Raw genomic sequence first — 256,675 nt, forward strand, 5'->3', positions numbered from 1 at the left:
ACAACACACCACTCATTAAGATCACATGCACGCCAGCCCTCACTCTCAACTCATCCATCCTACCACCCACAGGTCTCAAGGGGCTATCACCCCGTGCCTGCGGCACTGGGGGACTCAAAAACCACCCTACCTGCAAAAACCTGGCCCGAGCCCAAGCTCCTTCCAAACTCCCCACAAACTACCCTTCCATTACACCAATGTTTCAACACACCACCATCCGTGCATTTTCAACCCCATACTTAGCTTTCACAGTGCCACGTGTCACAGTCCAACCTCCATAGCAGCCATGTCACCTAAACGCAAGGTTCCTTCAAGTACCTCGTGCCCTGTCATCACCTGCAAAAACAACACACAAAGCTTTTTAATAGACACTTCATCCTTGAGAGAAAAGTCCTCCTCCGCTCCCCTACCCTGCTTCCCACCTATTCCAAAAATAACACATCCTCACACTCAGTGTCCTCCATGGCACTTGAAAAACCAGAGCATCACAAACACAGAGATGTCCCAAAGTTACTGATCGCTCCGAGGCCCGTCACGCTGCTACTCAGACGTCAAGGCCTTAACCGTTTCTAGAGGCTTGCCACAAAGCATCCACATAAACAATATGAACCACTGCCCAGTTACTGCCTTACTCTATGCTAGCTCACAGTCCAATTGCGATCCACTCAACTCCTTGCATGCAAAGAACCCAAAGTCATTAAACCTTCTATGCTGTCTCTACAATACCATACAATACACACACAAACATACAGTCATGCAATTCACATGCAAATATAATGCCATACGAGGCAGTACTCTTATCTCAGTCAAGACAAAACAACTCAGAGCGCTGCCATACCAGACAAAACAGAACAGGGCCAACGCAAGAGACTCTCAGATGGCAGTCAATACAAGTACAGACCAAAACAATACAAAACCAATACAGAACCAGACAATACAAGGCAGTCTCAGATGGCACTCAATACAAGTACAGAGCACTGCAATACAAAACACAACGCAGGGCCATGCAATGCAAGAAAGTCTTACGACAGTCAATACAAATACAGAGCAAAACAACACAAGACAAAGGCAAATACAGACAATACAATGCAAGAAAACTGCAAAGCAAAGCAAAGCAAAGCAGTCTCATAGAGCCACCGGCCACATCTTCCCTCCGACTCCACTCACAGACCCACCTCCTTACGGCACTCCGCTGCCTTCCCCTGTTGCTCTGTGGCACGCATCTTGCCCTGCCGCATCTGGGGAAAAAAAAAAAAAAAAAAAAAAAACATATCGAACAAGTCGCCTGGATGCAGAGCAAGAGCTTAACAACTCCAGAGGTCTGGATTCCATCTACGAAGACCATCTGGAGTCCAACTACAGCCTGCCATTTAAAAAAAAAAAAAAAAAAAAACCAACAACAAAAAGCCACCAACCAAAAAAAAACCAGGGCCAAACTTTAAGCCCATCACGTGCAAGACTTAACACCTTACAGAGTCAAATCCGCTTCATTGCCCCTCAACGGCCCCCGCCACACAGCTCCAATCATCTCCGTAAAACACTATCGGCACAGCTGTCCACACAGCCCTTTTCCCATGGCCCTTTTCACCCGGCCTGGTGACCTTTTGACCCCTGACCCCATGACCTTTGACCCCCAACCCGGCAACCTTTTATGCCTGTGACCTTTGACTTTTTACCATGGTTGCCTTTGACTTTTTTACCCCGGTGACCTTTTAACCTGAGCCCAATGACCTTTGACCCTGAGCTCGGACCTTTTACCCCTGCGACCTTTGACCCCTGACCCTGTGTGGCCTTTGACCCCGATCCAATGAACTTTTTACCCCTGTGACCTTTCACTCCTGATCCAGTGACCTTTTACCCCTGACCCTGTTGACCTTCTAACTTTGACCCCAACTCCATGACTTTTGACCCCTGACTCCGGTGACCTTTGAGCTTTGCCCCTGACCCTGGTGAGTTTTGACCTCTGGGCCTGGTTTACCTGTGGCCTCTGAGCCCCACGACCTTTGACCTCCAAGCCCTTGCCTTTGACCTCGTTAAGCACAGCAGTACAGCAAGGTTGCAGTAGAAAATAGCTTCTGCCCTGGGAGTAAATTTTTTAACTCTTTACTCCCAGAGACTAACCCATCTGCTACTGCTCTTTTGTTTTAAATTTAAGTTTTACAATAGCAACTTCAAAAGTTGCATTACAAAATGACTTCTGCTGTGTTATTAAATTTTTTATTTTTTTTTACTTAATTACACTCAGCGACAGTGCCGTATTCTACTACTTTTTATTTCATATTTTATTTAATTTCAAAGTTTACAGAGCATTTTCCAAGTTTTACAGAGCATTTTCCAACATATCAGTCTTTTCCACATTCCTCACTGCCATTACGTCCCTCGCTGCACATGTAGAAGTTTTAGTCCCCCAGGTGACATTACCTCCACGATCCCTGTGCCCAAGCAGAAAATGAGTGAGCTCCGCTCATCTTCACACACTGTCCACTTCCATACCTAGGCACAAAAATAAAAATTGAAAAATATCATTACATCACAAACTACAAAGAGCACCCAATATTTTACACACATACCATGGAAAAATACAGTTACACCCACATACTTCACAACCCTGGCCTACTCCATGCTGGCCATCTTGTCCAACTCCCCCCACCCTTCGCCCGCAAAATCTTCAACTGTCTTCCAAAGACCATCCACTGACTAACATAATTCCCTGCGCTAAGTGGCAATTACCACATTCCAGGGGAGCGCTCCATGGGAACGCCACTCCCAGAAGCCTTGAAAAAAATCGCCCTGCCTGCCAAAACCCCAGCCCGAGCCTGACCCCTGTCCAAACACTGGCGATGAACATCACCTCACGGAGCGACCAGGACCAGGGGAAAATAATAAAAAAAAAAAAAAGCCGGGGTTTTTTTATTCTACTTGTATTTTTTTTTTCCTAATTCCCTGAAAAACATCTCAACTGTACAACCTGAAAGGATAAAACATTAAAAAGCCAAAACACATAACTCTACAAGCTTACACACATTCACAACACACTACACATTGACATTGCATGCACATCAGCCCTCGCTCTCAACTCATCCCACCCAACTGCCTGCCACCCTCAAGGGGCCATTGCCCCGTGCCTGTGGCACCAGGGACCTCAAAAATCGCCCTGCCTGCCAAAACCCTGGAACATCGCCTCGTGGAGCGGCCGGAACTAGGGGGAAAAAAAAAAAAAAAAAAAAAAACAACACACACACCCTGCTACATTTTTTTATTCTAATTGTATTTTATTTTTTCTAATTGCCTAACAAACATCTCTACATCCAACCTGCAAGAGACCACTAAAAAGCTAAACCACGTAACCCTACAAGGTTACACACATTCACAACACACCACTCATTCAGATCACATGCACGCTAGCCCTCACTCTCAACTAACCCATCCCGCTGCCAAAGGGCATCAAGAGGTCATCGCCCCTTACCCGCAGCACCCAGGGCCTCAAAAATCACCCTGCCTGCAAAAGCCCCAGCCCCAGCCCAACCTCCTTCCAAGCTCCCCACAAACTGCCCTTCTGTTACAGCAACTCTTCAACACACACCATCTGCACCACACATAGATTTTCAACCAGATACTTAGCTTTCATAGTGGCGCATGTCACAGTCCAACCTCCGTAGCAGCCACATCGCCTAAACGCGAGGTTCCTTCAATCGCCTCGTGCCCCACGACCACCTGCAAAACCAACACACAAAACCATTGAATAGACACTTCACCCTCGGCATAAAAAAAATCCTCCACAGCTCCAAACTCCTGCTTCCCACCTATTCCAAAAACAAAAACCTCCATGCCTTAACCATTTCTAGAAACTTACCACAAAGTATCCACATAAACGATATTATAACCCATGCCCACTTACTGCCTTACTATATTCTACCTCACAATCCACTTGCAATCCACTCCACTACTCACATGCAATGACTCAAAAATCATTTAACCCTCAATGCTGACAATCTAGACATATCAAGATTTCACCCATAGACACTTATTGCTGTTCCGCCTACCCCTGACTCTACATCCCCAGGCAGAGCAGCTCCAAGCCAAACACACCCGTGCACAAACAGAACAACACAGAACACTACCAACAAGGTAATTCAAAAAGAGAAAACTCTCAGCAAGAAGAATGACTCCCGGACGGGAGTTGCCATCCGGCAAGATGACCTACAGCATCCAAAACCACAAAGCGAGGAGGCTCTGCGACAGCCCCAAAGAAGAAGAGGCAAAAGTAACGGCCCGTTACAAGATGGTACTGTCAAAACCAAGATGATGGATGCCTAAGAAGCCTGTCATCAAGACCTAGGAACATCAAGATGCAGGGAAGAACACCCAGTCCAAGGCAACACACGGCTAGAGAGCGGAGCTGCCAAAGCAGCCTGGAAGAGCGCCGCAAAAGAGAACCAGCGGGAACCTTCCAGCACCCATCCACGCTTTAGAGCTCCGAGCGCAAGAAAAGAGGCACCCGATTGGCACGGTGCCGATGAGTGAGGGCATTCAAGACCCTAGGGATGGTGCCCAAAGCGCATGCCACGCTCCCTGAGCTCAAAGACTGATGATGGCATTGAGAGCCAAGGAAGGTCGAAGGCACAGAAGACAGACTACACAAACTACACACCACCACAGACACAGGCTGGAACTGCCCTGCCCAGCACACGCTGGTCTCATGCTGAAAAGCAACCTGCTCCCTTCGTCTGCCCAAACAGGACTGCTCCTGGACAGCCCTGCCCTCCTACTCTAACTTTAAAACCCCTCCCTGCAATTCCCAGCTTCATCCCTCCCTCCCAGCCTCTCCCCAGCCCGGGTCCCTCAACTTAACTTTCAGAGGGCCAAGGCTACGAATCCATCCTCCACAAAAATCACATAGGCTAACTGGGATGATCCAGCAGTCGCCAGGTTCCTCTTCATCATCTGCAGTGAAGACAAAAAAACAAAAACAAAAAAAAAACCAAACAAAAACCACCACACCACACACCAACAACAAAATCAGAAGAGGCAGGAAGTAACCTATCAGCCAACACCAACTACTTTCCCAACCCCCCACTTAATCACACACACCACAGTGTTATGCTTACCTGCTCATTCCAGAGTCACACCCTGCAGCCATCATCTCTCATGGTACCTAAGGTAGCAAGACACACAAAATTAGCATAGCAGTCATGAGAAGTCACCGATCCCACGCTCCTCCTCCCTAAGCCACAGCTCACCTCAAATGCTCATCCCATTCCAAAGGTGGCCCGCACAGCGCCTGCAAAACAAAAGGTAAATGCTTAACCAAGCAACCACCTAATACTTCGATATTCAACACCAACCCAGCCCACAACCACCTCACCTTCTCAGACTGCTCATCGGCCTGCAGCTTCAGCCCTCCAAGGCTGCGTGCGCCACCTGCAAAAACCAAAGCAGAAGACATATGCTGAGACACCGCCTGAAACCTCAGCCTGCCCAGACCGATTCCCAACTTGCTTTCCTTTACCTTGGCCGCTCGACCACCCCGCTCTGTCATCAAGAGCTTGCCACGTCAAGGCATGTGTACCGCCTGCAAAAAACAAACAACAAGGGATGCTTCCAGCTTTGCCAACAATACAACACCTCCAAAGGAACAGTTCCTTTAACCCAGTAATCATGGCTCACCTTGCCGAGACACCTTCAGTACAGATAGCCCTCTTCACTCCTTGCTTCATACCTTCAAAATAAAAGAAAAAAAGAACCCTATCAGCTAGTCATAGAGCCACCGGCCACATCTTCCCTCTGATTCCACTCACAGACCCACCTTCTTATGCTGCTCCGCTCCCCTCCTCCGTTGGTCTGTGGCATGCAACTTGTCCCTCTGCATCTGAAAAAAACCATATTGAATGAGTCACCAAGATGCAGAGCAAGAGCTTAACAATTCCAGAGGTCTTGATTCCATCTAGGAAGACCATCTGGAGTCCAACTACAGCCTGCCATCTTAGGAAAAAAAAAAAGAAAAAAAAAAAAAGGCCAAACTTTAAGCCCATCACATACAAGACTTAACACCTTACAGAGTCAAATCCACTTCACTGCCCCTCAACGGCCCCTGCCACACGGCTCCAATCGTCTCCGTAAAACACTATCAGCATGGCTGTCCACACAGCCCGCCGACGGCTACTCGAGCCAAGATGACTGTACAACCCTCGCCTAAATGGTCTAGGCACATCAACGTTTCACCCGTAGACTCTTATCGCTGTTCCACCTACCCCTGACTCTACATCCCCGGGCAGAGCAGCTCCAAGCCAAACACACCTGTGTGCAGAACGTCGCCACGTGGAACGCTACCAAGAAGGTGATTCAAAGAGAGAGAAAACTCTCGGCAAGAAGAATGACCCCCGGACGGGAGGCGCCATCAGGCAAGACGACCTACGGGGCCACAACCGTGAGGCCAGGAGGCTCTACGGCAGACCCCGAGGAGTCGAACATAACAGCCCGTTACAAGATGGCATTGTCAAAACCCAGACGATGGATGCACCAGAAGCCTGGCGTCGAGACCTAAGGACATCAGGATGCAGGGAAGAAGCCCCAGTCCGAGAAAACAGACAGCTTGAGAGCAGAGCTGCCAACACTGCCTGGAAGAATACCGCAAAAGAGGAACGACCGGAACCTTCCGAGACCAATCCACGCTTTAGAGCTCCTAACGCAAGAAAAGAAACACCCGATTGGCACCAGGACGATGAGTACAGGCATTCGAGACCCTAGGGACGGCACCCGAAGCGCATGCCGTGCTCCTCCAGCGCAAAGCGCAACGAGGACATCGAGACCCGAGGAAGGCCTAAGGCACAAGAGACAGACTACACAAACTACACACCACCACGGACACAGGCCGGAACTGCCCTGCCCAGCACACGCTGGTCTCGTGCTGAAAAGCAACCCGCTCCCTTCATCTGCCCAAACAGGACGGCTTTGGGACAGCGCTCTCTCCTGCAATAATTTTAAAACCCCTCCCTGCAATTCCCAGCTTCGTCCCTTCCTCCCAGCCTCTCCCCAGCCCCGGTCCCTCAACTTAGCTTTCAGAGGGCCGAGGGGCTGAATCCATTATCCAGAAAAACCAGAAGGGCTAACTGGGATGTTCCTGCAGTCACCAGGTTCCTGTTCATCATCTGCAATTAAAAAAAAAAAAAAAAAAAACAACACACCACACACACACACCACCAAAAGGAGAAAAGGGAGGAAGCATCCCATCGGCCAATGCCAACTACTTCCACAACTCACCCCTTCCTCACAAGCGCCACTGCGTTACACTTACCTGCTCATTCCAGAGTCGGACCCTGCGGCTGCCATCACTCACAGTACCTAAGATACTAAGAGACACCATATTAGCACAGCACCTGTGAAAAGTCACCGGCCCCATGCTCCTCCTCGCTAATCCACAGCTCACCTCAAATGCTCATCCAATTCCAAAGGTGTCCCACACAGCACCTGCAAAACAAAAGGTAAATGCTTAATGGAGCAGCCACGTAATACTCTGCTGTTCAACACCAATCCAGCCGACAACCGCCTCACGTTTTCAGACCACTCATCAGCATGCAGCTTCACAGGAGACCTTAGAGCAGCCTTACAGTACCTAAAGGGGGCCTATAAGAAACCCACAGAGGGACTTTTTACAAGGGTGTATAAAAATAGGACAAGGTGGTAATGGCTTTAGTCCTAAAGAGGATAGATTTAGTTTAGGTGCAAGGAAGAAGTTCCTCACTACGAGGGTGGTGAGACACTGGAACAGGTTACCCAGAGAATTTGCAGATGCCCCCTGCCAGGAAGCATTCAAGGCCAGGTTGGATGGGGCTTTGAGGAACCTGGTCTAGCGGAAGGTGTCCCTACACATTGCGGGGGGGTTGGAACTAGATGATCTTTATGGTGCCTTCCAACTCAAACCATTCTATGGCATCCAAATCCAACTGCAAAACTGATCTGAGAACGGCTGATGAACCCTCCCTCCCTTTCCCCAGCAGTCCCATATCTTTAGAAACCCCTTTTCTTCTTCTGAACTGCCAGGAAAGGAACCCCACTGCTTCCTGACACCTCCTGCCCTGTATTTGCACCCCTGAACCCCCTTCATTGGCTACTCCTCAGGAGACGCTCTTCTGAGCCACATCCCAAATTCTGGAGGCACCTCCTAACCTACAACTCCCCAGAGACTCTGAGTTCTGCTATGTGCCCACAAAATAAAGTCACATCACAAGGTTTATTATCTACGAGGGGCCTGCCACAAGCTGCAAAGTTTCTAGGGACAACGTGGCATTCTGTGAGCAATGAGGAAAGGCGACGACGCGTCCCAGACCCTGAAAGGCACTGTGCCTCATGGCCCTACTGCTTTCTTGAGAGATACTAAAGCTCCATCTACAGATGCATACAAGACACTCACCCTAACCCCTGCTAAATAATGTCACCATTGGTCCTAATAAGAGAGTTAATATCAGCAACTTACACAGTGTACAGCAGAACTGGTGAAATAAACAAGGTTCTGTTTTCAATAAAGTCAGGAATTCCAGGAAAACACAATGCATCAAGAATTAAAAAAAAAAAAAAAAAAACCAACGCATACTACTAAACCATCTCTCCACCCCTGAACACTCAAAACAAAATTACTGACCTGAAAAAAAAAAAAAAAAAAAGCTGCATACAGGTGTTACTTTCTACTACTACACGTGCTGCTGAACCTTGACTGGTCCTGAAGGTCTTACCTCAGACAGACCCCTCTGCTTCCCTAAATATCAAAACACCTCTTCCCAAAGGGCTGAGCCAGCTCAACAGCTGCAAAGGACTCAAGGAAGAGCTGAGCACCAACACCAGAGACACCCAGGAGCACAATGAGCTCCCTGAGCAGAGGCTGTGGCTCATATACCCCAGGCCCTGCCTACCACCCTTAGCACAATCACCTGGAAAAGGGGAAGGGCAAACCACCAGAAGGCATGAAGGCAGACACAGCAGTAGCTGTGAGTTTTCTCACCTGCCTCCAATTTACAGCATGCAAAGCCCTGAACAGAGAAGGCAACCCTTCCTGGAAACAACAATACCTGCTCTTGTACTACAGCTACACCTATTGCATCAGCAATGTGACCAGGTAGGGAATTAAACTTAATTATTCCGGGGCACAGGTAGAAAAAGATAGATGTCCTTCTAAACTGTGTAAGAAACTAGCTCATTAAATGCAATAACAATGTTATCAAAATTGATGTGCTTTAGTTTCCTGTAAAAAAGCCAAAATGCTCTGGGGTTACGCTGCATTTCTAGCAAGACCACACATACCAATCAGAAAGCAGAATTATATCCCTTAAGAATTCCATCTAAAAAATATCCCTGGTTGCAAAATAAGTTATTTACGGTGAATCACTGATGATTCAGAGTCCCCCTGCCTGTGTCTCCAACTGACTCCCTTAACAGAGGTACAAGATTCCCAAAGCGCAAGAAACACCGAAAGAACATGGAACACGGGCACGTAGCAGACCAGGCAGCAGCCATGCTCCACACAGATATGGGGGGGGGGGCAGAAGCCACGCCCCCAGAAACACGGGGCGGGGGGGGGGGGGGGGATAGCCACCACAACCCCAGAGACATGGGAGGGGCAGGAGCAATGCCCACCACAGACACACAGGAGGGGGGGGCAGCCACCACACCCCCCACGGTCACAGGGAGGGGCAGCTGCCCGCGTCGAAAATAACCTTGAGTCAGCAGAATTGGCAGTCGATAGACAGGGTGGGGTGCAGAGGTATGTCTGTAAAAACATGCGGGGGCAGGGGGAAATGCATGAGCTTACCTACACCAGGGGATCCACCCCAGTAATCCACAGCAGTAAACTCACCTGGGATAACCTGCAACAGCCAATCCACTCTGGGTAATTGACCCAACACCAGATAATCCATGCCACCTGCCCCATGGAAGGGGTGCATCCCACAGGATGGGGCATCTCCTGTGCATGACCAGACACTTATGACAACACATCTGAAATACAAAAATCACAAATTGTATTTCAGCATATTAAAAAAATAACACCAAACAAAGTAGAGGAATTCCAGCAGAGTAAAGGAGAGGCTAGCACGTGACCTAAAGGAGGACTTGAGCTAAACAGGTCAGCTCACAATACAACACATCTTTCAGAAGCTAGACTGATTTGAACACTTCGAAGCAGTGTTAAGACTAAACTGATATGATTTTGAATGCATTCTTGGCAGAAAAGTAAACACTCTTGCCAGTGTTGCAAAGTGTCTCCTCCCTTCCTTACGCCACTGCTGCAGGGAGATAAAACTGGGAGGCTGCAGGACTAGGTTGTACTGGCATCAGAATCTAGACTTTAACTTAGCTTCCAGAGGGCCGGGGGTCTGAATCCATCCTCAACAAAAACCAGAAGGGCTAACTGGGATGTTCCTGCAATCGCCAGGTTCCTCTTCATCATCTGCACAAAAACAGTGCCAGCAATAAGCATCATGTCAGTCAACTTCTTCCACAACACCATTCTCCTCAAAAGCAACATGGCCTTCTGCTTCCCCGCTCTGCGGATTCTGGTGTCGGATGCTGCAGCCATCATCATTTGTGGCACCTAAAATACCAAGAGACAGAAAACTATCATTGCACTTGCAAGAAATCACCATCCACGTGCTCCTCCTTGCTACTATGCTAGCTCACCCGAAACGCTCATCCAAGTCCAACAGCAGCCTGCAAGGCACCTGCAAAACCAAAGAGAAGTGAAGTCTGACATTTATAATGTACAAGGGACCTGCCACAAGCTGCAAAGGTTCTAGGGACAACATGGCACTCTCGTGAGCAATTGGGAAAGGCAATAAGCCATCCCAGACCCCAAAAGACACTGTGCCTCATGGCCCTACTGCTTTCTTGAGAGATACTAAAGCTCCATCTACAGATGCATACAAGACACTCACCCTAACCCCTGCTAAATAATGTCACCATTGGTCCTAATAAGAGAGATAATATCAGCAACTTACACAGTGTACAGCAGAACTGGTGAACAAAACAAGGTTCCATTTTCAAAAAGATCAGGAATTCCGGCAAAAAGCAATGCATCTAGAATTAAAAAAAAAGTGCATAATATTAAACCATCTTGCCAACCATGAACAGTCAATACAAAATTACTGAACGGGGGAGGGGAGAAAAAAAAACCTGCATAAAAGCATTACTTTCTACTACACATGCTGCTGAACCTTGACTGGTCCTGAAGCTCTTATCTCAGACACACACCTCTGCTTCCCAAAGGGCTGAGCCAGCTCAAAAGCTGCAAAGAAGCAAAGGAACAGCAGAGCACTGATACCAACAAAGCCCAGGAGCACAATGAGCTCCCTGAGGAGAGGCTGTGGCTCATATACCCCAGGCCCCTGCACACCACGCTTCCCTGAACCACCTGGGAAAGGGGAGGGACAAACCACCACAAGGCATGACGGCAGACACAAGAGCAGCTGTGTGCTTTCTCATCTGCCTTCATTTTGCACTGTGCAAAGCACTGAACAGAGAAAGTGACCCTTACTGGAAATGACGATACCTGCTCTTGTACTACAGCTACATCTATTGCATCCACAATGTAACTGGGTAGGTAACTCCATTTAGTTTTTCTGGGGCATAGATAGAGAAATATAGATGTCCTACTAAGCTATGTAAGTAGTTCATTAAATGCAGTAACAATATTGTTATCAAAAATTATGTAAGTGAGAGGGATGTGAGGTGTCCTACAGAGCTAAAAGTGCGCTAAGGGCAACCTCAAAAGCATCAATAGGCATTGTGACACCATTAGAAGGGCCCCAATTGGGCCAAACACACCAAAGAAGGCTCAGAGACACAAGGAGGAAGTCTAGAGGGGATTTAAACAGAATACAGATGTCCTTAGGAGGCTGGGGACCAAATAGAGGCACCCTAGATGGCAGAGAGGATAAGAGCACTCTGAAGTGCAAAGAAAGCCGAGGATGGGTCTCTGAGGGAAGAAGACAGGATCAAAGTCTTCTGCAGAGCTAAAATAGGGCTGTAGTACACAAAGAAGGTCTCAGGAGGCACAATGACTAGGAGCAGGGGGGTCATGAAAGGCACAGTTGGGTAAAAAGAGAGATTGAAAGGGAAGTGCTACCAAAATGCTGTGTGGCACAAGGAAGGTCTGGCAGGCATCCTAGGTGGCATAGAGAAGAAAAAGAATGCTCTTTTTTTGGGAACGGAGATCTTGGGAGAGGTGCAATTGCAACAAAATTAGTCCAAAGGGGGCTTACAGATCTAAAAGTGTGCTGCAGAGGACATCTAGGACCTTAGGAGACATTGTGACAGTAGCAGAGGGCTTCTGAGAGGGACGGACAAAAGAAGGCTTGAGGACACAATGAAGCGGTCCAGAGAGGATTTGAACAGACTACAGATGTCCTCAGGGGACCAGGGAACAAACAGAAGTATCCTAGCTAGCATAGAGAACATGAGCATTCTGGAGATGAAAGATGGCATCAGGAAAGGTTCTCAGGGAGGGAGAAGGGTGCAAAGTGCACAACAGAGCCAGAAGAGGACTGCAGGGCATGAAGATGGCCTCAGGAGGCATGATGATGGGAGAAGAAGGGTGCTGAGAGTGAAAGACAAAAGGTGGCTCTGGGACACAATGCAAAACTCAAGAAGGTGTCCCAGCAACATACAGATGTCCTCAGGGGACAAGCAACTGAATGGAGACATCCAAGATGGCAGTGAATAAGGTAGAAAGTGCTCTGGGGCACAATGAAAGCCTGAGGACGAGTTTTCTCTGAATAAGAAAGAAACAAAGCCTGCTGCAGAACTCAAGGGTAGTGACGGAACACAAGGACACTCGCAGGAAGCATCATGACAGAAATAGAGGGGTGCTGAGGTGGCCAGAGACACAGAAGGCGGCTGGAGGGCACAAAGGTACTCGGGAGGAGATTTGAACAGAGTACAGATGTCATGAGGGAGACACTGACCCCCTGAAGTCAAGTGAGATGGAGGAGAGGACAAAAAGACTGCTCTGAGGAAGAGGCGATGTTCTGACAAAATGAGAGGGGTGCAAAAGACACTCCAGAGGTAAAAGCATGCTGATGAGACCCTCTAAAGATTTAGGATGAAGCGAGAGAAAAGAAAATTTAAAAAAAGACACTAAGAAAACTTAAAAAGCAACAGGGTATGTGACAAACAAGAAAGAATTAAAAAATAGGGATAGAGAGCTTGATAAAAGTAGACATAAAAAGAAAATTTTAAAAGTGACAGCACTAAGACAAGAAACACAAAAATAAAGACAGTGAATGGGATAAAAGTAGACATAGAAAGGGGATTTTAAAAAAAGGATTAAGAAAATAAAGGAAAAATTTGAAAAATAAGGACAGCCAACTAAAACAGAAACATAGAAAGTAAATTTTTTAAGTGGTGACAAGAGAGGAAAAAAGTGAAAAATAGGGACAGAAAAGTAAATAAAAGTAGACCTTAAGAAGCTTTAAAACCCATGGGACTAAGAGAGGAAAAATTAAAAAAATAGGTACAAGCAAACTAAATAAATGGAGATATAGCAAGTACATTTTAAAAGCGGCAGGGTACATGACAGACAGGAAAGAAATAAAATATGGAGATAGGGAGCTTGACAGAAGTAGACAAAGAAACAAAAGGGAGTAAGAGAAAAAGCATGAAAAATAGGGAGAGCAAACTAAAACAACAACATAGAAAATTTAAAAAGCGAGGGCACTAAGGAAATGCAAGAAATAATAAAGACAGTAAACTGGATAAGAGCAGACACAGAAAGATAATTTAAAAGTGACACATTAAATGACAGAGAGAAAAATTAAAAACTAAGCATAAGCCTGTTCATAAAAGTGGTCACGGAAAGAGCACTTTAAAAAGCTATGAGGTACAGGACAGACAGGATAAAATTTAAAATAGGAACACCAAAATAGGTTAAAGTAGACATAGAGACAAAATTTTAAAAGCCAATGGATTAAGAAATGAAAAGATTAAAAAATAGGGACAGCAGTTAGAAGGTAGACATAGAAATAAAATTTTTAAAAGAGACAGCACTAAGGAAGGACAAGAAATAATTCAAAACTAAAGACATGAAACAGGATGAAAGCAGACATAGAACATTTTAAAAGTGAGAAGGACTAGGAGAAGTAAAGAAAAAAAGGCTAAAATAGAGACAACAAACTAAACAGAGACATATAAAGTAAGTATTTTAAGTGACGGGGTATGTGAAAGGCAGGAAACAATTAAAAAACAGGGATAGGGAGCATAGTAGGCATAGAAGAATAATTTTTAAAGCAATGAGGTACAGAACAGACAGGAAAGAATTAAATCTAGGGACAGCAAACTAGATAAAAGTATACATAGAAGCAGCATTTTAAAAGCCAAGGGATTAAGAGAGGAAAGAATTAAACAATATTGATAGCAAATGAAAATGCAGACATAGAAAGAAAATTTTAAAAGGGAGGGCACTCAGGAAAGACAAAAAATAGTAAAGAAATTAAAACAGCTAACAGGATAAAGGTAGAAAGAAATAAAGTTTAAGGAAATAAGGAAAAATAGCAAAGGCAAATTAAAACAGAGATGTAGAAATGAAATCTAAAAAGCAACAGTGCTAAGAAAAGACAAGAAATAATTTTTAAAAGACAGTGAAGGGAATAAAAGTAGACATAGAAACAACATTTAAAAAGCAATAGGATTAGGGAAATAAAGGAAAAACTTATGAAATTGGGACAGCAATCTAAAACAGAGATGTAGAAAGAAAATTTAAAAAGCAACAGCACTAAGGAAAGACAAGAAATAATTTAAAAAACAAAGACAGTGAAATAAAGACAGCAAATGGGATAAAAGTAGACAGAAAATTTTAAAAGAAACAGGGACTAAAGAAATAAGAAAAAAAATTAAAAATTAGCAATGGTTGTCGTGGTTTAACCCCAGGCAGCAACTAAGCGCCTCACAGCTGCTCACTCACTGCAGTTGTCGGAGCCAGAGACCTTCTCTTCCCTTTGAGGGTACTGAAGAGTGTTGAACAGGGCTCAGTAGGCACGGGCCTGGCCCCAGCACATTGCAGCGATTTGTGTCTCCCTGGAATTGTTGGGGTGACAGCATACTTTTTCCAAATGTTCTACTAGTTTTTCAGGACTCTGCACTTGTTCAAGGATGAAGTTCCAAAACACTAGAGGTGCCCACCATCCTAGGCATTTGCCCATAGTATCCCACACACCCTGCCACTCATAATTATCCAGCTTTGGGGCAGATCTCTGGCTGATATTCTTAAATAGCTGTTTAACCCTAAACAAGACTGGAACCACATTCAGGAACATGCTAGTTCCTAGCAAGAGGACCATATCCTAAGGATATTGAAATTTTAAAAAATTCTCAAACACTGTTGTAATTAGCCTGGAGGAGAAGGGGTGGGGAAAGAAAGGCGTCTCACCCATAGATTGGTTCTCCGAGGAGAAAAGGTAAATGGTGTAATTATTAACAGTTTCCCACGGATGGCTCCTGAAGCATAGAGGTGACGACCATGCCAAGTACAAATATTGGATTAGTCCCACGACCGATAATTTTATCATACCATAAGCCAGTGTTACATAGTACATCAAAGCAAAAACCTTAATCCACAGATGATATGCAGCAGCACAGAGACTATATACAGCAAGTGAGGTGGTACATAACAAAACTCTAAAAATGAGCACCACAACTCTAAGAGCCAATAAATCAACATTGTGACCAGTGAATATTAAACAAATGTAATGAATGCTTGTAACAAATTTGTTTTAACACACCCTGGTCAGTAATCTCAACCCTTTGTGCCCCATGTTGGGCACCAAAAAGGACTGTCGTGGTTTGACTCCAGCCAGCAAGTAAGCACCGTGCAGCCGCTCACGTATTTTCCCCCTACTCAGGAGGATAGGGGAGAGAATTGGGGGGGGGAGGGGAGTAAAACTCGTGGGTTGATATAAGAACAGTTTAAATAGGACAGAAAGGAAGAAAATAATAACGATAATAGTAACAACAATAAAATAATAATAATAATAAAAGAATTGGAATATACAAACCAAGCGATGCACAATGCAATTGCTTACCACTCGCCGACCGATGCCCAGTTAGTTCCTGAGCAGAGATGCCCCCCCAGGCCAACTCCCCCCAGTTTATATACGAGGCATGACATCACATGGTATGGAATACCCCTTTGGCCAGTTTGGGTCAGCTGCCCTGGCCGTGTCGCCTCCCAACTTCTTGTGCCCCTCCAGCCTTCTTGCTGGCTGGGCATGAGAAGCTGAAAAATCCTTGACTTAGTATAAACACTATTTGGCAACAACTGAAAACATCAGGGTGTTAACATTCTTCTCATACTGAACCCAAAACATAGCACTATACCAGCTACTAGAGAGAAAGTTAAATCTATCCCAGCTGAAACCAGGAGAATGGTGAACTAAAACAGAGATGTAGAAAGAAAATGTAAAAAGCATTAGCAAGAAGAAATAAGAAATAGTTAAAAATAAAGACACCAAAAGGAAAAAAGTAGGCATAGAAAGAACATTGAAAAAGCAACAGTCATTAGGAAAATAAAGGAAAAAAAAAAACAGGGACAGCATACTAAAAGAAAGGTAGAAAGAACATTTAAAAAGCAACAGCACTAAGGAAAGACAAGAAATAACTAAAAGAAAGGACCACAAAATAAAGTCAGAAAATGGGATGAAAGTAGAAAATTTTAAAAGTGACAGAAATAAAGGGAAAAAATTAAAATATAGGGACAGCCAAGTAAAATGGAGACATAGTAAGAAAGAAGCAGCAAGAGCAGTCAGGAAAGATATGAAATAATTAAAAATAAAGACCTGGAAGAAAAAAAGTAAGTGTAGGAAGAACATTTAAAAAGTGATGGGCATTAGGGAAATAAAGGGAAAAACTAAAATATGGACAGCATACTATAACAGAAACATAAAAACAACATTTTAGAAGCAACAGCACAACGGAAAGACAAGAAATAATTAAAAGAAAAGACAGCAATGTAAAGACAGTGAATGGGATAAAAGTAGCAAAATTTTAAAGCAAAAGGGATTAGGGAAATTAACAGAAAAAAATTAAAAATGAGTGACAGCAAACTAAAACGGAGACATAGAAAGAAAATTTTAAAAGCGAGGGCACTAAGGAAGGACAAGAAATAATTACAAAAAAACAGCAAAGGGAATAAAAGTAGGCAGAGAAAGAACTTTTAAAAGACAATAGGCATTATGGAAATAAAGGAAAAAATTATGAAATAGGGACAGTGAACTAAAACAGATGTAGAAAGAAAATTTTAAAAGCGACAGCACTGAGGAAAGACAAGAAATTATTAAAAGAACAGAGAGCGAAATAAAGACAGTGAACAGGACAAAAGTAGACAAAATTTTGAAAGCAACAGTTATTAAAAAATAAGGAAAAAATTAAAGTTAGTGACAACTAAAATGGAGACATAGAAAGAAAATCTGAAAAGTGATGGGAAAGAAGCAAGAGAAGAAAGAATTAAAGACAGCAAAGAGGAAAAAAGCAGGCATAGAAAAAACTTTTTAAAAGCAAGGGGTATTAGGGAAATAAAGAGAAAAACTAAAAAACAGGGACAGCAAACTAAAACAGACATGTAGAAAGAATATCTAAAAAGTGAGAGCACTAAGGAAAGACAAGAAATAATTGAAAAATAAGGGCAGGCAAATAAAGACAGTGAGCAGTATAAAAGAAGACAGAACATTTTAAAAGCAACGGTGATTAACAAAATAAGGAAAAAATAGTGACAATGAACTGAAACGGAGGCGTACAAAAAAATTTTTAAAGTGATGGCACTAAAAAACCAAAAAATATTTTAAAATACAGCGAAGGAGATAAAAGTAGAAAATATGGAATGCAGAGGGATTAAGAGAGGAAAGAACTAAAAAATAGAGATAGCAAAATAGAAGGCAAACATAGATAGAAAATTTTAAAAGCGATGGCACTAAGGAAAGAGAAGACAAGATTTTAAACAGACAGCCAAGGGAATAAAAGTAGGCATAGAAAGAACATTCAAAAAGCGAGGGGGATTAGGAAAATAAAGGGAAAAACTAAAAAATAGGGACAGCAAACTAAAGCAGATATAGAAAGAAAATCTAAAAAGCAAGGGCACTAAAGGATGACAAATAATCAAAAAAAATAAAGACATCAACAGGAAAAAGTAAGCATAGAAAGAACAATTTAAAAGCAATAGGAATTGGGGAAATAAAGGAAAAATTATGAAATAAGGACAGCAAACTAAAACAGATCCAGAAAGAAAATTTTAAAAGTGAGGGCACTAAGGAAAGACAAGAAATAATTAAAAATAAAGACATCGAAGGGAAAAAAGTAGGCATAGAAAGAACATTGCTAAAGTGATGAGCATTAGGGAAATAAAGGAAAAAATAAAAAATAGGGACAGCAGACTAAAATAGATGCAGAAAGAAAATTTAAAAAGTGAGGGCACCAAGGAAAGACAAGAAATAATTATAAAAAGCTGTCGTAGTTAAACCCCAGCCAGCAGCTAAGCACCACGCAGCCCCTCACTCACTCCCCCCACCCAGTGGAATGGGGGAGAAAAGTCAGGAAAAAGAAGCAAAACCCGCGGGTTGAGATAAGAACGGTTTAATAGAACAGAAAAGAAGAAACTAATAGTGATAACACTAATTTTTTTCATTATTGACAATAGCAATAATGAAAGGATTGGAATGTACAAATGATGCACAGTGCAATTGCTCACCACCTGCCGACCGACACCCCGCTAGTCCCCCAGTGGCGATTCCCCGCCCCCACTTCCCAGTTCCTATACTGGATGGGACGTCCCACGTGGAATACCCTGTTGGCCAGTTTGGGTCAGGTGCCCTGGCTGTGTCCTGTGCCAGCTTCTTGTGCCCCTCCAGCTTTCTCGCTGGCTGGGCATGAGAAGCTGAAAAATCCTTGACATTAGTCTGAACACTACTTAGCAACAACTGAGAACGTCAGTGTTATCAACATTCTTCACATACTGAACTCAAAACATAGCACCGTACCAGCTACTAGGAAGACAGTTAACTCTATCCCAGCTGAAACTAGGACAAAAGCCAGCAAAGGGAATAAAAGCAGGCATAGAAAGAATGTTTAAGAAGTGAGGGGGATTAGGGAAATAAAAGAAATATTTAAAAAAAAATAAGAACAGTGAACTAAAACAGACACATAGAAAGAATATTAAAAAAAGCAAGGGCACTAAGCAAAGATGAGAAATAATTTAAAAATAAAAGGTAGACAAATGAAGACCACATTTTTAAAAGCAACTGTGATTAAGGAAATAAAGAAATAATAAAGGCAGTGATTAGGTTGAAGTAGACATAGAAAGAAAATGTAAAAAGCAACACAGCAGACAATAGCAAGGAAAGAATTAAAAAACCACAATACGCAGCTTGATAGAAGTAGACAGAAAGAAAATTTTAAAAGCAATTGGGCATAGGACAGACAGGAAAAATTTAAGAACTAGTGACAGTGAACTAAAACTGAGATATAGAAAAGAAATTTAGAACCAATGGGGTGCAGAATAGAGAGGGAAAAAATGAAAAAATAAAGACAGTGAACTGGATAAAAGTAGACATAGAAAATTTTAAAAGCAATGGGTTACATGACAGACAGACAATAATTAAAAAATAGCAATAGCCAGCTTCATAAAACCAACCTCCACTCCCAGTTTTATTGCTGAGCACGACATCATATGGTCTGGAATATCCCTTTGGTCAGTTGGGGTCAGCTGTCCCAACTGTGTCCCCCTCCCAACACCTTGTGCATCCCCACCTGCTCGCTGGCAGAGCAGGGTGATGAGCAGACCAGCCCTCAGCACTGTTAGCACTGCTCAGCTATAACTAACACATCCCTGTATCATCAACACTGTTTTCCGACAAATCCAAAACAAAGCCCCCGTACCAGCTACTGTGAAGAAAATTAACTCTATCCCAGCCAAAACCAGCACATTCTCTACCCCTTATTCCATACCATTTACGCCATGCTTAGGTTCACACTATCCAACACATCCTCACTAACCACCACCACACGCTTCCCATCCTTTGATACAATATACAGATATCATTCTCTTAGTCTATGGACCGCCCCTCTAAAATGTCCATAAAATGTCCACAGAATGTCCATTAAGTTCATTTAGCCCATGACTTTGGGCTCCATCTGTTACAGCGGTCACTCAGGACAGCAGAGGTGGCGTGTTGCGTGGAGTTACTGGGCACCAAAGCCATCTCAGGTCAGGTCGCTGCTGCGCTTGCACTGCTTCTTGTAAGGCTTGGCCTCCATTAGTTCGGGTGGTTCCTGCTATAGTAATTCCTGTAACGCACAACTCAAATCATGGGTTACAACAATTTAAAGTTATTTCCATTACGATCTCCACCCCTGGTCCCTTTGGACCAGGCCACAGGGTTTAACATTGCAATGAAGTCCTCGCCTTGCCCATGCTCCAGTGTCCTAGTTTCAGCTGGGATAGAGCTAACTGTCTTCCTAGTAGCTGGTATGGTGCTATGTTTTGAGTTCAGTATGTGAAGAATGTTGATAACACTGACGTTCTCAGTTGTTGCTAAATAGTGTTTAGACTAAGTCAAGGATTTTTCAGCTTCTCATGCCCAGCCAGCGAGAAAGCTGGAGGGGCACAAGAAGCTGGCACAGGACACAGCCAGGGCACCTGACCCAAACTGGCCAACGGGGTATTCCATACCGTGGGACGTCCCATCTAGTATAGGAACTGGGGAGGGGGGGGGGGCAGGGAATCGCTGCTTGGGGACTAGCTGGGTGTCAGTCGGCAGGTGGTGAGCAATTGCACTGTGCATCACTTGTACATTCCAATCCTTTCATTATTGCTGTTGTCATTTTATTAGTGTTATCATTATTAGCTTCTTCTTTTCTGTTCTATTAAAACGTTCTTATCTCAGCCCACAAGTTTCGCTTTTTTTCCCGATTTTCTCCCCCATCCCACTGGGTGGGGGGGAGTGAGTGAGGGGCTGCGTGGTGCTTAGTTGTTGGCTGGGGTTAAACCACAACATCCGGCTTGGACTTATCCACAGACTGCAGTCCCTTAGGGGTGTACCTGCTCTGCGTGGAGCCTTATCTATGAGCCACAGTCTCTTCAGGGGTATACCTGCTGTGGCAGAGACTTATCCACAGCCACAGTCGCCTTGAGGTGCGCCTGTTCCAGCATGGCCTTATCCATGGGCCACAATGCCTTTGGAGATATACCTCCTCCAGCACGGCCTTGCCCACAGCCATAGTCCCTTCAGAAGTAAACCTGCTCCAACATGGCCTTACCCATGGCTGCAGTCCCTCCAGGGGTGTACCTGCTCTGTCATGGGCTTATCCACGGCCACATGCTTTCAGGTGCTCCAGCATGACCTCATGCACAGCCACTGATGCTTCAAGGTGTACCTGCTGCAGCATGGACTTATCCTTGGGCTACAGTCCCTTCAGAGGTATACCTGCTGCGGCACAGACATAACTACAGCCACAGAGGCTTCGAGATGTACCTGCTCTGGCATGGGCTTATCCACGGCCACAGACACTTCAGGGTGTCCTGCTCCCACATGAAGTCATACGCAGGTCACAGTCCCTTTGACTCAAGTTCACACTGGAGTTCCAGCCTGTCCAGTACAGCACCACAGAAACAGCAGCAGATGACCATAGAGCCCTGGAGGTTCCATCTTTGCTCCGTACAAGTGCGCAGCTCTGCACTCCTTGCCACTCCCTGCCAGCAAGCATCACAGTTGCAATTTACCGCCTGCAACACGCAATACTTAGTAGGCTGGATAGGCTGTTCTGCCAATGCATCAAGTGAGCATCTCAGTTCCTTTGGCTGCCTAATTTGCCTCCTTAAAACAAACACCTCAACACTCAGTTTCTCTAACTCAGACCCCTCTAAAGATCTCCTGGCCTGCAAGCCATTTTCAGCTAGCAACACAGCTGAAATACAGCACTGGTAGAAATCTAGCCATCATCGTGCTTTGATATCAAAAGGCTTTTGTAGAACCCCTAATTGTTTTGGCATCAAGACTGCAAGGCAAGAAATACACCTCTCCTTGAACAAGCAAGACACCTGCCAAAAAGCTGTGCACAGTGATATGTGGCTGCCTGTGACCGACGCCTTTTTCTGCTAAAACCAGACCATGGTTCCCTTGTGAAGAGCCATGGGCAGTGCAGAAAGTACCTCAGCTTTCCCTGCACCGGGTCCCCAGAGAACAGCGTCTTAGTCTGACTGGAGCGTGCAGCAGCCTGTTTTCATCCCAGCCCCTTGCCCTTGAGAAAGCGGCTGCCTGTGGCAGCAGCAGAACCGCTGCAGCCCAAGGGGAAAGAAATGACTCGGTGTAAAGCTCTCCAGGATGCCTGTGTCCTGTGCAGAGTTGATGACCGCAGCAGCCTGTACACAGGGCCAAGCTGACAACCTGAGAAGGAGGCACAAGGTGTAGAAGTTTCTGCAACAACCGTACATTCCAGACTAGCTGGACAGAGTAATAGGTGAGAGACACGGGCTGGGAGGAGAGGGGAAGAGACACATCCATGGATGGGGGTGCTGGGAAGGGGAGAGAAATGGCAAGGCGGGGGGGCGGGGGGGAGCGACACACCCACAGACATGGTAGAGCAGGAAAGGAAGAAACATGCCCATGGGGGGGGGAGGGGGGGAAGGAAGAGACACACCCACAGACACAGGGGGCAGGGAAGGAAGAGACGGCCCACAGATGCAGGGCAGGCTGGGGTGGTAGAGACACACCCATGGACACAAGGCAGGTGGGGGAAGGTACACACCCAGGGATGTGGGGGGCTCAGGGAAAGACACACACCCATGGAAATCGGATTAAACACACACGTGCAGACGGGGGGGGGGGGGGGGGGGGGGGGGGGCACAGGGAAAGACACCCAACCCGCAGACACGGCCGGGCAGTGGGAGGGACACCCAACTGGCGGACACATGAGAAGAAACATGCCAACAGACATGGGAGGGAGGGGGGAAGACACACCCATGGACACTGGGGAAAGACCCACAAACACAGCGGGGTCAGGGGAAGACCCACGCCTGCAGACAAGGGGAGGGACAGAGAAGACCCATGCCCACGGACACAGGGGAAGACACACAGACACAGGGAGGGGCAGGGGGTGAAAGGCCCGCACCCACAGACATCATAGGGACTGGCAGAGGGGAAAGGCCCACACCAACCGACATGGGGGGAGAAGGGAAAGGCTCGTGCCCACCAACAAATGGGGGGGGGGAGCCCTGAGCTCACAGATACAGAGGGGAAAGGCCCACGCCCACAGACATGGGGTGGGGTGGCAGAGAGAAAAGGCCAACACAGACTGACATGGGGGGAAAGGCCTACACCGACCAACATGGGAGGGGGCGGGGGGGAAAGGCTCATGCCTACCGACATGGGGGGGGGCAGGGGAGGGGAGACAGCCACACATGGAAACACAGAGGGGCAGAGAGGGAGGACCACACCCACCCACATGGCGCAGGGACAGCGGAGAAGACACGCACCCACTGAGACCGTGGGGAGGGGAGGAAGACACACCCACGTGGAGAGAGGGGGGACAGCAGGGGAGACGCCCACCCACAGAGCGCGGTGTGGGGACAGCGGGGGAGACAGCTACATGTGGACATGACAGAAGCCGGGGGGAAGCACCAATCGACAGGCACGCTGGGGGGGGGGGACAGGACACAACAGACAATGACCACCTGTGGTCATGGCAGGGGGAGATGCATGCACCCATGGGCACAGGGAAAGGGGGGGCACGCCCACAGATGCGCCACAGGGGGCCAGGGTGCAAAATAATCCCAAAAAGAGACCCCAAAAGCACAAAACCCAAGCAAATCGACCTCATTCCCCATCATGGCCTGTACCACTGTCTGCTCACCTTTGCTCTTGGGCCTCACTTAACTGTCCTGCTTAGCCTAGATCTATTACTTGAACTGCAAGAATAAGTCAAACCACTCACTGACACACAAAAATTACAGTTACTGCCACATGATTCAAATACAGGTAGAGGCCGATAGAGCTCAAGAACTCAGCCCCACAAATGCCAAAAGTAGTACAGGTAGCAAACGACCGTGGCTGGTGTAGCAGACTTCCTTTACGGATCAATACTTCTTAAACAACTCTATGAACTGCAGCACGGAGAACCCCTCGGTAGACAGCAAGCTCGAAAAAGAACACCAACATAAATGGGACATGAGACTGGGCTGCCAGAAGCTGCTTGCATATGGAATGCTACTAGTAGATAACACTGAGTTATAAAGCCTTAAGCCAAAACTGCACAGTAGTTACAGGACACCTGAGTGCAGACAGATGCTGAATATGACTTGATGGTCCCAAAATCTGATGGAGACCCCTCAGACACAATTGCTTGATGAGAGCCACTTCTTGCCAACATATGAGCTCTGTAAGAAAAAGCCAAAGGCGATGCAGACTGACCTATTAAAAATCTCGGTACAGAAGCATGTGTTACTTCAGATGGCAGGATGGTTCTGCCAGGTTGGTCCGACCCAAGCATTGGGTTCTAATGCCTGTCCAGTGGTATCCGTGAGATCCCTTGCAGCCTCAAATGCTAGAGACGCTCCCCTGTCCAGGACCACGTTCTGCATGTCTGAGCCACCACCCCGCCATGACCATGTGTCCCCCCCATGACCAAAGTCAAACAGAACAAATAAACACTCTGCTTCATCACCTTGGCCTCTGAAAGAGGCTTCCTTCCTTTGCTGACAGTCAATGCAGATATCCTCATGCTATTCCTTGAGTTTGGGCTAGCCCTTGGGTGCCTGTACTGCCAAAGGAAGAGAAAATGATTACACACCAATAACCTGCTCCATCCTCCTCTTGTTCTTCAAGAAATCTAAAGAAAGCTACCATCCCCATCATTATCTAAGAGAAGAAGTTTGTGCAGGAGATGACAGAGCCCATCCCCATCAACAGAAAACTCTGCTATGGCCCTGCTTTGCCTTTTGCCAACAGCACCTGCCATCAAGGTGCGCCAAACCCCTTTGTGAGTTGCTAGGAAAGTCAGATACACTTAGTTCAAAACATCTGGCAAAGAAGATATCAGCTAACAACTTACATGTACCCTACCTTATCCCAGAATGAGGCAAATAGCTGGCTTCCTCCCACACAAAACTCACATATTCAGCAAACACACAAACCAGAACAACATTACACTAAACAAAACAAAATCCTTACCCTCTGACATGCTTTGAAAGGGATTAGCGCACCCACATTATATCTACTCACACAATTGACCCATGTACAGGACTTCCTCAGGGTCAGCCCTGCAAAGACGAGAGGAAGCCTTACATTACCTCCCTGGATGCCCCGGTGCTCCACTCCCCTCTCTGCTGCTCCAATCATGGGAAAACACTGGTGAGGATATCTGGCAAAACAAGAGGAGAGAGCGCTACAGGGACCTGGATGCCAAAACACCACCTGACTTCACCTGCAGGAATAAACAAAAGAAACCCTGCCAAAAAGAATTCTAACCAAAATCCAGAAAGCATGAAAAAAACAGAAAGCTCAAATAGACAGGACACTGTACCATGCAGGAACCAAGACCACCTGACAAACAAAGCTCTAAGGAAGAAAGGTCCCAAAGACCTTAGCCAGCTCAACAGCTGTAAAGAACTCAAGGAAGAGCTGAGCACCAACACCAGAGACACCCAGGAGCACAATGAGCTCCCTGAGCAGAGGCTGTGGCTCAAATACCCCGAGCCTCCGCCCACCACCCTTAGCACAATCACCTGGAAAAGGAGAAGGGCAAACCACCAGAAGGCATGAAGGCAGACACAGGAGCAGCTGTGAGTTCTCTCACCTGCCTCCAATTTACAGCATGCAAAGCTCTGAACAGAGAAGGCAACCCTTCCTGGAAACAACAATACCTGCTCTTGTACTACAGCTACACCTATTGCATCAGCAATGTGACCAGGTAGGGAATTAAACTTAATTATTCCGGGGCACAGGTAGAAAAAGATAGATGTCCTTCTAAACTGTGTAAGAAACTAGCTCATTAAATGCAATAACAATGTTATCAAAATTGATGTGCTTTAGTTTCCTGTAAAAAAGCCAAAATGCTCTGGGGTTACGCTGCATTTCTAGCAAGACCATGCATACCACCTAACTTCTACCGTAACTACCTTCTGGATAGGACTGAATCAGAAAGCAGAATTAGATCCCTTAAGAATCCCTTCTGACTCCCTTAACAGAGGCACAACAGTCCCAGAGGACAAAAGAAACTGAAAAAACATGGAACTACAGGGGCAGGGGGCAGCAGCTATGCCCGGCACACTGGAGGTGGGGGGGGGGGGGGGAAACCTTGCATGGGGGAAAGCCAAGTTAAATGACAGGAAAGAAGTAAAAACTAAGAATAGGCCTGTTGATAAACATGGTCATGGAAAGAAAACTTTAAAAGCAACGAGGTACAGAACAGACAGGAAAACATCGGACACCAAAACCGATAAAAGTAGACATAGAAGCAAAATTTTAAAAGCCAAGGGATTAAGAGATGAAAAGATTAAAACATAGGGACAGCAAACTAGAACAAACATAGATATAAAATTTTCAAAAGAAGTGGCACTGAGGAAGGACAAGAAATAATTTTTAAAAGACAGCAAAGGGGAAAAAAAGTAGGCATAGAAAGAACATTTTAAAAGCAATGGAGATTAGGGCAATAAAGGGGAAAATTAATAAATAGGGACAGCAAACTAAAACAGATCTAGAAAGAAAATTTAAGAAGTGATGGCACTAACAAGAGACAAGAAATCATTAAAAGAAAACACAGCAAAATAAAGACAGCAAATGGGGTAAAAGAAAATTTTAACAGTGACGGGGTTAAGGAAATAAGGAGAAATTAAGAAATAGCAACAGCGAACTAATACAGACATAGAAAAACCTTTAAAAGCAGCAGGGTACAAGACAGGAAAAAATAAAAAGCAGAGACAGCAAACTAGATAAAAGTTGACAAAGAAAATTTCATAAGCAATGGCATTAGGGAAAGATAAGAAAAAATGTAAGAAAAGGATTCAGGGAGGAAGAGAGGAGAATGGAAAGAAAATTCTAAAAGCTGTGGGGTAAGGGACCAACAGGAAGGAATTTTAAAGGGATAGGGAGCTTGATAAAAGGAGAAATGAAAATTTCAGAAGTGGAAGGAGTAAGAAGAGAGACAAAATAAAAAATAGGGGCAAACTAAGTCAGAGACATCAAAAGAAAATGTAAAAGCAACAGCATAGAAGAACAGAGAGGAAAAATTAAAAAGTAGGGAGCGCAAACTGGATAAAAGTTGACAGTACGAAAACTTTAAAAGCGATGGGATTGAGAACAGGGATGGAAAAAATATAAGAAATAGGCTCAGCTAACTAAATAAATGAAGACATGGAAACAACATTTAAGAAGTGATGAAGTAGAGGACAGGCAGGAAGAGATAAAAAAATAGAGAGAGAAAATTCAGAAAGCAAGGGGGTACTAGCCATACGGATAAGAAGTATCAGGAGAGGGAGCTGGACAGACAGCCCCAGGGAAAGCACATTGGAAGAGCAATGGGGTGCAGAGCAGAGGGAGTCACTGAAAACAGACATAGATCACTGGGCAGAGGGAGACCTAGAAATGCCATTTTCACAAGCAATGGGGAAGAAGGCAGTGTGGGAAGAATGAAATAACAGCGGGTGGGGACCCAGAAAGGGAAAGGCATAAAAAGGAAACAGAAGGTAACAGGGTACAGGGCAGCATTGACAAGAGAGCAAAAAGCTTCAGAGAGCAGGGCAGCCCAAAAGGGAGATGGAGGCAGGGACCGGCAGAGATCTAGAGAAGCATGGCAGCAATGGGCCAAACGTGCAACTCACCACAGCTCCTGGTGTCAGCAGGAAACCCTCACCGCCCCGAGGCTCCTCTCTCTGCCTCTGCCCCTTCCTCCTCCACAGTGCCAGCTGTCTGACCCTCACCCACCCAGGAGCAGGCAGTGGGTGCCTTCATACTCCTCTCCCAGGAGGCTTCCCACAGGAGCTCCCTCTGGAACACGAACCTCACCAGCTGCACCTGGAGCTGCCCCAGCCCATCCCCACCCGCAGCCTTTTAAACCACCAGCCCAGCCCCATCGTCACCTCATGGGTCCCACCTGGGCTGCCCCAGCCCACCCCACAGCCTCCAGCTGTGGGGAGCAGGGCCCATGGCCCTGGCCCCCCAGCTCCTCAGCCCCCAAGACCCCGCCCAGGGACTGCAGACCTATACAGGGGTACAGAGGGACAGAGAAATGTTTATTCATCCCAGCAGTGAAGTGAGCGGCTCAAGGCGCAGTGCCCCCAAGCAGCAGGACAAAGGAAGGGAGGAGGGATGCCAGAAGAGGTGGGGGAGGGAGCCAGAACAGGGTAAAATTAAACACAGGAAAAAATTTTAAGATACAGGGATGGTGCCAGATAGAGGCAATGTAGGAAAAATGTCAATGGTGACAGAGTACAGGGCAGCGTTGGCAGAAGAGGAAAAGGTTTGGGGAACTGGACAGATAGGTGGGCAGCTGGAGAGGGAGACGGAGGCAGGGAGCGATCTGGAGACCTTCTGCAGACCTGCTGCGGTCACTGACCCCACACACGCACTGCACAGGGCAGCTATGAGGACCAGCCCGCCTCCAGCCCAGCCAAAGCCAGGACCACTGCAGCCCGCACCCCACCACAGCAGGGTCCTGCTCGGTCCCACCCTGTGCCACACCACCAGCCACCACCTCCTGCCCATCCTGCGACAGCTACACAGCTATCGGTCCCTTCATCTGCAAAAATTGTCTTTCCAATGTCCATAAATCATCCATCAAACATCGACCGTTGTCAGCCAGCCCCTGGCTCGGGCTCCACCCATTGTGGTGGTTGCCCAGAGCAGGAGAGGCGGTGTGGGGCCACCCAGGCCGGCTCCAGCGGGGGCACAGCAGCAAGTCCACGGCCTCCTGCAGCTCCTCCTCCAGCAGCGTGGGTGGCTCCCGCAACGGTGCGTCCTACCACGGGTGGAAACGTGGGTTGCGGCACCATCGAGGCATCTCCACCGCCATGTCCACGCAGCGTCCATGGCACCAGGCGGTGGGGTTTGACATTGCAGGAAACTCCTCCCCTGGCCTCTTCTCTGGGGGCGGTGTTGTCCACGGGCCACTGGCCTATCGGGGTGTGCCTACTCTGGTGACCCCCCCCACGACACACACACACACACACACACACCCCCGTGGGAGCAGCGGTGGTGGTTTGGGGGTGGCGCTGCAAGTGCTTCCTGGAGCTGGGGGACAGTGAGGTCTGGGGGGGGAGGAAGCTTAGAGGGGATTTGGGGCATCCCCCATCCCCCCATGGCTGCCCCGCATACCTGCAGTGCTCCCCTGCCAGGGGTGCTGCTCTGTGGCCATCAGCCCACGCACATCCCCCGACAGTCAGCCCCGCATCAGTCGTCCCCGAAGTCCCCTGACAGTCATCCCTATGACATCCCTATGACAGTTGAGACACACCGACGGGCACAGCGGGGGGGAAGAGACATGCACGCACCCACAGGCACGGCAGGGGGAAATGCACGCACCCCGCAGGCAAAACCCCATATGCTGCACCGACAGGGCAGTTCTGCACTGTTGCCCCCTGGTACCACCTGTCAAAGCAGACTCCGAAACATAAGTTCACTTTTGAGCTTTTGCTGTTTATTGAGAACATAAAATCATGAAGAAGCACTGAGGATAAATCCCACCTTATCTTAAGGTTTACATGCTTTTATGCATTCAGACAAACCATAAATTCTCTAGATAAGGGAAAACTCGCTATGGGACTAGAATCTTAGTAGGTTGGTAACTTAAGGATACAGTTTAGGGATAGAGGGGTAGAAAGAGAAGAGATGAATAAGGAGCAGGACAGAGGGATACAGAGAAAGAAACAAAGAAGGAAGGAGAGAGAAACACAGGGACAGGGAGCAGAACATAGAGAAAAAGAAGACAGGGAATGTCATGGTTTAACCCCAGCCAGCAAGTAAGGACCACACAGCCACTCGCTCGCTCCCCCCCAGTGGGATGGGGGAGAGAATCGGAAGGATGAAAGTGAGAAACTCATGGGTTGAGACAAAGATAGTTTAACGGATAAAGCAAAAGCCGCGCACACAAGCAAAGCAAAACAAGGAATTCATTCGCCACTTCCCATCGGCAGGCAGGTGTTCAGCCATCTCCAGGAAAGCAGGGCTCCATCATGCGTAACGGTTACTTGGGAAGACAAACACCATTACTCCAAACATCCCCCCTTTCTTCTTCTTCCCCCCGATTTTTATTGCTGAGCATGATGTCATGTGGTATGGAATATCCCTTGGGTCAGTTAGGGTCAGCTGTCCCATCTGTGTCCCCCTCCCAACTTCTTACCCACACCCAGGCTACTCGCTGGCAGGGCAGCATGAGAAACAGAGAAGGCCTTCACGCTGTGTAAGCGCTGTTCAGCAATAACTAACACAGCCCTGTGTTATCAACACTGTTTTCATCACAAATCCAAGATGTAGCCCCATACAAGCTACTATGAAAAAATTAACTCCATCCCAGACAAAACCAGTACAGGGACAGACAAAGAGAGTGGTAGGACCAGGACACAAAGAAAGAGAAAGAAAAATCAGCAATGGGCAGCAGGACAGAGGGAGAGAGAGGGGGGAAAAGGACACGAGGACAGTCAGAGGGATACAGAAAACCAGTGAGGGACAGGGAGCCAGAAAATGGGATTCAGCAAACAAGAGAAGGACAGGCACCAGGACACTGGGACAGAGAGAACAAGAGTGACGGAGGAACAATGGAGAGATGGAGCAAGAGAAAGACAGTGACAGAGCGCAAGATGAAGACAGACCAGTAAGTAATAGGTAGACAGGGATAGAGAGAAGAAAAAATAGGGACAGAAAGAAGAGCAGAATAAGCAAGAGATGAAAAAAGGGAAGGAACAGGACAGAGATGCACAGCTGGACAAGAGATGGAAAAAGTAAAAGTAGGGATGGGGAGCAGGAAAGAGGAACAGGGAGTCAACAAGATGCAAGGATAAAAACAGGAAGGAGCAGAGAGGGATGGAGAAGGAAAGAGGGATGGGGAGCAGGACAGGAAGACAGAAAAATAAGAAGGAGAAGGCATGAGGAACAGAGAGAGAAACAGCAGCACCACTGCACAGGCGCTTCTGGACCCTGCAGAAAACCCCATGAAATAAGCTCCTGGCATGCCCAGGAGCCAACATGGCTGACCAGAAGCCCCGTACCACAGTACAGCTCCTGCCATGCCAGCGGACACAGCCTTCCCTGCTTTTTGACCCTGCAAGGATGCAGTTCCCCCCACTGCCTCCTCTGGAGCTCTACCCAGCCCCCAGCAGCCCCCACCCTGCCCTGGCACGAACCCCCCAACACCTCAGCCACCACCCCCAGCCTCTGCCATGATCTGCCCCCCCACCCCCACCCACGCCCAGGGCCTTCCCCTGGACCCACCCACCGATTGCTCAAGCGACCCCACCATCAGACCCAGAGCCCTGGGCATGCAAAGCAGACAGCGAGTGTTTATTCATTCACGCATATAAGTCGTCCCAGGAGTGAGTCTTCTCAGGGGCTCGATGCCCGTGCACTCCCCTGCCCTGGGACATCTCAGCAACTGTTACTGGAGCAGAGCTCTTCGATCCCACAGGGAATGGGTCAGGTTCCGGAGCGATGCGCTGCAGGACAGAGGTGAAGGTAGCCACAAGGGAAAGGGCCCAGAACACAAGAGAGGACAAAAGGGACAGCCAGCTGGACAGGGGATATAACAAGAGTCAATGGGACAGGGGGTACAACAGAGGGATCATCAGAGAAAGGGACAGGGAGCAGGACAGCACTGGGGGAAAAAACCAGCTGTGATGAACAGCAGGACAGAGAGACAGAGAAAGAAAAAATACTGAGGAAGAGAGAGAGAGGAAAGAAGGAGAGCCAGCTGGGCAGGGGGATATAACAAGAATCAATGGGTCAGGGAACAGGGCAAAGAGAGAAAGAAAAAATAAGAAAAAAGACAGAGGGGACAGCAAGAGGCAAAAAAAGGGACAGGGATTTGGCCAGAGATAAGAGGAAGAACCAGTAGGAACAGAAGAAAAGAGATAAAAAAGGGAGACAGGGAGCAGGACAGAGCTGGAGAAAGCAGCAGTAGGGACAGAGGGGTAGAGAGAGATAAAGACAGAAGAAAGGACAGAGAAACAAAAATAAGGACAGGAAATAGGACAGAGGTGGAGGGAAAAAACTGGGATGAGCAGTATGACAGAGGGAGTAAAAAAAAAAATAGGGGCAGGGAGCAGGACAGAGAGATATAGTGAGAAACCATGGGACAGAAAGGACAGTGACAAGATAAAAAGCAAGAGGGAGCAGGACAGAGAAAAGGGTGGGGAGGGGGGAGGACAGAGAAACAGGGAAAGAGGGTCAGAGAGCAGGACACTGGAATAGAACAAGAAAAAGAAGGACAGGGAGCAGGACATAGAGAAAGAAAGGGAACAGGACAAGGGGACTGAATAAGAGAGGAGGGTGCAGATCAGGACAAAGAGATGGAGAAGGAGAAAAAACAGCGATGGAGAAAGAAGAAATAGGGACACAGAGCCCTACAGAGGCATTGAGAAAACAAGTGGGAGACAGGGAGACAGAAAATAGGACAGAGAGAAAAAGACCAGAAAAGGGAGCTGGACTGAGGGGCGAGGGGGCAGGGGGGGATTAGGACAGATTAACAGAGAGGGAAACAGAGGGATGGGGACCAGGACAGTGGGACTGAAAGACAGAAAGAAGGGGAGCAGGACAGCGAGGTGGAGTGAGGAAAAAACACAGATGGGAACAGACAGAGGAAAAAGCAAGAAAGAGCTGAATAGGAAGGATAGTGGGATATAGATATAGAAAGAAAAAATAGCGACGGAGAGCAGGGAAGAGGGATAGAGAGAAAAACAAGGACAGGAAGAAGGACAGAGGCATAGAGAGAGAAAGAGAGCCATTGGGGGACCAGGACACTGGGACAGAGACAGAAAGGAACAGGGTGCAGGACACACGAATACAGAGAAAAACAGATACACAGGGAAGTGGGGGGGGGAAAAACAGAAAGAAAGGGACAGTGAGCAGGACAAAGGGATGGAGAGAAAAAGAGAAGCATGGGGAGCAGGGCAGCAAGCTGGAAAGAAAAGATACTGCTGGGGAGCACAACAGAAGGACAGAGCACAAAAGAGAAGAATGAAAAGCAGGGCAGTAGGATGCAGAAAGAAAAAATAGTCATAGGGAACAGGACAGATGGATAGAGAGGAAAAAAAGGAAGGACAGATGGATTGTCAGAGAAAGAGAGGGACAGGGAGCAGGTCAGAGTGGCAGAAAAAAAGGACACAGCAGGACAGATGAATAGAGGAAATAATACTGATGGGGAGCAGGACAAAGGGATGGAGACAAAAAGGAGGGGAAGGGTGAACAGGGGATAGAGAAAGAGGGGCTAGAGAATGGGACAAAAAGAAGGACAGGGAACAGGACAGGGGGACTGAGAAAAGAAAAGAAGTATGCAGATGAGGACAAAGAGATGGAGAAGGAAGAAACAGCGATGGGCTGCAGGACAGAGACAGAGGAAGAGAAAAATGGGTTGGGAAGCAGGACAGAGGAAGACAGAGAGGAAAAAAGGGACAGCCAGCTGGACAGGGGGATATAGTGAGAAACTATGGAACAGGCGGGAGGACAAAGGCAGAAAAAATAGGGAGAGAAAGCAAGACAGAGGGACGAGGAAAAAAAAAGGAGGAGGGAGCAGGACAGAGATGGAGAAAGAAGCAATAGGGACAAAAGGATAGAGAAGGAAAAAGACAAACTGGATGCAGGACAGAGGGACAGAAAAAGAGAATGACAGGACCAGGACAGGGAGGTGGAGAAATCAAAAAATAGCAATGGAGAAATCAAAAAATAGCAATGAGCAACAGGACAGAGAGACAGACCAACAGACGAGGAGCACGACATGAGGGATAAAGACCAGGACAGGTAATGGGGTGGGGAGACAAGGAGCACAACAGACGGATAGAAAGAAAACAAGAGGGGAGGAGAGCAATACAGCACTGTCGTGGAAGAGGGATGGAGCAGGCAGAGCAAGAACAGAGAAAAACAGAGGTACAGGAAGTAGAAGAAACATGGCAGAGAGAGAGAGAGAAAGGGAGGCTTTGGGAGCAGGGGGGAGAGAGGGAGAGGGAACAAAATAGCAATGGACAGAAGAGAGAGATGGATAATTAAACAATACCTTTAGGGAGAGAACAGAGGGACAGAGTGAGAGAAAAGAGGGATGGGGAACGGCATAAACCAAAACAGAAGGAAAGAGCAGGGGGAAAGGACAAGAAGACAGTGGGTGGAGAGAGAAAGAAACTGGGATAGACAAAGAGGAACCCAGAGAAGGACAGAGATGGCAAAATAAAAACCAGTGAAGAGTAGCAGGACAGACAGATGGAGCAAGAAAAAAAAATAGGGCCAGGGAGCAATACAGAGAAAAGGGAGGAAAGAAAGAGACACGGAGCAGGACAGAGGAAAAAAAATACTGATGGGGAGCACGACAGAGGAAGAGAAAGAGGAAAAAGGGACAGCCAGCTGGACAGATGGATATAGCAAGAAATGATGGGATGGACAGCGGGACAAAGGCAGGACAGAGATGGACAAAGAAACATTAGCGACAGAAGGATAGAGAAAGAAAAACACAGACGAGAAGGACAGAGGAATAGACAAAAAGAGTGACAGGACCAGAACAGAGAGAGGGAGAAAGAAAATCCAGTGATGAGCAGCAGGACAGAGGGAGAGAGAGGGGAAGAGAAGGGCAGGAAGACAGCCAGACACAGAAAACCGGTGAGGGACAGGGAGCGAGACAATGGGATTCAGAGAACAAGAGAGGGACAGGGAGCAGAACACTGGGACAGAGAGAGAATGAGAGTGACGGGGAGAACAGCAGCGAGTTGGAGCAAGAGAAAAACAGGGACAGAGAGCAGGATGAAGATGGAGCAATACATAATAGGGACATGGAAAAGGACAGAGCAATAGAGACAAAAAGAGAGGAACAGGTAGGACAACAGAGGACTGGAAAAAGAAAAGACAAGGGACAGGGAACCGCACAGAGGGACAGAGAGAAAAAGAGTGATGGGGATATAAAGAATAGGGACACAGAGCAGCACAGAGGCATAATAGGATGCACAAGGATAACAACAAAGCAACAAAGACAGGGACAGGGAGCAGAAGAGAGGGATGGGGAGCAGGGCAGAGGGACAGAAAGAGAAAAATAAGAAGAGGAAGGAGAACTAAGGAACAGAGAGAGAAACAAAGGTACAGGGAAAAGGATGGAGAGATGGAAAAAACAGTAAAAATAGGAATGAAGTGTCCTGCAGAGAGATGGAGAAATTTAAAATAAACTGACAGGGACCGCGATGGAGGGAGAAAGAGAGGGACAGGCAGAAGGACAGAGGATAGAGGAATATGGGGATGGGGAGCACAACATAAAGACAGATGGAGAATAAAGAGGACAGGGAACAAGCCAGAGAGATTGAGAAAAAAAGGAATGCAGATCAGGACAAAGAGATGGAGAAGGGAAAAGTGGTAATGGGCTGCAGGACAGAAATGGAGATAGACAAAAAGAGGGACAGGGAGCAGGACACAAGAACAGAGAGAAGAGAAGAGCAGAGATAGAGGGAAAGAAAAAAAGACAGAGGAAAAGAGAGGCTCAAGAAGCCACACAGAGGGACAGGGAGCCAGGCAGTCAGATGGACAAGCAAAGAGAGATAGAGGGATGAAGGACAGAGAGAGACGGTGGCAGAGACAAACAGAGAGATGGGCGGGGATCTGGAGGGGTGGCGGATGCAGAGGGGGGCAGGGAGAGACCAGGATGCAGATGAGTGAGACATGGCCCTAAGGGCCTGGAACTCACGACAGCTCCTGCTTTCAGCACTGCCCACAGAATTTTCCAGTTCTGATGCTTCTTTCTCTGTCTGTTCTTCTGTCTCTCCCCCTTCCTCTTCTGCAGCTCTAGTCACTTGACTGTCCTCCACCTAAGAGAACACAGTAGTACCTTATAGCTCTTGCAATACGAGGCTTCCTAGATGCACAGCCTTGCACGCACACACGCCCTCCCCATGGCCGTACCGTGCTTTTGGATACACATACAGACCCTGCGGTGCATGTCGGCGATCTGGTCTGCTGAGGACTACTCAGAGGGACCCTTCCTCACTCAGAAAGGCTGGCTGTCTCTTGTCTGTGGCTGGAGGCACCTTCTAGCTCAATCCCCTTGATTTCATTCTCCAGCTGCTTTACCATTTTCTAGCCTCTTAAGCTTCATCCACAGCAGCTCCTGTGGATGGTCCAAAGCCAGTAAGTGTCCACCGGTCCCTGGTCCAAACAGGGGCAGCCCACAAAAACCTGAGGCAAATGCAGTCAACAACAACCACGGGGAGGAACAGACAACTGAGTCCTCAGCACGGCCTCTGGGAGAGGAAGAAGACGGGAAGCCATTACCTGTACGGTCCATGACAGCTCACACCGACAAAAGCTCCCAGAGATGGCGCTTTCCCCACACGGACGCTCCCAGCACCTGCATTAACGGGCGATAAAGCGCATTCAAGGCAGCCGGCTGCTATCAGGAAGGGGCCGGGCGGGGGGGGGGGGGGGTCGTCGCCTGGCGGTGGCCTTGGCGGGGGGACAGAGGGTTGGGGCCCCTCTCCTTGCAGCGGGACGAGGATCGGGAAATCCCCCTCCCCGCCCGCTCCTGCCCGCGTCTGCCGCCCCAGGGAGCGGCCAGGAGCCGCCCCTCACCCGCAGCCGCCGAAAGGTCCCGCCGGCTGCCGAGGACGGGAAACGCGCCCGGCTGGCGCCCGCAGCCTCCCGGCGTGCCTCGCGCCCCACGTGACCGCCCGGAAGCCCCTCCCCCTCCGTTCCGGAAGACTACTGCTCCCGGCGTACCCCGCGCCCCACGTGACTGCCCGGGAGCGCCCCCCCCCCCCCCCGCCGCCCCGCCGCCCCGGGCCGTCCCCCGGTGGACTGGCGTGGTCCCGGCCCCGGGCTCCTGGGCCCCGCTTGGGGGGCCGGGAGGGCAGTGGAGGACGGGTGCTCCCCCACCAGGCCTCGCCCCTGGGGTGCCCCGTGCTGCGGGGGAGGGTCACATCCCATGGGGCCACGCACACCTCCTGCCCGCCACACACACACAGACGACAATTTCTGAATTTTTTTTATATTTTATTATTTCTGCCATGAAAAGTACAAAGAGTCGAGTCCGGGGGTGGGGGCCTGCAGCCCGTCCCCTCCGGAGGCCCCGCTCCGCCACAGGGGGGGCCCTGTTCACACTCAGGAGGTTTCTCCCCATGGTGGGTCCCCCCCAGACAAATGGTGGGGGGCCGAGGCCGGGGCCCCTGGGGTGCAGCTCTTATTGCTACTGAACCGGGGGTCCCCTCGGCCCACTGATCCTGCTGGGGCTGGGGCTGCCTGGAGGCCTGGGGTGGGAGTCCCGAGGGTGGAGCTGCCCCGGGTGGGGTCAGAGCTTGGAGGGTGGAGGCAGCCCCGGAGGCCTGGGTCCCTTGCCCACCCCCAGGGACGTGCGCACACATAGGCGGGGGAGTAATAAATATTTACATTAACAATAAGTTAAAACTACAAGAAGCTGCAAACAGGCACAACACGACGCAACGCAAAAAGCGGGACCTGGGAGGGGTGGGGTCCCAGGGTACCCAGGAGGGACAGGGGGTCCTGGGGGCCCCAAGGCTGGGGAAAGGCAGCGAAGAATCGGAAATAAATAGGAACCGAAACCACTGAAAAGCAAGAAATTATCCCGACGGAGAAGAGAAAATAAATAATAATAGCAATAGTAATAATAACAACAACAACAACAAGAACAACAACAACAATAATAATAATAATAATAATAATAATTAATAATAATAATGAGGATGGGGCTGCTATGGGGAAGACAGCCTGTTGGGAGGATTGGGGGTTTCGGGGGGGGGGGCGGGTTCTGCCCTTTTCTTTGGCCACGACACTCAAACTGGCCAAGCAAAAGCACCCACCCCAGCAAGCTGAGGAGGTTGGGGCAAAAAAGCAGCCCATTTTGGGGTATTTGGAGAAGGATGGGGACAGGGCAGTGTGGACAAGACACACACACCCCCCCACCCACACCCAGTTTGGGGGTGCCAGAGGCTTGGGGCAGCAGGACCCCCTGGCAGCCTCAACCTGACGACATTTTAGTGCCATCAACCACCCCCGCCCCCCAAAACGTGCTGTGACCGTGCTTGGGGATTATAACGTCTGGCCCTGCCTCCAAGCAACTGGGGTGGCACATAAAAGATTCTCACACACACACCCAGCCCCCACAACTTCCCTCCAGAGGGGTGGTTTTGGGGGACGTCAGGGGATATTTTTTTTTAATTTTTTTTTTCTTCTCTTACAAAAATAGATGGTTTTGTGTCTGTCGCTCTGGAGGAGTCACCGCGTGCTGTGTCGGTCTCTCTCCTCGCTACCGTTAGCGCTACCGTTATTGTTATTATTCGTTATTGTTTGTTCTTTCTCCCAAAAAAATTTCCCCCTCCAAAAAAAGAAACAAATTGGAAAAAAAAAGGAGAGAGAGCAGACACCTCCCCCGGACTCCTGGACCGGAGGGGAGGGGGGCACGGCCCCCACTTGGCACCAGCCTGGGGACAAAATGAGCCGAATCGGGTGCTCTGATGGGGGTCCCTCCCCGGGGCAGCGGCCGGAGCCGGGGCTCGAACCCACGCACCCCAGGCGCCGCTCCGGGTGGTCCGGCCACCGCCAGAGCGCGCCGCCCCAGGCGGGCGCCGCGCCGGAGGCGTGGTCTCCCAGCTGGGGGCGGGGTCAAGCCCCGGGACATCGGGGGGGGGGGGCTTAGCTGTAGGGGCGGGGCCTCGCGGAACCCGGGGCGGAACTCCCCGCTTTCCCTCCCCCACGATATCCCCGGCAGCAGCTCGGTCCCGGGGGACCCTGTGGTCTCCACAACCCACCCCAGCCTCGCCCCGGTGGGGGCAGGACACCCTAAGGGGGGGGGAGATCCCACTTCTCTCCATTTGGGGGTGCACGACCCCCCAGAGGAGGAAACAAAGGAGGGGGGGGGTGTTGGTCTGGCACCTGCCCCAGGGAGTGCTGGGGGTCCCAGGGATCCCCAAGGTACCTGGGCTCGCTGGGGGTCGCCGCGGCTTCCCGGTGCTGGGGGGAGGGGCAGGGGGCCCCTACCTCCAGGTTCTCCGCAGTGCCTGGGGGGGGGGGGGGGTCCCCCAACATCTCTGGGTGCTGGGGGGTCCCCAGGGTCTTTGGGGTGCCCATGGCATTCCTGGAGACTTGGAGGTGACGCCCCTCCATATCCAGACTCCTTCACAATTCCCAGGGTTTTCAGGGTGCCTGGGGGGTCCCCAGCGTGTCCTGGGGGTTCTCCAGTCTTTCCAGGTTGGTGGGTCAGGAGGATCTTCAGGGGTCCTCCCGGCATCTCCATGCCCCCACAGTGTCCAAGAGCTCTGGGGCACCTGGGGGAGTCCTCAGGGTGTCCACGGTGCCTAGGGGAGAGATGGGGTGTCCATGGTATCCAGGCTGTCCTTCGGGCATCCCCATGGTGTCCTTGGTGCCCATGGAGGAGGTCCCCAAGGTCTCCAAGCGTCTGGGGGAGTTCTCCATGGTCTCCAGGGCGGGGAGGTCCCCACAGTGTCCTTGGTGCCTGGAGGGGGTCCCCAAGGTCTCCAGGTGTCCAGGGGGGTTCTTCATGGTCTCCAGGGTGTCCTTGGTGCTCATGGGGGTCCCCATGGCCTGGTGGTGCCAGGGGACCCAGTCCCAGGGGCTGGGGGGCCAGCAGGGTGTTGCTCAGGCCTTGTGCTGTTTGCTGGTCTTGAAGGAGACCTGGAGCACGCGGTCGCCCAGGCGGTAGCCATTGAGGCTGGCGATGGCCATGGCCGCCTCCTCGTAGTTGGTCATGGTGACGAAGCCGAAGCCCTTGCACTTGTTGGTGGCGAAGTCGCGGATAACCTTGACGTTGGTGACAGCACCAAAGGGCCCGAAGAGCTGCCAGAGGACACTCTCATCCGCCTCGGGTGCCAGGTTGTAGACGAAGATGCACCAGCCAGCGCCGGGGGCCCCCAGGCCCACCCCGGCCAGCCCTGGCACCGCCTCGATGGCCAGCGGGGAGAACCTGGGCAGCAGTGACAGCGGGCTGGCCTGGGGTCAGGGCGCCTGGACACCAGGTTCACCCCCAGGACACATGGGTCCCCTCCTGCCAGGGTCCCCAGCGTGTGCATGGGGCTGGGGGCGCAGAGCTGGACTGAGGGGGCTGGGGGGTGGTGGGGAGGGGCTGTTACCTCTTCACGCCGTAGGCCACATTCAGCAAATTGTCGAGCCTGGAGGGGACAAGAGGCTGTTAAGGGGGGGGCACAGGGTTGTGCCCATGTAGGTGTCTCTCTGCCATGGGGGTGTCCCTTGCCCTGTGGTGACCCCATCCCCTGGGGAGCATTCCCATGGTGATGGGGACGTCCCCACACCCTGTGGTGGCCCCATCTCCTGGGGGGTGCCCCCATTCCCAGGGATGCCCCGCTCCCCCAGGGTCCCCAGCATGTTGGGCTCACCGGAAGCGCTGGGGAGGGTGGTGCAGGGCACCGTAGCGGCGGGCACTGGGGCAGAGGCTGAGCAGGGCCCCCCCTGACTTCTGGCCCGGGCTGTTGGCGAACTTGACGGTGATGGGCTCAGCAGCGCCCAGTGGTTTCTGCCCATGCAGGCCCCGCACAGCCTCCTCTGCCTCCACGCGCTTGTCGAAGCGGATGAAGCCCACCCCCCGTGAGACACCTGCACACAGAATGTCGGGGTACAGAGCCCTGAGACTCTGCTGCACAGCCGCGGGACCCAGGCATCCAGGGAATCTCCCCCACAGACCCACCCACAGGACCCAGATATCCGGGGAATCCCCCCCACGGGACCCAGGTGTCCGGGGAATCCCCCCCACGGGACCCACCCACAGGACCTAGGTGTCCAAGGAATCCCCCCAAGCACCCTACTGCCCACCCCACAGGACCCAGGCATCCAGGAAAAGTTCACCCACTCCATAGACCCTACTGGGAACCCAGGTGTCTGGGTGGCCCCCCCCTTCCCCGGGGGACCCAGGCATCCAAGCACACCTGTGACCTGGTCGACGAGGATGCGGGAGGTGATGATGCGGCCATACTGGGAGAAGAGCTGCTCCATCTCCTTCTGCCCCATGGCCTTGGGGAGGCCGCTCACGTAGAGGTTGGCATCACGGATGGAGGCCGAGCTGGGCCGAGCATAGGACACCTGGGGGGGGGGGGGGTCAGCCCTGGGGACCGAGGTGTCCGGGTGCCAGAGCTGCCTCCCACCCATGGCCCCCCCCCCCGCCAGGACCAAGTCATCTTCCCCCCCTCACACCCTCACCCCCTGCCGAGGACATCTCTAGTGTCCACCCTCCCCAGGGGACCCCCTGGTGCCCACCCCCCCCAGAGGGATCCCAGCATCTATCCCCTGTCCCTGAGGGAACTCCTGGTGCACAACCCCCCCCTCCAGGGACCCCAGTGTCCGCCTGCTCCGAAGGACCCCAGCATCCGCCCCACCCCACCCCCCCGAGGCACCCCTGGTGCCCACCCCCCCCCCCCCCCGAGGAACCCCAGCATCTGGCTGCTCTGAGGGACCCCAGCATCTATCCCCTGTCCCTGAGGGAACTCCTGGTGCACAACCCCCCCTCCAGGGACCCCAGTGTCCACCTGCTCCGAAGGACCCCAGCATCCACCCCACCCCACCACCTGAGGCACCCCTGCTGCCCACCCACCCCCCCCGAGGAACCCCAGCATCTGGCACCTTGATGGTCTTGGTCTGCAGCTTGAGGCCGTTGAGGGTGCTGATGGCCTTGTCGGCGTCACCCGCCTCAACGTAGTTGACAAAGCCATAGCCCAGGCTCTGCCCTGGGGCACAGGGTCAGCACTGACAGTGGCCCCAGCACCAGGGCCAGTCATGCCATCCCCAGTCCCCATCCCCTCCCCACCCCTGTCCCCAAGACCCATTTCCATCCCATCTTCATGTCTGTCCCTGTGGGTCCCCATCCTCACGTGTCCCCATGTCCCTGTACCAGGGATCCTGTGGTCGAGCTTGCGGGACCTGATGTCCCTAGAGAGCTTCCTGAAGCTGTTCCTGTCCCCAGGATTCCATCCACATGCCCATCCCTGTCCTGGTCCCCATGTCCTATCTGCCCGTGTCCCATCTCCCCATGTCCTGTTTCCTCATGTCCCATGCCCCCATATCCCATCTGCCCCCATCCTGTCTCCCCATGTCCTGCCTCCCTATGTCCAGTCTCCCCATGTCCCACATCCCCATGTCCCATCTGCCTGTGTCCCCGTGTCCCAACTCCCAACCCCGTCTCCCCATGTCCATATGCTCCTGTCCCTGTGCCCCATCTCCCCGTGTCCTGTCTGCCTCCACGTCCCATCTGCCCATGTCCCACGTCCTGTCTCCCCATGTCCTGTCTACCCTGTCCCGTACCGGTGACCTTGTCGCGGACGAGCTTGCAGGACTCAATGTCTCCGAGGCTGCCAAAGAGGCTCCGCAGCTCCTCCTGGCTCATGCTCTGGGGCAGGTAGTTGACGATCAGGTTAGTTTTGCTGTCATCGGCCATGGGGGGCCCTGGGGGGGCCCCATTGGGCAGCGCCGCCGCCACTCCTGGCCCTGGCACCGCCACCACCGGCACGGCCACGGGGACAGGGCCGCAGCCCGACGGCCCTGGGGTGCTGGGAGCCTGGGCCTCCACCGTGCTCAGGATCTGCTGAGGGGACGGATGGGCGTCACCATCATGGGGACAGTGGAGGGACAGGGACACTGGGGTCACAGGGACAGCGCAGGGACAGGGAGACAGGCACAGGGAACCCCAGGCAGTGGGGACATGGAGTCATCACCGAGGTGAAGCAGGGATGGAGCCATGGGGGGACACAGCGATGGGGACGGCGGGACATGGCAGTGGGGATGAGAACAGCGGGAGGGGGGAACAGGGACAACTCAGGTGGGGACGTGGGGACAGAGGGCTCTTCGGGGCCCAGATGCCTGGGTCCCACAGGCTGCCCCTCCTCCCCAGCAGGGCAGGAGGGGACCCAGGCATCCACGGTCCCACAGCACCCCACCACCCCAAGGCGGGGAGGGGGGGCGGGGGGGCTCAGGCATCCAGTGCGCGCCTCCCCCCGGGGGATAATCCCCCATTGTGCAGCGAAGCCCCCGCCCCTCCCCCCCACGCACAATAGCAGGGGACAATGGGCCTTTGTCACCGGGAGACGGGACACCCGGGGCCGCCAGCCACGGCCGTAGGACCTGGGCATCCGGGCGCTGCCCGCCCCCCCCCCGGCGGGATGGGGACCCGGCGTCCGGGCCCGCCGGGAGCTGACCAGGCGCTGAAACGGGGCGGAGGTGCCGGACGCCTGGATCCTTCGCGGGGGGCACTGTACCTTTAAGGGCTGGGGGGCCGAGGGGGGCTGGGGCGCCCGGCACGAGCGAGAGGGTGTCTGTCCGTCTGTCCGCCCGCGGGGCAGCGACAGCCCCGAAATTGGCCGGTGGGAAAAGTGAAAGCGCAAAAGCCGAAAATCACCAAATCGGATTGAGAAAATGGGATTTACGGGCGACGCAGGCAGACACACACACACACGCACGGACACATAGCCAAGGCAGCAACACACGCCTCTGCCGCGCACACCCGCTCTGCACGGGGACCGGACTGCGCGTGTCCGCGTGTTGTGTGTGCGCACACATCTCCTCCCCGCACACGCATCCCTGCGCCCACACACCAAGGTGGAGACGTGTGCGCACACCACAGCACATGCGTGTGCACCTGTGTGCGGGCCCCTCCACACGGCACACACACATGTGCGTGCGGCAGGGGCTCTACACGGCCCTGGTGCCAAACAGAGGATTGAGAGGGGAGCAGGGCACAGCTGGGTCTCCACCCCGCCCTTGCACACACGTGTCCCACACGAGCACACAGGACACACCCATGTCCCAGCGTAGCAGATGCACGGGGCATGGAGGGTGTGGCGGCCCATGTGGCGACACACGCATGCCCCCGTTGCACGTACATGCGTGTGCCCCCAACATGTGATGCACACGCATGTGCATGCAGCTCTCACGGCACTCCTGTCCCCGCCCAAGCGTGTCACACACTCAGAGAGCCGTCACATGGGGGGGACACGCAGAGATGATGGGGTCACGGGGGGAGGGGGGGCGGGAATGCTGGGGGGCTGGAGGAGGGGGGGGGCAGGGGAGTAGGGGGACATCGGGGGTGAGGGGACACAGAGAGCAGGGGGTGTTGGATGCCGGGGAGCGGGGGGGGGGGCCACGGGATGGGGCTTTCAGGAGATGGAGGACGCTGGGGGTGCCGGCCGCGCCTCCCCGACGACACCCCCAAACCCCGCGGCCCCTCCCCCCACTCCTACCGTCACCATCGTCGCGGTGCCGTGGCCGCGGGGGCTGCTCGGGGGGGCCCCCGCACGGCCCAGCGGGCTCGGGGGGCTGCGGGGGGCCCCGAGGTGGGGGGACTCCGGGGGTCTCGGTCGCGGCGTCGGGCGCTGCGAGCGGCGGCCCCGTCGGTCCTTTAAACGTCCTTGGGCAGCCGCGGGGCGGGGCCCCCCCAAACCGCCGCGGTGGGCGCGGCCCGGCCCCCCCGCTCTGCGATGGCTCCGTCCGCCCCCCCGCCCGCAGGTGGGTCGGTCCGGCCCCCCTGACACCCCAAAATGGACCGGCCCCCCACGGCCCGCTCCGGCCCCCCCGGCGAAGCCCATTGGCTGCCGAGCGGGCGGGGCCCCCCCAACGCCCCCCGAGACCCCCTACAGTCACCGCCTATAGGCCCCCCCCCGACCCCGCCCACGTGACCCGGGGAGGAGGAGGAAGGGGGGCCGGGGAGAAGGAGAAGGAGGCGGCGAGGGTGATGGGGGCGGGGGGGGGGGGGGGGGGGGGGACGGACGAAGGAGGAAGTGGCGGGCGGGGGGGAGGAAGGAGGGTGGGTGGAAGAGGAGGAGGAAGGACAGGGGGAGGCGCAACGAAGACACCGCAGCGGCACCGCCGGACCCGGGGGGAACCCGGGCGCCCGGGCAGGGCGGAGCCGCCGCCGGTTCAGCACCGGGGACAGCTCCGGGGCGGGGCCGCGTGTCGCGACCCCTCCCAGTTCGCCCCAGAGACCAACTGGGGTGGTACCGTTCTGCGAGGGCCGCGACCCCCAGAGCTGGGGGGCCAGGTGTGTGCCCCCCCTCCATACGGGGCCCTGGATCCCCCTGCTCCTCCCCGAGCCACCATTGCCCCCCCCCAGCTCCCCACATCCCCCCCTGTCTCACCCTGGGGCTCCCAGGCAGAGAGCAGGAAGCAACAAGTAAAAGTCAGCACTTTAATGGAACTGGGGGGGGTTTGGGGGCCCTGGGGCGATCGGCCCCCCCCCCCCCCAAGACAAAACCAGGCTCCCCACTACTCCCCCCCCCCAAGACCCAGTTGCCCCGGGGGACGGGGGGATGACAACCGACAGTCAGGAAATAAATAAAGGGTGACTGGGGAGCCCAGGGCAATGGGGGGGATCCTGGGGGTGTCAGGGTGCCCCAGTGCTGAGGGGGGTGTCTCCAGGGCAGCTCGGGCAGCCCAGGGGGATGAGGGACTCCACCAAGCGCATGGAGCTTCGGATGCCCCATGGAGGGCGCAGGACCCCCAGCGGGTACTTCCTCATCTCCACGTGCCCCGGGGAAGTCAGGGTGACCCAGCGGGCAGGGAGGGGCAGGGCCCCTAGGTGCCGCGGGGCTCAGGGTGGCTCTTGAGCGCGTGGAACTTGAGGCCCTCGGGGCGCTCGAAGCACCTCCCGCAGCGCTCGCAGGGGAAGGGGCGCAGCCCTGGCCCCCCATGACGCCTCATGTGCCACGTCAGGGAGGCACGTTGGCGGCAGCGGTACCCGCAGACCTCGCACCTGGGGGGGGGCAAGGGAGGGGTGAGGGGTACCCGCAGACCTCACACCTTGGGGGATGGGCAAGGGAGAGGTGAGGGGTACCCACAGACCTCGCACCTTGGGGCGGTGGGTGGACATGACAGAATGGGAGGGGGGGGTCAGAGGGAGGGGGCGGTTCCCTCCCCATGTCTCTCACTCAATGCAGCAGTGACCCTACCTTATCACTAACCACAAGCACGGATTTCCCCCATGCACCCCCTCAACGCTGCCCACAGGGGATCTCGCCAGTGCCCCCCCCCGGCTCGACACTCACTGCAGGGGGGTCTCCCCGGTGTGCGTCCGCCTGTGCACCTCCAGGTGGTTCTTGCGCTTGAAGGATTTCCCGCAGGTCTCACAAGTGAACTCCCGCACGCCTGGGTAGGGGGATGTGGGGGGACGTTGGGGGGACACAGGAGGGACACAGGGGGAAACACTGGGAGGACACTGGAGGCTCACCAGAGTGGATGACCATGTGCCGGCGCAGGTGGTTGGCCAGATAAAACCTCTTCCCGCACCCGGGCTGGGGGCACTGCTGGGTCCGGCCCTTGCGGTGCACCAAGTTGACGTGATTCTGGAGGTCGGAGAGGTGAGGGGGGCCCCAGGGCCCCAGGAGGGCACAGAGGGGCCCCAGGGGACCCGTACCTGGAAGCTGCTGAGCGCAACGTAGACCTGCCCACAGCCCGCATAAGGGCAGGCGATCGGCTCTGGGAGCTCCTCGGGGTCAGGGTGGGGGGCGCGGCCCCGCCTGCTCCGCCGCCGGCTGTGCAGGGAGAAGCGACGTCACAGCCACGGGTGAGCCCCCCGCCAGAGGCCACAGCACAGAGGGGCCCAGGCATTCGGGGCCCTTGTCCAACACACCTTGGCATGCTTGAGGACTTCTAAATCCCAAACAGCTGCTTGGCCCTGGGAGTACCCCAAAAAAAGACCCCCACCCACACCTGGACACTGTCCCAAGCCACTGCCCCCCAGAAAAACCCCCGACCCCTCAAAAGGCCCCCAGAGCCTCACCCCTTGTCCCCAAGGACCCCTCCATAACCCTAAGATCTCCCCCAACCCTAAAAAAACCCAACCCCTGCAGCACACCCCGTCGCTAAACCTTTTGTAACCCGTACAGACCCTCCCCAGCCCTGACTCCCTGTTCATATCCCCAGACACTTAAGGAACCTCACAGTGATCCCCAAAGACACCACCTGCCCCCCCTCAATACCTCGCACTTCCCCCGAACCCCCAGGGACACCCCAAACTCCATCACCCCTCCCAAGCCCTGAGCCTCCCCAGCCTGACCACCCTTGGGCCCCTGGGTACCCAAGTGACCCCCAAACCCCACGCCCTTGACCTCTCAGGTTCTTTGGGGATCTCGTAGATGATGGCCGATACGTCACCACCGTCAGGGTCCTCAGCCGGGGGGGGGGGGGGGGGCTCCTGAGGGGGCTCCGGAGGGGGCTGTGGGGGGGGCTCGGCGGCAGGGAGGGGCACCTCCTCCTGCTTCAGCCCCAGCACCTCGTCCTCCTCTGCCGTCAGCGTGGCAAGTGAGGCACTGCTGCCCCCCCCCCGGCCCCCCAGCACCTGATCCCCCCCAGCACCCTGATGTCCTTGATTCCTGACCCCAATCCCCCCTGGTCCCCCCAGCACCCCAATTGCCCCGACCCCTAACCTTTATCCCCCTGACCCCCCCAGCACCCCAATCCCCCCAACACCTGAGGTCCCAGCACCCCAATCCCTCTCATCCCCATGACCCCTGCCCCCCCATACCTGTCTTAGGGAGACGGGAGTCCAGGGGGGGTGGGAGGAAGGCCCCCCCGCTCTCCAGCAGCGCACAGGGCACCTCATCCCCCCCCCACATCCAGCTGCAGCCCCCCCAGCGCATCATAGCCGGGGCTGGCCAGGATGAGGAGGGGGGGCCCCTGCAGCAGGGTGGGGGGCCCCCCATCGGCCAGCGCCCCCCGCCCTGCGCCCAGCCGCAGAGGCAGCGGCAGTGGCACGCAGACCACAGCCTCCAGTGCTGTCCCCCGCCCCTCTGCAGTGCCCTCAGGGGGGCCCAGACCTGCAGGGGGGGCCACTGCCACCCCCCCTGGTGCTGATGGGGCACCCCCTGGCGTCGCCTCCGAGCCTGAGCTGCAGCCCCCTGAGGAGCAAGAGGAGCTGCCAGGAGCTGCTACTGTAGGACAGAAAAGATCAAGGGGAGCCCCCAGAAGAATCCACCCTGAGCCCCAAAGGAGAGCACCCACCCCCCAAAGAACCACCCCCCTAGGCCCCAAAGGAGTCCCCTGGGCCCCCCACCCACAAGCCAGGCCCCCAAAAGGCACAGTCAGGTCCCGCAAACCACCCCTGGGCCCCACCCCTGCATCCCCCCTACCCAGCTAAGCACCCCCAGCCCCCTCCCCAGTGGAGCGCAGCCCCCCCTGCTCCCCTGCACACCGTCATCACTGTCCCCGTCGGAGTCGCTGAGGGGCCGCAAAGGTGAGTGCAGGTCCTGGAAGTAGCGATGCCCGCGCTCGCACTGCCAGACGGCTGTGGTGTAGAGCCCCACCGAGGGGTCCAGCTCCGCCAACCGCGGCTCGTAGGGGCAGCGCTGCCGGTGGTCCTCGTACCAGATCACCGCATGCCGCAGGCAGTTCACGTTGCGCCGCCGCCCTGGGGGAGGGCTGCTGGCAGCCTGGCACCCCCCCACCCGACCCCACCACGGCCCCAGCCACCCCAGCCCCTGCCCTCCTCACCCCATGCCCCCGCACCTCCAGCCCTATTCCCCATCACCCCCCAGATCCTGCCTCCACCCCTGGCAGCCCCAGGCCTCCCAGCCCCTGGCCGAGTCCCCCCCAGCACCCCCTGGTGCGCGGTGCCCCCACTCACGCCCTGGCCCCCACCGGCAAGGGCAGCCCCCGCCCGCCCACCCAGCACTCACTTTTCTTCCGTTTTGGCTTTTTAGGGATCTGCTCCCACGGTTTCCTGCGGAGAGAGAGCGGTGGTCTGGGGACAAACGGGCGCCCCTCCCCGCAGGGGGGGTCGTCCCCCCGAGAGCTGCGGGAGGGGAAGGGGCCTCCCGGTGCCCCTGAGCCCCCATTCCCCACCAGCCCCTCCAAGCCCCCCCGGCTCTTCAGCACCGCTCACCCGCGCCGCCCGGCACGCTGCCCCCGCTCCAGCCCCAGCAGGTAGGCCGCCAGCTTGGCATCGCTCCAGCCGCTGCGGCGGCGCAGGTCAACCCAGGGCCCGTGCGCCTCGCCCAGGTACACCCGCCGCACGTCGTACTTCTTCCGCGACTCCAGCCGCCGCCGCGCCCGGTCCGACTCCGTCAGCCGCGGCCGCCCCCGCGCCTTCCGCCCGCCGCCCGGCTCTGCCGCGGGGCCTCGCCCGGGGCCACCGCCGGTACCTGGGCCGCCGCTGTCCCCCGCGCCCGGGCCCCGCTCCACCGCGCTCATGCCGGGCCCGTCGCCCCGCGCCGCGGCGCGTTGCCGATGACGCCAGCACCACTTCCGCTTCCGGCCCCCCGCTCGCGCCGTTTTTCACGCAGGAAGGCGCGGCGCGCCGCAGTGCGCACGCGCGGAGGGAGGCACCGGCCGCGCAAGGGGCACGCATGCGCGCCCGCCTCCGCCAACCTCCGCCCCGAAGGCGTCTGAGCGGCCAGTGCGCCTGCGCAGAGCCCTGCCCGCACCCGACCCGACCGACGCCCCCCTCCATGGGGCCCGTTCCCCCGCACCTCCCACGCACCCCCGCCCGTCGCCCCTCACCCCCATGTGCCCCCGCCCCCCCGTACCCCCAGCGCCCCCCACCCTCTATGTGCCCCCGCCCCCTCTGTACCCCCAGTGCCCGCCCATCGCCCCCACCCCGCGTGCCCCAGGGCACTGTCCCCCCCGGGACCCCCGACACAAGACGCCCCTCTCCGTCGGCGATACTTCCTTTATTCCCCCGGGGCTGCGGGGGGAGCACCCGGCCCCCCACCGCTCCTGGTATCACCCCTGGTGCTGTGCCCGTGCCCCCGCGGCGGGTCGGGGGGCCCCAGCACCACGGGCTGGGGAGGCACTGCCTCCAGACAGGGCACAGGGTGACCTCCAGGGGCACCAGCTGGGGGTTCCCCGTCCCCCAGGCGGAAGACGACCGGGGTGTGCCCCAGGACGGGGTTCGCCTCCTGCAGCCCTGCAATCCACTTGCCCAGCGTGTGCCGGTCGCCCACCCCCGCCATGCACAGTGCAAAGACGGGGCCTTCCTCCACTGCAGGAGACACCCGGTCAAGGGGACAGGGAGGGCACCGGGGTCCCTCCTCGCCCCTGTCCCCCCACCTTACCCTCCTCCACATCGAAGTCGTCGTCGTCCCAGGGGCCGCGCTCCAGGTCCAGGTCAAGGTGCAGGGGGTAGTACAGGCTGCGCTCTGGGTCTGGGGGGTCCTCCTGGTGGGGGCAGGGCGTCCCCTCCTACCCGTACTGGGCCAGGGGTCCCCTCCTGTCTTGGGCCAGGGAGTTTCCTCCCTCCCTCCCCTCCTCTCCTGGGCCATGGGGGTCCCATCCCCTCCTGTCCTGCGCCAGGGGAAACCCTCTGTGGCCATGGGTAGCCCACCCCACCCCCTCCAGCGTCATGGGGGCCCCCTCCCCTTTCATCTCGTCCCAAGCAATAGGAGATTTTGTCCAGTCCCCTCCCATCCCCTCCCGAGCCCCAGGGTCCATCGGGCTCACCCGCAGGTGGGGGGGCAGGGGGTCCCCCCGCAGCACGTAGTAGCTCAGGCGGGTGCTGCGCAGCCAGAGGGGGAACGGCCCCTCCACGAAGACAGGCCGTGCCGGACCGTGCCGGGCCAGCAGCACCTGCTGGTCTGGACTCTGGGCACCTGCGGGTGGAGGAGGAGCTGGGGACCCCGTGCCGGCACTGGGTACCCCATACCCCCACACAAGAGACCACAGCAGTGGGGACACCACACCCAACACCAAGGGGCTCCCTCTACATCAGGCTCCCCCGAATGCCTGGGTCCCTCGCACATGTCAAGGTCCCCAACCCCACACACTGGGTCCCCCCGCATGCTGGCATTCCCCCAAACACAGGGGTCCCCGCCGCAGACACCTGCCCCCCTCCCCAAGATGCCCACATGGCTCCCCTGACACCCAGGTCGCTCTGGGTCCTCCAGCGCTCACCGACGATGTAGGGCTGGATGGAGCCCTCGTCATCCCCCTCATCCGGCACTGGCCGCTGTGAGAGGGAGACAGTTGTCACCAGCCGCCGCTTAACGACCCAGGGACATTGAGGCCTCGCTGGGGCACTGGGACCCCAAGGGGGGGTCCTGCTGGCCACATCTGTCCGGCCACAGTGACAGATGGGCCCCCTCTGCCTCCCCATCCTCATGTCTCCTGCCCCAGCTCTGCACCCCCATGTCCCACCCAGCTGACAGTGAGGCGGGTTCCCTGTCCCCTTCCTCCCATCCCCATCCCACCTGACAGTAACATTGGTCCCCTGCCCCCCTGTCCGCCCACCCCCATGTCCCCACATCGCCCCGTGTCCCCATCCCCACATCCCCTGGTGCGTCTCCCATCCCCATGTCTGTCCCCATGTCCCACCTGATAGACAGTGATGCGGGCGTCGGGATCGTTGGCGATACGGCGCAGGCCCAGGTGGGCGGTGGCCAGGCCGGAGGGGGGCAGGCTGGGGGGCAGGGGGTGGGGGTCCACATGGCGCAGCCTTGGCAGCCAGTACAGCATCCGCTGACACTTGCGCACAGGGCGGCTGCGGGGCCCGAAGACCCCCAGGAGCAGAAACCGTGTCTCCGCGTCCGGTATCACGCCTGCGCAGGGACCCGGGTGTCCGGGTGGGCATGAGGACCCAGGCACCCAGGCCCCTCCCCAAGGCATCAGGTGCCTCCTCCCCAGGGGACCCAGGCACCCAGGCCCCCTCCCCAAGGAATCAGGCACCCCCTCCCCCTGCCTGCACCCACCATATCGCTCCATCTGCTCCAGGATCTGGAGGCCGCATTCCTGCTGTCGGGGGAAGGGGGCCAGCAGGCGCTGGAAGGGCCCGCGGGGCACCCAGACCCCCCGGGGCAGCAGGCGCAGCAGGCGGTGGTAGGCCTCCCGGTCCCGCGCCACCCCCAGCACCGGCATCGCCGCCAGCGCCGCCGCCACCAGCTCCAGCCGCCCCACGCGCCGCCCCGGTGCCTGCTCCAGCGCCGCCAGCGCTGCTGCGAAGGCTGCAGGGCCCCGGCCCTCGCCCTGCGCCCCACGGGGGGTTCTGCGCCACGCCGGGGCCCCTGAGGCCTTCTGCGAGGCGTCCCCCGAGGCCTGCCCTGCCGGGTCCCCCTCCGGACGGCCATGCTGGCACATGCTCCGAGCAACCTGGCAGGGAGAAAGGGGTCAAGGCTGGGGAGGGCCGGGGGGGCCGGGGCTCCCCGTGCTGCCTCCTGGCCGAGGCACCCCCCCCGTGTCCCCCCATCATCTCCCATTGTGTCCCCTCCATCTCCCATTGTGTCCCCCCCATCTCCCATTGTGTCCACTGTCCCACCCCCTTCCCCCGGCCCCCCCCCATCCCCAAGCCCCCCCTGTCCCCCCATCTCCTGCTGCCTCCTCCCAGCCCCCCCCCCCCCCCGCACCTGCGGGGCTCCCCAGCCCCCCCAGAGCCCCCGGGGCAGCACGCGGGCCCAGGGCAGCCTCATGGCGCCGCGGGCTCAGCGCGGGGTCGGGGCGGGCGGGACAGAGGTCAGAAGTCACGGCCGGACACCGGGACCCCCCCCCGTGGTCGCGCCGCCGGGCGCCGCCATGTGCCGCCGACCCGCCGGCCAGCGTTTCCGGGTCGCGAGGCGGGGCCTGCGGCAGAGCCAATCCCCGTGCGCCCCTCGCCTGGGGGCGGGGCCCGGGAGGTGGTTAGCAGCGGGGGGCGGGGCTCGAAGGGGTTCCCCATGACGTCAGAGCGGGCCCCACGGATGAGTTCAGAGCCAGGGTTACACGATGATGTCAGAGCCGGGCACAGCGGTGGCCCTAGGCACAGCTGGGTGCAGTCAGAGCCTGGGGCTCGCGGTGATGTCACACGGGGCAGGGTGACGTCAGAGCTGCAACGGCTGCTATAAATGGAAACGGCAGCTCCTGCCGGGGTGGGAGGGACGGGTGGCCCCGGACGCCTGCGTCCCCCGCATCGACCCAGAGCTGCCCCTTCCGAGGGCGTGGGACAGAGACCACCCCCCCCCCGAGCCGGGTCCCCGCGGGGCAGTGGGGCCAGGACGCCTGGGTCCCCCGGCCGCAGTCCCGGCGGGGGTGGGGGGGGCGCATTCCCCGTCCGTGATGAACCGTCCCTCCCCCGGGGCCGGCGGAGTCCGATCCGCTGACGGCACCGGGAGGACCGAGGCGTCCGGACCGCCCCGCCCCCCCCCCCACCGCTCCCCCCGGGACTGGGGGGACCCAGGCGGGAGGGGGGGAGAGAGGGACGGACAGGGGGACAGGAGTAGGGACAGAGGGACAAGAGGGTCGGGCGTTGGGGGTAGGGGGATGGAGGGATGGACAGAGGGACCGGAGGGACCGATGGACGGGGAGGTGGCGGGGGAAGGGCGGGGGATGGGGGAGGATGGAGGATGGGGAAGGGATGAAGGGGGGGAGGGGGGCTGGGGGGGGCGGCCCGGGGCTCCCCCGCCCCCCCGGGATCCCCCCCGCTAAATGTGGAAAAAATGACGCCACCACCCGCCCCGCGGTGTCGTCAGCGTAGCGGGTGGCGCGGATTGGCTGGCGGCGGCCCCGGTCCGGGGGGGCTCCGCGCCCTCCGCCGACTTTTAAAAGTGGCGGCGGCGCCGGGTCGGGGCCGGGACGAGCGAGCCGGGAGGAACCGACCCGACCCGACGGCACCGACCCCACCCGACCCGACCCGACCCGACCCGACCCAGGCCGAGCCGAGCCGAGCCGAGCCGAACCAAGCCGGACCGGACCGAGCCGAACCGGGACAGACCCGGATCGCGGACAACCGACCCGACCCGACCCACCGGGACCCTCCCGCACCGAGCCCATGTCCAACGCGCACTTCAACCGCGGGCCGGCCTACGGGCTGTCGGCCGAGGTGAAGAATAAGGTGGGCGGAACCGAACCGAACCGAACCGGGCCGACCTCACCCGGGCGGGGGGGGGGGGGGGGGAGGGGGGGGCCAGGATCAGGCCGGAGCGGAGCCGGGGAGGGGGGCAGGACCCGGCCGGAGCGGAGCGGGCAGGGGGCGGGGGCAGGACCTGGCGCTGTCCCTGGTGCTGCCCCGGGCGGGGGAGACCCGGGCGCCCGGGTCCCCTCTGAGGGCGGGGAGGCGATGGACGCCCGGGTCCCCGCCGTGGCCGGGGGCGAGGGGGCGGCACTCGGCACCCTGCGTGTCGTCCCCCCCCGGCCGTGCCTCAGTTTCCCCCTGCAGACGCCCCGCGGGATGGGGGGGGGGGGGGCGGGCGCCCCGTCGCTCCGGCCGCCGCCGCCTGCGGGGAGCGGCGCGGGAAGCGTTAACCCGGGGGGCCCTGGGTGGCCCGGGGGGGGGCCCCGCCGCCCCCGGCCCCGCCGCGCGCCCTTATAAGGCGTCGGAGCGCGGCGGGCGGGCGGCCGCGGCCCGGGGCTATATATGGGCAAAGGTTCGGCGGGCCCGGACGCCTGGGTCCTCCCGGGGGGGGGCGGGGCAGGTGGGGGGCCCGGACGCCTGGGTCCTCCCTGCTTTGCGGGGATAGGTGTCCCCGCCCTCCCTTATCCCCTTCCCAGCACCGAGGGGGACCCAGGCATCCGCAGATCTTCTGCTCCCCCCCCCCCCCCCCCCCTCCACGGCAGCGGGGGCCGGAGCGGGAGGGGGGCCGGGGGGCTGAGCTCAGCTCGTATGTCACCCCCGGCCTGACACCACCCCCCCCATGTCCCCCTGCGTCTCCCCTGCCCCCTGCTCAGACCCCCATCCCCTCCTGTGTCCTCCCATCTGACAGCGTCGTCCCGACAGCATCCACCATGTCCCCCGACAGCGTCCCTGTGTCCTCCACGCCCCCACATCCCGCTGGCGGTGTCCCCCATGTCCCCACATCCCGCTGACGGTGTCCCCCATGTCCCCACATCCCGCTGACGGTGTCCCCCGTCCCCAGCTGGCGCAGAAGTACGACCCGCAGCGGGAGCGGGAGCTGCGTGCCTGGATCGAGGCGACCACCGGCCGCCGCATCGGGGACAGCTTCATGGACGGCCTCAAGGATGGTGTCATCCTCTGCGAGTATGACCCCTGACCTCTGACCAGAACCCTGGCCCTAACCCTGGCCCTGGCTCAGGGACTGGGCTGTCCTTCGGGAACATGGCCCACCCCTGACCCCGGCTCAAGTCTGGGGTCATCCTCCAGGAACCCAGCCCAATCTTGCTTGACCCCATCCCTTGCCCCCCACTGACCTCACCTGGGCTGACCCTGACCAGTGAGGGCTGATGGCTGCTCCAACACTGACCTTGACCCCTGCCCTGACCCTGGCCCCGGCCCCCTCCCCCCCAGGCTCATCAACAAACTGCAGCCCGGCTCCGTGCAGAAGGTGAACGAACCCATCCAGAACTGGCACAAGGTGAGGGGACCCCGAATGGGGGGGTCGGGGCTTGGGGGACTGCAGGGGGCCAGGGTCCCGGGAGCGGGACAGGGGGTCCAGGCTCCAAGCTGACCTATGCACAGCTGGAGAACATCGGGAACTTCCTGCGGGCCATCACGCGCTACGGGGTGAAGCCCCACGACATCTTCGAGGCCAACGACCTCTTCGAGAACACCAACCACACGCAGGTCCAGTCCACCCTCATCGCTCTCGCCAGCCAGGTGACCCTCTGGGGTGGGATGGGGTGCGGGGTCCTTGGGAGGTGGGTGGGGGGGCCCTGGGGGCTCCTACTTCCCCTGGAAGGACACCAACCACACATCAGTCCTCCCCCATTGCCCTCAGCCACTGGGTGATGGGGCCAAACGGGGCAAAGCTGAGGAATCAGGGGAGCCCTGTGGGGGTATTTGAGGTCCCAGGGGGCCCAAGCGGGGTGGGGCCTGGGGGGGTTTTGGGGCAGTCCCAGGGGAACTGGGGACAAATATGGGTCTGGGGGGTCTGGTGGGGCAAGGGCCTGTGCGCACCCCGAGCCCCAGGGTCTCACACAGGCCAAGACGAAGGGGAACAACGTGGGTTTGGGGGTGAAGTACGCGGAGAAGCAGCAGCGGCGCTTCCACCCCGAGAAGCTGCGTGAGGGCAGGAACATCATCGGCCTCCAGGTGAGACAGGGACACACAGGGCAGTGTGCGGGAACATGGGGGAGCACAGGGGGGGGCCAGGGTGCATGGGGGACGTCAGGACACATGGGGTGCCCAGAGGTCCCTGGGGGGTCTCTTAGGGCTGGTCAGTGCCATTGGGGACACCACCCCTGTCTCTGTTCCTGCCCATGATCCCCTCTCCCCCATCCCCAGATGGGCACCAACAAGTTCGCCAGCCAGCAGGGCATGACAGCATACGGGACACGGCGGCACCTCTATGACCCCAAGCTGGGGACGGACCAGCCCCTGGACCAGGCCACCATCAGCCTCCAGATGGGCACCAACAAGGGTGCCAGCCAGGTGGGGACAGGGCAGGGGGAATACAGACACTGCCATCCCCAGGGGCATCAAGGATGCCAGCCAGGGGGGCGGGGGGGAACGCAGACACTGCCATCCCTGCGAGCACTCCACTGTGTTGGGCCAGCCAGCCAGGTATGGGGACACAGGGACACTGATGTCCCCGGGGGACCTCAGCGTCCTGGGTCTGCCAGGTAAAAGGACTTGGGGACATGCCACTGGAGGGAGGGGGTCAGGGAGACACCATGGGCAGTGGGGGGGAAGATGGGGGGGTCCCCAGGGCCCCCAACATCCTGAGATGTGGTCCCCTGATGAGGATGAAGGACCCTCTGGGGAGGACAAGGGACCCTCTCTGCTCCCCTAGAGGACAGGTAGACCCCCCACAGGTCCATGGGGAAGCTGAGGGACCCTTGGGGCAGGCCAAGGGACCACCCCCCCCCAGTCCCGATAGGGAGGCCAGGGACCCCTGGGGAGGCCAAGGCCGCTGCCCCCAGCGCTGCCCTTGCCCAGGCGGGGATGACGGCACCAGGGACAAAGCGGCAGATCTTTGAGCCGGCACTGGGCATGGAGCACTGCGACACACTGACCATCGGGCTGCAGATGGGCAGCAACAAGGGCGCCTCGCAGCAGGGCATGACAGTGTACGGGCTGCCGCGGCAGGTCTACGACCCCAAGTATTGCGGCGGCCCCGAGCTGCTGGGCGAGGATGGCCTCGACGGCCTCTACAACTCCCAGTAGCCGCTGGCCCACGGCTGCTTGCACCGCACTGCCCTGCTCTGCGCAGGGCTGCACCGCACCGGCCTCACCGCGCCCCCGGCCCTGCGGGGCCGGCTTGGCCGGGGGGCTCGGCCCGGGGGGGCTCGGCCAGGGGGCCCGGCCCCGCCGTCACTCCCCCCCCGCCACCGAGGCACAATAAAACCCACATGCAAACCTGCCGCCTATGTGGGCACCAGCATGGGGGACAAGGAGGCACAATGGCAAGACAGGGGACAACGAGACATGGGGGGAACTACAGGGGACAGCGAGGCACAGGGCTGGGGGGACACGAGGTGGGGTGGGACAGAATGAGCTGGCGGGGGGGCAACGAGGCATGGAGATGGGACAAGGATGTGGGGACACCGAGGCACACGGGGGGACATTGAAGGGGAACAGGGACAGAGGGATACCAAGACACAGAGTGGGCATGGGGGGGGAGGACAGGGAGACACATGGTGGCACAGAGGGGATGCTTCGGCGGCCAGACAGTGCAAGGGTGCTGTAAGGGGGACGGGGGTGGCCCTGGACACCCAGGTTCCCCGCATCAGGGCAGCACTGAGCCTGGGGTGACCCCCACAGAGCCCCTGAAATGCCCGGCCCTGGCCCCTCCTACCCACGCAGGCACCTGTGACAATAAAGTCAACCCTAACGAGGTCTCTGGGAGGTAACGGAGTCCCTGGGTTTAGGAGCTGGTGGGTGAGGGGTGACAATTTGTCCCAGTGTAGCTGTGAAACCAGAAGAGATTCGTTAGCACTGCTGAGCCTCACTAGGGCTTTGGCACCACCTGGCCCCTGTGGGCCCAATCATCCACACAGGGCCATCCCCAAGTGTCCCTGCACGTCCCCACGCATCCCTGTGCCCCCCACAGTGGCACCGCCAGTGACAAGGACACGGAGCCCCAGCCCAGCCCCACAAGGGTGTTTATTCAAGGGCGGCTCTGCCAAAACGCATCGCCTCTGCGCCCGGCCCCTGTCCCCGCATCCCTGCAGCCCCGCTCCTGTGCAGTCCCTACAGCTTGCTGGTGAGAGGCAATTAAATGCCTGGGATGGGGACAAGTCCCAGAGGGGCCAGGCGAGCCCCCTCCCTCCCTCAGACCCGCCCCAAGAGCAGAAGTCCCATCCCTGGGGGAGGACACATCCCGGGTCCCCATGTGAGCTGGAGCCCCGTGCCCAGGGACAGAAAGGTAGAAAACGTAAAGAAAACACCACAAAGGGGTGGCAGGGACGTGACCCCTCTCCCTCAGGTCTCGGGGTAGGGATGTGATCTCCCGCCCCAGGGGTCTGGGGTTGTGCTGTGGGCAGGGGCTGCCCCAGCCACTACTGGTTGGCAGCTTCGCAGGCATCGATCCAGTCGCTGTAGACGTCCACTGGCTCCGACAGGTCTCAGGGGGATGTTAAGGCACCAACAGGGAAGTGGAGGGGGGATCCAGGGAGGGTTGGGGGGGATGGGGTTCCCGGTAAGGATACATGTGATGGGCGTCTGGAACTCCTCCAGGCAGACGGTGCAGGAGATCACCCCCGTGTTGCGGGCACGGTCCCTGGGGGCAGCAGAGGACAGGCTGCTACAGGCAGCCCCTGGCCGTGCCCCCTCCAGGGCTGTGGCCCCCTCCCAGCCGTGGCACTCCCCCCCCAGGCCGTGGCCCCCAGCCGCGTCCCCTCCTGGGCCGTTCGCCCCTACTCACATCTTGACGTCACAGGACTTCTCGTGGTTGCAGAAGGGGCAGGTGAACTGCGTCTCCAGCGTCCCCGTCACCTTCTTCTTGGGCGGCGGCTTCCGCTTGGACTTACGACGCCCCATGGCTGCGGGAACCGCGACGGACCCGGTCACGGGCCGGGGGCCGAGTGGACGCAGCCCCTCCCGGGACCCGGCGTCCAGGAGCCACCGCGGGCGCGGCCCCGACCTGCAATGGGCCACGACGGGGGCGAGCTCGACGGCCCGGCCCCCGCACCCCCCAGCCGTACCCCCCCCGGCCTCCCCAGCCCGGCCTCCCCACCCCCTGGCCGTACCCCCCCCCGGCCTCCCCAGCCCGGCCCTCGCAGCACCCCCCGGCCCCCCCCCCCCCGGGACCCCCAGCCCGGCCCCCGCACCCCCCGGCCGTACCCCCCGCCCCACCTGCCGCCCCGTCCCGCTCCGCTCCCGCCGAGTTTCCCCCAGCGACGGGCACTTCCGCCGCGGCGACACGGAAGCGGCCCCGGCCCCGCCCCCGCCCGGCGCCGCTTCCGCCCGCCCTGCGCCCATTGGGCGAAGGACGCTCGGCCCCAGCCAACCGGCAGTTGCCGCTGCCACCACGTGGCCCGGAGTTGCCCCGCCCCCCCCCCGCGATCGGAGGCGAAACGCGGCTGTTTTGGGGCGATCGGTCGCAGCGGCTCCGGGGCAGCGGCTCCGTCCAAAGCCCTTTATTGGGGGCGCACTGGGGACCCGTGGAGGTCGGGGCTAGGGGCTCCTACAGGGCCTCGGGAGTCCCCGAGGTCAGCTGTCACGGGGGTCCTGCCCTGTGTCCCCAGGTCAGGGGTCACGAGGGGTCCGGCCCCGTGCCCCCACGGGGTCCCCCAGCATCAAGGGGGCCGGGGGCTGCTGGCTGCCCCCGCGGGGTCCCACACGGCCTGGGGACACAAGGGTCCGTGATGGGCGCCCCCCCATGCCGGGGGCCGGGGGTGCCACCAGGTGCCGCCCTGCATCCCCCGCTGTCTCGGGTCCTGGGGTCCTCCAGGGTCCTGGCACTGCGGGGGTCAGGCGCCGGGGGTCTCGGGGGTCACAGGTCGCGGGGGGGCAAGGCCACACGGTAGAGGACGCGGCCGGTGGCTTCCAGGTAGGTGACGGTGGCCGCATGGGCGTCCAGGCGCAGGTGGGCAAAGCCACCGGGGGACGCGGGCGCCCCGAAGAAGAAGCGGAGGGAGCCGGGGGGCACGGCCCCACTGTGGTGCTGGGACTCTTCCACGAAGTTGCCGGCGCCGCTCACCACATAGCCAACCCCCCCTTCCTCCAGGAACTGGGGGGTAAAGATGGCGGGGGGGGGGGGTGTCAGGGGTCTGGACACCTGGGTCCCCACCCAGATGCCTGGGTCCCTCCCCCAGACACCAGGACCCTGCCCACCCCCCACACCCCCAGGGACTGGGGGGCACAGGGGTGGGGGTGGGGCATCTGGGCCCTGCCCCCAGATGCTGGGGCCCCACCCACCTCCTGCTCCAGGAACTGGGGGGCGGGGGGGGTCAAGGGGGCAGTGACATGTTGGGGGTCAGAGGGGGGTCCCTGGACACAGGGGTCCAGTGGGGAGTCTAGGGGTCCTCTCGATGCCAGGCTCCCATGGCGGGGGGGGAGGGGTGTCTGGAGGGTTCCTCGGACGCCATGATCCCATTGCAGGGGGCCCCAGACACCAGGGTCCTGTGTCAGGTTTTGGGGGGTCCTTGGACACCGAGGTCCCATGGGGGGAAGTCTGGGGGTCCCCCCAGAGGCCAGGGTCCCCGGGCTCACCTGCAGGTTGTGGTCGTGGCCGCAGAGGTAGGCAGTGACGCGGTAGCGCCGCAGCAGCGGCCGCAGCAGCCGCACCAGGCAGGCAGTGGGGCCATGCTCGGCCACTGACCACACCGGGTAGTGGCCAGCCACCAGCACGTAGCGGTCGTGGCGTGCAGCAGCCAGGCGTCCCCGCAGCCAGGCCAGCTGTGCTGCCGCCGCCCCCGCATCCTGGGGGCCCCTTGGGGGCACCCCCCACCCCAAAGTCATCCCCACCACCGCAGAGCAGCACCGTGTCCAGCATCAGCAGCCGGGCCGAGGCGTTGGTGCCCGGCAGGGAGAGGCGCAGGCTGTAGTAGTAGTGCGGGAAGTGCCTGTGGGACACAGGGGGCTTGGGGACACTTGGGGACATCCCAGGGGTACTTGGGGACACATGGCAGGTGGCCATGCCAGGGAACAAGCAGCAACTGCACAGGGGTCCTGGCTGTGCTGGGGGGTCCCTACCATCGGGGGGAGTGGTGCCCATATGCCAGCTGCGCAGTGACGTTCCCAGCATGGTCGTGGTTCCCAGCCAGCACGAACCAGGGCAGCTCCTGGAGCCCTGGGGCTGTGAACACCCGCTCGAAGGTCTCCTGCCAGGGGGACATGGGGGGCACAGGGAGGACAGGGGGAGCAGGGAACAGAGAGAGACATGGGGACACGGGATGGGGACATGTAGGGACAGTGGGAGCTGAGCACAGTCCACCCAGCCAGGCTCCCCACAACCCCCCTGGGGACATTTGGGTTCCACTCATAGAGGTACTGGGGTCACCCCTGAGATTTTGCCCCCCCCCCCCGAGACTGGGAGTGCCCCATACAGATTTTGGGATCCCCCCACCGCAGGCCCCCCCCGAGATGCCCTCCTGCTCCCCCTCACATTTTGGGGTGCCCCCACCCCAGAGACATGGAGCCATACCTGGAAGCGGGGGTCCCACTCATCCCGTACCCCCTCATAGTAGAAGTTGTCCCCAAGGGCGAGGACAAAGTCGGCGCCGAGGTCGGTGGCTGCACGTCCCATGGCTGCCGCTGTGGCCACCTCACGAGGGGTGGCGAAAGGGGGGTCGGGGACCCCCCCCCAGTCACCCACCGCCAGGAACTGCACCGCCCCCTCAGGGCCCCCCCCCGGCCACCACCGTCACTGTCATCCACAGCAGCGCCAGCATCTGCAGACAGCGACTGTGGGACCCAGGCGTCTGGGGGGTCCCAGGGGTCCCGGCCCCCACCCATCCGACCCAGGTGTCCAGGGGATCCCAGGGGTCCCAGCCCCCACCCATGGGACCCAGGCATCTGGGGGATACCGGCCCCCACCCGTGGGTCCCAGGCACCCAGGGGGGGTCCAGGGTGTCCCAGTCCCCACCCCTGAGACCCAGGCATCTGGGGGGTCCCAGGGGTCCCGGCCCGCACCCATGGGTCCCAGGCATCCGGGGGGGTCCCAGCCCCCACCCATGGGTCTCAGGCGTTCAGGGGGGTCCCGGGGGGGGGCCAGTCCCCACCCATGAGACCCAGGTGTCTGGGGGGTCCCCAGCACTGCCACCAGCCCCAGTGGACCCAGGCACCCAGTGCAGCCCAGCCCCCCCCAGTACGGAAAGGGCACCCAGGCCTCTGGGCCGCCCTCCCCTCCGTGGGTTGCCGGGGCAGGACCCCGCGGGGCCGGGGGCCACTCACCCTCGTGACCCCTCGCGTCTTCCCTCGCGTGTCCCCTCCGGCGCTTTATGGGTCCAAAAGGGGAAGTGGGGTCGCGCCGCCCGGTGCACCCCCCCCCCGGCCCCGTCGTCACCTGACGCCTCGCGGTGACATGGGTCCGCCGCGGGGGGGGCCGGGCCGCGGGGCACTGGGAGCACTGGGTACACTGGGGGGCCCGAGGGGGCTCAGCCCCGGCCTCCGCCGGAAATCCCCGAAATGCCCCAAATCCGCTCAACCCGCGGCCACGTCATGCCTAATGCGGGACCCCAGCGCCCGGGAGTGCCCCCCCCCACCGGGGACACAGATGTCCGAGTGTCGTCCTCGTATCCCCCCCCCCCCCCCCGCCTCGGGACCCAGGCGTCCGGGAGCGTCGTCCCCCCCCCCCCGCCGCGTTTTCCAATCAGGCCACGTGCAGCGGGGGAAGGGAGGGGGGGCAGCCGAACGCCTGGGTCCCTTACTGGGTGGAGCGGGGAGGGAAGCCCCCACCCCAAGCTCTGGCCTTCGGCCCTGGGGCCGGGTCGACCCGGGGGGGACCCGAACTCGGGGGGACCCAGGCGTCCGGCCCGGCCCAGTCCCACCAGTCTGCCCAGTTCCGCAGCTCACCGGCCGGGCGGGGTCCCGCACGCCTGCGGCCCTTCGGGGTCGGGGGGGTCGGGGGGGGGGGATGGGGGTCGGGGAGTCCGGGGCACCTGGGTCCTTTCCAGCTCCGGGAGGGGCAGCAAGGCCCAGCGTGTGGCCGGGAGGGGGGGGGCACCGCCCTTTGCCTCTTAAAAGCGGCGGGGGAGGGGCTCGGACACCTGGGTCCCGCCTGTCCCCCCAGCGCGGAATGGGGAGAAATCGGCCTGTTTTGGAGCTGCCCTGGCCGGGCCGGGAAGGGGGCTGCCCCCGGGGTGTCCGTGCCCCCCACCCCGTAGGACCCCCCCGCTCCGTTCCGGGAGGAGGACGGAGCTCCGCTGCTCCCCCGCGGGCAGAGGACCCCGGCGCCCGCTCCCCCCTCCCCCGGTGAGGGGGACCAGCCCTACGGGGACCCCGTCGCCGTGGGTACGGTCGCTATGGAGAACCCATCACCGTGGGCACCCCGTTGCTACGGGGTCTCCGTTGCCGTGGGGACCGTCTGGGGGCTGCGGCTGTTGCCCCCCCGCGACCACCCCCAACCCCTCGTGACCCCCCCCCCCCCAACAGGCTGAGGCGGGGCGGGCGGGTACGACACTTTATTTCCTTTTTTTTTTATCTTTTTGCCCCTTTTCCGCGGATTTTTCCTCCTTCCCGCTCGCGGGCGGCACCTCTGGGGGGTTTTTCCTTTTCTCCTCGGTCTGGGGGGAGGGGCCGACCCACCCCAACGGGAAATGACGTCACTACCACGTGCGGGGGTGAGGGGCGACCTGGGGGTCCCCAAATGTGCAACGCTGGTGTGAGGGGGGCCCCGAGAGCGACGCCCCCCAACATCGCAACCCCCCACCCAGGGCTTGGGGGGGGACGGGGGTCCCGAAACCGGGGTACCCAGAACTGTGGGGGGGAGTTCCCACTGCCCGGGGAGGGGCCCATTGCTGGTGGGGGGTCCCCAAATGTTGGGGGCCCCATTGCTGGTGGGGGGCCCCAACAGGGGCCCCAAAATGGGGTGAGCCCAAAAATTGGGGGGGGGGCCTGTTTCCCGGGGGGGCACTGCTGGTGGGGGTCCCGGGGGGTCCCAAAAACCCAAGGGAGAGGGCCACAAAGAGGGGATTCACCCCAGAGTGGGGGTCCCCAAAACAGGGGCCCTAATGATTGTCCCCATTTTGGGGGGCCCATTGGGGGGGGGAAGGCACACGGGGGGGGGTCTAAGGCAAATGCAATTTTGGTCCATCTGACCCCAAAACCTGGGGGCCGGGGGGGGGCTGGACCCCCCCAAACTGCCCCAAGGTAGGGGGGGCCCCATCCCATCCCCCCAACACCAAAATCAGCCAAAGGTGCAGAAAACCCCAAAATGAGCAAAATGCCCCCAAATCCCACCCCCAGCTGCCCCCTCCCTCCGGTCATGGGCCCCATGTCAGGAATTGGGGCCCCTGGTGACCCCCAGAATGCGGGGCTGGAGCAAAACTACCCAAAAAACGATAATAAAAAACACAAAATTGCCGGGGGGGGGGGAACCCCGATGGGCAAAATCAGGGAAAATTGGGGGGGGTTCCCCCAAAAAAGCACTTGGAGAACTGGGGGGGGGGGGGGGACCCAGAAAGGGGGGGTTTGACCCCAGAATGGGAAGTTTGACCCCAAGGGGGGGTGTCACTCTGGGGGTGGGCATCAAATGGGGGGGGGGTTGACCCTAAACATGGGGGGGTTCAACCCCAGAGAGGGAGGGGGACCCACAATGGGGTAGTTTGACCCCAAATGGGGAGATTGGACCAAAAAGGGGTGGGTTAACCCCAAAAGGGGGATGGGCCCCAGATGGGGGGGTCTGACCCAAAACGGGGGGGAGAGGGGTTTGACCCCAAACTCGGGGGGGGGGGGGTTTGACCCCAAGTGGGGTTGGACCCCGAAACGTGGGAGTTTGACCCCAAGGGGGGGAGGGGGGGCCTCGCCCGGGGGTAATTGCACTTAATTAAAAAAATGAGCTGGGGGAGGAGGGTCGGGGGGGACCCCAAAGCCGGGGGGGGGGGGGGGTGTTTCGGGGGATTCAGGGTGTTTCGAGCCCCCCCGGCCCCACTCGCTGGCCTGCAGCAAGGGGGCCCCCCGGCACACGCATGTGCGGTGCGTGTGCGAGTGCTGGTGACCAGTGCACAAGCATGTGCGGGGGCAGGGGGTGCACACGTGTGATGGTGCACACAGCATGGGGGGGGGGGGGCCGACGCGTTTGCGCGTGTAGTGTGACCACACGGTGCCAGGCGTGCACACGCGTGCGCAGGTGTGTGCAAACGTGTTGCGTGCACACGCAGGTGTGCACAGGTGTGGTGTGAGTGCACACGCGTGTGCTCCCCCGGGGGCCCCATCCCCCCCCGAATTGCGGCTGGGGCGGGGGGGGGCCAAACACCCCCGGGGGCCCGGGGTGACCCTGTCTGTGCCGGGGGAGTATGGGGGCTTGGGGGTGGGGGGGGTTGGGGGATCCCAGGGCGGGGACACATCAGAGAGGCCGAACCCTCATCCACGTCGGGGGGGGGTTGGGGCCCCCCCGGGGGCGGACGGCGGCGGGGGGGGGGGGCCGGGGGGGCCGGGGGGCTGCGGCTTTTTTTTGTCTTTTTTTCTCCTTTTTCCGGGCGGTTTCTCCTCGTCCGGGGGCAGCGTCAGAGGAACCAGGACTGGGGAGAGACGGGGGTCAGCGGCAGTGGTGGGGGGGGGGGGACCCCAGCCCAACCCCCCAGCCCCGCTGCGTCCCTCCAGCATCCCCCCCTGCCCCCCCAGTGGTCCCCAGGGCTGGGGCAGGGGAGGGGTGGAGTGAAGGGGGGAGGCCGGGTCCCAGCGGCGGCGTGGGGACCCAGGCGTCCGGGCGGTGCCCCCGCTCTCAGCACCGGCCTCAACGCCCAGCACATGGCGGACCCGGTGTCCAGGGGACCCAGGCGTCCAGGTGCCCCGCCCATCCTCGCGTGCCAAGCTGGGCGAGGTGCTGGCACGCCATTGGCGGCCCAGCCACCGCACCACCGTGTCCGGCCAATCGGGGCGCGCCTGCCCGCCGCAGCGCCCGCAGCCTGCCAAGGCCTGCCGGTGCCAGCCAATCCGCTGCTGGCTCCTCCCCCTCCTGCCTGCCGGTGCCAGCCAATCAGGCACCGCCTGGCTGGCCCGCCGAGGCCCCCCATTGGCTGCCAGCCCTGCCCCCCCTCCCCCCTCCCCCAGCCCATTGGCTCCGGGCCGGCACCGTGGCCTGCTCCAGCGCCAGCCAATCCGGGGCCGGCGCCACAGGGCAGGCAGCCAATCGGGCGTCGTGCCATGGCGCTGGGGGCCAATGGGGCGCCCTGCTGGGGGTCACGACCCCCAGCCCGTGGTGCCACGGCAGTGCCACGGTGACGGGGGGGGGGGGCCACAGGGTTGCCACGGTGACACTGGGGGCAGGGCCCCGCCCCACCATTGTTCCCGGCAGGGCCTGGCAATGACATCATGTCTTGTTGCCCCGGGCAACCAGACGGGTCAGACATGATGGGGGGGGGGCCCAGTCCCCCCCAGTGCCTCCCAGTTTGGCAGCAGGGGCGGGGCAGGGGGGGGTGGTGACCTGGGCCCCACTCATTAACCACCTAATTAGCCCGTGGAGGGAGAGGCAGGTGAGGACCCAGGTGTTCGGGCGTGCCCGGCCAAGGGACCCAGGCATGCAGGAGGGGACCCGGGAGCGGGGGGGGACACGGACTACGGGGGGGGGGGATTGGACAGGACACAGGCGTCCGGGGGCCCTACCTGCTGCTGGGGGAGGGTCAGAAAGTTGCCGTCGCGGGGTCCGAGGCCGACAAGGCGGGGGGCAGCGGCGGCGCCTGACGCTGCGAATGCTGCGGGGAGAGCGGGCTCAGCCCGGCCCGCACGGGCGCGTGCGACACGCGGTGCGGGCGCACGAGGCGTGGCACAGGTGCGCAGAGGCCCCTGGCGCCGTGGCAAGCACACGTGCACGCGAGCGTGCGAAAGCACCCGCGTGTGAGTGGAGCTGGGGGGGAACGTGCCCCCGCGGGTGCAAGGAGCCGGGGGCGGCTGCACACGTGCGTGCGACGGCACGGGTGAGCATGTGAGGCCGTGCATGCACAATCACATGTGTGTGCATCCAGGGCCATGTGCGTGCGCACACACCTACACGTCTGTGCCCCCCCCCAATGCACGGGAGTGCTCATGCACCCAGGGTGCCCCGTGCCGGTTGCAGAGCACCAGGACCCCCTCCCATGTGAGCCCCCCCCCCAATCAGTACTTACCTGTGGGGCCCCCCCCCCAACCCTCCTCCCTCCCCCATCTCCCCTGAGGATGGAGCCAGGAGAAGGACAATTCAAACGATCTGGGTGCCCCCCTGTCCCTGCAGGGGACCCAGGGGTCCAGGCCCTGGGCCCCCAGCAGCACAAGGGACCCAGGCATCCTGTGCCACCCCTTCCCGACCAACCCCCCCACCGAAAATGGGGTAAAAAGGGGGAAAAAATGGAGAAGGGGAAAAACGAACTGAAAATGGGGTGGATGAGGCGCCGGCGGGGACGGAGCGGACGTGCCCGGGGTCAGGGGACGGTGACGGGGGACGGTGACAGCGATGACGATGCGGAGAAGGTGATGATGCACGGGCAGCCGGGCCAGGCTGGGCCACCCTGTCACCTCGTGTCACCCCCCCCCGTGCCAGCCCCATCACCCCCTGTCACCTGCTGCGCTCCGCCCCCCCCCCCCCCCCCCCACCAGGGTCACCTTGGTGCCACCCGTGTCACCGGTGCCATCCTGTGCCTGCCTGTGCCACTGCCGGATCGTCCCAGGGCCACTGCTGCCACTCGTGCCACCGGCCCCCGAGGTCCCTGCCCGGCACCTGCAGCCCACTGCACCCCACTGCTGCACACCCCTGCACCCCACTGCTCCACCCCCCCTGCGCCGCACAGCTGCACCCCACTACTGTGCACCCCCGCACCCCACTGCTGCACCCCATCGCTGTACCCCTGCACCCCAGTGCTCCACCCCCTACGCCCCACTGCTGCACCTTGCTGCTCTACCCCCCGCGTACTACTGCTGCACCCTTTGCACCCCAGCTCTGCATCCCCCCCACCCCATTGCTGCACCCCCTGCACCGCTTCCTGCCCCCCATGGCCCAGGTCCCGGCTGCGGGTGCAGTGGGGTGCAGTGGGGCGCAGTGGGGCGCAGGTGGCGGGGACTTACGGGGTGCCGCGGGCGCTCCGCCCTGGGGGCCGCTGGGGGCTTTGGGCTCCGGCGGGGGCAGGGGCAAGGGCCGGGCCAGGGGGGCCCCCGCAGCCCCCCCGGCCCGGCCCTGCGCCCCGCACGGCTGCAACGAGAACACGGTGACGGGCACCCGGCACCCAGGGACCCCCGGGACCCCCAGTGCGGGGGCGTGGGGACGGTGGAGTGGCACGGAGGGGGCAGCAGCACAGGGTGGCACGGGGGACACGGGGGCCATTGCACCGGGGGGGGGGGGGGGGGGGGCCTTGCACATGGCACAGGGGCACGTGGGGGAGTCCCCAGGGTGGGGGGGTCCCCAGCGCGGGGGTCCCCGTCACTCCCCTCCTGGCCCCTCCGCGGCAGTCGGCACGGCTGGCGGGTCTCGTTTGCATACAAGCTCCGCCCCCCGTGCTGTATTTGCATGCCGGCCCCGCCCCTGTAACCGTATTTGCATAAAGCCCCACCTCTTTGCACTCCGGCACCGCCTCTGCTGCCTCATTTGCATACAGACTCCACCTCCTGGCCCTCATTTGCATCTAGGTCACACCTCCAGGGAATTGTCCTGCACAGGCCCCGCCTCCCCCGGCCTAATTTGCTTACAAGCCCCACCTCCAGGGAACTACCCTGAACAAGCCCCGCCTCCTGTGCCTCATTTACATACATCCCCGCCCCCAGGGCGCCCGTTGCCGCGGAGACCAGGCGCCGCTCCGGTCCCTCGGGAGCGGCGCTGGGAGCAGCGTCTGGTCCCAGCGCCCCGCACTGGTCCCGGCCCCGCAGAGCCCCGAGCGCGGGGTCGGGCCGGGGAGGGCGGGAGGGGGGCAGCGTCCCCGCAGCATCACCGCATCCACACGTCCCACGTCACCATGTCCCTACGTCCCCTGTGCCCCCCGCCCCATCCCCGCAGCGTCACCGCATCCACACGTCCCGCGTCACCGTGTCCCTACGTCCCCTGTGCCCCCCGCCCCATCCCCACAGCGTCCCCCGTCCCCATCCCACCTGGGGGCCCTGGGCGGCGCCGTCGGCGCAGACGAACTGGACGAAGTCCTTGAGCGAGTCCTGCCCGTGGTGGTAGCGGATGGTGGGGTGGGCGAAGTAGGGGCTCGACTGGGGCAGGAGGGACCCCGACGGGAAGTGCAGCGCCGAGGCTGTGGCCCGCGGGCTGCCTGCAGGGACCCTCAGCGCCAGCACAGGCGGCCGCGGGACCCACGCGTCCGGGGATGCAGGACCCGGGGTCCGGAGCCCTCCCAGGACCCAGGCGTTCGGGGGGGGGATGGGGACAGGACCCAGGTGGCCAGGGACATGTTGCCCCCACCCCCCACCCCGGCCTAGGCCCGGACCCTCAGTCCCACCCTGTGTTCACCCACCAGTGCCCAGGTGGGACCCAGGTGTCCGGGGCCAACCCGACCCCTCCAGACTGGGGATCCCAAGGAGCTGGGGGGCACGGGGGGTTTGGAGGGGTGAGGCAGTGCGGGGGGCCAGGGGTCTCGGGGGAAGGCAGGGGGTGCCCAGGGGGGACGGGGGTCCCTGGGGGTCCCGGGGGGGTGGGGTCTCACCGGGGCGGACGCCGGCCAGGACAGGCAGGGGGTGGTGGCCGAAGGCCATGCGGGGGGCAGCCCCGTGCCCCGAGAGGGCGCTGCAGAAATCCAACTTCCCCGACTTCTTCAGCGCCGCCGGGCCTGGGGGGGCCGGGGGGAGTCGGGGGGGCACCCGGATCCCGGACCCCCCACAGCCCCCTGGGGACCCCCCTGGACCCCCAAATGTCTCCCAGACCCCAGCGTCCCCCCCCAGGCCTCCTGGCACAGAGCAGCCCCCCCCCCAGCTCTCAGGGAACCCCCATGGCCCCCCACTGATGCCCTGCACCCCGTAGCCCCCCCACCCCGAGGCCCCTGCATGCCCATAGCCCTCCTTTGCCCTTTACCTCCCATGTTTCCCGCCCCGCAATGTCCCTCCCCATGTCCTCTTGTCACCGACCCATGTCCACATCCGCCCCCAGGAACCCCCTGTGTCCCTCCACGTCCCCCTTGTCACCCCCCTCCATGTCCACATGCCCCTCCCATGTCACCCACCGGTGTCAACGTCCCCCCCCCAGGGCCCCTGGCTGCTGCCAGGGGCTGGGGACCGCCCTGGCCCAGGGTAGAAGACGTCGTCCCCAGGACCCTCCAGGTCCCCCTCATCCAGCGCCTTGGGGCGCTTTGGGCCGCTGCGGGGACAGGTGTGTCACCTCCGGGGATGGGGGCATCACCCCCCCCACCCTCCCAAGCAGTGTCACCCACCAAGAACTGGAGCACCACCCCACACTGGGGACACAGGGATGTATGGGACTCCTGAAGGGTGCCCAGCTTGGGGGGGTATAGGGTATCCCAGGGGCTTATGGGCATCCCAGGGAGTTATGGGGGTCCTGGGGGTGTCCCAAGGGGGTTATTGGGGTGGTTAGGGAGGGTTCCAGGGGGGCTAAGGGGGTTATTGGGGGATCCCGGGTGGGGGTGAAAGGGGGTTACGGGGGTCCCAAGGGTTATGGGGGATCCCGTGGGGTTACAGGGGGTCCCGGGGTACCTGGCAGCTGGGGGCCCCAGGGGCCGGCGGCCGAGGGCGACGGGGCTGATGTTGTAGTAGCCCCCCGGGCTCTCCAGGTCAGCCAGCGAGAAGTTGGGGCCCGACGCCGTCGCCACAGGGGCTGGGGGACACAGGGGACTTGGAGGACCCGCATGGGACCTCCCCCGCACCCTGAGCCACCCTCATGTCCCCCATGACTCCACGTCCCACGCCCCCACCTCGCCCCGTTCCCACAACACACTTGTGTTCCCTTGTCCCCCACATCCCATCCCTCCCCCTGCCCCTGTCCCCCCATGTCCCCGCCATGTCCCCACCCCCCATGTCCCCACTTACTCTGGGACACCCTCACCAGCTCTGTCACGTTCCAGACACCCGACGTCACAAAGCAGTCCTGGAAGGTCAGGTGCCCTGGGGAGACGGGACATGGGGGACATGGGGGGACACCGCGCTAGGGGGGCACAGGGACTGGGGACACGAGCACACAGGGCCGGGTCACCACGGGGACAGAGGGCGCTGGGGGGCACCGGGAGCACGAGGCGGCCGCAGGGGGTGGCACTGGGAGGGCCCAGCGGACCGTGGGGGTGGTGCTGGAGGCACCGGGGGCTCACCGTTGGGCAGTGGTTTGATGTCCGCGTCTCCCTGGGGGTTTGAACTGTCGGATTGTCCGGAGTCTGCAGGAGAGATGGGGTCAGGCCCGGACGCCGGGGTCCCCCCGGACGCTGGGGTCCCCGTCCCGCCCTCGGGGAGGGGCAGCCCCAGACGACCGGGTCCCAGCACTGAAGGGCCCCTTGTTCCCGCAGGGTCGTTCGAGGTGAACGTCCGCCGGGACCTCAGCTGCGCCCGGGCAGCGCCCGCAGCCCCCGTCCTCCGCGGGACCCAGGCGTCCGGGTGCCCCCCGCCCCATACAGGACCCAGGCGTCCGGGTGCCCGCACCCCCGAGGGGACCCAGGCGTCCGGGTGCTCCTTGGCCGGGTGATGGGGGGGATGCAGCAGCCGCAGGGGGCTGGGGGGGGGGCTGGGGCTGGCAGGGGGCCGGGCCGGGCTGGGCCGGGGGGGGCCGGGGGCCGCCGTGGGGCCGGGCCGGGGGCCAGGAATGCGCTGGCCCCCCGCCAACGGGCAGCGCCAACAAAGCAGCCATTGTCTGCGCCGAGTGGGGGGGCGCCCGGACGCCTGGGTCCCCCCCCAGCACCCCCCCGTACGGCTGGGTGCCCCCCCCCCCCCCCCCCCGGCGGCAACCCCCATCTGCCCCGGACACCTGGGTCTCCCCAGCACCCCCGCCCCAGACGTCTGGGTGTCCCATCCCCCCTGCACCCCCCCCCCATTCCCGATGCCCGGGTCCTCCCCAGCACCCCCACGCTCCCCATGGGGGCCCAGGGCTCCCTTCACCCCCCCTGTCCCGGGGCCCCTGGCGTCCAGGCAGGGGAGGGGCAGCAGGACAGGTCCCCTCCCCCGTTTTGGCCCCGCCGCGTCACCCCGCGGAGTCAGGGGTCAGCAGGGCACGTGCTGGGTCTCGACCTCCGCAGGGGGGGTCGCGTGGCAGGCACGTGCCACCCCACCCCCACCGCCCGCCTGGACGCCTGGGTCCTCCTCCCGCAGCCCCCGGACTCAGGGCAGACCCCGATGCTGGGTCCCGGGAGCAGGGGGGCCCAGGCGCTCTCGGGACCCCCATCCCGCAGCCCCCCTCTGTGCCTCAGTTTCCCCCCCAAGCCCCGAGCTGGACCCAGCAGGTCCCCATGTCCCTACAGGTCCCCAGCCCCACAGCAGCCCCACAGCCTCCCCGCATCCCCAGCCCCAGCGGGGGGTTCAGGTGCTGTTGGGCAGCTGCGCCCCGACCCCCCCCGCGGGGCCCCTCCCCCCGCACCTGCGTCCCCCGGACTCAGGCGTCCGGGAGGGGACCCAGGCATTTGGGCGGCGCCAGCAGCAACTGCGTGCGTCACCCGTGCAGCCCCCCGCAGCCCCTATGGATCCTGCGACCCACGGGGACCCCTACAGCTGCCTGCAGCCTGACAGGCCCTATAGACCCGCCTGGAGCCCTACAGACCCCCCAGACACACAGAGGTCCTGGCGGAGCCCTATAGAGCCTACGGAGCCCTATAGCTCCACCTGCACCCCGAGACCCCAGAGACGTACAGACCCTACGGGTCCTCCTGCGGGCACCCACAAACTCAGAGAGACATGTATGGACCTCCCCCCTCAAAGCGTGGAGCTGGATCCCCCGACAGGGAAAGGGACCTCAGTGTCCAGGCGTGCCCCCCAAAAAGGCAGGCAGGGGGTGGCAGGGGGGCACCACCAGCATGGCCACGGGGCACACGCATGTGCAAGACAAGAACGGGGGCAGGTCGGGGGGTCCCTAGCATAGGGGGGGGGGCTATTGCAGAGGGTGTGGCACACCATGGCATGGGGGGGTCCCTGTCACGGGGGGGGCTATTGCAGGGGGGGTGGCACACCATGGTATGGGGGTCCCCAGCATGGAGGGGGTCCCCATCCCAGGAGGGTCCCGCTGCGGGGCTGCGGTGCCGCAGCGCGTTTCGGGTGCCAACAAGCGCCGCCATCTTACGCACAGGGGGGGTTGGCACCGCGCCCCCCCCGGCCTGCAGCAGCCAAAGGGCCCCCGGCGGGGGGGGCGAGGGGGGATGCCAGGGGGGGCCAGGGGCCGGGGCCGCGCACGGGGCCTCGTGCCGCGCATGGGGGCACGGTGCCAACCGGGGCCATTTTGGCGGTGCCGGGCAGGAGCTGCATTGGGGATTTGAGCCCCCCCCCCCAGCCAGGCAGCATAGGGGGTGGGGGTGTGTGAGGGGGGCTGCAGGGCCCCCCCGCGGACATGCTCAGATTTGGCACATGGGCCTGGGGGGGGGATTTGTCCGGGGGGTTGTCTGGGGGGGGGGGGGGGGGGGGGGCGGCGGGATACACATCCCAGACTGCCCCTTCCTTCACCCCCCAATGCACACGAGGGACCCAGGCGTCCAGGCACACCCCCCAGCAAGGACCCAAGCATCTGGGAGCCGACCCTAAGCACCGGTAAAGCAGCCCAAAATCCCTCGCTCCAGCCCCAGAATTACACCTCTCCCTGGCAGCGAAGACGGGACCAAGTGTCCAGGCTGGGGTCCCCCCTCCACGCACACACACACGGCTCTGCCCCTGTGGCCCCCATACACGCGCGTCCCCGTCACAGCCCCTGCGGCACTAGGCACGCGTGTCCCCCCACGCTGGCTCAGTGCACACATGTGTGTGCGCTGCCGGTGCCCCACAGGCATGAGGGCCGGGTGCCTGTTGCGCGCCCACGGCCCAGCCAGGGCAAAAGCATCCGCTGGGAGCCCGGCCCATGGCACGGCACGGCTCGGTGCACGGCAGAGCTCAGTGGACGGCACGGCTCGGGGCTTAGTGTACGGCACTGCTGGGTGCATGGCGTGGCTCAGCGCTCGGTGCACGGCAGAGCACGGTGCAGTGCAGAGCCCGGTGCACGGCACAGCTCGGGGCTTGGTCCAGCGCCCAGCTCGGTGCACGGCACGGCTCCGTGCACAGCTCACGGTGCACAGTCTGGCACAGCGCATGGCACACGGCTTGGCACGCGGCACACAGCACGCGGCGCGTGCTTTGGCACACGGTGCGGCTTTGTGCGAGGCACGCGGGGGCCAGCACCCCCGGCCGGGGCCACCCCAGGTGGGCATGGGGAGGGGGCCGGGGAGGGCCGCAGGTGGAAGGGGGGCCCCGGGCAGCTGCACAGAACCACTGACACTGCTCCGGCCCCAGGGCTGCCACAGACCCAGGCCAGCCCCGTTGCAGGATCCCTCCAGCACCCACTGGGGCTGTGGGTGCACCCAGGACATCGCGGGGGGACGGTGGCCCCAGGGCGCCTCTGGAGCTGGGGGGGGGCACAGCCGGGAGCCTCAGCCCGCAGTCCTGGCATGCACAGCGGCTCCCGCCGCCCCCCGGCCGCACCGTCGGCTCCGGCTCAGCCCCCCACGCTCCCCGCCGGTGGCACTCACCAGGTGCGTGGACGAAGTAGGCCAGGTAGAGGTCGAGCTCCTTGATGGTGACGCCAATGTGGTGGGGCTGGACGCAGAGGCCGGGGCTGGCACACTGGGGCGCCTTGGCCAGGCGCTCACCATCGGTGCTCTCCAGGGGGACGCCCTTGAAGAGGATGACCATCACGAGGTCCAGGCGCCAGACCTTGTCGGCCTGGCGCAGGCAGTCGATGCGGCGGATCTTGCCCTTCTGGTCAGGGTTGGAGAGGACGCAGCAGGGCGCCTTCTTGCCGGTGACGGAGAGCACGAAGTCCTCGCGGCACTCGGGCCGGATGTCCTTGCGCAGCTTGGCCAGGAGGCGCGAGGCCCACTTCTGCTTGACCTCAGGCTTCTCGCCCAGCAGCTCGTCCTTGACGGCGCGCTCCTCCTCCTTCGACATCCGCTTCTCGTGCTTCTTGAAGTACTTGCGCTTGCGGGCCTGCAGGTTGAACCAGGTGTAGGAGAAGGCCCGGACGTGGGGCAGCAGCGCCTCGATGAAGGGGTGGAACTCATCCTGTGGGGCAGGGCGGCGTCAGTGGGGTGGCTGCCGTGGGGTGGCCGCGGCCCCAGCAGCTCCTGGGGGACCTCCATCCTGCACAGGGAGCTCCTGGGGGGACGGCCCCATCCCACACAGCGGGAGCATCCCTGGGCATGGCCCCATCCTGCACAGGGAGCACCCGGGCGGATGCCCGTGCCGGGCAGGGGGAGCATCCCCAGACACGGCCGCATCCTGTGCAGGGAGGGCTCCCAAGGGCACCCCAGTCCTGTGCAGGGAGAGCATCCCTAGGCACGGCCCCATCCTGCGCAGGGAGAGCATCCCCAGGCACGGCCCCATCCCAGCCCCTGGGGATGCTCAGCTCAGCCCTGGGCATCGCTGGGGGCCGGGGCTGCAGGATCCAGCCCCGAGAATGGCCCTGCGGGGCTGGGGGACTGGGGCAGCCCCGGCCCGGGGGGACGTGCTGGGCTCCCGGTGCCCAACTGCCTCCGGGAACGAGTCGGCTCCCAGCCCCGCACGGCCCTGCGGTGCTGCCGTGTCCCCATGTCCCCGGCCTCGCTCAGCTCTGGGTCCCCGTTCAGACCCTGTCCCAGCCCCGCTCAGGCCCCGTCTCGGTGCAGCCCCGTCCCCACCCGCCGTATCGCCACAGCCCCGGGCCCCGTCCGTCCCCATCCGGCTCCCGGTGACGCTCCCGCTGCCGTCGGGGCTCGGCTGCCTCGGCACGTCCCCAAGCCGCCCGCCCGGTCCCCGTCCCCAGAGCCGGTCCCTGCTGCCAGCCCCATCCCCGGTGCCACCGATCACCATCCCCGTCCCCATCAGTCCCCGTCCCCGGTACCACCCCCTGTCCCCTGTCCCCGCTGCCAGCGCCACCGGTCCCCGTCCCCTGTCCCCGCTCGCTGGTGCCGTCGGTCCCCGGCCCCATCCCCGGCCCCAGCGCCACCAGCGCCTGTCCCCGGTCCCTGTCCCCGGAGCCGCCGGTCCCGTCCCATCCCGTCCCGTCCCCGTCCGTACCATCGCGGCGGCTCATCCCGGCCGTGGGCAGCTGCCAGTCGGGCCCCGGCGGGGCAGAACCGGGGGCGACAGACGGGGACGGGAGGCGCTACCGGGGGGGAAGGGGTTAACGGGGGCTACCGGAGGGGGGGGGCGGGTCCGGGGGGCGGACACTGCGGGGGGGCTCAGGTACCGGGGGTCCCGGTCACCTGGAGGGGACCCAGCCGCCGGGACAGCGCGGGTCCCGGGGCGCGGGGGGTCCCTGTCGGGGGGGTCCCGGTCCGGGGGTCCCGGTGCCGCCGCGGGGCCGCCGCAGCCGCCGCCGCCGCCGCCGCCGCCGGGCGCGGAGCGCGCGGAGCCGCCGCGGCCCCTTTTGCACCGGGACCGGCGCGGCGGCGGCCAATGGGTGCGCAGCGCGCGGGGGGAGCGGCCGCCCCATTGGCCAGGCCGGGGGGGGGGGGGGGCCGGGGGGGGCGGCGGAGTTCGGGGCCGGGACACGGGGAGGGGGGGGGCCGGGGGCAGCGGGACGGAGCGGGCCCGGGCGCGTGCGGGCGGGCGTGCACCGGGCGCGCTCCGGCGGGGCCGCGCGTGTGCCCCGCGAGCCCCGTGCGTGCGCCACGCGTGTGCAACGCGAGCCCCGTGCAAGGGCCGTGCAAGGCGGCCGGCGGGACAGAGCCCCGGTGCACCCGCGGCCCCGGGGGCTTCGCCAAAACACGGGGATCTGCACCCGAAGCCGTGCCGGGGGGGGGGCGGGGAGTCACCGAGCCCCCCCGGCCGCAATCCTTCCGCCAAAGCCCCGCGCAAGGGGGTCGAGCGAGGACGCCGGGGCCGCGCGTGCACGAGGGGCCCGTCCCGGGGGTCCGGCCCCCCCCGACACACCCCGAGAGGGGGAAGGCCCCGGATTTTGGCCGCTTTCCCTGGCCCTGTGGCGGCCCCAGCGCGGAACGGCCCAAAAACCTCCGTTTCTGCCCCCAAATCCCCGACGCGGCGCTTGGAGCCAACACCCCCCCCCCCCCCGCCCCATAATTAATTCCCTCTGTGCAAAGAAAAAACCCAAAATTTGGGCGTTTCGTTGGCGGGGCCGGGTGGAGGCTCCCGCGCATCGGTGCCCGCGCACCTCCCCAGCCCCAAACCTCGCAGCTTTCGCCCCAAAACCACCGCAGGGACGGGGGGGGGGCCACATACGACATGGCTTCCCGGCCCCCACCCCTTCCTGCCCTGTTTTGCTTTGCAAAACCCATGAAATGGGACGCAGCGGCACTGGCACGGGGGTGGGGGGGGGCATGGGAAGAGGGGGCACCTGGGGGATCCTGCACCCCCCCCCCCGAGGGGGTTGCACGAGGGGTCATAATTCGCACAAGGGGTCGTGGCTGCACATGACAGCTCCGCTCACAGCACCCCCGGCTGAGCCACCCGCTGGGGTAGGGGGGGACCCAGGCGTCTGGGCCCCCTCCACCCCACAGCCCCCTCCCCTCCCACCTGGCTGCAGAGGACCCAGGCGTCCGGGCCCACCAGCACCTGCTTGGGCACGAGGAGGGCTCCCCGATGCCTGGGTCCACCTGGACACCTGGGTCCCCTCCCGAACACCTGGGTCCCCTCCATGCCTCAGGGAGGGCACTGGGGTGGGTTGGGCTGGCAGAGGGGGAGTCGGTGGCCCGAACACCTGGGACCCCCAGCAGCCCCGGCAAAGACAAAGAGCCGCCAGGTCAGGCCCATGCCGCCTGGATGCCTGGGTACGCCCCGAACGCCTGGGTCCCCTCCCAAACGCCTGGGTCCCCTCCCCGCCCCTCCACGGGGAAGCTGGGACGAGCGTGGAAGGATCTAGAGCCTTGGCCACCGGGGTCTGCCTGGACATCAGGGTCCGTGCCAGAGGCCGGGGTCCCCTCCCGGACGCCAGGGTCCGCGCTGAGGCGGGGTCCGGCCCCAGTGCCGCCAGGCTGCCATTGGCTGTGCCGGCCCCGCATTGAGCCGCAGTCTCGGGCGAAGCCACGTCGCCGCGTCCGCAGCTGCGAGCGCCCGGCAAAGCGCCAGCGCGGCGGCGGGGGGGGCGGCGCCGGATCGGGAGGGAAAAGCCCAGAAAAAACAGAAAAGAGGGAAAAAAAAGAAAAAAAAAAAAAAAAAAACACCCCCCCGCTCAGCCCCCCCGCCCCGGCAGCGCCCGCCCTCCCGCACTGCTGCCAGCTCCCCCCGGCCCCTCGGCTTCGCCGCGAGAGAAAACAGCCCAAAACAGCCGGAATTGCCGCCAAAAATCCCCCCGGCGGCCCCTGACGCTGCTGCCAAGACCCTCCCGTGCGGGGGGGGGGGGGGGGGGGGAGGCCGGGGGGGGGCGAGCGAGGGGCGTCCTGGACCCCCGGGCAGGGGAGGGGGAGCAGCCACGAGGGACCCCGGCACCAGGCCGGGAGCTGCTGGGACCCAGGCGTCCTGGCGGCCTCAGAGAGAACGTGCCGGATGGTCCTGGCAGGGGACTCAGGCATCCGGGGGGGACCTAGGCATTCGGGGGGGACCCAGGCGTCCAGGGGGGGACGGACGCAGGCGTCCGGGCTGTGCATAGGAAGCTGCCTGCCTGCTCCCCTGCCCGCAGCCACGTGGAGGACCCAGGCGTCCGGGCTGCTCGAGGGGAACCCAGGCGTCTGGGCCCCCCCTCCTTCCCCACACAGCACAGCTGGGGATGGGACCCAGGCATCCGGGCCATGCTGGGGGGCCGGGGGGGTCACGGGCACTGGGGGGGGACATGCCGCAGTGGCTCGAGGCGGTGCCGCAGCGCGCAGGGCCGATGCAGTTTGGCACCAGTGGACCCAGGCGTCCGGGCGTGCCTCCCCCCACCAGCTGGGGAGGGAACCCAGGCGTTCGGGCTGCCCCCCACCCCCTTCAACCCCACTCCCTCCCCAGAGCGGACCCAGGCATCCCGGCCCCCCCCCCCCCGTGGCCTCCTGCCAGGCCGGGCCGGGGGGGCCCCGCGGTGCTGCCGCGTCCAAGAAAGCTTTTTGTGGCCCATCAATAATTCAGGCCCCCCCCCTAGCCCGGCCAAGGGCTCCTCCATTATTGATGCTGCCAGCACAGCCCCGCGGCTGGGGGACATGGGGGAGACATGGGGGGACGCAGGGAGGGGGATCAGCAAAGCCATGAGTGCCGCAACACGGGGGTGCGGCAGCACAGACAGTGAAGCACACGCACACGTCTCGCCATGCGTGTGCGGGGCCCGCACAGCACGCACACGCCTCGCCACGCACATGGCTCCTCGCACGCGCAGGCGGCACGCGTGCCGCACAGACACGCGGCACAACGGCACGCGAACACACCACGCGCAGGCAGCGCACGCCACGCACACGCACCCCCCCGGCATGGCACCCACGCGTGTCGCCCGCCCCCGCCTCGCACGGCCCCGGGCGCCTCGCACGGCCTCGCACGGCCTCGCACGTGGCGGGGGGGGGCGGTGCCTCCCCCGCACCGATTGCATCAGCCGGCGGCGCAGCCCCGCACGGCCACGCGTGGGGCAGAGGGCCCTTGCACATGCCTCACACGCTGGCACAGGCATGCACACACACGCACTGCACCTTGCACATGTGTTTTGCACACCTGGTACACGCAGGGATGCAACACGGGCAGTGTGGGAGTGCACCCATACACAGAGGCACCATGTACGCATGTTGCACACACGCTGCACAGGGAGACGCACACGGAGCGTGCAGGCGCAGCTGCCACGTGTGCACGTCGCCTGCACACGTATCGCACACATGGTGCATGTATGGCACATGCACATGCACCCCATTACATATGTATGCACCTAGCCCCTGTGACGCACGTGCGCATCCTCTCTCCTCATCACATATACCTGCACCCCATTACATATGTGTGCACATCCCCACCGTTACACACGTGTGAACCCCGCCCCACCGCTGGGCACTTTCAGCCCTTTGCACGCCCCAGCCCCTACAGCCTAAGGTGCGCCGCCCTGGTCCTCACTGAGCCCTATAGGCGCCAGAAGGGCTGGCTGCCGGCTGGGGGGGGGGGCACAGTTTGGGGGGTGTTGGAGCACTTCATGCCCCTTCCATTCCCCCCCAGCCCCCCGAGGCAGCTTGCACCCTCTGCAGGTCCTGGCGCTAGCGGGGCCGAACCTAAGAGCTGCGGGTGCAGGGCACACCCCGTGGCACCGGGGGAGTACCCTGCAGCGATGGGCACCGCCACAGCCTGCGGCAACAGGCCCCGCAGCAGCGCCGTGCCATGCTGGGCTGTGCCGTGCTGCAGGCGCTGGGGCACATCCCAAACCTGCGCCACACGACTTCCCCTGACACCACGTCCTGCCCCGGCACCCTGCTTGGCAGCACACCCTCAGCTACGGTCTGCTGCCCTGGGCACGCGGTGCACTGCCGATCACATATGTCTCACATATGCGTCCTGTACATGGCACGTGCACAGTGTGCCCCCCAGCCCAGGCTGCACTGAACCCCCAAATGCGCGTTACGTTATGTGCCGTGATGTGCGCATCGCACCCACAGTGTGCGGCACATTGCGACCCACCGTCAGCAGCACCTTGTGCTCTGTGCCATACCCTGCGCCGGCCACAGCACTGTCTTGCGCCGCACCCTGCACCACACCAGCCACAGCACCCTGCACCGGGCATGGCACCGAGCACGGCACCGTGCACTGCACCCGCCTATACCACACGGCTATAGGGGTTGGTGATGTATGTGTTGCTGTGGCCATCACCCCACGCCCCCAGGGTGGAGGCTACAGGGGCTGGGGACAGGCAACCCCCTCATCTCCCATGGTGCACGTTGGGCTGCCTCCCCCCACAGGAGTTGTGCAGGCACGGGGAAGGCTATGTGTTTTCCCCTGTGCTTTGCAGAGGAAATGGCCACGGGGGCATTTTGTGCAGCTGGGGGGTTCCGTGGGTGCCCCTGCTCCACCCCAGGAGTCACCAGGTACTGACAGTAACGGTGATGTCGTGACAGTGAGGATGAGGGCAACCCACGTCACTCCCACGCTGTGCTACGTCCCCCAGGGTCTGGCCCAGGGCAGGGGGTGGCTCCGTGTGGCCAGGAGCCCTCGACTGGGGGGGCCTGGGGGAACCCTGGCCCAGCAAGCAGCCATGGCACTGACAACTGGAACCTGGTGCTGGGCTGGGGGCTGCATCCTGCTGGGGGCTGGGGCCATACATGCCGCCACGGGGGTTTCACCCCGGAGGCTGCAGGCTACAGCACATAGAGAGCGGCCACTGCCTGTTACACCGGCTATAGGGGACGGGGACTGTAGGGGACGGCGACTGGTGCTGCGCCAGTGGCAGATGAGGTACAGACCATGCCTGGTTGGCCACGGGGCCCAGTGGCAGGAGCTGCCGCTATACGTGCCACTATACGTGCTGCTATAGGTGCCGCTATGCGTGCTGCTATCCGTGCCCATGGCTGGGCACAGCGGCCAGATCCTGCGTGCGCTGGGGGCCTGGCCCTGCGCCGGGGCGGGAGGGGGGGAAGGGGGGGGCGGGATGATGGCACCAGCCCAAAACCGCCCAGAAACGGCTCAAAAGGGAAAGGGGGGTGAGAAGGGAGCACATGCATGTGAGCGTGCGGTGCCAGTGTGCACACGCACGGAAACACTTTGGCACACTCAGGATTGGGCCCGTGAGGCTGCTGTGCATACGTGTGTGCATGCACATGTGTGCACAGTGTGAGACTGCGGGTATGCACAGGGGTGTGCACACATGTGCAGAGTGCAATTGTGCACACACACCAGCAAGCACATACATGTGACTGTGTGTGCATGCAGGAGCACGTGTGTGCAATTGTGTGTGCAGGAGGGAGCACACGCCTGTGTGCTGGCATGGGCAGGCTGGCTCACAGGCGCGTTGCTGGCGTGTGCAGGCAGGGGCACACGCATGTGCAATGGCGTGTTGCTGGCGCGTGCACACGCGTGTGCGGGGCGGGCGCCGAAGCTGCGAGAAGCGCCGCTGGCCGCCCGCCCAGACACAACCGGCCGCCAAAACCGCCCCGAAAAGCGGGAGAAAAGGGCAACGGCGGGGGGGGGAGCAGCAACGCCCGGCGGGGGGGGGGGCCGGGCCGCCTGAGCGACTACAGCAGGACCCCGGGGGGACCCCAGGACAGCCGGGGGGGGGGGGGGAGACCCCCAAAGGGACCCCCGTGCCACAGCCCCCGAGACGTGCCCCCACCCAGAGCGCCCGACGTCGCCCCTCCCCACGGACCCCCCTGTCCCCACGGACCCCCGCAGCCGCCCAGCAGCGACCCCCCCCTCCCCACGGCCCCCCACGACACCCCAACAACCTCCCCAGGACGAGGCGTCCCCCAGCCCTGGTGCCCCCACGGGGGCCTCACCCTCACCCGGTCCCCCGGAGCCCCCCGGCAGCCCTCCTATGGGCCCCGGGGGCCACACCCCCCCGGGGCCGGGATTCAGCCCGTCCCGGCGGTGCCCACAGGCACAAAACACCCCGTGGGCCCCCACTGCCCAGTCCCGCGGGGGCTCATGGGCAACACCTCCCGTGGGCCAAACGCCCCCCACTTCCCCGTGGGTGACCCCTGCCACGTCTCCCCCCGCCGCAGGAAGGGGCTTCGCGGCGACACGGGGCCGGGGGATCCCGGGGCGCAGCCCCACTCCGGACCGAGTCCCCCCGCACCGGGCAGGGCACAACCGGGCCCCCCCCGCACTGGCGGCCCGGCCGGGGCCGCTCCGGGACGCAGCGTCGCGGGCACCGGCCTGAGGCGGCAGCAGCCCCGAACTGGACCAGCCCCCCCCCCCGGCAGCCGCGCACCGGGAGCGGCCCCGGCGCTCACCCGGGGCCCCGGCGCCGGCGGAGGAAGCGGAGTCGCCGCCCGCCCGGTACCGGCAACCGGGGAAGGGTCGCACCCCCACCCACTGCACCCCCATTTTGGGGGGCGCAGCCGTTCGCGGCGCGCAGCAAAGCCGGGACCGGACCCCCCTCTACGGACCCGCCGATACCGTACGCCCCCCGTTACCAGACCCCCCGCTCCCGGCCGTACCTGGGTGAGGCAGTACGGGGAGTACATGGCGGCGGTGTCAGCCGCGGCGGGGCATGGCGGGGAGAGGGGTCCGGGGATGCCGGGGGTCCCGGGTCCGGGGGTGCCGGTGCCGGCAGCGCGCGGGGAAAGTTTGCCCGAAGTTGGCGCCCGCCGCACTTTTGCCGCGGGAAGCGCCGAGCCGGCCCCGCCCCCGCCAAGCCCCGCCCCCTGTCCCACCCCCTCCCCGCCCCCGCCGGACCCGGGTCCGCCCACACGCGGTGGGGCCCCGCCCCCTCTATCGCGGGACACGCCCCCGCCCCTGTGGACACGCCCCCGCCGGGATGGGCCCCGCCCCTGCCGGGACGGACGGGGGGGGGACCACGGGGGAGGGGTGACGGGGGACGGGGGTCGTGGGGACACGGGTCCCCCACCTGCCCCCTCTGCGGCCCCGTCCCCGCACGCCCCCCCCCGGTGCGGGCACCCGCAGCCACAGGGCCCTGGCGGGTGAGAGGACCCGGGAGCCGCTGCGGGTCCCCGCTGGTGACAGTGACAGCAACAGCGGTGGCAGCGGGGAGAGAGGCAGCGCGGTCCGGTCACGGCCGCGGTGACCGTGCCGTGACGGCGGCGGTGGCACCCACAGTGCCGGTGGTGGTGGCTGTGGCGGTGACAGTGCCATGACAATGACAGAGCCAGCACTGGTGACCGTGTCGTGACTGTGCCAGTGACAGTGGCAGTGACAGTGCCGTGGCAGTGTGGGTGACAGTGACAGTGGCGTGGCAGTGTGGGTGACAGTGACAGTGGCAATGGCAGTAGCGGTGACAGCGGCGGTGGCAGCCTCATCTGTCATTCCGGCTGCGGCCGAGTCCCTCCGCCATCTGTCACCACCCGGTGCCAGCGCTGGCACCGCCACCACCGCCACTGTCACCCCTTCGCTGCCGGAGGCGCCGTCACCGCCACGGCCTGAAGCACTGAGGGGTGGCACAAGGGACCCCGGCTTTGAGGCACACCAGAGGTCACCGGGTGCCCCGGGTGTCCCTGGGCCAGGGGACCCACGGCCGTGAGGGGACCCCAGGATGGGGGTGGGGGGAGGTCTCAGCATCCCCCCCACTCACTTGCCTGGGTCCCCCCGCGGGTGGGGGAGGGGAGGGTGGGCACAGCTGTGGCCCTCCCCCACGCTGGGCCACTGCCACAGACGGGGGGGGGGGGGCACTGCCATCCTGTGGGGGACACGGGAGGACGCAGCTGCACAAAGCCCCCAGCCGTGCCCAGCTCCCCCAGGCATGGCGGGGGGACCTGGGGATGGGGTAGTCCCGGGCATCCGGGTACCCGGTGTCCCCCGTGGTCAGGGGGGACCCAGGCATCCAGCATGTGTGAGTCCCTGTGTCCCCACGCACACATGTGTGCAGCCGGCGTGCATTGCACAGGGACCATCGAGGCCCGCCCCCCCCCGGTCCCCACCAGCTGCTTGGGGGCCGCCAGCACCAGATGTGCCGCCGTGACCGGCTGGGCCCACAGATGGAGCCGAGCGCGGGGGGGGACGGGGGACACAGCGTTCACACACGCCGCCACACGCAACGACACGCCCTGACACACCCTGACACACCGTTACATGCAATGATGCACCCTGACACACTGCGACATGCTCTGACATGCTGCAACATGCAACAACATGCCCTGGCATGCTGCGACACGCCAGGACAGCCACTGACGCCGCAGCACATCACCTGCCAGCCCCAGGGACACGCATGGGGCAGGGACCCAGGCGTCAGGGAGGGACCCAGGGGTCTGGGCTGCACACCCCCCCCGGAGGCTGGACAGCAAAAACCTGGGTGGGGAGAAATGCCCCCCCGGGGGTAAATCCGGGGCTGGGGGGTCTCGGCGTCAGGGAAGGACAAAGGTGGGAGCGAAGGAACTGCAGAGGCCCCAAAATCAGGCAAAACTGCCCCAAAATGGGCCAGTTTCCAGCCCCTCCCCTTGGCCGGGTTTAGGGGGGCCCTGAGTTCACGGGGGGATGGGGGCCAGGAGCCCGGGCACCTGGGTCCCCCAGCTGGCGTGGTGGGAGCCGGTGACTGCAGTAGGGGCGGGGGGGGGGGGGGGTCCGGACGCCTGGGTCCCCCAACCCGGGGAGGCTCGGGGAAGGTTTTGGGGCGATTTCGGGGGATTTTTGCTCTGGTTAGCGGCGGATTTTCACCGGCTTGCCGAGGCCTGGAAGCCATTAGGGCTCCCCCCCCCCGGCCCCCGGCAGCTCCAGCCAGAGGGGGGGGGGGGGCGGACCCGGGCGTCCGGGGGCCCCGGCCCCCCCCGTGGGGCCCACGCGGGGAGCGGTGCCAGGCGACCGAGCGCCCCCCACTCTCTTCTCCTGTCACCCGGCTGCACGGCCCCCCCGCGCCCCCGCCCCTCCCGGCAGGGGACCCAGGAGTCCGGGGGCTGCCCCTGGGCGCCGGGGGGCCCGGCCGCGGGCAGTGAGGGGTTAACGCCGCCGAGCCCTTGGCAGCGCGCCCCGGGGTTTGGCTGCGACTGAAAGGGTTTGGGGGGGGAGGGGAGGGGCGGGGGGGAAGGGAACCCGCGCCGAGCCCAAATCCGCCCCCCCGAGGGTCGGCCGTTTCGCAGCATCGCGGCGGGGACTTCCCCCCCCCCTCCCCCGTTTCCAGCGCCGTTTTGGGGTTCCCGCCGCCCCCCGCCCCACGGAGGGGCCCCTTCGGGGTCCCCCCAACGCCCACGGGGTCCCCCCCCCGCTATGAGATCCCCCCGTTACGAGCCATCCCCACTACCGGGGCGCCTCGTCCCCTTTGGGGTCCCCCCACCCCCGGCTGCCGCACCCCCGCCCCCGGCTCCACCCCCGCCCGTCACCTCCCGGCCCGGCTTCCGCCCGCGCCTTCAGCCGCTTCCGGTGCGTCACTTCCGCTGCCCGCGCAAGATGGCGGCGCCCTTGGGGCGAGCGCTGGCGGCGGCGGTGCCGGGCCGGGCCCGGGCCTCGCTGGCGATCGCGGCCCCGGCGCGGCCCTACCGGGCGGCCCCGCTGCGGCGCCGCAGGGGCCCGGCCCCGGCCCCGTCGGACCCCGCGGACCTGCGGGCGGCGGCGCGGCGCTTCGGGCGGTTGGGGGAGGCGGCGGGGGTGCCGGCCTGGCGGCTGTGGCCGGACCCCGAGCGGCTGCGGGCGGCGGAGGCGGAGGAGCGCGAGTGGGAGCGGCCGCTGCGGGAGATGGAGGCGGCGCTGGACCGGCGGGAGCGGGAGGAGGCGCGGCGGCGTGAGGAGAGGTGGGGCGGGGCGCCGGGGGCGGGTCTGGGGGCACTGGCATCGGCTGGGGAGGGGGGAGACTGGTGGAACTGGGATCGGGGGGGGGGGGGGGGGGCACTGGTGAAAACTGGGAGGACTGGGGTGGGGGCTGGGGAGAACGGTGGGCACTGGGGGTACACGAGGCACTAGGAGAACTGGGACCGGGTTTGGGGGAGGCACTGGTGAAAGCTGGGAGAACTGGGATCAGGGTGGAGAAGGCATTGGTGGTACACTGGGAGAACTGGGATGGAGGCTGGGGGAGGCACAGGGCGGGGGGAGAACTGGTGAAAACTGGGAGAACTGGGATGGGGGCTCAGGACAATAGTGGGCACTGGGACTGGGGGTACACGAGGCACGGGGAGAATACTGGGCACTGGGAGTGGGGGTACACAAGGCACTGGGAGAAGTGGGCCCAGGTCTGAGTGGGCATTGGGAGTACGCTGGGAGAACTGGGATGGCGGCTTGGGGGACACTGGGGAGAACTGCAGGCACTGGGAGAGTGCAGGGTTGGGGAGCCGGGACTGGGGGTGTCCCAATCCTGGGGGTGTCCCTCCTCTGTCTCCCCAGGCAGCAGCTGGTGGCCCGCAGCCTGGCGGCGATGCCAGCACGGGTGAGCGCCTGGCGGCAGGAGCGGGCACAGGCGCGGGAGCGGGCACAGCAGGAGGCGGAGCGGCGGCAGCGGCTGCTGGCCCAGGCAGGGCTGGGGGGGGCCCCCCGGCCTGGAACCCCCGCCCGTGGCAGCCCCCAGGCCCAAGCGCTGCTGCAGGACCTGGAGCGGCAGCAGCGGCGGGAGGAGAAGCGCCGGCGGCGGCAGGAGCGGGAGGAAGCTGCCCGTAGTGCCATGGCTGCTGCCGAGGCTGCCGCTGCCTCCCGCCCCCCTCCGGGAGCCACCCCCCAGAGTGCGGGGACTGTCTCCTCCTGAGCCCGCCCCCCCCCCCCCAAATCACACCCACATGGCCCCAAAATGGGTTTAAAATTCTGCGTTTAATCTCTTCCCCCGAATTGTGGTTCTTCCCGCGCTGCTGCCCCCCCACCCCCCGGGGCCAAACGGGAGAGGGGGGGATGAGGGGGGTGTCGGGGGAACAGGAGAAAGCGGTTTGCAGAGCACCCCCCCCAGTGTGGGGGGGCTCCAGGGCCTCCACCAATTGCTGCTGCTACCTCAGGGCGTGGCGGGGCTGGGGCCCAGTGGGGGTCCCAGTCCTGCCCCTCCCCGAAAGGCAGAGCCGCACCCACAGCCCCGGGAGGGCTGTGCAGAACTGTGTCCCCCCCCCGTGCTGTGGGTCCCCCCCAGGAGAGAGTGTGGGCCCCGTGCCCTCCCCCCTCCCCCCAGAGGTGGGGGGAGGGTGGGGGGCGCCTGCCCCCGCCTCAGTCATCGTCGAAGTTCTGGCTGAGCAGGAAGTTGGCCGCCAGGTTCTCATTCTTCTCGCAGGCAAAGTAGGCCTGGATCACCAGGCTCTCGGGGAAGCCCAGCGCCTTCAACTGCAGGGGAGAAGCATTCACTCTGGGCCCTACTGACCACCCAGGACAGGCACAGCTTCCCACTGCCAGTGTTAACACTGGACCCTAATCGTAGCTCTCCGTGTGTGCACACCCCCCCGCCCATTAACTCTGTACACATTACCAACTGGGAGTGTTAAATCTGGTCCCTAACGATGACTGAAAAGCAGCTGTTGCCTTTCTGGTTCCCACTAACAGCTGCTTTCTGATGCTGTTAACTCTGGAGCCCAGCAACCACAGCCCAACCGCTGCCATGTTTAAGGATACTGTGCCTCCTACCAGTGTTAACTCTGGGCTTTAATAACAGTTCTAAGTAAGCTGTTTTCGCCAACTTCCTCAGCACTGTAAACTCTGGTTCCTACCGATGCCTGTAAGTCACCTGCACTGACTCGTGCCCACAGATCAGCCACACTGCTAACCCTGCTCCCTGCTAACAGCAAGGAGCTCCCCCTGCACCCTGCCAATGGCCGAGAGCCAACGCCCCCGTGCCCTTACCCTTTCTATGGCTTCTTTTTCCTGAGGCGTCACCTGGATGTAGTTCATCTGGGGGGACTCGTCCCCGATGGCGCCCATCTCCCCCTCGAGGTCGCCCAGCTCCCCCAGCGGCTCATTCAGCATCTGGATGAACTGCTCCTGGTGCTGGCTGATTTGCTGGGGGGGGGGGGGGGGGGGGGGGGGGGGCTGAGTCTGGGGGTCCCAGGGGGTTCCAGGGGGGGTCCTGGGGGTGTGGGGTACCTGGAGCAGCTGGGGGTTCTCCTGGCCCAGCTGCTGGAGCAGGGCGGGCAGCAGGGCCGGGTTCTGCTGGATCACCTGCCGCATGTTCTGGAACTGGGGCTGCTCCCGCAGGAACTCCAGTGGGTTCTCCCCTGCGGGTGGGCGGGGTCAGATGGGACACGCCCCCACCCTCCCCAGGGGAAAGAGCCCCCCAGGCACCGCCCCAGGAGGTGGGGCCAGACACAGCCCCACCCACCAACCAGCCCTACCCTGGACAGGCCACACCCGCAAAGGGGGCGGGGCCTACCCAGGCCACACCCTCACCCAGTGAGGGACCCAGTAGAGCCACACCCCCAGACGAGGAACCAGGCAGTGGTTCCCTGGGGGTGGCTCTTAGCACTAGACCCCTCCCCCATCAGGAGGAGCATTCAGGCCACACCCCCAGACCAGGGGCCCACCCACCCCCCGGGGAGAAGTCCCAAGCCCTGCCCTGACAGGGCAGAGCCTACCAGCACCCACTGGGGCGTGGCCAGCCACGGCTCCGCCCGGTGGGCGTGTCCGGCGCGGGCCCCACCCCACTGACCTTCAGGCGCCGGCTGCTCCGGGGGGCGGCTCTCCTGCACAGGTGGGCGCTCGGGCTCCGGGCTACCGGGGATGCCCTGGGGGCAGCGGGGGTCAGGGGGGGGGCCCTGAGCGCCCCCCCCCCCCACTCCTCAGGACCCTCCCCCGCGTCGCCCCAGCCCCCATCTCACCGTCAGCAGGTACTCGACAGCGCGGTGGGGGTTGTTGTAGCTGGCGCGCAGTGCGGCCACCACCCGCTCCCGTTCGTACCCCATCGACATGATCTCCGTCAGCATCGTCTCGTACTCCGAGCCCGTCACTGCCAGTCCCGCATCAGTGCTGGCCCTGGGACCCCCCCCAGCCCCAAGACCCCCACCTCCCCTGTCCCTCCCACCTACCTTCATTGTCCCATAACAAGGACCCAGAACTTCAAGGAGCCCCATTTATCTGTCCCATTCCCTCATCTGGGGACCCTCAAAACATCTTCCACAACACCTCCCCCTTTCCTCCATCCCCACTCAGGACCCTACCCTCCCTCCCCCCATTCCAGAGCCTTCTCCATGTCAGGGGCCACCACATGCTGGGAAGCCCCCACCCCACCACCCTTCTGGGGACAAGTCTCTAGACCCCTGGGATCCCTTCACATCACTTCCCCTCATGCCCTTCCCCCCCTTCCCCTCACCCAGGGGACGCATCATCCCCCCCATCCCACGGCCCCTGGCACCCACCGAGGGTGGAAGCGGCATCGGCCGAGCGCCCCGCACTACCTGGGGGGGGAACAGAGCTGCGGATTCAAGAGAGAGATGTGACAGCCGAGACCTTTCTGGGAGCTCCGGGCCACAGCTGGCCCCCGCAAAAACCCTCCGGCCCCCCAACCCCACCCCTCACACTGGCCCAGCCCCAGCCCCCACTCTGCTGCTCCTCCCCCATGCCATGTCCTCTGTGCTAGCCCCTACCCCCCGCAGCCCCCCCAAATGGTTTGCTTTAGCCTCTCCTGTCCCCCACATCCCCCAACCACAGGGTCTAGAAAAATTACACTCCCCCAAGCCCCCGATTCCCCATCCTTGGGGCTCTGCCCCCCCTTACCCTGCTGCGGGCTCTGAGAGGGCGAGTGGAGGGAGGTCATGGGATGGCGTCTCCTCACTGGGGGCAGCCGGCGGCGGGGGGACAGCATCAGCAGCCGGGGGGGGGCCCTGGTGCCGCAGGAGGCTCCGAGGCACTGCCAGCTCCGGCCTCGGGGGCTGCAGTGCCCAGTGCCGACTTGGCCTGTGGGACGGGGTTGTGAGCGGGCATGGGAGTCTGGGGGGGTCCCGTTTCGGGGGGGGGGGGGGGGGGATCTGGGGAGTTCCACCTTGGTCACCATGACGACCACGAAGTTCTTCTCGTCGATGCGGTATTCGCGGATTGGGACGTCATCACTCAGGATCTTCCCGGCATATATGAGCTTCTGCCCGGCCACGGGGAAGGCGTCGCTGCCTTTCTCCGCCTCGATCTTCTCCTTCAGTGCCCGCACCTGGGGGCACAGGGGGTCAGGGGGGTGCAGGGGGTATGGGGCAACCCCCCGACAGGGTCACCCCAAAACCACGGGGTCCCACCCAAACCAACACAGGAGTCATCGTTCCATCTGTGGCTGGCAGAATAACAGCCTCTGGGGTGAGGCAGGCAGTAGCTGGGGAGGTGCTCTAAGCCCGGGGAGGGTTCAGCCACCCCCGATATTCAGCCCCACCCCAATAATTCCCCCTTCAACCTCCCCCGTGTGCAGAGGACCCAGGCATCCAAGCCACCCCCGCGGAGGGCACTGGGGAGCCCCAGGCTGTACAATGACAGGAACCGCCCCCCCCGCAACGGCTTACACAGCAGCGGGCACAAGAGCCGGTAGCCCCCTCCCAAAAGGAGGCGGGAGGGGACACAGAGCCCCCCAAATGTGCCGTGCGGGCGGCGAAGCCCCCCCCCCACTCCGCACACGGCTCCATCCTGAGCCGGAGGAAGGAGCAGGGACCCGAAACGGCACGGCGGGGACGCAGAAGCCCCGGGCTGCCCCAGTCCGGGGGGAGCCGGACCGCCCCCCCCCCCCCCCCCGGCCCCGCCGCGGGCGGGAAAGAGATCGGGGCCGCCCCGGGCCGGTGGGGGGGGGTGAGGCCCAGCCCCGCCCGCCCGCCCCGCGGTTCGCTCCCGGCCGCGCCCTCCCGGGCCGCGCTCACCGTCTCGTGCGGCTCCATGCGGATCTTGAAGGTCTGCTGCTGCAGCGTCTTCAGCGTCACGGTCACCGCCATGGCGCGGCGGCGGCTCCTCCCGGCGGCCCCACAACATGCAACTCACGCCGCCGCCATCTTAGGCGCCCCGCCGCTTCCGCCACGTGACGCGCGGCCGGAATTGCGTCACCGCGCGGGCCCTACCCGCCTTCGCCTCCGTCACGTGACGCTGGGACAGGCGCGGCCCCGTCACGTGAGGCGCGCAGCGGCACAAAATGGCGGTGGCGGCGGGAAGATGGCGCGGGCGGAGGGAACAGAGCGGAGGCGGCGGCCGGGACGAGCGTTAATTTAATAGAAACCAGATCGCGACACCCGTACAGTCACGTGCGCCCGCGGAGCCGCACCCCCCGCCGGTACCGGGGGGGTTCTCACCCCCCCCCCCCCCCCCCCCCGCCCCCGCGGTACCGTGCCCGGCACCATTCCTGAGTCCTCGCCCCGCGGGGGGCCCGGCCCGGCCCCCGCTCCCGCGGCCGGGCGGGCGGCGGCGCCCATAGAAAAGAGTCCAGGTCTCACAGAGACATTACGGTCCCGCCCCGGGGCCGGCCGGGCCACACCGCCCCTCACAGCTCATCCCGCGGGGCCACCTCCTCAGCCTCGGCCTCAGGCTCCTCCTCATCCTCCTCCTCCTCCTCCTCCCCGTCCCCCTCCTCATCCCCCTCCTCCTCCTTCTGCTGCTTCTCCTCCTCCTCCTGCTTCTTCCGCTGCTCCTCATCCTGCTGCTCCTTCATCTTCCTCTCTGCCTCCTGCAGGACATGGCATAGGTCACTGGGGGTCAGCAGGGGGTCCCAGGGTGCAACCCCATCCCCTCCCCTACCTTGGTGGCCCCCCAGGTCTCATTCCCGATCTCCTCCGCCAGCTTCTCGTCATCCGTGATGAGGAAGTTATCGAAGATGGTGCCAGACTTCACCTGTGGGGGATGGGGGGGGTCAGGGGGGAGCACACAGGACCCAGGGGGGGTCTCCACCACATCACCCACCTGCCAGAGGTCGAGGCCGATGACACCAAAGCTGTCATAGGCATAGAGGTGGGGGTCAGGGCTGTACTCAGGGTTGTCGATCTCAGGATGCACCCACTTCCCCTTGTAGTCAGGATTGTCAATCTGCTGGGGCCTCCACTCACCCTGGGGGGGGGGGGGGGGGGGGGGGGTCAGGCAGGCACAGCAAGGCACAGCCCATGCCCTAGAGACCCCCCCAGACCCCAGCCTCACCTTGTACTCAGGGTTCTGGATGACGGGGGGCTCCCACTCCCCATCCATCTCCTCATCCCAGTCCTCCGGCTTCTTGGCATCAGGGTCAGGGATATGTTCTGGCTTGTCCCAGTCCTGGGGGGGGGGGCCGGGCAGGGTCAGGGCACTGCCATGCCCCCCCACTCCAAGCCCCCCCCCCCCCCCCCCAGAGCCCTCACCCACCTCAGGCTTGGTGTCCTCAGGGTCATCGATCTTGGCCCGCTCATCCCAGTCATCAGGTTTCCGGGCCTCAGGGTCCTTGATCTTCCTGGGGGGCAAGAAGTCCCAGTCCTCCTCCAGGCTGCCCGATTCCACCCGCCCATTGTCGATCTTCACCTCATAGGTGTTGTCAGGCCGGACCACCAGCGTGTAGAGGTGGGTGAACTCATCATCCTGCAGGGAGGGGCAGCTCAGCAGGGTCTAGGACATCCCCCCCCCCTCCCTGTGGCAGGGCCAAGCCCCTCACACCCCCCACCCACCCACCTTGCAGCGGATGTCCTTGTTGATCAGGACGTTCTTCCCCTTATAGCTGAAGATGACATGGACCTTCTTGGTGCCAGGGCCACAGATATCGGGGCCTGGGGAAGATAGGGGGGTGAGGGGGGCCCCCTGCACACTGCCACAGGGGGCCACGGAGAGGGGGGGGGGGCCAGGGACCCACCGAACATGATGTTGTACTCGGAGTCACCATGCATGTCCTCCTGGTTCAGGCTGGCCGGGAAGAGCTTGACATAGCCACCACCGCAGTCGATGTTCTGCTCATGCTTCACCGTGAACTGCACCACCAGTGTCTTGTCCCGGTTGCTGAAGGGCTCAAAGCGGGAGGAGATGGCGTAGAACCGGGCATCCTGGCTTGTCTGGATCCCTGTGGGACGTGGGTGTGTTGGGGCAAGGGAACGCCCGGTCCCAGGGGTCCCCACCCAGCACAGCCCAGCTGTCCCCCTCACCTTTGTCCTTCTCAGCATCACCGTAAAACTTCCCAGCAGTGAGGACGAACCGGCCATAGTCAGGCTTGTGCTTCGATTCCACCCACCGGCGGGTCCAGGCATCTGCAGGAGAGGAGTGCTCAGGACCACAAGCCCCCTCCCCACAGCTGGGGAGTCTGTTCTGCACCTGCCCCCCCGCCCCCCCCCCCAATGCAGAGCTGGAAGCAGGGCAGGTCCCAGCTGGGCCCATCACACTCCAAAGGAGCCCATCAAGGAGGGCTGCCCACCTGCACCCACAGCCAGAGCTGGGGACCTAGAGGAGCCCATCAAGGAGGGCTGCCCACCTGCACCCACAGCCAGAGCTGGGGATCCCCACATTGCTCCTCCTCCCAGTGCTGGGTGCCCCAGAGGGAGCTCAGGTCTTTGGGTGTCTTTTGGTGTGGGGCTGCAGAAGGATTTGGGATACTAGGGAAGGACAAACCCCCAGCACAAGCCACCTCTTGTCTGGCCTCCCCATATGGGGAACAGCCCAGCCCCCAAATGTCACCCTCCAGTGAGGAGGCCCTACCCCTTGGGGGGCCCCCACTCCTGGCAGCCCCCATCCACTGCCTCTCTGGCCCCCCAAGCTGGGGGGGCCTCTCAGCCCCCTGTATCCTCCCAGGGCCTCATTCCCCAGCCCAGGGCAGACCTCCTACACAAAGTTCTCCTCAGGACCCCCCATTCAAGTGGGCCCTGATCCCTCCCTCTGTCTTTCTCCTGACTCCCACCCCTCTCCTAGATATCTCAGCCCCCCTTATCTCCCCCAGCTCTACCCAAGGACTGACCCAGAGCCCTCAGCAACCCCCCCCCCCCCCAATGACCCCTACCCTCCTCAGCCCCAATCCTTCATCTACCATATGACCCTCATTCTCCCCAGCACAGGTGAGACCCCTAACCCCCCCCACCCTTCCTGTACTCCCCCCATAACCAGGATACCTGCTACCATAGGCCCTGCCCTGCAGCTCAGGGGAGGCATCCTGGCTCTCCCGTGCACTCGTTCATCTCAGGGAACACCCTGGGTCATCACAGCCACCTCCCTCACCTCGGGGAAGTCCCTCTCAAGCCTCTATACCTCAGGGGACCCCCCAGCCTCCCCCCACCTCAGGGACCTGCTCTAGGTCCCCTTCACCTCAGGGGACCCCACGGATCCCCACAGGCCCCGCCCTCACCTCAACCCTCTCCCGCCCAAGGCACCCCCGGCCCGGCCCGGCCCCCCCCTCACCTCCGTCACCGAACTCCTCCCGGAAGAACTGGGTGGGCCCAGCCGCCGCCAGCGCCAGGAGAGCGCCGAGCGCGACAGGGAGGCTGAGGCGGCTCATGGCGGCTGTCCCACACGGCGCTGCCCCGTCGCTCGCTCCCTCCCGGCCCGGCGGCACCCGGCACTGCGGAGGGGGGCGGCGGCGGCGCCGCTTTTTATACGCCCGCCGCCCCTCGGCCCGCCCCTGGCCCCGGCCCATTGGCCCGCGCCCGCATAGGGCCCGCTCCCATTGGCCGGCCGCCCGCTGGCCCGCGGCGACGGCGCCCCCGAACGTTGGCGTCCCAGATGGCCGCTTCCCATTGGCTGAGCGCGACGGCCAATGAGGAGCGACCACGCGTTCGGAGGGAGACGCCCCCCCCTCCCGCGGGCTCCTGTCCTCCCTCCGTGGGGTGCGTCACCGCAGTCACGTGGGGCCAGGCTCTCTTAAAGAACCCGGCCTCCTGCGGACCACGTGGGGGGTGGTGCTTGCCATCCCGTAGTGGCACCGGGAAGAGGGTTGGGGCCCTGACATGGCAGGGGAATGCGGGGGGGGGGGGGGGGGGGGGGACGGACACTCGGGACAGGGGGTCTCCTTCTGGTCTCAGGGATTTATGACCTAATACGGAGCTGTGATGCAATGATGATGCAGTATGGCCCAATGATGTCATAGCACATGCAAAACCCAGGAAGGTGCAGGCCGGGGGGCTGTGCTAATGAAGCTCTGGTGTCCCCCGGATTTGGCCCCAAGGGCCGTTGTCATGGTGACAGGGGGCCTGGGGTCAGTGTCACCGCAGCAACAGGCCGGCAAACCGGGACAGTCGTTGCCATGGTGATGGGTCTGGGGGCGACGGGGGGGGGGGGCGTCGCTTGCGCCACTGCCAGCACTCGCTGGCACAGGGTGGGGCAGGGAACCGGCCTGCCACTGCACGGGGACCCTCGCAGGCCCAGGGTGCGCGCAGGGGTACGTGGCAAAGTCGCCTAGCGCCTCATGGCGTCACTCTGCAGCCTCACGACGTCACGGCCCTCCCGCAGCACCTGGCGGTCTCCCCGTCCCAAAGGCAACCGTGGGCCCCTGTCACGCTCAAGATGGTGCCTCGCCACACTCAAGATGGCGCCCGCCGCGCCCCGCCCCGCGCCGGCGCTTCCGGCCGGCGCGGGGAGCGCTTCCGGTCGCCGCGATGTCGCCGAGCGTGGCCGAGCTGCTGCTGCAGCGGCTGGAGCGGGAGGCGGCGGGGCCCGATGGCGGCCTCTGCAGCCTGGAGGCGGCCGCCGCGCTCGGCCTCGACCACCAGACGCTCGTGGGCGCCGTCAAGAGCCTGCAGGCGCTGGGAGAGGTGGGAGCACCGGGGCAGCGGGGACGGGGCGGCGCACGGGGAGCCCCGGGGTGCCGGTGCCGGAGCTGACCCTGGTCCCGGCGCCGATCCCGGTGCTGACGCCAGTGCTGGTGACGGTGCCGGTCGCGGTGCCCGCAGGTGATCGAGGCAGAGGCGCGGGCAGCCACGCGGTGGGAGCTGAGCCCCGAGGGTGCGGAGGTGCTGCGGGACGGCAGCGCTGAGGTGCGGCTCTTCCGGAGCCTCCCGGCGGAGGGGCTGCCCCAGAGCGACGCCATGGTGAGACCGGGGGCACCGGGAGGGGGCGGGGGTCGTCGGCGGGCACCGGGTCCCTCACGGCTGCCCTGTCCCTGCAGAAGCTGCCCGGCGGCTCGGTGGGCTTCAGCAAGGCCATGGCCAACAAGTGGCTGCGCCTGGAGAAGGGGGCACCGGGTGGTCCCCGTGTCTTCCGCGCTGTGAGTGTTGGGGGGGGGGGGGCTGGACGGAGGTTCCCTGGAGCCAGGAGTGTCCCCGGGGGGACGGATGGGGGTCCCCTGGAGCAGGGAGCATCCTGGGGGGGGCTGGACAGGGGTGCCCTGGAGCCAGGAGTGTCCCAGGGAGGACGGCCAGGGGTCCCCCGGAACAGGGAGCATCCTGGGGGGGGGACAGATGGGGGTCCCCTGGAGCCATGAGTGTTCTGGGGGGGGCTGCCGGGGGTCCCTGTTGGAGCTGTCCCCAGCCCCCTTGGTCCCTTGGGGGGTCTGTCCCCCACCTTGTCCCCATCCCCGGTCGCCCCGTGACGTGGCCATCCCGGTGCCCCGCAGGTGGCAGAGGTGCAGGACGGGGTGCAGGAGAGCCTGCGCCGGGTGCAGCGGGGGGAGGCTGAGAGCCTGCCCGAGCGCGACCGTGCCGAGCTCAAGAGGAGGAAGCTGCTGCTGGAAGTGTGAGCGGGGCGGGGGGGGGCTCGTGGGGGGGGCAGGTTTGGGAGCACCCCCCTGACCCCCCCCTCGCCCCCCCCAGCACTCTCAAGTCCTACTGGATCCGCAAGGGCAGCGCCTTCAGCACTGCGGTGGCGCGGCAGGAGACGGAGCTGACACCGGAGATGATTGCCACGTGAGTAGGGGGGGGGGGCAGCCCTGCTGTGACCCCCCGACCCCACCATGACCCCCTGACCCCACCCGCAGAGGGTCCTGGCGGCAGCGACCCTTCAAGCCCTACAACTTCTCGGCGCTGGGGCTGCCGCCCGCCTGCGGCCACCTCCACCCGCTGCTGAAGGTGCGCTCCCAGCTCCGCCAGATCTTCCTGGAGATGGGGTGAGTGGGGGGCCTGGGGGGGGGCACCCGGGGGGGCCACGACCCCCCTGACACCGCGGCCCCCAGGTTCACGGAGATGCCCACCGACAACTTTGTGGAGAGCTCTTTCTGGAACTTTGATGCCCTCTTCCAGCCCCAGCAACACCCGGCCCGTGACCAGCACGACACCTTCTTCCTGCAGGGTGGGTGCTGGGGGTGGGGGGAGTGGGGGATACGGGGGTGCCCCCCAGACCCCACTGACCTCCCCCGTCGTGTCTGTGCCCCCCTCCAGACCCTGCCGAGGCCCCTGAGCTGCCCGCTGGCTACACGGCCAAGGTGAAGAAGGTCCATTCGCAGGGAGGCTACGGCTCGCAGGGGTGAGGGTGAGACCTTGGGGTGGGGGCAGGTGGGGGGCTGTGCCCCCCACCCCCAGGCTGTGCCCCCCCCCCACTGAGCCGCCCCCCCAGGTACAAGTACGAGTGGCGGCTGGAGGAGGCGCGGAGGAACCTGCTGCGCACCCACACAACGTCCGCCAGCGCCCGCGTGCTCTACCAGCTGGCCCGCCAGGTGGGACGGGTTTGGGGGGGAACAGGGGAGCTTGGGAGGGGGGGTCCTGCCTGACCCCACCCCTCCTTTGCCACCCCCCAGGAGAAGTTCTCCCCAGTGAAGTACTTCTCCATTGACCGGGTCTTCCGCAACGAGAGCCTGGATGCCACTCACCTGGCTGAGTTCCACCAGGTGGAGGGGGTAGTGGCCGACCGTGGCCTCACCCTTGGCCACCTCATGGGCATCCTCCGGCAATTCTTCACCAAGCTGGGTAGGGGGGCACTGGGGGGGCACCTGGGGGGTGTGGGGGCTCCCCAGGGCCCCCCTCACCCCTCTCTGTTCCCAGGCATCACTCAGCTGCGCTTCAAGCCGGCCTATAACCCCTACACGGAGCCCAGCATGGAGGTGTTCAGCTACCACAAGGGTGAGGGGGGCCCCGGGGGTCTGCGTGGGCCGCCCCCATGGAGCAGGGGGGGGTTCTGGGGGTCTGCGTGGGCCCCCAAAGGAGCCCTAGGGTCTGTGTGTGCACCCACAGAACGGGGAGGGACCGCATGGTCTGCACGTGCACCCACAGAGCGCAGGAGAACTTGGGTGACTTTTTGGGGTGGCAACCAGCTTAGCCTCATTCTCTCCCCTATGGAGTGGGGGCCTTTGGGATACCCCTGTAGGGTGAGGGGGGGGGTCTGGCATGGCCCTGTGGGGTGGGGGTCAGCCTGGCCTCAGTGTCTCCCTGGAGGGGGGGGGGGGCTTTGGGTTGTTGCTATGGTGGAGGGGGTCTCTGGGGTTCCGATATGGGGTGGCCTGGTCTCACTCTCTCTGAGGTAGGGGGTCTCTGGGGTGCCCCATGAGCAGGGCCCCTGTCTCACCCCTGTGGGGTGGGGGCCCCCACCTGCCCCCCAGGACTGAAGAAGTGGGTGGAGGTGGGGAACTCGGGGGTCTTCCGCCCTGAGCTGCTGCTGCCCATGGGGCTGCCCGAGAATGTCTCTGTCATCGCCTGGGGGCTCTCACTGGAGCGGTGAGTCGAGGGGCGACTGGGGGCTCCAGCAGGGGAAGGGGGCCGTCCCCGCCCCTGCTGACCCCCCTCTCGTGCGGCAGCCCCACCATGATCAAGTACGGCATCAACAACATCCGGGAGCTGGTGGGGCACCGGGTCAATCTGCAGATGGTCTACGACAGCCCCCTCTGCCGCCTGGATGCCTAGACCCCGTCCTGCCCACAGGGGTGCCCCCTCAATAAAGCCCCTTTGTCCAGCCGGGTGCCTGTGTCTGTGCCGGGACAGGGACCACGCGTGGGGTGGCGCTCGGGGCGAGGGGGGCGTTTGCTGTTGCCGGGGGGCCCCACAGCCTCACACAGCTCTGAAAGGAGCTGCACCCACAGATGCTCCAGCCCTGCGGCCATGACCGCGGCTCCCCACGACCCTCCGGGGTGCCTCAGCCTGGCGGCCCCACGCCGGGGCACCTCCTCGCTCCTCAACCGGCCTCCCCCGCCCACAGGCCGCCCCCCGATGGGCCCCGACAGTACCGTCTCCCGGCGCCATCGCGGCTCCGTCTCCTCAGCGCCCGGCACAGCCCTTCCCGCCTTTTCCCGCGCCGCCTTTCATTGGCCGCCCCCGTCGCCCAGGCGGGCGCCGATTGGCCGGCGCAGGTGCCCGTCGCCCACCGAGACCCCGCCCACCGTGCTCTCCTCAGCGCCGTGAGGGGCGGCTGCGGGTCCCGCTTCACCGCTCCCGGGCTCCGGCCAGCGCGGGTCCCCGGTCCGGTGCCTGGCCACTCTGCCCCGGGCCCCACTTCCCCAGCCGCCCCCCCCGGGTCCCCAGTCGCGGCAGTGGGACCCCCCTGGGGCTGAGCGTAGGCCCCGAGCAGCAGTACCGGAGCCAGGCGGGTCCTTCCCCACCCAGCGACCCCACCGAACCTGGCTGTGCCCCAGTCCCCGGTCCCCGACGGCCGCCTGCCCCCAGGGTGTGTATGTCACGAAAGGAGCACGAGGGGCCCGAGCTGGAGGCGGCGGCGGGCGACAGCCCCTTCGTAGGGCTGGGCAGAGACGAGCCCCCCAGCGAAGACCCCGACAGGTAACACATTTTCCACTCTCCGTTGCCTCGCACTTTTGACCTAAATTGGTGAAAAAAGAGCATACAGGGAGTGACAACCCCACAGGCAGTGCAGCGAGGGGTGTCCTGGGTGACACACACATCCCCTCGTCCACGAGCTGCCACATTCATTAGCGGGGTTCCCAATGTTTCCCAGTTAATGTGACCAGCCGGCCAGGCTGTCCCCTCCCTGGCCAGGGCAGAGCACGGCCCCATCCCTGTGGGGTGCGTGCCCCTGATGCGCAGGTCCTGTGTTTTGGCCGAGGACGGAGGTGCTGCCCACGGCCCCACGGCCCAGCACGGAAGCAGCGCTGGACGGCCAGGCCTCCCGGTACTTCGCGGCGCTAGATGCCAGCGTCGGGGGCCTGCAGCAGCGCACGCAGCAGCTGATCGACAGGGTGAATGACAGCCGCAAGGAGGACCACACCGTGATGAGCAGCTTCAGGGAGAGCCTGCTGCTGAAGGTGGGGGCCAGGGAACGGTGGGGGGCTGCTGGCGCAGGGGGGAGTGGTGGGTGAGGACACCCCAGCCCACGCCAGCCCCTTGCTGCTGAGCAGGGCTGCACAGCCATGCGGTCTCTACTTGATGTGTTTAATCGCATTATTCTGCCCGAATTAGCGGCAGGCTGGGGGGCGGTGAGACAAGGTGTCATGGGGAGGGAGTGCCGTGCGAGCAGCCTCTTGCAGGGCACCGGCGCCAGCTGCAGAGCCTGGTGTGCTGTATGCACCGGTGCTTGCTGCTGTGGTGGGGGAAGTGCCCACAGCCCCTTCTGGGGCGGCTGCAGCCGCCTCCAGCCCCGCTTTGGGGAGCGGAGGGGACACCAATGGCTCCCCTGTCCCTGTGCAGCCGCTGGCTGCCCTCGGCGTCCTCGCTTGGCTGCGCACCGTGCCGGACTTTGCTCCCGCTGGCGTCCCTGCAGCCGGGGGGGCCATGCCGGCAGGGCAGGAGGGGAGGCTCCCGCAGGCCCACACACAGATGGCGGCCCGGCCTTGGCAGCTGCAGCCCGCGGTGACCCGGCATTTGATGGCTACTGTGGTCGGCTCTCCGGCTACCGTGGGCGCAGCTGGCAGCGGCAGCAGCCAAGCCAGGCCGGGAGCTGCGCCAGCCCGGGCGGCTGCAGCTGCCACCCCCCCTCTGGGGATGGCAGCCGGGTGCCGGCCGTGCCAGCAACGCTGCCCACCCCCGCGCCCCGGCAAGAGCCGTTTCCCCCCTTTTCTGCCCCGGCGCGGCAGGTCTCGGGCCTGGCAGAGCAGCTGGAGGAGCGGCTCTTCCACCTCTACGGCCTCCACAACGAGCTGATCCAGGAGCGGCTGCAGGAGCTAGCAGAGGTGATGGAACGGGTGGGGCAGGCTGAGGCCGAGCTCCGGCAGGTCTGCCGCACCGTGGAGGCAGCCTACCACGACCTCTGCCTGCAGCCCGAGACCTGAGCAAGGCCTCAAATGCACAGAGGCCCCCCCAAATCCCGCGGGAGCCCCCCCCAGCCCTGTGGCAGCCCGCCTGCCCTGTGAGTGGGGCCTGTGTTGCCCACTGCTGCTGTGCCAGGGCGGCTGCAAGCGGGAAAGGGGGACTGGCCCAAAAGGGCTTTTCTGTTGCTGTTGGTGTTTGGGTTTAGCACAAATAAAAAGAGCAAAAACCCCAAAGGCTGAATCCAGGGGGCTGCCAGGGCTCTGCCGCCGGCTTGCTTCTGGCCGCTTGCCGGGGCAAAACCCGGCCGTACACAGCATGTGCTGAAGCCGGATCCCCTCCCAGTGGCAGAGTTGTGTCCTGGCGGGTTAATTAATGCTGATGAGGCTCGCGCTGATGAACAGAGGCTGGCATGGGGTGGCTTTTCCATCTTTTATTGGCGAGCGGCCACGAGGACAGCAAAGGCACTGGGGCAGTTCACTGGCCAAGAGGCTCTGCGGCAGAGCCCGGCACAACCGGGCTGCCAGGTCCCATCAGTGACACCAAGTCCTGTCAGTGACAGCGGGTCTGTTCGGCAATACCTTGTCCAGTCAGCAACACCAAGTCCCATCAGTGACATGGGTCCAGTCCTGGGCGCTGCCTCCTCGAGTCCTTCCCCACGAGGAGCAGACGCGTCCCCCATTGGTGACATCCTGGCCCCACCAGCGGCAGCACGAGGCCAGTCATGCCGCAGAGCGTCGCAGCCACATGCCACCAGTGCGGTGCTGAGCGCTGTCTTCCCCCACTAGCCCCGCGGTGCCGGTGGCTTGCTGGGAGCGAAGGCCTGGATGCCGGTGATGGCTCGGCCGAGGATCAGTGCGTGGATGTCGTGGGTGCCTGTGGGCAAGGGAGCGGCCAGGCCTCGGGGGCGCCTGGCAGTGCCAGTGCTGGCACGACCCCACACCCCCGCCTGGCATGGCGGTACCTTCGTAGGTGTTGACGGCCTCCAGGTTCATCAGGTGCCGGATGACGTGGTACTCGTCGCAGATGCCGTTCCCCCCCCAGCATGTCCCGTGCCTCCCGGGCAATGGCCAGGGCCTTCCCACACGAGTTGCGCTTCAGCATCGACACCATCTCAGGGGCCGCCCTGTGGGGACGGGGACACTGACACCCCCCCCTGCCACCACCGCCAGACCCCCCCCCCCCGGCTCCAGGCCCCCTGCAGCAGCACCCACCTGCCCTCATCCTTGAGGCGGCCGAGGCGCAGGCAGGCCTGCAGCCCCAGGGCGATCTCCGTGACCATGTCCGCCAGCTTCTTCTGCACCAGCTGGTTGCGTGCCAGCGGCCCCCCAAACTGGCTCCTGTGGCAGAGGGGGGTGGTGGGGCCAGGGGACAGGCGAGACCCCCCGGGGCACCCCTCGGCCCCAGCGTTACCTGTCGAGGACGTACTGCCGCGCCGTCTCTAGGCAGGCCTCGGCGGCGCCCAGCGCGCCCCAGGCGATGCCGTAGCGAGCGTGGGTCAGGCAGCCGAAGGGGCCCTGGGGCAAGCGAGCATCACTGGGGTCCCCATCCCATGGCAGGGCCCCCCCCCACCCTCCCCGTGCCCCCCCTTACCGCCAGGCCATCAGCGTGGGGCAGCAGGTTCTCCTCCGGCACCTCCACATCATCCATCAGAATCATACCGGTGGCAGAGGCGCGGAGCGAGAACTTGCCCTCGATTTTGGGGGTGCTGAGGCCGGGCATGCCCCGCTCCAGCAGGAACCCCCGCACCCGCCCATCCTCCTCGCACACCGCCCACACCAGGCACAGGTCGGCCGCCGGCGCATTGGTGATCCTGGGCGGGGGGGGGGGGGGGGGTGTGGTCAGGGTGGGGGTGTCGGAGGGTCCCCATCCCCCCATGGTTCAGGGCTCACCAGGTCTTGGAGCCCCGCAGCGTGTAGGTCTTGGCGCTGGGGTTGTAGCGTGCCCGCGTCTCCATGCGCCCCGGGTCGCTCCCGTGGTTGGGCTCTGTCAGCCCGAAGCACCCCAGCAACTCCCCCCGCGCTGGGGGGAGGCGTCAGGGGGATCCCGGGACCCCCATGCCCCCCCATGGCCCCCCCTGCCCAGGTGGCTCCTGTGGCTGGGCTCTATCAGCAGCTCCCCATGTGGTGCGGTGGTGTCAGGGGGACCCCCAGGAACGCCATGGCCCCCCCACTTCCTGCCCCATAGCCCCCCACCTGCCCCACAGACCCCCCTTCTGCTCCATAGCCCCCCATCTGCTCCACAGACACCCCCCCCCTTCTGCCCCAGTATCCCCCATCCTGCCCCAGCGTCCCCCCTCGCCTCATGTCCACCCCCAGTTCCGGTCTCACCCAGGGGGGGCAGGAAGCGGTCCCACTGGGCAGGGGTCCCGTAGGCCAGGATGGGGTACATGACGAGGGAGGACTGGACGCTCAGCACCGAGCGGTAGCTGCTGTCCACCCACTCCAGCTCTCGCGCCACCAGCCCGTAGCCCACGGAGGTGGTGCCCGCGCAGCCATACCCTGGGGACAGCATCACCCCACGGAGAACCCCGGGCCCCCCCAGGCGTACCCTGGGGACAGCGTTGCCCCACAGAGACCCTTGGGCCCTGCCAACCTGAGGAATCCCAGCCTGGCTCCCCCTGTCCCCTATGGCCCTCTGCCCTCCCAGGAACTACCCCCCTACCTCCATGTGAGGACCCTGCCCTCCCCCCCCCCCCCCCACTGCAAGACACCCCCAAGGAGGACCACTGCTTTCCTCAGCCCCTCCAAACCCTCTCGTTGCCCCGGGGGACACCCCAGCCCCTCCCCAGGGGTCCCAACACTCCCCCATGGCACCCTGGACCCTCCCAATAACACCCTGGTAGCCCCAAGGGGGACCCCTGGCCCCCTACATCCACCCCTTGTAGCCCCCCAGCTCCCTTGTTGTCTCTATGGGGACCCGAACTCCCCCCCTCAGTGACCCCACAGCTCCCCCAAAGTCTCCCCCACCCCTCTGGAGGGTCCCGGTCCCCCCATCGCCCCTCACTCACCTTTGATGGTGGGGCCAAGCACACCCAGTGCCCCCATCTCGGACACAATCTCCCGGTCAAAGACTGGGGGGGGGGTGCATGGTGGGGCATGAGGGGCGGCCGAGATGGGGTGGGGGCAGTGGGGCTGGAGGGTCCCCACACCCCTGCTCCCACCCTTGGCCCTGCAGGGAGGGTGCTCGGGGGGTGGGGTGGGGTAGCAGGGACATGTTAGGGGGTGCTGGGGAGGATTAGAGGGTATTGGGGGGTGCCGGGGAGAGCAAGGGTGTATCTCGGGCGTGCAGGGGGCATCCCGGGGGTATTTGGAGGGTGCCTGGGTGTAATGGGAAGGATCTGAGAGGGGTCACAGCGGTGCCAAGGGGGTACCCTGGGGTGCTGGGGGGGGGGGGGGGTGTGGGTCACCAAGGGAGAAATGGAGGAGATGGGTTGGGGGGCGGGGGGCGGAGAGCGGTTCTCGGGGTATTTGAGGGACACGGGGGAGGATTTGGGGGAGGATTCTGGGGTTTGGGGCGGAGTTGAGGAGCCGGGGAGGTCGGGGGGGGGGGGTCCGGGTACCCTCGTGGCGGTTGGCGTGCAGCACACGGGGCAGCAGCCGCTCCCGGCAGTACTTGCGCAGGGCATCGCGCAGCAGCCGCTCCTCGGGGGCCAGCAGCCCCTCCAGCCCCAGCGGGTCCCGCCAGTCGAAGGCGGCTGCAGCTGGGGGGGGGGGGGGTGTCAGCACCAGCCCTACGGCCGACCCACACATGTGCCCCCCCCCCAGCAGCGAGGGGGCCGGGAGGGGGAGGCAGTTGGGGGTCTCGGCCCCCTGTCCCCACTCACCCTGCGACGGGGGCGCCGTGCCCCCCCAGCGGACTCCGGTCCGGACCAGGCGCAGCAGCGGGGCGGCGAGTCGCAGCGCCATGGGGGCCTGGGGGGGGGGGGGGACGACGGGACGGGACGGCAGCTGGTCCAGGGACCCCCAACTGCCACCCCCAGGGATCCCCCCAACCACTCCCCTAGAGGTCCCCAAGACCCTTAAATACCCCCAGGGCCCCCCCTGCTGCCCCGCCCCCCCAACTGACCCCGATCCCCCCCCAACGGCCACAGGCCCCCCCCCGCACCGTACGAGCTCGGCGGCGGCGAACGGGCCCGGAGGAGCCCTCGGCCGTGACGTCCCGGGGGGGTGGGGTGGGGCGTGACGAGGGGCGTGACGTTAACTCTTGCCTGCCCGGGCTCCGGGGTGGGGCCCAGGGCTGCGGGACCCCCAGACCACCGCCCGGACAGAGCCGGGGGGGAGCGGGGGGGGGGGTTGGGGGATTTCGGGGGCCGGGGGGGTCCCCAGGACTGCGGCTGCGGCGCGATGACGTCTCGTGACCCCCCCCCCACCCCGTCCCCATGGAGGCACACGTCGTGGGATCGGTGCTGTACAGGCTTTATTGGTCCCCCGGGCCCCCCCGGCCCCCCCTGTCCCGGGGGCGGGGCGTTTGCATAGCGAGAATGGGGGGCGTGATGATGTCACGGGGGGATGGTGAAGTCACCTGCTTGGCCGGCCCTTGCAGTGATGCCAGTTGCTGTAGTGTGACATCACTGCGTACCTGGGATGCGTCAGCCCCGCTCGGTGACCTCACGGCGGCGACATCACCGCTCGGCACCAGTCATTGCCCCCACCCCACTGTCACCACAGCTGTGACATCACCATTCCCACGCCTTCGGTTACATCAGAGGTGTGACAGCAGCACCCCTGTTACATGATAACTGTGACATCACCACTCCTACACCATCAGGGACACCGTAACTGTGACATCGTCAAATCCACACCACCACCACCACCACCGACACCGTAGCTGTGACATCACCATTCCCACGCCTTCGGTTACATCAGAGGTGTGACAGCAGCACCCCTGTTACATAACTGTGACATCACCACTCCTACACCATCAGGGACACCGTAACTGTGACATCGTCAAATCCACACCACCACCACCACCACCGACACCGTAGCTGTGACATCACCACTCCACTGGCACCAGTTGTGGCATCACTTTCACTCCCCAGTGGCCACTGCCACTGTGATGTCACGGCTCCCCCTCCCCGAGTGACATCAGAGCTGTGCCCTCGCCCCTCCCACCCCATCTGTGACATCACCGCTGTGACATCAGCGAGGCAAGAACCAGGGGCAAATGGGAGACTGTGGTGGGGGGGAGGGGGGGGAGAGAGACACCCCAGGGTGGGGGCGGGGGGGGGGCTGCCGGGCCGATGACATCACACCGGGGGGGGCGAGGGGGGGTGTCACAGTATTAACCCTTCGCGTACGTGGGGAGGTGCCGGGGGGGGGAGTGGGTGGGGCTGCAAGCCGCTTCCCTGGCCGAGGCGGGCGGGGGCCCCGCATGCCTGGGGGTCCCCCCCTATTTACAGTCGCGGCAGGGGGGAAGATCAGCGGCCGGGGGGGGGGCCGGCGCTCCGGGGGAGCCCCAGCGCCCTGTCCCCGGGGGCCGCGCCGGGCCCCACCACCACGATGGGTACGGGGGGCCCGCCCGGGGCGCCCCCCCGCCGGGCCTGCTCGTGCTCCTGCACCGGGCTCAGCGCCTTGGAGGGGCCCCGCGCCGCCCGCTCGGGCTCCTCGCCCCCCGGGGGGGGCGGCCTCGGCGCCGGGGGGGGCCTCCCAGCAGGAGCGGCAGCTCCTGGCGGCCGAGGCGGCGGGCGGGGGCAGCGGGGGGCGGCCCCTCGGCCGGGCTCTCCCCGTCCCACTCGGCCAGGCTCTGCAGCGGCGGCTCGGCCGGGAAGTCCTTGCGGGCGGCCTCCAGGCCGTGCTTGCGGGGCGCGGCCGCCGCCGCCTTGTCGGGGGGGGCCCCGCCGGGCCAGGCGGGGCGACTCGGCGGCCTTGGGGTGCAGCTTGGCAGGGAAGGCGGGGGGCGAGGCGGCGGGCGGCGAGGGCGTGTGGGCCAGCGGCGAGAGCGGGATGCTGCCGGCCGACTTGCAGCGCGCCGCCCGGTACTGCCGCTGCAGCTTCGGGGAGAGGCCCTGCAGCGAGCTGGGCCGCAGGTGGGGCCCGGCCGGCGCCGGCGAGGGCGGCGCGCTGGAGCCCGGCGAGCTGCTGGGCGGGGAGGCCCCTGCGCCGGCGGCGGGTCAGAGCCGGCCGCGGGGCCGGGGCCTCCCGCCGCGACCGGGCTCGGGGGAGGCCCCGGGGCCGCGGAGCGCCCGCCCGGCCGCCCCCGCCGCCGTCCCTTTGCGGCTCACTGTAGCGGCCATTTCCCCCACCGCCCTGCCCCTGCCCCTCACGGCCACCGTAGCCCCGTCTCACCCTCCGCCGTCCCTCGCGCTTCCCGTAGCCCCGCCCCGCCCCCTTCCCGCGGTCCCGCCCCCTCGCTCGCCCCGCCCCGTTGCCATGGCGGCGCGTACCCGTCTCGGCGGCGCGCGGCGGGAGGGCCGGGTCCCGCGCGCGCGCGTGGGTGGGGGAGGCAGGCAGGCTGTCGGAGGAGGAGAGCGAGCGGCTCAGTGACGTCAGCGAGCGGCTCGTGTGCAGCAGCGACGCCTGTCGGGCCAGGTGCCGGAACAGCGCGCTGCGCCGCCTGCCGGCGGGGAGGAGCGTCACTGCGGCGGCCGGGCCCCGCCCCCGCCCCTGCTCCACCCACACACCCGGCCCCGCCCCCGAGGGCCCCCCCGCCAGTTACCCCCAGTTACCCCCATCCGTCCCCACCTCTCGTGGCCGCCCCCGGCGCCACCCCGGCGGTTCCTCCGCGCCATCTTGGCCCGGGCGCTGCGGCGCCGCGCGGGGCCCAGGCGGATGGACGTGTTCTCCAGTGGCGTTGTGGTCACCAGCACCTTCGTCCCGCTCTGATGCACAGCGGGTCACTGCCACGCCCTGCCACACCCTGCCACGCCCGGACCCGGGGCCCACCCCCCCTGCCAGCACCCACCTCCCCATCGTGACCCAGGAGCCTGCTGTGACCCCACCAGGACCCACAACCTGGCCATGACCCCACTCTGACCTCCTAGCAACCCTATGACCCTGCTGCGACCCATGACCCCACCACAACCTCTCACTCGTGTGACCTTTTGACCGTGTGACCCCTCCACATGCCCACAACCCCCATGACCCTCTACCCTGTGACCCCATGACCCCTCATGACCCCTGACCTTGAGGATGAGCTCGACGACCTCGGTGTGCACCAGCCCATGGACAGGCTCCCCATTGACGTGGGTGATGAGGTCACCGGCGCAGAGCCCTGCCTCCTGCGCTGGGCCCCCCCTCCTCCACGTGCTGCACCCACAATGCACCATTACCCACAAAGCACCGGGGCCACAATGCCCAAGCCCCCCCCGCCCATGTCCCCCTGTGCTCCCCAACCCAGACACCACAGCAGATGCTGCAGACACCCCCCCCCCCCCCCCCCGTCCCCCCACATCCCTCCATCCCCACTGCCCCTGACAACATGGTGGGCTCTCTGCGTGTCCTCGTCCCCACATCCCCCATGTCCCCGCCATGTCTCCGATGTCCCCACCCCACAATCCTCCCTTGTGTCCCCCCGTCCCTTGCTGACCCACACGATGTGGTGGGCACTGCTCATGTCCCCCGACATCCCTCCGTGTCCTCCCACATCCCTACATGTCCCCGTGTCCCCCAACGTCCCCCCATCCCGCTGACCCAGACGACGTGGTGGACGCTGTAGATGTCGCTGTCCCCCAGGTAGACGCGGATGGCACGCAGGGTGAAGCCGAACTTCTTGCCGGGGCGGGGGATGGCGATGGGGGAGCGGGGGGCAGCCACCGCCGGGGCCAGCTCCCGCCCCGGGGACGAGTCCCGTGAGGACGGGTCCGAGGACAGCGACCGCGGGGACATGGGGCTGCCCAGGGGCGAGGAGCCGGGCGCCTCCCCTGCGCCCCCCCGCTGGCACCACACCCACGGACCCAGGCATCCGGGGCACCCACTGCCCCCCACCCATGGGACCGGGGTCCCGCCACCCACAGAGACCCAGGCACCCAGGGGAGGCCCCCAGCCCCCCCGCCACCCCATGGGGACCCAGGCATCCACAGGCACCCCCACCCGCCCACCACCCCCCAGGGGACCAGGGATCCCCCACCCTTGGGACCCAGGTGTCCAGGGGACCCCTGCCACCCCCCCCCACCCTTTAGGACCCAGACCACCCATGGGGACCCAGGTGTCCAGGCTGCCCACCAAGTTGGGGGGGGGGGGGGTGGCCGAGGGGATGGGGGGGTCCCGGGGGGCGGGCTGGGGTCCCTGGGGTGACACCCACCGCTGGGGATGATGACGGAGAGAGCAGTGGCTGACGCCGACTTGGTGACCTTCCCGGGGCCACGGGGGCTGCGCTTGTCACCCCCTGCCTCGGGGGCCACCCCCGGGTGCCGCGGCCGCCGCAGCCCCAGCTCAGCCCGGGGTGGGGGCAGGTCCCCAGCCCGCGGCGCTCGCTCCCCTGGGGGGACGGACTGGTGAGGACCCAGGTGTCTGGGACCCCCCACCAGGGACCCAGGCGTCCAGGATCCCCCACCCCTCACCAGGGACCCCGAAGTCCGGGACTGACCTGGCTCCTCGCTGGGTCCGTCTGCGGGTCCATCGCGGGGGGGGGGCCCCGTTGCGGGGGGGGCGGCCGCTCCTCGGGGGGGGGCCCCAGGGCGCCCCGGCTCCAGCAGTGCCGAGAAGCGACGACGGGCACCCGGGGGGGGGGCTGCCCTCACCCTCGGGGGGGGGGCCCTTCAGCTGCCGACGGGCGCTTCCTGCGGGGACCCAGGCGTTTTGGGGGGTTCTGACAACTACACCCCCACACACACCGCCCTCTGGGGGAAGCAGGCGTTCAGGCAGACCCCAGGGGACCCAGGTGTTGCCCCCCACCTTGGGGACCCAGGTGTGACCCCCACCCGGGGACCCCAGCGCGGGCACTCACAGCTCGGGTGAGGCCGTGCGCCAGCCGCGGTCGCGGGCGAAGCCATCACGTCTCCCCTCGTCCCGCGGACGCCCCTTGGCCACCTTCGGCTCCTGCTGCTGCGAGAGCTGCTCCAGGCTGCTGTACACCTGCGCACCAGCACCACCTCGCACCCGCTCGCACCAGGCTTGGCACAGGGTTTGCACGAGGATTTGCACAGGGCTGTGCGTGAGGAGCCGCGCTGCACGGGGCCACGCGAGGTCCTGTGCATCCCCAGGTCCCCACATCCCCCTATCCCAGCCCATCACTGCGTGTCCCCACCCCTCTGTACCACCGCATCCCCCCCACCTTGCTGAAGCGGGGGGGAGCAGGATGAGAACTGCCGGATCTCCACGGGTTCGTCCTCCGTCGTGTCCTCGTCCTCGTAGGAGGTGACGTGGGGGTACCGGTCCGAGCGTGCTGCAGGAGGCACGGATGAGGGGGGGAAACACGGGGTGGGGGGCCCATAGGGTGACCCCAGGGGGGCCCAGGGGTGAGGAACCATAAAGGGGGCCCTCCCAGGGACCCATGAGCGTGGGGGGGCTAGAAGGTCCCCTGAGGGGTTGTCCCTGGCTGGAAGTCCTGGGGGGTGCATGGGGTGCCAAGGGGATGTCCCCTGGGAGGGAATGTGGGGTGGTCCCAGGGTTGGGGGTCCTGGAGGGGTCCCGAGGTGTTCCCAGGGGTGCCCCGGGGGTCCCTCACTGTCGAAGTAGCTGGTGTCCTCCTCAGACTCCAGATGCGGCACAAACTCAGCTTTCTGCCGCAGCAGCCCCGTCCAGTCGAGTGCCGCGAAGAAGCCATGAGCCTTCACCTCCTGTGCCCCCCCTGCAGGGATGGGGATGGGGTCAGCGGGGGCAGCAGCCCAGGGGGGAGGGCGGGAGTGGGGGGGGGTCTCACCAGCCCCGAGGCGGCGCAGAGGGTCGGGCTGCAGGAGGCAGGAGATGAGGTGCTGGGCGTCAGGGGGCAGCGCCTCATCCCCCTCCGGCCACAGGATCTCGTCTGACATGTGGTGGGGACAGAGGGGGACATGAGAGCACAGGGTCATGGCTGCCAGCCCCATCATGTCCCCATTTCCCCCTACCCATCCCTGAACCAGGGATGACCTGCCCTGTCCTCATGCCTGCATCCCCACATACCCGAGATGACCTACTCCATCCCCGTGTCCCTGTGTCCCCCCATGTCCCCGTACCAGAGATGACCTGCTCTGTGTCCCTGTGTCCCTCCCATGTCCCCATCCCTGTACTAGAGATGACCTGCCCCATCCCCGTGTCCCCCCTGTACCCAAGATGACCTGCCCCATGTCCCCCCGCATCCCCGTCCCTGAGATGACCTGCCCTGTCCCCTCATGTCCCATCCCCCCCCCCGCCATGATTCTGTCCCCATACCGGAGATGACCTGCCCGAAGAGCTCCTCAGGGGTGTCCCCAAAGAAGGGGACGCAGCCCACCAGGAACTCGTAGAGGACGATGCCCATTGCCCACCAGTCCACCGGCTTCCCATACCCCTGCCGCAGGATCACCTCGGGCGCGATGTACTCGGGGGTGCCGCACACCTGTGGGCGGGGTCAGGGTCGGCCACGCCCCACCACACCCCAACGGCCCCGCCCCAATGGCCCCACCCGGCCCCACCCACCTGCTTGTCACGGAACTCGCGGGCATCCTTCTCCATGTGGCCCTCGTAGAGGTTGGTGGTGAGGCTCATCAGCCCCATCTTGGAGAGCCCGAAGTCCGTCAGCTTCACGTGGCCCAGCGAGGTGATCAGCAGGCTGCGGGGACCCAGGCGTCCGGCGGGGACCCAGGTGTCCGGCATCCCCCCAGCCCTCCCCCAGACCGGTGTCGTTCCCCCGCCCTGGCCTTGGGGGACCCCAGTCTCCAGGCATACTTGTCGGGCTTGAGGTCCCGGTGGACGATGCCATAGTTGTGCAGGTACTCGAGGGCCAGGACGGTCTCGGCAAAGTAGAGCCGGGCCAGCTCCAGCGGCAGCGCCCCGATGTGCTTCAGCAGTGTCGCACAGTCCCCGCCTGGGATGGGGGGACATGGTGGGACACAGCAGTATGCATCACAGCATCACCCACCACCATCCAGCACATCCGAGCAGGACACAGAGCACCCACCCAGATGTAAAACACTGTGTCGGGACGTAAAACCCCCCATCGTGACATAAACCACTCTGTCGTGACACAAACCAGCCCACACTGCACTGCCCGGCCCTGTACCACAATGCCCAGCTCCATATCGTGACGCCTGGCCCCATATCATGACAGGCAACCCTGTATTGCAATGCCCAGCCCCTCATCGTACCACCCAGTGCCACATCACGAAGCCCAGCTCCATATCACAACGCCCAGCTCTCTATCACGATGTCCAGCCCTGTATCACGATGCCCAGACCCATACCATAACACCCAGCCCAGTATCACGACGCCCAGCCCTGTATCACAATGCTCAGCCCCGTACCACGACACCCGTCGGCCCCGTGCCCACCTTCGACGTACTCCATGACCATGCAGAGGTGGCGGCGGGTCTGGAAGGAGCAGAACATGCTGACGACGAAGGGGTTCTCGGCGAAGGTGAGGATGTCGCGCTCCACGAACGCCTGCTCCACCTGGTTGCGCAGCAGCAGGTTCTGCTTGTTGATCTTCTTCATGGCGAAGCGCTGGCGCGTGGCCGTGTGCCGCACCAGGTACACCGCCCTGCTGGCACAGCAGCGCGTCACGCCGCGACAGGGACCCCGGTGTCCGGGACCCCCCCCCACAGGGACCCTGGCATACGGGGCTGCTCACCCGTAGGCGCCGTTGCTGATGAGTTTGATGGTCTCGAAGTCGCCTTCACCCGGCGGCTTCTTTGCCCTGGGGACAGCGCTGCGGCCCTGGGGGGACGTGGGGTGACACGGGGACACAGGGGGACACAGGGAGGGACACACAGGGACCCTGCCCCGGCGCCCACCTCAGCCCCCTCCTCGGGCTCCGGCGTGTTGCTCCCGCCGCTATCAGGCTCCTCCAGATGCACCACATCTGCAGGGACACGGGGTGTAACACGTGTGCGGGGACATGGGGTGTCACACGTGTGCACCCCCGGTGTACAACACCCCATGTGCGCAGCCCTCCAGCGCGCGCCCCCCGTGCATGCTCCCACACACGTGTGCGCCCCTTGCATGCTCCCACGTGTGTGTGCATGCCCCACAGGCGTGTGCAAAAGCCCCGCGGCCGCTCGCGCATGCATGTACCAGGGAAGGGGTCCCGTGCCAGGCCCAGCTGCCCGATGATGTAGCGAGGGATGTCGGCCTTCAGCAGCCCCTCGCGGGCCTGGCCCTCCGCCGCTGCCAACAGCTGGTAGAACTCGGCCGGGTCGAACTCCTGCACCAACACGCCCCAGCACGTGTGTGCATGGGGGAACACGCATCGTCACACACATGCACACAGGGATGTGCACCAGCACAGTGCAGTGCACCAGCAGACGGTGGGGGCATGTGCTGGTGCACGTGGGTCTGCACGTGTGTGAGGTCATGTGTGTGCGCACACCAGGACACGCGTGTGCACCAGGACATGTGCGCATGTGCACGTTTGAGCCCAAAGGCGTGTGTACACGTCTGTCGCTGTGCCTGCACCGACACGCACACACGCTCGCCAGACCACACGGATGAGCACGCGTGTGCCAGCGTGCACCGACAGTCACAGGTGAGTGCACACGCGTGTGGCCCCCCCGGCCCCTCCCGCCTTTGTCTCGGTGGTCCCCGGGATGCGCCGTTGCCATGGCGCTGCCCCGGCAACACGACCGTCACCATGGCAACAACAGTCCTGCCTCCCCATTGGCCGTGCGCAGGGATTGGCCAGGGCGTTGTCAGGGTGACCGGAAGGGCTTCGTCTGATTGGACAGTTGGGATGGTGCAAAATGGGATGGGGGGGGGGATGCTGGGGGGGGCTGTCACAGGGCCCGGATGCCTGGGTCCCCTGGGGATGGGGGGGTCCCGGGGGACTCACCAGGCACTCGAGCAGCCGGGCAGGGCGGGAGATGATGATGAGGAGTTTCTTCACCAGCTGGGTGATGAAGGCCACCTCCTCCGATTCCGAGCGCTCGTAGGCCTGGGGGGGGGAAACGCAAAGGGGTCAGGGGATCCCAGGGGACCTGGGGGTCGGGGTATGCTGGGGAGTCACATAGGGTCCTGTTGGGTCCTGGGGGGTCCCATGGGTCCCAGGGCATCCCCTTGGGTCTCATTAGGTCCACCAGGGTCCCACCAGGTCCTTGGGGAATCCTGTTGGGTCCCATTGGGTGCCCTTGGGTGCTGAAGGTTCCCATTGGGTCCTGTATGGCCCTGGTGCATCCCCATTAGGTGTTGAGGGTGCCATTGGGCTCCACTGGGACCAACTGGGTGCTGTCGGGTCCCTTAGGGCACTGTTGGGTGTCACTGAGCCTCTTTGGGCCCCGTTGGGTGCCAATGGGTCTGCATTGGGCCCGTGTTGGGCTCTGTTGGGTGCTGCTGGGCACCATTGGGTACTGATGGGTCCCTTGGGGCCCCATTGGGTGTCACTGAGCCCCGTTGGGTGCCAATGGGTCCTGTTGGGCCCTACTGGGTGCTGTGGCTCACATCCTGCAGCAGCCGCTCCATGTTCTCCTGCAGCTCGTAGAAGTAGCCGGCGGTGATGAGGCCGTGCCGGGCCTTGGCCAGGCAGTCACGCGCCAGCTCGACCAGCTGGTGCTGGATGAAGCTGAGGGCGCCATCGGCCAGCGGCGTCCCCCCGGGGCCGCAGCCCCGCACGAACTCCTCCAGCCGCTCCTCCATCTGCGCCGTTGCCTGCGGGACCCAGGTGGATGTGCTGCGCATGGCTCCCGACACCCCCACAGCCCCCTGGGGCCCCCCAAGACCCCATAACCTCCTCCAGTGCCCCACAGCCACCCCAGACCCCCCAGAGCTGTCACACCTCCCCTCCAGGAACCTCAGAGCCCCCACGATCCCCCATAGATACCTCATAACATCCCAAGACCTCCATAACTCTGCCAGGACTTCCCCAAGACCCTATAACCTCCCTCAGTGCCCATTAGCTGCCCGAGACCCCCCCAGAGCTGTTCCGTAACTCCCCAACACCCATAGCCCCCCCCAAGACCCCATGTCCTCCCCCAGTCCCACATAGCTCCCCCAGCCGCCCACGTCCCCCCAGCCCCACCTTGGGGAACCGCTCCTTGTAGACATGGTTCATCATCACGATCTCGTTGTCGTGGGACGAGGGCGAGCGTCCAGGGCTGGGGGGGGGGCACTGTTGGCACCCATGGGACCCACAGCATCCCCCCCCCCCCCCCCATCCCTACCGCTGGTACCTGTGGGACCCCCAGCATCCCTCCATGGCATCCCCACGGGGAACCACGGTGTCCCCATCCCACCTCCCTGATGTCCCATGGCCACGGTGTCCCCATCACCCTGCTGTCCCCCACCCCATGGTGCCCCGATTCCCCCATCGTGTCCCCAAGCCCCATGGTGCCCCCCATGGTCTCCCCAAAGCCCTGGTTCCCCTCCCCCAACCCCGTGGTGACCCCCAGCCTCCTGGTGCTCTGATTCCCCCATGGAGTCCCCCCCAGCCTCTTGGGGTCCCCAACTCCCCCAATGCCCCAGCCCCACCTGAGGCTGCGGGAGCGGGGACGTGGGGCCGGCCCCCCCCGGGCCCCTCCATCCTCCTCGGCCAGGCTCTCGGAGCTGCCGAAGTGGCGGGAGAGGAAGCGCAGCTCCTCCGGCGTCGGCTGCGCTGGCAGCTGGTGCAGGCGCTCCTGCGACGAGCACGAGGACTGCGCGCCCGCGTCACCCCTCCGACCCCGCGGACCCCCATCACGCCCCAGGGACCCTCATAGACCCCCCTATGGACCCCCCATGGCACCCCACGAGGACCTATGGCCACCCACGGGGACCCACTGGCCCCACCATGGTCCCCTGACTGCACCCCATGGACCTTCCATGATGCCCCACTGCACACCATGGGGACCCCTGGCCACCTGCCGACCCATCCCCAGGCCCCCACTGGTGGGACCCACACCTAACCCCACAGCCAGACCCATGCTAGAACTCACCCACAGACCCCCAGTGACCTTCCCATCAGCCACCCCCCCTGCCATGGGGAGGATGCCCCAGTGGGTCCCCTGGATGTGGGGGGCTCCGGGGCCCCCGACTCACCGAGACAGTGGAGCTGGGGGTGTTGGTGCCATAGCCAGAGGAGGGCAGCGAGGCCAGCGACCATCGGCGCCCATCGGCACTAGGGGGGGGTGTGGGTGTCAGCGGACCCAGGTGTCCAGGAGACCCCCACCAACGCCCCTGAGCTGGGATGGGACCCCGGCGCCTGGGTACCTCCCTCCATCAGCACCTGGATGCCTGGGTCCCCCCCAGACACCTGGGTCCCCCCTCCAGATGCCCAGGTCCCCCTGCCAGACGCCCAGGTGTGTCCCCCCCCCGATGCCTGGGTTCCCTCCCCGCCCCGGACGCACGGGTCCCCTTACCGGCGGGAGGAGGCGAAGGAGAAGTGGGCCGGGTTGCTGGGCGAGAAGTTGCGGGGACTGTCCAGGGGGCTGCTGCCTGCGAGGGGGGGGGGGGCAGGGCAGGGGGAACAAGGAGGTGACATCACCACTGCCCCGCCCTGACACCCCTGCCCTGCCAGGCCCCACCCACACCAGAGGGGGGCAGGGCCAAACTGATGCAACCCACCCCAGGGGAAAAGGGGGGGCCAAGAGGGACCCCAGGGGCTGGGGGGGTCCTCCATGCTTTGGGGGTCCCTATAGGTACCAGGGAGGCCAGTGGGGTTATGGGGGCTGGGGGGGAGGCAATGGGTCCCTTGGGGGGGTCCCAGCGTTTTGGGGGGGGTCTTTGGGCAGGCCCTATCGATCCCTGGATCTTTATGGGCTCCTCTGGGGGCTTCTGGGGGGACCTGGGGGGTTCCAAGGCCTTGGGAGGGGGTTGGGGGGCAGTGGGGTTCTGGGGGTCTCACCGATGTGTCCGGGCAGCGGCGAGTGGGGCCGCGGGAGGGTGGGGGAGGTGCTGGTCAGGATCAGGCTCTTCCGGTTGCTCGTGCGGCAGCTGGGGGAGGGTGGGGGGGCCATCGGGGGGAGGCCAGGACCCCCCCTCACAGACGCTCCCCCCCCCCATGTGTTTCTTCACACCCGAATGTGCTCATGACACCCAAAGGCACACGGGGAGCCACCCACAGCCCCCCCCCCCCCCAGGGGGTTCAAGAATGGGGAGTTGGGGGGGGGCAGTGGCCATGGGAGGGCTCATGGGGCTGGGGGGGGGGGGGGCTGGGGATGGAGGGTGAGGAAGGAGGGTTGAGGGCTGGAGGATGCGGATGAAGGAGGGAGGATGGAGGAGAAGAGATGAAGGGTGAGGGTGAAAGAGGACGAGGGTGAAGGATGAGGATGAAGGAGGGATGAGGACAAGGATGGGGATGAGGATGGAGAAGGGATGAAGGCTGAGAATGAGGATGGAGGGGGGATGAGGATGGGGATGGAGAGGGATGAAGGCTGAGGATGAAGGATGGGGATGGGGAAGGGATGGAGTATGAGAATGAGGGTGGGATGGGGGGAGGAAGGCCGAGGTCCCGGGTACCTCTTGGTGCGGCGGAACATGCTGCTGCCCACCAGGATCGGCATCGGGGGGGTCCAAGAGCTCGGGGGGGGGCCGGGGACTCCGGGGCGGCGGCGCCTCGGCGGGGCGGGGGGGGGGGACGCGGCGGCGGCGGCTGCAGCGGGGCGGGGGCGGGGCCGGGGGCGGGGCCGGGGCGGTAGGTGCAATGGGGGCGCAATGGGGGGGCGATGGGGGCGCAATGGGGGGGGGGGGGGTCTCACCTGCTGCTCTTTCGCGGCAGCGGCAGATCCTTCTGCAAAACGCGGCAGAGGGTGGGGGGCGGCCCGGACCCCCCGGAGCCCCCCGATCCCTCCGGACAGACCCCCACCCCCCGCAGCAGCGCTTGGAGGGGGGGACACCCCGGGCCCTGCCCCGTTGCTAGGGGGCCCAGGCTCCGGTTCCATTCCTCCCCCCAGGGCCCCCTTATGTCTGAAGCTCCCTCCCAGATCTGGCAGCCCCGGACCCCCCCAGCCCTGCAGCCCCCCCGGTACCGGGTCCGCATCACCCCCCCCCGGTGCTGACGCCGCCCGAACCGACCTTCCCGGTAAGGGGGCTGCATTCCCCCCCCTCCTCGTATCCACCCTGCCCGGTACAGCCCCCCCCGGACCGGGCCTCCACCCTCCCGGTACCGACCGACCGACCGACCCTCGCCCCCGCGCGGTACCGACCCCGCGCGGTACCGACCCCCCTCCCCCGGTACCTGCAGCCGCCGCCGGCGGATCACGCCCGAGTCGTCCATGGCGCCGCCGCTGCCGGTGCGGGGGGGTCCCGGCCCCCCCCCCCGCGCCCCCGGTGCCCGCAGCCCCCCCCCTCAGCCGCCCGCCGCCATCCTCCGCCGCGCGGGACCCCCGGGAGCGCCCCGCCCCCCGGCCCCGCCCAGCCCCGCCCCCACGGGGGGACCCGGCCGTCCGGGGGGGGGGGAACGGCCCCCCCCCGGGGGAGGGGGGGGGGGGGTTAACCCCTGCGCTGCCAGGACCCCCCGGCTCGCCCCCCCCCCTCCGGCGCTGTCCGCGGTGCTGAACCGGCCGCGCTCTCCAGGCCGGACGCCGGGGTCCCCTCGGGGGGGGGGGGGGGGGGGGGGGGCGCTCCTGCCCGCCCCCCCCCCCCCCCCGTGTGTGTGTCCCGTGTTAATATTCGGGCAATACGGCAGAGCACACCCCCCCCCCGCCACGACCCCCCTCCCCCGCCTCATTAGTGACATCACAGCACCGTAACCCCCCTAAAAACGCGCCCAAAAGAGGGGGTGTGGGCGGGGCTGCTCAGGGCCCCCCCCAGTGACCCCCCGGTACCCCCCCCCCGGATTAGACCCCTAATCCTCCGGGATTGAGGACATGGCGATTTCCAGGCGCCCGGCCAGGACCGATTAAGTTGGGGGGGGGGGGGGGGAACACGGGCCAGACACCTGGGTTCCCTTCCCCCCACGGGGGGGGACGACACGATGACACGACAACATGACAACATGATCATGGGGGGGGGGCCACAACCCCTCCCCAAATCCAGGGAGTCCCAAACGCCCCCCCCAAACTCGAGCATAATGGGGTCTGTTCACCCTGCAACACCACAGACCCCCCAAAAGGTACAGACACCCCCCCGCCCCCCCTTCCCTGTGACTCCCCCAACTTCACAGGGGGAATAAATGGGTTTGTTGCTACCCCAGTCTCCCCCCCCCCAAAAAAAGAAGTGGATTTGGTTTTTTTTTCGCCATTCTTTGTAAAAAAACAATCACTTGCTTTATTGGGGGGTGGGGGGCCCCCATTCCGGGGGGGGGTCACAGCTCAGCCAGGGGCCGCAGGCTGCGCTCATGGAAGAAGCGGTGGGGGGGTCGCCGGGCCGGGGTCCGGGCGAAGTAGGAGAGCACCGAGGGGGGGGGCCGTAGGGTCCTGCTTGGGGTCCTCATCAGCCCTGGGGGGTGGAGGTCAGTGACCCCAGGGGAGGCACAGGGGACCCCGGAGTCCGTGGGGGGGTCCTGCCCACCCCCCCCCCCCCCCGCAACTGCAAGGCAAGGACCCCTGTGCCCCTTACCAGTGCATGGGACCCTGGTGCCCCCCCTTTGCATGGGAACACTCCCCCCAACCTCGTCCCCCCCATTGCAGAGACACGACCTCCTGTGTCCCCCCCATTGCACAGGTCTGGTGTGTCCCCCCAGCCCCCCCATAGCACAGATGGGGCCCCCTTGTGCCTCCCCCCAATTACACAGGGACCTTCCCCTTTTTGTCCCATAGCCCCTTCACCACAGACCCCCCCAAAACATCACACTGGGATCCCCCCAAGACGCAGCAGCCCCTGTGCAATCCCCCCCCCCCCGCCCCCCCCCCGTACCACTTGATGGGGACCCCCCTGCGCTGCAGCAGCTCCTGCGCCGTCCCCCAGCTGAAGCGCACGAACTGGGGGAACCCAAAGACAGGCTCGAGGTGCCGCCGCAGCCACTCCTTCGTCTTGGGGTCTGGGGGGGGGGGGGCAGCCATGAGGGGCGCCTGGACATTGGGGTCCCCCGGGGGCCAGACCCCCCCGTGCCCCCCCCCCCCCAGCCACTCCTACCGTTGGGGTACCCTGAGCCGTAGTCCCGGTCGATGTCCTCCAGGTCCTCCACAAACTTCCAGTGTTTCACGGCCCGGTCACGGGCGACCTGGGGTGGGGCAGAGGGATTTGGGGGGGCCCCAGAGAGATTATGGGGGTCCTGGGCCCCCCCATGAAACTCACTGCCCCAGGGTGCAGCTGGGTCTGGGGCAGAGTGATGGAGTAGATGTGGGGTGCTGGGGGGGATGGCGCCTGGAGGGTGGGTAGGTTTTCGGTGCGGGGGGGGGGGGGGGGGGTTGGTGCCCACCTTGGCACAGATGCTGGCGGCGCTGACAACGGGGAAGAGCCCATCAGCTTTGGGGCGCACGGTCACCTCCAGCCCCGGGAAGCGCTGCCGCAGCTTCGCCTCATACTTCTCTGCCGGCCCCACTGTGTCCACGAACACCTGGGGGAGCCCCGGTCCCCCAAAATCACCCCCAGCTCCCCAAAATTCACCCCTGGCTCCTTGATCCATCCTGCCGTCCCCCCAGCACCCCAAAACCCCTGCAAAAGCTCAAACCCCCCAAACCCTCTGCTGCACCCTGACCCCCCCCTCCTCAAAAGCACCCCCAAAGCAGTCCCAAATCAACCTGGAGCCACTCGGCACCCCAAAATCCACCCTAAATCACCCCAAACAATCCCAGACTCACCCTGCACCCCCCCAAAACACCCCAAATTCACCCCAAAATCAACGCAGAGCCCCCTCCAGAGCTCCAACTCTCCCCCCAAATCCTCAGCCCAGTGAGGGAAACCAATGCACAGAGGGAGGAGAAAGGTGGGGTTCACCCTCAGCCCAGGGCCCCCCCCCAGTTCCCCCTGCCTGCACCTGGGCAGCCCCCACACCCTCCAGCCCCCCCAAACCCACCTCGGCCACCTGCACCCCAGAGTCTAGCGCGAACTGGATGAGGCCCACAGCTGTATCGTGCGACAGCTCGTTCAGGTTGTACTTGGCTCTGGGGGGGTCGGGGGGGTGTCACCTCCCAGCACCCCAAATGGGGAGCAACCCCCCCCAGCACCCCGAACTGGGGGGGTGGTGGGGCAGGAGATGGAGACTGCAGGAACCAGGTTTAGGGAGTCAGGGGCACCCAAAGGGTGCTGGGGGGGCCAAGGGGGGTCCCAGAGGGGTCTAGGGGACCCTGGGGAGGGGTTCGGGGGTCTTACCGCTGCTGCATGCAGGCAGAGATGTGGTTGGGGGAGCCCTGGTGGGGTTTGGGGGGCCCTGGGGGTGTCGGGGGGGGGGGTGTCTCACCGCTGCTGCATGCAGGCAGAGATGTGGTCGGGGGGCAGCACGTGCAGTGCCCACCCCAGGATGTCGCTCGCTGCCTCCAGCAGCCCAAAGCGTCGCTCCCGCTCCCCCTCCGACAGCGTCTTCGAGTCTGGGGGCGGGGGCAGGGTGAGGGACCCTCCCGGACTCGCCAACTCCCCCCAGGAACCGCCACCCATCCCAGGACCCCCCAACATCCCCCGTGCCCCAAACCCACCCTTGGGACCTCCAAACCTCCCCCCCACAGGACCCCCCGGGGTTCCCGAACCCCCCCCCCCCCCCGAGACGCTCCCACCTGCCACACCCAGCGCCTCCAGTTCCTCCAGCTTCTCCACGGGGCAGTAGCAGATCCCATAAACCATAGGCCCTAGAGGAGGGGGCGCGGGGGGGGTGAGACCAGGGAGGGAGGAAGGACCCCCCCCCCCCAGCCCAGTGCAAACCGCAGCCGCGCCACGTGCAGCCGCCCCCCAACACCCCCCCCCTCCGACCCCGACCTCACCCAGCACCGGCCCCCGCCCCGCCTCGTCCACGCCGAGGGCGCAGGGCCGGTGGCGGCAGAGGGGGGGGGACGGCCGAACCGAACCGCCCCGCGCCCGCCGGGTCCCGCTCCAGCCGCGCCAGCGCCATCGCCGGGGAGGGCGGGGTTTGGGAGGGGAGGGGCCCACGCACAGCCCCCTGGGAGATGGGGGTTACAGGGGGCACCCCCATAGACCAGCCCCCCCGGGGGTCACGGCGGGGTCCCGGACGTCTGCGTCCCGCGGGGGTCGGGAGTCCCGGCCGGGAAGTGCCGCCCCGGGGCGGGCGGTGCTGGGCAGCGCGGGTGGGGGTTCCCGGAACGGCCCCCGCCTGCCCATATATGGGCATGGCTGCGTCAGCGGGGAAAGCCCCGGCACCGCCCTCTTCCGCTGACGTCGGTGCCCGCGGGCTCTGGGGGCCGCTGGCGAGGGGGGGTCCCACGGGGCGAGGCGGGACACGCCGGCGAGGGGACACGGACACCGACACACACACACGAACACACCCCCCCCCCCCCAGAACACAGCACAATTAGACCCATTATTACAATTATTATTAATTAAATACAAACGTACAAAAAAAATAAACAGCGACAACAAAACGCCCCCGACCCTCCTCGGATGCAGGGGCACCGGCGGGGCCTGTAAACGTTACAGGGGGGGTTCCCCCCCAATACACCCCCCGTTTGGGGTGCACAGAACAGGGGCTCAGCCCCCCACAAAATGAGTCCATCCCTGGGATATCCCCCCCCCGGGTGAATCCCCAGTTTGGGGGGCCCGACCCTGCGGGTCCCCCCCAGGCCCGGAGGGGTCCCCAGGCCCAGCTGGGGGGCACCCCCAGACCGGGTTTGGGGGTACCCGGTCCATCCCACAGGTCCCGTTCCCGCGGGCCCTGGGGGTCCCCCAAGCCCACCGCGGGAGCCCAACTAGGGGTGCCCGCTCCTGCAGGTCCCTTCAGGCTGGTCCATGCTGGGGGGGGGGGGGCAAGTCCAGGGGTCCCCCATCCTCACAGGTCCTTTTGGGGTTCTCCATCGGGGGTCCCCAGCTCCTCCAGGTCCATGCTGGGGGGGTAGTCCCCTCTGGGTGCCCCCCGAGAAGCGGTGGCCTTCACCGAGCAGCAGCCGGAGCCGACAGGGGTCCGTGTCCACGGGGGTCCCCACCAGGACCCCCCACCCCGCCACCGAAGCCGTGGTCCTCGTCCTGGCACAGTCCCACGCAGCGTCCCGTCGGGGCGCCCCGTACCTCCGCGTCCGCGCTGGGGCTCCCCGTCCCTCCGGGTCCATCCAGGTCCGTGGGGTCCCCATCGGGGTGTCCGTGCGGGGGGTCTCCACCGGGCAGCGGCCGGGGCGGGGCCGGTCCGTTCCCCGCCCGGGGGTGGTGGCTAGAAGCCGAGGGCAGCGCCGGGGGGCAGCGGGCAGCCGGAGCCGGCGTGGTCGCGCACGGAGCCGCGCAGCCGCCGCACCTGGGCGCGGAGGCCGGCCGCCGTCGCCGCCAGCGCCGCGTTCTGGGCGCGGAGCCCACGGACGCGCTGCTCCAGCCGGGCGATCCGCTCCAGCTTCCGCCGCCGGCACCGGCTCGCCGCCAGCCGGTTCCGCAACCGCCGTCGTTCCGCCTGCAGCCGTTCCCGGCGAGTCCGGGCCCGGCTCGGCCGCCTCCGCCTCCGGTGCTGCTCCGGGGACCCCCGGGAAGGGTCCTCCCCCCGCCGCCGCCGCCGCCGCCAGCCCCGACGGCTCCGGCAGCGCCACGTTGGGCGGCCCCGGCTGGTGCAGCTCGTCCAGCGCCTGCGCGAAGCTGCCGGTGAAGCCCTCGCGCTCCCCGGGGCCGGGGTAGAAAAAGCCGCCGGTACCGGCACCGCTACCGAAGAAGCCGCCGTCGGGGCAGGGCGCCGGCTTGAGCCCGCGGAAGGGCTCGGGGGGGGGCCCCGGCGGCAGCGCTCCCGCCAGCGCCCCGTAGTCGGGTTCGGGCCGGCAGAAGCCGCCCGAGAAGGGCGCGGGTCGGTAGAACGGCGGCTCCATCCGCGCGCACATGCGGCCCAACCGGGGAAAGGCGCGGAAGCGGCGGCGGGACTCGAACCCGCGTCCCCGCGCCGCGCCGCCCGCCCGCCTTATACCCGCCCGCGGCGGAAGCGCGGCCCCATTGGCTGCGGCGCCCGCCGGACACGCCCCCCGCCCCCCCCGCGAACGGACACGCCCCCGTGCGGGAAGGGGCGGGGCCTTGCGGGGGAGCGGGGGGGGCGCGTAACGGTGGGGGGACACACGCGTGTGCAAGGGGGGGGCACGCACCCGTGAGCACAGACGTAGGGGGGCATGTGGGGGGCACCCAGCACCGGCGTGTGCACGGGGTACAGGTACACGTGGGCCGGGCTTTGGGAGGGGCACACGCGTGTGAGCGTGGGTCCCAGCACACGTCCCGGTGCACACGCGTGTGAGCACAGGCCCCAGCACACGTCCCAGTGCACACGCGTGTGAGCACAGGCTCTGGTCATGTCCTGGTGAACACGCGTGTGAGCACAGGCTCTGGTCATATCCCTGTGAACATGCGTGTGTGAGCACAGGCTCCAGTTGTGTCCCAGTGAACACGCGTGTGAGCACAGGCCCCAGCACGTGTCCAGGTGAACACGTGTGAGCACAGGCTCTGGTCATGTCCCTGTGAACATATGTGTGTGAGCACAGGCTCTGGTTGTGTCCTAGTGAACGCGTGTGTGAGCACAGGCCCCAGCACGTATCCAGGTGCACACGCGTGTGAGCACAGGCCCCAGCACGTGTCCTGGTGCACATGCGTGTGAGCACATGCCCCAGCATGTGTCCCAGTGCACACGTGTGTGAGCACAGGCTCTGGTCATGTCCTGGTGAACACGCGTGTGAGCACAGGCTCTGGTCGTATCCCTGTGAACATGCATGCGTGAGCACAGGCTCTGGTTGTGTCCCAGTGAACACGTGTGAGCACAGGCCCCAGCACACGTCCCGGTGCACACGTGTGTGAGCACGGGCCCCAGCACATGTCCACGTGCACACGCATGTGAGCACGGGCTCTGGTCACGTCCTGGTGAACACGTGTGTGAACACAGGCCGCAGCACAGCTCTGGGTGCACACGCGTGTGATCCCAGCCCACACCAGGGCTGGGGCGAGCGCAGAGCACACGCGTGTCATGTCAGGGCCATGCGCACACACGAGCTCATGTGGTGCCCATGCGTGTCGGCTCCCGTGCTGTGGGCGCCCGGACACCTGGGTCCCCCCACGGGCGCCCGGACGCCTGGGTCCAGTCCCCGTCCCTGAGTCACCGTCGGCAACACGTGAGTCACTTCCCTCCCCGCGCCCCGGCATCGCACACCCGCGCTCAGCACACGGGACCCCCCAGCCTGAGTCCCCCAGGACGCCCCTGCCCGGCGGGAGACCCAGGCGTCCGGGCGGGGCGGACGCGGGTTAACGAGCGGCGTGTCCCGGCCTGCCAGGGCGGGGCAGGGACGCACACACGTGTGCATGCATGAGGACATGTGTGCGGGGTGGCGGCACGGGGGTCCCCCCCACCCAGTCTCGGCCACATGCTAATGCCCCGCGCTGCCGGCAGCCCCCGGGGCTTTCCAGGGGGGACCCGGGCATCCGGGCCCCGCCCCCACCCTGGATTTTAGGGGATTTTGGGGCCGTCTCATTTTCCCTCCTGACTTCTCCTTCCCCACAAGCAGCCCCTGAGTCAGGCCCGGCCGGACCCCCTGCTGTGACCCCTGGGGATCCGGGTGTCCCGGGCCCCCCTGCCCCAGTTCTACCCCCCCATGGGGGAAACTGAGGCGGGGGGGGGTGTTAGACCTGGATGCCTTGGTCCCCTGGCTGCGCCCTCCCCATGCCAGGAAGTGACGGGAGCAGGAAGTCGGGGGGGGGGGGGGTGAAGGAGGGGGGGTGGCAGCTCTTACCCCGATGCCGGGGTCCTCCAGCTGCAGGGGCTGGGCCTGGGGGGCCGCGGGGGGGCCTGGGCCCGGGGAGGTCTCAGGTTCCCCCCACACCCCCCCCAGTGCCTCTCACTTGGCATCACCTTTGGGTGCCCAACGGCCCCAACGGCCGCAGCTGCCACCGGGTTTTCGGTGCGGGGGGGGGGGGCTGCCCGCTCAGGGGACCCAGGCGTCCAAGGCCAGGGCCTGTGAACCCCCCCCACCCCCAGGGGACCCAGGCATCCGGCACCGTCCCCCCACCACAGGCAGTGGGGCGAGAATCCACCCATCTGGGCCAACCCCCCCCCTGCAAACTGCGAGTCCTGGGGGGACTGGGACTAACTGGGGGGAGTGACCATGCACCTGAGGGTGGGGTGGAGCGAGGCTGGGGGGGATGGGGGCTCTGGGGGGGGGTGGCTCAGGGGGACCCAGGAGTCCCTTGGGAACCCGGAGGCCCCGTGGGGTGGGAATTTCCCAGCATGCCCTGGGCCTGGACGCCTGGGCTCACAGTAGTGGCAACAACCGGGGGGGGGCACTGGGAGGGTCTTGGGGCCAGACTGGGGGCACTGGGGGTGCACTGGGACACGGTGGGGCAGGGGCAAAGCTCCATTGGGAGCACTGGGATGTCCCCAGGGCTCTACTGGGAGCACTGGGGGGTTTCCAGGGCTCTACTGTGAGCACTGGGGTATCCCCAGGACTGCACTGGGAGTGCTGGGGGGGTCTCCCGAACCGCAGTGGGAGCACGGGGGGGGGGGGGGTCCCGGACTCCCCCCGTCCCGGAACCGGAAGTGCCGCCGCGGGGGTAGAAGCAGCGCGCGCTGGCGTTGCCATGGCGATGCCGCTGACACCCCCCACCCCCCCTTGGACGCCTGGGTCCCCTGGGGCCGGTTCCCGCCGCCCGCCCCACGCCGGTGACGCAACCGGAGTCACCGAGTTCGTCGCTGACGTCACGGAGGCGGTGCCGCCAATCCCGCCCCGCAGGGGAAACGGCCCGGCCTGACCCCGCGCGGCCCCGGCGCCGTCCCCCCCCCCCCTTCCCCGGCCCCCCCCCGCACCTGGCGGCTGCCGGTCCCCGACGGGGCGGGGCGGGCCCGGCCGAGCAGACGGGAGCGGCCGGAGGGGCGGGGGCGGGCGGTGACGCGGCGCTGAGTCAGCGGCGGGGCCGGGAGGGGCGGTGCTGGGCGCCAAGATGGCGGCGGAGGCGGGGCCGAACAGGGGCGGGGCCGGCAGGGGCGGCCCCTCTAGGCGGAGCTCGAGAGCACAGGCGGACCGCCCCAAGATGGCGGCGGAGGCGGGGCCGAAGAGGGGCGGGGCCAGAAGCTGCGGCCGCTCTGGGCGTGGTACTCTGTAGCCCTGGAGGACCGTCTCCAATATGGCGGCGGGGCGTGGCCGAAAGGGGCGTGGCGAGCAGGTGAGGCCGCTCTGGCCGCATCTCTGTAGCCCTGGAGGCCCGGCTCCAAAATGGCGGGGGGGCGGGGCCGGAAGGGGCGGGACGAGCCTGTGAGGCCGCTCTCGTCACGACTCTGTAGCCCTGGAGGCCCGGTCCTGATAGAGCGGAGGGGCGGGGCCGGAAGGGGCGTGGCGAGCAGGTGAGGCCGCTCTCGCCACGACTCTGTAGCCCTGGAGGCCCGGTCCTGATAGAGCGGAGGGGCGGGGCCGGAAGGGGCGTGGCGAGCAGGTGAGGCCCGCTCTCGCCCACGACTCTGTAGCCCTGGAGGCCCGGTCCCGAGAGAGCGGAGGGGCGAGGCCGGAAGGGGGCGGGGCAGGCAGGTGCAGCCGCTCTGGGCGCGGCTCGGTGCCCCTGGCGGACCGGCCCTGAGATGGCGGCCACGGCGGCGGGGCGGGATGCGTGTGGGCCGCTGCTCACCTGGGTAAGGGGGGGCCGGGACCCCCCCGGACCCCCCGAGACCTTGTCGGGCCCGTGTGACTCCCTCGGGCACCCCCGCGCCCGTGTGATCTCCCTGCCAGGTCCCCCGTACCCCCTGAACCCCCCCAGGCGCTTTCTGCGGCCTGGTGACCCCCCCGAGCACCCCCGGCACCCTGTGACACCCCCCCCCACCCCCCCCCAGGCCCTGTGATTCCTCTCGGGTACCTGCTGAGCCCTTGTGACCCCCCCCCTAGCACCCAGTGACCCACCTGGTGCCCTTTGCCCCCAGCTAATGTGGGGGGGGTTAACAGGGGGGGCAGCCCAGTGGGGTCTACCCTATGCCTAGGAGAATGTTGCTGAGGGTAAAAAGGGGGGGCCTGCCCCCCCCTGCAGTGCTTTGGGGGGCTTGTGCAGGTTTGGGGGCTCCCCTGCCTGCAAGGGAGGCATTGGTGTATGGGGGGGGGGGCAGGACACGAGTTGTCTGTTCTCAGCCCTGAGCAGGTCCAGGGGAGCTGTTTTGGGGGTAGCCATGCCCTGACCCCCCACTTTGTGCCCCCCAGCTGCAGACCTTCGCCCCCCCCCTCGCCCTGTGCCTCCCCCCAGGACCTGGCTAGTGGGGTGGCCCTCGCCCACGTCCTGCACAGCATGTGAGTGGCAGGGGGACACTGCCCCCCCACTTTGGGGACACCCTTAGGGCCCCCCAAAGGGGTCTGGGGCACCCCCAGGTGGGGGCAGTGTGGCAGGAGGGGACCTGATTTTGGGAACCACCCTGTGCCCCCCAGCGACGCCTTGTGGTTCAACGAGACATGGCTGGGCCGGATCCGGGATGACGCTGAGGATAACTGGCGGCTGAAGGTGGGGGGGGCACGTGTTGGGGGGGGGCATGTTTGCAGGGGGGACACTTCTATGTGTGTTTTGGGGGGGTAATTCTCAGCCTTTGGTCTGCTCTGGGGCGTGAGAAGGGAGAATGGAGGTTTTGGAAGTGTTGGTTTGGGGTGGTCTGGGGGCAGCTTGTTTGGGGGGGATGTTTTGGGGGACGCAATGCAGGGGCTGATTGGGAGAGCTGGTTTTGGGGGGTTCAGTTGGGGAGGGCCATTTTGGGGAAACCTGAGGCAGGGCCACAGCAGTGCGGGGGGGTATTTTGGGGGTATGGGGGAGTTCCCAGCTTTCCCCCACACACACAGGTGAGCAACCTGCGGAAGGTGCTGCAAAGCGTCCTGGAGTACTGGCAGGACGTGAGTGTGGGGGTGCGCGGGGGACCCAGGCATCCGGGCCCCCCGTTTTGGGGTGGGGAGGTTCCCCAGAGGGGGGGCTGACCTTGCCCCCCCCCCTTCCTGGCCCCCCAGGTGCTGGGCCAGGCGGTGGCGGAGCAGCACGTGCCCGACGTGGCGCTGGCAGCCCAGCACGCCGACCCAGAGCAACTGGGCAAACTGGTGCGACTGGTGCTGGGGTGCGCTGTGAGCTGCGAGAGGCGGGAAGGTGGGTGCAGGGCTGGGGGGCCCCCACCCCCCTGAAATGCCCCTTGACCCCCCTAACCCCCCCCACATCTCCCCTTTGCAGAACATATCCAGCGCATCATGACACTGGAGGAGTCGGTGCAGCACGTGGTGATGATGGCCATCCAGGAGGTGGGGGTGGTTTGAGGGTCCCCAGGGAGCTGTTGGGGGTCCCCAGGAGGTGTTGGGGGCCCTAGGCGGGTCGGGGGGAACAGGAGAGGTTGGGGGTCCCTGTGGGTTGGGCTCAGGGAGATTTTGGGGCATCTTGGGGGCCTGAGAGTGAATGGGGCCAGAGAGCTCTGTAGGAAGGTTTTTGGGGGTGGTTCTTGGGGGATTTTGGGGAAGCCCTGGGTGTTATGGGGGGGGCCTGAAGAGCCCCCGCAAACCCCATTTTGTGATTTTTTCCTTCATACAGCTTTTGGATAAAGAGCCGTCAGAGACGATGGCAGTGGAGACGTATGGGAACTTTGACACACAGGTAGAGGGATGGGGGGGGCAGACTGGGGGGGCTGTGTGCAGGGATAGGGGAGCAAGGCCAGGGTCAGTGGGGGACAACTGCGGTAGGAGCGTTTGGCAGGGGGGGATGCAGGGAGCCCCGAGGCTGGGGTAGGCTGGGGATTGTTGGGGAGGAACAGAGAACGGTTGAGGGGGTTTGGGGGTGTCTGGGTGACCCCCCAGCACTGACACCCCCCCCGCCTTTTCCTTTTTGCAGTCACGGCGCTATTACTTTCTGAGCGAGGAGCCCGAGGAGGCCGGGGGACCGCAGCAGCGCTGCCTTGAGCTGGAGCAGCAGGTGGGGCCCGGATGGCTGGGTCCTCCTGGTGGGTGCTGGGGGTCCCCCGATCATCTGGGTCTCCCAGTGCTGTTCCCTCCCCATTTCTAGAACTGGGGCGAGGGCACCCAAAGCAGTAATGCTGAGCGGGAGAGGATTTTTTGCTGTCCCCTATGAGGGTTGGGCGCAGACACCCAGTGAGACCCCGCTGGGATGGGAGCCCGGACACCCGGGTCCCCTCCCGGACACCTGGGTCCTGCTGGCGCGGGGCAGGTGGCGGTGCTGCTGGAGGAGAAGGGCAGCCTGGCGGAGGAGAACCGGGCGCTGCGGGAGGAGAAGGCGCAGCTGGAGGCCGACGCCACCGGCGCTACCGCCAAGAAGCTGCTGTTGCTGCAGACGCAGGTGGAGCAGCTGCAGGAGGAGAATTACCGGTAGGACCTGGATGCCTGGGTCCCCTGGGCAGGGGGAGGGGGCCAGCCCGGGTGCCTGGGTCCCTTAGCAGGGGGGTCACCCCGATTTCTGGGGTCTGGGTTTTGTGCCAGAGAGAACAAAACGGGGGTCAGGGGAGCAAGGTGCATCCCGCACCCCTGTGCCGCGGGGGTGCCCCTGACGCCGGGGTCCCCCTGCGCAGGCTGGAGAGCGGGAAGGAGGAGCTGCGGGAACGCTGCAACCGGCTGGAGAGGGAGGCGCGGGGGCTGCAGGCACGAGCAGAGGAGCTGAGCAGCCTGGCCGGGGAGGCACGGGCCCTGCGCGATGAGATGGACGTGCTGAGGTGGGCTGGGGTCCCGCAGGGGGACAGGGTTGCCCGGACACCCCTACGGGCACGTCCCCCGGTGCTGCTGGCGCAGGGAGGGGGTCAGCGGTGCCGCCCGTCCGGCAGGGCGTCGTCGGCGCGCGCAGGGCGGCTGGAGGCGGCGGTGGCGGCGTACCGGGGCCGGGCAGCGGCAGCGGGCGACCTGCGGCGCTGGGTGCGGGCGCTGGAGGAGCGCCATGCCTCCCAGCTGCGCCGCGCCGCCGCGCTGCAGCAGCAGCTGGGCCGGGCGCAGGCGGGCTGCGCGCAGCTGGAGGCTGCCCGCAGGCAGGTGGGCGGGGCTGTGGCTAGGTGGGCGGGGCTGTGGCTAGGTGGGCGGGACTGCAGGGGTCGGTTGGGGCGGGGCTTTGGGCCAGGGGTGGAGCAACATGGTCCAGGTCCCAATGCAGCTGGGACTGAGGGGGTGTGGCTTTGGGGCAGGGGGTGGGGCTATGCCTATAGGCTCCTCCCCATGGGGGGTATAGGTGGGGTGGGGCCATGCAGCAGAGGCATGGTGCATGGGGAGGTGGGTGGGGCCATCCCCAGCAGGGTGGCTGATGGGGGGTGGAGCCAGGAAAGGGGGTGGGGCTATGTGGAGCTAGGGGTGGGACCAGGTCAGCAGGGGGCGGGGCCACCCATGGGTCAGGCAGGGGATGCTAGCAGAGGTGTGAAGGTGTGGTGGGTTGGGCTGTTCCCAGGGCGGGGCTAAGGGCTGGGGGTGTGGTCAGCTGTGGCCCCGCCCAGGTGGAGTTGCTGAGTGGGCAGCAGGCAGAGGCAGAGCAGCGGGCAGAGAAATGGCAGGTGGAGTTCAGGAACCTGCAGGAGAAGTTCGAGGCACTGAACAAGGAGAAGGAGGTGGGTGGGGTGTCCTTCCCCCTGCCCCGGCCCCGGACGCCCGGGGTCCCCGTTCCGGATGGCTGCGTCCCCCCCGCTGACATTCCTCGCTCACAGCGGCTGCTGGAGGAGCGGGACACTCTGCGCGAGGCCAACGAGGAGCTGCGCTGCACTCAGGTGCAGCAGAGCTGCCAGGCAGGTGGGTGGGGGACTCTGGGGGCACGGTTACAGACCCCCTTGGGGAGGTGACAGACCCTGCGGGGGAGAGAGATTTGGTTGAGCACAACCCTCGTGCAAGACACCAGAGAATCCCTGCTCAGGGCAGGGGTTTTGGGCTGGGGGGGTTACCCTGAGGGGGGGGGGGTTGGGGGGCTTTGAGGGGGCTGGGGTGCAGTGGGGGTCCACAGAGTGCAGTTTGGGAGTGTCACTTCTCACCCCCCCCGCAACTATCCGTCTTCCCAACCACCACATGCAGTGCTGGAGAAGGGGACAGCCCCAGCAGGAAACCTAGCAGCCGAAATCCTCCCTGCAGAGCTGAGGTGGGTGCAAGGGGGGGTTCCCAATCCTGGGGCCCTCCCCAGATCTCCTGACCCCCCTGGACCCCCCAGGGAGACGGTGGCGCGGCTGCAGCAGGAGAACCGGCGGCTGCAGGCGCAGGAGGTGACGCTGCGGCTCCAGCGGGATCAGCTCCAGCGGCAGCTGCATGATGCTGACCGGCAGAGGGTGGGGGCCGGGGGGGGGTCATGGTGTCCCGAGCTCCCCCCCAGGCCCCCCCGCATCCCTAACACCCCCCCAACCCGCAGGCTGGAGTCCACGGGGGTGGCGGAGCTGCGTACAGTGCTGGGGGATCAGGGGGACCCCGCAGAGGAGGTAAGTGGGGTGAGGGGGTGTGGGCTTCCTTGAGGGATCGGGGGTTTGGGGAGGTGGGAAAACATTGCTATTTGTTTTGGCGGGGTCTCAGTATTCTTAGGGGTTCTCATTTTATTGGAGAATTCTGATGGTTTGGGGGACTTCATAGTTTTAGTATGGCTTCCGCATCTGAGGGCAAGTGGGGTTTGGGTTTTGGGGGGGCAGGGGCTTCTCAGGCCCCCCTAGGCTTTGGGGATGCTGGAAAGCCCCCCCCTCACTCCTCATTCCCCCCAGTTGCTGCTGCTGGAGGAGACCCTGGAGGAGCTGTGAGTGTGAGGGGGAAGGGGCCAGCCTGAGCCCCCCTGGGTGGGGTGGGGTGGACGGGACAGCCCGTCCCCACGTCCCCAACCTGTGTGTCCCCCCCGGTCTCCCAGCAAGGAGCTGCCCAAGGCAGGGGCAGAGCTGCAAGGGAAGGAGGAACTGGAGCCACGCGGGGACGGCAGCGGTACGGAGTGTCCAGGGGGGGTCAGTGTGTTGGGAGGGGGGGCACAGGGAAGAGGGAGGTGGCAGGAGCTGAACCATGCCTCAGTTTCCCTCAGGCAGACTGTGGGTCCAGGGGGAGGGAGCTGGTGTGGGAGCCTCCCTGGCTTGATCTCCTTTTTGTGCCCCCCCTGCCCCGCTCCCCTCTTCATGCCCCCCCCAGGGTCACAGGACGAGGAGGAGCTGCAGCACAGCCTGCGCCGGAGGGAGGAGACCCTGCGCGTCCTGGAACAGCGCTGCCATCGGCATGCTGGGGGGGCCCGCACGGTGCGGGGCCGGGACCCCCCCCCCGGGCTGCCCTGGGAGCACTGGGGGGGCTCAGGGACCCTGGTGGTCCTGGGGTTGAGGGAGCTTGGGGGCCCTCAGGGCTGTTTTGGGGTATTGGAGGGGTTGTGGGAACCGCCAAGAATATCGTACCTATGCTGGGGGGGGGGCTCTAAGATTCTCCCCCAGGGTCTCTTGGGTGCATGGGGGGCTCTGGGGCCCCCTAGGGATGCCCTGGTTTGGGGGGGTCTGGGACCTTCCTCAGAGCATTCTTGGGTGCATGGGGGGGGGCTGGGACCCATTGGGAGGATCTCAGTGAGGGTGCTCAGGACTCTTCTTGGCTGGGGAGGAGCCCTGGGGTATCTGGGGGGATGCTGGGACCCCCCAGGGCTGTTTGGCAGGCCAGAGGGTCTTTGGCAGGGGACGGGACCCTGGGGGGGCTCCTCTGTGTCGGGGTTTGGGGGTCCCATGCTGTCACCCCCGCCAGGTGTTGCGGGCGCTGGAGCCGAAGCCCCCTGGCCCTGCGGCGGCCTCCGCCCTCCGTGCCCTCCGGAACCAGCTGCAGGAGAAGGACGCCCTGATCCGGCACCTGGAGGTGAGGGGGGGCTGGGGCAGGGTGTCCGGGGGTCTCCAGCTCCGGCTCAACCCTCCCTGGCCCCCCCCAGAGCGACTGCGAGCGGAGCCACGCGCAGCGGGAGCGGGAGGAGCGGCTGCTCGTCACTGCCTGGTACAACATGGTGAGCGATGGGGGGGGGGGGTCTGGGGGGGGGCAGCTGCTCCTGGGGGTGGGGGCACGGGTGCCCCCTGGGCAAAGGCTGCGAGTGGGGGCACAGATATTCTCACGGACAGCAGATACCACGTGGTGGGCACAGATGCTCTTGGGGAGGCCATAGGTACTTCTTGGCAAGCAGGTACCCCGGGGGGGGGGGGGTTTTTATAGATACTTCGGGGGGGGGGCAAAGATACCCTGGGAGAGAGCAAGTATTTGGGGGGGCTGTAATTGGGGGGGTATTTGGTGGGGTAAATGCATCAACTTGGGGCGGTCAGTGGCTTGGTGCTGGAGGTCCTTATGGTCTCCCCAGGCACTGTGGGTCTGGGGGGTTCCGACACTCAACCCGTGTGTGTCCCCCCGCCAGGGCCTGGCGCTGCAGCAGCAGGCAAGCGAGGGAGTGGGGGCACGGGCCCCCCCCCGGGGGGGCTCAGTCCTTCCTGGCCCAGCAGCGCTTGGCCACAGCCGCCCGCCGCACCCGGCCCCCCCCCATGGCCGCCCCCCCAACCGCTGACTGGGGGTCTGGGGGGGCCCCCCCTTCTCTGGGCTGGTCCCATTTTAGATACTACTGGCTCGGCCTTGCCCCCCATTCTCTTGGGGGGGGGCAAGGCCCTGCACCCCTCTTTGGGGGGGCTTTTAGCACTTCTATTTTTGTACCCCTTTTCTGTGGGGCAGGGGTTCCTGCTCCCGCCCCCCCCCCCCCCCCAAAATCCTTTCAATAAAGCTACAGGATTCAGGGCTGGGGGTTTATTCCCAACAGGGGCTTGTATAGGCTTAGCTGTGTTCGGGGGGGGGGTGTTTTGGGGTTTGCCTCCTTAAACTATGTCATTAGCGCTGGGGTGCAGGAGCCAGCGGTCGTGGGAGCTGCTGCTCCCTCCCGGGGCGTCCCCCAGGAGAACGGCTGTGTCCCCCCCGAGGCTGTCCCCATCCCCGTCCCCTGGGGCAGCAGGCGCGGGGGGGGGCCCCCGGGGGAGGCTCGGGGCCAAGCCCCCCCTCAGAGCCAGCGCTGTTCTTGCGGCGGAGCAGGGAGAAGCGTCGGGTGAAGGTGCCTGGGGGTGGCCGTGGGGGGGGGCTCAAGGGTGTCCCCGAGGGTCTCCCCAATGTCCTCCAGCGGCTGGAACTGCATCTCCTCCTTCGCCAGCCTGCAGGACGCCGGGGTCACCCGAAACCACCCAGAGACATGGTGGTCACCCCAAACCTCCCCCTGGGCACCTGGGGTCATGCCCAACACCCTCCTAAGATGTCAGGGACACCCACAGCCCCCAGGACTGGCTTTGGGGGGGTCCCAGGCTGGGCCATGGGGTCCCTGGGGGTGTTTTGGGGTCCCTGGGGGGGGAAAGTAGAGGTCCCTAGAGGCAGTTGGGGGTCTCTGGGCAGTTTTGGGTAGGGGTCTCTAGGGTAGTTTGGGGGAAACTGGTAAGGTCTTGGGCTGGCTGGAGGGGATCTGGGGGGCAGTTCGGGGGTCAGTGGGGTTTGGTGGGAGTCCCTAGGGCAGTCTGTGGTTTTGGGGGACCCCAGGGAATTGTTTGGGTTCCCCAGGGTCCCTCCCAGTGGGGTTGGGGGGCTGTAGGATCTGAGGCAGGGAGTCCTGAGGGGGTTGGGGGTCCCGGGGTGGGGGGTCCTGTCCCCACTCACGCCACGTCGAAGGCGGAGCCGCGGAAGGCAGGCTGGCGCAGCGGGGCGGCCGCGGCCGTGTAGGGTGCCCGGGGGCTGGCGGCGTCCCAGTACCGGTCCCGCTCCAGTGCTGGCACCTCCCCGTACAGCTCGTCCACCGCCAGCATCGACACCTGTGGGCCAGATGCCTGGGTCCACCGCCGGACGCCTGGGTCCCCTCCTGGATGCCTGGGTTCCCCCTGCCACCCGCCCCCCCGCCGGGTGTCCTGTGGGAGCGGGACGGGGGTACCTGGAAGTTGCGGTCAATGAGCGTGTTGGTCTCAAAGTCGTCATCGTCCTCGCCGAAGGGGTTGATGAGCTGCTCGGCCACCTGCGGCGGGGCCAGCGTGATCCCAAGGCTGCCGTGTGTCCCCCGGCCCCCCCCCCAGCCCTCCCACCCACCTTGAGCCACCCCACGTAGAAGAAGAACTGGAGGAGGGTGAAGACGGGGACCCCCAGGTCCAACTCGTGCCCTGCGTAGCCCTGGGCTGGGTCCAGGAACTGCCGCCCGATCAGGCAGGTGACGAAGAAGGTGTAGACGGCGATGGTCACCACCTGCAGTGGGGGGACGGTCACCCACCAATGTGTCCCCCCACGTCCTCTCGTGTCCTTACGTCCCTGTCTGCGTTCCTCCATCCCTGCCAACGTACCCCCATGTCCGTCCATCCTCATCCATGTCTCCTTGTGTTGCTCCAGGTCCCCCCATGTTCCCACATCCCTGTCCTGACCCCCCATGTCCCTTCATGTCCCCTCACGTCCCTCCATCCCCATCCAGGCCCCCCCACATCCTTCCATCCCTCTTGGGTCCTCTCCGTGTCCCCCCATCCCTGTCTGTGTCCCCCGCATGTCCCTCCATCCCTATTCAGTCCCCCCTTCCCCTCTCCCCCCCACCCCGCACCATGTCCCCATTCCTGCCATTCCCCTCCCCTTCCCAGTGCTCCCAGTGCCCACCTGGGTGTACACCAGTGGGACGCTGATCCAGTCATAGTGGAAGAGGAGGCTGCAGTGGCCCCGAAAGCGGTTCAGCTCCTGGGGGGGCGGGCACGGGAGGGTTGGGGGGGGCCCGGAGGGGGCCCGGGGGGAGTCAGGGGGCTTGGTGGGTTGGGGGTACCTCCATGAGGAGCTTGAGGGCGCAGTCATCACGCACACGACCCTCCCGCCGCGCCTGCCCCGCCAGCGCCCCGAACCAGGCGCAGGGCACCCAGAACTTGTTGTAGGGCGAGCGCAGCCCCTCCAGCCGCCGCCGCTCCTCCCGCGTCAGGAACCCTGCAGGGCCAGCGTCACCATCTGCCCCCCCCCCCCCCCATGACGTCACCCGCTGCCCCATAATGTCACTGCCTAGCAGCATTGACACCCAGTGATATCGGGGTGCCCCACTGATGTCGCAGCACAGAGGTTAGGGGAAGCTGATGCCCAGCCCCATGAAGTTCCCATGATGACATCGCTGCCTCTCTGATGACATCACCACCCCCACAGCGACACCACTGCCGTGATGCCATTCCCATCCCCAGTGTGGTGCTCCACGGTGACATCACTGCTATGATGCCATCCCCAGGGGGTCCCCGCGCCCCCTGCCACCCTCCCGCTGGTCCCACTGGCCCATTACTGCCCCTGTGCTGACGTCACCCCCTCTGATGACATCACCGTGCCCTGATGAGGTCACAGCACAGCGGCAGGGACGCACCAGCCTCGACGAGGTGGTCGGTGGTAGGGAAGCGCTTGTAGACGGCGGTGCTGACGGCGCGCAGCACCAGCAGCGCAGCCAGGCTGCCGTAGCGCATCAGGGTGCGGCGCAGGATGCGGCCCCGCGCGTCGGCCCCATGGACGTTGCCCGCCACGGCCACCATCAGCCCATCCGGCGCCGGGACGCTGCGGAACTGCCCCCACCAGCGCTCCAGCACCAGCGCCACGTAGAAACCTGCGGGACTGGGATGCTCTGGGGGCACTGGGAGCCCTGGGAAGGGGGTGTTGGGGGGAGTTTGGGACACTGGGAGCACTGGGGACATGATGAGGTGGGGGAGCTGGGGCACGGGGGGGGCAGTGGGAGCACTGGGTGGAGGTGCTGAGTGAAGTTGGTGACACTGGGAACGCTGGTAGGGGTCATGGGGGGGCAAGGGCACTGGGGACAGTGGGAGTACTGGGAGAAGGCACTGGAGGGGCGGGAGCTAGGGACACGGGGAGGGGGACTGGGGGGTCTCACCGAGGACAAAGGAGACGGGGATGAGGTTGGTGGGTCTGGGGAGGCTCTGTGGGGACACTGGTGGCCTGGGGGGGTCTCGGGGGGGGGGGGGGGGGGTCCCGGGCGGGCCGGGGCTCTCACCGAGGACAAAGGAGACAGGGATGAGGTTGGCCGACTTGTCGCAGTAAAGCACCAGCTTCTCAAACAGCCGCTTCTGCGCCTCCGACAGCAGGAACCTGGGAGGGGGGGACCGGACACGTGAGGGGACACCGGGGGCTTCACCCAGCCCCTCCCTCCAGCTGCGTGTGTCCCCCCCTCCGTGTCCTGCCGTACGAGGTACCGTGTCTCCATGCAACCCGTGTCCCCCCGTCCCCATGACCCCCCCCCGCACCCTGCGTGTCCCCGTAGCCCCATTCCGATGCACTCCCTGCACCTCCGCGTGCCCCCGCGCACACCGAGTCCCCCCACGTGCCCCCCACCGCACCGGTAGGCCAGGCTGAGCCCCAGGTAGGCGGCGAGGAAGAGGAGCAGCTCCCGGTAGAGCAGCTTGTAGATGCTCCCGCGCCAGAGCAGCAGCAGCTGCGAGAAGCCCCCAAAACGCGCGGTGGCCACCCGCGAGGTGTAGGTCACCGTCATCGCGGCCGCGGTGACACCCGGGCAGTGCCCTGGGGACGGCAAAACCCTGGGGGACGAAGAAACGGGACCCTGGGGGCACGAAAACACTTTGGGAGGGGGGGGACATGCACCTGGGGGGGGGGGATGTCATTGAACCGATACCCAGGGGACACGAGGCACAGCCTGGGGACCCCGACACCCTGGGGACACGCCACGGGGCACTGCCACCCCCCCCCCCCTCCCCAGGCTGGGCAGGGACCCCCCCCCCCCCATTCCCCCCCCTCACCTGTGGGAGACCTGAGCTGGGGCGGCCACCGCTGGTCTGGGGCCACCGTCCCCATCCCCGGACCTTAAATACCGTCCTGGGTCTGGCCCTGCCCCGGGGCTGGGGGGGACACACACACGCCTGGGTCCCCTGGAGGAGGGCGGGGGGGGGGAAGGCCGGACGCCTGGGTCCTTCCCCCGTAACCCCCAGGGGAGCGGCCACTCTGGTTTGGCAAGTCCTGAGCCCACCCCCTCCCTGGGGGGGGAAACTGAGGCAGGGTTGGGGTGGGGGGGGTTGGTGGCTCGGACGCCTGGGTCCCCCCCGGGCTGGCCTGGATCCGGCCCCGCGGCCTCATGCCAGCAGCAGGGTCGCAGGGACAGATCGCAGCGGGACGTGAGACATGGGGCTGGACCTGTGTGGGGCGGGGGGCGGGGGGGCCACCGCCACGCAGCCCCCCTAAAACGCTAGAGCCTGGTTGCTGCAGCCCCATCATCCCCCCCGGGACCCAGGCGTCCGGGCCCCAACCTCCCCCGCTGCAGGACCCCCCCCCCACCACGCTGGGGACCCCAGCGTCCGGGCTGCCCCCCTCCCCCTCCCCGTGCCCCGTTAATCCGCCTCGAGCGCTAATGAGGGTCCCTGCGTCCCGCCAGGCCTGGTGCCAGCCGGCGTTGACGTCACACCCCCCAGTGCCAGGCTGAGCCCCGCGGCCCCCAGAGGACCCAGGTGTCCGGGCCCCCTCCCCCTCCAAGTGCCACGCAGCGAACCCAGGCGTCCAGGCCCCCCCAAAACACCCAAGAGCTGCCTCTCCACTTCCCGAGTTTATTATTTACACGAGGTCCCCTGGGGGGGTCCCGTCTCTGCCCCCCCGGCCTGGGGGGGGGACAGACGGGGAGGGAGGGGGGACAGAGCAGCCCGGGGCAGGGGCTGTGGTGCTGGTTGGCTGCAGCCTGGAGGTGGGGGCTGCGTGCGGGGGGGGGGGGTGTGTGGGCAGAGCCGTCCTGCCCCTCCTGGGGGGGGGGAAATAAATATCGGCTGCCCCCCCCCCCCCCCCCCGGGGGGCGTGGGCAGGCTATTTGGGGCTGGGGGGCTGGTAGGGGTCCAGCAGGAGGGAGGAGAAGGTGTTCACTTTGTCAGCCCCCCGCACCTCGTGGGGCAGCAGCGGCAGCTTCACGATGTGAAAATCCTCGTACAGGTCCTCCATCTGTGGGGAGAGTGGGGCGGGGGGCAGGGAACCAGGCGTCCAGGCCCCCCAACCCCCACAGCACCCCGCCCATGGCCTCAGGGAGGGTCCCAGGCATCCAGGATCCCCAAATTCCACCTCCCAAGATCCCCTCCCCTCCCAGAGCCAGGCAGGGTCCCAGGCATCCGGGCTCCCCAAATGTTAACGCCCACCCCGACCCCCTCCCAGGCTCCCCAAACTCAGCCCCCCGGCCCCCGCCGCTGCGCCGTGGACCCCCGCATAGAGGCGGTACCTGGTCGAGGTACTTGGCCTGGATCTTGTGCCGGGCCTCGCACATCTTGCAGGGCCGCTGTGGGTCGGGGAAGACGAGCTGGTTCACCACGATGTTGTGGGTGTCGATGCGGCACTTGGCCAGCTCCTGGATCAGCCGCTCGGTCTCGTAGAGTGAGAGGAACTCGGCGATGCACACGCAGATGAACGTTGTCTGCTCCTGCCGACCCGGGCCCCCACACCGCGCTCAGCGTGACACCACAACACCACGCTCGGCAACACCGGTCTCAGGGTGACACCGCTCTCGGCATCCCCTCCGCAGACCCAGCTGTCCGGCACAGAGACCCTGGAGGGATCCCTGCCTGGCCCCGCGGCACAGGATTCCCCACAGGAATGTGCACGGGCCAGCTTGGCCACATCCCTGTCCCCCTCCTGTTGACCCCATCCCCCTCCCAGCGTCCCCACTCCCCTACTTGGCATCCCCATCCCTCTCCTGGCATCCCCATGCCCCCCAGAGGAGGCCCCCCGCCCCACTGGTGGCCTTACCGGGTCCTTGAACTGCTCGCTGACGGAGCGGATGACGGGCAGCGTCTCCTCCAGCTTGGAGGCCAGCTGGTCAGCATTCATGTCCCCCAGCCCCAGCATGTTGCACATCTGGGGAAGGTGGCGGTGAGATCCATCCCCCGAGGCCACACATGCCGTCCACCCCACAGGGGTCCTGTCCCCACAGCCCCCGTCCTCACCTGGGAGATGAAGGGGCTGATCTGGTTCTTGATCTGCATGAGGCGGCCCAGGCCCCGCTCCACGATGGTGGGGAAATTGAGCAGACGCAGCGTGTGGCCAGTGGGCGCCGTGTCGAAGACCACCACCGAGAAGTTCATGCCCTTCACCAGCCTGCGGGGCCAGCGGGGGGGGGGGGGGGAGTCAGCAGGGTCACAACCCCAAAACTCAGCCCCTGACAGGCCCCCCCGGCCCCGTACAGCTCCGCTCACCTCATCACCTCAGCGTAGCTCATGGCCTCATCGATGCCGGGGAAGGCACTCATGGCCTCTTGCATCATCTTCTTGCCCATGCTCAGCATGTTGTCCTCCTCAAAGAACTCGTCGGGCAGCTCCGCCACCCCCAGGCTGGGGTCGATCTCCTGCCGGGGTTCGGACGGTGAGAGGGGCCGTGGTGGGGGCGGGGCGGGCTCTCGCCTCCGTCCTGGACTCACCATGGCAAAAAGGTTGTCATAGCCCTTGACTTTGGTGGGGACTTTGGAGAACTTCTGGTCGAAGGCGTCGGAGATATTGTGCGCGGGGTCGGTGGAGATGATGAGGACGCTCTCCCGCACCTTCGAGAGCTGCACGGCCAGGCTGCAGCTGGGGGGGACAGCAGTGACGGCGGGGGTGGCCCCCCCGGGGACTGCTTCTGCCTTCTGCCCGAGGGGCTCTAGCTCAATTCCGCCCCCCCCGTCCCGGGGCGCTCCGATTGCATGTGTCCCATCCCCCCTCCCGCCAGGTGGTCTGCTCCGGTTCCCCCCCCCCAGGGTAGCCGGGTCCAATCCCCCCCCCCCCCCCGGGGGCCCGATCCCACCCCATCCCGGCGCGATCACCGCCCCCCCCCCCGGGGGCCCGGCCCGGCCCCGCCGCACCTGCAGGTGGTCTTGCCCACGCCGCCCTTCCCGCCCACGAAGATCCACTTGAGGCTCCGCTGCTCGATAATGTTCGCCAGCGTCGGCTCCAGCGGCTCCACGTCGGGCGCGTCCTCGAACTCCTCCGCCTCCGGCCCCCACCCGCCCGCCGCCGCCGCCATCTTCCGCCGCGCCGCCGCGCCGCCGGCCCGCCCGCGCCCTCATTGGCCGCCGCCCCGCCGCGCTGTCGCGCCCCCTGCGGCGGATTGGCCGCCGCGCCTGGCGATCCGGCGCGGGGCGGGACAGCGCGGCGAGCGACCCGCGCGTTGCCCGGCAACGCCGCCCCGACGGCCGTCGCGCTGACGTCATCTCCCGGCGCCGCGCGCTTCCCGGCGTTCCCCGCGGCGCGGCGTTAGCGGCGGACAAGATGGAGGCGCACGGCGAGGAGGGGGAGGCCCCGTCGCCGCCGCCCGGGCCCGGCGGCGGCGTGAACGTCTTCGCCAACGACGGCAGCTTCCTGGAGCTCTTCAAGCGGAAGATGGAGGCGGAGCAGCAGCGGGAGCGTGAGGCGGCGGCGGCGGCCGCGGAGGCCCCCGGCGGTGCCGGGCCCGGCCCGCACCGCCCGTCCGACGGCTCGAAGAGGAGCGGCGGCGCCCTCAGCTTCGTAAGGACGCGGGGCCCGCGGCCTCCTCCCGCCCCCGCCGGCCCTGCTGCTGCCCGGCCTGCCCGCCCGCTGCGGCGGCCCCGGCTGAGGGTTTCGCGGGGGTACCGGGGCCCTCGGGCTGGCTCCGGGGGTGGCGGTGGCTTCTTCCCGGCAGCGGCGGCCTGCCGCGGGAGAGCTTCCCCGGGTGAGCCGGTTCCCCGGGCGTGAGTACAGGCCCCGGTTTTGCCAGCGGCACTTCCCGGGACCGGGGCCAGGACCGGGACCGGGGCCCTCGGCGGGGCTGGTGGCCCCGGGGCCCTGGAACTCCGCGGGCACCTGTGGTCGCCGAGCTGGGGGGGGGCACGTCCGGGGGGGGCCGTACCGCCGCTTTCTGGAGCGGTCCTGGGGGCACCTTAGTGCTGTTCAGGGCTCCCTGTCATGCTGTCTTTTGGTTTTGGGTTTTTCTTGTCTCTTCTTGAACCACATCAAACCGCACCAAAATCCTCCGTTCCTGGGGAATGGGGGTGGCTTCAGCTGCTCTGGCACCGCTGTTCCCCGGGGGACGTCACCCCCGTCCTCGGGGATGGCAGCAGCGGCTGCCGGCAGCACCCCGGGCAGGAGCGGGGTCCCCGCGGTGCTGCCCGCTGCGGGCGGACGGACGGACGGCTGCCGGCCGGGGTCTGACGGACGTCCCTCCTGTTCCGTTGTGCAGGGGGCGGCGCGGTCCCCGCGGCGCGCGTAACGGTGGCAGTTCTGTCCCTTCCCCCAGGTGGGCAGGCGGCGAGGGGGGAACAAGCTGGCCCTGAAGACGGGAGTGGTGGCCAAGAAGCAAAAGACGGATGAGGAGGTGGGTGTCCCCGGACCCCCGACCGCTCCTGGGGGGACACGCGGTGCTGCCGGGGGGTGCCGCGCTCACCGACCTCGTTTTCCCCTTGTTTCCTTGCAGGTGTTGACGAGTAAAGGCGACGCCTGGGCCAAGTACATGGCGGAGGTGAAAAAGTACAAGGCGCATCAGTGCAGCGACGACGACAAAACCCGGCCCCTGGTGAAATAGCGCCCGCGCCCGGACTCGCCCCTGTATATACTTATTTAAGGGCAGGGGAGGCGCCGGCCCCGCCCCTTTTATATCTATAAATACCGATCGTGCGCCCGGGGCCGCCGCTCCCGCCCCGCCGGCAACCAGGACTTGACGCCGGCTGGCAAACTGCTGCCGCTGCCGCCTGCTGGGACCCGTCGCCACTCCTCCCCCCACCCGGCCCCTGTGTGGGGGGGTGGTTTTGGGGTAGAAAGCGGAGAAACGGGGAGGGGAGAGGCGGGAGCGGGGGGGCCGCTGTCGCAGCATTAAAGACCTCGGAGATTTCGGAGCTGCTGAGCGACTTGTGGGTGTTTTTGGGGAAGGGGCCACCCCCCCCCACTGTTACACCGGTCTTGTGGGTTTGGGGGTCTCCTGGTGTTTGGGGGTGAGATGCTGAGACTGCTGTGATGGGGTGACACAACCTGCCCCACACTGTCACCTGCTGGGGGGGTACAGCCTCACCCGGCCATGACACCGACTGACTCTGAGGCTTCCAGCCATCAACTCTTTATTTACCATCCCCCCCCCCCCCGCCCCCAGCGCCAAACTTTCACCATTATTGGCTTTTTTTCCCCCAGTAAAGCTGGGGGGGGGGGGGGGTTGGGACCCGCAGCCTGTGCCCCCCCCCCCCCGGCGTGTGGCGGGGCCGGGCCCTCCTGGGGCAAACTCCAGCAGATGACCCTGACGGGTTTGTGGTCCCAGTTCCCCCGTGCGCTGCGATCGCCCCGGTTCACCCACCCAGTGCGCCCAGTCTCCCCAGTGCTTCCCCGACCTGGCGGGACCCGGCTAGCGCCGCCCACCCGGCGCTGAGCAGGGGGGAGGCTGCCGCCGGGGGCGTCCGTCGCTCCCTTGGTCGGGCTTGCGCGGGGGAGGCCTTCCTCCCCCGGCAGTGGTACGGCCCGCGCCGCGGGGCGCGCTGGGCGGTCGAGTCCGGCGTTGCAGTGCCGAGGGGAGGGGGTGACTCCGCGCATGCGCGCAGCAGCACCGCCCTTTCCCCATGTGGCCCCGCCTCCGGCCCACGTGACGCGGCGCTGTCCTTCCCGCGCGTTCACGTGGTGCCCGCGGCGGGGCGGACGGTGGCCGGCGGGGGTCAGCGCCCGCGTGCCGCGCTCGCTCCCTCCGGGCAGCGCCGGTGCCCCGCGGCTGCGCGAGGCCGCCCCGAGCCCCCCCCCCTTCCCCCCCGTCCCCGACCGTCCCCCCCCTCCCCGCCCCGAGCCCCGGGATCCCCCCTCCGGCAGGTACGGGCCCGGCGGGAACGCGGGGGTGGCGGAGAATCGGCGCGGGGCCTGGCGGGCGGGGGAGGCCCGGCCGGGACCGGGCTGGGGTGGGGGGGGTGAAGGAGACCGCGGGGGGGGGGCTGAGGGGGGTGATGGGGGGCTGAGGGGGTAATTGGGCACTGAGGGGGGTCATTAGGGGTGCAGGGGGGCAAGCCGGGGCCGGGGGGGGAGCTGCGGTGGGGGCGGGGGGGGGAAAGGGGCCGTGCCGCGGGGTGGGGGTGCCGATGGCGGCGGGGGGGGGGGGGGGGGGTACGGGGCCGAGAGGATCAAACCGGGGAGGCGGGGGGGAAGCTGGGCTGGGAAGCAAACGGGGGTGCGGGGGGAGGCCCGGTGGGGTGGGGGTGCCGGCACGGCCGGGGGCGTTCGTAGTCTCGGGGGGGGGGGGGGGCAGTAGGCGGGAGATCGGCCCTCATCCATGTCCCCCTGTGCCCTCCCGCCCCGTCGCCCCGCGCTTTTACCGGGGCATCCCCGTCCCCACGTGCGCGGCGCGTCCCCGGCGCCGTCCTCCCGCCCCCGCTGCCGCGTGGACGGGGCCCGCTGCGCCCCCGGCTGCGCGGGGGGGGGGGGGGGGCCGCTATGCCTCACACACACACACAGCCCCCCGCGGGAAGCGTGTTCATCCCGGGGGCCTCCCCCCGCGGCTCCCGCTTGCAGCCGGCGCTGCCGGTAGATCGCTGTTCCGCTTCCCCCCCCCCCCCGCCCCCGCAGGGATCCGGGGTCTGTGCCCCCCACTTCCACCCCAGCCGGTGACCCCCAGGACCCCCCCCCCCCCAGTCGCCATGGACTGGCAGCCGGACGAGCAGGGCCTGCAGCAGGTCCTGCAGCTGCTGAAGGACTCGCAGTCTCCCAACACGGCCACGCAGCGCGTCGTGCAGGACGTATCCTGAGGCAGGGGGCTGGCGGGGGGGGGCGTGGGGTGGGCACACACACGTGCCCATCCCCATTTGTGCCTGGGAAAGGAGAATTGGGGATTTCCTCTGTTAACGGGGTCAGTAGCCACAGGAGACCAGATCGGCTTGAGCTCCAGAGGCGTTGGACCTGGGGAACGGAGCGGGGGGGGGGGGGGCTGGGGTTCAGCCACATTAATCCGGGACAGCATTCCTGTCCCTGTCCTTGTCGCGGGGCAGCGTCCCCGTCCTCGTCCCAGTCCTTAACCACCCGGGGCAGAAGCTGAAGCAGCTGAACCAATTCCCCGACTTCAACAACTATCTGATCTTCGTGCTGACGCGGCTCAAGTCTGAAGGTGGGTTGCTCTGCGGCCGGGGGGGGTTTGGGGTCTGCTGGGTCCCGGGGGGGTGGCAGAGGCATTTGGGAGGTGGCAGAGGTGGATGCAGGAGCTGAGCCTGCCCGTTTCAGGCTCAGGGAGGTGGAAGGGGAGAGGATGCACATTGCAGCCCCTCCTTAACGACTCACACCCCCCCAGATGAGCCAACACGCTCACTCAGCGGCCTGATCCTGAAGAACAACGTGAAGGCGCACTACCAGAGCTTCCCCCAGCCTGTGGCCGAGTTTATCAAGCAGGAGTGTCTCAACAACATCGGGGATGCGTCCTCCCTCATCCGGGCAACCATCGGTGAGACGGGGCGGGGGCCGCCGCGGGGACCCTCAGCCCTCCCTGCGCTAACGACCCACCCGCAGGCATCCTCATCACCACCATCGCCTCCAAGGGGGAGCTGCAGATGTGGCCGGAGCTGCTGCCGCAGCTCTGCAACCTGCTCAACTCGGAGGACTACAACACATGCGAGGTGCGCGGGGCCGGCTGGGGGGTCCGGGGGGGCCGCGGCCGGCTCTGACGCCCCTCTGGCGCGCAGGGGGCGTTCGGGGCCCTGCAGAAGATCTGCGAGGACTCCTCCGAGCTCCTGGACAGCGACGCGCTCAACCGGCCCCTCAACGTCATGATCCCTAAGTTCCTCCAGTTCTTCAAGCACTGCAGCCCCAAGATCAGGTATGCGTATGCTGGGCGGGGGACACACGTGTCCCCCTGCAGCCCCACGGTTGGGTGCAGAGGGGTTGGGGGGGGGGGCCAGCCGGGTGGGAATGTTGGGGGGCTGTGGCCAGAGCCATTATATGGCCTTTCAATGAGATGGGGTGGGAGCTGTTCCTGTGCCCCCTGCCACTGGTTGTGGTTTGCGTCGGGGTCCCCTTGTCCCCGTCCCTCCCCGTGATGGGTGGTCTGGCTCTATCTGTGCCCGCACTGGGCTGACGTGGGGATTTGGGCCCCCCCCAGACTGGGCAGCTCCAGCTCAGCCCATCCCCGTGTCCCCACATCATCCCATGGGAAGCCTGTGTGTGTGTTCCCAAGTCTGGACTGGGACAAGAAATTATTCCAGCCCAAAGCACGTTTCCCTTTTGTGAGTTAATTCACCACTGGGAGTCCAGGAGGAGCAGGTGGCTGGGCTGAACCCCCTCCTGCCTTCGCATCGTTAGTTAATGAGCCTGCTGGACCACCTCCTGCCATGGTCTGTCTCCCCCCAGGTCCCACGCCATCGCCTGTGTCAACCAGTTCATCATGGACCGGGCTCAGGCGCTGATGGAGAACATTGACACCTTCATCGAGGTGAGCAGCTGGGTGGGGGGAACCCCTGGGAGCCCCCCTGGCATGGCCCAGAGGGCGGACGCCAGTAAGTGGGCTTGTGCGTGTCCCCCCGCAGCACCTCTTTGCTCTGGCGGTGGACGAGGACCCCGAGGTGCGGAAGAATGTGTGCCGCGCACTGGTGATGCTGCTGGAGGTCCGCATCGACCGCCTCATCCCCCACATGCACAGCATCATCCAGGTGAGACAGGGAGGGGCGGGTGGGTGTCCACGGGACCCCCAGACAGGTGAGCTGGGGGGCTGACGTGCCCCCCTGCTCCCCACAGTATATGCTGCAGCGGACGCAGGACAGCGATGAGAACGTGGCGCTGGAGGCCTGCGAGTTCTGGCTGACGCTGGCTGAGCAGCCCATCTGCAAGGAGGTGCTGACCTCCCACCTGGTGCAGTGAGTGCTCGGGACGGCCCCTTCTCGTCCCCTGGCCCCCCCAGACCTGCCCCCCAGCCCCTCAATTTACCCCTTTGCCCCCCCCTCAGGCTCATCCCCATCCTGGTGAATGGCATGAAGTACTCAGAGATTGACATCATCCTGCTCAAGGTACGAGGTCAGGGTGAGAACGTGAGAGTGCCCGGCTCCCCATCCCTCCTCCAGCTCTGGGGGGCTGGTACTGGTTAACTGGAGGGACTGGGGCAAGGCAAGAGCTGCCCCAAGACCTCCTGGACATGATGACAGATTTAGAGCTGATGCCGGTGATGGCTGTTGTGTTCGTACTGTCTGATCCATGGGGGCCAGGGGTCCCTGGAATGGGAGGTTGGGAGTCTCTGTGGTGCGACGTGATGTCCCCTGTCCCCGCAGGGTGATGTGGAGGAGGACGAGGCCATTCCTGACAGCGAGCAGGACATCAAGCCCCGCTTCCACAAGTCCCGCACGGTGACACTGCAGCACGAGGAGGAACGGCCGCAGGACCCCGATGACACGGAGGATGAAGATGACGACGACACGCTCTCGGACTGGAACCTGAGTATGGGCTCGCTGGGGGTCCTGGCCCCAGCTTTGGGCTCCTTTGGTGAACCCTGGGGGTTAATTAAACCCCGAGGTGAGATAGTGCCTGTTTGGGAGGGATTAACCCCGTCCCCTCTTGCCTGCCCGGCAGGGAAGTGCTCAGCTGCCGCGCTGGACGTCCTGGCCAACGTCTTCCGGGAAGAGCTGCTCCCCCACCTCCTCCCACTGCTTAAGGAGCTTCTCTTCCACCCCGAGTGGGTTATCAAGGAGTCAGGCATCCTCGTTCTGGGGGCCATCGCAGAAGGTGGGTGCCACGCTGCCTGCAATGGGCCATCCCCGAGCCGCCACCGTGCCGGCGCCGGGGGTCTCTGAGCCTCCCTGTGCCCTCCAGGCTGCATGCAGGGCATGGTGCCCTACCTGCCGGAGCTGATCCCCCACCTCATCCAATGCCTGTCGGACAAGAAGGCGCTGGTGCGCTCCATCGCCTGCTGGACCCTGAGCCGCTACGCCCACTGGGTGGTCAGCCAGCCCCCCGACATGTACCTCAAGCCCCTCATGACCGAGCTGCTCAAGCGCATCCTCGACAGCAACAAGCGGGTGCAGGAGGCGGCGTGCAGGTAAGGGCCGGGGGACGATTTGGGGCCGCCTGTGGCATTTTTTGGGGCAGGATCCGCTGGATCTGAGCCCTTCTCTGGGCAGGATGATGAAATTGATGTGTTGAGTCACTGTGATGATGGTGTATTCGTACTGTCTGACCCAGAGTGGGGGCGTGCAGGGGGCTTGGCTCTGGCCCGGCGGGGGGCTGCTGACCCTTTCTCCCCCTACCCAGCGCCTTCGCCACGCTGGAGGAGGAGGCCTGCACGGAGCTGGTGCCGTACCTCAGCTTCATCCTGGACACACTGGTCTTTGCCTTCGGCAAGTACCAGCACAAGAACCTGCTGATCCTCTATGACGCCATTGGGACCCTCGCCGACTCTGTGGGGCATCACCTCAACCAGCCGGTACGATGTGGGGGGGGTCCCCATCCTGGTAGTCCCCTCGCTCCCCACAGTGCCCCAGCCCAGGACTGGTGATGACAAGTGACAACAGACATTCGAATCCCGAACCCGCAGTGTGGATCTCTCTGGTCTGATGGTCCCTGGGCTGAGGGGGAGCGGCCCTGTGCCCCCCACATCCCCCCCCCTTGTGTCCCCCCACCGTGACAGCCTCTCTCTCCCCGGGGTGCAGGAATACATCCAGAAGCTGATGCCTCCGCTCATCCAGAAGTGGAACGAGCTGAAGGACGAGGACAAGGACCTCTTCCCGCTGCTGGAGGTGAGCCGTGGGGCGCAGATGGTGGCGGCGGGGGGGAGTGTCTGTCCCCTTTGCCTCCTCCCACCCCCCTGCTGTCCCCCCCCCCGCCCGCAGTGCCTGTCCTCGGTGGCCACCGCCCTGCAGAGCGGCTTTCTGCCCTACTGCGAGCCCGTCTACCAGCGCTGCGTCACCCTGGTCCAGAAGACGCTGGCTCAGGCCATGGTGAGCCGTGGCCCCCACCTTCCCCGGGTGCTGTGGGGTGTGCCCCCCCCCCCCCACCGTAGGGTGACCGTGCCTCCCCCCACCTTCCCTGCAGATGTACAACCAGCACCCCGAACAGTATGAGGCCCCCGACAAGGACTTCATGATCGTGGCCCTGGACTTGCTGAGCGGTTTGGCCGAGGGTCTCGGCTGCCACGTGGAGCAGCTGGTGGCTCGCAGCAACATCATGACGCTGCTCTTCCAGTGCATGCAGGTGAGGGCCCCCCCCCTGCCCCGGGACACCCCCATCCCGGCCTGGGGGCTGCCAGGACCCTCCCCGGTGCTCACCCCCATCCCTGCCCGCTCCCCGCAGGACACCATGCCCGAGGTGCGGCAGAGCTCCTTCGCTCTCCTGGGCGACCTCACCAAGGCCTGCTTCGTGCACGTCAAGCCCTGCATTGGTGGGTGCCAAGGCTGCGGGGGTCCCCCTGGGAGAGGGGGGGCAAAGCAGGGGGACCCCGAAAGGATGTGATGGGGGGGGGGGGGGCCTGCCGCTGATCCTGCTTCCCCCTAGCCGAGTTCATGCCCATCCTGGGCACCAACCTCAACCCCGAGTTCATCTCCGTCTGCAACAACGCGACCTGGGCCATCGGGGAGATCTGTATGCAGATGGGTGAGTCTCGTGTGTGTGTGTCCCGGCCCCACAGGAGCTCAGCTGAGCCCCCCCCACCCTGACAAATCCCCCATCCCCTCCCGGCAGGGGCGGAGATGCAGCCCTACGTCCAGATGGTGCTGAACAACCTGGTGGAGATCATCAACCGCCCCAACACCCCAAAAACCCTCCTGGAGAACACGGGTGAGGTTGGGGGGGGGGCCACAGCGGGACCCCAAGGCAGGCGGGGGGTACTGTTTGCTGGGGGGGGGGGGGGGGGCCTGCCATGCACAGCCCCCCAAACCTCTCCCTCTGCCCACAGCCATCACCATCGGCCGCCTGGGCTTCGTCTGCCCGCAGGAGGTGGCTCCCATGCTGCAGCAATTCATCCGGCCTTGGTGAGTTTGGGGTGGGCTGTTCTGGGGGTCCCCATGTCCTCCCGGGAAGGGGGGGTCGCTGAACCCCAATTTCCCCCCCCCCTCAAGGTGCACATCCCTCCGTAATATCCGAGACAACGAGGAGAAGGACTCTGCTTTCCGTGGCATCTGTGTGATGATCGGCGTGAACCCCGGAGGGGTTGTGCAGGTATGGGGGGAGTACCCAGCAGTTTTGTGGGGGTACCCAGCAGTTTGGGGAGGGCACCTTAAGCCATGGGGGGGGGCTCAGGGGCAGCCCCCAGAGGAGAAGATAAGGGGGGGGACTCAGGGGCAGCCCCCAGAGGAGAAGATAAGGGGGGGGACTCAGCTTCAGCCTGGCTCTATGCAGAATGGGGGGTCCCTGGGCCCAGGCCCCTCTCCACATCACCCCCTGATTTTGTCCCTGTCACTCCCCCATTTTGTCCCCTTGTCACCTGCCCCCCCCGTGTGCCATCCCCCACCCTGTGTGTCATCCTGCCCCCCCCCCAGGACTTCATATTCTTCTGTGACGCCGTTGCGTCCTGGGTGAGCCCCAAGGATGACCTGCGGGACATGTTCTATAAGGTCAGCTGGGAAAATGGGGGGAATTGGGGGGACCCCCATGCTGCGGAGGGTGCTCAGCAGGGTCCCCCCCTCATTGTTAACCCCCCCCTCCCCGCACCAGATCCTCCACGGCTTCAAGGACCAGGTGGGAGAGGAGAACTGGCAGCAGTTTTCAGAGCAGTTCCCGCCCCTGCTCAAGGACCGGCTGGCGGCGTTTTATGGGGTCTAGGCCAGGCGGAGGCACCGGAACCAGGTCTGGGAGGGGGGGGGCAGCACCCGTAAACGGGGGGGGTAGACAGGTGGAACCCCCCCTCAGCACGACAGACCCTCCCTGACTCCTCTCCCCTCTCTCGCAGGTCGGCGCCGGGAGGCCGTCGGGGGACGGCGGCCGTGAGCGGGCGACCCCGCGCCGTGCCCGGGGGGGTTCGGGGGGGCGGGAGGAGCCGCGTGGGGGGGCCACGGCACGGTGCCCCCCCCCCCCATCACCCTGTCCCCAGCTGCCCCGGGGGGGGGGGGGGGGGGCCCCGAGATCGGTTTCACCCCCGGGGGGGAGAAGGGGGGGGAGGGACTGGGGGGGGGGGGGGGGGTCCATGGCAGCCGCGGGGGAGGGATGGACCCGTGGCGGGGGCACCCCAAAACCCTGGGGGGAGGGGAAGCAAAAAACCGGGGCAAAAGGGTCCAAAAAATGGGGTGGCCTGGGCGGGGGGGGGACCACCCCCCCCCCCTTTTCCGCTGTAGGATGTTCCTGTCCCCCCGCCCCAGCATGGTGCCCCCCCCCCACCCCGTACCCATGCACACGTTTATGGAGATAAACCTATAGGAACATATAGAGCAGCCCCGGCCGGGGGGGGGGGCGCGGGGTGGCCCCGGGGGGGGCGGGGGGGCCCCCGGGGGGGGGGGGCGGGGGGCCGGGGGGGGCCGAGCCGCCGCCGTTGTGCTTCGTCGTGAGCGAGTCGGTGCCACGTTTCTTGTGTTTTTTTTCCCCGTTTTGTTCCGTTTTTTACCGTTTACAGGGCGGGAGGGGGGGGGGCGGGGGGGAGAGCGCCCCGCAGGGACCGGCGGGGGGGGGGCGGGGGGGCGGGGAGGAGGCCGCGTCCTGGAGGGGGGGGGGCGGACCCGGTTGAGCCGCGCCCCCTCGTTCCTGCTCGGCAAAGAGAGTCCGTTGTTGACCGTCCGCCGTCTCGGTGCCGTTTGTTCCCGCCGGGGGGGTATTGGGGGGGGGGGGGGGGGGGTGTCACTTCCCTGCCCCGGGGCCGCTGCCGCCCTTCCCGGTGGTTCGGCTCCTACACGTGGTCCCCTTCCGGCGCCTTTGGATGACGTCACGATGAGCCTCTCTCGCATTGGGCGAGGCGCCGGTCACATGGGGGCGGCGAGAAGCCGCCCGCGCGCCGGAAGCGGATCCCGCCGTGGCCGTGGCGACGGGACGCGGCGGGGCCAGGCCGGGACGCGCCCCGGTACCGGGGGGGGGCTCGGGGGGACACCGGACCTTGCGGGGGTGGGGGGTGGGGCATGAAGAGAGGGTGGAAAGGCGGATGAGGGGGGGGGGGGGTCTCGGTACTGGGGTTGGTGGGACTCGGGTGTTGGGGCGGGTGCCGGTACCGGGAGTTCAGGGAGTACCTGGGTGTTGGGGTATCCTGGAGGGGGGGGTCCGGGGGAGGGGGGGGGTCCCGGGGCTCTGGGGGGTCCCGGTTTGGGGCGAATCCCGGTGTTATGGGGCGGGGGTGGGGGGCCGGTAACGGGGGCTGAGGGCCGTGCTCGGGGCGCGGGGGGGGGACACCCCGCCTCTGGGGCTGCGGGAGGTGCTGACACCCCCGCCCCCAGCCATGGAGGGGGCCCCCGCGCCCGACGACCCCGACCGGCAGGCGCAGGAGTACGTCAACCGACTGCGGGGCCCGGGGACCCCCCCAGGCCGCCCCCCGCCGACCCCGGCTGCCCCGACCCCGGGGCCCAGCCCCCCCCGCTCCCCCCCCGCGTCCTCCCGCGGGGCTGAAAAGGCCGCCCCCGGGCGGGGGGGTCGCGGGGGGCCTGCTGGGACTGCCGCTGGAGCTGCTGCTGGAGATCTGCGGGTACCTGGGGGCGCGGGAGGTGCGGGGGGTCCTGCCCCGCGTCTGCCGGGCGCTGCGAGAGGTGGCCCGGGACGCCGTGGCCTGGCGGCTCCGTCTGCAGCGCAGTGCGCGCGGCCCCTTCCCTGTACTGGAAGGTGGGTCTGGAGGGGAGACCCTGGCATTGTGTTTCCATGTGGGGGGCTGGGGACCCCAAAACATTTCCCCATAGTGGGTTGGGGACATCCCTAATACTCCATTTTCCCGGCTTTGCCGACCCCAAGGGGGCTGTGAGGTGCTGCAGAGGGCGAATGTGGGGAGTTGGGGACCCGCTCTGACCCCTGTGGCAAATTGAGGACCCCCAGTGACCCTCCCATTTCCCCACAACTCCTGTCCCAGCACCCCACGTCCCCCACTCTGCTGAACCTCGAGGTGGCTATGGAGCACTGTGTGGGGCGAAGGGGGCAGGTTAGGGATGCCCCCCCGATGCCCCAGATCCCCCCATCAGTTCAGGGGGCCGCCCCTGACCCCTCCGTTTCTCCGCAGAGGAGGGGTTCGACTGGTCGGCCGCCTGCGTGGACCTGGAGGAGCACCTGCAGCGCTGGGGGGGCGGTGGGACCCCCATGGAGCACTTTTCCCTGGATGAGGGACACTTTGCCTCCGTTGACTCCGTCCTCCTCCTGCAGGTGGGGCCAGGCTGGGCCCGGGGGGGTCCCCCGGTTCTGGGGGGTGGTCCCCATCTTACCTCTGTGTCCCGTGTCCCGTCCCCCCCAACTGGTAGGGAGGGAGCCTCTGCGTTTCAGGCGCCCGCGACCGCAACGTCAACCTCTGGGACCTGCGGCAGCTGGGCCGGGCCCCCGGCAAGGTGCTGGTGAAGGCGCTGGGCACCGAGCGCAACGGGACTCACAAGGTGGGGGATGCAGCCGTTACCCCCTCTCCTCGCGCCTCGGTTGCCCCCCTTGGGTTGCCGCTGGGGGGTCCTGGAGCAGTTTTGGGAGCGGTGGTGGGCTTGGGCTCTCCCTCACAGGGCTGGGTCTGGTGTTTGGCCTCCCAAGACAACAAGGTGTGCTCGGGCTCCTGGGACAGCACGGTGAAGCTGTGGGACCTGGAAGCCGAGGGGCAGCAGTTTGGGGAGATCAGGTAACAGCTGGGGGGGCCCCAGGGAGGCTTGGGGGGGTCCCTGGGGTGAGGTTCTGGCTGAGCCCAGCCCTCCCCTCACCCCCAGGGAGAAGGCGGCTGTGCTGTGCCTCTCCTACCGCCCCGACGTCCTTGTCACCGGGACGTACGACAAGACTGTGACTGTTTACGACCCGCGAGGTTGGTCCTGCCCGGGATGGGGGGGATCCCTGGGATTGGGGGAGGTGCTGGGGGGGGCCCCCGGCTCAACCCCCCTCTCCTGGCAGCCGGCCAGGCTCTGGTGTGCAGCTACAAGCCCCATGCTAGCGCCGTTCTGTCCTTGGCGGCCGATGACCGGCTCATCGTGTCGGGTAGCGAGGACCGGACCCTTGTTGTCTTTGACCGACGGGGCGATGGGGTCCTTCAGCGGCTGCAGGTGGGTCCTGCTGCCCCCCAAAACCGAGGGGGGGGACGGGGGACAGGGCTGGGGTCTCCTTTCTCCATCACTGCTGCAGTTGGGGCCCTGAGATTTGGGGTGCAGCAGGATCTGGCCCCTCTAATGCTTCATTCCTTCCTCCCAGCTGGAAAACTACCTGCTCTCCATGTCGTACCAGGGGACGCAGCTCTGGGCAGGGGACAACCAGGGCCGAGTGTACGTCTTCAGGAACAGCACTGGCAGCTTCCAGCCCGCCCGGGTAGGGACCCCAAGGGGGTTGGAGGGTGCAGGGGAGGGCTCGGGTGCCCCCCAGCGCCTCACGGTATGTTTTTATGTCCCCTCTCCTGCAGTACTTTGACGTGGGGCACCGGCTGCAGATCACGGGGCTCTGGCACTCGCTGGGGTCCCTCTATACCACATCCACCGACAGGACGCTGCGGGTGAGGGTCCTCCTGTCCCCGTCACACAGCGCTGCACTGGGGGGGGGGGCCTGCTGACCCTGTTGTGGGAGGCTAGAGGACTGCAAACGGCTTTTGCTCTCTTGCAGATACACGTCCCTACAGACCCTCCCCGCACCATCTGCTCCTGGACACACGACGACGTGCTCAATGGGGTAAGGAGGCGCTCGCTCCCTTGCACACACGTGTGCACACAAATCCCCTTGTGCACGCGCGTGCAAGCACCCTGGCTCCCCCCAGTCTCGGTCCTGCCACAGCATCTGCCGTGCTGGTCCTTGCACTGGGGGCTCCCTGGGGTGGGGAAGTGTCCCCCTGGGTCAGGGGGTGTCCCCCCAGCAGGCCCCCCGCCCCGGAAGTGCTCCCCACCCCCCCCGACGCTCCTCTCGACCCCCCCCCAGATCAGCGTGGAGGGAGATGTGGTGGCAGCCGCCTCGGGAGGCCTCTCGGTCGAGGTGTGGAGGCTCCGGACCTGACATGCCGCTACGGCCCCATGCTCACACTGCCTGGGAAGCGGAGCTGGGGGGGCTCCCCGGCGCCGGGGGGGGGGTCTGTCTCCCGCCGGGCGCGGGGTCCCCTCTGCGCCCCCCGACATGGAGGAGACGGGCCCAGCCTTGGGCCCTTGGTGGGGCTGGAAGTTGCTGCTTGTTCATGGGTATTAAAAGGACTTGACTGGAGCAGAGGTTGCGTGTCCCTCCCCGCGGGGGCATCCGTGGTTTTGGGGCGAAGTTGGGCGGTTTGGGGGAGGTTTCGGGGTAACCCCGGTCCAGCGCCATCCCCGCAGGCGAGGCCGTTCGCTTCTGGGAGTCGATTGCCCCTCCGTGGCCACCGTCCCTTCTTCAAGATGGCGGCGTGCAGCTGTACGGCAGAGAGCGGGGGGGGGGGGGGCAGCAAGATGGCGGCGCGCAGCCGCAGTGTGCGGCGCGGCGCTGGTGGGGGCGGGCCAAGATGGCAGCGCGCAGCGGCGGCGCGGCAGAGTGAAGGCGGCCGGAGCCCCATGGCGACGCCGGGGCAGGCCCCCGCCGCGGCCCTGCGGGCCGTGCTGAAGCCGAGCGGGCCCCTCCCGGGCGAGAGCCTCCCGGTGCGCGGGTACGACTTCGCCGGCGGCCCGGACCACGCCGCGCTGTTTCGTTCCTTCCGTACCACCGGCTTCCAGGCCACCAGCTTCGCCCAGGCCGTCGCCGAGATCCACCGGATGGTGGGCGCGCCGGGGCCGGGGGGTGGCGGGGTCCCGGGGCGGCGGGAGGGGGTCCGGGGCGCGGCCGGAGCCGGTCCTGACCACCCCCCCCCCGCGCCCGCAGATCGCGGCGAAGCTGGAGCCGCTGAACGAGGGAGGAGCGGGGCCGGGCTGGGCTGGGGGGGCCCCGGCCCCCGTCGGGCTGCACCATCTTCCTGGGCTTCACTTCCAACCTCATCAGCTCCGGCGTCCGGGAGACCATCCGCTACCTGGTGCAGCACAACATGGTGCGTGGGGCCTGGCGCGGCGGCGGGCTCCGTCCGGTGCTCCACCTGCCCCGGGGCTGTCGCCGAAGTCCCTGGCGGGGGGCGAGGGGGGGACCCTCAGGTCCTTGGGGTGTCTCCCGGGCCGGCCCCAAGGTCCCCACCCTGTCCCTGAGGTCCCTGCAGGCTTCCCAGGGGGATGCGTGGCTCCCGAGGGCGTCCCCGAGATCCCCGAGCTGTTCCTCGGGTCTCTGTGGGATCTGGGGGGGTCCCCAGCCTGGTCCTGGGGTCCCACCCCTGTCCCTGTCCCCTCAGGGTCTTTGGGGTCCCCAGCATTCCTGGGGGCTCAGCGCTGCCCCCGAGGTGTCCCCCAGCTTGCTCTAGGGTCCTTCAAGGCCCCCCCCCCTTCTCCCTGGGGTGTCCCCAAAGTCCTGAGCTGTCTCCCCCCGGGGCAGGTGGACGTGCTAGTGACCACGGCGGGGGGGGTGGAGGAGGACCTCATCAAGTGCCTGGCGCCCACTTACATTGGGGACTTCAGCCTGCGGGGCCAGGACCTGCGCCAGAGCGGCATCAACAGGTACGGGGCGCCGGGGTCCCCTCCCGGACACCGGGGTCCCCTCCCGGGCTGAGCCTGTCCCCTCCCCAGGATCGGGAACCTGCTGGTGCCCAACGACAACTACTGCAAGTTTGAGGACTGGCTGATGCCCATCCTGGAGCAGATGGTGGACGAGCAGGAAACGCAGGGTGGGGGGTGGCCGGCCCGGACGCCTGGGTCCTCCCCGGCTCGGGGGGGGCACGAGGGGCCCGGACGGCTGGGTCCTCCCTGGCTGGGGGTCCTGAGCGTGGTGGTCCGGCAGGGCGTGAGGTGGACCCCCTCCAGGATGATCGCGCGGTTGGGCAAGGAGATCAACAACCCCGAGTCGGTCTGCTACTGGGCGCAGAAGGTAGGTGGGGATGGGGGGGACGGTCACCGCGGGCGTCACCACGGGTGTCACCGCCCGTCACCGCATCCCCTTTCCAGAACAACATTCCGGTGCTGAGCCCGGCGCTCACCGATGGCTCCCTGGGGGACATGATCTTCTTTCACTCCTACAAGCGCCCGGGGCTGGTGCTGGACATTGTGGAGGGTGAGTGTGTCCCCAGAGGCCGGGGTCCCGTCCCCACCCTGCCGCTGACGCTGGGGTCCTGCCCCCCCCGGTGCCAGGGTGTCCCCCCCCCCCGATGCCAGGGTGTCCCCTGACAGCCGTCTCTGCCCGCAGACCTGCGCCTCATTAACACCCAGGCTATCTTCGCCAGGAAGACTGGGATGATCATCCTGGGCGGGGGGCTGGTGAAGCACCACATCGCCAACGCCAACCTCATGGTGAGGGGAGTGGGGGCCCCCCCCCATGTCCTGGGGGATGGGGAGGGGGTACGGGGCACCCCCGAGGATGGGGAGGGGGCACAGGGGCTCACCCTGCTCCTCACCCCGCAGAGGAACGGGGCCGATTTCTCCGTCTACGTCAACACGGCGCAGGAGTTCGACGGCTCCGACTCGGGGGCGCGGCCGGATGAGGCTGTGTCCTGGGGCAAGATCCGGATGGATGCCACCCCCGTCAAGGTGGGATGGGGGGGGGGTCCTGGGGTGGGGCACGGAATTTGGGGTGCCCGGAGGGGGATCCCCCATCCTCACCCCCTCTTCTCTGCCCAGGTATATGCCGACGCCTCCCTGGTCTTTCCGCTGCTGGTAGCAGAGACATTTGCCCAGAGAGCCGATGCCTTTCTATCGGAGATGCCAGCAGAGTGAGACAGTGGTGGTGTGTCCCTGGGGGCTGAGCCCCCCATCTCTGGGTGGGGGGCAAGCCCCCCAATTTGGGAGGGCCGAGCCCCCACTACCTCTGCAGGGGCTCCCATCTCAATGCCCCCAGGCTCTGCTTCCCACACCCCAAACCGGCGTGCGCAGAGCAGAAGAGAGCGGGGTGACTCCCCCAAACAGGGGAATGGGGGAGCTGGGACCCCCACAGCACCGTCCACCTGTCCGTGCCCCCCCCCCCCGTCACCGTCCACCTGTTCCCCCCCTCCCCAGCGCTTGTATTTATTTAAGCTGCTCGGGGGTCCGCGCAGCTCCGCGCGCTCCCAATAAAGCACTGCAGTTTCTCCACACTGTGGGTTTATTTCTCGTTACCGGGGGACGCAGATGGGCACTGCGGGTGCCCCCCCAAACCCGCGTCACGTGGTGGCGTCCCCCCCAAACCCGCATCACGTGGTGGCGTCCCCCCCAAACCCGCGTCACGTGGCGGTGTCCCCCTCAGGCTGGAAGCTCTCCTCGCGCCAGAGCTGGACCTGGCCCTCGGTGGCGGTGAGCAGGCAGGGCAGGGTGGGGTGGAAGGAGAGTGACTGCACCACGCCGCGGCCCACTGCTAGGCTGAGCGCCAGCGAACCCTGCGGGGGGGTGTGAGGATGTGGGGGGGCTCCCCTGGGACCCGCCAAGCGCAGGCTCGGCCCCCCCTTGCCCACTCACCTCCACCAGGTCCCAGAAGTAGACATTGCCATCCTCAGAGGCGCTGCCCACGTGGGTGTCCTGCTCGCTCAGCACGCAGTCCAACCGGTACGCCGTGCTGCGGTGGCCCGTGTACCTAGGGGGGGGTTCCGGGGGGGACGGGGTGAGGTAGGGGCCCCCCCCACAGCCCCCCAGGGGGGCACAGGGCCATTGGGAGGGGGCTCGTACTCGCCCAGCAGCTCCCCCGTTTCCTTGTCCAGCAGGCGCAGGGTGGAGTCGAGGCTGGCAGCCAGGGTGCACTGCCCGTCCTTGCTGAAGCAGACGCTGGTGATGGGGCCTGGAAGCAGATGGGAATTTGTGGGTGTCCTGGAGAGCCCCCCCCCACGCTGGTGTCCCACACCCCCTCACTCACTCCCTATGTAGTCGGAGTAGAGCTGGCCAGCGCGCAGGTCGTAGCGCCGGACACGGCTGTCCACAGAGCTGCAGAGAGGGGGTGTTAGTGCAGGGGGATCCTGCTGACCCCAATCCTGGGGGGCCCTGCTGGCCCTGTCCCCCCCTGACCGTGTCCCCGTCCCCTGAGTGCGTCCCCATCCCTCACCCCGACAGGATCTCGTGGTCGGAGACCTTCACGCTGGAGATGCCGTCCTTGGCCTCGTCCAGGACCTGGACGGGGTCAGGGCGGCGGGAGCGGCAGTCCCAGCACCGGACAGTGGAGTCGATGGAGCCTGGTGGGGGGCCGGGGGGAAAAGGGGGTGTCAGGTGGTGTCAAGGGAGGGCTCTGGTGCTGGCAGGGCCCCCCAAGACCGCCTCCTTACCAGACACTATGATGGTGGCCTCCTCATTGAACTGGACGCAGTTCACCTTCTGCGAAACAAGCAGGGAGTCAGCACCCTGCAGGGAGCCCCGACCCCCCAAGTCCCCCCGGACCCCTCACCCCCGCTGCCCCATGTCCTCACCCCCGCGTGTCCCCGGTACTTGCGGACCACTTGTCCGGTGGCCACGTCCCACAGCGCCACTGTCTTGTCAGCCCCGCAGGAGCACAGCTGGCTGTTGTCAAAGGAGCTGGGGGAGACGGGGTGCCCTGTCAGTGGGGCTGGGGGGGTCCCCGAGGGGTGGGGGTCCCCACAGCCCCCTGCCCCTTACCCCGCGGCATCCAGCACCTCATAGCCGTGCCCCTGGTAGGTGCGCAGGGCTGTGCCCTTGTGCGGGTTCCAGAGCTTCAGGGACTTGTCGCTGCCGCAGGTCAGGCAGTAGTTCCCGTCCACTGGGGAGGGGGGGACTGAGATGATCCCCCCGGCACCCCAAATAGGCACCCCCTCCACAGGAGCTGCGGTCCCCAGTTACCTCCCCCAGGGACAGGAGCCTGGGACCTCTTTCCTCCCCTCTGGGATGGGGACTGGGAGTGTGCCCCCGCCCCTTCCTCCCCCTGGGATGGGATCAAGGAGTTGGGGTCCCCGTGCCCCCGGGATGGGGTGCGGGTCCCCGTTCCTACCCCCCCGGGATAGGGGCCGGGTCCGCACTCCCCCCGGCCCCGGGTCCCCCTTTGCTCCCCCCCCGCCGGTCCCACCGTTAAAGCGGACGGCCCGCACCGCGCCCTGCCCGCACTCCAGCGTCCGGACCCGCTGCCGCGGCAGCTCGGGACGGGGCGGGCCGCGGCCGCGGGAAGGCCATGGCGGGCCGGGACCGCGACCGGGGCCGGGGCCTCTTCCGGCGGCGGCGGCGGAAGCGGGCGGCGGGGCGGCATGGCGGACCCGCGGCGACCGGCGCGGGTGGCCAGGTGGGACCGGGGCACGGGGGGGGACACCAGGAGGGGGACCGGGGAGGGGACACCGGGGGGGGACAGGGGCCCCGGCCCGTCTGACTGTGCCGCCCCCAGGTACAAGCCGCCGGCCACCGAGACCAACCCGGCGCTGGAGGACCCCACGCCCGACTACATGAACCTGCTGGGGATGGTCTTCAGTATGTGCGGGCTCATGCTTAAGGTGGGGGCACCGGCACCGGTCCCGGGGGGCACCGGCACCGGGCGGGACGCGGGGACACCTGCCCAGGGTGGGCACTAGCTCCGGGAGGCACCGGGACCAGCCTGGGGTGGGCGGTGGGATGATATTTTGGGGGCTGAGGACTGTCGCTGGGGGGGTTCTGGGGTGGCTGAGGGCCGTGGGGGCACAGGGACCATCCCCGGGGGGGTTCAGGGGCACAGGGACCATCCCCGGGAGTGTTTGGGTGGTCGAGGGCCAATGGGGGAGAGGGGCTGTCCCCGGGGGGGGGTCAAGGGCTGTCCCCAGGGGGGTTCAAGGGGACAGGGGCCATCCCCAGGGGGTTTTGAGGCGGCCAAGGGACAAGGAGGGGACAGGGGCCATCCCCAGGGGGTCCCCACACCGTACCCAAGGGGTCCCCACGCCATACCCCTCCGCCCGCAGCTGAAGTGGTGCGCCTGGATTGCCGTCTACTGCTCCTTCATCAGCTTCGCCAACTCCCGCAGCTCTGAGGACACCAAGCAGATGATGAGCAGCTTCATGTGAGTGCCAGCGGCTCCGGATCCGGCCCTGGGGTGCCGCATCCCCTGCGGAGGGGACAGCGGGGAGACCATCCCAGTTTTGCGGGGGTCTCTGAAGCCCAGGCTGGTGTCTCTCCCCTCTCTAGGCTCTCCATCTCAGCCGTGGTGATGTCCTACCTGCAGAACCCCCAGCCCATGTCCCCTCCCTGGTGACGGCCGGTGTCGTTCCCCGGGGAGGGCGCTCACCGTGGGGGAGGCAACGGGTTGAGTCGGGGCCAGGACAATAAAGGGGGTGCTGGGGCAGAGCTCGTGGTCGTTGTGGTTTGTACGTACCTGCGTGGGCTGGACCCTGCTCAGAGGTGCGGCCTCAGCAGGCAGATGGGGTGGATGGACCCCCCGCCGGGGTTGGGGGAGCCCCAGAGGTGTGGGACCCTGCTTGGGGGATCTGGGGGACCTGCCGGGGGGAACGGTGGGTGAAGATGGCCAGAGTCGGAGGGAGCGATGGGATGTGAGGGCTGGGGGAGCCCCAGGGGGCTGAGGGGAGCCTGGGGGGGGTCCAAGGGGAGCCCCGGGTGGGGCTGAGGGGAGCCATGGAGGTGGCAGAGCCCCGGGGGGGGGGCTGAGGGGAGCCCTAAGCTCCGGCTGCCCCCGGGGCTCCCCTCAGCACCCCGGCGCCATCGCCTCTGTGAGGGATCCGGCTCCTCGACGCGCCATTGGAGGAGTGAGCTGCCCGTCTCTCGCTCTGCGCCGACCACGCCTCGGCGGGGGCGGGGTTTCGGGAGCTGCCACACGTCATTGGCTACTGAGCGTTCTCCCGCCGCCGGAGGGGCTGTTGCCGACGCCCGCCCCGGGAGGAGTAGCTCGCGGTGTCAATCATGAGCACTCCTCCTCCTCATTGGCGCCAGTCCGTTATGTCACCGCCCCGCCTGTGGCGGGAGGGGGTGTGTGTGTGTGCGTGTGCGCGCGTGTGTGTGTGTGTGCGCGCGCGCGCGTGTGTGTGTGTGTGTGTGTGTGTGTGTGTGTGTGTGGCTCTCGCTTGCCCAGAGGGGGTGGAGTGGAGACCCCTCCCCCCCCAGGTCATGTGTACGGGCGGTCACATGACCGTGCCCGCGAGCGGCATGGCGGTGCCCGGGGCGGTGGCGCTGCTGCTGCTGCCGCTCCTCGGGGCGGTGGCCGCGGGCTGCGGGTACCAGGTGGGCCCGGGGGGATTGGGCCGGGGAGCCACTGGAGAGGGGACTGGGCGAGACTGGAGGGGCTCTGGGAGAGGCTGGAGGGACACCGGAGCGTCCTGGGGAAACGGGAACTGGGGGGGAACTGGGAGGGACTAGGGGAGCTGGGAGGCACTGGAGACACTGGGATGGCCTGGGGGAGCCGGGAGAGACTGGGAGCACTGAGGAAACGGGGACTGGGAGAGACCTGGGGGAACTGGGCAGCTGGGAGAGATCGTGGTGGGGAAGCTGGGAACCCAGGAGGGACTGGGGGGCAATTGGGAGGAACTGGGGCAGGGAGAAACTGGGCTGAGGGAGCTGGGATACTGGGAGAGACTGAAGGGAGGTGGGGAAACGTGGATGGGGCAGCTGGGCTGGGACTGGGCGAACTGGGAGAGGTCAGATGGGGGGGGAGCAGTGGGGGACTGGGAGAGGGAAACTGGGACAATCTGGGCCTGAGGAGTGGGAAGGGATTGGCGTCTGTCATGGGCTGGGATTGGGAACACTGTGGAGAGGCTGGGATGGGGGTGCTAGGGGAGGAAGAGGAGGGTTTAGGGTACTGGGGTGCTTGGAGAGGGCTGGGGCACGGCTGGACAGTGACAGTCACATGCCCCAGCTGGGCTGTCACTGGAGGGGGAACGACACGTAGGCATCCTGGCCTGCCCTTCCCCCCCCCAGGCAGGGGACCCAGGCGTCCTGGCCACTGGTTTTTAACGGCCGTTTGCATCCTCCCCTGCGACCCAACGGCCTCCTCTGGAAACGGCTGGCGGAGGGGCAAGGGGGGGACGTGGGGTGTGGGCACAGCCCCGTACGAGCTCTCAGAGACTCCGCTTGTGCCCGCAGTCGTGTCCGCCCACGCGCCCCGACCTCCTCAACGTGCACCTGGTGCCCCACACGCATGATGACGTGGGCTGGCTCAAGACGGTGGAGCAGTACTTCTATGGAGGTGGGTGTCCCTGCCACCGTGGGGGTGGGGGGGGATGGTCCCCGGGGAGGGGTGGTGATGTCCCCAAGGCCACTGCAGCACCTGTGGGGACAGAGGTGACAGCTTCAAGGCCACCGTGGGGGTGGAGGTGATGCTCGGCGAGGCCAGCGTGGGGTCGAAGGGACACTGAGTGCCAGAGATGGAGCCTGCAGCCTCACGGCGGGGCGGGGGTTGGGGGCAGAGAGACAAATCCTGCCCTCGGGACGGGGATGAGAGGACTGCGCTTTCTGCCCATTGTCCCCAGCGTGGTGTCGTGACCCCGGTTTGCCTCTTGTTTTTGCCTGTCAGAATAGTGCTGGGACTCCTGGACCTTTCTGTGTTCCCCCCTCTATGTCCCTTGGATGCTTCTGTGCCCCCCCCACAACCCCCTGTTCTCCCCCCACATCCCCTGGAGGTTGCTGTGACCCTATCTCCCCTATTCCATGACCCCCCTGACCCCCGGATGTCACCTGTGTCCCCACGGATGTTGCTGTGACCCTGTATACCATATCATGCTGTGCCCCTGTGCCCCCTCCCCGCCTGTCACGGTTGACCCCGTCAGTGCGTAACGAGGTGCAGCACGCGGGGGTGCAATACATCCTGGACTCGGTGGTGGCCCAGCTGGCAGCCGACCCCTCCCCGCCGCTTCATCTACGCCGAGGTGGCCTTCCTGGCCCGCTGGTGGCGGCAACAGGACGAGGCCACGCGTCGCACCGTCCGCCAGCTCGTTGAGCAGGGTGCGGGGGGCACGGCGTGGATGTCCCCTGGGGGGGGGAATCTGCCGCTGAGAGGAATGTGGGGGGTGTCCCTGGAGAGGGACGTGGGCATGGGGGCACACCGGGATGGGGACAGGGGGGCTGGGGTGTCCCTGAGGGTCATGGGGAGCACGCAGGGACATGAGCAGGGGGGGACTGGGGTGTCCTTGGGGACATGCAAGGACATGGGGCGGGACTGGGGTGTCTCTTGGTGGACAGGGACATGGAGGGACAATGACTAGAGTGTTCCTTGGAGGATATGGGCTCGGGGGTGGACTGGGGTGCCCTGGGGGGACAGAGACTTGTGGGGTGGTACTGGGGTGTCCCAACAGGGATTTAGGGGGGGGTACTGGTGTGTCCCTGGAGAGACACAAGTACAGGGGGTTCACAGGAACACAGAGGGGGACTGAGGTGTCTCTGGGGGTTTACAGGGGGTGCACAGGGACATGGGGGGGATTGGGGTGTCCCAGGGGTGAGATGGGCATGGGGATGTGACTCTGAGGGGGCACAGAGGCCGGGGGGAGGCTGAGGAGTCTGGGGTGCTCCCAAGGGACTTGGGGTGCTGCTTGTCCCTGAGCACCCCCCCCCTTCCCTGCAGGCCGCCTGGAATTCGTGGGGGGGGGCTGGTGCATGAGCGATGAGGCGGCCGCCCACTACAGCCCCGCCATCGAGCAGCTGGCACTGGGCCGTCACTTCCTGCGCCGGGAGTTCGGGGCCTGCGGCACCCCTCGCGTGGCCTGGCAGATCGACCCCTTCGGGCACTCCCGCCAGCTGGCTGCCATCTTCGCCCAGGTGGGAGACCCCCCCCACTCTGCGCCCACCCACCCTCCCTACCCGGCCCTGCAGGGGACCCCGGCATCCAGGCTGACCCCTTCCTCCCTGCAGATGGGCTACGATGGACTCTTCGTGGGGCGCGTGGACTACCAGGACAAGGCGACGCGGGAGCAGCTGCGGGAGATGGAGTTGCTCTGGCGGGCGAGCACGAGCCTGCCGCCCCCCACTGCCGACCTCTTCACTGGTGGGACGGGGCGCAGGGCCCCTCCTGGGGCTGGGGGTCCCTTGGGTCTCCCCCCAAGCTCTTCCTGGGGGCTGGTCCTGTCCCGGGGTGCCCCCCTGGGTGTTGCCCATCCCTTGAACCTTCCCCTGTCCCCTTTCCCTCCCCTCCTGAGGGTGACCTGTCCCTTCCTGGGGCTGTTGCCGTCTTCTGGGTCCCCTCTGGGATTTTTCCTTGTCCCTAGGGCTGAGCCCGTTCTCCATCCAGCTGATCTCAACCCTGTCCCCAGCCCAGCCGCCCCATCCCTGGGCTGACCAGGGGGGTGACTGTCCCCAGGCATCCTCCCCAATGTCTACAACCCGCCATCGGGGTTCTGCTGGGATCAGCTCTGCTCCGACCCGCCCGTGGTGGATGAGGACAGTGAGGAGAACAACGTGGACAACATCGTCTCCACTTTCCTGCAGATTGCCGCCAGCCAGGTGGGTGCCCCTGGGTGGTGGGGTGCTCCCTGGGGTGGGTGGGGGGTCCTGGACACCAGGGTTTCCCTCTGGGACAAGGGGTGCTGACCTGTCCTGTCCCCACCCCAGGCCGAGCACTACCGCACCAACCATATCATCATGACGATGGGCTCCGACTTCCACTATGAGAACGCCAACCTGTGGTTCAAGAACATGGACAAGCTCATCGCTCACGTCAATGCCCGGGTGAGTGGGGTCTCCCCTGTGTATCCCTGCTGTCTGCTGTGCCCCTGCCCCAGCCCGTCTCACACCCTCCCCTGCTTTTCCAGCAAGCCAACGGCAGCCGCGTCCACGTCCTTTATTCCACCCCGTCCTGCTATCTCTGGGAGCTGCACCGGGCCAACCTCTCCTGGTGAGGCCAGGGGGGTGAGGGGGAACCCAAGTGTTCAGGTGGGACGGACAGACGGACGGATGCAGCCTGGCTTTCCCACAGGTCCCTGAAAATGGACGACTTCTTCCCCTATGCAGATGGCCCCCACCAGTTCTGGACGGGCTATTTCACCAGCCGACCCGCCTTCAAGCGCTACGAGCGCCTCAGCAACAACTTCCTCCAGGTGGGACGGCGGCCTGTGTGCCGGGGTCCCCATCCTGGATGCCTGGGACCCCTGACCCTCTCCCTGACCCTCCCTTCTTTCCCGGCAGATCTGCAGTCAGCTGGAGGCCTTGGCAGGGATGGCGGCACGGGACGGTCCCTATGGGCCTGGGGACAGCTCTGTGCTCCGTAAGTGCTGGCATGGGGCCCCCGGGGACCCCTCTGGATCCGCCTGATGCCCCCTTGCCCCTCCGGCAGGTGAAGCTGTGGCCGTGGCCCAGCACCACGACGCTGTGACCGGCACCGAGAAGCAGCACGTGGCTGACGACTACGCCAGGCAGCTGGCGGCGGGGTGGGAGAGCTGCCAGGTAGGGCCCTGCCGCCTGTTTTGGGGGGACAGATGGGGTTTGGGGGGTGCAGGGCCAGGGCCAGCAGTTGGGTGTGGACCAGCATCACGTCCATGGGCCACACTGGTATGTGGGCGGATGAACTGGTTTCTGCGGAGAACGGGAGCTGGTCACCGTCTTAGGGATGAGCCCCTGACCCTGACCAGCGTTTTGGGGACAAGCTGGGGTCTGGGGCGGCCAGAGCATGAGAGCTGGCGGCCACAGCTGGGGTGGGGGGGATAAGCCAGCGAGCACCCCTCGTTACGTCCCCTCGTTACCACCCGCGCCACGTGACCGTCCCCTGCTCTTGGCAGCTCCTGGTCGCCAATGCCCTGGCCAGCCTCAGCGGCAGCAAGGAGAACTTCGTCTTCTGCAATGCCCTCAACATCAGCGTCTGTCCCCTGACGGAGGCGGCCGGCTGCGTAAGCACCTCAACGGGGGTCTGGGGGGGCTGTGGGGTCCCGGCGGGGCTAACGCACCGCGTCCCTCTGTCCCCCAGTTCACCGTCATCCTCTACAACCCCCTGGGCCGCCACGTGTCCTGGCCCATCCGGCTGCCAGTCAATGGGGCATCCTACGCGGTGACAGACCCCCAGGGCCAGCCCGTGCCCAGCGAGGTGAGCCCGGGCCAGCCGCCGCATCCCCCCTCGCCTGCCCACAGCCCTCCCTGACTCTCCCTGCCTGTCCCCAGGTCGTCCCCATCTCCAACTTCACCCGCCGGCTGCGGGGGGACGGGAGCAGTGCCACGCGGGAGCTCCTCTTCCAGGCCTCTGCACCCGCCCTGGGCTTCAGCACCTTCACGGTCTCCCGGATGAGCCGCGGGGACCCCCGTGTACCCCCTGCCCAGACGCCAGTGTTGTCACAGCCTCGGGAGATCCAGAATGAGGTATGGTCCCACTGCGAGGGATGCATTCCCCCAACATGTGCTGGGCACTGGGTGGACGCAGTTTGGGGTCTTTCGCCACAGGGTCCCTGGGGCTGGAGCAGGTCCCTGGGCAGGGGAAAGCCCATGGTGTTAAGTCCCCGGTGGAGTTGCACCTCTGTTAGCCCGGTTAAACCAGTCCTGGGGCGATGAGAGGAGCTGGGGGTGCGGGAGGGGACTGAGCGGGGATGGGACAGATGCTCGACCTGCCGCTGTCCGGCCCCGCAGCACGTCCGGGTGCTCTTCGACCCCCTCACCGGGCACCTGAAGGAGATCCAGAACCTGGACAAGAGCATCTCGCTGCCCGTCTTCCAGAGCTTCTACTGGTGAGCACTGGTGGAGCCCAGACACCTGGGTCCCTTGTGCGGGGCCTTCTTACACCTTTTGTCTTCCTCCTCCTCCTCCTCTCGTCCCAGGTACAACGCCAGCATTGGCAACGACGAGACCCCACAGGCCTCGGGCGCCTACATCTTCCGCCCCAACAGCTCCGAGCCTATCCCTGTCTCTGGCTCCAAGCAGGTCTCCACGTACCTCGTGAAGGTCTGTGGTGGGGACCGTGTCCCCGGGGGTGTCCTCGGGACCGAGGGTGTCCCCAGGGTGCTGAGCCTTGCCACGTCCCTTGCAGAACAGGCTGGTGCAGGAGGTCCACCAGAACTTCTCCTCGTGGTGCTCCCAGGTGGTGCGGCTCCACGCGGGGCAGCCTTATGTGGAGCTGGAATGGACCGTGGGGCCCATCCCCGTGGCGTGAGTTAGGGACTGGGGGTGAGTGGGGGTGTGCTTCTGAGGTGGGGCCCCCTCAAAGCCCACTGCTCACCCCCTGCCTCTCCCAGGGACGGCTGGGGCAAGGAGATCATTAGCCGCTTTGAGACGACGCTGCAGACAGATGCCCGCTTCTACACCGACTCCAATGGGCGGCAGATCCTGGAGCGCAGGTTGGGGCTGGCCCGCGTGCTTGCTGTGGCCCCCAGAGACCTCCGTCCCCCTCCCCATAACCGGGCTTTGCCTCATCCCCAGGCGTGACTACCGTCCCACGTGGAACCTGAGCCAGACGGAGCCCGTGGCGGGGAATTACTACCCTGTTAACAGCCGCATCTTCATCAAGGTACCAGCTTTGGGACAGTAGCAGGCAAACGGGGCTGAGCCCGGGGCAGAGCTCATGACACGTGCGACCTTTCCCTCCCTGCCCACAGGACAAGAAATTCCAGCTGACGGTGCTGACGGACCGCTCACAGGGCGGCAGCAGCATCTTCGACGGCTCCCTGGAACTCATGGTGAGGGGATGCAGCGTGGGCGGTCCCCGGGGTGGGGGGATGCGCCGGGACATAACCACCGTCCCCTCCAGGTCCATCGACGGCTCCTGTACGACGACAACCGGGGCGTGGGGGAGCCACTGGTCGAACTGGGAGCCAACAAGCAGGGGCTGGTGGTCCGCGGCCGCCACCTCGTCCTCCTCGACACGGTGGAGTCGGCGGCTGACCAGCACCGGCTCCTGGCCCAGGAGCTCTTCATGGCACCCTACACGGTGCTGGCGCCCGGCGGGGGCCCCTCCTACCGCCGCGGCCATGCCAGCCTGCAGCAGGTGAGGTGGGGAGGGGGCTGCCCAGGGAGGGGGGGGGGCAGCTGTCACGGTGCCCCCCCTCACCTTCTCCCCACAGTTCTCGGCGCTGCGACGGGAGCTGCCCCCCAACGTCCACCTCCTGACGCTGGCACCCTGGGATGCCGGCACCCTCCTGCTGCGCCTGGAGCACCAGTTCGAGAGGGGCGAGAGTGCCAACGGCTCCCAGCCCACCACCGTCGACCTCCTGGTAAGCTGCTGTGTGCCGGGGGGGGGCTAAGCCCGGTGCCAAACCTGGCCAAGGGCCGACCCTGTGGCCGGGCTCCCCCCACGGCTCAGCCTGCCCTAGGCTCGAGGGGCTCCCCATTCCGGGGGCTGCTCACTGGTCCCAGAGGTGATCCCTGCCGTGGGGACAAGTGCGGGGTGATCACTGACGGGGTTTTCCCCCTCTCCCAGAACCTTTTCTCGGCTTTCACCATCACCTCAGTGCAGGAGATGAGCCTGGGAGCCGACCTGCCACTCGATGCCGTCTCCCGCCTGGTGTGGACCCCGACCACAGGTACTGGGGGGGGTTCCTGGGGGCCCTGGGGGAGCTGCCAGCCTCCCCTCACCCCTCCCCTCTTCTCCCAGGTCCAGCCCAGCCCCGGCCAGTCCCCAAGCTGGACCCAAGCCGGGTCACGCTGCAGCCCATGGAGATCAGAACCTTCCTGGCCACGGTGCAGTACAAGGTGCCTGGAGGTGGCCCAGCGGGACTGTGAGCAGCCCCAGCTCGGCTGGGGGGGCTCTGCCCACCCCCCTGCCACCCCCAAGTGTATTAAAAACCACGAGACTTTTCCCAGGCACGGTTTAATTGGGGAGAGAGGCGGCATCAGGGCTGGGGGGTGGCCGGGGCCCCCGCCTCGTGTGAGTAGCAGCACTGGGTGCCCAAGGAGCAGTTTCCCTGTGGGAGAGGAGATGGGTGAGGGGGCTGTGCCCTGCCCCAGGGTCAGACCCCCCCGCCTTGTTCCCAGACCCCCACCCACCTCCTTGAAGCGTTTGCAGGGGAAGTTTTTCAGGCTCATGCCATCATCTGTCCGCTCTGTCCGTTTGTTCTGGTGTCGCTTCCGCTTCTCCTGGAGGGAGGGAGAGATGCCGCCCCTGGGAGGGGGAGGCCATGAGCTGAGGGTCGGGGCATAAGGGTTGGAGAGATGTCCCCCCCCCGAAAAGGACAGAACGAGAGACCCTTCCCTCCTCCCCTTTTTTAGAGGATCCTTATTCTCCCTCCTGGTAAAAGGTGGGGGGAAACATTTTGGTCTTGCTTGTTTGAGAAGGGGCAAGAGTGGCTGCTGGAAGCCCAACGCCAAAAATCAGACACCCAAGAAGCCCACCCGCCCCTTACCCAGCCTTGGCCCTGGCTTTGGGACCCCAAAAGGCTTCAGGGTTTTCCGGGAACCGCTTCAAGCCCCGTTTTCTGGAGCTGGGGTTGGCATCGTCACGGAGGGTGAAGGAAGCCTGGAGCCTAGGGGAAAAGGGGGGTCAGGGCCCTTTGGGGGGTCAGCAGGGCCCCCCTATCCCCTGGGCTAGTTGCAGGGGGCTGCTGTGGGGTCGTACGTGGGCTCCACGGAGAGGATGCGGGAAGCCGGGCTGGTCTCAGCAAGCCGCTCACGCTTCACCGGGTGGATTTTGGCCTGGGGGAGACAAGGTGGGGGTGTTCAGCTCAGCCCCTGGGGTGGGGGGCCTGGGGGAGGGTTCCTGAGCCCCCTCCTCACCCAGCAGCGCATGATGTCCCAGAGCACGGCGGGCGGTGCATCCGTCTTTACGGCATTCTTGCAGGCATGGGAGAGCGACACGCGGTAGCCGGCGTGCAGGAGGGCGGACCTGGGGTGCAGCCGCTCAGGGATGGGGTGTGCAGGGACAGAGGGGGGGACAGGATTCACAGGGTTTGAGGCAGAGGAAGGGATGTTTGGGGTACCCAGGCAGGAGGGGCAGGGGACTTAGGGTGCCCCTGGTGCTGTGGGGGGTTTGGGGTACCCCAGCCCTGATGGTTTGGGGTGCCCCTACCTGAACTGTAGCAGGGAGGGGGTGTTGCAGTGGATGGTGCTGCTGAGGCTGTCGAGGGTGTAGTAGAGGGGGACATCGCCCAGCTCCTGCCCTCGGCATACGGGGAGCAGCAGAGTCAGAGTCAGCGCAAGCCCAAACTTCAGGGGGGCTCGATCCAGCCTTGAGCTCAGGATGCCAGAGCTCTCCCTGGGGCTCGTCCCCTCCCTGTCCCCGTCCCTGTACCTCAGTGACGACGCTGAGCATCCCCTGCATCCGCTCCTCCGTCTGGAAGCGCCCAGGGCTGCTCTGCAGCGCTGACAGCACCCGCTCCACGAAGGCTGGGTCGTGCAGGGGCTCAGCCCACATGGGGCCACCCAGCTGGGGGGACACACAAGGGGGGGGGGGGCGGGTCAGTGCTTGGCAGGGGCACAGAGGGGATGGGGGACAGGGGGACGTGCACCCACCTGGTGCCGCTGCTGGCAGAACTCACAGGTGGGACCCACAGGCGGCCCTGTGGCTGCCCCGTACTTGAAGCTGGAAGAGGAAAGCCAAGGGGTGAGCAGCCCCCTGCTGTCACAGGGCCCCCCCCACCACCATAGAGCCCCGCCGTACCCGGTGCCGTGGCTCGTGACTTTGCCCAGGCGCTGGAGGTGGTGAGTGCCGCAGCCCACGCAGTGATAGACCAGGGCCTGCTTGCTGCCAGGACAAGGTGGGGGTCAGGGGCAGCAGGAGGGTGCAGGACCCCCCCCCCATGGCTCCCCGTGTGTCCCCTCCTCACCTGGCCGAGGCCTTCACCTTCGCCTGCCCCGTGAAGACCCGCACGAAGACACGGATGTAGAAGTCAGCGCTGATGGAGAGCAGCGGCACAATGAAGCGCTGGTAGCAGTTGGCGCGGCTGTCCAGGCTGTGCAGGATGATGCGGAGGGCCTGGGGGGGGGGGAAACACGGGATGGTACTGAACCGCTGCCCCCCCAGCTGCTGGCAAGAGCATGGTGGTCTCGGGGACCCCCTGAGCACTCACCATCTCGTGGCAGAACTTGCCCTTGAGGGACATGGCCCCGTATTTGCTGTAACATGTCTCGGCGCTGTTCCCCGCCATCACACCCATGTCTGTGCAGGTGACGCAGAGCAGCCCTGACCGGGGTGGGGGGGTGTCAGGGGTGCTGCCAGGAGGACCCAGCTGTCAGGGATGCCCCCCCGGCCCCTCCCCGGCTGCTGCTGCTCACCTCCTTCACTCACAGCTTGCACGGCGGCATCCAGGAAGGGCGCGGGGCTGCCATAGGGGTCCAGGTCAATCACGTCGAACGGTTCCCTGTCTGCCTTGCACTGGTACATCAGCATCCTGGTGGGGGGAGAAGGGGAGTCCTGGAGCAATTGGGACCCCAGTCAGCCTCCTCAGGTTCCCAGACCCCCCCTGACCCTCAGGAACCTCCACAGAAACCAATGCCTCTGCCCAGCACGTGCTGGGAGGGACTGGTGGGGTCCCCACAAACCAGCCCCCACCTTGAGGCTGTGTCCCCTGGGGCAGGGGGACAGGATGACCTGTCTAACCACCCCCCGTGGGGACGCTGGGACCAGTCTTGGGCCCCCCAGTACAGGAGGAAAACCCCAGCAAGACCACTGAGGCAGTCAGGGCTGCACGCAGGGTATCCGGAGGTTGGTGGGGGGTGAACCGCAGCATCCCGCTCCCCGGTGGGCTTCGGGGTGGGCTGCTGGGGTGCAGTAAAAAGGAGGGGGTACCTGGCATCAGCCATGCGGGGGGCCACCAGGTCCCCCACCCCGTTGAAGGCCACGTTGCGGTTCATCAGCTCCACAGCCCGGGCCGAGAAGTCGTTGGCCACCACGGCCCGCAGCCCCGGCACCTCCTTGGCGAAGCGGATGGAGCGAAGCCCCGAGGCCGCCAGCGCCTCCAGGACCCGCAGCCCTCCCTGCGGGGAGAGGGTGCTGCCGACAGGGGCTCGGGGGGGGGCAGAGACCCTGACCGGGGACAGAGGGGGCATGGCAGCCCCCGCTCCCTGCAGCTCCCCCGCCAGCACCTCGCACACTTCTCCTGGCTTCGCGGTCCGCGGGGCCTCGGGGCCGTTGGGTGCCGGCGTGGTGTCACCATCCCCATTGTCGTTCTCTGGCGGTTGAGGGCTGCCCATGTCTGTCTTCTCCTCCCCAGGGAGGATGACTGGAAAAGAGAGGGGGGGCCAGTGGCAGAGCAGAGTCCAGGGGACGGGAAGCCCAGGGGACAGGGACCCCGGGATGGTACCTACCCTGGATCCCCTTCGGCTGCAGCTGGAGCCGAGCAAACTCCGTCAGGACAGCACAGCTGCAGGGGGGACGCGGCGTCAGGGACCCTGCTGGGGGGGGGGGGGGATGATCCCAAGCCCCCCATGGTCCCCCTGGGGCAGGCCAGAGGCCCCAGGACACGCCAGAGCCCCCCACAATCCTCCCTGGAGCCCCCGGAGACCCCCGGGACAACCTTATGCCCCCTCCCTGCCCATCCTGGAATACCCCAGAGCCCCCCATGACCCCGCTAGGACAACCCCGAGCCTCCCCCCACCCCGATGCTCCCGGGCCCCCCCGCTCACGTCAGGTCGCGGTTGAAGCCCTGCACGGGGTTGTAGAAGACCTCGTTGGCGCTGGGGAAGAGGATGGTGGCTCGACCCTCGGAGATCAGCGTCTCGCCGGCCCCGGTGGGGTCGCCCGCACCCGGGGGGGGCACGGAGCCGTTGGGGGAGCCCCCGTCCATGGCAGGGGGATGGCGGGGGCGGGCCGAGGTGACTCTGCGAAGCGTGCTGAAGGCGGCCGCTGTGTTGGGGGCGGAGGGGGGCGGGGTTAATGCCGCACCGGAGCGGCCCTGGGAGAGATGGGGCGGGAAATGGGGGGGGGGAAGCCCCCGCAAGCGGGAGCAAGAGGCGGGGAATGCGGGAGGGGAGGAGCCCCCCCCCGCCGGGGGAAGGGGGGGGCAGCGGGGCTGAGGCGGGGGAGGGGAACACGGAGCCCCCGGAGGGGCCGGGGCGGGGTCAGACACCCCCCCCCCCAAGACGGGACCGAGGGGGGATACAGCCCCCCCCCCCCCAACACGTGGCACGGGACAAGGCCGGGCGCCCCTAAGCCCTGCACGCGCCCCGCCAGACCCCGCCTCCTCCGTGTCACGGCCCTTCGCGCCCCGCCCCCGGATGACACCCCCGCCCCGCCGGTAACACCGCCCCCCTCCCGCTCACCCGCCCGCGCCGCCCCGCGCATCCTCCGCGCCGCCCCTCACATGGACGCCGCCATGTTGCGGCGGGCGGGACGCGCTCACGTGATCTGCAGCGGACGGCGCCCCGCGAGGGCCATAAAGGCTCCGCCCGCCCCGAAACGCGGCCGGGAAACCTGATCCCGCGGAGGGGCGGGGGCGGGGGGCGCGGATCCCAGGAGAGAGGGACCCCGGGCAGATCCCGAGGGGATCCACCGGGGGGGGAGGCTCAGCTGATCCCGCGGGGGGGACAGGGATACCCGTGTCTCTGCGTGTCCCCGTGTCCCCCCCTCCCCGCCGTGTCCCCAAGGGGAGGGGGGGCAGCGCGCTGGGAGGGGGGGGGCGGGGGGCCGCCGCTCGGCGCTCGGCTTGCTGTGCCTGCGGCGGGTGCGCTTGCGCGGGAGGCGCGCCGGGCGGTGCGGCGTTCGGCTGATCGCGCCTGCCGCACAATGAATGGCCGCTGAGCGCGGCGGGGACGGGGACGGGCACCGGCAGCGGCACCGGGAGCGGCCGGAGCCGCAGCGCAGCCCCCCCCCTGGCCTCCGGTAAGGCGGGGATACACCCCCCCCCCGGGCCCCGCCACCGCCCCGCCTCCCGCCCCCTCGGGCCTGCCCTCCTCCTCCTCCCCCCCCCAGGCCTCGCCACCCCCCCCCCCGTTTCTCCCCCCCCGATTTCTCCGGGCCTGCGGCACTTTCCCGTCCCCCGGGTTGGGGGATCCCCCCACGCCCCCCACCGTTGCCGAGGGAATGCGGTCGTGTCTCCCCCCGCCGCAGTACTGGGGGTTCCCCGTCCCCCCCCGTGTTTTGGGGTCCTCCCGCTCCCCCCTCGGGACTGGGGTATTTACCGATCCCCCCCCCCCCCGCCCGAAATTTGGGTCCTCCCCCTTGTCTCCTCCAGGCTGCGGGATCCCACCGTTGCCACCTGCGAGGGCTCGTGTGTCGTCCCCCCCCCAAGGACTGGGGGTCCTCTCTGTCCCCAGTTCTAGGAGTGGAGGGTCCCCCCTGTTCCTCCCCCACGAGATGGGGAAAACTCGTTCTCCCTGGAATGGGGATCTCTCTCTGCCCCCCCCGAGTATTGTGGACCCCCCCCCCCTCCAGGAATAGTATCCTGTCAAGCCCCCGCTTAAACTGCGGTTTGCCCTCCCCCAGCCACCCCCAAATACTGGGGAACCCCTTGTCCTCCCCAGGCTGGGGGATCCCTCTGACCCCTCACCACCCCCCAGGGGTGGGGGGTGCCCCAGATTTACCAAGCCTGCCCCCACCCCAGGCTGGGACCTTGCTAGGCCTGGAACCCCTTGGCCTGAGGACCCCCATGTCCCCAGGCTTGGAGACACCTGAGAGTCCCCAAGGCCAAGGCAGGGATCCCCCCCCCCCCAGGCAGGGACATCCCCCCCTCAGGCAGGGACCACCCCCACACCACCCCAAAAGGGGAAACCACCACTTTGCTGCTCTTTCACCCACCCTGTGTCCGTGTGTCCATCTGGCCTCACCATCCCCCTCTCCCAGCCGGGGTCCCCCTTCAGGGGGTCTCAGGACCCCCCAGGACACCCCCAACTCTTCGAGCACCCCCACCCCTTAATATCCCATTTGGAGGGATTTTTCAGCTCCTCCTGAGCCAGGGTGGGGGGTTGTTCTTGGGGCTCTGGGGCAGCCCCAGACTAGGGGGCTGATGGGAAGGAGGATCTGGGGTTCCCCCCCCCCACCGGGTGGGTGCCCAGGTGAGCTCTGCTGGGGGGGATGCTGGACCCCTGTGGGGCCATGTCAAACTCCTGTGCCTGATCTGTTCCTCATCCCTCCTCTGTGTCCGTCCCGGTCCCCCCGTGTCCTGCCCCCCTTCTCTGTCCCCACCCTCCTCCCGTCTCTCGCTGTCTGTCTGTCCCCATCTCCCTGCTCTGCTCCCCATCACTGCTGTGTCCCCCCATGTCCCTGCTCCAATCCACATGTCCCTTGTGCTCCTACACTGCTCCCTGGGTCCCTGTTCCTTCATGTCCCCCATGTCTGCCCCCCTTCCTGCTCTACCTGTGTCCATGTCCCCATGTCTGCCCCCATTCCTTCTGTACCTGTATCCATGTTCCCCGTGTTCCTCCCTGTCTCCCACGTCTGCCCCGGTCCCTTTTTCCCTGTCCCCACATGTCCCCCATGTCTACCCCATGCCCTGTGCTGCTGTTCCCACATGCACCCCATATCTGCCTCGCTCCTTATGTATCCGCATCCATGGTCCCTGTGTCCCCCATGTCCCTACATGTCCCCCATGCCTTCCCCACTCCCTGTGTCCCTCTCCCCGCGTGTCCATCCTGCTCCCTGGGCCCCCATCCCCCGTGTCCCCCTCCCCGTCCCCGCAGGCCCCCGTCGGCTGCCGCGATGGCTCAGACGCTGCAGATGGAGATCCCCAACTTCGGGAACAGCATCCTGGAGTGCCTGAACGAGCAGCGGCTGCAGGGGCTGTACTGCGACGTCTCGGTGGTGGTGAAGGGCCACGCGTTCAAGGCACACCGGGCCGTGCTGGCCGCCAGCAGCTCCTACTTCCGGGACCTTTTCAACAGCAGCAAGAGCGCGGTGGTGGAGCTGCCGGCCGCCGTCCAGCCCCAGTCCTTCCAGCAGATCCTCAGCTTCTGCTACACGGGGCGGCTCAGCATGAACGTGGGCGACCAGTTCCTGCTGATGTACACCGCTGGCTTCCTGCAGATCCAGGAGATCATGGAGAAGGGGACTGAGTTCTTCCTCAAGGTCAGCTCGCCCAGCTGCGACTCGCAGGGGCTGCACGGCGAGGAGGCACCCTCCTCCGAGCCCCAGAGCCCCGTGGCCCAGACCTCGGGGTGGCCCTCGGGCGCTGCCGCCCTGCCCCTGGTCTCGCGGGTGAAGACGGAGCAGGGCGAGCCCGACGGGGTGCAGTGCACCTTCGTGGTCAAGCGCCTCTGGGACGGCGGCCCCAAGGACGGCGCTGCCGGCGGCAACGGTAGCCGTAAGATGGCCAAGTTCTCGGCACCCGAGCCGGGACGCCAGCCGCAGCCCCCCGCCCCGGCCCCGGCGGCGGGACCGGCCCCGGCGGCGGCAGCGGCGGCGGCGGCGGCAGCACCGCCCGGCCCCAGCGCGGCCGACCAGACCAGCCCCGGGGGTACGTCCAGCGCCTACACGAGCGACAGCCCTGGCTCCTTCCACAACGAGGAGGACGAGGAGGAGGACGGGGGCGAGGAAGGCTCTGACGAGCAGTACCGCCAGATCTGCAACATGTACACCATGTACAGCATGATGAATGTAGGGCAGGCAGGTGAGGCTCCGCCCTCGGTGGGGGTGGGTGGGGGTGGCCTGTGGTGCACCGCCCACTGGGTGTGGCCTACTGACGCTCCACCCATGGGGTATGGTCAAATGAGGCTCCACCCATGGGGTATGGTCTGAGGAGGGGTGTGGTCAAAGGGGGGCTCCGCCCATGAAGCATGGACAGCCTTGGAAGTGGCTGGGGAGGGGTGTGGTCAACTGAGGCTCCACCCACAGGGCATGGTCAGCTGAGGCTCTAGGGTGTGGTCTGGGGAAGGGTGTGGCCAAGGGAGGGGCCATCTCTGGGGCATGGTTGGGGGGTGGGTGGGGTCATCTAAGGCTCCACCTCCTTGGGGGTGTGGCTGGAAGCAGGTGAGGCTTCCATGCTGTGAGGGTGGAGCTAAAGGGGGTAGAGGGGTTGAAGCTCCACCCCTGGGTGTGGTTTATGTCCCCACCTCTAGGGTGGGGCTACAGGTGGGGAGGGGCCAGCTGAAGCTCCACCCAAGGGGAAAGGTGCTGGGTGTGGCCTGTCAGGCTCCACCCCATGGGTGGTGCTTGGGTAGGGGCATGTCCCGATGGAGCTCCACCCCCAGGCGATGGTCATGGGGGCGTGTGGCCATGGATTGAGCTGTCACCGTGTCCCTGTCCCCCCTCCCCATGTCCCCGGCCCCATCCCGTGCCCCCTCGGGGACTCCTCCAGAGGCCCCCGGAGAGGCGGGGTGGGAGCTCCGGGGTCTGGGCCCCACTGACCCCCCCTGTGTCCCCCCACTGACCCCCCCATGTCCGTCCGTCCCCCAGCCGCAGAGAAGGTGGAGGCGCTGCCGGACCAGGCCACCTCGGAGTCACGCAACCGGGTGCGCGTGCGGCAGGACCTGGCCTCACTGCCGGCCGAGCTCATCAACCAGATCGGGAACCGCTGCCACCCCAAGCTCTATGACGAGGGAGACCCTGCGGAGAAGCTGGAGCTCGTCACGGGTACGTTTGGGGTGGGGGTCCCCGCAGGGCGGGGGTCCCCTCAGGGCATCCGGCCCCTCTCACCCTCCATGTTCCCCCCAGGCACCAATGTCTACATCACGCGGGCGCAGCTGATGAACTGCCATGTCAGCGCAGGGACGCGGCACAAAGTCCTCCTGCGGCGGCTCCTGGCGTCGTTCTTCGACCGGTGAGTCAGGCCAGGGCACCCGGCTTCTCCCCCTGCCCAGTTTTGGGGTCCTGCAGAGGTGTGGGGGGGGGCAGATGCCCAGGTTCTCACCCCATTTTTCGCCTCCCTTGCTAGCAACACCCTGGCCAACAGCTGCGGCACGGGCATCCGATCATCCACCAACGACCCCAGCCGGAAGCCACTGGACAGCCGGGTCCTGCACGCTGTCAAGTGTGAGTGGGGGGACACAGGGGGACAGGGGACACGCTGGGGCAGAGGTGGGACCCCAGGGGTGAGGGAGCCCAGGAATCGGGGCGAGGGGAGGCCAGGGAAAGAGGACCAGAGGACTTTAGGGACGAGGGGGAGCCCAGGGTTGGGGGACCTACGGGGACTGGGGGTACCAGGGGATAGAGGAGACCCCAGGGAGAGAGGGGACACCAGGAAATAGGGGACAAGGGATACCCCAGGGCTGGGGGCCCTCTGGAGAGAAGGGACAATGTCATGACCCACTCAGAAAAGGAGGGTGAGTGACTCGGATTTGCAAATCCCCAGCAGTGTGGATTAAGGTGAGACAATTCTCAAGGTCTGTATATGAACGTTTATTAGATTCCCACAGTGATTAATATACATCTTAAACGAGGCTCTACGGTAATTGGTTAGGTATATAACAAATTACGGCATGCGGTGAGGTACGCCTTGTGTTACTTAACAACTGTAAGAGAAACACAGCGGGGAGAGAGAGCGAGAGAGAGAGAAAGAGATCACCAGTCCTCATTCCAGCCAACGGGGCGTTTTGGTTCCTAAGAGCGCTCTTCTGCCAAATTCCACTTTTGCTTTTTTAGTGGCACCTATCTTCCCCCTTTCTGTTCGAAGTATCAGTACGACCCACCCTCCTGCTATGGTGGCACCTTCATTTCAGGTTCCCACCCCCACCAGGTGACACGTAGCGTGATTTGGGTTGAGAGAGGAGTGCTGTCGTCACATATGTTTAGCGTGATCTTCGTAATCTTTGTTAGCACGTGCAGGGGCGTCAACTTTAATATGCTTTTCGTGGATAATGAGGCAGAGGTCATTCATCGGACGCGAGGGCCCCAAAAAACAGAGAGTTAATGAGCTTCACATGTTGCACCAGAGCAGAACCGTCGCTGTTCCTGCCGCGTGGGTAGCTTTGTCAGTCCATTGAGTGCCAAGCCCGCGTTATTCAGCTCAGGCTACATGCGAGTGTTTGAGACATTCCTCAGAAAGGCTCGGAGGGCCTCCGCGTCCGTCCCCCCCCCCCCCCCTTGTCTTTACCAAGTTTTGTCTCTCGCCGTCATTCATGCTTCTCTCGGGCTGCTTCTCGCAGCCTTTTTGTTTCGGGGAGTTACTAGGCGTCTCCTGCAGGCAGGGGACAGGGTGGACCCCAGGGCTGGGGCGGACCGTGGGGACTGGTGATCCGGCTGTGAAACGGAGCTGGGGATGCAGATTTAGGTTCCTGAGCAAAACCTCTCTACGAGACACCCGTGACTCCCCGGGGCGCACGATGGCAGACTTGCGGGGGGGAAACACAGAGGGCTGCTTGTGACCCCATCTCCCACTCCCCAGTTTACTGCCAGAACTTCGCCCCCAACTTCAAGGAGAGCGAGATGAACGCCATTGCCGCCGACATGTGCACCAACGCCCGGCGCGTCGTGCGCAAGAGCTGGATCCCGAAGCTGAAGCTGCTGATGGCCGAGGGCGACTCCTACACCTCCTTCATCAACGACACCGGCAAGCTGGAACCCGACATCATGGGCCCCGAGCCGGCCTTCGATGCTGGTGGGCACGAGGGCGAGGCGGGCGCCCCGGGGGAGGGCCTGCAGTGACCCCTGCCTCGGCCCCCCCGGGGACCCCCAACCGTGGGGGGACCCCCGCCGGGTAGGGACCCTCTCCAGTAGGGTCCTGCGGCCGGGTGGGGACCCCACCGGGTAGGGCCCTGTGACGGTATAGGGGACCCGTGTGGGTGTAAGGCCCTCCCCCCCTACCGGGCGGGCACCCCCTCGGGGCCAGGACCCCCCCCAGGGGCAGGGACCCACCCGGGGAGGGCCCCGTGCCACCGTGGGGCCCCTGGCCATGGGGTCCGGTCCCCTCCCCATGGGGTTTGGGGCTTAGTGGGGGTGGCAGTGGCTCAGCTCAGCCTGGCCGCCCGCCCCCCCCCCCCCCCCCCAGCGGTTTTGGGGGGCTGGGGGTGGGGGGCCGGAGCATCACTCAGCTCGGGCTTTCCTTCCGCGCCCCCTCCTGCTCAGGCGTGAGTTGACGAGGTCCCGTGTCCCCTCCCTGGGGCCAGTGTCTCTCCTGCCCCCCCCCCCCCCCCCGACCCCGCTCTGGGTGCCCCATGTTGCCTCTGGGGCCCCCATGTCTCCCCCAGGTCCCCTCCCCAGGGCTGATGTTTCTCCAGGCACCCGCGTGGGTCCCCCGTGTCCCCTCCCCGGGGCCACTGTCTCTGCAGGCAACCGCATGTGTCCCCCCCTGCCCGTGTCCCCTGTGTCCCGTCCTGTCCCGTCCCGTTCCCCCCCCCACCGGGGACCAGCATCTCTCTGGGCAACCCCATGCGTTTGCCCCGGTCCCCCCTGTCCCGGCGTCTTCCCAGGCGCCTGCATGTGTCCCCCAGGTCCCCCGCGACCCCCCCGGGGGCCAGAGTCTCTCCAGGTGACCGTGTGTGTCCCCTCCCAGGTCCCCTGTCCACGTGTCTCTCCGGGTCCCCCCCCCCTCGTTGTCCTGTCCCGTCCCCCCCATCCCCTCCCCAGGGGCAGCATCTCTCTGGGCATCTGCGTTTGTCCCCAGGTGATGGCACATGTCCCCTCCTTGCGCAGCCCAGGTGCCCCCCACCCTTGTCCCCAGCTCCCCCCACCCTGGCAGAAAGGGGGGTGTCCCCTCTTGTGTGTGTTGTTTCCCCCCCCGGCCGGATGGGGACGTGGGCAGGGGGTGGCAGAGTTGAGCCCATGTGTGGATCCCCCCAATGGGGATGGGGACCCCCCCCACACGGGGTTAAAGGCCTTGTTAAAGTTCCTTCTTGTTAGTTTGCCCCCCCCCTTTGTTAGCCCCCACTGGGGTCTGTCCTCGGGGGGGGGGGGAATGACATTACCCTGTGGGGGACGGCGGCACCCTGGGAGCAGCCGGGCAAGGGTGGACCCAGCGTCCTGGCCGGGGTGATTTGGGGAGGGGGTCGTGGGTTGGAATCCCACCTCTGCAGGAGGGGTCGGGGGGGGACGACGATGCAGGGACCCCCCCCTGCAGCCCCAGCTTTGCCCCCCACCCCTCTCCCTGGCACCAGGGCTTTGCACCGGCTGTTCTCCAAGCCCCAAAGGGGGAAACTGAGGCACCGTTCAGTGGCTCCCCCCCCCCCGCACAGACTTGGCAGGGGGGGGGTGCTGGGAGGGAACCCAGGCGTCCGCCCCCCCCCCCCCCCGGCAGCCCCCCAACAGGTCTCCTGACGTTCGGTCAAGTGCCTTACCCGCTGCCCGGCCCCCGGGCTCCGATCGCGTCTCCACTATCTCACTGCTCCGTGCCAAACCGCACACCGCCCCCCCCCCCCCCCGGCCCCCCCTGCTGCCCCGGCCCGGGGGGGGGGGGGAACACACGGGGACACCCCCCCCACCCCTCCTCTCGCACCAACCCGGACGCCTGGGTTCTCCCCCCCCCATCCCTCTCCTTTTCCCTGTGCCTCAGTTCCCATTCCCTTCCCCTGTGTGATGAGTTGCACCGGTCTCAGCCCCATGAGGGTGTCCCTGTTGTGGCCCCCCCCAACCCCCCCGGGCGCTCAGCGAGCCCAGTCCCTGCTCCCCCACCCCACCCCGGTGGGGTCAGGCTATTTCGTTTCCTCTTTTTCTTCTTTTTTTTCCAACCCAAAAGCTGTACAGAAGAGGGGAGCGCGCGGCGGCGTCTCGGCAGCATGGACCCCCCCCCCCCCGGGCTTGCGCTTCCCCCCCCCTCCCCCCCTTCCCCTCCCCGCGCCCCCCCCCCCCGGGGCCGCCAGTGTCTGTCCTGTGTTATGAAGTGCCAAGACGCCCGTTCCCGGTGCCCCCCCCCCCCCCCCCCCCCCCCGAGTCGCTGGAGAATTGCACATGAACTGCTGTACGAGAGCGGAGAGGGACTGCAGAAATGTTAATAATGATAAATAAAACACAGAGGTTTGTAACAGCCCCCGCCTCCCGCCTGCTGGGAGGGGGCTGAGCCGTGGGGGGGGGGGTAACCCCCCCTCCGAACCCACCCGGGGGGGGCTGCACGGGTGGGCTTGCACACGCCTGTGCACTGGAGAGGGGGAGCAAAGGGGCTGGGGGGGGGGTTGTGCATTGCATGTTGCGCTGCGGGCAGGACGCGTGCGCGCAGGTGGCGCAGGTGTGGGTGCAAGCGCTGGCGGCTGCAGCGCGAGGCGCACGTGCGAGGCCCCGTCCTCGTGCGAGGCCCGCTGCACACGCGGGGCTAGTACGTGTGCGGTGTATAGCGCACGGGCGAGGCCTGGGGCTCGTGCAAGGCGCGGGGCCCGGTGCTCGTGCAATGCACAAGGCTCGTGCGAGGCCGCCGCGCGCGCAGCCGCGGGGGCGGGCGGCACCCGCGCGAAGTGCCGGAGGGGGCGGGGCTCCTCCTGACGGTGCGCTCCGCCCCCGACCTTATTTGGGCAGGCGGAAAGGGGAGGGGCTCGCCTCCGCGCCGCCCCGCCCCCTTCCCCTTCCTGTCGTCACGGGGCCCTTATATAGTCATGGAAACGGCGCGGGGTGACCTCACGGGGGCGGGGCAGCGCGCGGGAAGGTGGCGGGGGGTCCCCCATGTAACACCCCCCCCCCCAGTGTTGCCCCGTGTCGCTGTCCCGGGCACGCGGGGGGGGGGCGCAGGGACCCCCCCAGCCGGGGTGTAGAGGGACCCCCCACCCCATGGGGGCGCAGCGACCCGCTCACCCCAGGGGGGGGGCACAGGACCCCCACCCCTGAGAGTACAGCTACCCCCCCACCCCATGGGGGCGCAGGGACCCGATGCCGGGGGGGGGAGGCAGGGACACCCCCCCCCGGGAACAGAGCCCCGCCCCCCCCCTCCGGTAGCTCTCCCCGGAACCCCCCCCCCCGGGCATTTCCGCCCCCCGGCGCCGCCGAGCCGCCCCGGGGCCGGATGCGGCGCCGGGGGGGGGACGGGGGCGGACCGGGGCCGGGGCCGGGGGGGGGGGAGCGGCGGTATAAGAGCCCCGCGCCGGGGGCGGCCCCGCCGCACTCCGCTCCCGGTGCCGCCATGGAGGAGGCGCAGCGGCTGCTGACCGTGTCGGTGTGGAAGCTCTACCGTTGCCGGTTGCAGCGCGGCGGTCTCCGCCTCCACCGGAGCCTCCAGCTCTCGCTCCTCGTCCGCGCCGCCCGGCACCGCTACCTGACCGCCCGCGCCGCCGCTCAGCCGGGACCCGCCGCCGGGACCCCCCTGGGAACGGCACCCGGGGACCCGCCGTACGTACCGACCCCGGACCGGGGGGATCCCCCCAGCGCCCCGACCGGGGATCCCCGGAGCCGACCGACCCCGGACCCCCCCCCGCAGCGCCCCGGACCGGGGGGACCCTCCGAACCCACCAACCCGGGACCCCCGCAGCGCCCCGGACCGGGGAGACTCTCCGAACCCACCAACCCCGGATCCCCGCAGCGCCCCGGATCCAGCGAACCGGGACCGCCCCCAGGACGCCCCGAGCCGGTACCGCGACCCGCCGAGCGCTCCGAGGCTGCCGCCCACCCGGGACCCGCCGAGCGTTCCCCCCGCCGCGCCGCAGCCTGAGCCGCGTCCCCCCGGAGCCGCACGGATCCCCGGAGCCCCCCCGGCGGCGCGGGCCGGGCGTAAGCGGCGGAGCAGCGGCTCGGCCGGGCCGGTACCGGTGCCGGTACCGAGCAAGCGGGCGCGGCTGGAGGCGGAGGAGCCGCCGCTCGCCCCGGGGCCGCCCGGCCGCTGCTCGGGGCCGCCCGCCGCCGCCTTCGGTCTCCTGGTCCGTGCCGTCGGGGCGTGCTGAGCCCCCGCGTACACGGACCCCGCCGGGCGCACGGAGCGGGGGGGACACGGAGACACTCACCCCCCCCCACTCCCCGGGACACACGGGACCGGTACGGGGACCCCTCCGGGGCACAAGGACTCTCGGGGCCCCCGGTGGGCCCCCCCCGGTGAGCCCCCCACCGTGATGGACTCGTGCTGGGGGGGGGGAGCTGCAGGCTGGCCCTGCCCCCCCCCCGGCTTCCCCACCAATTTTGTTTAATTATTTTGTTAATGAAATAAAAGTCGGTTTTGTGCAGCTGCTGTCTCGGGGTCTTGAAGGGGGCACATCCCGTGAGTAGCGAGGAGCCTGCTGTGTCTCCATGACGCCCCTCTCGATGCCCCCCACCCCAAATTGGGGGGGAAAAGGGGTTTCCTGGGGCGGGGGAGGGGGGCGGGGGATGATTTGATGGGTCGGGGTGGCTCGGCCCAAACTTTGGAGGTGGGGAACGGGGGTTGCTGGCGGGGGGGGGGGTTGGGCCCATCGCCCCCCCACCCGCTCCGCCTCTCCTCGCCTCAGTTTCCCCCCAACCCCGGGGCCAGGATACGGGGGCGGATATCTGGCACCTGCCCCGGGGGCGGGGGGACCCCAAACCCCGCGGGGAGCGGACCCGGGCGGGGGAACCCCCCCCCTCCGGTTCCGGGAAGCTCCACGTGCTGCCCACGCGGGGGCTGAGCCGTGGCGGGGGGGGGGGCAGGGCGGGCGCCCGGATGCCTGCGTCCCCTGGGCGGGGGGGGGGGACGGGTTCCTGCTTAGCGGAGCGCCGCGCCGCCCATGCCCGCGGCGTCGGGGCTGAGCTGGCCTGGGCGGTGCAGGGCCCCGCCGTGGGTGCGTGGGCTCGCCGGGCCCGGTGTCCGTCCCCCCCCCCCCCCCCTCCCCGCCCTGCCGGGCCCAAACCGGCTGTCCCAGTTCCGCCGGGAGACCCCGCCCGGGGCGCAGGGGCCGGGATGGCGCTGAGCTCCAGGGAGGCCCCGTGTGCGTCCCCCCCCGCGCCTTGTCCGCCCCCCCCGGCCGTGTCCCCCGGTGCCCCGGGCGGGGCTGCGACGTTTCCTGACTCCGCCGCTTCCTCGTTCCTGCGGCGGCGGGGGAGGGGTCGGGCGCCGGCACGCCGGGGTCCCCCGGGGGCTGGGAGGGCCGGGGAGGGGGGGCGAGCTGCCCCGGGTCCCCCCGCCCCGATGCCCCCCGCCCCCCTCGGGGCCCGATCCCGGGAAGGAGCGAGAAGGGCTCGATCCAAAATTCCTCTTTTTTAATGGTTTCGTTTGTTTTGGGGGTTTCGGGCTTTTTTTTTGTCCTTTTTTTTTTTGTTTTTTTATCTTTATTTCTGGTTTCGGTAACTCGGTTCATGCAATGGCGGCAGCCCCGGCCCCGCCGCCTCCGTGCCTCGGGCGGGGGGGGGGTGTCCGGCGGCGCCGGTGCCCCGTGCCCGGCCTGGAGCCTCTCCGGGCTCCGCTTCCCGCTTCCCGCGGCCCGTTCCCGCCCCGGCGGCTCCTCCCGGCCCGGGGCGCCGCGGCCGTGCGGGGCTGGGGGGGCGTGGGGAGGGGGTCCCCGGGGCCGCCCCCCGCGGCGGCGGCGGCTCCTCCAGATGATAAAACTCATCCATAGCCCCGGGAGCGGGCGGGGGGGGGGGGGGGGTTGGTGGTAGTGGTGGGGTGGCGGGGTGGCGTCCGTCCCCCCCCCCGCCGCGACATGTCGCGGCGCCGGTCGCGACGGCGCCCTGTCGCGATAGGTCGTCGGAGGCGCCGCTAGCAGCAGTCATCGTCCGTCTCGCTGTAAGGGTCGCGGAGGCCGGGCCGCCCCTTCCCGGCGCCGTGTCCCGGGTAGTAGCCGTTAGGCAGCCGCCGGCCGGGCCGGGGGGGCGAGGGGCCCGGGCCCCCCCCGCCACCGCCGCCAGCGGCCCGGGGGGCCCGGGGGACGCGTCCGTCGAGCGGCGGCTCCGGGTCTCGGGGTCCGCGGGGGGCGTCGGTCCAACGGGCGACGGGGCGGGCGGCGCGGGGCGAGGCGGGGGCGGCGGCGGCGGCGGGGGGCGGCGGGCGGCGGGGCCCGCGGGCGGGGGGCGGCGCGGCGGGCGGGGGTCGTCGGGCGGCGGGGGAGTAGGAGACGTGCGGCCGCGGCGTGGCGGGGGTCGGCGGGAGCTGGCGGCGGGCGCGGCGGGGCGTGCTGGTCCCCGAGGTGGAGAGCACCGGGCTGCCGCTCACCGAACTACTGCCCTACAGCAACACCGAGACACCGGGGATCACGGCGGGGGGGTGGGCACGGCGGGGGGGGGGGGGGGGCGTGGACGGGGGGGGGGACACGGGGGACGCGGACATGGGGGACGGGGGAGAGGACACGGAGCGTTGGGCACGGGGGGACGCGAGGAGAACACGAGGGACGCGGACACAGGAGGCATGGACATAGGGGACAAGGGAAAGGGCACGGACGACACGTAGGACGTGGACATGGGGAGGATGGACACGGGGGATGCAGACACAGGGGACATGGACATAGGGGACACGGGGGACATGGGGGACACAAGGGAAAGGACATAGGGGGATGGACATGGACAAGCGAAAGGACACAGGGCACGGAGAGGGACAACACACACGGGGGGGTGAACGTGGGGGACAGAGGAAAGGACACAGGGCACAGACATGGACAACACGAGGGATGTGGACATGAGGAGGATGGACACGGGGGACAGGAAAGGACATGGGGGTGGACACGGGGGACGCAGGGGGCATGGACATGGGGGACAAGGGAAAGGACACGGGGGTGGACACAGACACGAGGACAACACGAGGGACATGACGGGGCATGGGTGGGAAGGGATTGGGACCAGGGACACGGACACAGGGGACATAGACATGGGACAGACATGGGAGAGAGTGGCCGGGGGGGGGGGGGGGGGGAGACAGACATGGACAAAGGGGACCCAGGGGGGTGGACATGGGGGGCCACGGACATGGGATCACAGGTATGGGGAGAGGCAGGTGACATGGAGGGGGGCACGAGGGACAGAGAGAGGGGGTTGGGGGACACAGACACAAGCAGAGACATAGGGGGCCATTGCGTGGGGGCGTCACAGCCACGAGCAATCACAGACAGGGTGGGGGTTACAGCCACGGGGGGCATCACAGCCAACAGGCCATGCAGACATGGGGGGCCCAGGCGGGAATGGGGGGACGGGGGGGGGCCCAGAGAAAAGCAGCAAGGACACAACGAGGGGGGGGGGGGAGAAAAAACAAACGAGAGAGCAGAGGGGAAGAGAAGTGAGAAGAGGCTGGGGGGGGGCGGGGCGGCTGGATTCGGCTGCGGGCTGGGGGGGCCAGAGGGGTGCAGGGAGGGAGGGAGGGGGCCAGAGGGGGAGGGAGGGAGGGGGCTGCCGGGTCCCCCCAAAGCCACTTGCAAGGCAAAAGGAACAAAAGCTGGGGGGGGGGGGGGGGGTCGCAGTTCAGCCAGGAGAGATGGGGGGGGGGGGGGGGGGGCTGGAGAAGTTTGGAAAAGTTGGCCTGAGGGGGTTAGGGGACCCTGCACCCCAAACTGTTACCTGGGGGACCTGGGGTCTGGGGACCGTGCACCCCAATGTGGGACCTGCAGGGAGGGGAGCATGCCAGTCTGTTACCTGGGGGGAGCCTGGAGTGGGGGGACCGTGACCCCCCAATCCATTACCTGCAGGGACCTGGGGTTCAGGGTCTGTGCACCCCAGTCTGGGACCAGTGGGGACCAACACACCCCAATCTGGGGCTGTGGGGATGGTGCCCCCCAATGCCTGGCTGGAGGGTGCAGGGGATGGTCACCCTGATCCAGGCCTTTGGGTGCCTAGCGGGGGGGCGGGGGGGGGTCCATGCCCCCCCGCCCCCGAGGTGGTGAGGACCCCAGCACCTATCCTGGGGTGCAGGGCCATGTACCCCAGTGCCATCACCCTAGCAGGGCTGCATGCCCCAGCCCAGGGCTGGAGGGGGCCTGTGCACCCCCAAACCTTAGTGTAGGGACTGTGCTGCCCCCCCCCCCCAAGACTAATGGGGTGCCCCCAAACCTGACTGGAAGGGCTGAGGCCCCGATGCAATTAGTGCAGCCATGCACCCCAAAGCAGGGCTGTGTGTGTGGGGGGGTGTCCCTGCACCCCAACCCTGGGCACATGGGGCTGTGAACCCTAAAGCAGGGCTGTGGGGGGGGGTCCCTGCACCCCAAGTTTGGGCATGTGGGGCTGTGCACCCCAAAGCAGGGCTGTGGGGGGGTCCCTGCACCCCAAGTCTGGGCCAGGGGAAGCAATGTGGTCCTGCTCCTGCCCCATCTGGAGGCATGACTCCTCCAGGACTAAGGGGGTGCAGCAGGGCTGGAGATGGGGGGGGGGGTCACCCCAAAACAGCCCAGGGCAGCAAAGAGACTCCTCTTGGGGCCACGTCCCCACGCAGGGACCAGCCGGGTCCGATGCCCCTCGCCGGGGGTGCGCGGGTGGGGGCCGGGAGGGGGGGCAGCTTCGTTCCAAACTTTCCAGCGTGGCCGAGGGGGTCGCCGGAGCCTGGGGGGGCCGGAGCAGACGGTGGGGGGCCCCGAACCGCTTACCTGGGCCACCCCTCGCCGTGACAGCGCAGCCAAAGCACAGCGATGGGGAAACAGAGAGGTGAATCAAGGCAGGCCCCCCCCCAAGCAGCTGGGGGCACCGGGGGGGCCAAGCGAGGTGGCTCTGTGCGGGCAGGGATGGGCAGGGGGGGCCGAGAGCGGAAAGGGGGTTGGGGGGCATCCGGAGGGGTTGAAGCGTCACCGCGGCTGACCGCCACCCCCCCCCTTGCACCCCCAGATCCCCTCGAGGGGTGGCGCCGTGTCCCCCTCCTCCATCACCCTCCCTCTGGGTGCTGCCCCTCCTGGCGGGGCTGGACCCCCAAGGCGGGGTACTGGGGAGGCTCTGCTGGTGTAACTGGGCTCCTGGATGCCACCAGTATAAACTGGGGTAGGCAGAATGAGTGAGGGAGGGTGGGCTGGGGACCCCCCACCTCACCCAAGCAGCCATGGACCCTGGGGGGGGTCCCAATGCCCCCGGTAGCCTGGCCAGCACCGGTGGGTGGGGGGTATCCCGGGGATGGGGCGGGTCTTTGGTTGAACCCCAAGCCAGAGGCCGCCGGGGACCCGGCCTGGGGGGAGGCAGCCCTTGCCCCCCCATGGGCAGGGGGGGTCCCCACGCTCCATCGCGGTGCCTAGAGGCGGAGGGGGGAGCGGAGGCTGGCACCCACCTGCCGGGGGGCCGCGTGCTCCCGGCCCTCACTGGGGGAGCGGGACCAGCGGCGGTCACGGGAGCGGGGCCGCCCATAGTCGTGCCGCTCGGGGGGGGCAGCGCTCCTTGTCCCCGGGGCCGTGGTGGTGGTGGTGGTGGTGGTGGTGGTGGTGCCGGTGTTTGCGGGTCCTTGGCGCGGCCCCGCTCCGGGTCCCGCTCCTTGGGTGGGAGGTCGCCCGACTGCGTCGTGACGCTGAGGTCCGTGCCCAGCCCTGTGGGGGATGAGGGGGGGTGATGGGGGGGACAGCCTGGGCGGGGGGATGTGGGGATGGGGTGGCAGGGATGGGGTGGACCAGGGGACACCCAAGGTGGAAGGATGTGGGGGCTTGGTGGAGGAGATGGGGTGTCCCAGGGGACGTAGGGTGGAGGAGATGGGGACCAGGTGGTGGAGCTGGAGTGGCCCAGGGGACACCAAGGGCTGGAGATGGGGACCCAGTGGAGGAGACGGGGTGGCCCAGAGGACAGAGGATGCAGGAGGAGATGGAGAACTGGTGGCGGAGGTGGAGTGGTCCAGGGGACGTGGGAAGCAGGAGATGGGGACCTGGTGGAGGAGGTGGGGTGGCCCAGGGGACATCGGTGGCAGGAGAAGAGATGGAGGCCTTGGGGACAGCTGGGTCAGGAGATGAAGGTGACCCATCAGAGGGAGAGGGTGGCCTTGGGGACACCCAGGGCAGGAGGAGATGGCGAGACCCACAGGACGCCTGGGCAGGAGGTGCAGGGTGCCCCTGGGGATGGTGGAGATGGGGGGACTGTGGGGGGACCATGGGGTCCCACCTGTGTCCACGTCAGTGTAGCGGCTGAGGGAGCGCTCGGAGGTGCGGTGGCTCCGTTCCCGCCGGCGCTGGTGATGCCGCTGGCCGTCCTCGGGGATGACGCGCTCCAGCGAGTAGTCATCCAGCCGGATGCCCCGGGCGCGCGGGTGGCCCAGCATAGAGGCCGAGCGCTTCATGGGGCTGGCGTCCGAGATGGTCTGCGGGCGAGAGCAGAGCAAAGACGGTCAGTGGGAGCCCCGGCAGATGGGGGTGGGGGGCCGGCTCCTGCGGCGGGGTGGGGGGCTCGAGGGAAGAGTTACCTGCGTGCGCTGGCCCACTTGTATCTCTTCATCCCTCCAGCTACCTGTCCGTCCATCCATCCATCCACCCACCCACCTGTCCATCCGTCCATGCATCCTCTCATCTACCCATCCATCCATCCATCCATCTGTCTGTCGGTACGTCCGAGTCCCCTCCCAGCCTGACCCATCCCTCAGCCGTAGCCCCCCCCCAGCTCCATCCCTCCAGCCCTGCTCCCCTCTTCCCGTGGATGCAGAATCTGCTCCTGCGGACAGGACCGGTGTCCCCACACCTCCCGCTAGAGCCGTCCCTGCGGCCACCGGAGCCGTGCCCTGCCGGGCCACCCGCTGTCCCCACGGCTTCTAGCCTCGGTGGGTGCCGACCTGCTGTGCTCCATGCTGGGAGGGACACGACGTCCCCCGCCACCGGATCCCCATGGTCCTGGGGACCGACACGCTCCGGTGCAGCATCTGAGCCCCCTGGGACAGATCCCCCCCTGCCCCCCCGCTGCTCTAACCATTGAGCTGCGCCGCTGCCGCCGGGGACCCCTGAGCATCGCCGGTCACTGGGGGGGAGAAGGAGGACTGGGACAGGGACAGGGGGACGGGTACGCTGCTCCTCACTGGCCACACTGGTGCTGGGACATGGCACAACGAGGGTCCAGGTGGCCCAGGGGATGGGACACAGAGGGGAGGGACAAGAGGGGGACACAGAGCAGGGGACAGGGACTGGGAACGGATGGACAGACGGGGAAGAGTCAGGAGCTGGCTGGTGAGTGGGTGTCCCTGGATAGACAGGACAGAGAGAGACCAGGAGGGAGGGAGAGTGGGCTGGAAGGATGGAGGGACAGAGGACGGAGGAATGAATAAAGGTGGGATAGAGGGACGGATGGTGCAATGGAAAGTTGGAGGGAGGGAGGAATGGAGGGAAGCAGCAAGGGATGCAGGGAGGGAGGGAGGGATGTAGGGAGGGACGCAGGGAGGAAGGGATGCAAGGATGCAGGAAGGGATGCAGGGAGGAAGGGCTGCAGGGATGCAGGAAGGGATGCAGCAGTGAGAGTGATGAAGACCAGAAGCTGGTGGGACAGAGACGGCTGGAGCAGGGGACAGCAAGATAAGAGCAGTGATGGAGGGATGGAAGGAGGGATGGAGGCAGAGGTGGCGGGGCAGCTGTACAGGGTAGGGGGCCAGGGAAGGAGCAGGCAGAGCGGGGGGCTCTGGTGGGGCCCGCCGGTACCTACACTGAGGTTATTCCCTCGGGGTCGGACCTTCCTCCTCTGCTAGAGCCAGCCCAGGCGGTGCCCGCAGAGCCGGGAGAGAGAGAGAGACCAGAGTAAACACGGGGCCAGCAGGGACGGGGTGGGGGGGCCGGGGCAGAGCGGGACCGGGGTCACCCTGCACGGAGCCAAGCACCGGCTGGGCGAGCAGCAGCAGCAATGAGCAGAGCAGCCAGAGCATCCCTGTACCCAGCCCTGGGCATGCGGAGGGGGTGACAACCCCAAAGCCGGTGGCGCCTGCCGGCACAGAGGACGCCAATCCATGTCATCAGGGACCAGGGTGGCCGTGGTCCCCCCCACTTCACGGCTGCTGGTGGGGGGAACTGTGCCGGGACAGGCTTGACTCTGCGCTGGAGCAGATGCAGGAGAGTCCCCGCACGGGGACCGGTGGCCACCTGGCTGCCCCACAGCCGCGGCTCTGACCAGGGGGAGGTGGCACTTCTCCCCAGCTTCATGCTCCCCATCAGCCCCCTGCCTGCTGCCACCATGCTCATGCCCCCCCCCCCCCCGAAGCCCCCAGCCCAGCAGCTGCAGCCATTTGGGGGGGACACAGGACGCTGCTCCTGCCATTGGGCACATCAGCAGGGTCACACCCCACCAGGACCACACTGCCCTCGGCCACCACAGCACAGACCAGGCGTCCCAGCCCCCCAAAAGCCACCCCCCCAACCCCCCCATTAAAGCATAAGTGGCCACAGCAGTGTGGGAGGGGGCTGTAGGGGGGGCAATGGGGTCGTGCTGCCGAGCCTGAGGACAGTCTCTGGTGTCCCCGGGGGGACAGGGATGGCTGTGCCAAGTGCCCCCTGTCCGGTGCAGGCGGTGGGGCTGTGGCCGTGCCCGGTGGCACCCCGGAAGGGGTCCCCTCACCTGGTTTTCAGCAGGGAGCCGTGGCATGGAGGCGGCGCGGCCGTGCCCCTCCATGGGCAGGTAGTCACTGTCGGAATAGCCGTCCTTCGCCATCTCGCGCATCTCCACCAACTGCAGGGGACGGGGGGGTCAGCGGGGGGAAACTGAGGCACGAGGGGGGCGGGTGGCACCGAAACCAGGGACATCCCCCCACCCAGGCACAGCGGGGTGCAATGCAGAGTTTGGAGGAGGGGGCAAGCACCAGGGGACATGGGGAACAGATGGGCATGGGGGAGATGGGGCTCAGGGGACCCCCAGGGACACAGGGGCCAGAGGGACGTGGGGCTGGCCAGGGCTTGGGGAACCCCGGGGTGGCACAGCCCCTCACCTGGGAGTTGGGGCGGCTGTTGGGGACATCCTCGGGGTGTCCCCGCTCGGGGCTCCAGGTCCCCGTTTTCTGGAACATCTCCTGGGCACGCTGGGTGACCCAGGACTGACTCTCCTTCAGTCCTCCGTCACGTGTGGCCCTGGGGGGGGGGGACACACACACAGGCGGATCAGCCCCCTCCTGGCTTCTCTGCACCAGGCAGTGGCAGGAGGGGGCCTGTGGCACTTACAGCCCCGTGCCCGGCTCAGCCGTGGGCACCGTGTCCGGCCCCGGGGTTCCCTCCTGCGTGGGGGATGGCGGCTCCATGCGCTGGAACATCAGCGGCGTCCGGTTCTGCGGGGACAGGAGAGGGGCTGGGGACACGGCACGGGTTGTACGGGGCTGGGATGCGGGGACACAGGGAGGGGACAGAGCTGGGACAGTAAGGGATGGGATGAGGACATGGGGAGGGGATGGGGACACAGGAGGGCCTTGGGAAGGGGACAGAGCTGGGATGGAGACACTGGAGGGATGCTTGGGGTTGGGGACAGGAAGATGGGATGGAGCTGGGACACTTGGAGATGGGGATGGGGACACTAGAGAGACATGGGAAGGGGACACGGCTGGGATGGGGATGCCAGAGGTGGCAGAGGAGGGGACAGAGCTGGAATAGGGTCACTGGAGGGATGCTTGGGGATGGGATAGGGACATGGGGATGGGGACATGGGAGGGACTTGGGAAGGGGACAAGACTGGGATGGGGATGCAGGAGGTAGCAGAGGACAGGATGGGGCTGGGATGAGACCCTGGTGGGACATGGGGAATGGACAGAGCTGGGATGGGGACACTGCAGGGCCACGGGGAGGGGACGGGTTTGGGGTGCTCGTGCTGGCCCCACCTGCTCCTCCCGCATGGCCTGCAGCTTCTTGGCTTTGCTCTGCCGGTAGTACTCCATGATCATCATCGCGGCGTAGATCTTCCCCACCGTCAGGTCGGTGGCTGTGGGCACAGAGGATGAGGGGGGACGCGGATGGGGGTGGGGGTGGGGATGGGGACGGTCCCTTACACTTGTGGGGGGTGACGAGCAGGTCCAGGTTTTTGGGGGAGAGGTTGGGCCAGATGGCAATCATCTCCTTGCGGAGCTCCGCGTCCATCTGCTGCTTGTCGGCTCCCCCTGCGGATAGAGGGCTGAGCGCCCTGTCCCCTCGGGGACCACCTGTCCCTGTCCCCTAGCCACCCCCTCCCCTCACCTACCCCATGGGGACCTCCCTGTCCCCCCCCCAGGGACAGTTCTGCCCTGCCACTGCCCTATGGACCCTGTCCCCCTTGGACCCCCTGTCCCCTGATGTCACCCTTTTCCCCCATTCCCCAGGGACCTCCATCCCTGGGCTCCTAGTTCTTTTCCCCTCCATGCCCAGGGATCCCATCCCTGTCCTTGTCACCCAAGAGACCCCCCATCCCCATGCCCCCAGGGTCTCTGTCCCCTCCAGGTCTTCATTCCAAATCTACAGGATCCCTGTACCCCCTGAGTCTCCATCCTTGTCCCCATCCCTCCAGGATCCCCATACCCCCCGAGTCCCTGTCCTTGTCCCCATCCCTCCAGGATCCCCGTACCCCCCGAGTCCCTGTCCTTGTCCCCATCCCTCCAGGATCCCCGTACCCCCTGAGTCCCCGTCCTTGTCCCCATCCCTCCAGGATCCCCGTACCCCCTGAGTCCCCGTCCTTGTCCCCATCCCTCCAGGATCCCCGTACCCCCCGAGGCCCCATCCTTGTCCCCATCCATCCAGCATCCTGGTCCCCAGGGACCTGGTACCCAACTGCTCAGGGTCCCTGTCCCCCCCAAAGCTGCCGTGCCCCCAGAGTCCCCATCCCCATCCCCTTGAGGACTCTGCTCCCCCTCCTGCCAGGGTCTCCGTCCCCCCCCCCCCCCCGTCCCCCCCTTGCCTTTGGCAATCTTGATGTCGAGGGCGGTGCGGATCAGGGCCATGAGGGTGGAGTTGAAGTGCACCGTGTTGTCGTCGGCCACCGGCAGGTCCATGCGGAGCAGCCGCTGCGGGGCCGAGCAGAGCAGTGGGGGCATCAGCCACGGCCCCCTCCCACCGCGCCCGGGGGCTGGCGAGAAGGCGGGGGCCGCCCCTAAGCCGCCGGGGAAACTGAGGCACGCACCCCATCGCCCTCCCCGAGCCCCCCCTGGCCCTCCGCCTTCTCCCCAGGCCGCGGCCCCCGGACCCCCGTGAGATGCCCGGGGTGGGGGGCATGGCACGGCCAAGCGGGACCCCGGGGTCCGGGCGGGCAGCACATGCAGCAGGCAGCACATGCAGCAGGGAGGGGGCCGACTCATTCCCGGCTCCGCTCCGGGGATGGGGGGACGGCCAGGGGCTTCTCTGGGTGCAAACCGGCATCCTCAGGGTGGGGGGGGTGCAGGGAGACGTGCCTGGGCTGGGGGGTGGGAGGAGAAGCTATGAGTTTGCCAGGCCTCAGCCCCACGGTGCCCCACACCCTCCCCAGCTCCCAGTGCCAAGCAGGTGGTGGAAGGTTCCCCCCCCCCAAAAAGGGCAGGGACGCCCCCCCCCATGCAGCCCCGTGGGGGAGGATTTGGGGGGGTGCAGAGCAGCAGGACAGGGAGCGAGCAATGCCAATGGGGAAACTGAGGCACGGAGACGCAGGGTCCCCACACCCCACCACCACCCCCCCCCCGTGCCCAGGTCCCCCCGCACCCCACGATGCAGCTCCCGAGCACCCATAGCCCCCATGGCTGGGGGGGGGGGGCACGGGCCGTGCAGCAGCCGGGGGGGCTGGGCAGGGGGGACTCACTGCCAGGAGAGGAGGCGGCGGGCAGAGGTGGGATGGAGAGAGGGAGAGTGGGGGGGGGAGAGGCTGCAGGGACAGGGAAGAGGGGGGTGAGGGTGGGCCCCGGGGGGGGGCCTGAGCAGAGGCTCCTCTGGGTGGGCAGGGTGAGCCCCATAGAGGGGGGGGTCCCTAAAAATGGGGGCTCTGGACAAGGCAGCCTTGAGCCCCACAGGGGACCCCCAATACGGGGGGGCTGGCTGAACCCCATGGGGGTTCCCCAAATAGGGGCTCCTGGGGGGGCTGGCTGAGCCCAATGGGCGTCCCCAAATAGGGGCTCCTGGGGGGGCTGGCTGAGCCCAATGGGTGTCCCCAAATAGGGGCTCTGGGGGGGCTGGCTGAGCCTAATGGGTGTCCCCAAATAGGGGCTCTGGGGGGGCTGGCTGAGCCCAATGGGTGTCCCCAAATAGGGGCTCTGGGGGGGCTGGCGAGCCCAATGGGCGTCCCCAAATAGGGGCTCTGGGGGGGCTGGCTGAGCCCAATGGGCGTCCCCAAATAGGGGCTCCTGGGGGGGGCTGGCTGAGCCCAATGGGCATCCCCAAATAGGGGCTCTGGGGGGCTGGCTGAGCCCAATGGGTGTCCCCAAATAGGGGCTCTGGGGGGCTGGCTGAGCCCAATGGGTGTCCCCAAATAGGGGCTCTGGGGGGTCCAGCCCTGAGCCTCCAGCCTGTGGCAGGCAGGGAGGTGGCGGGGGGCACACGCTCCTCGGGCGGCGGATCTTACCCAGCCCGTCCTGGGGGACGCGCGGAGGCTCAGCGGGGCCGGCGGCCGCCGCGCCGGTCAGGGCTCGCCGCAGGAGGAGAAAACCAACAAAAAAACCAAAAAAAACCAACCAAAAAAAAAAAAAAAAAAAAAGAGGCCGAGAAGCATCGGCCGGGCTGAGTCGGTGCCGCCGCTGGGAACCGGCACGGCTTTGAGGGGGCTTCGTTCTGGTGGGAAGAGTTATTCTACCTTATAAGCAACACGGGGTGGGCATTTCTTGCCTAAACCCAGGGGCGGGGACATATGTCTCAGCATTTCATACATGTCCATGAAAGTCAGCCGGCCCCTGGGAGCGGAGAGAACAAGAAGGAAGAGACATCGGACAGAAAAAGGACAAAAAAGAGGCAAGAGAGACAGAGAGACGCGGAGAAAAAAAATAAAAAAAAAAAAATGAAAAAAAAAAAAGAGGTTTAAACCCGGCCGGCCGCAGCCCGGGGCCCCGTGGAGGAGGAGGAGGAGGAGGGGAGGAAGGCGATGGCCGGTGCCCATGCAGCCCCGCGGCGCTGGAGGCGGGGTCCGGCCGTGCTGGCCGGGGGCCGCGGGGCGCAGCAAGCAGAGCTGGGCAGGGACGGGGGGGGCTCCATGCGGCGCGCCGGGGGCTGGGGCCGGCCCCGGGGGTGCGGGACGTGTCTGTGTATATATATATATATAGATATCATATATATATCCGAGAAACCATAAGCAACATTCATTCCGTTGATGCTCAGCAGGTTTTTAGTGTAAGTCAAACCTTGCAAGCAACCCTATGAGGGCATTTCTTGCCTAAGCCCAATGGGGGAGATATTACGCGTAATAAACTGTACATATCCTTATAATGAATGCGGCCACTGCAAGAAGAATACAGGGGGGTTAGTGCGGACGCCGGAGACACGCACGACCGCGGACGCGCCGAGGGGCTGGGGAAACTGAGGCACGGACCCTGGGACAGGGGGAGAGAGGATGGGGTTGGGGGACAGGACTCCCCCCCGTGCTGAGGGGGGTTGCGGCTGCTTGGCTGCAATGGGGATGGGGGGGTGCAGGGTGGTTGTGGGGAGAGCTGGAGCTCCCCTGGCTCCATCCCTGCTGATCCCAGTACGGACCAGTCCAGCCCACTGAGGACCTGGTAGAGCATCACAGGACACCCCAAGAGCAGCCAGGGAGCCCCCAGGACATCATGGGACATCCTGAACCCTGGGACAAAGCAGAGACACCCCCCCGGGAAATGGTGGGGACCCTCCAGCACCCGGCAGAACCCCCAGGGACCCCCTGGGTCGAGCTGGTGTCCCTTTGCCCGGTGCTGGGGGCTGGGGGTCAGGGCGGGGGCAAGAGGGAGAAATCCGGCGGCCGAGCACCTACAATTGAGAGAGGACAGGTTAATCGGCTCCGTGCTGGGGGGGGGGGCTAGGCCCCCCCATGGCTGTGTGGGAACAGCAGACCCGGGGGACAGCCCCTGGGGACACCCCCTTGGGGGGGACGGTCCCAGGAGACACCTCTGTGATACACCAGGGCCACTGGCCCCAGAGGACCCGGGGGGGGGGCTCTCGGGCACTTGCTGCACCCCCTCAGACCCTGCTGCATGGCTGGAGGGGGGGGGAGACTGTCTGGCCAGCCAAGCCCCCGGGAGCCGCTGTGCCCCCGGCGCTGAGAGGGGACCCAGGCGTCTGGGGTGACCCCCTGCCCCCCCGCCCCTGCCCCGGGGGGGGTCCTTACCAGGCGGCAGGGTCGTACTCAGCCCAGACGCGGACGTACTCATCCAGGTGGTGGGGGCCCAGGATGGAGGAGTCGCGCGTCAGGTACTCAAAGTTGTCCATGATGACAGCGACAAAGAGGTTCAGCATCTGGGGGGGCATGGGAGGAGGGGTGTCAGGGTGGGGGTGGGCGGGCTGGGGTCCCCCCTACACCTCCCGGGGCTCACCAGGAAGGAGCAGAGGAAGATGAAGGAGACAAAGTAGAAGTAGGCGAACTCGTTGCCGCACTCGTCCTCCTTGATGCCCGAGTTCTGGTCGCAGGGCTTCCCGCTGAGGCAGGACAGCATGATCTCATGCCAGGCCTCCCCCGTGGCGCTCCTGCGGCAGAGGGGGGGGGGACGCTGCTGGGTGACCGCAGCCAGGGAAGGGGCCCGGCAGTGGGGCCACACCAGCACGGCACTGGGTACCACTGGAGGGTGATGGGACTGTGCTTGGGGTACACGCTGGCATGGCACGGGGAACCCTGGGTGAGAACGGGACCATGCCGGGGGAACACGCCAGCGTGGCACTGGGTACCACTGGTGGCATCGGGACCGTGCTGGGAGGACGTGCCGGTATGGCACTGGGTACCACTGGTGGCATCGGGACCGTGCTGGGAGGACGTGCCGGTATGGCACTGGGTACCACTGGTGGCACCGGGACCGTGCTGGGGGGACGTGCCGGTATGGCACTGGGTACCACTGGTGGCACCGGGACCGTGCTGGGGGGACGTGCCGGTATGGCACTGGGTACCACTGGTGGCATCGGGACCGTGCTGGGGGGACGTGCCAGGTATGGCACTGGGTACCACTGGTGGCATCGGGACCTGTGCTGGGGGGACGTGCCGGTATGGCACTGGGTACCACTGGTGGCACCGGGACCGTGCTGGGGGGACATGCCAGCATGGCACTGGGTACCACTGGTGGCATCGGGACCGTGCTGGGGGGACATGCCAGCATGGCACTGGGTACCACTGGTGGCATCGGGACCGTGCTGGGGGGACATGCCAGCATGGCACTGGGTACCACTGGTGGCATCGGGACCGTGCTGGGGGGACATGCCAGCATGGCACTGGGTACCACTGGTGGCATCGGGACCGTGCTGGGGGAACATGCCAGCATGGCACTGGGTACCACTGGTGGCATCGGGACCGTGCCGGGGGACTCACCGGAAGAGGAGCATGAGGGCCTGGAAGAAGGTGCGGAAGTTGTTGTGCTGGGTGATGGCCGACTCGTCATCCTCCTCCTCAATGCCAATGTTGCCGAAGACCTGGGGGGGGGGCCGGGATGGCTCAGGGGTGGCAGGGGGCTGGGGCAGGGTGCTGGGTGGGCGGGGGGGGGCCGGGGGCTCTCACCTGCATCCCGATGATGGCGTAGATGAAGAAGAGCATGGCGATGAGCAGGCAGACGTAGGGCAGAGCCTGGGGGCAGAGCGGGGCCGGTCACGCCATGCCGGGGCTGGATGCGGCCCCCCGGCGCGGGTTGGGCTGCCAGCCCCTGGGTGGGGGCGGCTGGGGGGGGGGAACGCAGGTTTTGGGGGGGCATCGGGCAGCACCTTGAAGGACTGGACGAAGGTCCAGAGCAGGATGCGGATGGTGTAGCCCTGGCGCAGCAGCTTGATGAGCCGCGCAGCCCGGAAGAGCCGCAGGAAGCTGAGGTTGATGAAGTTGTTCTGGGGGGACACGAGGGGTGAGCGGGGAGGGGAGCGGAGCCCGGCGCTGGGGCCGCGGGGTTGGGGGGATGCGGTGGCTCCCACCTACCCCGAACTCTGTCACCAGGATGTCCGTGATGCTCCCCAGGACCGTGACAAAGTCGAAGATGTTCCAGGCGTCACGGAAGTAATTCTGTGAAGGGAAGGGGACGAGGGACACGGGGCAGCGGCGCTGCCAGCACGCCGGCTCCCGGGATCCCACGAGTACCCGTGCACCAGCTCCCCAGATCCCATGGGTACCCATGCACCAGGATCCCGCAATTACCCATGCACCAGCTCCCGGGAACCTGCTGGTACGGTGCAGGATGCCCCGGGGCTGGATGTGTGTCCCCTGTGGTCCCCGTCCCCGGCATGCAGCGGCACGTACCAGCACACCGAAGGCCATGATCTTCAGGAGACACTCAAGGGAGAAGAGGGAAGTGAAGACATTGTTGAACATCTTCAGCACGTTCTCGTAGGCATCCGAGGCGTCATAGAACTGGGGTGATAGCATGGAGGATGGGGATGGGGACAGGGACAGGTCCCAGGGGGACAGGGGTGCATCCCGTGAGGGTAAGATGGATCCACGGGCACAGGGATGGATCCAGGGGGACAGGGACAAGTCCCAGGGGGGCAGGAGAGGTGCCAGGGGAGAAGGACAAACCCCAGGGGACAGGACCAAGGGGACGCAAACAGGCTGAGCACAGCCCCCAAGGGATAGGGATGGGACAGACCCAGAGGGGCTCCCCGGGACCCCCAAGCCCGCTCCCCACCGACCTTCATCATGAGGACAATGGTGTTGAGGGCAATCATGGCCATGATGGTGTACTCGAAGGGCGGCGACACCACGAACTGCCACATGCGGTACTGGAAGCTCTGCCGGTTCTGCGGCATGTGCCGCGTCAGGGGCTTGGCACTGATGGCGAAGTCGATGCAGGCTCTCTGTGGGGTGGGGGACAGGGCAGGCATCACTGACCCCCAGCCCGGCCGGGGGATCCCCAAAAGGTGTCAAGGAGGGAGGGGCCCGGAGGCAGCACCTCGTTCTTCTCCAGGCTGTACTCCTCCATCATCTTGTCCCCCTGCTCCTGGAAGGTGATGATGATCAAGGCCACGAAGATGTTGACAAAGAAGAAGGGGAAGACCACGAAGTAGACCACGTAGAAGATGGACATCTCCATGCGGTAGCCGGGGCTTGGGCCCTGGTTCTCGTAGGTGGCATCCACCGAGTGCTTGAGGACCCTGTGGTGGGACAAGTGCAGGGACGGGATGGGGGTCCCAGTGTCCCCCCACCCTGTCCCCGCATTCCCCCACCCATCTCCACGCCCTTACTGTGGCCATCCCTCGCCGGTGGAGACAGTGAAGAGGGTGAGCAGCGCCCAGAGCACGTTGTCATAGTGAAACTCGTACTTCTTCCACTCCCGCTTCTGCGCCTTCACCTCATTGTCCTTCTCGTAGACCAAGTATTCCCCCCTGGGAGGGGAGGGGGCGGTGGGACGGGGTGGGGGGCGGCGGTAGACCCCCGCCCGGCCGGGCCATACCTGCAGTCCTTCTCGAACTCCTTGGACTCATCGGTGCAGTAGAAGAACTTGCCCTTGAAGAGCTGGACAGCCACCACGGCGAAGATGAACATGAAGAGCATGTAGACGATGAGGATGTTGAGGACGTTCTTCAGGGAGTTCACCACGCAGTCGAAGACGGCCTGGGGACAGGGACCAGGGAGGGGGTCGGTGCCAGCCAGGACCCCCCCAGCACCCGGGGTGGGGAGCGAATCCCTCTCCCCATCCGCCCCCTCGCCCACCTTGAGCTTGGGCAGCCTCTTGATGGTCTTCAGGGGCCGGAGGACGCGGAGGACGCGGAGGGACTTGATGGTGTTGATGTCCTTCCCCTTGCTGCTGCCGCTGTGGGGGGGATGGGGAAGACGTGGGGCCGCCGGCATGGCGGCTCGGGGTGCCCTGGCATCCCGGCAGGACCGTGGGTTGTCCCACCCCCTCCTTTCTCCGGCGGTGACAGTCCCCTCCCCGGCCAAGTGGGCAGCGGCTGCCCGGCACAGGGCAGAGCTCGAGGCTGAGACCCCCTGCACTCATCACACGCCAGGGACAGCCTGGTGTGTTTCCCACGGCCCCATCCCTGAGGCTGCTTTTGGGGGGGGGTGTGCAAGGAGGGCTGTAGGGTTGAGGGGGGAGCGAGGCACGACCATGAGCACGAGGAGAGCACGAGGACGGAGACGGGGCAGGAGACGAAGGCAGAAAGACTTTACCGTGAGCTGCTCCTGTGGCCGGTGGCAGAGGAAGGGGAGAGACAAGGCACGGTGAGAGCCCGGCCCCCGCCCCGCGCCCGCGCCCCCCCGGCCACTTCCCACTGGGAGCCTGGGGGAGCCACGGGGGGATCCCGGCTTCCCGGGAGGTAATTGGGGTCTGCTCCAGGCTTACTCACCCATTACCTGGGGGGATGCTCAGTTACGTGGGGGATGCTCACCCCTCACTTTAAGGATACTCAGTTACTTGGGGGGGGTGCTCATCCTTTACGTGGGGGATGCTCATGCTTTACTTTAAGGATGCTCAGTCACTCAGGGGATGCTCACCCTTTATTTGGGGGGATGCTCAGTTACTCAGGGGATGCTTATCTTTTACTCGGGGGATGCTCAATCACTCAGGGGATGTTCACCCTTTTTTGGGTGATGCTCAGTTACTTGGGGGATGCTCACCCTTTACTTGGAGGATGCTCACCCTTTGCTTTAAGGATGCTCAATCATTTGAGGCATGCTCAGTTACTCAGGGGGTGCTCATCCATTTCTAGGAGATTCCTCATCCCTTTCTAGGTTACTCATCCCTTACTAAGAGGCTATTCATCCTTTGCTAGCAGATTCCTCATCTTTATTTAGGGTTTACTGCAGGCCTGTTCACTGCTCTGGGGATTCCGCACTGGGGCGGCTGCTCGGCACCGGGGCCTGATCCTGCCCGGGGACACCGGGGCGGTGCTGCCAGGGCGCGGGGACACTGGGACGGTGACAGGACGACACAGCACGGTGGCAAGCGGCCGAGGACGGACGTCAAGCGACACAGCAGAGCGCGGACAGCCGGGCAGCGGACGTGGCGGGTGGGCAGCGAGCGGCTGTGGGGCCACGGGATGGACCCCAGCAGGGCCGGGGTGGGGGGACTGGGACAGCCCCACTAGGAAGCACTGGGAGAGGCGAGACCCCACCACCTCCATCCCCTCCCCACCACCCCCCTGTGCCCCTCCCTGGTGCCACTGCTGTCCCCCGAGCACGGGGGGGACCCAGGTGTGCCCACCCCTCCCGGGACCCCCCAGGATGCCCCCAAGACCCCCCCGTGTCCCCGAGGGGGGACTCACGTGAAGGCGAAGGCCACCAGCGCCCCGCTGACCACGATGAAGTCCAGGATGTTCCACAGGTCCCGGAAATAGGCACCTTGGTGAAGCACCAGCCCCAAATCCACCATCTGCGGGGGGGGCAAGGTGGGGGGGTGAGGGGGTGCCGGGGGGGGGCCCCCGCCCCGCGGACCCCCCCCCCCGCTCACCTTGATCACCATCTCAAAGGTAAAGACACCCGTGAAGACGTAGTCAAAGTAGCGCAAGACCTGGAGGGGGGAGGAGGTGGGGTGGGGGGAGATGCCTGGGGTCCCCTGGGACCCCCCGGTATCTCCCAGCACCATGGGGCTGTGGGACCCCCCTGGCACCCTGGGACCCCCTGGCACCCCAGGACGGCCCCAGCACTCCATGGCTGTAGGACACCCCGGCACCCTGGGGCCATGGGCAGGGTCTCAGTGGCAGGACAAGGGGCGGGGGGGACACCCCATTTTGGCACAGCCCCAGTTGCTGTTTTGGGGGTGCCTCACCCTGCAAAGCAGCACTGTGAGGAGGGGGCTCAGCCCCACCCCCCCCCCCCCCGACAGCACCCGGGGGTCCCTCTGTGCCCAGCTGCGGGGCGGGCAGGGGGGCTGGGGGCTCACGTTGTTGCGGGGGGCGTTGGGCTGCACGGGGTCCTCGGCGGCCAGGGCGATGCTGCTCATGGCGATGACCATCAGGATGCACATCTCAAAGTACCGCAGGTTGACGATGTAGTGGCACAGCCGGCGGAACCTGGGGGGGGGCGGGGAGTGGAAGAGGGACAGTGAGGGAGGGGTGAGCAACGGGCACCCCCAGGACCCCCCCAGTCCCCCCGCGGTGCTCACGGGTTGGTGGTGGAGAGGATGAACATGGAGCTGTAGGGCACCATGGGCTTGGGGCCGTTCTCCTCCTGATCGTCGCCTTCCTCCTTCTTCTCCTCCTCCTCCTCCTTGCGGGGCAGCGGCTCGGGGTTGGCGTTCCTGTTCACTGCGAGAGCGGCGGCATCACGGCCCCCGCACCGCCCCCCCCCGGACGCCCTGCATCCCCCACATCCCCCAGACCTTGGGGGGGGGGTCCCCTACCTTGGACCAGGGCGTTGGTGGGGGGCGGCGGCGGGAGGGGGGGTGGGATGTCCACGGCCGTGTGCTCCGGCTTCCCCCCCACCTTGGTGGGGTTGTTGTGGGGGCCGGGGTTGGTGACCACCAGGCTGTTTTCGGGGGGGGGGTTGGGGGTGGCGGGGGGGCCGGCGCAGGGGGGCCCCGGTGGGGCAGGCGGTGTGGTTGCCCACGGGTGGGGGCGCGGGGGGCTCAGCGGTGGCCAGTTTGTTGTTCTTCATGTTGTCGATGTCCTCCGCGACGGGGGGCTCCCGGCGCCCCACGTCCTGCTGGATGGGGCGGGTGGTGGAGAGCGTGGGGCCCGCCGGCACCCCGGGGACCTGGTTCTCCCTGGGGGGAGGCAGAGGGGAGGGGGCTCAGCGGGGACCCCCTGGCACCCCCGGCACAGCTCCCACATCAGGCGCTGAGCCGGGAATGCCAGAGGGGATTTGGGTACTCCTGGGAGCCAGAGGAGCTCCCCGGTCCCGGGGCGGGGGGTCCCACCAGCCCCAGGGGGTCCTGCCCACCCTACTCACCTCCGCCGCCGGTGCCGCCTCTCCTTGTCGTCCCGCTTGCCCTCGGCGTCGTAGCCGGCCGGCGCGGCGTGCCGATGCCGCCGGCGTCGCTCGCCATCCCCGTGCTCCCCGTCCCCCTCGCCCCGCACCGGCCGGCCGCCCTCCCGGTGCCGTGGCCGCCGCTCTGGCCGCCCACCCTCCTCGCCCTCCTCGGCCACCCGCCGGTGTGCCCGGTGCCGCCGGTGCTCGCGCTCGGGTTGGGGTGAGCCAGCGCGGCCGTCCCGGCTGCCGCCCGGCCGGTGCCGGCGCTCGAGGGCTTTGAGGCGCTCGGCGTCGGCGTAGGCGCGTTCCTGGCTGGGGTCCCGCTCGGGCTCACGGCTGCTGCTGCGGGGCCGTCGGCTGTCGGGGCCGGGGGGTTCCACGGGGCGGGGGCCGCCGGGGTCGGGGTAGCGCGGCTGCCGGCGGAGCTCCTCGGCACGGGGCTGGCCGAAGCGTGGCTCTATCGGCGGCTCGCCGGGGCGCGTCTTGTTGGTGTTGTTGTTGCGGTTCTCCTGGGGGTCCACCACCAGCGGCCGGTCCAGGTGGGTCTTCATGTCGGGGCGCAGGTGGCGGGCGTAGGGCACCTTCCAGCGCTCCTCGGGGTCCAGCTCGCTGTAGAGGGCCTCCCGGCTGGCCAGCAGGTTCTGCTTCCGCAGCTCGCTCGTCCGCTGCTCCCACACCGACTTCGAGGACTTCTGGTTCTTCTGCTGCTCCTTCCTGCAGCGGGGAGGCACAGCCCGCGTCGGGGGAGCCTGAGGTGTGCCAGGACGGAGCCGGAGTGGAGATGCGATGGAGATGGGATGGAGCTGAGGATGGAGCCAGGATGGAGGTGGGATGGAGCTGGGATGGAGCTGAGGATGGGTCCGGGGAAGGAGTCAGGATGGAGGCAGGGATGGAGCTGGGGATGGAGACAAGGATGGAGCTGGGGATGGCAGCTGGGATGGAGCTGGGGCCAGGGACGGAGCTGGGGCTGGGGACAGAGACAAGGATGGAGCTGGGGCCAGGGGTGGAGCTGGGGACAGAACTGGGATGGAGCTGGGGAGAGACATGGATGGAGTTGGATGGAGCCAGGGCCAGGGACGGAGATGGGGATGGAGCTGGGGACGGAGACATGGATGGAGCCAGGAATGGAGCTGGGGATGGAGACAAGGACGGAGCCAGATGGAGTCAGGGATGGATCCAGGGATGGAGCCGGGCACATGATGTACTTACATGGTGACGGACATGTTGGCTGCAGAGAGCGGGCTCACTTCGGCCACCTCCTTCGCCTTCTGCAGTGCCAGCTTTTGGTTGGCGGCTTCTTCCTCCTCCTGCTCGTCCTGCAAAGCCCCGCGCCATGTCCAGCCCAGCCGTGAGGCCACAGGTGATGGGCTGGGGTGGCCCCCCCCAACGTCCCCGACACCGGTCCTTACCTTGGTGAGCTCCTGCGCGTTGGCAAGGTTGTCCACCGCGATGGCCAAGAAGACATTGAGGAGGGTGTCTGGGTGCCCCGTCAAGGCAAAGTGGGTCCCAGCGCATCCCCGTCCCGGCCCAGAGCCCCCCAGCACCCCGAGGATACAGTTGCCAAAGAGGGTGAGGACGATGAAGTAGACAGAGAAAACCATCCCCCCCTTGACGCCGCCCTGAGATTTGATCCCGTCGTACATCACCGCGTTCCAGTCTTCGCCCGTCAGGATCTGGGGGGGAAGGAGCCATGGGGGCAGCAGGGACCCCTCCGCCGGCACCCCACTTCCTCGGGAGCCCCAGGGAGGGGACGGGGGGGTCCCTACCTGAAACACCGTCATTATTGCTGCTGGGAAAGTGTCGAAGTTGGTGGGAGGGGTCCCGTCGTCAAAATTGAACCTGGGGGGGGGGGGGAACGGTGGGAGCCCCACCCCAGCCGGGTGCCCCCCAGCAGGGGCCTGGGGGCACAGAGATACCCCCATGCTGGGGGGCCAGGGTGACCCTGGGGGGGGGGGCCCTGTCCCCCACCCGGTTACTCACTGTCCCCCAAAGAGCTGCATCCCCAAAAGGGCAAAGACGACGATGAAGAGGAAGAGGAGGAAGAGGAGGCTGATGATGGACTTCATGGAGTTCAGAAGGGAGACCACCAGGTTCCTCAGGGAAGCCCAGTACCTGCCAGGGCAGAGCCAGGCTGTGGGGCCGTGGGGGGACCAGGGACGTGGGGGGAGAAGGGGATGCGAAGGCACATGGGGGTGATGAGGGGACACAGAGATGGAGAGGGGACGAGGGACGGCAACTCGGCACCCACGCACCCCACGATGGCTCCGTGCATCCACACGCTCACTCGTGCTCGCACTGCCCCTGTGCTCGCAGACCCACAGACACGGACAGACCGACGGACAGACAGACTGACAGACAGACAGACCGATGGACAGACGGACCAACGGACAGGCGGACAGGCGGATGGACAGAGCGGCGGCGCCCGACCCATCAGCACTTACTTTGTGACTTTGAAAATGCGCAGTAACCTGAGAGCTCGTAGCACGCTGATCCCGAAGGATGTTCCCGGCTTCACAACAGCCCAGATCACCTCGAAGATGCTTCCGATGATAACCTGGGGGTGGGGAGAGTGTCCCCATCCCATCCCTATCCTGACCTCTTCCCCATCCTCATCTTGTCCTCATCCCTTCCCATTCCCATCCCCATCTCCATTCCATCCCCATCTCCATTCCGTCCCCATCCCAATCCTATTCCCATTCCATCCCCATCCTATTCCCATCCTGTCCCCATCCCCATCCCCTCTCCATCCTGTCCCCATCCCCGTCCCCATTCCACCTTGTCCCATCCTCGTCCCTATCCCCATCCTGTCCCTATCCCCATCCCATCCCCATCCCCATCCCATCCTGTCCCGTCCCCGTCCTCATCCCCATCCCCATCCCGTCCCAATCCCCATCCCATCCCCGTCCTCATCCCCATGCCTATCCCCATCCCATCCTGTCCCGTCCCCATCCCCACCCCGTCCCCATCCCCATCCCATCCCTGTCTTCATCCCCATCCCCATCCCATCCCCATCCCCATCCCATCCCATCCCCACCCCATTCCCGCTGGCAGCAGCCGGGCCGGGGCTAGACTCACGGCACAGTCGAAGCAATTGAAGGACGAGTGAAAGTAAGGCCGCGTCCCCAGCCCGTACATTTTTATAAACATTTCGGACATAAAGAGTCCCAAGAATATGAATTCTGCATAGTCTGGGGGGGGAGAGAGAGTGAGGGGGGGCTGAGGGCCGGGCGGGGGGGTGTCCGGCGGTGGGGGGGGGCACTCACAGAGGAAGTCGGAAAGCCAATCTGGCTGGTCGTAGTGAACGATAGCAACACACAGGGTGTTGAGCGCTACCAGACTGAGCACGGTCCAGTAGAAGGCCTGAGTTTTCACCATGCGGCGGATGTGGAAGCGCATCCTCCGCTCCCGCTTGTGGAAGAAGGTGGCGTTCTCCAGCTTGGCACTTTTGAGGCTGGCGCGGGCGAAGGGGGAGCCTGCGGGGCGCGGGGGGGAGCCCCCACCCGTCACCCCATTACCCACCATCCCCAAACCGTCACCCATCACGCCCCAGTCATCTCCACCCATCACCCCCCAACCTGTCACCCCATCACCCACCACCTCCCCACCCATCGCTCTATTGCCCGTCACCCCATCACCTATCACCCATCACCCCCCCCACCCATCACCCCCCCAACACGTCATCCCCCCCACCCATCACCTCCTCACCCCATCACCCACCACCTCTCCACCATCACTCTATCACCAGTCACCCCATCACCCGTCACCCCCCGACCCGTCATCCCCCCCACCCATCATCCCCCAACCTGTCATCTCTCCCCTACCCATCACCTCCCCACCCCATCAGCCATCACCCCCCCAACCCATCGCCCCCCACCCACCGCCCCAAGCCGGGGGCACCCGTGCCCCCCACCCACCCACGGAGGAGATGTCGGCCAGCTGCTCCTCGGCATCCTCAGGGCTCAGCAGGTCCGTCTTGCTCTTCTTGATGGTGGCCCTCCGGAGAGCTCCCACAGGGGCGAGGGGCAGAGGGAGGCGGGCGTCACCAGGGGGTCCCCGCCGGGACACCCCCACCCCGGGGTGGCCGCCCACCCTGCCGGGGCGCATGCTGGGGCAGGGCACTTACCATCAAAGGGGTGCCGGGCCTCTCCCTCGGTCTCGTCCTCCGCCAGGATCACTTCTTCTGAGAAAAAAGTGGGGAGTTCAGTGGGGCAGGGGGAGTGCGGGTGTCCCGGAGGGGGGGCTGGGGGGGGGTCACGGCCCTCACCCGCCTTGGAGATCCACTCCATGTAGCCGTTGAGCTCCCGCTCGATCTGCTGCTGCCGCCGCAGCTTCAGGAACGCCCGGCGGTTCTCCACCCGCTCCCGCTCTTTGGCAAACTCCCTGCGGGGCCGGCATCAGTGGGGGGCCAGGGTGGGCACCCCCCTCCCGCTGAGGCCCCCCCCCCCCCCCCCGGCCGCTTACCCAGACAGCACCCCCAGCACTAGGTTCAGCATAAAAAAGGAGCCGATGATGATGAGGGGGATGAAGTACAGCCAGTTCCAAGTGTTCCCTGAGGCATCGTTGCTCTGAGGGGGGGGGGGAAGGAGGGGTCAGGGGTGGGGGCGTCCCATGAGCTGGGGGGGGGCACGGGCACAGCCTCGTTTCTGTGGCTGGATATAGGCCAAGGGACAGAGTGCAGCGCAGCGGCTCCGGCGTCCCCCCTGGGGGCTGGCGGCACCCCAAATCCCCTGGCCATGTTCCCCACCCCACGCTGGGACAGGGGGGGGGACACGGGAGGACACATGGCAACAGGGGGGGGACACGGGGGGCCAGGGAGGATGCAGAGCATCCCTGCAAGGCTTGGGGCTGCCAGCGGAGGGGGGACCCCAGCACCCTTTTTTTGGGGTACCCTCCTGCTCTGCAGCAACCCCTCCCTCTGCAAATCACCTCCACCTTTTTGGGGCCGGGGGGGGGGGCTGCGTCCCATTGTCCTCTATCCCCGTGCACCCCGCAGGGTTGGAGCATGGGAGCAGTGAGCAGGGACACCCCCCCCCACCCAGAGACACCTTGGGGACCCCCTCAGGGACTGGCAAGCCCTCAGGAGACAGAAGTCGGCTTCAGTGAGGAATGAGGGGACCCTGGGGAGGGGGGGGGGACACAGCCCGGCGGTGGTGCCCATTCCCGTGGCGTCAGGGCTCACATAGTAGAGGAGGTCTGTCCACCCTTCCATGGTGATGCACTGGAAGACGGTCAGGACGGCGAAGAGGATGTTGTCGAACTGGGTGATGCCGTAGTTGGGCCCCTCCCAGTACTTCTTGCACTTGGTGCCATTGGGGCAGATCCGGGCTGGCTCGTCCGTCCCGCAGGGGACTTCCACCTTGATCTCGTCTGGGAGGAGGGACACAGATCTGGGGATTGCTCCTGCCCCAACAACCCCCCCAAGCCCGGACCCCCGTTCCCCCCAGGGCTGCATTCACCCAGGAGAGTTTAGAGTCAGGGCGTGACCCCCATGGGGCTGTCAGACCCCCTCGTGCCCGCCCCCCGCAGCCTCCTTCAGGCCCCCCCCCCCACCATGGTGCTGACGCGGCTGCCGTGCAGAAATAGCTCCCGCCAATTAACGGCATCTTCATCAGGGGAGAGAAGTAATTAGGCCGTTCCATATCGGGTGCGGGCCACGGGCCCAGGGAGATGGAAGGGGGGGGGGAAGGAGCCAGCCCCTGATCCCAGCCCCACGGCGGGCTCTGAGCCCTCCCCAGTGGGGAAACTGAGGCAGGGCAGGGGGGGGGGCAGGGAGGGGTATGGGGGGTTTGGAGGGGGGGCAGACCTACCCGTCACCAGGTCGAAGCAGGTGGTGTGAAATTTGCCCATATAAAACTCTAATCCTATGATTGCAAAAATGAGGATCGCGAAAAACAGGAGGAGGCCGATCTGCAGCAGCGGGATCATCGCCTTCATGATGGACTTCAGGACGACTTGTAAACCTGCACCAGATGGGCCTGAGCAGCTGTGGCCCCCCAGAAACCCCCAGGACCCCCCGCCCGACCCCCCAGCCACTCACTTGGGATCCCCGAGACCAGCTTGAGGGGCCGGAGCACGCGCACGGCTCGCAGCGTCCGCAGGTCAAACTGGGAGCCCACTGTGGCCAGGATGCTGTGGGCGAGACGGGGCGGGGTCAGCGGGCAGGGACCCCCCCCCCACCCCACAGCCAGCACCCCGACCCAACCGGGGACCCCAACCAGCCATGCCACCGTGGCCACCAAGAGCCACAATGTCCCAGCCTGGCCACGCGTCCCCCATGGACCACCGCATCCCAGCCTGGCCACATGCCCCCCCCCCCATGGGCTGTGCCATCACGGCCACCAAGAGCCATCACGTCCCAGAAGAGCCACACATCCTCCACGGGCCACCACGTGCCCCACGGCTACACCGTCACAGCCACGGCGAGCCCACATGTCCCCACCACACGGCCACAAGCCCACGGCCGTGCCATCGCAGCCACCAAGAGCCCCCACGTCCCAGCCGCATGGCCACGTGCCCATGGCCGTGCCGGCAGCGCGGGCGGGAGCGCTGGGCTATATTTAGCCTCTCCGGGCTGAACACGGCAGCGCTGCCAGTGCTGATGCTGGAGCAGGGCCCGGCCTGGGGGGTCGTAGCCCCCGTCCAGCACCAGCCCACGGGATCCCCCAGGACCTGGGTGACGGCGGGGGGTCCCAGGCACCTGGACGCACCCCAGGGGTTCATTGCCGGACACCCCCCCGCCCCGATGCTGCAGAGAGTCCCTTCCTGGTGCCCATCACCACAGCAACCAGCCGGCCCCATTCATCCCCATCACCCCCATTCATCTCCATTCATCCCCATCACCCCCATTCACCCCGCTGGGTCCCCCTGAGTTCATTCATCCTTGTTGCCTCAGTGACGCCACAACTCATTCACAGGGGCTGGCGGGGGACAATGGGGGAGCAGGGGGGCAAATTGGGGAGCGGGGTGCAGGGGGAGTGGCATGCAGGGGGGAGCAGGCAAGGGAGAAAGGGAGGAGCAGGGTGCAAGGGGTGCGGGGGAAGGGGGAAGCGGGGTGCAGGGGAAACGGTGCAAAGGGAGAGTAGGGCATGAGGGGAGCAGGCAAGGGCAAGGGGGAGCAGGGTGCAGGAGTTGGGGGGGGAGCAGGTTGATCAGAGGACCAGGATGCAGGGGGGGGGGGGGGGGAGGAGCAGAGGGAAGCAGCCAAAGAGCAACCCCTGATGTAGCCGAGTGCTCTAGGGGCCACGGGTCACATAAGTCAGAGACTGGGCTGTCCCCTCCAACAACAGCCCCGCTGCTCCCTGCCTCAGTTTCCCCACCGGCTCTCCCGGCAGGAGGGTGAACACAGGACACACAGCAGCCGTCAGAGGGTCTGGGGGGAGGGTGCCATGGCTGGGGGGGGCAGCAGCCGGCTGGGGGCTCCAGGGCCAGGGAAGTCGGGGCTGCCACCAAAGCGCTGGCGGCGGGCGCGGGTGCTGGGCCGGTGAGTGGCGGCATGGGGAAATATTGTGACAGCACTAAGAGGCACTTGCTGCCGCTGGGGAAGCGGGACGAGCGCTGCAGGCGATAATTAACGTCTTGCCCGGCCCCGGCCCGGCAGGCACTGGTGACGCCCGGGACCGCCGGCGGGTGCAGCCCTGCACACACAGAGGCCCCGCACACGCGTGTGCGTACATGCACACATGTACACGCACGCGCGTGTGCGCACACATCCTCTGCACACACGTGCTCCACCACGCAGGCAGGGTCCTGCAGCCTGCACGCACATGCGTGGGTCTGCTACACGCGGGGAAGGGCGCAGGGCTGACACGTGTGTGCACACGCACACACAGCCCCTCTGCGGGGGTGGGGGGGGGGCGCACGTCCCCCCGTGTCCCCGGGCAGGCAGGACGGGGACCTCACCCGGTGAGGACGACCACGAAGTCCATCACGTTCCAGCCATTGCGCAGGTAGGAGCCTTTGTGGAAGGCGAAGCCCAGCGCGATGATCTTGATCCCCGCCTCAAAGCAAAAGATGCCGATGAAGTACGGCTCCGTGTCGTCCTGGGGACGGGGACAGGCGTGAGGCCGCCGGACGGGGGACACGGGGACACCCCCCCCACACATGCTTCCAGCCCGTGGGGCGAGGGGGCATCCGGGGCAGCTGCTTGCCCCATCTCCCCTCCACCCTCTCCAGGTGCTGTGAGGCGGAGGCGGCCGCTGCTCCCGGCATGGCCCAGATTCCCAGCAAGGAGGAAACTGGGACGCCGGCGGGTCCGGGGGGACCAGGAGCCATGGCCTTCGGATGCCGGGTGTGCTGGCTGTGCGCGGTGCAGGCTGGCAGCCAGCCCCGGTCCTGCCGCCCACGCCAGGGTGGTTGGGGACCCTCGCCGGAGCCCCCCACCGACCCCGCGCTCACCAGCCGCTCCGACATGGGGGTCTTGTCCTCGTCGGGGAGGTGCTGCTCCAGCGCCAGGACGATGCAGTTCGCGATGATGGTGGCTAAAATCATGTATTCAAAAGGAGTGCGGCCGAGTCAAGGAAAACCCGGCTGGGCTGAGCCCGCAGGGACCTGGGGTCCCCCCCAAACCAGGCTGGTTGGGGAAACCGAGGCAGGAGAGGGGCTGGTGGGATGCCCAAAGGGAAGGGGGGTTTGGGACCCCCCCGCGCCGGCGGCGGTTGGCGGCAGAGACGCGGGCCCGGCTGCCACCAGCGCCCACGTGCTCCGCGGCTCATTAATTTCCCCATCAAAGGCGCGACCCGGCGGCCCCGGCTCCTCGGCACGAAGCCTCTCGCCCGGCGGGAGCCGGCGGCGATCAAAGCGTCTCAGCGACAGCGGGACCCGGGGAGACCTACACGGCACCCGCCCGGCCCTGCTGGCTCCCAAGCAAGGATGCCGTCCTCGTGTGGTGCCGCTGCTGGGACCCATACACATTTTGGGGTCTGCGTTCGGTGAGCGCATCCCCTATCCCAGTCAGTGGTGCCGGGGTGCGGTGGCAGCAGGCGCGGGTGGGTGACAGCTGAGCACGGGCTGGGGCAGGCTGGGGGGGGTTCGAGACACCCTGTCCTGCAGCCCTGTGGCAAGTGCTGCACCACATTAAGTGGCCACCGAGTGGGACACCCCGTTTGTGCCACCAGACCCGCGCAGCTGGCGGGTGCTGCAGCCCCCAGGCGCACCGGCAGAGCTGCCCCATGGCCAGAGCCGAGGGCTCGGCTGAGGTCACGCCAGCGGCAACAACATTTGCAAAGATGGGACCGGATCCTGCTCCCCACCCTTCTGCAGCGCAGCCAAGGTGTGGGGGACGGCCGCTGGCCCTGCTGCCTGATGCGGCACAGCTATCCGGCATGGCTATCCAGCATGGCACAGCTATCCGGCCTGGCACAGCTATCTGGCACGGCACGGCTGTCCGGCAAGGCTATCCAGCATAGCACAGCTATCCAGCACAGCTATCTGGCATGGCACAGCTCTCCGGCACAACACGGCTATCTGGTACGGCTATCCAGCACGGCATGGCTATCCGGCATGGCTATGTAGCCTGGCACAACCATCCATCATGGCTATCCATCACAGCCCAGCTATCTGGCCCGGCACGGTTATCGGGCACAGCTATTCAGCACGGATATCTGGCCTGGCATGGTGATGTGGCACGGACATTTGGGACGGCTGTGTGGCCTGGCACAGCTATCTGGCATGGCAGGGCTACCCGGCACAGCTCGGCTGCCTGGCATGGCTATTCCGCTTAGGCATCCAGCGTGGCACAGCTATCCGGCACGGCTATCCGGCACAATACGGTTATCTGGCACAGTTATCGGACGCAGCGCAGCTATCTGGCATGGCACGGCTGTCCAGCACAGCACGGCTATCCGGTACAGCTATCCGGCACAGCTATCCGGCATGGCACAGTTATCCGGCACAGCTATCTGGCACGGCACAGTTATCCGGGGCAGCACAGCTCTCCGGCACGGCCATCCAGCACAGTACAGCGATGCAGCACAGCTATCTGGCACAGCGCGGCTATCCGGCACAGCGCGGCTATCCGGCACAGCACGGCTATCCGGCACGGCTATCTGGCACAGCACAGCTCTCCGGCCGTGGGGACCCGTGCCCAGGGCCAGCTCTGCCCCCCGAGCCAGGGCACAGCCTCCCCGGGGCAGCCCTGCAAGGGTCGGGCAGTGCCCATCGGCCCCCTGTGCCATGCCAGCCGTGAGCGGGGCAGTGCCACCGCCCGCCGCGGGGAGCTGGAGTGCGGGTGCCCAGCGGGACGGGCTTTGGGTGCCGTGGGAGCGTCCCCCCCGGCCAAACGGAGCCCGCCGCCTCCTCCCACCCGGGCCGTCGTGACGGCGGGGGAGGCTCCGCACGCCCGCAGGACGGGGCCCACAGGGGCTTGGGGTGGGCGGCGCGATGCATCACCCTCCCCGGCCCCCGCTGCGCCCGCCGGCGAGGCTGCCCTCGCCCCCGGCACCCCAGCACCCTGACCCCCCCCCCCCCCCCGCCAGCCCCGCTCCCGCCTCGCCGCCGGCTCCGGCCACCCGGCTGGACGTCAGCGCCGGCCACCGACCCGCTGCGACAGCAGCAGCCTTCACCCGCCGCTCCTCCGCCCTCGCCCCCCCCCCTCCGCCACCACGAAGCCCCTTCCCCGCCACCCGGAGCGGTGACCCGGTTCGCACGCGGCAGCGGGGACGCCCTGCTCGGTGCCAACGGCAGGGCCTGGCACGGTGGGTCTCGGTGTGCCAGGTCCTGCCCCCGGGATGCTACAGCCACCACCACGGTGCTGCCGGCGGTGCCCGTCCTGCTGCGGCACGGCACGGCACGGCACGGCACGGCACGGCACGGCGCGGCCACGCACCGGCAGATTTGCTTCCACGCGGCAAACCGCTCCCCCCCCCCCGCTTCCCGGCAGCACCGTCCCCGCACCGGCAGCACCGTCCCCGCACCGGGGCCGACATTTCGGCGCTGCGCCGGACGCATCCCCCCCCGCCGCCCATCGCCACAGCACCGCGGCTGCGGCGCACATGCCCAGTGGGGCACCGGCAGCACCCGCTGCCCGAATCCTCCCCGGTTTCGGGGGGGGGGGGGGTCCCCAAAAAGCTCAGGGGAGACGCGCAGCCAGTGGACCTGGCGGCGAGCCCTCGGCAGCACCCCGAAACCGCGTGGTGCCCCCCCCCCCAGCCCGCACAGGGCCCTCACGGCCGCGAGGAGTGGTGACTGTGGTCCTTTTTGGGTGACAGTGGCTCTTTTGGGGCCACTGCTGCCGGCTGAGGGTTTTGGGGTGCAGGAGGGGGGGAACGGGCCAGGAGGTAGCCAAGGGCAGTGGGGCCGGAGCTGCAGCCCCGCAACGATGCCCCAAAACAGCCCCGTGCCCCCAAACGCCCCAGTGGATTGGCCCTGGGGGGGGGGACAGATGCCTGGGGACACCCCAAGTCTGGGGGAACCCCGGGGTGATGGAGAGGGGCTCTGCTGGCACCGGGGGGGGACGGTGGGGCTGAGCCCAGCGCCGAGGGGTGCAGGGAAATGGGGATGCCAGGTCAGGCCCACCCCCCCGCAATGAGGGCACTGGGAGACACTGGTGCAATGGGGTCACCCTACCCCCAGCCCCCCAGGATAAGCTGGACCCCCCAAACCCACTGGGCAGGGACTGGCACGGGGGCACGGCCACAGGGACGATGGAGAGGGGCCGGGTGCAGGAGAGGGGTCCGGGGACAGGGCATGGGGCAGGGGACCCCACCATGGGGCTGGGGACAGAGGACAGGGATGCAGCGTGGGGTCAGGGAGCTGGTGCAGGACATGGGGACGAGGACCCTAATGCAGGTTGGGGGAATGGGGACATGGTGTGGGGACGGGGACCCCAATGCGGGTCAGGGGGATGAGGACGTGGCGTGGGGACAGGAACCCCAATGGGGGTCAGGGGAATGGGGACCTCAATGCATGTCAGGGGAATGGGGACATGGCGTGGGGATGGGGACCACGATGCGGGTCAGGGGGATGGGGATGTGGTGTGGGGAACTGGGGACCCCAATGTGGGTCAGGGGAATGGAGACGTGGTGTGGGGATGGGGACCCCAATGCGGGTCAGGGGAATGGGGACGTGGCATGGGGATGGGGACCTAATGCAAGGTAGGGAGATGGGGACCCCAATATGGGGATGAGGAGCTGGTGCAGGATGAGGATGTGGGGAGCTGATGCAGGACGTGGGATGGGGACCCCAATGCAGGTCAGGGGGATGGGGACACGGGACGGAGAGGTGGCGCAGGGCAGGGAAGCGGGGTCCCCAGCACGGGGACAGGGAGCTGGCGCAGGGCAGGGAAGCGGGGTCCCCAGCACGGGGACCAGGAGCAGGTGCAGGACACGGGGATGGGGACGGGGACGTGGCGTGGGGACGGGGAGTCGGGCGCAGGGCAGGGGGATGGGGGACCCAATGCAGGGCAGGGGGATGGGGACGTGGGACAGAGAGCCGGGGGCCCGGTGAGCGGGTGGCATGCCGCGGCCCCCCCCCCCCCCCCCCCCCCCCCCCCAAAGGATATGGCCATTCGGTGATCTTTTTGGCGTATTTCCTCACCACGTTGTCCTCGCTGAAGAGGAAGAGGGAGCGGTTGACCGTCAGGCAGTTCTGCCGGACGGGGATGGGGTTGTAGAGAGCCATGGTGCGGGCTCGCTGGGCCATCGACTGCTTGTACATCCTCTGCGCCCCGGGGGGGCCGCCCTGCCGCGGACCCCCCGCTCCCCGGCCCCCCGCCGCGGCCCCGGGGCCTCCGGTCCCGCCGCCTCCTGCCCCGTAACGGGCCGGCACCTCGTCTCCGAAGCGAGCCATCCTGCCGAGAGCCGCGGGCCGGGGCTTACGCTGCTGAGGCCGGCGCCGGCGAGGAGCTCATCACATCCCATGGGCCGCCGCCGCGGCGGGGAAGAGGGGTGGGGGGGGGCCGGGGTCCGTCCCGGCCGGGCCGGGGGTGGAGGTGGCGGGTGGGATCGCTCAAGCGGCGGGGCCGGCGGGAGCGGGGACCGGCCCGGGCATCCTTCCTCTGAGCCCCCGCGGCGGGGGCCGGCGGGTGCTGCCCCCCCGCAATCCGGCAGCGGGGGGGGGGGGGGGGGGCGGCACCCCCGGTGGGGCGGGGGGGGCCCGCCGCTGCGGCTCCCGGTACGGGGTGGGGGGGGGTGCCGAGGTGCCCCGATGCAGCAGCGGGGCGGGAAGGGGGGGGGGGGACGGCGGCAGCTCCCCCAGCGCGGCGGCCCCGGCTGCGCCAATGGGGGGGGGGGGGGGGGCGAAAAAAAAAAAAAAAAAAAAACGCGCCCGGTCAGCGCGTCCCGCCGCCCCCGGCAGCCGCCGCCGAGGCAGCCCGGAGCATCGGCGGGAGGGGCCGAAAATTGCCCCCCCCCCCAAAAAAAAGCCCCCAGCGCCCAAAAGAAAAGCGGTAAAAAGCGACGGCGGCGGCGGCGGTGGGGGGCGGCGCTGCGGGGGGGGTGTCCTCGTCCCACCCCCCCCCCCCCCCCCCGGCTTCGGAGCTCGGTGGGGCCGGGCGGGGGTCGCCGTCAGCCCCCCGGCAGCAGCGGGGCGGCGGGGCCCATCGGCCCGGGCTGCGGCAGAGCCTCCGCGCTCCTCCTCCTCCTCCTCCTCCTCCTCCTCCTCCTCCTGCTCCCCCCCCCCGCCTGCCCGCGGGGCTCTTCCTCCCCCCGCCTCCTCCTCCTCCTCCTCCGCTGCCGCCGCCGCCCGGGTTAGGGCTAAAACGAGCGCGGGGATGGGGGGGGGGGGCACGGCGCCGGGGGGGGTGGTGCTGGGGGTGCAGCACCCCGGGAGAGCGTGTCCGGCACCCACCGGGCACCCGGCACCGGCAGGACGGTGTGTGCGGGTGGGCAAAACCACGAGCAAGGCGGTGTGCACGGGTGTGCAAGGCCAGGGGCGAGGGTCTGCAGGACCACGGACACGGGTGTGCACGGACACGGGCCAGGGTGGGCAAAGCCAGGGGCGAGGGTCTGCAGGACCACGGACAAGGGCGTGCAAAACCAGGGGCAGGACGGCGTGCGTGGGTGTGCAAAGCCAGGGGCGAGGGTCTGCAGGACCACGGGCAAGGGTGTGCACGGCCACATGCAAGGGCGTCCACAACCACGGGTGGGATGGCGTGCACGGGTGTGCAAAGCCACGAGCAGGATGGCGTGTGTGAGCGGGCAAAACCAGGGGCAGGACGGTGTGCACAGCCACAGGCAAGGGTCTGCAGGACCACGTGCAAGGGCGTGCACAACCACGGGAGGGATGGCATGCACGGGCGTGCACGACCTTGCGTTAAGAGCGTGCAGGACCACAGGCAGGATGGCGTGCGCAGGCATGCACAAGCAGGACGGCGTGTACGGGCGTGCACGACCACGGGACCGACACACACAGCTGCGTGCAGGACAGCGTGTGAGGGCGTGCAGGGCAGCGGGGAGGAACAGCGTGCACGGGCGTGCATGGCCACAGGACCAACACATGCCACAGGACAGCGTGCGAGGGCGTGCGCAACCACGTGCAAGGCTGTGCACAACTGTGGGGACAGGAGCACGCCCAGCGTGCGAGGCTACGCACGCCCATGGGGCCAAATGCGCACAATTGCGTGCAAGACCCCGTGTCCGACCGCGTGCGAGTCTGTGCACACCTGCACGGCCTCGTGGCCGACACGCGTGACCACAGGCGCGACCCTCGCACGGCGACGCACGTGGCCGCGTGCGCGAGGACGGGCGGCTGCCGGCGAGGGTGGTGGCGGGTCCGTGGTGCCCTCACCCACCCCGGCCCCCCCCCCGGACCCTCCCGTCCCCAAACCCCCATCCCTGTCCCCGCAGTCGGCTCCTCTCCACAGACCCGGCATTAATTCATTAACTGGGGCTTTAATTACGCAGCCGCCCTGGTTAAGGAAGCCTGACCCGGCTGCTGGCGCGTGCCTCAGTTTCCCCACGGGGAGACCCCCGGGGTCCCCCCAACCCCATCCCGGGGGTGTGCGGGGGCACGCCGCGGCCGGACTCTGCCGGGGCTGGGGGGCCCCAGGGAAGGGGGGAAGGATGCGGGGGGGCAGCGCCCGCACCGTGGGGTCCCCCCGAGCCGCGGCCGCCGCCCACCCCGGCGCAGCGGGAAGTAGGTCGCCCGGTGCCCCCCAGCCCCGCGCCTGACGTCAGGGCCCTTTGTCCGGGCAGCGCTTTTGTCCCGGCACCGCGGCCCTGCCACGCGCCCGGCTCGGTGCCGCCGGCTCGGGGCGAGGGGGGCGGCTGCGGGGGGAGCGGGACCGCGGCCCCCCACCTTCCCACCCTCCTGCACCCCGACTCTGGGGGGGGATGCTCAGGGCCGCGTCTCCATCGCCCCTGGCATGGGGCCGGGGAGAGGCGGGACAGAGCCCCCCCCCACCGCAGCCCCCCCCCCCCCCCCCCCCCAGCACGGGGCAGCTTTGCCATTTCAGCCCCTTTTCCCCCCAAAAAGTGTCGCCCCGTGTCCCCACCCACAGGCGATGCCAGAGGGCATGCGGGGAAGGGTGACAGTGCCAGGCTGGAACGGGGCCACCGTCCCCATGCCCACCCGTGTCCCCCCCGCCACCAGCGACCCGGGGGAACCCCCCGCAGCCCCCCGCACCCCCCGGCTGGGCCACGGGCCGGCCTGTGCCTGCGGTGCCGGGTTGCAGCAGCCCTTGGCGGCAGCGCTGGCTCCGGCCGAGCCACAGATGCAGCGAGGAACCGGAGCCAGGATGGGGGGGGGAGCTGGCAGGGTTGGGGGGGGGACCAGGGCTCCAGCTCTGCTCCCCGTCCCCGCTGTCCCCGGCCGCGGGGACGTCACCCCAGGCACCGAGTGGGCACCGGGGGATGCACCGAGCGTGGCCGGGTCTCAGCCCTCTTCGAGCGGGGAGCACTGCTGGCCCCACGGCCACGGCGCTGCCGCCACGGCCCTTCCCCAGCCCCACAGCCAGGATGTGCCCCCCCCGGGGACCGTCCCCACCGGGAAGGGGGGAGGACCCTAAGTGTCACCTCCGAGCAACGTGGACCCCAAAAACACCCGGTGAGGGTGGACCGGGAGGACCCTCTGCCTTCCACACGGCTTCCAGCATTGCCCGGCACACGCGTGCGCGTGGCCTCACATGCGTGTGCGAGGCCCCACACGCATGTGCACGCCCTGGGATGCGTGTGCGAGGCCTGACGACCGTACCGGCCTGGCACGTGTGCGTGCCGCGGGCAGGCGCGTGCCGGCGGGGTGGAGTGGGGGGGGGGGTTAACTTGGGCAGCGCTGCCAGACTCCGGGCTCAGCACTTTCCCGCTTTCCCTGGCCGTACGCCGGAGCCGGGGGCCAACACCGGAGCGGGTGCCAACGCCACCCGTGTGCCCGGCTATGGGGACCCTGGCCCGGCTCCCCGCTGTCCCGGAGGGTCCCGGACCCCCGTGGCCAGCCCCGGCTCCTTGCCACAGGATGCGGCCCCAGGCCCTGGCCTCGTGCCCCCACGTGCCCGGCGCAGATGGGCATCCCGCGGTGCCGGCAGCCGGTGCGGGCACTACCAGGCACCACGGCCCCTTGGCCCCGCGCTGGATCCAGCCCCGCTGCCAGCGCGGCCAGAGAGGGTTTCTCCAAGGCCAGGGGGGGCTGGAGGCAGCTGGAGGAGGGAAAGGCTGGCACAGGGGGCACGGGGGAGGACGGATCTGGCCCCGGAGCGGCCGCGCAGCAGAGCTGGGATGCCCCGGCCATGCCAACCCGGTCACCCCGCTGCGGTTGCATCCTGCACCGCCTCCAAGTTCAGCACCTCCAGCTCCGCAGCCCTGGCTCGTTTCCCCCCAGTAGAAACCCAGTGCTGGTGCTTTGTCCTCGGTGGCCGGATCCTGCGGCCGCGCGTGTGTGTCCCCCCACACCGGGGTTGGGGAAGCCGGGGGCTGCCGCCGCTCTCACTCCCATCCCTGCAGCGAGCCAGGGCTGTGCTGGGCGTCGGAGATTTGCAAAGCTCAGCACGTTCCTGCCGCTTTCGGGGGCAGCAGGAACGAAGGGTCCTGGATCGGCCCCGGGCACCGGGATCCGGCTGCGGGGCAAAGCTCAGGGCGGCCACCCACTGTACCGCATGGCTTCTGTCCGGCCCTGGGGGGCCGCTGGAGCTGCCAGGAGCCCACCCGGCCAGAAAATTCATTTTTGGGACACGAGGGGCTTCACCGGGCCAGGCCAGGGACACTGTGAGGTCCTGCCGGGGCTGGGGTGCAGTGCGGGAGCCCCCAGCTCCGTCCGTCTGTCCGTCTGCCCGCCGGGGCACAGCGGGCACGGCGGGTGCACGGCGCTCATTAGCGTTTCCCTGTGATGAAGCAGCTGCCGCCCGCTGTGGCCAGGAGCTCAGCGCTGCCGTGATCAGAGGCCACCGGGGCCGAGCTGGCGCCCGCTGGGGCACGCTGATGGTGGAAGCGGGCGTGTGGGGACGGTGACACCGCCGTCCCCATGGAGACCCGGGGACCCTCGTTGTGGCTTTGGGGACGGTGACACCGCCGTCCCCGTGGGGACCTGGGGACCCTTGTTGTTGGCGATGGGGATGGGGACCTGGCTGTCCCCATGGGGACCCGGGGACCCTCGTCATGGCTTTGGGGATGGGGACCCACACCCTGGGGACAGGGACACCTCCATCCCAGCCTTCTCCTGCCCAAAGGCAGGGGGACTCGGGGGTGTCCCTACATGCCCCTCTCCCCCCAGGACCCCCTTTCTAATGTCCCCAAGAGCCACCGACTTGGCAGACATGAGCTCGCTGCCCGGGGAGGGAGGGACCCAGGGTCTGTTAAAGGGGCTTGAAGGGAATTAATGGCTTTAATTAAACTAGGCAGCACCCAGGGTGGGGCTGGGAATGGGGGGGCCCAGGACCCGAAACCCCCAGGGAGGGACGGGCTGGGGGGTGCCACTGCCTGAGCCCCCCGGGAAGGGGGGGGAGACACAGACCCACAGTTACCTGGGTGGGACCTCGGTGGGGGCCGCGTGTCCTGGCAATGTCACCGGGACGCGGTGTCACCAGGACGGGGGGTCACCCCGCTCCGACCGTCCCCCGAGGCGGGGGGGGGGGGGGGCTGGGGGGCCCGGCCCAGCCCCCTCCCACCCATTTTGGGGGGGAAAGGGGGCAGCTGCCATCCCCCTAAACAGGCAAAACCCGGTCAGCAGAGCCGCGACCCCCTCAGTAGGGCTGTGACCCCCGTTAGTGCGGGCGACACCTCGTTAGCGCCGAGGGGCAGCTCGAGCCACGGGTCCGGGGGGGGGGTGTCAGCCGGGGGTCTGGGCTGTCTCCCCCCGTTCCCGTTTTACCCGTTATTGGGGGGTTTTGGCGCGGGGCGAATGCGTGCTGGGGGGGGGTGTGGTGGTGTACACACGCGTGTGCGTGGCGCTTCCCTCGGCGGCTCTGGTTGCCACGGGCATCCATGGGGCTGGTTGCCACGGGCCCTGGTTGCCAGGGCAGCCGCGGGTCGTGGTTGCCACACGGGCAGTCGGTGGTCCAGGTTGCCGCGGGCCCCGGTTGCCACGGGCGGCCGTGGGTGCCGTTGCCATGGGCCCCGGTTGCCATGGGCACCGGTTGCTATGGGCGGCCGTGGGTGCCGTTGCCATGGGCCCCGGTTGCTATGGGCGGCCGCAGATGACGGCGCTGCGGCGGCGCAAGCGCGGGGGCGGGGGTACGGCACGTGGCGCGCACTGCGCAGGCGCGGGGCTGCGGGAAGGGCGGGGGCGTCCGGGAGGCCACGCCCCCTTCCGGCGACCTAGATCATCGCCGGGTGACGCAGCGGAAGAGGCGGGGCCTGAGGAGCGGAGCAGGAAGAGGTCGGTGGGGATGCGGGGGGGGGGGGGCCAGGGCCGGTGTCCCGTACTGGGAGGGGTGTCCGTCTCCCAGTACGTACTGGTGACCGGTGACTCTGTACTGGGAGGGGTGTCCGTGTCCCAGTACGTACTGGTGACCAGCGACCCCATATTGGGAGGGGTGTCCGTGTCCCGGTACGTACTGGAGACCCTGTACTGGGAGGGGTGTCTGTGTCCCAGTATGTACTGGAGACCAGTGACCCCGTATTGGGAGGGGTGTCCATGTCCTGGTATGTACTGGAGACCCTGTACTGGGAGGGGTGTCCCTGTCCTGGTATGTACTGGTGACCCCGTACTGGGAGGGGTGTCTGTGTCCTGGTATGTACTGGTGATCCCGTACTGGGAGGGGTGTCCCTGTCCCCATACGTACTGGTGACCCCATACTGGGAGGGGTATCCGTGTCCCAGTATGTACTGGTGACCAGCGACCCCGTACTGGGAGGGGTGTCTGTGTCCCGGTATGTACTGGTGACCCCGTACTGGGAGGGGTATCTGTGTCCCGGTATGTACTGGTGACCAGTGACCCCATACTGGGCGGGTGTCTGCATCCCAGTACAGACTGGGAGCCTCCCGGCCAGCCCCCCAACCCCGTGACGACGATTCCTCGTCCCCCCCCAGGTCCCGCCTGTGCCGGTCCTGCAGCACTAGAGACCCTCCGCCATGGTGAGTGGGGCCGGACGCTGCCGTGGCCACCGTGGCCGCGCCGGGGCCACCGCGGTCACACCGGGGCCACCGTGGCCGCGCCGGGGTCCCCGTCCGGCTCTAACACCCCCCGTCCCCCCCCCTTCAACCAGGGCGAGCGCAAAGGCACGAACAAGTACTACCCCCCCGACTTCGACCCGGCCAAGGTGAGGAGCTCGGCGGGGCTGGGGACGAGGACGCCCAGCTCCGGGTTTGGGGAGGGGGGGGGTTTGGGGGGGGGGTGGGCTTGCTGACCCCCCCTCTGCTTCCCTCCCGGCAGCATGGCTCCCTCAACAAGTACCACCACAGCCACCCGCTGCGGGAGAGGGCCCGCAAGCTGTCCCAGGGCATCCTCGTCATCAGGTGAGGGGACGTGCGGGGCTGGGGAGACCCCGAACCCTCCCTTCCCCTGCGGTGGGGGGGGGGGGGGCTCGTGCCGCGTCCCCCGCGGCTGCGGTGACGGCCCCGCGCCGTGTGTCCCCCTCCCCAGGTTCGAGATGCCCTACAACATCTGGTGCGACGGCTGCAAGAACCACATCGGGATGGGTGAGTTCTCCCGCCGGAATCGACCTCCTCTGAGCTCCTTCCCCCTGCTCCGGCATCGCCGGGGCTCCGCGGTCCCCGAATCCGCGTGTTCTGGATGCGGTGGGGGTTCTGATCCCCCCCCCCAACCCCATTCTCCCTCGCAGGCGTCCGGTACAACGCGGAGAAGAAGAAGGTCGGCACTTACTACACGACGCCCATCTACAGGTGGGTGCGACGGCCGCGTCCCCATCCTTCCCCCCCTGCCGGGGGCAGTCCTGGGGCGCAGGGACCCCCACCCTGACCCCGTCCCCCTCCCCAGGTTTCGGATGAAGTGCCACCTCTGCGTCAACTACATCGAGATGCAGACGGACCCGGCGGGCTGTGACTACGTCATCGTCAGCGGGGCCCGGCGCAAGGAGGAGCGCTGGGACATGAAGGATAACGAACAAGTCCTGCCCACCGGTGAGTCCCGGTTCCGCTGGCGAGTCCCGACCCCGAGAGGGACAACCGCCGAATCCCCTCGCTGTCCCCTGTCCCAGAGCGGGAGGAGAAGGAGAAGCTGGAGACGGATGCCATGTTCCGGCTGGAACATGGCGTGGCCGACCGGGCGACGCTACAGCGAGCCATCCCCACGCTGGCCAGTCTGCAGGAGGCCCAAAGCGCCTGGAAGGACGACTTCGCCCTCAACAGCCGGCTCCGGAGGCACTTTAGGGTGAGCCCGGGGAGGGGCTGGGGGGGGGCTCCGCAGCCCCCTCCCCTACCCGGCCGGGGCGGTTGACGGACCCCTCGTCCCCCTCCCCACCAAGGAGGAGAAGAAGACGCTGCGGGAGGAGGAGGAGGAGGCGGCGGCGCTGCAGGCGAAGGCCGGCCTGAGCATCCCTCTGGTGCGGGAGGCGGAGGAGGACCGGCGCCTGGCCGCGCTGCTCAAGTACCACAGCCCCGACTGTGCGTGGGGGGGCCGGGGCGGGCGGGGGGGCAGCAGGGGCCTCTGGCCCCCCACCCCTTGTGACCCCCAGCCTGTCCCCGTCCCCCTCCGCAGCCTACGAGGAGAAGCAGAGGATGAAGCGGACGGAGATCTCCAGCCGCTCCTGGTTCTCCCCGGCCACCAGCGGCAGAGGCGGCGAGGCACTGCGGAAGCTGGGCCTGGGGGGGCGAGCGCTGCGGGGCCGAGGGGGCCCCCCCGCTACCCTCACCGGCCTGGGCATCGTCCGGCGTCGCTCCGGAGAGGGGCCTGAGGGGCCGGCGGAGCCCGGGGGGCTGGAACGGGGCGAGACGACCCCCTGCAGCCCCCCCGCACCCGCCAGCAAGCTGCAGGGGGGGGGCCGAGGCCGGGACAGCCCCCCCTGCCACCCCCCCGGCTGCCCCGTCCACCTCCCTCGTCGCCGACTATTCCGACTCCAGCTCCGAGGCGGAGACTGCCTGAGTGGCGTTCTGGGGCTGGACCACCCCCCCCCCCCCCACCTCCCGGCTGGTCCCGGGGGGCACCTGGGCCCCCTCCCCACCCCCACACTCCCCCCCTCCCCCTGTAATTTATATGCCCCCCCCTCGCCCCGACATTAAAAGCTGTTGGCAGCACGGGCGCAGTCGTGTCCCTCCGCTCCTTCGTGCGGCCGCGGCGTGAGTTACCTCCCCCGGCACGGCATGGGACCCCCGTGGGGACAGGGCTCCGGGGTGGGGGCACCTGGGGGGGGGACGGTGGCGGTCCCCGCTCTCGTCCCCTGAGCTCGGACGTGGGGGGGTCCCTCTCTTGCCCCCCCCCCCAGACCCCCCCCCGTCACTCCTGGCTCTCCCCAGCCAGAGTCTGGGCCAGGGCAGGGGTGGCGGGGGGGGGGGGGGGGGGGGGGCGCAGGAAGCACCGGCACGGCTTCCGGCACGGCCATGAGCCTGGAAGCCATCCGGTACCGCCGCGGCTCCCTCTCCATCCTCAACCAGCTCCTGCTGCCGGAGCAGCTCCGCTATGAGCCCGTGGACAGCGTGGAGCGCGCCTGGGAGGCCATCCGGGCCATGGAGGTGAGCGAGGGGGGGGGCTCAAGGGACCCCCAGCCCCCCCCCCCCCCCAGGGATGGCCACCGAGCCGACTGCCGTGCCCGCAGGTGCGGGGGGCCCCGGCCATCGCCTTGGTGGGGTGCCTGAGCCTGGCGCTGGAGCTGGAGGCCGGCGCGGGGCCGGCGGGGGACGCGGCGGAGCTGGAGGCCTTCGTGGGCGAGCGGCTGCGGTTCCTGCTGACGGCGCGGCCCACCGCCGTCAACCTGGGCCGTGAGGCCGAGCGGCTGCGCGCCGTCGTGCGCCGGCGGGCCCAGAGCCCCGGCGTCACCGCGCAGGGCCTGCGGGAGAGGTACGGGGCGGGGGGGGGACGGGACACCGGGTCCTGGGGAGGGGGGGGGCTTGGAGAGAGGTAGGGGAGATGCTGGGGTCCCCTGGTGGGGATTTGGGGTGTGGGGTCATCGTGGAGAGTGGGATTTAGGGTGTCAGGGTCCCCCGGCGGGGGGATTTGGGGTGTTGAGAGAGGTGGGGTGGGGCACTGGGGTCCTGGGGGGATTTGGGGTGTAAGGAGAGGTAGGGTGAGTTGCTGGGGTCCCACAGAGGAGGTTTGGGGTGTAGGATCTCACAGAGAGGGTAATTTGGGGTGTGGGGGTCCCCCGGGGGACATTTGGGGTGTCAAGGAGATGCTGGGATCCCCTGGGGGCATTTGGGGTGTTGGGGAGTGGTGGGGTGGGATACCATGGTCCTCCTGGGGGGGGATTTGGGCTGTGGGATCTTGTGGAGAGGGATTTAGGATGCTGAGCTCCCCTGAGGGGGTATTTGGGGTGTCAGGAGAGGTCGGGCAGGGTGCTGGGGTCCCTCGGGGGGATGTGGGGTGCCGGGGCAGGGGGTTCGTATGCCCAGGTTCTCCCCCGCAGCATCATCGAGCACATCGAGGGGCTGCTGGAGAAGGACCGGGAGGACAACCGGAGCATCGGGGCGCACGGGGCCCGGCACATCCTCCAGCGCGTCCCCGAGGGCGGCGTCACCCTCCTCACCCACTGCAACACCGGCACCCTGGCCACCGCCGGCTACGGCACCGCCCTGGGTAGGCGGCGGGGAGGCGGTGGGGGGAGCCGGGCAGCCCCCTCCCCGGGGCGAGCACCGGCCCTGACGTCCCCTCCCGTTGTCCGCAGGCGTCGTGCGGGCGCTGCACGAGCAGGGCCGGCTGACACGGGTGTTCTGCACCGAGACCCGGCCCTACAACCAGGGCAGCCGGCTGACCGCCTTCGAGCTGCTGCACGACCGCGTCCCTGCCACCCTCATCGCCGACAGCGCCGCCGCCGCCACCATGCGGGACCATGGCGTCCAGGGTCAGCGACAGCAGGGTGCATGGCGGGGGGGACGGAGACGGGACTGGGGGCGGGCTGGGGACCCGCTGACTCTCGCTCTGTCCCCAGCCGTGGTGGTGGGAGCCGACCGGGTGGCCTCCAACGGGGACACGGCCAACAAGATCGGCACCTACCAGCTGGCGGTGGCGGCGCGGCACCACGGCATCCCCTTCTACGTGGCGGCCCCCACCTCGTCCTGCGACCCGGCCCTGCCCGGCGGTGCCGACATCCCCATCGAGGAGCGGCCGGGCCGGGAGCTCACCCACTTTCAGGACCTGTGCCTGGCCCCCCCGGGTGGGTGTTGTGTCCGTCCCCGTCCCCCCCCCCAGTCCCGAAGGCAGCAGCGGGTCCGGGGGGGGGGGGATCCGGGGTGACCCCAGGGTCCCCATGCCGCCGGGGTGCTGGTGGCTCCAGCGGGGGTCACCCATACGGGGCAGGGGTGTCCCCTGTGGGGGTGTCCCTGTGCCCCCCAGGGTGCTCACAGGCCCAGGGGGGGTCCCATATAAGACACAGAGGCCCATATCGGGCAGGGGGATCCCAAACGGGGTGGGTAGGTCGGCCCTATATAACATAGTGGTTCCCATATGGGTTGGGGGGTCCTATATAAGACAGGAGTGTCCTATATGGGGTGGGGATGTCCCCACACCCCCCAGGGTGCTCACAGGCCCAGGGAGGTCCCATATAGACTGGGGGGGTCCCATATAGAGTGGGTAGGTCTTGTATAGGTCAGGGGACTCCCATATGGAGTGGGGGGGGTCCTATAAGGGATGGAGGGACCCTATATAAGATGGGGGGGGGTCCCATATAGGGCAGAGGGTCCTGTATAGGGCGAATAGGCGCTATATAGGGCGGGGGGGGGGGGTCCCATCCCTGCTGGGGGGGTGCGCGGCAGGGCCGGTCCGACTCTCTTTCCCCCTCCCCAATCTCCAGGTATCGACGTGTGGAACCCGGCCTTCGACGTCACCCCCCATGACCTCATCACGGGCGGCATCGTCACCGAGTGGGGGGTCTTCGCCCCGGCGGAGCTGCGGCAGGCGCTGGCGGAGCGGGGGGGCGCGGGGGTCAGTAAAGCCTTCGACCGGGGGAAAAGCGCTTCCGCCTCGCTCTATCCCGGCAGGCTTTGCGCTCCGCTGCGCCGCTGCATCCCGGCGTGCCCCGCGCCCCGCCCCGTTGTATCCCGGCGTGCCCCGCGCAGTGCGGGAACCCGGAAGCGCCGCGGCGACATGGCCCAGGGCAGGCCCAAGGCAGCGGCCAAGCGGCCCGGCCGGGCGGCGGCGGGGGGGACCCCGGCCCGGGGGGCGCGGGGGCCGCGGAAGGGAGGTGAGGGGCGGCCGGGGTCGGGGGGGGCGTCAGTGGGGCTGAGGGCTTGGGCGGGGGGACGTGAAGGGGCTCGGGCTCTGCCCCCCGCCCACCCGCTGACACCCACCCCCCCCCCCCCCCAGGCCGGACCATCGCCCCCAAAAAGCTCCGTGTGATCCAGCAGCAGAAGCTGAAGAAGGTGAGGCTGGGGGGGGGGAAGTGGTGCGGGGGGGGGGGTGCCGGGTCGTGCCCCCCCCCCTCCTCTGACACTCCCGCCCTCCTCTGACATTCCCCCCCGCAGCGGCTGGAGGTGGGCATCCGGATGAAGATCGAGCGGGAGGCGGTGCAGCGGGCGGGCGCTGGCCTCCCCAAGAAGCTGGCGGTGGTCGCCGCACCCCCCGCCGCCGCCGGCCGCGCCAAGGGCAAAACCAAGAAGCGCCGGGGCTGAGGACCACCCTGAGGACCACCCCCCCTCCTTCCCCCCCCCCCCGAGGCGCTGGGGGGGGGGGGGGGCGTGGCGGGAGCTGTCATGAGCGCGTCCGTCCTCAGCCATCGCTGTAATTGTCTAATAAAAGGGGTTTGGGGGGGGCGCGTGTCTCCCCCCCACCACCACCGCTGTTGGTGTTCCCCGCGTTGAGGGGGGGGGTCCCGGGGGGGGCGGCGCCGCGCGTGTGGAGGGAGCCAGGTCCCGGGGGGGGGAAATGGGGCAGCCCCGGGTGGCGGTGGGGGGGTCAGGGGGGTTCTTGAGGTCGGGATCCCGGGGGGGGGAAATGGGGCAGCCCCGGGTGGCGGTGGGGGGGGTCAGGGGGGTTCTTGAGGTCGGGATCCCGGAGGGGGGGGGGGGGGGGGGGCGCCGGGGCCGGGGAGGAGCCTCCGGGGGTTCCCGGGGCCGGTGTCGCCGTGGGTGGTCCCGTCCCGCCGTTACGCTGCCGCTTTTCTGGCGCCGGCAGAACTTTATGAATGGGGTTCCCGAGGCCACGCCCCCTCTCGCCGGTACCGCCTCCCCGCCCTCTCTCCTTGCTCGTTGGTGGGCTGCGCCGTGACGGGCAGCTCTCTCCGCCCCGAGGTGATTGATAGAGGGAGGAGCGCCGGCGACCAATCGGCGGGCGCCGGGGGCGGGGGCTGCGCTGCGGTTGGTTCACGCTCCCGCAGAGCCTTAAAGGCGCCGCGTCTCTTTTGGGAGCGGAGGGGTGGGGGGGGGACGGGACACGTGGGCAAACGCCCCCACAGTCTTTGGGTGGGGTCTGATTGGGCGTGGCCGGTGGTTGAGCCCCGCCCCCTCCCGCGGGGGCCCCCTCCTCCGCCCCCCCCATCTCTGACATCAGGGAAATTCCCTGAAATCGGGCGCGTTTCACAAAGCGCCGCCGGGTTTATTTTGGGAAACAAACAGGGAAAAACGGGGGCGGGCGGGGCCCGGACTCCTGGGTCCCCGTCCTGCCGGGGCGTGCCCCCCGCCCCCCAACACCCCCCCCGTGACTCATCCCCGTAATCCCCTCATTGCCGGTGACGCCCCGTGGCGGGGGCTCCCGGGGCTGCTTATGGTCCCGGTCCTCCCATTCCCTCCTCTTTTTGGGGGACCCCCCCCGGGGGGGTTTCGGGGTTTCTGCAGTGTGGAAGAACCTGCGGGTCCCGGTGAGCTCGGCCGTGCACGCGGGACCCGGGCAGGGCTCCACCACGGGGGGTGGGGGGGGTCGGGGGGGGGGGTCCTGAGTGTGTCCCAGAGGGTTTTGGGAGACCCCGGGGTGGGGGGGGGGGGCAGTTCGGGGACCCCGTGGGCCGCCGGCGCGAGGGGCCAGACTCCTGTTCCTGCTGAACTGAGCCAGTTTAACCAAAGCAACTGCATATCAGCTCAGTAGGCACGGGAGGCAGCGCCCGGGGGGGTCCTGGCGTCCTGGGGGGGTCCTGAGGTCCTGGGGGGGGGTCCGACATCTGGGGGGGGGACACGGGACACCCAGGCGTCCGGCCGGGAGGGCACCGGGGAGCGGAACTTAGCCACTGTGAACATGACGCGGGTGCCAACTCTGTTCACAGGTGGGCTAAGCCCTGCCCCACGGCCCCGCGGCCCCCCCCCCCGAAACCACCCCACCACCCCAACCAAACCCCCCACCCGAGCCCCCCCCCCACCCCACGCGCGGCCCCGTCCCGGCGAACTCCGACGTCCTGGCTGCGGGGGCTGGCGCCCGTTGGAAATCCCTGGCAATGTGATTTTGGGCGAGATGGTAAAAAATCGCATCGCCAGGAACCCCGGCGGGCGGCAGCGGGGCAAGTGGGGGGGGCCGGCGGGCGGGGGGGGGGGGGAGAGCCCCAGGAGGAGTCAGCGATGATCCCACGGTGCGGCCACGGCCGTCGGCATCGGGTCGGGGCCGGATCCGGAGCCGTGTCCCACCTGGGGAGAGGAGGGTGCAGTCAGTGGCGGGTCCCGGCACCCCCCCCGGGGTGGGGGGGCTGCCCCGGGCACCTCGGGGCTGCCAGCTCCCGGCGCCGGGTCAAGCCGGGTCAGCGCTCCCCTCCCGCGGTAAAAATAACCCCGGCAGGATCTGGCCGGGAAGGGGAGAGCGTCCAGGCCGGCCGGGCGCCGCTGTGCCGAGGGGGGGGCACCGCCCCGGAGGAGCCGGCGCGGGCGCGAGCGCACGAGGGCTGAGTCACGGTGTGGGCCGGGCCGGGCACGTGCCAGCGCCGGACGGTGCCGTGGGGGGGGGAACGACACGTGAGAGCCGGGACGCTTGTGCAAGGCAGGGTGGCACCGGGGACGGACGCTGCCGGCACGCCTGCCTGCAGGCCCCAGCACACGGCAGCGGCTCCCGGCCGCGGTGACGTCCTCGTGGTGCCGGTGCGGTCTCGCCGCTGGGGACCGTCCCGGTGGCTCGTCTCGGCGTGGGGGAGCGGGCACCGGCAGCGTAGACCCGGCCACGTGCTGCGCCCGGAGCCGGTGGCACCGCAGCTCCCCCAGCGAACGCCGCAACGCACCGCTGCCGAGCCCAGGTGTGAAAACGTGCGTCCCCAGCTGCCACCATGTGCCGGCGCCATCCCCACGGCGGGCGGGACGGGCGCTCGGTGCGCGCCGGATCCTTCCCGGCTCGTCCCCGGCCGCGGTGGGACCATGTGGCACCGGCTGAGCCCCGGCAAAGCCCCCAGCGGGGAGGGGACGCGCCGTGGCTGGCGCCGCCCCGTCACCGAGCGGGCACGGCCCCGCCGCCCCCGTGTCCCCCAGCGCCATCGGCTGCGGCAGCCACCGGCCCCGGCGGTGTCGCCGCGTCCCCCTCGACCGTCGGCCGGCACCGGGACCCCCGTGTCCCCCGGTCCCCCTGGACGTGGCCACGGGGCAGATGTGGGGCAGCCGTGGGTTGGCCGCGGGGCGGCCGTGGGGCACGGTGTCCCCAGCCGGGTGGGGGACGCGGGCGTCGGGGCTCCGGCGACGCCGGCGGTGGTGGCTGGGAAGTTCCTGGAAGAAGCGTGTAATGGGGCCGGGGCTCCTCGGCCGCCATGTGGGAGCCGGCGAGGCCCCGCCCGGCCGTGACATCACCATCGCCACGGCAACGGGCGCACTTCAAAGGGAATCGGGTGGAAAGGGCCCAAAAAAATCGGGATAAACAGCGACCGACGGCGGCGGCATAAACAAAATGTCTGGTGCTGCCGGGGGGGGCCGGGCCGGCGAGCGCGTGCCCGGGCGGGGGCGGGGGGCCGCCCGGACGCCTGGGTTCCCGCCTGGCGGCCGCGGCGCTACCAACACCTCGGTGCCAACGGGGCGGCCGCGGACAGCACCGCGGCGAGACCAGGCCCCAACTCGGCCAAAGTGAAGCCAACGCCGCCGGGCGCCGGGCACAGCGGCGGCACTGCGGGCGCAGCCCCGTGCCGGACGGCGGCCGATCCGCAGCGGTGCTGGCTCGCGGCCGCGGTGGCCGCCCCGAGTTTTGCCGCCTTCCAAGCGCGGCACGAGGGTGCCAGGATCAGCCTCGCGCGATGGGGTGACCCCGGTTTCGGGGGTCTCCGGCGCCCGCGGCCTCTTCCCAGGCGGGTGCTGCCGGCCGGGCCGGGCTCTCTGCCCGCGCGGCGCCAGGGCGTTGCCGGCTCGGCAGCCCCGACCGGCTCACGTGGGCCCCGGCGGGCACCGAGCGGGGGCGGCCACCCGGCCGCCTGGGTTCCCCGCCAGCGGGGGCTGGGGGGGGGCGGCGGCACCCCCTGCCAAAATCCCCACCTTTCTGCCCAAAAACGGGGAGCGGGAAAAGCCGGCGTCGCCGCGCAGCGCCTCCCTGACGCCTGCGGCCGGCGCGGCGGGATGCGGCCGCCGTGGGGCAGAGCCGCTCCCGTCGTTTCCCCCCCCCCCCCCCCCCCGGCGCCCCGGCTCCGCCGCGGTGCCCGGCCGCCCGGGTCCGCGGGCGTCGGGGGGTCGAGGGCCGGGCTGGTGTCCGGGGGGGGGGAGCGAGGCCCGGGGGTGCCAGCGCGGTTCCCGGCGTCAGCCGGGCCAAGGCGGGGGCGGGGGCCGAGGAGGAGCGAGGAAAGGGCCGCCCCGTCCGCGCCCGTCGGCACACGCAGCGCCGGGGGGAAAGGATGAATCACGCTCCTCGGCGGCGCCCGCCCCGGCGCACCCTCCCGCGGCCCCCGCCCGCCCGCCCGACGCACCGCGCCCGGTGGCGGGGTGGGGGGGGGTCCCGGCCCCCTCCGAAACCTCCGGCCGCCCCGGCCCCCCTCCCCCCCCCCCATGCCGGCCCCCGAGCGGGCGACGGCGTTGGCGGCCTCGATGCCCGCGGCCGCGGTCGTGCCGCCGCCACGCCCCAACGCGCCGCCGGGATCCCCCCCGGCCCCGCGGGGCCCCGCTCTCGGCCCCGGCGGGAACCGGAGGGTCGCAACCCCTGCCCGCCATCCCCACGGTACGGCCTGGCACGGGCCCGGCGCGGTTTGGCACGGCTCGGCACGAGGCGAGCGAGGCCGGCCAGGCCCCGACCCTTCTCCCGCCGCCCCGGAGGGACGGCAACTTTCCTCCGGGGTCTCCCGCCGTGCCGGGGCCGGCCGAGCGCCGGCCGGCGGCCGTACTCACCGGGAGCGCCGGCGGCCGCGGCCCCCGTCGGGGTCCCCCGGGGCGGCGGCGGGCGGGCAGCCGGGGAGCGCGAAGGCTCCCAAAGTCACTGACTTTTACTCCAAGAAGGGAAATCCTTTTTAAAACCTTCGCTCCGCCCCGGGAGCGCGGCGAGGCCGCGGCGGCGGTGAGAGGAGGGGCCTGGGCCGCGGCACCCGGCTCCCGCACCCTTTCGGGGCCGCCGGGCCTCCGCCGCCGCCGCCGTGGGCGCGCGGTGCCGCACGGTCTGCGGGGTCGGCGACGGCGACGCGACGGCCGCCGGGTTGGCGCGACCCTGCGGCGAGGGCGGCACGTGCCCCCCCCCCTCCCCAAACACACCTCCCCGGCGAGGGGCCCCATGGCGTGAGAGCTGCGCCGCGCCCCACGGCGAGGGGACCGTGTGCTCCACGGCGAGGGGACTCGTTGCCCCGTGGCATAGTGGCCGCGTGCCCCACGGCAGAGGGGCTGGGCACCCCTCGGCAAGGGGTACACGTTGCCCCATGGCGAGGGGACTCGTTGCCCCACGGCGAGGAGGCCACGTGCCCCACGGCGAGGGGGCCACATGCTTCACGGCGAGGGGACTCGTTGCCCCGTGGCATAGTGGCCGCGTGCCCCACGGCAGAGGGGCTGGGCACCCCACGGCAAGGGGGACACGTTGCCCCACGGCGAGGGGGACCACGTTGCCCCTTGGCAAGGAGGCCGCGTGCCCCATGACGAGGGGACTCGTTGCCCCGTGGCAACCGGTCTGGATGCCCCCATGGCACAGGAGGCGGGCACCCCATGGCAAGGGGGCCGCGTGCCCCATGGCATAGGGCCTCGGCACCCCATGGCAAGGGGGCTAGGTGCCCCATGGCGAGGGGACTCGTTGCCCCATGGCGAGGGAGCTGGATGCCCCAAGGCAGAAGAACTGTGCGTGCCCCACGACAAGGGGTCTGGGCACCCCACGGCGAGGGGTCAGGGCACCCCACAGCATAGGAGGTGGGGACCCCACGGCGAGGGGGCCGGGTGCCCCACAGCGTGGGAGGTCAGTGCCCGCAGCCCCCGTGCCCGTCCCAGTCTGTGCCTCAGTTTCCCCTGGGCTGCCTGAGGGGGCCGGGGCTACCTGGCTGTGGGGGGGTCTGAGCTGGTGCTGGGACGGATGGGGGTGATGTTGGGGGGACGGGGGTGATGTCAGGGCGGGGCAGGAGCAATACTGGGGAGGCAGGACCAGTACTGGTGGGGCAAGAGCAATACTGGGGAGGCAGGAGCAATATTGGGGGGTCAGGACCAGTACTGGGGGGGGCAGGAGCAATACTGGGGAGGCAGGAGCAATACTGGGGGGTCAGGACCAGTACTGGGGGACAGGAGCAATACTGGGGGGGCAGGACCAGTACTGGTGGGGCAAGAGCAATACTGGGGAGGCAGGAGCAATACTGGGGGGTCAGGACCAGTACTGGGGGACAGGAGCAATACTGGGGGGGCAGGACCAGTACTGGGGGAGGCAGGAGCAATACTGGTGGGGCAGGACCAGTACTGGGGGGGCAGGAGCAATACTGGGGAGGCAGGAGCAATACTGGGGGGTCAGGACCAGTACTGGGGGACAGGAGCAATACTGGTGGGGCAGGACCAGTACTGGGGGGGCAGGACCAGTACTGGGGGCGCAGGAGCAATACTGGTGGGACAGGACCAGTACTGGGGAGGCAGGAGCAATACTGGTGGGGCAGGACCTGTACTGGGGGGGCAGGACCAGTACTGGGGGGGCAGGAGCAATACTGGGGGGGCAGGACCTGTACTGGGGGGGCAGGAGCAATACTGGGGGGACAGGAGCAATACTGGTGGGGCAGGAGCAATGCCAGGGGGACAGGGATGAATTTGGGGTGACAGGGGTGATGTGGGGGGCCAGGGCCGATACCGGGGGTCCCTCGCCCGCAGTGCCAGCCGGGAGGGTCTCCGATCCCGGCTCCAGGGGAGCGGGCAGGACGCGGCCTCCCAGTGCGGGGAAGCCGGTGGCGGGGCGTGGCGGCGGCGGGCGCGTGGGGTGCCGTGGGGTGCCGTGGGGCCGGGTCGGTGGGGTCTCCATGGCGATGCCGCACACACAGACATTAAACAGAGTTTTTGCATCGGAAGTCGGCAAAACCACAACGCGTCACTGCGGCCGCTGCCGCCAGGCCAGGGCCCCCGCTCCCCCCCCCCGGCCCTTCCCCACCCTGGCCCTGCCTGCCCCACATCCTGCGCCCCGCTGCCCCCACCCCGGTCCCGGACCCCCGGACCCCCCCACTGCCGCCTGGGCCAGGGGGTGGGGAAGTGGGGGAACAGGCAGGGTGCCCACCCAGCAGGTATGGACCGGGGTGGGATATGGACCCAGTGGGATATGGACCGGGGTGGGATACGGACCCAGTGGGATACAGACTGGGGTGGGATACAGACTGGGGTGGGATGTGGACCCAGTGGGATACGGACTGGGGTGGGATACAGACCCAGTGGGATACGGACTGGGGTGGGATACAGACCCATTGGGATATGGACCGGGGTGGGATACGGACCCAGTGGGATACAGACTGGGGTGGGATGTGGACCCCATGGGATATGGACCGGGGTGGGATATGGACCCAGTGGGATGCAGACTGGGGTGGGATACAGACTGGGGTGGGATGTGGACCCAGTGGGATACGGACCAGGGTGGGATATGGACTGGGGTGGGATACAGAGCCACTGGGATACGGACCTGGGTGCGGTATGGACCTGGGTGGGATATGGATCAGGTTGGGATATGGACCTGGGCAGGATACGGACCCAGCGGGACACAGCTCAGGGTGGGATACAGACCCAGATGGGATAGGGACCCAGGTGGAACACAGCCCCGGCAGAGGCGTCAGCCCCGCGACAGCTCGGCCCCAGCCCCGCAGCCCCCTTGGTGCCACCGCCGAGCATCGGCCCCACCGGGGACCCGCGGGGCCGAGCGTGTCGTGTCCCCCCCCGCAACCCCGGTTCCCGCGGCCTCGCCGGGCCGCCCCACCTGCGGGTCCTCGCGCGCCGCGGCTGGCACGTGGCCGCGGTGTCGCGGCGCCCTGGGGGTTAACGCAAGGCCTGGCCTGGTGCTGCCAGGATCCGGCCCGGCTGCCGTCACCGCCCGTCTCCGTGGAGATGATGGAAGTTCCTAAATACAATTATTGGGAGGTTTTAGGTTTCCTCCGCGCCGAGGAGGGATAAACAATAGCGGGGAGGGACCGTGTGCCCCGTGGGGGGCTCGGCCCCATGACACCCCCCCCCCCAGCGCCCCCACGGCCCCACCTTTGCACCCGGCGGCTGCCGGCACGGCCACGGCACGATGACGACGGGTACGGCTGTGCCGCGGGGACCGTGGGTCCCCCCAAACCCCACGGTACGGGCCCCGGGTCCCCCCAGCCCTGGTCTGCACCCGGTGCCCACGGGGAGGTCCCCGACCCTGTCCCCATCCCCATCCCTGTGCCCCCAGCCCGGCCGCACATCTGGCAGCGGCCGCACATCTGGCAGAGGCGGCTCCCCCGGGGCAGCACAGCTGGGCGGGAGCCGCTGCGCCAGCTGCTAATTTTAAACGCACGCGGGGCTGGACAAGGGGGGGACAACCCCACGCCCCCACTCCCCCCCGCGCCGTAGGGCTGGGCAGCGCCGCACACGCTGCACCGCAGCCGGCACACGGCACACGGCACGGCACACACGGCACACGGCACCGCGTGCGGCACAGGGCACCGCGCGCACGGCGTTGCACGCGCGGCGATGCACGCACAGGGGTGCACGCGCACGGCGGTGCAAACGCACGAGGCTGCGCACACGGAGCACCGCGCGCGCTGCACGGCACGCTCGGCGACGGGCAGGCACGCGCGGCGCCGCGCACGCGCACGCGCAGCAATGTGCGCCGGTACGCGCAGCGGCGCGCCGGTGGCGGCACACGCACGTGCACACGTGGCAGCGCACACGTGCACGCGTGGCGATGCCCGCGCTGCAACGCGCGCATGCACGCACACGCAGAGGAATGCACGCACGCACGCACACGCGTGTGGCAACGCACACCCAAACAGACTGCAACGCTCCCAGCGCCGCACACCTGCCGCATGGAGACCCCCCGCCACAGCACACCCGCACTGTGGTGCGCACACGGCAACGCACATGTGCACACACATGTGCACGCACACACACCCCCCCCCCCGCTGCCTTGCACAGGCTGCAGAGACACACGCCACGATGGGCAGAGCGAGCGATGCACGGGAGCACACGTGCACACTCACGTACTTGTGCACGCTCACACGCGTGCACACACACGCACTCACTCTTGCACACCCACACTCGCACGCTTACGCTTGCACGGTTGCACACTCAGGCTTGCACGCTCACTCACGGCTCCCCCCCCCCCCCGCCGTGACACCGAGCAGCCCCGGCGCGCCGCAGAGGCGCGCGGCCCCGCCGCGCACACGCAGCCGACGCACGCTCGCTCGCACGCACCCGCGCAACCACGCCGCGCGCGCCGGTGGTGGGACCGTGGTGGCCGCGGCGGCCGCGGCGGGCGCAGGCGCTGGCGGGGCCGGCGGCGCAGAAATGTCCTTTCTAGGTAATGGCAGCGGCCGGGGCTGGCGCTCGCCCACGCGCCAGACGGCACATTCCTCCCGCCTGACTCAGCCCCGCCGCCGCCTCGCACACGCGCTGCGCCGGGGCGGCCGGGGGCTCGCGCGGCCCGCTTGGCGGGCACGGCACGACGCCGCGCGGCGCGGGACGAGGCGACGCGGCGCGGTACGGCACGGAGCAGCGGCGCGGCGGGGCGCAGCCCGGCACGGCGCGCCGTGGCGCGGTGACGGCGTGGCACGGCGCGGCACGAGCGGCGTGGCGCAGCCTAGGGTGGCACGGCACGGCGTGGCGCGGCCCCGACTCGGCCGGGCGGGCGCACACGCGTGCAGCCGTTTCTGGAGGTGGCCGGGCTGGGCTGGGCGGCCAAAGCCCCATCCAGGCACGGGCACCTCCACGGCCACCGCGGGCTGGTGCCACGTTCCCGCCCCGCGCCTGGCCCCGGTTATTCCTGATTTACACCCAGAAATCCCCTTCGCCGGCTTCTCGCAGCCCCTGGCAAGCATCTCGGCAACCTGGCAGCGGGAAAGGGGGGAGACTGGGGACGGGAACTGGGACGGGGTGGGCACCTGTCCCCACACCCCTGTGCACCCATGTACCCCCCCAATCGTACACCCAGACAACCCATCCCCTGGGGTACCCCTGCACCCCCGAATCCTTGCACCCCCAGCTGGCAGAGCCCGTCTGCACCTACGTGTGCCCCACACCCAGGGAGCCCCAGGCTTGGGACACTGGGGTGACTGGGAGCCACGGATCCCAAGGCAGTGGGGTGACTGGGAACCGGGGCACTGGGGTGACTGGGAGCCGTGGGGCTGGCAGCGCAGGGGGGGCTGGTGGGACGGGATTTCCCTTTCCTCCCGCCCCCGCGCTCCCTCCCGGCTTCTTCCTTCCTTGTGCTGGGGCACGCCTGGCCCCCCCGGACCCTCCTGGCCCCCCCCAGCCCCCCCCCACTCCCCCCCAGCCCCCCCCCAGCATCCCCAGCCCCACTGGCTCCTGGCCACGCTCCGGGGGCGGCTACCGGGGGTCCCAGGGATGCCGTTCCCAGGAGCGGGACCGTGGGGCCAGGACACCGTGGGGCCGTGGGTCGGGTGCCGTGGGGCCAGGCGGCGTTGCCGCGCGACGCGGTGTTTGTGGTGGGGCTGAGTCACGGGCCGTGAGTCACCGGCAGCACCGGGCTGGCAGGCACCCATGGCTGCCCCACGGCACCACCGGGGCGGGGCCCCCCCCCCCCCCAATGCCGGCACCGAGCGGGGTGTCCCCATGGGGTGTCTCTGGTGGGGTGTCCCTGGTGGGGTGTCCCCAGTGGGGTGTCCCCGGCCCACCCACGGCTCGAATGCAGCGGGGCGATGGGGCATGGGGGTTGGAGGGGGAGCACGCCTGGGTGATGCGGGTGCCCCCTCTGCACCCATAACCCCCCCCGTGCACCCATGGGCCCCCCCCCCATGCACCTGTAGGACCCCTGTGCATCCATAAGGTACCCTCTGCACCCATGGGCCTCCCTCTGCACCCAGGACCCCCCCAGTCCACTCACGGGCCCCCCCCCATGCACCCAAAACCCTCTCCACGCACCCATGGGCCTCCTGTGCGCCCATGGGCTCCCCTGCGCAGCCCTGGGACCCCCGTGCACCCATGGACCCCACCTTCACGCAGAGGTTTCCCCTGTATGTTTGGGTGCCCCCATGCACGGACCCCCCCCCCCCGCTGGGGGCGAGGGGGGCCCCGGGGGACCCCGAGGCCAGGGGGGGCCAGGGGGGGTGAGTCAGGGCGCAGTCACGCGCCCGTGAGTCACCGCTGGGGTGGGACCGGCCGGCTCCAAACAAAGGCGCTTTCAGAGGATGGGGCCCCCCCGGACCCTCCCGGCCCCCTCAGGGCTTCCCCAGCCCCCCCAGCCCCCCCGGTTCCCCCAGGGGCTTCTCTGGCCCCCTCCAGCCCCCCTGGCCATGGGGCCCCCGGCTGGGACCTCCCCGGGCATCACCGGGGCTGAGCCCCTCCTGTGCCGCCCCGGCCCCCCGCCATGCTGCACGCGGCAGCCCCCACCCGACGGTGGGATCCCGTGGCCCCCGACCCCCCACCCTGCCACCCGCCCTGCGGCCCAGCCCGGCATCAAGCGCCGGCTTGCCGGGCACCGGTGAGTCACTGGTGCTGCCTTCCCACCGCGCCCGGGCGGTGCCGGCAGGGCCACGCTGAGCCCAGCCGCTCGCAGCGCCGCCGGCGGCGCTGGGACCGTGGGGACGGGGTGGCGGGGTGTGGGATGGCAGTGCTGGGGTGGCCACGGCGGCTGAGACCTGGTGAACGAACGCGGCTCGCCCCAGGACAAAGCAGCAGAGACTGTGTGCCACCGTGTGCCACCATGTGCCGTCGTGTGCCACTGTGCATGGGACAGAGCCGCCATGGTCATACCAAGGTCCCCATAGCTGTGCCGGGACACCCCCAGTCACACCAGGCCCCCACGGCCGTGCCAGGGAAGAGACTGGGAGCACCAGGGCCGGCCTGGAGGTGCAGCCAGGACTTGCCCGGGCGAGTGCCGCGGCCAGGGTGCAGAGCGTGGCGGTGCCGGTGCAGGCCGGGCTCCCCAGGGGCGTGTGGGAATCCCTCCCGCTTCTGCCGCACTGCTCACGGGGGACTCATGGGGACAAGGAGCCGGCGGTGCCAGCGCTGCCCGCGGTCCCCAGCCGGCACTGGATGGCACCGCGCTGCTCCCGGCACGGCCCAGCGCCCCTGTCCTGAGCTGGTCCTGGGCATGAGTACTGGGGCATGGCATGGCACAGTATGGCCCAGCACAGAACGGCACAGCACAGCGTGGCACGGCACAGCGTGGCAAGCCCTGGGCCATGCCCAGCTCTGTGCCTCTGTTTCCCTGCTCCTGGTGTGCCATGCTGTGCCATGCCGTGCCATACATGCCATGCCATGCTGAGCCGTGCCATGCAAAGCTAGGCAATGCCATGCTATGCCATGCCGTGCAGTGCACTACCGGTGCCACGACGCTCTTCCCCCGCCCCCCAGCCTCCAGGGGCCGGGCCGAGGTGCCGGTTTGGGGTCCGGTTCAGAGGCAACGAGGGGTGTGTCCCCCCCTCAAACCCCCCCGGGGCCACCGGTTGGGAGCGCGGCGGCACCGCAGGGGTTAAACGCCGGCCCCACCGACTCGCCAATGGGAGGCGGCGGGGCGGTGACGGACAGGGGGCGGGCGGTGCTGGGCGGGCGGCCAATGGGGAGCGGCGGGGCGGTGACCGACAGGGGGCGGGCGGGGAGCCGCGGGCGGCCAATCAGAACCGGCGGGGCGGTGCGTGCGGCCAATGGGCGGCGCCGCTGGCCTGAGGTGACCCTGCGGCCCCCCCCCCCCCCCCCCCCCCCCCCCGCCCGCTTCCCCCCCCGTGAGCACCGACCGCGGCCCGGGCAGCACCGACCCCCGCGCCGGTACCGGGAGCTGGGGGGGGGGGGGGGGGGAGCGCGGGGGACCGCCTTCCTCCGAGGGGGGCACACACGGGAGCTCCGGCACCCCCCCAGTGCTGTGACAGGGACCCCCGGCCTTTCCCGCCGCAGGCCCCCGGTCGCCGCGGGGGGGCTGGTTTGGTGTGTGTGTGTCCCCGGTCACCCCCCCCCCCGCCGGTGTCCTGCAGGGCGTGGCACCGCCCCGCCCCTTCTTCACACCCCGCCCCGCTTCCCGCTGGTTTGGGGGGGGGGGGGTTGAGGCCCCCCCGCCCACCCCCACCCTCACCCACCGGCTGGGGGGTCCCGGCGTCCCCTCCCCACCGGGAGCAGCCTTCGGCCTCGTCCCCCCGCCAGCACCGCTCCCCGCCCGGGCCGGTTCTGGCGGGGAAAGGTGGGTGTTAGCGAAAACCGCCGCTCCCGCCGGGTCCGGGCCAAATTCGGGGCGTTTCGGTCAATCCCACCAGCGGGGAGAAGCCCCCGGCTCCGCGAAGGACCGCGTCCTGCTCGGTCGGGGGGGGGGGAGGGCTGGTTTAGCAGGGGACGGGAGGGACCTTTTTGGGGTGAAAGCCGGGGGAATCGGGGCTGGTTGCCGAGCGGCTCTGCCAACAAACAACCGCCCCGAGAGAAGCGGCGGGCGGGAGTGGGGCCGGGCGGCACGGTGAATCCCCGGCACGGCGCCCACCCCACACATCTCAGACCTACTTAATTAATTTTTCCCTTTCCCCCCGCCGTTTCTAAACCTTGAAACACGGCAGGTGCCGAGTGCGGAGCCGCGAGCAGGCGGCAGGGCCGGCCGGATGCCTTTACACCCGTCCGGAGCCGAGCGGGAAATGGTGTTTTTGCACCCAAACGCTGCCCCGGGGCCGCCCTCTCATTGCCAGGCAGCAACAGGAGCCGCGGCCCCGGCCGGGGTTTTCCCGCTTCCCAGCACGAGGAATTTGGCGCGGGAGGCGCCGGGGCGGCCCGGCTGCTCCCCTGGCCTGGTGCCGCGGCCCTGGGAACGCGCTGGGCTTCGCACGCCGACTGGCGTTTGTTTTTTTGGCTTAAATGACTTTATTTTCCCCGCCCCGCTGCGTTGGGCTCCGGGATTCCCTGGCGCCGGTGGGGCCGCTGGTGCCCTTGGCTGGGGAGGGAATGCCGCCGTCGCCGCGCCAGGCGCACAAAGTGCCCATTCTTTGCCTTTCCAGGACTTTTTTTCGTTCTTTTTTCCCTCCTTCGCGGGGCCCCGCGGCTGTTCGCGGCACGACTTTGCCCGTGACGTCACTGCGAGCCAATGGGAGGTGCGGCGAGCGCCGGTGCGGCACGGCCCCGGCCGCTCACCAAGCTCCTGCCTGCCGGCAGCGGCAGCAGCTTCGCCCCGGGACAGGGCGGACGGGCAGCGCCAGGCTGCGAAGGCGCTTCGGAAGGGCCGGGGGGAGCGGCCCCTGTTTTGAGGGGGAAAAGCCCTGTTTCCATTATTCTCCTGGCGCAGCCCGGTGCAGTCGCCCCATCCCTGAGGCTTTGGGGTTCAGGCCAAGCAGTGACACCGACGGCGCGCCGCAGCTCTGGTTCGTAGTGAATAAACGATGGGTCCCCCCTCGCCCCGGCGCTCGGTGGGTTCGGCTGTGCGTAAAAACCACCGTGGGTTTGGGGCGATTTGGCCTCTTTTGTCGGTGCTCGCTCCTGTCCCGGCAGCTCCGTCCCTCGTGGCCATGTCATGTCGGCACAGGGATGCCGCCGGAGTGGATGCCGCAGGGCTGGCATGTGCCGCGGGGACCTGGCAGGTATTTCACGGTGCCGGGGGTGAGGGCAACATGCCGGCAGGGAGAGCAGGTTGGGGCCGGGGCTGGTGGCTGCAGGGACCCTTCCCAAGCCGGATCCTCGCCGTGTGCCTGCCGCAGAGTCTGCTGCTGGTGAACCGTGCACTGGGTGCTCGGGATAACCGCGAGGAAGAGCACGACTCCCCTCTGGCAGATGCTGATGCCGCTCGGAGCCGACACGGAGGCTCCGGAGAACATTCAACGCTGTCGGTGAGTTTTGTGGTTGAGGTGAAACCATCGACCGTTGCGTGTGCCCCGTGGCCCACCGGAGCGGCCGGGACAGTTGCTGCCGCTGCTTCCCCAGTGCCGCCTGCGGCACAGCCCCCTCTCGGTGACACCGCGGCATCCCTGTGGCGTGGCGGTTCCGTCCCATTCCGGGAAGGTTCTCACTGGGAAGCTCCGCTCCGGAGCGGCATGGTGGGCAGAGCGCGTGATTTCCCAAACCGACCGGATTTCATCGTGGGGTGCAGACGGGGCGTCCCTGTGCGGCGCCGTTCTGGCGGGTGAGCGCCGCTGTGTCCCCGAGGACCGACATTCACGCTCGACACCCGTTGCTGGCGGTGGGTCGTGGTGCTGGGGAGGAAACTCCCGTGGGGGAGCAAAAATCCCCTTTTTTCTCTAAAAAGTAGGGGCTGGGAGGGCTCTGGGCCCAGCAGGGGACACCCGGGGGGGGCCGAGGCTTTGTGTCTCCCCGGGGGTTGTTGTGGGTGATTTTGCCGTCCATTAGCAGATGCTTTACCCGATTCCGGGCAGTTTCAGCCCGAAGGCAGAAGCAAGGGCAGGGACTGGCCGCGCTGCTCCCAGCTTTAGTCCAGGCTTTGGGCGCTCTGCCCCGAACTCAGGTTTTTGGTGTCCCCGCACCACCCTGATGGGGTTTACGGGATGTAAATCCCATGTTTATCCACAAAAAAAGGCATTTCTGGCCGAGACGGGCGGCGTTGTGCCATGGGTGTTGGGGAAGGTGCCTGGTGCAGTTTGGGTCCTGCTGGATTGGGGGGAGCAGCCGGCGGCAGGTCCCCGTGGGGCCAAAGCCCCAAATCCGGCCGGGTTTGGCTCTGAGGCAGCTGCAGCAAGAGGGATGCCGGCAAGTGCCGCACTGGAGTGGATGCTGCCGGCGAAAGGGGGTTTAAACGCCGGCGTTGCGGGGGTCACAGCGCTGTGGGGGGTTTCAGGCGCGACCCCCTTGTACCCAGAGAGGGGAAGAGGTGCAGACACCCCCACCCCACCAGGCAGACGCACCGGCTCCAGGCGGCTGCCGGGGGCGGGAGCCGGCCCCAGGCAGCGGCGATTGGCCCTGCCCGGCTCCTCCAGGGAAGGACACGGCACATGGAGCCACATCCTGCCCCAAAACACGCTGGGCAGCGGCCGAGGATGGAGCACAGCCCCGCGTTCGACATGTGGAGGGACTACCTGGGGCTGGCCGCCGTGCTGGCCGCGCTGCCACAAGAGCGCGAGGACGCCGGCGACGGCGAAGAGGCATCGGCGTCGCCCAACGCGCCGGAGGCCGCATCGGCGTCCCCCAGCAAATCCCTCTGCGCCTTCTGCAAGCACAACGGGGAGGCGAAGCACGTCTACAGCGGGCACAACCTGCGCGACGCGGGGGGGCCGGGTGCAGTGCCCCGTCCTGCGCAGCTACGTCTGCCCACAGTGCGGGGCCACGCAGGACCGGGCCCACACCAAACGCTTCTGCCCCCTCACCCGCCATGGCTACACCTCGGTCTACAGCCGCTCGGCGCGCAACTCCGCTGGCAAGCGGGTCACAGGCGGCCGCAGTGCGGCGGGCAGTGCCAAGAAGTAGCTGAGCGCAGATGGACCCTCACCCCAACAGGTACCGGCTTTTTTTTAAACGCAGGAGGATTTCTGATCTTGCGGCCCCCAAAAATGGGCCGAAAGTGGGGGTTTCGCTTCCTGGCATGAGGCAAGGATGGGCCACGAGGAAACTCTGCTCTGGTGTTGCCACGCTCTTGCTCCATGGGGCACCGGGCCGGTGGCTTTGCTGGAGGCTGCCAGGCAAAGTTGCTTCTTCAGCAAAGCCTCACTCCGAAGCGGCAATGCGAGCCTTCCTTTAGCCGGAAATGGGATTCTGGCAAGCTCATTAGGGGAATTATTGCTAATTAAGGGAGGGGAGCTCCCAGCGGTCGGTGCCTGCCCTGGTGCACGCGGTGCTCTCCCCTCTCCTGGCTTCTCTTCCAGGGGATTGCTCCACTTTGCCCGGCTCCGTCTGCTGCATCGCCCCTGCGAAGCCCCTGGTTCCGCTCTCCTCCAAGGATGAAATGCCAGGACAGCGCACTCCACCAAGACCAGTCTCCCCAGTTCCTCTCCCCAGCTGGTAAAGCCAAGCAGTATCATCCCAGCAGGGGTTTGGTGGTCACTGCTGGCAGAAGCCGTATCAAGATGCCAGCGAAAAGCCTGAAAAGGGTTGGTTTTAACAGCACCTCTGTGCCGGGGGTGTTTGCGGTTGGGTTCAGTTCTGGGTTTTGGGTTGGTTTGTTGGTTTTTATTAATCCCAGCGGGTGCCTGAGGGCAGTGCCGGCTCCTGACCAACTGTCCGGGACAGTCCCGTGGCGGGAAGGGTGCCAGCGCTCCGGCTGTCGCCGAGCGCTTGCACGGCAGCTCCAGGGGGTCGGGCTGGTGTTAGCAGCTCGCCCGTGGCGGCTCCTGCCCTCGCTGGAGACGCCAGTTTGTTCTTTAAACGTTACTTCACGCGTTACGTGTAGGAAGGTGTTTTATTTATACCCTGTTCTCTGTTGAAATGCTGGTTTACGTTAATAAAGAGCTGAGCCGTGCCGGAGGCCGGATCTGGCTCCGACCTGGCCCTATGTCTCCTTCCACCTCCTCCCGGTGTGTGGGGGGACCGGCACCGGCCCAGGCCGCCTGCTCTGCCGCGGCTTTGGCCTCCTCAGCGCCTCCAGGCCCCGGTGGGCGCTCATTGCCAGGCGGCTGCAGGGAGGGGGGCAGCCGGTGGGCGCCCGCGTCACCCGCGGACCCTCGCGCCGCTCCACGGGCACGACGCAGCCCGTGTTTTACCAACCCCGCGTTCCGGCGCGGAACTCGCCCTCCCTCAGCCCTCCTCTGCAGGCCCAATCCCAGGGAAAGGATCCGGATTTCGCGGCCGGCACGAGCTCGCTCTTACTTGAGGTTGGAGAGCTCCAGGATCAGGCCGCAGATGACGTCGGTCGCATCCTCGCTGTGGGCGGGTGGGCGCAGCCCCTCTGGCTCCTCACCCCTGACCATGACAGGGAGGAGGGAAAAGGAGGATGTTTCTACTCACCGAATCGGGACATTTTTCATTAAAATAAGGGTTTTATCCCTCGCGGGAAGGTCTGTCACTGTCCCATCTCTCCGAGATGGTGGGAGCGCATCAGAGCGGGCAATCCACCTACCTGGGCCACGGCTGGTCTGGGCTGTTCCCCTCGGCGAGCGGCGGCATCTCTTTGGCATGGCTCTGTCCCGCTGCGGCATGCAGCTCGCGCCCGGGCACCACGGAGTCGCGCCAGTCGGCAGCAGGGAGCAGCTACAGGGAGAAGTTTGTGCGACAATTAAGCTGTGACCGGGGAGGCCAAGTCCAACCCGCTCTCAGAAAGATGGTTGGGTTTTTTTCCCCTTTCAGGTAATTTTAGGCACTTTGGGGTGCGTTTCGTGTTTCAGGTGTTTTGGGGGGTTTCTTTCACGCTAAATTAGCGACCGCTGTGGATTTACCTGCTGCGGCAGGAGCTCGAGGCTGTTCCCTTCCAGGCCACAGTGCAGCTCTGGCTGCGGGGAGAGCTGCTCCCCGGTCGAACAGGTCCCATCCTGGGGGTCTGTGCCAGCATCCGAATCGGTGCTTGCGGCAGGGGGTCGTGCGGTGCCCGTGGGAGCCGGCCCCGGCATTGCCATAACGGCGGGCGTGCTCCCTGTGGTTTCTCCGCTGCACGGGAGGTCACTGGAGTGAGCAGGGGGCCGCGCATCCGTCCTCGGCACGCTCACCGCGTGTTCCATGCTGCATCTCGCCTCCGCGTCCCGCTCCTCTGCGAGACCTTCGCCTTCCCTCTTGCCTGAGGGATCCTTGCCAGCCGGGACGGCCGGATCCGGTGCCGAGCTGGTCCCGGGAGAGCAGGTTTCTCCCCTTTCGGCCTCTTCCTGGCCTGCATCAGCTTCTCCCAACATTTTCCAAGGGCAGGCATTCCCACCCTGGGGCTGGCTCACTGGAATGATGGTACCGGCAGTGCCTGCGGTCTCTGGTTCGGTGGTGCCTCCCTCAGCCTTTGGGTCCGTGGACAGGGCACAGACCCCCAAAACCTCCACGGAGACGCTGCCACCGGCCAGGCTGCAGCAGGATTCAGCCGCATTCTTCACCGTGTCGTTTGTACCAGTTGCCCGCAGTTGTTCCCCACTCATGTTTTCCTGGTGCTCTCCTCCAGCCGCCCTCTTGGATACGGCACCGGATTCATTTTCTTCAGTGTTTACAACAGATGCTTGCGGCAGCTCCCGGCTTTGATTGGCATCACCTTGGCACTCGCCTGGCTCGCTGTGGTTAACTCCCTCTTCACAGTGAGGCTCAGGCACCTCCGCTGGCAGGCAGCTGCCAGTGCTCTGGCCTGGAGCATCCACAGGGAGAGTGATCTCTCTGCCAGCAGTCCCCTCTCCTCGTGCTGGTGGAGCAGAGCCATGCTCGGGACTGTCACCGAGATTGCCCGTTCTGCGGTGAGTTGGGGTTTCGGCATCCAGCTCTTCACCGGCGCTTCTGTGCCGCTCTGCGGTCACCACCAGCTGATCCTCTTCTCTCTCATCTGCCACCGAATTTGCCCATTGTGGTGACTCTGGCTGAGACGCTGCTCGCGGGGCAGCTGCCTCCTGTGACTTGCCGCCTCCACCGATGTCCATGTCTCTTCCTTCCTGAAATAACAAGGTTCCAGCATCACTCCTGTGTTAAAAAAATCCTGATCTCTGGATTTTTTCCTCCGTTAAGGCTGAGTTTGCCAACAGAGGAAAAACAGTGCCGTAGAGGAGGCTCTGGCTATGCTGCAAAGGGAGTTTCTCAACACCAGAGCATTTTGGTGACAGCTGGGAGCTTGCCAAGCAAGGTGGGCTTGCCTGGAGCCCAGGACAGGCATACCTGGTGTAAGGGGCTGGTGATGTGCTCCTCCGCCCGGCTTTGCTCCAGAGCAGCCACCTCCCCGTTGCCATTCGCACTGCTAAGAATAATAAAACACATTCAGTGAGCAACAAGGCGATTGCCAGGTAAGTCATCATGTAGAGCCTGGTTCACCCGCAGACCCCCGTCCTGCTGATTTCTTGCCCTGTTACCTTGTCGGTGCGTTTGTTGTGGTGCTGTCATGGGTCGTCTGTCCCTGAGATTTCGGTTTTCCGTCGGCATCGTTGGTCTGAGCTGGTCCGGTCACGTCTAAGCTGTCGTCTCCCTTTGCATCCGCATCTTCCCGAAGACTTTGTTTAGTTTTGGGAACGTGGCATTTACCATCTCCTATTCAGGGGAAAAATATAATCCTCAGATGTCAGCCTTTGGGGTAGGAGGGACTTGTTGTCATGTTGGATAGGGAGAACAGCCTTTGTAGTGGTTTTCTGTTATTTTTTATTATTAAATCCTAGGAACCCCCCCCGCACACCTCTAACAGTTGAACTGAGGGGAAAAGATCGCTTTTAGGGCTTTTGTGGGGTGTCAGCTTTGCTCCACCCACCCCTTCTTGGAAACGCCAAGAAACGGGGTTTGCGGCACAAGGGGCTCGGCCCCAGCTCAGCGGGTGCTGCTTGCTGCCTCACCAACTGCCAGCGGAAAGTCGCTTGGTTTTGTCTTTTATCCCCATAATAACCCCTGTTTCCTGCAGACTTGTAGCAAGATGAGGGGACGTTTGGGGAAGCTACCCAGGCAGCGCGTGGCACAGAGGTAGCAAGCAGCCCTGAACTCCGAAGGCACAGCGCGGTCTGAGGGGATTTGATGAAAGAGGTGCGGAAAAGGTGAACGCTGGGTGTCATTTTGCTTACAAATCAGGCCAGTTTTGCAGTTTAGCACGTTTGTAATAATTAAGAGCCTGGACGGTTTTAGGAGTGCTTGTAACCAATTGAATACAAGGAGCAAGACAGGGAAATGTGGGGCAGGCTGGTGGGGCTCCTCACCACCCCCGTCCCCTCGCAGACCCCGTCGCCTCGCCACTGGGGCCTCCTGCCGATACCTGGTGGCTGCTCGTTCTTCCGTTTGCCCATCCTGCCGCTTGCCTGAGTGGGGAGAACAGAACGGGGCTTAACGAGCAGCCTCTCCTTGCCTCCCCCAGAGGCGTTTTGCCCTCAGGGCTGACCCAGCCCTTGTGCATCACCAGAGCCCACAGCCCTTTGCCTCTCCCTGGGGCCCAGCACTGCCCCAGCCGCCCCCCCCCCCGTGGCCGTGGCCGTGGCCGCGGCCGCAGCGGGAGGAACCAAACCCTCCAGTTCTGAGGTGAGAAACGTGGAATTTCACCCATTTCCACCCCCCGACCCGCGTCGGGCTCCCCCATCACCTCACGCTTTTCCCGCTTTTTCTCACAGCTTCCCCGCCTGCGCATGCGCGGCGCGGGGCGCGCTGGGAGTTGTAGTCTTCTCCGGGCGCCGTCAAGCGAAACGCGACGGCGACGGCGGCTTTTGCGACGGTGGCGCCGTAAAGCGCGGCGTGTTGTTGACAGCGGCGGGCGGAGTAGGAAGTGAGTGTGGATGGGACCGGGACCACGGAGGGGAGCGGGGAGCCGGGAGCCGGGAGCCGGGTGTGTGTGGGGGTTAGGGGTCATTTCTGAGGGGGGTGGGCGGCCTGGGGGTTGGGAGGGCTGGGGCCTTGTGGGGGGCTGTGAGGGGAATGGGGCCTTGGGGGGGGTTGTGGGGGGGAATGGGGCCTTGTCAGGGAGGATAGGGCCTTCTGGGGGGCTGTGTGGGGGGAATGGGGCCTTCTGAGGGGCTGTGGGGGGGGAATGGGGCCTTGTCAGGGAGGATAGGGCCTTGTGGGGGGCTGTGTGGGGGGAATGGGCCCTTGTGGGGGGCTGTGTGGGGGGAATGGGGCCTTGTGGGGGGGAATGGGCCCTTGCGGGGGGGCTGTGGAGGGGGATTGAGGCCTTTTGGGGGGCTGTAGCGTGTGGAGGAGGCTGTAGGGAAAGGGCTGGGGGAGTAGGGGGAGAATCCTCTGGAGGAAGGGTCAGGGCTCGGGGTGGGGGGGGCGGGGCAGTGCCCTGCAGTGCTCGGGGTGGTGTGGTGGTGAGGGAGGGTGCTGTCAAGAAAATTCTGGAAAACAGGAAGGGTGGGTCGCAGAAAGCTGAGGCCGAAGGGTGGCAGCGGAGGGGGGGCTTGGTCCAGGCTCTCTGAAGGGTGCTGGGGTCCCACACCCTAATGCAGCACTCCCCCCACCCCCAGCTTGGCCCGGCAAGAGACAGACATGAGCAAAGCCAGGAGGATGCCACCGGGCCACGGTGCCGCCATCGCCAGGCAGGTACGGCCCGCTTCCCCCCCTCCTCGCCCCGGCAGGACGCTGGGTGTGCCCACCCCCCCGCCACCCCGGCCCGCGTGGGAGGGAAAGGTCGACGCCATAAACAGCTCTTCGGCAGGCAGAGGGAAACCTGAGCCATTGTGGGCAGGGCTGCCGGGCGCTTTCCTGCCGCACCTCCCGAGTGGGGACATCGGTCGTGCCGGGCCATGTTTTGGTTAAATGGGTGCTAATGGCGATGCCAGCTCTTCCTATTGCAGGGTTTCTGTCACTGAGCTGGGAGCGTCTGCACTGTCTGTCGTCTTTATTTAAGTGTTTTAATTGTTTAAATGCTTGTATTTGCTTCGTTGCCTTGTGGATCACCGTGGCAGGGGCACTTGGGGCACTGTGGGCTCAATTCCGAACCGTGGGGCACGCTGGATTCCACCCCTAGAAGATGCATGTCAATCCCCTCCTTCCCTCTGCTGGATCCCGGGGGATTCTCTCGCACTAACGAGGCATCGTTAGCGTCATGCCCTCAGGGCTGTCCCTCCCTCTCCCTCCTCGCAGATGGGTTTGCTGGTGGACCTCTCTCCGGAGGGGACTGCAGGGGATGACACCGGAGATGATGCCGCCGAGCTGGAGGCTGAGCTGCTGGCGCTGGTGGGAGGCCGAGCTGCGCCGGGAGAGAAGCCCAAGGGGAAAAGTGAGTGCTGCTGCTGCAGGGGGCTCATCTGCTGTCAATTTCTGGGATAATTAATAACACGGCATGTAGAAAGCGGGTCCTCTTGGGTTGTTTCTGCCTCCACCCCGGGCTGGACTCCCCTGCACGTGGGCTTAAACCATCAAGAAACAGGTACGTGGCCCCAAAAAACCCTTCGTGCTGTTTCTGCTCCTCCAGCCCCTTTGCCGATGGAGGCGATTGAGAAGATGGCTGCCCTCTGCATGAAGGACACGGACGAGGAGGAGGAGGGGGATGATGAAGAAGAGCTGGAAGATGAAGACGATCTCATGGTGAGAAGGGGTTGAGCCCCTGGGGAAGCTCTGGTCTCTGTGCCTCTGTCCCTGGGGCTTCATTCCTTGGGATCGCCTTATCCCAAAAAAGGGCTTTTCTGCCTTGGATCGTTGCTGATGAAACTCACGGCGCTTTGCAGGCCGAGCTGCAGGAGGTGCTGGGCGAAGGGGAAGGGAACACGGATGCACCGGTGCCTCCCGCCAAGGTACGACGCGTCTTTTGGCTCCGCTTCTGTTGTGTTGGTACCAGATCTGGCCCTTTTTAGCCTTTCATGTTGTTTTGTTCGTTTCCCTGACGAGAAAACGTGACTCTGTCACATGAACCTGCTCCCCAGAGAAGTAAAAAACTTTCCTGGGGGTCAGGGGGAGGAGCCAGGTCCCCTCTGCCTTGTCCTCAGTAATGAGCAGCGTTGGAAAATGCAAGCATGGAGGCAGGATTTAGCAAATTTATTGGAATCTATGAGAAATAAGTCTCCAACAATCCTCTTTTTAGCTGTTCTCAGGCAATCCTTGTTTATTAGCAGCTGTCGGCGTTCTCCTGCTGCTCCCTGGGGCTGTTCCTTGAGCCCGCAGAGGCTGTAAAATCACGGTGCAGATCAGGAAGGGTGGCTGCGCCAGACCTGGTGTGAGCCAGAGCCAGGTGCCAAGCCACCGGGTCTGCTCCGAGCCCCCGATCCGAACGGATATCGGCGGTGGGGGTAGCCCGGGTCTCGCTGGGTCGATCTGAGCGTTTCTTCTCGGGGCAGCTGCAGGTGCCGGAGGCGCTTCCGGAGCCCAGCGACATCGAGCCCACGCTGGCGGAGCGGGCAGACATGTATCGGACGGCCATCGCCAACGCCAAGCAGGCCGGGGACAGCTCCAGGGTGCGGCGCTACGAGAGGGGCCTCAAGGTGAGCCGAAATCACGGGCCTGAGGGCTCATGGGACTCTGACACAAAGCCCTCAGTTTCCTTGAATCTTTAATCAAATGAAACCGTTTGATCTTGAATTCCCGGCTGAGCTCGGCCGGTGTTTCTGAACTCGGGGGTTTTGCGCTTCCGGCTGAGCTCTAGCCTCTCCCCGCAGCCGTGAGCCCATCTAGCTCCCCACAGGAATTACTCGGAGTTCTTGGAAAATCAGGTCGTCCTAATTTCAGTGCTTAATTGTAGGCGTTAACGTAAACCTGAGACGCACGCGGGTGCAGCCGCCTGCGATATAATTATCTCTGAGACCACGTTAAGCGCAGTGAGCTCCAGTTGAACATCTTACCCTGCTGCAGCGCTGGCTAAAACACGACGTTGAGGTCCCGATTCCTCATGGTTATTCAAAACCCTTTGAATAGTCTTAGGATTATTTTTTCTATTTTTTATTTTGAGCCCTGTTTTCCCCTCCAGGCCATTTCCCCCCTTGGTTGAGCCCCTTCTGCCACGCTCAGGTCTTCCCTGCACCCTGTTTTGATGCAGAGCCCTCCCTGACCCCTGAAGCAGGATCGCGTATTGGGTCTGGGCTGTGACTCGCAAGAGGGTGATGTCTTTCACCATTAAGAGCGTTTTTTGGAGCCCGTGAGGCTCCCTGAGGAAACCTGGGGGTAGTGCTGCCTTGTCAGGAGCAGAGCTCGCCCTTCCCCTTGGATTTTGTCCGCCGGCAGAGCGGTGTGGTCAGAGCGAGGCAGCTGGCCTCTCGCATGGGCTGGGAGAGGAGGCAGCTGAAGAGGTTTGTCGGGGGGGAATAAGGAGCTTGTAGAGTTGGGGGCTGGATTCCCAACCAGTGAGAAACCCCCAGCGCACAGCCCAAGTTTGGGTGCTGTTTTAGGCAGACGTTGGGTTTTCCCGCTTCCAGCGCCTTTGCTGCTGTCCTGGCAGGCTCTGAGGTTTGTCTTTTCACAGAGGTAGAGGAATACTGGAGTGACAGAGGGCTTTACTACTGTGCATGTTCCTTCCAGACGCTGGAGAACATGCTGGCCTCCGTCAAGAAGGGAAAAAAGATCAACGAGGAGGAAATCCCCCCTCCAGTGGCGCTGGGGAAGGGTGCGAGCTCCCCGCAGCCCTCTCCGGTGTCCCCCCCGCCAGCCGCCCGCCCCGGCTCCCCGCAGCCGCCTCCACAGCCGCCCGCTGCCTCTGCCTCCAAGCCACAGCCGCCCCCCATTCTCCCGAAGCCTCAGG

The 256,675-nt window shown here is 66.2% G+C and overlaps 37 protein-coding genes, 2 long non-coding RNA genes and 1 other non-coding gene across 68 annotated transcripts in view; 20 read left to right on the forward strand and 20 right to left on the reverse strand.

Moving 5' to 3' along the window:
- LOC121233109 overlaps window positions 1-1,558 on the reverse strand; it is a 1,674-nt gene extending 116 nt beyond the window's left edge. Inside the window, exons 1-2 of the long non-coding RNA XR_005931900.1 lie at window positions 1,176-1,558; window positions 1-336 (exon numbers count right to left, since the gene is read on the reverse strand). The exon at window positions 1-336 is cut by the window's left edge and continues 116 nt beyond it. This is a non-coding gene — a long non-coding RNA (uncharacterized LOC121233109). The remainder of the gene's footprint in view (window positions 337-1,175) is intronic.
- A 698-nt stretch (window positions 1,559-2,256) lies between these two features.
- Window positions 2,257-2,899, reverse strand: LOC121233110. The gene is made up of 2 exons (XR_005931901.1): window positions 2,731-2,899; window positions 2,257-2,493 (listed from the first exon to the last, which is right to left on the reverse strand). It is a non-coding gene; the product is annotated as an uncharacterized LOC121233110 (long non-coding RNA).
- Window positions 2,900-37,160: 34,261 nt separating this feature from the next.
- On the reverse strand, window positions 37,161-49,467 carry LOC115338008 (ELAV-like protein 3). 18 transcript variants are annotated; one of them, XM_041121825.1, is made up of 9 exons: window positions 47,264-47,372; window positions 46,570-46,687; window positions 46,384-46,498; window positions 42,471-42,747; window positions 41,793-41,896; window positions 41,102-41,255; window positions 40,556-40,772; window positions 40,292-40,330; window positions 37,161-40,146 (listed from the first exon to the last, which is right to left on the reverse strand). In XM_041121825.1, exons 2-9 carry the CDS (start codon window positions 46,611-46,613, stop codon window positions 39,801-39,803), a joined length of 1,296 nt encoding a protein of 431 aa, XP_040977759.1. In that variant the 5' UTR covers window positions 46,614-46,687; window positions 47,264-47,372; the 3' UTR covers window positions 37,161-39,800. The 18 variants fall into 18 exon arrangements, with proteins under 18 accessions (XP_040977759.1, XP_040977758.1, XP_040977757.1 ...); XM_041121824.1 differs by lacking the exon at window positions 47,264-47,372 and adding an exon at window positions 46,786-46,915; XM_041121823.1 differs by lacking the exon at window positions 47,264-47,372 and having other exon boundaries at window positions 46,384-46,471; window positions 46,570-46,778.
- A 340-nt stretch (window positions 49,468-49,807) lies between these two features.
- On the reverse strand, window positions 49,808-53,312 carry ECSIT (ECSIT signaling integrator). Its single transcript, XM_030006381.2, has 7 exons — window positions 52,487-53,312; window positions 51,836-52,232; window positions 51,462-51,685; window positions 51,042-51,096; window positions 50,592-50,740; window positions 50,207-50,309; window positions 49,808-50,133 (listed from the first exon to the last, which is right to left on the reverse strand). Exons 1-7 carry the CDS (start codon window positions 52,547-52,549, stop codon window positions 49,823-49,825), a joined length of 1,302 nt encoding a protein of 433 aa, XP_029862241.1. The 5' UTR covers window positions 52,550-53,312; the 3' UTR covers window positions 49,808-49,822.
- Window positions 53,313-53,457: 145 nt separating this feature from the next.
- On the forward strand, window positions 53,458-57,366 carry CNN1 (calponin 1). The gene is made up of 7 exons (XM_030006388.2): window positions 53,458-53,946; window positions 54,968-55,089; window positions 55,357-55,423; window positions 55,528-55,665; window positions 55,990-56,100; window positions 56,293-56,439; window positions 56,947-57,366. Exons 1-7 carry the CDS (start codon window positions 53,884-53,886, stop codon window positions 57,172-57,174), a joined length of 876 nt encoding a protein of 291 aa, XP_029862248.1. The 5' UTR covers window positions 53,458-53,883; the 3' UTR covers window positions 57,175-57,366.
- Window positions 57,367-58,095: 729 nt separating this feature from the next.
- ELOF1 (elongation factor 1 homolog) lies at window positions 58,096-59,430 on the reverse strand. 2 transcript variants are annotated; one of them, XM_030006390.2, is made up of 4 exons: window positions 59,305-59,430; window positions 58,874-58,991; window positions 58,659-58,729; window positions 58,096-58,573 (listed from the first exon to the last, which is right to left on the reverse strand). In XM_030006390.2, the coding sequence occupies exons 2-4, from the start codon at window positions 58,987-58,989 to the stop codon at window positions 58,509-58,511; spliced, it is 252 nt and encodes an 83-aa protein (XP_029862250.1). In that variant the 5' UTR covers window positions 58,990-58,991; window positions 59,305-59,430; the 3' UTR covers window positions 58,096-58,508. The 2 variants fall into 2 exon arrangements, with proteins under 2 accessions (XP_029862250.1, XP_029862249.1); XM_030006389.2 differs by having other exon boundaries at window positions 58,874-59,092; window positions 59,305-59,391.
- Window positions 59,431-59,573: 143 nt separating this feature from the next.
- Window positions 59,574-61,816, reverse strand: ACP5 (acid phosphatase 5, tartrate resistant; the record flags this gene model as incomplete). The annotated part of the gene is given in 5 exon segments (XM_030006370.2): window positions 59,574-60,181; window positions 60,664-60,873; window positions 60,875-61,016; window positions 61,147-61,274; window positions 61,598-61,816. Coding segments are annotated over 5 exon segments (936 nt in total), but the record flags the coding sequence as incomplete, so codon positions are not given.
- A 1,743-nt stretch (window positions 61,817-63,559) lies between these two features.
- On the reverse strand, window positions 63,560-83,389 carry NFIX (nuclear factor I X). 6 transcript variants are annotated; one of them, XM_030006387.1, is made up of 11 exons: window positions 83,199-83,387; window positions 74,706-75,237; window positions 71,328-71,390; window positions 71,053-71,127; window positions 70,720-70,840; window positions 70,233-70,366; window positions 69,720-69,842; window positions 69,163-69,329; window positions 68,149-68,272; window positions 66,718-66,806; window positions 63,560-65,633 (listed from the first exon to the last, which is right to left on the reverse strand). In XM_030006387.1, exons 1-11 carry the CDS (start codon window positions 83,223-83,225, stop codon window positions 65,619-65,621), a joined length of 1,470 nt encoding a protein of 489 aa, XP_029862247.1. In that variant the 5' UTR covers window positions 83,226-83,387; the 3' UTR covers window positions 63,560-65,618. The 6 variants fall into 6 exon arrangements, with proteins under 6 accessions (XP_029862247.1, XP_029862245.1, XP_029862244.1 ...); XM_030006385.2 differs by lacking the exon at window positions 68,149-68,272 and having other exon boundaries at window positions 69,163-69,222; window positions 83,199-83,389; XM_030006384.2 differs by lacking the exon at window positions 68,149-68,272 and having other exon boundaries at window positions 74,706-75,162; window positions 83,199-83,384.
- A 2,413-nt stretch (window positions 83,390-85,802) lies between these two features.
- Window positions 85,803-87,442, forward strand: GADD45GIP1 (GADD45G interacting protein 1). The gene is made up of 2 exons (XM_030006403.2): window positions 85,803-86,435; window positions 87,022-87,442. The coding sequence occupies exons 1-2, from the start codon at window positions 85,915-85,917 to the stop codon at window positions 87,374-87,376; spliced, it is 876 nt and encodes a 291-aa protein (XP_029862263.1). The 5' UTR covers window positions 85,803-85,914; the 3' UTR covers window positions 87,377-87,442.
- Window positions 87,420-91,605, reverse strand: RAD23A (RAD23 homolog A, nucleotide excision repair protein). Its single transcript, XM_030006402.1, is given in 10 exon segments — window positions 87,420-87,933; window positions 88,447-88,602; window positions 88,687-88,817; window positions 89,249-89,324; window positions 89,418-89,545; window positions 89,955-90,010; window positions 90,313-90,419; window positions 90,421-90,492; window positions 90,578-90,739; window positions 91,428-91,605. Coding segments are annotated over 10 exon segments (1,074 nt in total). The 5' UTR covers window positions 91,500-91,605; the 3' UTR covers window positions 87,420-87,819.
- A 143-nt stretch (window positions 91,606-91,748) lies between these two features.
- CALR (calreticulin) lies at window positions 91,749-95,140 on the reverse strand. Its single transcript, XM_030006401.2, has 9 exons — window positions 94,891-95,140; window positions 93,651-93,752; window positions 93,365-93,568; window positions 93,187-93,281; window positions 92,887-93,096; window positions 92,686-92,799; window positions 92,455-92,598; window positions 92,293-92,385; window positions 91,749-92,221 (listed from the first exon to the last, which is right to left on the reverse strand). The coding sequence occupies exons 1-9, from the start codon at window positions 95,123-95,125 to the stop codon at window positions 92,039-92,041; spliced, it is 1,380 nt and encodes a 459-aa protein (XP_029862261.1). The 5' UTR covers window positions 95,126-95,140; the 3' UTR covers window positions 91,749-92,038.
- Window positions 95,141-96,049: 909 nt separating this feature from the next.
- On the forward strand, window positions 96,050-99,303 carry FARSA (phenylalanyl-tRNA synthetase subunit alpha). Its single transcript, XM_030006400.2, has 13 exons — window positions 96,050-96,239; window positions 96,378-96,515; window positions 96,593-96,691; window positions 97,040-97,158; window positions 97,236-97,328; window positions 97,400-97,528; window positions 97,595-97,710; window positions 97,800-97,884; window positions 97,975-98,074; window positions 98,156-98,324; window positions 98,400-98,477; window positions 98,954-99,068; window positions 99,149-99,303. The coding sequence occupies exons 1-13, from the start codon at window positions 96,084-96,086 to the stop codon at window positions 99,252-99,254; spliced, it is 1,503 nt and encodes a 500-aa protein (XP_029862260.1). The 5' UTR covers window positions 96,050-96,083; the 3' UTR covers window positions 99,255-99,303.
- A 146-nt stretch (window positions 99,304-99,449) lies between these two features.
- Window positions 99,450-101,949, forward strand: SYCE2 (synaptonemal complex central element protein 2). The gene is made up of 4 exons (XM_030006371.2): window positions 99,450-99,745; window positions 99,870-100,121; window positions 100,405-100,603; window positions 101,372-101,949. The coding sequence occupies exons 1-4, from the start codon at window positions 99,450-99,452 to the stop codon at window positions 101,564-101,566; spliced, it is 942 nt and encodes a 313-aa protein (XP_029862231.1). The 3' UTR covers window positions 101,567-101,949.
- A 12-nt stretch (window positions 101,950-101,961) lies between these two features.
- Window positions 101,962-105,740, reverse strand: GCDH (glutaryl-CoA dehydrogenase). Its single transcript, XM_030006410.2, is given in 12 exon segments — window positions 101,962-102,419; window positions 102,508-102,583; window positions 102,585-102,669; window positions 102,758-102,883; window positions 102,957-103,060; window positions 103,137-103,356; window positions 103,436-103,565; window positions 103,874-104,044; window positions 104,554-104,616; window positions 105,106-105,246; window positions 105,370-105,457; window positions 105,651-105,740. Coding segments are annotated over 11 exon segments (1,290 nt in total). The 5' UTR covers window positions 105,452-105,457; window positions 105,651-105,740; the 3' UTR covers window positions 101,962-102,327.
- A 205-nt stretch (window positions 105,741-105,945) lies between these two features.
- On the reverse strand, window positions 105,946-118,899 carry MAST1 (microtubule associated serine/threonine kinase 1). The gene is given in 33 exon segments (XM_041121819.1): window positions 105,946-107,052; window positions 107,055-107,184; window positions 107,187-107,375; window positions 107,377-107,639; window positions 107,929-108,098; window positions 108,227-108,363; window positions 108,667-108,777; window positions 108,779-108,790; window positions 109,175-109,404; window positions 109,785-109,961; window positions 110,070-110,214; window positions 110,217-110,262; window positions 110,430-110,557; window positions 110,757-110,771; window positions 110,773-110,867; window positions 111,150-111,272; window positions 111,345-111,446; window positions 111,833-111,998; window positions 112,079-112,211; window positions 112,328-112,466; window positions 112,929-113,137; window positions 113,228-113,313; window positions 113,391-113,458; window positions 113,671-113,800; window positions 114,425-114,526; window positions 115,030-115,236; window positions 115,607-115,682; window positions 116,056-116,219; window positions 116,602-116,680; window positions 116,922-116,997; window positions 117,407-117,495; window positions 118,260-118,291; window positions 118,739-118,899. Coding segments are annotated over 33 exon segments (4,236 nt in total). The 5' UTR covers window positions 118,778-118,899; the 3' UTR covers window positions 105,946-106,684.
- An 851-nt stretch (window positions 118,900-119,750) lies between these two features.
- RNASEH2A (ribonuclease H2 subunit A) lies at window positions 119,751-122,656 on the reverse strand. Its single transcript, XM_030006404.2, is given in 10 exon segments — window positions 119,751-119,905; window positions 119,907-119,940; window positions 120,358-120,481; window positions 120,577-120,664; window positions 120,863-121,000; window positions 121,460-121,547; window positions 121,844-121,970; window positions 122,154-122,225; window positions 122,358-122,415; window positions 122,417-122,656. Coding segments are annotated over 10 exon segments (978 nt in total). The 5' UTR covers window positions 122,567-122,656; the 3' UTR covers window positions 119,751-119,806.
- Window positions 122,657-122,907: 251 nt separating this feature from the next.
- LOC115338002 (basic proline-rich protein-like) lies at window positions 122,908-126,489 on the reverse strand. Of its 2 annotated transcripts, none has more exons than XM_030006405.2 (2): window positions 125,303-126,489; window positions 122,908-125,145 (listed from the first exon to the last, which is right to left on the reverse strand). In XM_030006405.2, exons 1-2 carry the CDS (start codon window positions 125,692-125,694, stop codon window positions 123,297-123,299), a joined length of 2,241 nt encoding a protein of 746 aa, XP_029862265.1. In that variant the 5' UTR covers window positions 125,695-126,489; the 3' UTR covers window positions 122,908-123,296. The 2 variants fall into 2 exon arrangements, with proteins under 2 accessions (XP_029862265.1, XP_029862266.1); XM_030006406.2 differs by lacking the exon at window positions 125,303-126,489 and having other exon boundaries at window positions 122,908-124,844; window positions 125,002-125,023.
- Window positions 126,490-128,083: 1,594 nt separating this feature from the next.
- HOOK2 (hook microtubule tethering protein 2) lies at window positions 128,084-135,210 on the forward strand. Its single transcript, XM_030006407.2, is given in 23 exon segments — window positions 128,084-128,164; window positions 128,652-128,807; window positions 128,943-129,015; window positions 129,345-129,395; window positions 129,507-129,639; window positions 129,721-129,788; window positions 130,072-130,134; window positions 130,369-130,449; window positions 130,702-130,859; window positions 131,060-131,200; window positions 131,309-131,510; window positions 131,963-132,073; window positions 132,170-132,251; window positions 132,528-132,591; window positions 132,661-132,775; window positions 132,857-132,922; window positions 133,196-133,227; window positions 133,336-133,406; window positions 133,605-133,708; window positions 134,193-134,300; window positions 134,371-134,442; window positions 134,842-134,871; window positions 134,873-135,210. Coding segments are annotated over 23 exon segments (2,331 nt in total). The 5' UTR covers window positions 128,084-128,138; the 3' UTR covers window positions 135,197-135,210.
- BEST2 (bestrophin 2) lies at window positions 135,207-138,985 on the reverse strand. 2 transcript variants are annotated; one of them, XM_030006409.2, is made up of 9 exons: window positions 138,791-138,985; window positions 138,448-138,542; window positions 137,812-138,045; window positions 137,239-137,393; window positions 137,079-137,156; window positions 136,530-136,682; window positions 136,378-136,458; window positions 136,110-136,261; window positions 135,207-135,616 (listed from the first exon to the last, which is right to left on the reverse strand). In XM_030006409.2, the coding sequence occupies exons 1-9, from the start codon at window positions 138,940-138,942 to the stop codon at window positions 135,469-135,471; spliced, it is 1,248 nt and encodes a 415-aa protein (XP_029862269.1). In that variant the 5' UTR covers window positions 138,943-138,985; the 3' UTR covers window positions 135,207-135,468. The 2 variants fall into 2 exon arrangements, with proteins under 2 accessions (XP_029862269.1, XP_029862268.1); XM_030006408.2 differs by having other exon boundaries at window positions 136,110-136,276.
- Window positions 138,986-139,991: 1,006 nt separating this feature from the next.
- GET3 (guided entry of tail-anchored proteins factor 3, ATPase) lies at window positions 139,992-142,445 on the reverse strand. Its single transcript, XM_030006364.2, has 7 exons — window positions 142,270-142,445; window positions 141,850-141,997; window positions 141,629-141,777; window positions 141,380-141,530; window positions 141,183-141,290; window positions 140,659-140,856; window positions 139,992-140,387 (listed from the first exon to the last, which is right to left on the reverse strand). Exons 1-7 carry the CDS (start codon window positions 142,428-142,430, stop codon window positions 140,256-140,258), a joined length of 1,047 nt encoding a protein of 348 aa, XP_029862224.1. The 5' UTR covers window positions 142,431-142,445; the 3' UTR covers window positions 139,992-140,255.
- A 188-nt stretch (window positions 142,446-142,633) lies between these two features.
- TRIR (telomerase RNA component interacting RNase) lies at window positions 142,634-144,255 on the forward strand. Its single transcript, XM_030006367.1, has 3 exons — window positions 142,634-142,912; window positions 143,661-143,738; window positions 143,838-144,255. Exons 1-3 carry the CDS (start codon window positions 142,676-142,678, stop codon window positions 143,943-143,945), a joined length of 423 nt encoding a protein of 140 aa, XP_029862227.1. The 5' UTR covers window positions 142,634-142,675; the 3' UTR covers window positions 143,946-144,255.
- A 1,596-nt stretch (window positions 144,256-145,851) lies between these two features.
- Window positions 145,852-152,706, forward strand: TNPO2 (transportin 2). Its single transcript, XM_030006359.2, has 24 exons — window positions 145,852-146,121; window positions 146,411-146,486; window positions 146,667-146,816; window positions 146,882-146,988; window positions 147,055-147,188; window positions 147,719-147,800; window positions 147,895-148,017; window positions 148,103-148,221; window positions 148,311-148,371; window positions 148,630-148,795; window positions 148,928-149,080; window positions 149,168-149,393; window positions 149,606-149,777; window positions 150,004-150,090; window positions 150,184-150,291; window positions 150,386-150,544; window positions 150,644-150,731; window positions 150,845-150,943; window positions 151,031-151,126; window positions 151,245-151,320; window positions 151,408-151,507; window positions 151,828-151,902; window positions 152,003-152,134; window positions 152,238-152,706. The coding sequence occupies exons 1-23, from the start codon at window positions 146,023-146,025 to the stop codon at window positions 152,108-152,110; spliced, it is 2,664 nt and encodes an 887-aa protein (XP_029862219.1). The 5' UTR covers window positions 145,852-146,022; the 3' UTR covers window positions 152,111-152,134; window positions 152,238-152,706.
- On the forward strand, window positions 148,491-148,557 carry LOC115338009. Its single transcript, XR_003922312.1, has one exon. It is a non-coding gene; the product is annotated as a small nucleolar RNA SNORD41 (small nucleolar RNA).
- FBXW9 (F-box and WD repeat domain containing 9) lies at window positions 152,492-156,607 on the forward strand. The gene is made up of 12 exons (XM_030006373.2): window positions 152,492-152,549; window positions 153,211-153,335; window positions 153,703-154,081; window positions 154,470-154,609; window positions 154,705-154,833; window positions 154,951-155,063; window positions 155,149-155,240; window positions 155,327-155,475; window positions 155,621-155,734; window positions 155,826-155,915; window positions 156,023-156,088; window positions 156,332-156,607. The coding sequence occupies exons 1-12, from the start codon at window positions 152,492-152,494 to the stop codon at window positions 156,404-156,406; spliced, it is 1,530 nt and encodes a 509-aa protein (XP_029862233.1). The 3' UTR covers window positions 156,407-156,607.
- A 152-nt stretch (window positions 156,608-156,759) lies between these two features.
- Window positions 156,760-159,510, forward strand: DHPS (deoxyhypusine synthase). The gene is given in 10 exon segments (XM_030006363.1): window positions 156,760-157,128; window positions 157,232-157,261; window positions 157,263-157,394; window positions 157,826-157,947; window positions 158,017-158,114; window positions 158,229-158,314; window positions 158,392-158,497; window positions 158,630-158,733; window positions 158,845-158,970; window positions 159,061-159,510. Coding segments are annotated over 10 exon segments (1,254 nt in total). The 5' UTR covers window positions 156,760-156,774; the 3' UTR covers window positions 159,157-159,510.
- Window positions 159,503-161,520, reverse strand: WDR83 (WD repeat domain 83). The gene is given in 10 exon segments (XM_030006365.1): window positions 159,503-159,791; window positions 159,871-159,985; window positions 160,078-160,186; window positions 160,262-160,329; window positions 160,448-160,574; window positions 160,665-160,713; window positions 160,806-160,911; window positions 160,993-161,113; window positions 161,417-161,489; window positions 161,491-161,520. Coding segments are annotated over 10 exon segments (951 nt in total). The 3' UTR covers window positions 159,503-159,638.
- A 27-nt stretch (window positions 161,521-161,547) lies between these two features.
- On the forward strand, window positions 161,548-162,651 carry WDR83OS (WD repeat domain 83 opposite strand). The gene is made up of 4 exons (XM_030006368.2): window positions 161,548-161,626; window positions 161,726-161,831; window positions 162,270-162,367; window positions 162,493-162,651. The coding sequence occupies exons 1-4, from the start codon at window positions 161,592-161,594 to the stop codon at window positions 162,557-162,559; spliced, it is 306 nt and encodes a 101-aa protein (XP_029862228.1). The 5' UTR covers window positions 161,548-161,591; the 3' UTR covers window positions 162,560-162,651.
- A 744-nt stretch (window positions 162,652-163,395) lies between these two features.
- On the forward strand, window positions 163,396-171,013 carry MAN2B1 (mannosidase alpha class 2B member 1). Its single transcript, XM_030006358.2, is given in 25 exon segments — window positions 163,396-163,539; window positions 164,398-164,500; window positions 165,081-165,157; window positions 165,159-165,255; window positions 165,872-166,065; window positions 166,159-166,291; window positions 166,604-166,746; window positions 166,855-166,971; window positions 167,055-167,137; window positions 167,219-167,339; window positions 167,428-167,506; window positions 167,576-167,685; window positions 168,018-168,125; window positions 168,203-168,319; window positions 168,394-168,588; window positions 168,853-168,950; window positions 169,041-169,164; window positions 169,250-169,368; window positions 169,455-169,556; window positions 169,639-169,726; window positions 169,815-169,895; window positions 169,967-170,203; window positions 170,280-170,429; window positions 170,636-170,738; window positions 170,810-171,013. Coding segments are annotated over 25 exon segments (3,021 nt in total). The 5' UTR covers window positions 163,396-163,425; the 3' UTR covers window positions 170,938-171,013.
- TRMT1 (tRNA methyltransferase 1) lies at window positions 171,010-175,689 on the reverse strand. Of its 2 annotated transcripts, none has more exons than XM_030006360.2 (17): window positions 175,411-175,689; window positions 174,775-174,994; window positions 174,457-174,512; window positions 174,235-174,371; window positions 173,939-174,126; window positions 173,425-173,540; window positions 173,220-173,332; window positions 172,977-173,125; window positions 172,811-172,894; window positions 172,663-172,732; window positions 172,442-172,576; window positions 172,220-172,305; window positions 171,928-172,036; window positions 171,770-171,846; window positions 171,558-171,677; window positions 171,202-171,316; window positions 171,010-171,119 (listed from the first exon to the last, which is right to left on the reverse strand). In XM_030006360.2, the coding sequence occupies exons 1-17, from the start codon at window positions 175,430-175,432 to the stop codon at window positions 171,048-171,050; spliced, it is 1,869 nt and encodes a 622-aa protein (XP_029862220.1). In that variant the 5' UTR covers window positions 175,433-175,689; the 3' UTR covers window positions 171,010-171,047. The 2 variants fall into 2 exon arrangements, with proteins under 2 accessions (XP_029862220.1, XP_029862221.1); XM_030006361.2 differs by having other exon boundaries at window positions 175,452-175,686.
- A 115-nt stretch (window positions 175,690-175,804) lies between these two features.
- On the forward strand, window positions 175,805-183,972 carry NACC1 (nucleus accumbens associated 1). The gene is made up of 6 exons (XM_030006362.2): window positions 175,805-175,969; window positions 177,766-178,691; window positions 179,477-179,653; window positions 179,735-179,840; window positions 179,955-180,052; window positions 181,404-183,972. The coding sequence occupies exons 1-6, from the start codon at window positions 175,878-175,880 to the stop codon at window positions 181,661-181,663; spliced, it is 1,659 nt and encodes a 552-aa protein (XP_029862222.1). The 5' UTR covers window positions 175,805-175,877; the 3' UTR covers window positions 181,664-183,972.
- Window positions 183,973-184,957: 985 nt separating this feature from the next.
- On the forward strand, window positions 184,958-186,078 carry IER2 (immediate early response 2). 2 transcript variants are annotated; one of them, XM_030006398.2, is made up of 2 exons: window positions 184,958-185,398; window positions 185,468-186,078. In XM_030006398.2, exons 1-2 carry the CDS (start codon window positions 185,058-185,060, stop codon window positions 185,580-185,582), a joined length of 456 nt encoding a protein of 151 aa, XP_029862258.1. In that variant the 5' UTR covers window positions 184,958-185,057; the 3' UTR covers window positions 185,583-186,078. The 2 variants fall into 2 exon arrangements, with proteins under 2 accessions (XP_029862258.1, XP_029862257.1); XM_030006397.2 differs by having other exon boundaries at window positions 184,963-186,076.
- A 1,834-nt stretch (window positions 186,079-187,912) lies between these two features.
- Window positions 187,913-220,152, reverse strand: CACNA1A (calcium voltage-gated channel subunit alpha1 A). The gene is given in 51 exon segments (XM_030006378.2): window positions 187,913-188,036; window positions 190,375-190,385; window positions 191,040-191,138; window positions 191,140-191,205; window positions 191,207-191,292; window positions 191,855-192,050; window positions 193,373-193,408; window positions 194,276-194,386; window positions 194,643-194,781; window positions 194,872-194,975; window positions 195,519-195,619; window positions 195,687-195,794; window positions 196,565-196,670; window positions 198,960-199,056; window positions 199,919-200,046; window positions 200,124-200,274; window positions 201,104-201,204; window positions 201,290-201,355; window positions 201,490-201,606; window positions 201,695-201,778; window positions 202,013-202,123; window positions 202,402-202,566; window positions 202,662-202,863; window positions 202,954-203,094; window positions 203,163-203,323; window positions 203,423-203,522; window positions 204,976-205,082; window positions 205,161-205,220; window positions 205,593-205,722; window positions 205,815-205,956; window positions 206,052-206,245; window positions 206,247-206,414; window positions 206,600-207,334; window positions 207,830-207,936; window positions 208,030-208,097; window positions 208,176-208,293; window positions 208,387-208,459; window positions 208,601-208,732; window positions 209,062-209,174; window positions 209,696-209,808; window positions 209,884-210,093; window positions 210,535-210,624; window positions 210,744-210,800; window positions 210,885-211,000; window positions 211,082-211,185; window positions 211,800-211,987; window positions 212,428-212,580; window positions 212,658-212,749; window positions 214,520-214,659; window positions 215,015-215,120; window positions 219,117-220,152. Coding segments are annotated over 51 exon segments (6,606 nt in total). The 5' UTR covers window positions 219,404-220,152; the 3' UTR covers window positions 187,913-188,020.
- Window positions 220,153-225,378: 5,226 nt separating this feature from the next.
- Window positions 225,379-228,271, forward strand: YJU2B (YJU2 splicing factor homolog B). Its single transcript, XM_041121814.1, has 10 exons — window positions 225,379-225,427; window positions 226,012-226,056; window positions 226,188-226,241; window positions 226,355-226,437; window positions 226,565-226,620; window positions 226,764-226,824; window positions 226,919-227,061; window positions 227,139-227,311; window positions 227,406-227,544; window positions 227,639-228,271. Exons 2-10 carry the CDS (start codon window positions 226,054-226,056, stop codon window positions 228,157-228,159), a joined length of 1,233 nt encoding a protein of 410 aa, XP_040977748.1. The 5' UTR covers window positions 225,379-225,427; window positions 226,012-226,053; the 3' UTR covers window positions 228,160-228,271.
- Window positions 228,272-228,444: 173 nt separating this feature from the next.
- MRI1 (methylthioribose-1-phosphate isomerase 1) lies at window positions 228,445-231,621 on the forward strand. The gene is made up of 8 exons (XM_030006379.2): window positions 228,445-228,609; window positions 228,693-228,934; window positions 229,500-229,669; window positions 229,758-229,934; window positions 230,022-230,246; window positions 230,883-231,013; window positions 231,395-231,450; window positions 231,553-231,621. The coding sequence occupies exons 1-7, from the start codon at window positions 228,478-228,480 to the stop codon at window positions 231,425-231,427; spliced, it is 1,110 nt and encodes a 369-aa protein (XP_029862239.1). The 5' UTR covers window positions 228,445-228,477; the 3' UTR covers window positions 231,428-231,450; window positions 231,553-231,621.
- Window positions 231,116-231,863, forward strand: CUNH19orf53 (chromosome unknown C19orf53 homolog). Its single transcript, XM_030006380.2, has 3 exons — window positions 231,116-231,272; window positions 231,395-231,450; window positions 231,553-231,863. The coding sequence occupies exons 1-3, from the start codon at window positions 231,176-231,178 to the stop codon at window positions 231,697-231,699; spliced, it is 300 nt and encodes a 99-aa protein (XP_029862240.1). The 5' UTR covers window positions 231,116-231,175; the 3' UTR covers window positions 231,700-231,863.
- A 3,108-nt stretch (window positions 231,864-234,971) lies between these two features.
- On the reverse strand, window positions 234,972-235,952 carry LOC115337973 (collagen alpha-1(I) chain-like). The gene has a single exon (XM_030006375.1). It carries the CDS (start codon window positions 235,950-235,952, stop codon window positions 234,972-234,974), a length of 981 nt encoding a protein of 326 aa, XP_029862235.1.
- A 10,108-nt stretch (window positions 235,953-246,060) lies between these two features.
- Window positions 246,061-248,916, forward strand: LOC121233111. 2 transcript variants are annotated; one of them, XM_041121816.1, is made up of 2 exons: window positions 246,061-246,317; window positions 246,412-247,308. In XM_041121816.1, exons 1-2 carry the CDS (start codon window positions 246,102-246,104, stop codon window positions 246,727-246,729), a joined length of 534 nt encoding a protein of 177 aa, XP_040977750.1. In that variant the 5' UTR covers window positions 246,061-246,101; the 3' UTR covers window positions 246,730-247,308. The 2 variants fall into 2 exon arrangements, with proteins under 2 accessions (XP_040977750.1, XP_040977749.1); XM_041121815.1 differs by lacking the exon at window positions 246,412-247,308 and adding an exon at window positions 248,301-248,916 and having other exon boundaries at window positions 246,072-246,317.
- Window positions 247,480-248,916, forward strand: NANOS3 (nanos C2HC-type zinc finger 3). Its single transcript, XM_030006393.1, is given in 2 exon segments — window positions 247,480-247,700; window positions 247,702-248,916. Coding segments are annotated over 2 exon segments (402 nt in total). The 5' UTR covers window positions 247,480-247,502; the 3' UTR covers window positions 247,906-248,916.
- Window positions 248,911-252,528, reverse strand: BRME1 (break repair meiotic recombinase recruitment factor 1). Its single transcript, XM_030006392.2, has 7 exons — window positions 252,275-252,528; window positions 251,394-251,568; window positions 251,203-251,281; window positions 249,807-250,982; window positions 249,491-249,621; window positions 249,241-249,333; window positions 248,911-249,047 (listed from the first exon to the last, which is right to left on the reverse strand). Exons 1-7 carry the CDS (start codon window positions 252,303-252,305, stop codon window positions 248,924-248,926), a joined length of 1,809 nt encoding a protein of 602 aa, XP_029862252.1. The 5' UTR covers window positions 252,306-252,528; the 3' UTR covers window positions 248,911-248,923.
- A 95-nt stretch (window positions 252,529-252,623) lies between these two features.
- CC2D1A (coiled-coil and C2 domain containing 1A) overlaps window positions 252,624-256,675 on the forward strand; it is an 11,000-nt gene continuing 6,948 nt past the window's right edge. The window contains 7 exon segments of the mRNA XM_030006394.1: window positions 252,624-252,775; window positions 253,473-253,548; window positions 254,092-254,227; window positions 254,423-254,535; window positions 254,676-254,741; window positions 255,282-255,425; window positions 256,456-256,675. The exon segment at window positions 256,456-256,675 is cut by the window's right edge and continues 66 nt beyond it. Coding sequence (XP_029862254.1) covers window positions 252,639-252,775; window positions 253,473-253,548; window positions 254,092-254,227; window positions 254,423-254,535; window positions 254,676-254,741; window positions 255,282-255,425; window positions 256,456-256,675 — 892 coding nt within the window. The 5' untranslated portion in view covers window positions 252,624-252,638.

Source organism: Aquila chrysaetos, unplaced genomic scaffold (genome assembly GCF_900496995.4).
Source record: "Aquila chrysaetos chrysaetos unplaced genomic scaffold, bAquChr1.4, whole genome shotgun sequence".
Classification (NCBI taxonomy): Eukaryota; Metazoa; Chordata; class Aves; order Accipitriformes; family Accipitridae; genus Aquila; species Aquila chrysaetos.

What these genes read in the sequence shown, in the direction of transcription:
- LOC115338008 (XM_041121820.1), bottom strand. Translation starts at nt 44,011, where the DNA reads ATGGGCCGCCACACCCTCCATGCCCCGTGCATCTGCTACGCTGGGACA. An exon ending in TGCAGACCAAGACCATCAAG is followed by an intron (nt 41,256 to 41,792) that starts GTGCCAGATGCT and finishes CCCCCCCCCCAG; the next exon opens with GTGTCCTATGCTCGGCCCAG. An exon ending in GTGGCCTACGGCGTGAAGAG is followed by an intron (nt 40,147 to 40,291) that starts GTAACAGCCCCT and finishes ACCCCAGGCCAG; the next exon opens with CCCGCTGTCACTGCTGCCCA.
- ECSIT (XM_030006381.2), bottom strand. Translation starts at nt 52,549, where the DNA reads ATGAGGCTGCCCTGGGCCCGCGTGCTGCCCCGGGGGCTCTGGGGGGGC. An exon ending in CCCGCATCACTGTCTATCAG is followed by an intron (nt 51,097 to 51,461) that starts GTGGGACATGGG and finishes TCCCTCTCACAG; the next exon opens with CGGCCAGTGCCGGATGAGGG. An exon ending in CCCTGCCCCCCCACCTGCGG is followed by an intron (nt 50,310 to 50,591) that starts GTGAGCCCGATG and finishes TGCCCCCACCAG; the next exon opens with GAGGACCCCCCAGACCCAGA.
- CNN1 (XM_030006388.2), top strand. Translation starts at nt 53,884, where the DNA reads ATGTCCAACGCGCACTTCAACCGCGGGCCGGCCTACGGGCTGTCGGCC. An exon ending in CCATCCAGAACTGGCACAAG is followed by an intron (nt 55,424 to 55,527) that starts GTGAGGGGACCC and finishes ACCTATGCACAG; the next exon opens with CTGGAGAACATCGGGAACTT. An exon ending in CCAACAAGGGTGCCAGCCAG is followed by an intron (nt 56,440 to 56,946) that starts GTGGGGACAGGG and finishes GCCCTTGCCCAG; the next exon opens with GCGGGGATGACGGCACCAGG.
- ELOF1 (XM_030006390.2), bottom strand. Translation starts at nt 58,989, where the DNA reads ATGGGGCGTCGTAAGTCCAAGCGGAAGCCGCCGCCCAAGAAGAAGGTG. An exon ending in AAGTCCTGTGACGTCAAGAT is followed by an intron (nt 58,730 to 58,873) that starts GTGAGTAGGGGC and finishes TGCTGCCCCCAG; the next exon opens with GGACCGTGCCCGCAACACGG. An exon ending in GTTCCAGACGCCCATCACAT is followed by an intron (nt 58,574 to 58,658) that starts GTATCCTTACCG and finishes CATCCCCCTGAG; the next exon opens with ACCTGTCGGAGCCAGTGGAC.
- NFIX (XM_030006387.1), bottom strand. Translation starts at nt 83,225, where the DNA reads ATGTACTCCCCGTACTGCCTCACCCAG. An exon ending in CCCCGTACTGCCTCACCCAG is followed by an intron (nt 75,238 to 83,198) that starts GTACGGCCGGGA and finishes CCTGCCCCACAG; the next exon opens with GATGAGTTCCACCCCTTCAT. An exon ending in GGGGGGGGACGTTGACACCG is followed by an intron (nt 69,843 to 70,232) that starts GTGGGTGACATG and finishes CGGCCCCCCCAG; the next exon opens with GCCCGGCGGCGCTGAAGAAG.
- GADD45GIP1 (XM_030006403.2), top strand. Translation starts at nt 85,915, where the DNA reads ATGAGATCCCCCCGTTACGAGCCATCCCCACTACCGGGGCGCCTCGTC. An exon ending in GCGCGGCGGCGTGAGGAGAG is followed by an intron (nt 86,436 to 87,021) that starts GTGGGGCGGGGC and finishes CTGTCTCCCCAG; the next exon opens with GCAGCAGCTGGTGGCCCGCA.
- CALR (XM_030006401.2), bottom strand. Translation starts at nt 95,125, where the DNA reads ATGGGCCGGGGCCAGGGGCGGGCCGAGGGGCGGCGGGCGTATAAAAAG. An exon ending in CGAGTACAACATCATGTTCG is followed by an intron (nt 93,282 to 93,364) that starts GTGGGTCCCTGG and finishes TATCTTCCCCAG; the next exon opens with GCCCCGATATCTGTGGCCCT. An exon ending in TCGGCCTCGACCTCTGGCAG is followed by an intron (nt 92,386 to 92,454) that starts GTGGGTGATGTG and finishes CATCCCCCACAG; the next exon opens with GTGAAGTCTGGCACCATCTT.
- FARSA (XM_030006400.2), top strand. Translation starts at nt 96,084, where the DNA reads ATGTCGCCGAGCGTGGCCGAGCTGCTGCTGCAGCGGCTGGAGCGGGAG. An exon ending in CAGATCTTCCTGGAGATGGG is followed by an intron (nt 97,529 to 97,594) that starts GTGAGTGGGGGG and finishes CGCGGCCCCCAG; the next exon opens with GTTCACGGAGATGCCCACCG. An exon ending in GGTGTTCAGCTACCACAAGG is followed by an intron (nt 98,478 to 98,953) that starts GTGAGGGGGGCC and finishes CCTGCCCCCCAG; the next exon opens with GACTGAAGAAGTGGGTGGAG.
- SYCE2 (XM_030006371.2), top strand. Translation starts at nt 99,450, where the DNA reads ATGACCGCGGCTCCCCACGACCCTCCGGGGTGCCTCAGCCTGGCGGCC. An exon ending in CCCAGCGAAGACCCCGACAG is followed by an intron (nt 100,122 to 100,404) that starts GTAACACATTTT and finishes GTTTTGGCCGAG; the next exon opens with GACGGAGGTGCTGCCCACGG. An exon ending in GGGAGAGCCTGCTGCTGAAG is followed by an intron (nt 100,604 to 101,371) that starts GTGGGGGCCAGG and finishes CCGGCGCGGCAG; the next exon opens with GTCTCGGGCCTGGCAGAGCA.
- LOC115338002 (XM_030006405.2), bottom strand. Translation starts at nt 125,694, where the DNA reads ATGCCGGGGCGCGGGGAGGGAAGTGACTCACGTGTTGCCGACGGTGAC. An exon ending in GGGCCTGTGCTCACACGTGT is followed by an intron (nt 125,146 to 125,302) that starts TCACTGGGACAC and finishes GCTCACACGCAT; the next exon opens with GTGCACCAGGACACGTGCTG.
- BEST2 (XM_030006408.2), bottom strand. Translation starts at nt 138,942, where the DNA reads ATGACGGTGACCTACACCTCGCGGGTGGCCACCGCGCGTTTTGGGGGC. An exon ending in GGGCTCAGCCTGGCCTACCG is followed by an intron (nt 138,543 to 138,790) that starts GTGCGGTGGGGG and finishes CCCCCCTCCCAG; the next exon opens with GTTCCTGCTGTCGGAGGCGC. An exon ending in TCATTGACCGCAACTTCCAG is followed by an intron (nt 136,277 to 136,377) that starts GTACCCCCGTCC and finishes CGGTGGACCCAG; the next exon opens with GCATCTGGCCCACAGGTGTC.
- GET3 (XM_030006364.2), bottom strand. Translation starts at nt 142,430, where the DNA reads ATGGCGGCGGCGGCGGGCGGGTGGGGGCCGGAGGCGGAGGAGTTCGAG. An exon ending in GTGGGCAAGACCACCTGCAG is followed by an intron (nt 141,998 to 142,269) that starts GTGCGGCGGGGC and finishes TGTCCCCCCCAG; the next exon opens with CTGCAGCCTGGCCGTGCAGC. An exon ending in AGCTACGCTGAGGTGATGAG is followed by an intron (nt 141,531 to 141,628) that starts GTGAGCGGAGCT and finishes CTGGCCCCGCAG; the next exon opens with GCTGGTGAAGGGCATGAACT.
- TRIR (XM_030006367.1), top strand. Translation starts at nt 142,676, where the DNA reads ATGGAGGCGCACGGCGAGGAGGGGGAGGCCCCGTCGCCGCCGCCCGGG. An exon ending in GCGGCGGCGCCCTCAGCTTC is followed by an intron (nt 142,913 to 143,660) that starts GTAAGGACGCGG and finishes CCCTTCCCCCAG; the next exon opens with GTGGGCAGGCGGCGAGGGGG. An exon ending in AGCAAAAGACGGATGAGGAG is followed by an intron (nt 143,739 to 143,837) that starts GTGGGTGTCCCC and finishes GTTTCCTTGCAG; the next exon opens with GTGTTGACGAGTAAAGGCGA.
- TNPO2 (XM_030006359.2), top strand. Translation starts at nt 146,023, where the DNA reads ATGGACTGGCAGCCGGACGAGCAGGGCCTGCAGCAGGTCCTGCAGCTG. An exon ending in GTGCAGGAGGCGGCGTGCAG is followed by an intron (nt 149,394 to 149,605) that starts GTAAGGGCCGGG and finishes CCCCCTACCCAG; the next exon opens with CGCCTTCGCCACGCTGGAGG. An exon ending in CAGCAATTCATCCGGCCTTG is followed by an intron (nt 151,321 to 151,407) that starts GTGAGTTTGGGG and finishes CCCCCCCTCAAG; the next exon opens with GTGCACATCCCTCCGTAATA.
- FBXW9 (XM_030006373.2), top strand. Translation starts at nt 152,492, where the DNA reads ATGGACCCGTGGCGGGGGCACCCCAAAACCCTGGGGGGAGGGGAAGCA. An exon ending in CCAGGCCGGGACGCGCCCCG is followed by an intron (nt 153,336 to 153,702) that starts GTACCGGGGGGG and finishes CCCCGCCCCCAG; the next exon opens with CCATGGAGGGGGCCCCCGCG. An exon ending in ACGACGACGTGCTCAATGGG is followed by an intron (nt 156,089 to 156,331) that starts GTAAGGAGGCGC and finishes ACCCCCCCCCAG; the next exon opens with ATCAGCGTGGAGGGAGATGT.
- WDR83OS (XM_030006368.2), top strand. Translation starts at nt 161,592, where the DNA reads ATGGCGGACCCGCGGCGACCGGCGCGGGTGGCCAG. An exon ending in CGACCGGCGCGGGTGGCCAG is followed by an intron (nt 161,627 to 161,725) that starts GTGGGACCGGGG and finishes TGCCGCCCCCAG; the next exon opens with GTACAAGCCGCCGGCCACCG. An exon ending in TGTGCGGGCTCATGCTTAAG is followed by an intron (nt 161,832 to 162,269) that starts GTGGGGGCACCG and finishes CTCCGCCCGCAG; the next exon opens with CTGAAGTGGTGCGCCTGGAT.
- TRMT1 (XM_030006360.2), bottom strand. Translation starts at nt 175,432, where the DNA reads ATGCGCGGGGCGGCGCGGGCGG. An exon ending in GCGCGGGGCGGCGCGGGCGG is followed by an intron (nt 174,995 to 175,410) that starts GTGAGCGGGAGG and finishes CCCCCAACACAG; the next exon opens with CGGCCGCCTTCAGCACGCTT. An exon ending in GTCACGAGCCACGGCACCGG is followed by an intron (nt 172,733 to 172,810) that starts GTACGGCGGGGC and finishes TTCCTCTTCCAG; the next exon opens with CTTCAAGTACGGGGCAGCCA.
- NACC1 (XM_030006362.2), top strand. Translation starts at nt 175,878, where the DNA reads ATGGCCGCTGAGCGCGGCGGGGACGGGGACGGGCACCGGCAGCGGCAC. An exon ending in AGCCCCCCCCCTGGCCTCCG is followed by an intron (nt 175,970 to 177,765) that starts GTAAGGCGGGGA and finishes CCGTCCCCGCAG; the next exon opens with GCCCCCGTCGGCTGCCGCGA. An exon ending in CTGGCGTCGTTCTTCGACCG is followed by an intron (nt 179,841 to 179,954) that starts GTGAGTCAGGCC and finishes CTCCCTTGCTAG; the next exon opens with CAACACCCTGGCCAACAGCT.
- IER2 (XM_030006397.2), top strand. Translation starts at nt 185,058, where the DNA reads ATGGAGGAGGCGCAGCGGCTGCTGACCGTGTCGGTGTGGAAGCTCTAC.
- YJU2B (XM_041121814.1), top strand. An exon ending in CGAACAAGTCCTGCCCACCG is followed by an intron (nt 227,062 to 227,138) that starts GTGAGTCCCGGT and finishes CCCCTGTCCCAG; the next exon opens with AGCGGGAGGAGAAGGAGAAG. An exon ending in CAAGTACCACAGCCCCGACT is followed by an intron (nt 227,545 to 227,638) that starts GTGCGTGGGGGG and finishes CCCCCTCCGCAG; the next exon opens with CCTACGAGGAGAAGCAGAGG.
- MRI1 (XM_030006379.2), top strand. Translation starts at nt 228,478, where the DNA reads ATGAGCCTGGAAGCCATCCGGTACCGCCGCGGCTCCCTCTCCATCCTC. An exon ending in GCGGGACCATGGCGTCCAGG is followed by an intron (nt 229,935 to 230,021) that starts GTCAGCGACAGC and finishes CTCTGTCCCCAG; the next exon opens with CCGTGGTGGTGGGAGCCGAC. An exon ending in CGGAGCGGGGGGGCGCGGGG is followed by an intron (nt 231,014 to 231,394) that starts GTCAGTAAAGCC and finishes CCCCCCCCCCAG; the next exon opens with GCCGGACCATCGCCCCCAAA.
- CUNH19orf53 (XM_030006380.2), top strand. Translation starts at nt 231,176, where the DNA reads ATGGCCCAGGGCAGGCCCAAGGCAGCGGCCAAGCGGCCCGGCCGGGCG. An exon ending in GCGGGGGCCGCGGAAGGGAG is followed by an intron (nt 231,273 to 231,394) that starts GTGAGGGGCGGC and finishes CCCCCCCCCCAG; the next exon opens with GCCGGACCATCGCCCCCAAA. An exon ending in AGCAGCAGAAGCTGAAGAAG is followed by an intron (nt 231,451 to 231,552) that starts GTGAGGCTGGGG and finishes TCCCCCCCGCAG; the next exon opens with CGGCTGGAGGTGGGCATCCG.
- LOC115337973 (XM_030006375.1), bottom strand. Translation starts at nt 235,952, where the DNA reads ATGGGGGGGGGGGAGGGGGGCCGGGGCGGCCGGAGGTTTCGGAGGGGG.
- LOC121233111 (XM_041121815.1), top strand. Translation starts at nt 246,102, where the DNA reads ATGCCGGCAGGGAGAGCAGGTTGGGGCCGGGGCTGGTGGCTGCAGGGA. An exon ending in GAGAACATTCAACGCTGTCG is followed by an intron (nt 246,318 to 248,300) that starts GTGAGTTTTGTG and finishes CTTCTCTTCCAG; the next exon opens with GGGATTGCTCCACTTTGCCC.
- BRME1 (XM_030006392.2), bottom strand. Translation starts at nt 252,305, where the DNA reads ATGGGCAAACGGAAGAACGAGCAGCCACCAG. An exon ending in ACAACAAACGCACCGACAAG is followed by an intron (nt 251,282 to 251,393) that starts GTAACAGGGCAA and finishes TATTATTCTTAG; the next exon opens with CAGTGCGAATGGCAACGGGG. An exon ending in CTGGAGCTCTCCAACCTCAA is followed by an intron (nt 249,048 to 249,240) that starts GTAAGAGCGAGC and finishes CCCTCCCTGCAG; the next exon opens with CCGCCTGGCAATGAGCGCCC.